General features: G+C 39.6%; 8 protein-coding genes across 9 annotated transcripts; 5 read left to right on the forward strand and 3 right to left on the reverse strand.

The window, feature by feature from the left end:
* The first annotated feature begins 212 nt into the window (after window positions 1-212).
* LOC134061739 (IQ motif and SEC7 domain-containing protein 3-like) lies at window positions 213-16,893 on the forward strand. 2 transcript variants are annotated; one of them, XM_062517496.1, is made up of 12 exons: window positions 213-1,462; window positions 3,205-3,366; window positions 3,809-3,931; window positions 5,247-5,413; window positions 6,425-6,564; window positions 6,664-6,789; window positions 7,709-7,808; window positions 8,536-8,580; window positions 12,719-12,880; window positions 14,217-14,309; window positions 14,558-14,601; window positions 15,095-16,893. In XM_062517496.1, exons 1-12 carry the CDS (start codon window positions 219-221, stop codon window positions 15,131-15,133), a joined length of 2,445 nt encoding a protein of 814 aa, XP_062373480.1. In that variant the 5' UTR covers window positions 213-218; the 3' UTR covers window positions 15,134-16,893. The 2 variants fall into 2 exon arrangements, with proteins under 2 accessions (XP_062373480.1, XP_062373481.1); XM_062517497.1 differs by lacking the exon at window positions 8,536-8,580.
* LOC134062688 (sodium- and chloride-dependent GABA transporter 1-like) lies at window positions 15,419-28,410 on the reverse strand. Its single transcript, XM_062518794.1, has 14 exons — window positions 28,137-28,410; window positions 27,365-27,496; window positions 27,101-27,201; window positions 26,525-26,634; window positions 26,309-26,441; window positions 24,358-24,492; window positions 24,037-24,140; window positions 23,783-23,907; window positions 23,088-23,200; window positions 22,779-22,910; window positions 22,562-22,664; window positions 22,376-22,476; window positions 21,166-21,333; window positions 15,419-15,565 (listed from the first exon to the last, which is right to left on the reverse strand). The coding sequence occupies exons 1-14, from the start codon at window positions 28,372-28,374 to the stop codon at window positions 15,419-15,421; spliced, it is 1,842 nt and encodes a 613-aa protein (XP_062374778.1). The 5' UTR covers window positions 28,375-28,410.
* Window positions 28,411-37,080: 8,670 nt separating this feature from the next.
* On the reverse strand, window positions 37,081-73,404 carry LOC134061738 (sodium- and chloride-dependent GABA transporter 2-like). The gene is made up of 16 exons (XM_062517495.1): window positions 73,331-73,404; window positions 72,507-72,767; window positions 72,215-72,349; window positions 71,974-72,114; window positions 71,749-71,830; window positions 71,139-71,183; window positions 70,322-70,448; window positions 69,266-69,400; window positions 67,997-68,100; window positions 64,433-64,557; window positions 62,191-62,303; window positions 58,376-58,513; window positions 53,807-53,909; window positions 45,502-45,602; window positions 38,768-38,893; window positions 37,081-38,554 (listed from the first exon to the last, which is right to left on the reverse strand). Exons 2-16 carry the CDS (start codon window positions 72,748-72,750, stop codon window positions 38,411-38,413), a joined length of 1,863 nt encoding a protein of 620 aa, XP_062373479.1. The 5' UTR covers window positions 72,751-72,767; window positions 73,331-73,404; the 3' UTR covers window positions 37,081-38,410.
* A 769-nt stretch (window positions 73,405-74,173) lies between these two features.
* On the reverse strand, window positions 74,174-109,184 carry mettl25 (methyltransferase like 25). The gene is made up of 12 exons (XM_062517754.1): window positions 108,867-109,184; window positions 100,019-100,192; window positions 95,188-95,288; window positions 92,744-93,331; window positions 90,888-91,083; window positions 78,534-78,628; window positions 77,880-77,909; window positions 77,542-77,615; window positions 76,362-76,455; window positions 75,219-75,293; window positions 75,051-75,122; window positions 74,174-74,753 (listed from the first exon to the last, which is right to left on the reverse strand). The coding sequence occupies exons 1-12, from the start codon at window positions 109,072-109,074 to the stop codon at window positions 74,652-74,654; spliced, it is 1,809 nt and encodes a 602-aa protein (XP_062373738.1). The 5' UTR covers window positions 109,075-109,184; the 3' UTR covers window positions 74,174-74,651.
* Window positions 109,185-109,424: 240 nt separating this feature from the next.
* ccdc59 (coiled-coil domain containing 59) lies at window positions 109,425-116,752 on the forward strand. Its single transcript, XM_062517755.1, has 4 exons — window positions 109,425-109,650; window positions 114,288-114,642; window positions 114,877-114,964; window positions 116,296-116,752. The coding sequence occupies exons 1-4, from the start codon at window positions 109,512-109,514 to the stop codon at window positions 116,458-116,460; spliced, it is 747 nt and encodes a 248-aa protein (XP_062373739.1). The 5' UTR covers window positions 109,425-109,511; the 3' UTR covers window positions 116,461-116,752.
* Window positions 116,753-116,896: 144 nt separating this feature from the next.
* cracr2ab (calcium release activated channel regulator 2Ab) lies at window positions 116,897-151,426 on the forward strand. The gene is made up of 17 exons (XM_062517753.1): window positions 116,897-117,668; window positions 120,817-121,118; window positions 126,526-126,637; window positions 134,685-134,862; window positions 135,019-135,165; window positions 137,523-137,613; window positions 137,904-137,999; window positions 138,668-138,855; window positions 138,962-139,033; window positions 141,481-141,526; window positions 141,633-141,721; window positions 142,044-142,497; window positions 144,079-144,217; window positions 145,620-145,701; window positions 147,786-148,002; window positions 148,111-148,187; window positions 148,419-151,426. The coding sequence occupies exons 2-17, from the start codon at window positions 120,921-120,923 to the stop codon at window positions 148,504-148,506; spliced, it is 2,274 nt and encodes a 757-aa protein (XP_062373737.1). The 5' UTR covers window positions 116,897-117,668; window positions 120,817-120,920; the 3' UTR covers window positions 148,507-151,426.
* An 11,861-nt stretch (window positions 151,427-163,287) lies between these two features.
* On the forward strand, window positions 163,288-210,966 carry LOC134062689 (protein piccolo-like). The gene is given in 24 exon segments (XM_062518796.1): window positions 163,288-164,313; window positions 171,175-174,774; window positions 174,948-179,208; window positions 179,549-181,113; window positions 184,396-186,496; window positions 188,774-188,902; window positions 188,985-189,086; window positions 191,687-191,812; window positions 194,204-194,312; window positions 194,405-194,475; window positions 194,568-194,785; window positions 195,031-195,081; window positions 195,888-196,018; window positions 197,706-197,732; window positions 198,891-198,984; window positions 201,240-201,311; window positions 201,413-201,644; window positions 203,724-203,915; window positions 205,070-205,231; window positions 207,288-207,429; window positions 207,545-207,606; window positions 209,336-209,470; window positions 209,631-209,776; window positions 210,132-210,966. Coding segments are annotated over 24 exon segments (14,898 nt in total). The 3' UTR covers window positions 210,276-210,966.
* A 12,297-nt stretch (window positions 210,967-223,263) lies between these two features.
* On the forward strand, window positions 223,264-274,217 carry cacna2d1a (calcium channel, voltage-dependent, alpha 2/delta subunit 1a). Its single transcript, XM_062518426.1, has 38 exons — window positions 223,264-223,485; window positions 230,848-230,929; window positions 231,672-231,788; window positions 236,935-236,994; window positions 237,582-237,625; window positions 237,834-237,961; window positions 247,912-248,043; window positions 248,396-248,465; window positions 249,686-249,736; window positions 251,965-252,064; window positions 253,460-253,618; window positions 253,936-254,040; window positions 254,144-254,222; window positions 254,349-254,398; window positions 254,489-254,578; window positions 255,945-256,022; window positions 256,345-256,419; window positions 256,663-256,737; window positions 257,306-257,377; window positions 257,612-257,683; window positions 257,764-257,825; window positions 258,887-258,963; window positions 260,712-260,772; window positions 260,942-261,039; window positions 261,275-261,356; window positions 261,446-261,511; window positions 261,666-261,838; window positions 261,926-261,991; window positions 262,178-262,254; window positions 262,395-262,439; window positions 262,544-262,615; window positions 263,623-263,775; window positions 264,110-264,162; window positions 264,651-264,706; window positions 265,103-265,229; window positions 266,807-266,883; window positions 267,171-267,253; window positions 268,687-274,217. The coding sequence occupies exons 1-38, from the start codon at window positions 223,397-223,399 to the stop codon at window positions 268,801-268,803; spliced, it is 3,273 nt and encodes a 1,090-aa protein (XP_062374410.1). The 5' UTR covers window positions 223,264-223,396; the 3' UTR covers window positions 268,804-274,217.
* Window positions 274,218-288,358: the final 14,141 nt, after the last annotated feature.

Here is a 288,358-nt window from a genome sequence, read left to right on the forward strand (position 1 = left end):
TTAAGGTTTGAGTTTTTTAGTAAATGTTTTAATTTTCATTTAAATGTTTTTGTTTGTTTGTTTGTTTGTTTGTTTGACTGTTGGGATTTACATAGGCTATGCATAGTCCAGTATGTGTTTGTATGTTACATTATGTTGCACTTGATCTATCTATCTATCTATCTATCTATCTATCTATCTAAAAATGTCCTTTTCATCCTTCTCTCCAACAGATCGAAATGCTAGAGCACAAATATGGAGGTCATCTCATCTCTCGCCGTGCCGCCTGCAAGATCCAGACAGCCTTCCGCCAGTACCAGCTCAGCAAGAACTTTGAGAAGATCCGCAACTCGCTACTAGAGAGCCGCCTGCCACGACGCATCTCGCTGCGCAAGGTGCGCGTGCAGAACACAGAGGGCTTCTCCGCTGAGCGGGCGCTGGCAGAGGGATGTGGGTTGGCAGGTCTTCCCTTGGCACGCTCCCCATCCTTACCAGCCACTGTTGGGGGGAATCTGACAGATCTAGAGGATTCTTTTAATGAACAAGTGCAGTCACTGGCCAAGTCCATTGATGATGCGCTTAGTAATTGGAGCCTGAAGACTATATGTTCTCTACAGGATGGTAGCACTTATCAGTTTAGTAGTGATAGCTTCAGCTCAGTGCGGACACATCAGGGTCTTGGAGAAGAAGGAGACCTGTTGAACCCGACAGCCCTCCAAAGTCACATAACAACACAGGTAGAGAATCAAGAGAATGTGTCTCGCAATACCAGCAAGTTGATGATGGCTTTTCGGGATGTGACAGTGCAGATTGATAGCCAGAACTTCCATATGTCATCCTCTGTGATGGAGTCCTCTACTTCTGTGTCACTGGGGAACTTTGTCCAACTGGGAGATGCAGGGGAAGATCCAAGAGATTCACAATTCATGCCAAAAGAGAATACTGTGGCAGCAGAACAGCAGCAGCTTCTCGTTAACCGTGAGGAACCAACTCCTGTCGTGCCAGAGTCTGGGGAGATCCTGGATGAAGATTTCCCTGCGCCTCCTTCCATTGTGGAAGAGATCGAGGAGGAAGAACAGCCACAGCAGGAGGAGAAACCTTTTCCAGTACCTCTAGTGTTAGAGAAAGAAGAGGTTTCAGAGGAGGAATTCACAATAAAAAGCACAGACAAGTCCTCCACTTCTGTAGCACCTCCACAGGCAGTAAGTAGTGGTATAAGCACATCTCCAGTATTAGAGGTGCTGGAGTCCAAGCACAGTGAATTAGAGGCAACAGACAACAGCTCAGAACAGATGAGCAGTAGCAGCACATCAACTTCTGCCCGCTCTGCCTCTGAGGCTTCATCCAAAGAGGCCCTTCAGACTATGATCCTCAGTCTACCACGTTATCACTGTGAGAACCCAGTCAGCTGCAAGTCCCCCACGCTTTCCACTGACATTATGCGGAAGCGTCTCTACCGTATTGGCCTCAACCTTTTCAACATGTGAGTATATCTTAGAAGAGATTACATTCTGCTTGCATCAGGTGTGAAGTGACATGTTTTGGCTGCACTAATGTGGTAAATGTCAACATTTTGGGTATGAGCTCCCTTAAGCAATCAAAGTACAATGTGGATATTTCAATTTCACAAACATATACCATATTCTGATGCTCAAATTCTCTAGCCTGGCTGTCATCAGAGTAAGCTCAGTTTTTTAAGATTGAAAATTAGTCTGGGGAGTCTGCACTCTACTGCACAAGAGGCATGATCAATGGACATAGTTCAAATGACTGTGTACGTATTTGGATAGTCACTCAATCAATCAGGCCAATGATCCGGATGTGCCTGGTGGATAAGCCTGTTTGTGATTGGTTCCGGCAAACATGGACAGGAAGCAGGAGAGATAAATGTGTAGGTTTCCAGCCTGAGCTGCAGGGCGAAATCCAATCACCAGTGAAGAGACGACTGGATCTCTGGATTTGGGCTAGCTCACTCATGTTCCTGTGGAACGGCCTGCTGACGGTCTCTCAAAGCCTTTCGTCTACAGGGCTAACATTCAGAGTAGTTCAAATATGCTCAAGCACTGCGACAAAGCAAAACAAATAGAAACGAAACGTACTTTGCACAGAAACAGACTAGATCAGAAAATCATAGGAAAGACCCATCTCCTACCACCTAAAATCCCAAAATCTCTCTCTACAAATCAGGTCACCTGACCCTGTAACACCCACACCTGTAACCAGTTGCAGGGCAGAGCTGAGATGCTTTCAAATTCACAAACGAACACAGGCGAATGTTTGCAAACAGTTTTCTGTTAGTCGTGAGTTTTAGGCGAACGTTTGGGAACAGTCACAAACGGTCTGAGGAGGTAGTTCTCCGAACATACAGTGGAACTGGATTTGAGTTTGATGAGGGCAACAATGCAATTACCGTTAGGTTGTGTTATCTAGATGAACATATTTTGTTGAACTTTGTTATATTGTTGTCTTGTTATTCTTTTAGCTGTAATAGTTACTGCTTATTTGTAAATGTGTGTTTATGTTTATGTTATTCACCTGAAGTTGGTGTGCCTGGTCATTTAATGAAGTTTTATACAAAATTGTTTTAAAATATGTGTTTTACTTTCAGGAACACATCAGTGTCTTGTTAAAAACTGGTTGCTGTGTTTTGATCGCTCTATTTCTGGAATGGTAATTCTCGGGGGTGTCAGTGCCATAAATGTTGTCTGGTTATGCCGCTGACTGGATCATAAACAGCCATAGCAGTGATAAGGAGTGATCACAGAAGGCAATACCAATTCCAACCAAAGTCAGTCAATGGATTCATCATGAGTTATCATCAGATCCAGGATGCCAGACACCATTGTTGAGGCTTCTGGAGGTGTAGTAGGCCTAATTAAAAAAAAAAAAACATCAAAGATGGAAGGTGCCTACTTGAAAACCAAGTGAATTTCTCCTGAAGGGATTCTCTGGTTTGTTTCTGGTTTAGTTATTTCTCTTGGCAATTAGGCTACTAGCACTGCTTAGAACACACACCAACAGAGGAAGCCAGTTTTTTCTGACGTAATTGAAAAAATATTTTTAAAAATCTGGCTTGCACTAACACCACTCATAAATAAGCGATTAGCATATATTGTCTGATAATATTGGCATGCTGGACTTTGGTGTTAAGCAGTGGCTGCATTTTATCAACACAATAAAGCACAGTTCATTCAACTCTTTTATCTGTCTGTTTCCCTGATGCAGAAATCCAGATAAAGGCCTTCAGTTCCTCATCTCTCGTGGCTTCATTCCAGACACACCCATTGGTGTGGCCCATTTCCTTCTTCAGAGGAAAGGCCTAAGCCGACAGATGATTGGAGAGTTTCTAGGCAATAGTAAGAAGCCCTTCAACCGAGATGTGCTTGAGTAAGTGTATACTTAACTAATAGTCACTCTGTTGAACACTCTGAAATAGCACCCACCCTCACACTGAACAAAGTCAATCAACCTGTTCTGCTCATCTACCACATGTGGGTAGATGAGCAGAATCTACTTTAATCGTATACAATATTGTTATTAATACATTACCGCACTGAACTGCCTTGTACTATATTTATATTTAATCCTATGCCTGTTGAGGTGTTTAAAAATTAAAAAGCAGTTTCAAAATCAAGCCCCCTGAAGTAAGTAACATAAGGAATGCATTGATTGATTAAAAAAAACATTGCAAATAGAATCGAATCGTGACGTTAAAATCTAAAATTAAATCGAATTGAGGATTTGGAGAATCATGACAGCCCTACAGTATATGTCATGATATATGTTTGTTGCACTAGTTTAAGCATGCTATGTTTGTATTTGTATGTAGTTGTGTAGTGGATGAGATGGACTTTTCGGGGATGGAATTGGACGAGGCACTAAGGAAATTCCAGGCGCATATTCGAGTTCAAGGAGAGGCACAAAAGGTGGAGAGACTAATCGAGGCCTTCAGGTAAGCAATTTCTGTAAAACTGTGATGTAATTTACAGTAGCTGAAAACATTTAGGTAAAAAGTCTATTGTCTTTTTTTCCAAAGTAAAGTGTTTTTTGCATAACACTGTTCAGATATTATGTAAGGTGTGTAAAAATGTGATTTATTAATATATGTCAGTTATGCTACATTACTAGCCTGGTTAACACCAGACCACCTCTCAAATCTCAGTAAAGATTGAGAATGGGTCTGGAAAGCCTCATTGACTTATGACTTCCAGCAGTGAAAATAAACTTAAATTCCATTGAACTGCAAAAAGTGCAGCAATAATTTTTTCCTGTAAACAAAGTTTTAAATGCTGTTGTTTACTCATTTTAAAAAAAATGGTACATCCATATTTGTTTAACCTTATCCTCTGCGCTGCCATAGTTTTTGTTGAATCCACAGCTCTTTCTGTCATATAAAGCCCCATGCGTATATAATAGAACAGAATATATACTTTTTTGATCCTGTGAGGGAAATTCAGTCTCTGCATTTATCCCAATTTAACTGAATTAGTGAACACACACAACACACAGTGAGGTGAATCACACACTAACCCAGAGCAGTGAGCTGCCTGCCCAATCAGGGGCGCTCGGGGAGCAGTGAGGGGTTAGGTGCCTTGCTCAAGGGCACTTCAGCCGTGATTGTGATTGGTTCCTGGGTTTTTGAATATTTGGAAATGGATGCCAATGGCCTCCTTGCCACACTGGCTTCAAGTAAGCTGTCAGTGGCAGTGGATCTTGTAAAAAACCTTCTTCGCAGCAGTGACATTGGATGAGAAAGAAGACAGTAGTGTCTAATTCATGCCATTTTCTCTCAGCAGCCCAGTGCACAGTGTTCAGGGGGCTGGACATTCATATAGCATGTTGTGCTAAGATAGAAAACACCCTTGCCAGCAACTTTATCTCATCTCATACTTCTTAATTCTGCTTTTTGTGAAATGACCCTCTTTTGACAAGAGCTCAAAATGTATAAAAGCACCGCCTACTGACAAAGAAATGATCTTGGAAAACGCCATACCTGGAAGATCATAGATGGTCTGTCACAGTCTCAACCTATCCTTGGTCTTGTGGATAAATGTAACACTGTTGCAGATGAAAGCAACTAAGCAAGCAACCTATTCTTTTTTTGGAATACACAAATAAATTGATTAATTGTTGGCTGACATAGGTAACTTTGTGTGTTGCTTGTGTTCTTTATTCTGCAGAACCTGAGAAAATACTACTTCAGCTTTCACTGTGTTACGATAAATGTTGACATCTGTCTCTTCCTGTCACATTTTCTCTCTTTTCAGCCAACGCTACTGCATGTGCAACCCAGATGTGGTACAGCAATTCCATAACCCAGACACCATCTTCATCTTGGCTTTCGCCATCATTCTCCTCAACACGGATATGTACAGCCCCAACATCAAACCTGACCGTAAGATGATGCTGGAGGACTTCATCCGGAACTTGAGAGGTGAGATGGTAAACAAAGCAGAGTATGTGCAATTGATTCCAAAATACCTTGAGTGAATGTTGTGCTTTGGCAACACTGCGCCACTGCATGCTGATATAGCAATGTTGAACTGAATTGAACTGAATGCTGTTTATGGCCAAACAGTTTATAAACATGCATACAAAACCTGTTTATGAAGAAACAAAGACCAGTATCGAAAATAATCACACCAATGTGCAAATGTCAAAATGAGCTAGCCATTCACAAAGTCTAGCCATTGCCAATCTTGGTAAGCCACTATGCCAACTAACCTAACTGCTACTTAACTGTAAGCTGTTGTTCAACACAGCCTACTGTAGCTAAGTCCAAAGTAACAGGTCGATGTTGAACCTGTTTTATACCCTATTTTTTCGTGCAATATGGAAGATGACAGGTTTCAGTATTCCATTTGTGATTGGCTTTTATTTATGTTTCCTGAGAAGTTGAGGAAAACTATAGATGTGTAAACTTTACATAGACTATTACAAATTTGTTTTGCCTATTTGGTGTAAAAGCATCTAACAGTAAATACATAAACCTCCTTCCTGACGCTTTAAAGGGGAATTTTGGCAGTTTTTCACATAGATCTCAGTTTCTTAAGGTCACTGTCTCACATACTATCTGTATGGAAAAAATGAAAACTTTACCTAACTAAGCTAAGTAAAACCGACAGTACTTGGGTGACAGATTGCACCCATGGTAAGCATTATCTGTCCTAACTGACACACCTGCTTCCCAGTCTGAGGTTTGAATCTGGGCAGGTGCAATCCTCCTTGAAGATTCAGCATTGTATCTACTACAATAGACATTTTGGTCAGTTTAGACAAGTTAATTTAGCAAGTAATGCTATAGATGCCATAATCATCTCCACCATCTATTTATCAAACACACATTCAACATTAATGTGGTCTCCAGGCAGTAAAGTGGCATGCTTTTTGTTTTGTCTCTAATTATAATTATTATTTATTTATATTGTTTCACTCATTTTTGTAGGAGTGGATGATGGAGCTGATATACCACGGGATACAGTTGTAGGTATTTATGAGCGTATACAGCTGAGGGAGCTCCGCTCTAACGAGGACCATGTCACCTATGTCACCAAGGTGGAACAAAGCATCGTTGGAATGAAGACAGTGAGTCTGTTCTGTGGCCATAATAATGATGGTAAAATTGCATACAGATTATTTATGTCAAGCAAAATCTGTAAAAAAATAATCTCTTTCTCACCCTAGGTGCTCTCAGTACCCCATAGGCGACTTGTCTGCTGCAGCCGACTCTTTGAAGTAGCTGATGTAAACAAGGCTCAAAAACAGGCTGCCCATCAGAGGGAGGTCTTTCTTTTTAATGACCTCATTGTGGTAAGAGATTTTTATGACCATATAGCAACTCATTTTATGGGGGAGTTTGTCTTGATTTTGTAGTATGTCGTTGTTTCTGTGTTGAACTGATCACAAAGGCCTAAAGTAACTATGATTTATTGGATTAGAGACCAAAAAAATAAGTCCTTCATAAAACCAGGTTTTTGCTTTCATTTTTTAGATTAGATTAGATTAGATTCAACTTTATTGTCATTGTGCAGAGTACAAGTACAAAGACAGTTTGCGTCTAACCAGAAGAGACTGTGTCTTTCTGCTGGTCAACAATATTGCACATGCGTTACACTGACAAGGGCATGAATCCGACACCAGATTGTAGTGTTACTAAACAGTGGCAGCTTGGATGGATTACCAAAAGCACAGAGCAGGCCGTGGACGTACTACTGTGACATCCACATTGTAAGAGGAGGTATTGCCTAAAGCCGCCTTGTGTTCAAACATCATGTGTTCTATTGGGACTCCTTTCCATGCTGCCCAAGAGGCAGCCACACCCCTCATGGAGTGGGCTTGTATTCAGAGGAAGGTATATGCTAAACGCTAGAATGATACTTGCTAAATGTATATGCTAAACGCTATCAATGTCAATATCAATGTCAAGTTTATTTCTATAGCACGATTTACAGACGGCTGAGCCGCACCAAAGTGCTTCACAGTAAAGTGCAAAAATGCAAAAATGCTAGAAACGCCTCCACCAGTCAATGGGAGATGGAAAAGGTCTTTTTGGGACCGGAACAAGGCAGGATGTCTTAAACAAAATAGGCACTCTCCCCTGGCTAAAGCTGAGGTTAAAAAGGTGGTGCAGAATACCGCAGAGCTGTTTCACTCAGACCTTAAGGACATTTCTGAAAATCAATTCCTATCCTTAGTCGTGTTGTTGTGCTGTGCTAATTTCTCCTACCAGATCCTGAAGCTGTGTCCAAAGAAGAAGAGTCCTGCGGCCTACTCCTTTTGCAAAGCCATGGGACTGTTGGGCATGCAGTTCCACCTGTTTGAGAATGAGCGTAAGAACCTATCAAATAATGCAAATTCTTCACATTTGTCACTCTTCATCATTTAAGAAGGAGGGCCTGAGTCTGAGAATGGAATCTCCCAGTGATAACAGGAACACATGCACAGTGTTGCACATATGGTAAAGCAAATGGTAAGATGTGATCAAGGGCCAAGTGGACAGAGCCAGGCTGAAATGAATTAGTAAAAGATTTGGTTAAAGCCGACCAACAGCTTGTCCAACAATGCTTTTAAACCAAAGGGATCCGACAATAGAATAGAATTCTCTTATAGAGAGAATTTCCAAATATTCCATTGTTGCTGTTTCTGTATGTAAAAGTAAACAGTGTGAACCGACTTTGAACCCTCTCCATAGTAGGCTAACATATACTGTGTATATGATTTTACAATACTTATTTTACCTAGTTAATGGTTTTTACTTCGACATAGTGAAGTTGCCCCCAAAGGCTATGTTACGTGCTTTTCAGTTGTAAATGCATATTCCGGTCTTACTCAAAACAGCACCGATTAACGTTTTGGTCCCAAATGTAAACTTGCACTTGTAAAGGTTGTTGTTAGACCAGCGTTTCCCTTTAATAGTTTACTCTTGAGTTTATGATAACGCAGGTGGTGGCAGTAAAACTGGAGAATGTTCAGTTCAGTTGTGGCTCTTAGGGGAAAAAAAGTTGTTTTTCAGGCTGGATTTGCAGGATTTTGTTCATCTGAATTAAAATATTTCAGATGGAATCCCTACGGGCTACTCTGTGGTGATGCCAAAGACTGATGGTAAGCTTTGGCGTTTGTCTCTGATAACTATGACACTATTTGACTTTAGCTAGACTGAAATGTTGTGTATGGTGCAGTTGGAGCACCAAGAGCCTTGGCAGAATTCAACAGGAGAATGAAAGACTGTTTAGCTGAGCACTGTATCAAGGGAGGCAATTAACCCAAGTAAGGAGTAATGTTCCATAAAATAGCTATGAATTTGGGGATTTCATCATACAGTGTATGTTATCATTCAGAATATCATCTCAGAAACCTGTACGCAAGGAACAGGGCTGAAAAAAAATAGTAATGGATAGCTGTGATTTTTGGGCTCTGCATGGTTGATGCATGCCAGTGGGTAATCCAAGGAATAGTGCAGATGAGGACTTACTGTCCTTATCAAGGTCATGGTTCCTCTATCGGGTTGTAAAACCAGTCTGACCCAGGATCAGTACACCTGGAGGTTATTCCATCAACCGCACTAAAGAAAGTCATGCTTAAAAGAAATGGCCTGTATAATGATTAATGATTATCATAATGATTTTGTAGCAACTAGGGATCTTGCAGGGTCACTATAAATACATGACTGCAACTAGATATATGAACAGGAACTCAAATGATAGCCTACTCATGTCAAAGCCATACTTTGCCATCATGCTGACTTAAAACCGCTCATGGGTACATTTCTAGAAAGCGTAGTTGGCTAACTTCTGTCCCAACCTTAGTTGTACGATCCATCGTTGTTGGATTTGGTGTTTCTAGAAAGGGTGTTTCTAGAAAGTTCGCACTTGTGTCATTCCATGGTAGTTCCGGTTGGTGATGTCGTCTGTGTCAGGAGCACCAAACCAAAAATCACAAGCGCCCAACCAAAAATCACAAAGTTGCTGTTTTTCTTGTGACTCAATGATTGTGCTATGCTGTTTTATAGAAAAAATACTGGAAATCTTAGTCACTTTTAAATGTGATACTAGCAGGCATATATTCAATGGTCTATGCTAGGCTGGAGCTAAACGTTTTAATTAATATGTAGCCAACAGCATAGTGCAATCATTGAATCACAAGAAAAACTTTTTTGTTTGGTGCTCCTGACACTGACAACATTTCCAGTATTTTTTCTATTTAAAACTTGTCTCCTCTCGAGTTAGAAAGTGTAAGAAGGCCCCAGCCGTGGCGCGACTGGCTGGGGCACCTGCACTGCACGCCGGCGACCCGGGTTTGATTCCTGCCCCTTTCCGGATCCCACCCCTACTCTCTCTCCCGCTCGTTTCCTGTACTCTCTGTACTCCCATACTCTCTGCTGTCCTGTCCAATTAAAGGCATAAAAAGCCAAAAAAATAATCTTTAAAAAAAAAGAAAGTGTAAGAAGACCAACGGAAAATGAAACGTGGCGATTTTCTAGACTTTTTTGACATGGAACTGTACTCTCATTCAGACATGATAATCAAGTCAGCTCAACCTTGTTGCTGGAAGTTAGCCTACGGGGACTATTTTCAGGTGCACCCATGGTGTTCCTTGATTATTATGCTGGAATGAGAGTATAGTTCCATGTCAAATCAGCCTAGAAAATCGCCCTGTTTCCTTTTTCGTTGGTCTTTGGACTTTATAACTCGGGAGGAGACAAGTTTGAAATAGAAAAATTACCGGAAATCTCAGTCACTTTTAAACGTGATGCTAGCAGGCGAGATGCTAATGGTCTAATCCGATTCAATGGTCTATGGTAGGCTGGAGCTAAAAGTGGTATCGCCAGACTCTGAGTGTAATTTCCGTAAAAAATCCCCAAATATTGCACTTCCTGTTGGGCATGGCTAATGCATTGTACGAAAGTTGTTAATCTTCGGGAGATACACACACCTACCAAATGTGGTGTATGTGTACGTGTAGCTGAAAGTATATAGCAACCAGGGGGCGCTAGCGAGTCCCTGGGCCACGCCCGGGGTCAAAGCTTTGTCCCTGAGCTGACGTGTGTGCCAAATTTAATGAGATTTCTACCATGGGAACCACCTCTAAAAAAGCAAAATAAGGTCCCAAAAAAAGGGAAGAAGAATCCTTACAAGAACAATAGGACTTTACACCTCTCAGGGTGCTAGGTCACCCCGGCCCTTGCACACGGTCAGTGCTCGGGCCTAAATAAACTGCTCTGATTGCTGAAATAGCCGATATGTGTTGTGTTGTTTTCCTTTACATTCCCTGCAACCATGTTGTCAGTATCTCTAGGTGGCTAGCATGGAATGAAGTTAGCATTAATGTAGGAGCTTCATTCTGACCGGATATCAATAGCTAGTTCTACTGTAGCTACAAGTACTTTGGCTGTTCATGCTAGAATTGTCCAAATGGGTCATCTCTTTAAATAGGATTTCCTTGTGTAGATAAAAGTACTTACGTTGTTGCTGTGTTTCTGAAGTGAGAGTTGTTGGTGTGAACCACTTTGCTGGTTATATTGCTGATTGAATCAAAATAACTCAGGCAACACAGAGGAATGACTGTATTTGATTATTATTAGTATAGTTGAAAACATGTCAAGCTTTGGGCAGAGTGCACCCCCACAGGTTTTAAAAGAAAATTGAATGGAGTACATTTAAAAAATGATGGAGGTTCACTGCACAAAGCGGAACCCATTTTTCTACTATAATGCAGAAATGAAGTAATTTGAACATCATTTTAGGCTAAAGCAGCACTAACGAAGGTTTGCTCACACCGTCCCCCTACAGTTGGGAAGTGCAATACATTAACTAAAGTTATTATTTGAAAATAATAATAATAATAACAAACTATAAACATAACTTGCATACAGTACAGAGGGAATGCACGCACAACAGTCTGTTGAAAGAGGGTTCAGATTTCCTGCAAGTAGCCTACCTATTTGTATATACCATAGCAGCTCTACCTACAGTATTTGTATACAGCAGCTCTTTCCATTTAGATTTTTTGCTGGAGATTCAAATGGAAGGCTGCCACTTGTCTATTTTTCCACTAAGTGATAGTAACCAAGATGACTGATGTGTGCCTAGTGAACGTTATATCTTCAGAACTTGTTGCCATAGAAGTAAATTACACATTCACGATCAGACGTGTGGTTTTGCAGTCAGCCTTTTTGCAAGCACTTGAATCAGAATAAGGCTAACTAGAATGATACCTATCGAAGCCAGTAGGAACTGGAAAAGCACTCAGAGAGCGCATACCAATGCCAAGCGAAAACATAACCGCCTCCTGGATCCAGACTCCGAAATGTAATCGTTTCTTCCTTGAGTTATTTCAGACCTTCCCAACAATTTAATCGAAATCCATCCATAACCTTTTGAGTTATCTTGCGAACAAACAGACAAAAAGACAGACAGACAACCCGGATAAAAACATAACCTCCTTGGCGGAAGTAATAACATTACCTAACCCGCTACCACTGCCTACTTGAATTGCTTGACTTAAGAACATCAACTGAGGAATTGACAACTTTCCACAGACATTTATTGTCATTGTTTGTTTGCTCTATTAAGAGTTTACGTATGTGCCATCAAAATGATTTTGGGAATGTTATTTTAAGGTTAACTCTTTAGGGTTGCTTTAGTGTTGTGTTTTGTATTGCATAATCCAACTGCAGTGATTATAGTTGGATTAATTTTAGTGGACTGTGGACTGATCTTGCCTCCTTTCTTCTATGACATGTAGCAGTCCAGTAACTTCATTAGGTGAACATATCAACAATCTATTGGTAATTGTTGTGTTTCTTCTATGTTATGTGTAGCCTCTGTGTATACCTTCATGTTTAATGTGGTAATTTCCAATAATAAGATATAATTGACCATGTACTTACTAAATTCTTAGTAGCTAGGGGACTGTAAAAGGGAAGTATACGGAATATCACATGAAAAAAATAGAATGAAATAAACATGCTGCACAATGATGTGCATCAAAACAAGTTGGGAGAAATGGGACTGAGCTAAACACTTTGCGTATATGCTGCATTGTGCATTCAGTAAAATATTAGGTTGTCAGATCAATAATCCACTTAATAAAAAAACAGTTTTCTGCTACCACGACTGGGATTACACACTTGCAGACATTTTGTCATCACTTAATTGATGTACAGTTGTTAAATCAGAGGCAGCATTTTGTGACACTGTGACCCCCCCCCCCCCCCCCCCTCTCTCTCTCTCTCTCTCAGATTACTCCCATGGCATCACAATCTTATCTCCATTCTCTGGTCTTGACAAGAAGCAGACCTTGAATTTCTGTGCTCAGAGTGCAGAGGAACTTCTGAAATTTGTGGAGGACCTGAAGGAGTCTATTGCTGAGGTGTCTGAGATGGAGCAGATACGAATTGAATGTAAGTGATATGTACTGTATCTAAAGATGTGTCCCTAAAGATGTTTATGCACAGCTCAGCTCCACCTTAAAGAGGAACAATGCAGGATTGGCGATTTCATCTCTGGTTTCGGTTTCGTTTTTCGTTTTCGCTCGTTTTATGCTTGCATATTTCTCTGCAGAGCTTCCCCGACAGCTTTAGCGTGTATATTTCTACATATATAGGCTATATATAAATATATAAATTGCAAGCGTGGTTCTTCTTGTTCCTTACGCGTCTCTGACTTCCAGATGTAAACAGCAAATGATCGTTTATCAGAAAGTTGCAAGGTTGTAATAGCGGATAGGGACACCAGGGGCGGGAGGAAATGTGACTGTTTTCGATAAAACTGGTCAGTCAAGCAAAACAACGATTTCTAAGCGATTTTATGACTATGAAAAAGTTGCATAGGGTCTCTTTAAATGCCCCAGTTTAACTTGAAACTCACTACCACATAAATGTGTCCCAGAACATCTGTATGATGTTATAATGAACTTGAACATAAACATAGTTTCAGGGATCTGCCTTCTGATTCATTTTGACTAAAAAATGAGGTCGAGGAACCATGTTTTATATTGCCTACATAAATTATTTCCCATCTCAGGGTTGATGAACCCAGAGATCAGGGTTAGACGGAGAGTTTGATAAACGTCCTTTCTGGAATACCCCCCTGGACACAGTCAATCATTTAACCATAATTTGGATTAACACCTGCTTTTACTAGGCAGACATATTTCACCTCAAAACAGAGGTGGGCAGTTTTCGTACAAACAAGGGAATACCAAATTAGGCGCGTTTTACGCTTTTCCTCCCATCTTTTAACATGAAACTCCCACTTTCACCTGACCCTACTCTGAATGGATGACATGGTAAAGCGTAATGTGGCATTTTCAGCTCCTGCGGTTTTAAGTCTGCGGTTTTACCCAAGTGCGGCCTATATGTAATATACCTCGCCGTGTTTTTATGTGCACATTGCGAAACAAATATGCCTGAAGTGGCCGCAAAAGTGTTCGTGCCCCTGTTTTTTTCTAAGATCTCATCTATCTAATAATGGCAGGAATGTCTGTCTGTCTGTATGTGTGTGTGTGTGTGTGTGTTTATCTGTAATTCGCATACTGTATGTCTCAAGCTATTTCTTTGACTGCCTTCAAACTATGCAGGTGTGCTGTGGCAAGTTTGACGTTGTTTGGAGAAGAAATGCAAAATAAATGTTTTGCAAAAGCCAAGACATTTGCTATAGCCACTCCCCCCCACTAAACTATGATGCAAAGATTTTTTTTTTATCTGTATATATTTGACATCTTTCTTCCCCCTGTAGGGGAACTTGAGAAGCAGCAGGGGATGAAGCTGCACTCAGCCAAGAGCAGCAGCGGGCAGTTTGAAATGAGAGACCGACAGGGCTTACCATCAGGTACTTTTTCCTGAGTTTGGCACAAACCATAAACCAACTCTTGTATGTTACACTGACTACAAGTTAAGTGAACTTCATAAATGTACAATATTCTTAAGATGCAGTGCTTTCCTGGAAATGTGTAATATGTTATTCAAGTTAGCATACAGTATTAGCAATGGCATTACTTTGTAATGAGTAGATTTGAGTCCTAGACATACTGTACGTAGTTTTTGAATGCAGCTCTTATGTTTGTGTCTGACTCCAAGGAAGGCGGGATCTTGATGAGAAGAGTGGAAATGGTGCAGTAGAGGTAAGTGTTCATTACTCAGAACAAAGCCAGGTAAGTCTAGTCACCAGCACATTGTATATAGGCCTATTATAGGCAATATGTTTCAGACTAAATGTTTAATGTTACAATTCAGAAAGCCCCTATATTTGCATTGGATAATCAGTGCTAAAATGAAAATAGTCACCTGATAGTCTCACCAGCCCATTTTTACTAGATTTTTACTAGATTGCTAACACACTATAATAATGCCCCTCCACAACCCTTGTCTTAGTTCTCATTAAACACACTTTTATAATGACACAGTTTACATAGATCTACACTGAAGTGTACCCAGTTGGCAATAGATCATGCATCATACTGTATAGCGCATAGCGCATATACTGTAGTGGCTGTGCCTGTCTGATACTACTGATTCTCATCTGCGTTCCCCAGAGGGCTTGGTGGCTGTAGAGAGTCTTGTAACATGTGATGCTGTCTCTGACTGTTTTCTAAACTAGGTGTCCATTCACAACAGGCTTCAGACGTACCAGTTCAGCCACCTCTGGAGCCCTGAGAGCGCGTCATGGAGAGCGCCCCATGGAGCCCTATGTCACCAGCAGGGGGAGCCTTTGCAGCTGCAGTGCCAGTTTCAACAACTCTCAGCATCCACCTCACCTGCCCACATCCACCTACCTGTTTCCCTGCATACGCTGCAGCCAAACACCCTCATCCATTGTCAACAGATTGTGAAGGAGATCATCCTGGACAAGAGTGGCCAAGTGTGTGTGGAAGCCTAGAACAGTTGTAGCAGTCCCTCACAGCACCAGCCTATCCAGTGGATAGTGTTGGCACAACTGTGCTAACCCAACAGGAGTGAATCCTCACAGGGGAGGAACAGCTCCCAGCCTCCCTCTTCCCCTCCACCATCCAAATATTCCCTCTTATCCACAGCTTGGCTCACAGGACATTGTGTGATGCCCTTCCAGTACATCACTACCAAATACATCTGTGTACATATATAGAACATAGAGAACATCTACATACTGTGTATTTATTGACATTTCAAGAAAGAAAAAGATGACAGAAGTAATAATGAAAGTATTTGCATAATATTTGCAGACCACATATGAAGTTAAAATAGTTGATAAAATGAAAGCTTGATTTATCTGTATTTTTAAATATTAAGTAGTTTAGATTTTTTTGTCTTATACTTCTTGTCCATTATCAAATATTTGACATAGATATCAGTCCAAAATGAATTATTGCATTACACCATGAAAAGACAAGGAAATATTTCAGCAGGTGAACATCCTCTTCTGCATACAGATACCTGTAATACCTGGACACAATATCATCTGTGTACTGTTGATTATTAACTCCTTTATTCTCTCAATCACCCAGGACTTTTTTCCCTTCTCCATTCACTCAGTGGAATCAATTTTATAAAATCTGGGAGGCATACCTTGTGTTAGCATAGTGGAGTTGTGCTGGCTTATTTCCTATGAGCCATAATCTCCCCAGTGTGTAAATCAAGCACTTGTCAGCCTATGCTTGTTGTCTTAAGTCTGAGATTTGCACAACACTGAAGGCATTGTATGTGCTTCGGGTGGAGCAGCCCCAAAGTCAGAGTGTAAATACTATTTTCGTGTATGTTGCCCTTGACTTAGCTTTTCAGCTATACACCTCTGAGGGCTGGAGTGAGTCAAGTGCCACTACAAGGTGAACAACAACATATCACATTGAGGTCATCAGTAGGCCTAGTTCTAATATTATTATTAGAACTGTTATAGTTAACGTGATAATAATGCGTCAACGCAATCTCACTCACACTGTTAAAAAAAAATGAGCGCCATTCACACAGGTTCTAACAAATAGCCAGTCAGTGATCTGGACGGAAGCAGCTGCAGTGTCAAGTCAAGGGATTCTGATGATGTGCACTCCACTAAAGGACCATCTCTGGGAGATGCAGAGCCAACTGCCAGTTTTGTTGATGGTTAGATGAATAAAGGTGTTAAGTATCTGATAGCAGGTTACAATTACACACTGTTATGATTAGATTTTTACAGGCATACTAACATTATATCTCTTGGTAGATCTATAAAGAGGAGATTTTCATTGCTCTCCTGTATGTTTACAGCCTGATTACATTTCAGCAAATTGATATTTTCCCAAATAATATTATGCATATAATGTAAATGCTTAAAATAGTTCATTATTTAAGGAAAAAAAGAAAATAATGTGAAATCAAAGCCTATATATCTGACATGTATTTTGTCTATATGCACTATTCATGCAGTTCAATCATGTTCTGCAGAACATTGTCTCTATAATAGTCAATAAATGTTATATCATTGAAAATATCTCTTTCTTATCTTTCACCTGACATGAACTTGTAATACTCCATTTTTTCTTAGATCTTCATTTTAGCAGTGCTTTTTAAAAAAATTTCATTGATTTTGATTGTGTGCTCATTTTCCTAAATTGTGCGCTGTTTTGTTGAATTGTGCTCTCATTTCACTAGGTTGTTTGTTACTCCATTTAATAAATAGTGTGCTTGTCTTAGCGAGTGGTGTGCTTGTTTTACAAACATGTAAGTGAAAGCACAATTTGGTAAAATGAGTGCACAATTTACCAAACAAGGCCACAGTTTAGTAAAATAAACACACAATTTAGTACCAATCTCTGTACCAATAATGTAACAACTTATTACATTATCAGGTTAATCTAATCTCCCAACATTAATGATAACTTTGTCCAATGCTGTAGTGACAGGCCATCATTTAATGGTGGCCAAGTGGTGAAGTTGTGTAGGCGACCACCCACCGTTTTCCTACAGTATATGCTAGCAGTTTTTTTGTTGTTGAGTAATTTCAATGATTGTCAATGATTCCCAGGAAAACTGAAAAACCAGGCAGCATGAATCTTGGCATAGCCTCAGGAGGAGGGTAGGGCAGACAGAGTTTTTTGTGAATATTTGAGAACTAGGACCTAAAATATAAAAGTGGAAGGTTAACATCCACCAAACATTGGATGTTGAATTGGCTTGCAGATCCTGTCTATAATATTGGGTCTGTCGGTCCATGACCAATTCTGTATTCGACATTCAAACTAGGTCCACAATTTGGACATCCAGCCATGACCCACCTTGGACATCCTATTTATAAATTTGCCTGATTCCCATTGTGCAATGTGACATCAGAGTAACGTTTATTCAATGTAATTTTGGGACAATAAAATCAAACATCAATTATCTCTCTGGAATGAATCCATTTGCCAAGCGGCATTACGTTAATCTGATAACGTCACTGTTAACTTGTTAGTCCTCATCAAGGTTTTCCATTCATTAACTTAAGAGATGGAGGAAATAGGTTAAACTAACTCTAAGCTTGGCTACCCACCAGGACATCTAGCTAACCCTCCACTCGTCCTTCCCCCTCTCAAACCTGACAGACTCAAAGTTGTTTATATCAAGGTTATTACAATATCAAGGATTTATTACATTATCATGTTCTATACTCTCTTTGATGCAACTTCTTGTAACTTTTAAACATTTTCTTTCTATTTATATATGAAATGATTGGATTGTGAGTCTTTTTAAGTTTTTATTTCTGAAATAAAAACATGAAATACATCTCCATAAACATAATGAAAGTGCGATATACAATTCAAATACAGCAATACAAAAACAGAAACACTCTTAAATTGTTCTTACTGGGTATGTCAACTCTCAGTTATACAATATAAAACAGCACAGTATGAGGACTCAGAAAATATGTACAATCAGGAGGTAATGAAACCCTGATTATAGGACCTTTTACAAATTATAACGTTATACAATATTACATGAGTTATTTCCATGTCCATGTTATATGCTTACACAGGGCTCCACACTGCATTGTGTGACAATGCGACTACATTTTATATGTAGCCGTGCAAGTGCCACCTGTAAATTTGCCAACTTTTTTTTTTACCTTCAGAAACGTGGAGCAAGTTTCTAGGTGGCATTGGCCAATGTGTATGAGAAGGGGAGGGTAGCCTACAGGTGGCGGGGTCAAAGTTGTTTCCCAATTGCCAATAAAAAAAAGAAGAAGAAGAGGGGAGAGGGTCCATAGACAGTAGAAGGTCACTTGCATTATATCATGGATAAGTGAACCATCAAGACAACATGTGTGCCAGACTCCAAAATGAAACTGAAACTCCAAGAGTGATGATATTACTGTGCAGAGTCGAAGTGCTCCCAAGTGCTATTCCGCCATACAGTATAGTTATCCTTCTTACCCGCTTAGAAAGCACCACGTTTTATTTTTTGTCACCATACTTGGTCATATAACTACTCGTGTAACTGTATTTTAATAGAAAAAAACGTGGAGGTGTTTGGTCGCTTCTAAGTTCATCTCTGTTTGGATCCAAATGAATGAACTGGGCTAGCTAAGTGCTATCAAAGTAGCGTCAACGCAGGGGATCACCATCAAAGGAGAAGCTGCTGGACAAGGAAAGGATGGGCTCTCCATGGCAAGCACATCAAAGTTACTCCAAGCAGTGAAAGCAACAGTTGACTACCATGCTGCACTTGAAGCAAATATTCAGTCTAAATGAATTACACCTACAATAAAAGGTGTAGGAGGCCAAACTACAAGGGTTGGTCTTCAGAGCCTCCCAGTAGTCCCACAGGGTGGTGTGCTCTAAGGGAGAGTAAGGGAAGGCATACAATGTTTACTTGTTCTGATGCTGTACTGCCAGTTAAGTTAATTATCAGTGCCAATGCCCCTTTGCCTCATGTTTTTCTGTACTGTGTACCTCATGTTTTTCTGTACTGTGTAATGACAGGAAGGTTACTGAGCACATACTTTGTCTCCATTTTGGAATTTAGACCTAGATTTATGAGATCTGAATGTATTTTCTTTATTTTGCACTAATGACAGTAGACCATATGTCCTACGTTTATGTTGCTTCTTCACAAAAGCACAATAAAATGTGACATTGTGAACTCAAAGCAGCACATTGTAAATTCCTGGATTTGTTTGTTTATCAGCGATACAGTTCAAATGAGAGGAAATGTGTATAATTGCATTGCAGGTCAACATAAGTTGTGTGCTCCTACATTTTCTGCTTGCACGCCTACAATTTTCACTTAGGGGCTAATGCACTCCCAGTAAAAACAGTTAGTCTGGAGCCCTGGCTTACACATGTCATTTCCCACAGGTTATTGCCATAGCTGTGGCAATATTATGGGATGTATGCTTACTAAATAATTACCAAAGCATATATACATTAACATCTTCAGTTCACATCTTTGAACTCTGAACTGGCTAAAATTTCCACAGTTCACAGATTTAGACTATAACAAGACAAGGCTATAGTGTCAATTGCTGCGTTTACATGAGAGCTTTAATTCCGAATAAAACCAAGTTAAATCGGAATAAAAGTTAATTCCGCTTTAAAAGAGACCATGTAAACCCTTATTCCGCTTGAAAATGATTATTCTGAATTAAACTTAATTCCGATTTAAGTGGTTGGTTTATTCCGATGTTAAAGCGGAATTAACTCCCCTCCTTGATCATGTAAACCTTTATTCCGATTAAAAGTTTATTCCGTTTGTTTGGCGCATGCTCGTACAAGGAGGAAGAAGAAGCGCATGCTCGTTTCATGGTTAATTCGGCTCCGTCTTCTTCCCCCCTTCTCCGACAGTCTTCTCCTCCTCAGCTAGCAAACGTGAAGCTTGACAATATTCTCGAGCTGCTGGCTAAATAGTAGGCCTATTATCAGAGTTACTGTGAAACCCGTTTTCATTATGTTATTGTCCATGCTGTAACGTTAACCCGAGATGACAAAAAAGTTGCTAGCCAGCTAAAGTTTGTTTTCTTCCGGTAGACCTTATTAGGCTACGTTCATGCGCCGCCTGTCCAATCGGAACCCTTCCCGACCCCCAGACGTTCAGCAGAATACAATAAAGCGTAATTAACGTATGTTCCATGTAAACGCCAATTCGGAATTATTATTTCCATGTAAACTCGAAGGAGAATATTTTAATTCCGATCTATTTAATTCTGAATAAACTAATTCAGAATTAAAAACATCATGTAAACGTGGCCATTGAGAGTTCCGTAGACAGAGAACACAACTCAACTGTGCTTACATTAAACATCAAAAACAACACTAACAGAAATAAGATTGAGACACCTTGTTCATACCTGGTTATAGAAAATGGATGGATTGTTTACATATATATAATATACAGCATGTATATATATATATATATATATATATATATACATATATATATATATATAGGTTTTTCTTTTACTCTTACAGTTAGTGAAAACTGATTGTTTGAAAGGCCACATGGTACCTCATGCGTTCATGTTTCTGTCTTCCTGCTGTGGTTCTGGAGAGAAGAGGCATTACACAGATGCCTCCCCCATACTGCCCATTTGGGATGATTGCCTTCTGAGACCATTATCAGGCTCTGTTGGCTTTTCATCTTTCCTCGTGGTCATGATATGCCAGCGCTGAAGGGGAGCACATGCAGTAAGTTTATAAACATTGTCTGAAATGTCATTACTGTGCTAAATGTATATGAAAGAAAAACAAAACAAAAATGCTTGCCTGTCGTATCCCACCCTTAGTAGCCAAAAACATGTAGACAACATATCCTGGGACAAGCACCATAGATGACAGTGCCATGAGCCAGCCAATCCCCTGTCCCCAAGCTGGATAGACATACTTTCCGAGCGTTAGTGGGGTCATCTCTATTGCACTAAAGGTGAATACTCCCTACATGAAGAGAAGAAATTGTGTAAAGATACAATAAACAATTGAGATTATGTCCCTTCATTTGTGGCCTAAAGAGTACTGAAGCCATAAAGTAGCGTTGCAAATGTAGTTTGACTGAATCCAAACAAACCAATCTAACCATAGATGTGACCACAGTGGTGACTTTCTTAATCTATTTAAATATTTGTACAATGTTTCTAATATGTCAGCATTTTTTTACACTGTAGGAATCACATACTACAAGACATACTCATACCAGCAAGATCAAATTGGTGACTACAGAGTTTTGTTTAAGCATGGGTTTCCTCCGCAAAAGTCCCTAGCATGTCACTTCACAGCCACGGTAAAAATCTTTACAATTGTGAAAGCACAGGTAAGTCTCTAAATACCGAAAACAATACCAAATAGATTTGTTTATCTTAATTAAAGATTAAACCCTAATATGACCTTTGTCTTGAACGTGAGAAAAAAACATGCTTTTGCACAAAAATTAACCATGATTTTACTATGGTAAATAACCATGGTTCTTCCTCAGGTTTAACCGAAGTGAAACTATGATAAAAACCACAGTCATGAGAAATGTCCGGCAAACACCCACTTCCAAGATGTCTGAACTGGGTGCTAGGGCAAAAAAAAGTAGTAACTATATAACAAAAATTTAACCAATGTTATTTACCATGGTGAAATCATGATTCATTTTTTCGGGCATATATATATTTTTTTTTTCAGGTTTATGGCCAAGGTCATACTAAGGTTTAACCATAGTGAAACCATGATAAAGCTATAGTCATGAACCAAAGTTTCCATGGTACCCAAAAATCATGGTTAACTTTTAAAACAAAACAAAAAACACAGTTTTTAAAGAACCATTATTTAACATAGTTAAACCATGGTAAATGTTCCGACAAAAACACATGTTCACTTAATGGCAAAAAAAAAGCATAGTTAACCACATGTTCACTTAATGACTAAACCCCCCCCCCCCCCCCCCCCATAGTTATTTGAAGCACATAAGCATAGATAAATACAGGCTTTACTATACCAGACAGATTAGTGGTGTAAAGACAAGCCAACACCATTTCCACCACACACAGGGCCGATAGCCAATCATCTCTTCTATATTTTGATAGAATCGTTCAGCCCCTGGATGGCACAGGAAATATGACTGTTATTCATTGGATTATCATGCAATAGAATTAGAATGAATGTCATCTAAAGCAGACTGTACCATAGAACCATGATATGGAGATTGTTTCAAAAAACACCAGATATAGAAGACACATTCCACTGGCAGAGTAGTAGTCAAAAAGCTTGAACACATACAGCCCCCCCTGAAAAAACAAAACAAAAAAAAAACAGTAGCAGTAAAAAAAATCCTCTTTAGTTTTATGCATTTCAAGACTTAGGGAACAAACAAAGGCATACACAGTACAAATCAAGTTTACCTGTGTTATGTTGGAGAAGCCAATGATGTAGGATATTATACAGACAATGAGAATGAAGAGCTTTTTTCTCCTCCTTAGGACTGATGGATATTCATCCATCAGAGCAGTGATAAATCCTTCAACTGTACAGAACTGAGAGATATAAAATATTTATGTATTTGTTTTTATTATTTGTTATATATATATATATATATATATATATATATATATATATATATATATATATTTAGTTATTTATTTTTATTATATAAAAAAGCACTGAAGACTATAAGATTGACAGTTCATGACTTATGTATGGATCTGCATTACCTGGCTGTCCAGACCCAGCATCATAAGCATAGAAAAGAACAGGATGGCCCATAGGGAGGACATGGGGAGCTGAGTCACTGCCTGTGGGTAGGCCAGAAATGCCAAGCCTGGGCCTAGTGATCAACCATACCCACTGTTAAAGCTTTACGTGCTATCTACACAAAACCCAAATGTTTTGGTGATAACTGCAATAACATACAGTGTAAAATGCTACATAAAATACAGTGCTTCCAAAACATCTACACCAATTAGATCAAAGTTAGGCCACTATTAGCTTTATGAAACCTAAGAACTACATACTTTTATATTGTACTGTATGAACTGCTAATCAATTGAGAGTGGGCAACAGTCTAATTAGGTATTAGTATATCAATGGCAGAAGTGCCATAGATTCCTTAATTGCCACCTTGAAATGATTTGCTAATGCTGCACCACTAATTATTTATTCATGAAGGGAAACATTAACAGTAGCAACTACATGTACTGTTATTTGTAAACATGATTACATTTTGGAATTGTGATGAAGTCATGATTTGTTGACAGCTAAAATGATTGTCAATAAAATGTATTGGAATGTTAATGGTGCATTAATAAAAGCTATTACTACAGTAAGTGCTAACTAGTTTGGTTTTGAAAAAAAAAAACGTGAAATTACACTGTAAAAGTTCAAGCAGATCATTGAACAGTCAACTCACCTGAGGCTGCCAGTTCTTGGATTGGCTTCTTTGTGATATGAGACATGAAGCCCACAATGGAGAATATCACAATGCCAGCAAACATGCTTGTAAATGAGTTTATACAGCATACGATGATAGCATCCCTATTAAGAAGTATAGAGAAGTGTTCAGCTTTAAAACCTCTCAAAAACAAAGTCAAATATTGAAAATAAGATAAAAAACCTGAATACACCATTATAACTGAGAAGGTCCCAATTAGGCTAAAGCTGTACCTATACACGTTGTTATGGAAGGTATTGTAGCTTCCAAGAGCAATGAGGGAACCAAGGCCCAACCCATAAGAAAAGAAGATTTGAGTGGCAGCATCCAACCAAACCTAAGAAAATACATTCCGATGAATTGCCAGCAGGCTGTCACAGTAAATCTGATCATGAACATTTTGGGAGACATGATAGGGTGTATGGTGAATGAATGGACTTCATTTTTTTTAACCAAAAATCAAATCAAATCAAATAAATAAAACTGAATTAATGTTATGCTCATTGAAATTGGTTGTGAGGTTTTTGTGTGGGTGTCAGTAAGGTATGTTTTACCTCAGATTTCAAGAGCTTATTGAAGTCAGGTGTGATGTAGAAAAGCACTCCCTCCTTTGCCCCAGGGAGGGTCACCCCCCGGAAGAAGAGTATAAACAGCATAAAGTATGGATAGGTAGCAGAGAAATACACAACCTATGGAAAAAAATATATTAGAAAAAGCATGAGAGACAAATGTGATTCTATATGGAGACTCAGTTGTAGATCATAGGAGGTTTACTAAATGTGCAGTGAAAATGTACTGTATGTTAGCTCCGGTATTCTGCATATCATACAAATATCATATCAATCACTTCTCATAAATGTAATTGACTTGTAGCACCTAATGCTAAGTAATTTACCATGTGTGCCATTCCAGTTTCTTCAGAAAACTATGTTTTAAATTATATTCTGAATTAATCTTTTATCCCTATACTCTACTTACTCACTAGTAAATACACACTGAAATATGTTAAAGGTCCACTGTGAAATGTTTTCAGTTGTCTGACTGAGGTTTGGACTGACACTAGGCCAGGCAGCGGTCCCTGTGTGCTTTAAAATCACCTCAATCATGCCAGTGCCAAAACACTCTCCTGCAATGATCCTACGTCCAGTTGCACTCACCCTCATCAACATAAAATGCTTCAAGAGGCTGGTCCTGGTCCACCTCAAGACCTGCTTACCACCCTCAGTGGAGCTCTTCTAAATCACCTACTGTACCATTTGAACTGGAGCACAGAGGATGCCAGCTCTACAGCACTTCACTCTGCCTTGGTCCACAATGACAATAGCAATACCTACAGTACTTGTATGTAAGAATGCTGTTCATTGACTTCAGTTCAGTAATATCACCATCATCCCCTCCAAACTGATGACCAAACTCACTGAGTTGGTTATCCATCCCTCCATCTGGAACTGGATCCCTCTGGACCTCCTTGGCAACAGACCACACTCTGTTAGGCTTGATAACCTCACCTTCTCAACCGTCACCCTGAACACCAGTGCACCACAGGGCTGCGTGCTGAGCCCTCTCCTTTACACGCCCACGACTACACACCTGCACATGGCTCTAACACCATTGTCAAGTTAGCAAATGACACCACAGTGACTGGTCTCATCAGATGGCCTACAGAAAGGAGGTCCAGCACATAACATTGTGGTACACCGACAACCTGGCTCTCAACACCAAGAAGACCAAAGAGCTCATTGGAAAGCTATCCTCATCAACAGGACCCACCTCAGAAGATTTTTGTTTGGAAGTCAGGTGACTATTTATTGTTTGATTGGCTGGGGAGTGGTGAGTTACTTCTGAACCATGTGAGAAATTCTCTTGGATGCCTGTGCCTTGTCCATTAATTATATGGATACCTTGACCTAGTATTTTTTCTGCATGAGAAATGCAAGGTTTGGCGTGTGAACTTGTGTGTGTGAGACTTGAGAACCCTGTTACATTTCTGGTCTCGCGCTGGATCAGATGCTTAATTCATCTGTCGGTCTGTTTATGACTGTTATGTTTGTGTGTGGCCATTTCGTTTTGAATCTATGATCTTCCTTGTCAATAAAGAAAGGCAGTATTAAAGACAGGCACAATGAAAATGTGTTTCTTGGGCCCCACCTGTCATGTCTCTATTCCCCATTAATGGGGCCCACTCCACACTTTGAGAACCACAGGTACATACAGACACACTGAACAGCATTACAGTCTGTGGTGACTGTCATGCTGCTTCTATTTCACACTCATAATGCCATTACATCCAATACCCAGAATGCCTTGCATGTCTTTAAACAACACAAAAGAACACAATAAGACATACTTTTGTAATTGTAACATTTTGAATGTTACTCTTCTATCATGACCCGTAAAGGTTTTCCTTTTTTTTGTGGAAAAAATGCCTTGGTTGTGTGGCAGGGCACCTTTAAACAAAAATCACGAGTTAAGCATCATGACGGTAGAAATGATTGTCATACAGACCTTTCCTGTCCACTCCACCCCCTTCCAGATAGAGAAGTAGACCAGAATCCAGGCCAGTCCTAGAGTCCCTGCCAGAGGCCAGCGCACTTCTCCTGGCTCCTCTAGTCCACTTGTCAATTGGTGCATGTTTCTCCTGGAAACAACAATCACATTTAATCTAACTGTCCATTAATACATGACAATATTAATACATAAGAAAGAGTAGTTGTAGCTTACTCCCAGAATTCGGTGACAGTACTGGTTAAGTTTGTTGTGTCAGTCAGGCTGTAGTTTGAAAAACATTTGTCTGTGTTCCATGGGTTATCACAGCTCTGCCAGGGTAGCTCCTGTAGTGTGTGTGTGTGTGTGTGTGTGTGTGTGTGTGTGTGTGTGTGTGTGTGTGTGTGTGTGTGTGTGTGTGTGTGTGTGTGTGTGTGTGTTGAGGGCGGGGGTAGAAATACAGACATCTAAGTTAAACATGCCACAAATTAATTGAAATTCAAATACTGCACATTTTTAAACAAATCACATAAAATGACTGTCTGACTCTTCTGATAAAATAAACACTTTCACAGAAGCAACATGATTTGTTTTATCTTATTTTTAGTTATCAGCTCAGGTCATGAAGTGGAGAAAGAAAATAATATTGGTTAATCAACAGTCACTGCTAAAGGATATTGATTGTGATGAGGTTGAAAATAAACATTTGTGACTGTTTGAATATCTAAGCAAGCAACAACTGGAAAACATTGTTCACATGCAATCAACAAGTACACATTTTTACTGAACTTTGCAATGTGATGCATTACTTACTGATCTGAAGGAGTTGAATAGGTAATAAAGGGCCCAGGCAATGATTATGATGTAGTAAATGTTCAACCAGAATGCCAGCACTACAGAAGCCAGACCCACACCTATGAGTTTGTGTGTTGGAGATGAAGGTGCAGAGAGAGATCAATATTGGATACGAGATCTGTTTTCATGTTTCTTTTCTCAAGGTGCAGCAATTACTTAGTCTGTACATTGTTACATACAGAGGGAATCATGCTATTTGAACATGTCTAAACTGGAGCTCACCTTTCATCATTGGAAGCAGTTTCCAAACTCCGAGCCCTCCAACAGAGGTGTACTGGCCCAAAGCAGTCTCCAGCAGGAAAAGAGGAATCCCAGCGAATACGAGGGTGGTAAAATAGGGGATCAGGAATGCCCCTGGAGAGACATGTAGGTACACTTCCATTGTCAGAAATCATTTGAAAGAAACCACTTGCACTTGGAGTTAAACCATACGTATTGTTCTTCAACCTCTTTTTCCAAGGCCAGCACTCAAAGCATGCCTGTAGCGTACAACTGAAAATGTGCAACCAAGAGGTAGATTTGCAGAATTTCTTATTGTTTTAGGAATCTAATTAAGTAAATTCCTCCAAAAAACAAGGAAATACTCTACTCATTAATGTAAAAGCCCACTAAAAGACAATCAAATTTGTTTCATTACTCTGTGTGAAATTAACACAAAGAGAATACATTTAAGCTATACTACATTTTAAACTAACATTACAACTTAAACCTGGCAAGCTGGCAAGCTTTTCCAGACATCCATTTGAAAAAAGATTATATTTTTAAAGTGTTACACATCTTTAGAATTCAGCTAATCAAATGTCTTTTGACAAATATTCTTTATGGTGTGAAAAGAATTCACAGAATGTCCAGAAGAGCAGATTATGAACAATGACTCCAAATGAATGTGACTAAATGATGTGAAAATACTAAACTTAGAAGACTTATGTTACCAATGTCTCTTTCAAATGTGAACGGTGCAATAAAGGATTGTGTTGTGTTCCTAATCTCTCACCCCCTCCATTTTTCCCACAAAGATATGGGAATCTCCAGACATTGCCCAGCCCGATGGCATATCCAATACAGGAAAGTAGGAAGTCAAATTTGCCCTTCCAGGCACCCCTATCTGGAACTTCTTTTCCTTTTTCATCATCAGTATGTGATGTGTAGTTGTCCATATCCTCAAAAGGGATAGCCTGCTTCACATCTGAGGGAGAGTTCAGGTCCACTGTACTCTGGCCTGTCTTTCCCATCACTGTCTTGCACAGCTCACAGGCAGGTTTTGGGACAATATGTTTCTGCTGTACACCCTGAGTGGCTCAGACTCCACAGGGATATTCCAGAGAGGTACTAGCGGTGGAATTCACAGAGAATATGTGGGTTTCCAGGTTTCAATCCTCTCCGATCTGAAGGAGGGAGCCCAAGGTGATCCAACTACAGAATAACAAAGTAAAGTAAGATTTCATTAAAATCGGCCTAGCATATTTTTTTGCTAAGTACAATACTGTATGTATGTTGCTAATTAATATAGAATAGGCAATATATATTGCCTATTAACTGTTATTATTTAACATCACATTATTCTTACGTTAAACATACTTTGTATCACTTTGCCTATCAGTTACTTCATGTACTTTACAAATATATTAGGAATTTGACCGACTAATCATTTTCTGAATTTGATGTAACCTTTCCCTGCCTTTTCCATCACTCCTATGTCACCTGAATAAGCATAGTACTCCTCAAAATGATGAGAATAATTGAGTAAATTCAAGGATACCATACCTGTAAAAAGCAGCTCTGATGCCTTCACCAAAACTTCAGTGCTGACATTCTCATGCACCTGCAGACAAAGACAACCTCAGCACATCGACTGGAGACAGACCAGCCACAACAACCAAACTCTGCCATCTAGTCGGACTTGCCCGAAGGAATTGATAGGTCAAAAAAAAAAGTCTGTGTTCCCCTCCCTCCCCTTTTTAGCTGGAAGGCCCCCTTCCCTGGTGGGTTAGTGGGTGGTATTGAGCTGCAGATAATAAACTTCGACCTGTTGTCTAAATGGATTATTGCTTTACCATGATGAGTACTGGCAGCCAGTTTGGAGTCAATTCATGGTTCCGGGAGTGTGCATGTATTTGTTTTCTTACAGTGTGTGTGTGTGTGTGTGTGTGTGTGTGTGTGTGTGTGTGTGTGTGTGTGTGTGTGTGTGTGTGTGTGTGTGTTGGTCTGACTATCAATTCTCCAGGGCTACTTTGGTTGCTATGGAACTTTCCCATAGAGGAGAGTTTCATTTGAGGACTGAAAAGAGCTTGTTGAGATTTGGAAATGAAGCAGGCACTAGGCCTAAATTACAGACAACATGAGGTCTGTAGAAAAATAAAACTCCAGTGAAGACAATTTCCTCCAATGGCACATACCAAAGGAGGTAAGAATTAAATCAGAGGGAAGTAGTACAACAAAGATGTGTATCAAAAGGAGAAGTGGTGGATGTCAGTCCTACTCCCTCTGATATCAAGTAGGCCATCATTATAAGTGTTTATAAGTGGTTAAGTCTCTCTTTTTGGTCTCTTATGTTAATGGACAACTTTTAATCAAAATAGATTAGAAACTGATTAAGGGCAATGTCTGTAGTAGGCCTATGTTATGGTTATGGGGTTTTGATGATTTTGTCCAAAGCAAATACTGTAAAAACAATACAATAGTTAAATAACAGTGAACAATTTAAAAAGTTGGTCAGACTACATTAGGGAGAATAGCAATAAATAACAATGTCCATTCAATCAACGGCCTAATGAAAAATTGAAAACATTCTGCAGACTGTTGGCTAGCTGGTGTGATTTGCATTGAGCTCAGTGAGCATCAAACAGGCTAATAGGTTAACTGAAAGAAAAAAAACACCATGCCAATCTCTAGGTATGGTGAAGGGTGTGATGATGTGGGGCTATTGTAATTCCAAAGGCTTTATCAGGATGCATAGTATCCTGGATCCCTGAAATAGCCGGCCTAAAAAAATAAAAATCTGCCTGCTTCTATGGGAATTGAACATATGCCCCTGTATTCTAAGGAAGAACATTTATTTATTTACAATACATTCTTCATTCACAAAGAAAATTGGTGTCCTTAAAGGTTGGATTTTTTTTTAATTAAGGCATTAAGATCAATTTCCCAAAGATGATTTTATATTCCTCTTTTTAGTCAACTTTAGCAAGGGGGCAAATACTTTTTCACAGCACTGTATTTAAAGCAACTGGGTCTGTAGGGAATCCAATTCAACAATCCTTCAATAAGACAATTAACATTATAGCTGAGCTCTTCACACATCTAGTGAACCGATCCTGATAGAAAGATAAACCTGGTGGTATGTTCCTCGCTGACCTTTATAGTATTAAGCCATTGTGAAGAAGTGGGTGGTAATGCCTTACATGCCATAAATACCACAGTTTCTCCAAAGTCGATGGTTCAAGGAGACATTACTGAAAAGTGCATTTAAACATGCACTTCAAAAGATTAAAATTACTGCCAACACAACTTTTCTGACAACCTACTCGTGTGGATGTAGGCTATCTATTATTATTTCTAGTATTTCCACAAGAGTATGTGGAAGAAGATTTACAGTAGAGGAACCAAAATGAATAGGTGATAATCATGATTGAATATAAAGAAAAAGATACCTGTAGCAAAGACTCAAACCCACAGCCTCAATGCAAATAAAGCAATGAACTCAGCTAATAGGTGTGGGGCAATGCTGCTGCAGAGTGGAAGAGATAGTAGGGATGAGATAACAAAAACGCACACCGGGTTATAGTCTCAGGGTTGTACTAGACACTACTAAATATACCCACTAATCCCAGGTCTTTGTCCCATTGAAGATTTCTTATTAATATTACGTCAAAACTATGAACCTGAAATGTTTCAGTCACAATTCTCATCATTCTCTACAATGAATATTTATATTCTACCTCAGAAACTCCCCTCAATCAGTTGATTGGCTCAATGATGTTCCATCTGTGTTCCACTGGACATTGTCAGACCCTGAGGCTGTGGGAGGGAAGTGTCTGTTAATTGAATGTCACTTTGAATTACATGGTTGACAACCCTGGACCCTGAATGAGCATGACCTCATGATGAGCAAGAGTGTGTGTGTGTGTGTGTGTGTGTGTGTGTGTGTGTGTGTCTGAGAGAGAGATACAAAGAGAAAAAAAAAAATATACATATCTTAAAATCTTTAAACTTGGAGCATGTACTCACACATATGAACATGTTAAATTATGCAAACAAGAATATAGATAGATGCATTGTTGCACAATGTGGTACATTCTATGCTCATATACTTGTATAAAACTGTACAGATATTTTGATTTGGTATGACTTGAAGAGCACCAAATAGGCCTACCAATTACTGTAATAAAAAGTCAGCCACTTAAAAACAAGTTTTTGATATATGTTTAATTTGCCTTAAAAATCTAACATCTATGCATTCTATGAATTATTTACTGCATACATTATCTCAGACATACTCGAGATAGACATCTATAAAGCAATACATTCTAGATCATACATTCTTAGTACTGGTAAGGAATATATTGGACTATATTGGACTCATATATAAAGAGTTTGGTTAAAAACACAACATCCTCCATTTGAATTGATTTTAATACCGTTTTTTTTTCAACTGTTTACACACTAAAATTAAAAATTTCAGACAGTTAACAAAACTTAACACTCAAGAAGCAAAACACCTGTGCAGAGTAGTACAACAGTAAGCACAAATTCAGCTTCACACTTTTTGTAAAACATTACACACAGCAGACACAGCTTAGACACAGATAAAGATTGACAGTTTACTTCCTTGTCATTACAAAGCCCTGGATTGCCAATGACTACACTAATGAACGAACTGGATAATCACATCCACCATTGCACACATGTGTAAAATTGAAAACGTAGCACTCAGGTGTGCAGTCTTGTTGCTTTTACAGTAGTTGTTCTTCAGAGTGTATGTACTTTATGCAGTAGTTTTTATTTGTCTACAGATTTTATTTGTTTCATTGATTTCATTGTTGGTTGATTACTGTGACTGATTATGGTAAGAAACCCTGTAAGTATTGAAAGCAAAAACTGGTCCAAAATATGTCCAGAAGACGTGGTCGCCGAACTCCAGAAGACGTCTTCAGACTAGCCAGAATGAACGTTTTTAAGACGTATTTCCTGGACGTTGAATAGATGTGTTGTTCTGGGTGTGATATACTGTAGGCATCGCCTGAAGACGTCTGAAAGACTTAATTAGACATCCAGAAGACGTCCTTAGAGTAGCCAGAACGTCTATTTGCAACTAATTTTGGCTGTCTATAGACGTCCCAAAAGGGGTCAGGCTGGACTGTCCCAATGTCATTTATTAACTGATTCTGGCTATCAAATAGACGTCCAGATTATGACCTCGCAGAACGATTATTTGCAACTAATGTTGGTTGTCTATAGACATCCTGAACCGGGTCAGGCTGGACTATTGTCCCAATGTCATTTATCATTTTGACTGTAAAATAGACGTCCAGATCACAGCCTGGACAGACCACTGTTTTTTGGACGTCCATAGACGGAATACTTGAAATATTCAGTCTACAGCATCAGTGTTGTGTAGTGCAAGTGCAAGTTTATAAACCTATTTGTGTATATTTCCTATGCCGAACTAATCATGAAGAATGTTGTGGGTTTGTCACTATTTTTTGGACATCTAAATGATCCCTTTCATAACAATGCCTGGTCAAAAATCTAGCACATGCTATTTACTAAAATTAGCTTTTTTACAGATGTGTTTTGAATGTATTGTGCTGGTGTGTATAAGATGGAGACAGTGAGTGTAGAATCATTGAAAGAATGTGTTAGTGGTATGAGAACTATAAGGTTTTTTTTTTTTTTATCAATTTGTTTATTGTTTTGACTGAAACATTCCATTTTGCTAACAACCTGTTGTGTTCTGCTATTTGGGTGTGGTGTTTAGAAAAAAGGAGCCCTGTTTTCAAAATTGTGTGTAAACGATTGAAAAAAACTGTAAATCATTTTTTGTTTCAGTGGGTGTTGTTATTCGAAGTATCTTTACTCAATCAAAACAACAGAACTATAATCTTATTGATATTATCTGAAATACACAATTAAATAACATGATTTATTATCAATGGATAAATGCATTTAAAAAAAAAATGGATTGATAGTGGTTTGGAACCATTCTTCATATTATAAAAACAGCAAACAGCAATATTGATGAAAATGATGACACACAGGCACAGTTTTCATATGTCAAGACACCTCGAAGACCTTTATCCCGCTTATACCCCAGATGCCACTGATGTATGTAAGCAATAGGCATACACTTATAGCACAGAAACTGACCCGTACTACTTTATCTGGTTAGAGAGCTTAGACTAGCCTTCTTGTTAGTTCAACCTTAGAACCTTTCCTAATTTACTACTGTATCGTTGCTATAGAGATCGCTAAGACATGTGACCAAAGTCATCAAAACACAAAGAATTATGGGTAGGTTTGGCTCGCCTGATGCCAGCCCATGTAAACTAGTGTTCTGGGTCTATGATCTGGCATGATAATAATGAAAACTAAGCGTGAAAAACAGAACATAATCTCGCGCTTCCTTAGTGCTGCTATCCAAGCCATTCCTCGCCTTTTTGTCACCTCTGAAACATGACGTATACTATTATTTTTCCACGCTAGAATACTATAAAAGATAAGCTTCATGTTACTCTATTGAATTTTATAACACAGCAGGTAAACGGCATTTCGACAATTGCACTTCGTTGTTCCCGCACGTCAGTAAAACAACTTAATTTTGGGCCACCTATTCCCAAAATGCGTTGCGTTTTACGTCACGTTCTCAATCTCTATAGTTACCATTAAAAAATAGCACTGATATGGAACTGTAATTAAAGCTTTTCTTTTATATTAATAGGATCATAACTAAACTAGAAATGCAATAGAGTGCGTAAGTGAAAGTGTCACGTTGTCCCGGTAACGCTTTTTCCTGTTCTAAACAAACGAGGTGCAAGTGGCTTTTTCTATTACCTCACAGTGTTGTTTCTTTCAAAATGAAAATAAATGAATTTTAAGTGGTAAAAATCACTACGTCGAGGCGTTGATGTATGCTTCTGGTGTACTACGCTAGCATGAAAAAAAAACTTTTATAATGTAACGGCAAGCTGGGCTAATCTATGATTACATGAAGTTAGCTAATGCCAACCGATGTCAACTCGTAAATTAATTTGCGCAAAAATGTGGCTTTTTCTGTAAAACAATCATCTGGCATAGGATTTCACATTGTGAATTTGGTTTGTTTAGAACAGAAATTTCGGTTGCTAAGGAAAAGTGACATCACACTTACGCACTCTATTCCAAGGAATTACCAGTGCATGAAAATGCAAAAATGTATAGCTAGATAATGTAGATATGGTTACTAAAGTGTTGCTAGGGTAGACATGGCGGTTCCATAGCTTAATGAAAGTTGATAGTACGAACGTAGACAGTTTAAAAGTTGAATATGGATAGTTTAATTTATGTTGATAGGTAGATTGTTTTAAATGGATGTTAAAAGGCATATAGTTTAATGGATGTTTAATGTTTATAGCTAATGTTTGCTAGCAGTTCTGCTAACAATGCTAATATGCTAATCAGGTTGCTTAGTTAACTTAGCTAATGTTTTTAGCAGTTATGCTAACAATGCTTACTATGCTAACAATGTTAACCATCCTAATGTGGCACATATTTCCCAAAATCATAGCACTTTGTTGGTTGCAATATCAATTTCCCATTGACTGGCCTGCACAGAGTCCTGACCTCAACCCAATAGAACACTTTTGGGATGAATTAGAGTGGATCCTGAGAGCCAGTCGCCTTGTCCAACAACAGTATGTGACCTCACAAATGCGAATCTGAAAGACTGGTCGAAAAATCCCATTAACACACTCCTAAACCTTGTGGAAAGTCTTCCCTGAAGAAATGAAGCTGTTGTACTGTAGCTGCAAAGAGTGGACTGATGTCATAATAAACCCTATGGATTAAGGATGGGATGTGACTGAAGTTCATATGTGAGTCAAGATAGGTGAGCGAATAATTCTGGCAATATAGTGTAGTTGGCTGGAGGCATAGTTGATGATAACTGCCAGTTGGAATGGTTGAACAGTTAAATAGGTGAGTAGTCTAAATGGTTAAATGATTTAATAGTGAATTATTGTAATGAGGACTTTTATTTTGAAACAGTTTTGAACCCAGGAAACAGTTGAACAGGATATTTCTTCAGAGCCAGATTGCATGCTTAAAGCCTGAGACAGACAGTTGCTGCAGGTGGCCTGGCCAGAGCCATATAAAGAGAGAGTTGCGACAACCCGGGTACAGAAAATTCGGTTTGTGACGTGGTTTGTGTAACTTCAAGTAGTTCAAATCTGGTTAAAATAGTTCCCGGAAGCGATTTTGACTGTTCGTTAGAATCATAAAATAACCGTCTTTTACTGTCTGTTAACGAGTGTTCGATCCTAACTTCCGGGAACTATTGTTGAGAAAATATGGAACATTAGCGTCAATGGAGTTGTCGCAACTCTCTCTTTATATGGCTCTGGGCCTGGCCATCTGGCATAGGATTCTAATTGCTTAACGGCCGATTGTGATGTCATAAAGGCCAATGTTATACAGTACTTAAGTCTGGCGAAATTGACAAAAATGTGTTATTCTGAATGAAAATACATCAACTAAACTGTGGAATAAGTATTTTTCTTTGATCACGCACTACAGAGCTAGCACGGGCAAAAGCTACAGGCCAAAATTGCTAACAGTGGATTAGCTTGGGGCTTGGAGCCACACGTTTTGAGGTCAGGAAATCCAGCCTGGACTTTTACATGCTCAATTGACCTATGGCTAAGTCCCGCCCCCTCCACTCACTCGGACAAACAGTCAACATTCGGTGACAGGCGCTAGGGCAGCCAACCCAGTAGGAGAAATTTCACAGGAGACAATACAGATACGTTAATGAAGCTATAAGCTCTAAAAGTTAACATTAGTATAACTAGAGCCCTTTGGACAACAGCTAACCGTCATGTACGATTGCCAAAGTACAAAAACTAGCACATAACATGCCAATGAACTCCCAGCAAACAAACCAGCTAGCAAATTAAAACGCTAATTAAATGCTCTACCATTAGGTCATATCGAGAATAATGCATGACGGAAATAACTGTGGACTAACTGTGGATAACTTGTAGACCATAAAGGTAAGAGTTCATTGTCTTTACGTTTAGCTATGTTCGCTGTCTAGCTTTTGAATGTGGCTAGCATCAGTTGTAATGTGATCATGTGAAAGCTAGGACAGACGCTCATGAGTTCATGCTTTGTTTTATCGCTGGAGGACAGCCTATGACAACTGGTTGCATTCCTTGCTAGTCAACGTTAAATGACTGCAAGTTTTGTGGATTTTTGAACATCGTCATGTGTTGTCTCTGCTATTATTAACCCCCCAAACGACGGGTTAATTGCTGGAGTGCTGTAGTGTGAAAGCACCTAATAGCGACATGTACAACGCACCTAGAAGCTAACGTTTTCGTTAACGTTGCCTAATGTTAGCTAACATTGACCTAACCTTGGTTAAAGAGGTGTTGAACATAGCGTTCAAACACGTTGTTGACTTGAAAAAACGTATTCATGTTATCCACGTTTATTAGGTGTTGAGGTCTACTGTCTTATCCAGAGCAGACGCTTATCTCGGTTGAAATGTGGCTTAGGAAAGAGTAAAAAATACACACGGTCGCCCAGCTTCTTGGGATACATTGTGTCGGGGTTGCATGTACCCCATGCACACCGTTTTACAATTTAAAACTTAAAATGTCAAGAAAAAACATATAAAAACGAATGAAAACTGACTAACTGCAATGCATTTCAATGGACGTGGAAGCCGAGAATGTCCGAGTGTATTGTAGCTATATGCCCACTGTGATTGGCTCGTTGCGTTCGGGGGCGTGGTTTAGCCATAGGTCTATGCCCGTATGAAAACTCAGCAACCAATCAAATCGCCCAGTTGGCTTTGTCCAAATATTGATAGATGAGCAATGGGGCCTAGTCATTCACATGACCTGAGCATGCTTTGATTTTGTTTACGACAAAGAGAAACTAGAATTTTAGATGTTTAGCATCTGTTGCGCATGATGTTAATAGTGCAATATATAACCTTAACAGAAAACAGAAACAGTAAATAGTGATTAAGCATTTGTCAAGAAGGATGTTTTGGCTGCTCTCTCTGGAGTATTCACGGTACCATTACGGCGCCATCACTGCAGTTCATTCTATCAAAAAGATTGCACTTAAGTCGATGGAATTGAACATTTGACCTGTTTTCAAGTTTTCCTTTTTTACTCTGAATCCTTTACTGTGGTACAGAGCCCTGGAGGTGACATGAAGGGGGGAAAAAAACCTGAGAAAAGGTATGTACTGTGGACAAACACTGACTAGATTTGCGAGATCTTGAGTTTGGCTTTGCGAGATCTCGAGTTTCTTTTGCGAGATCTTGACTTTGTTTTGCGAGATCCCGAGTTTCTTTGCGAGATATCGAGTTTATTTTGCGACATCTTGACTTTCTTTTGCGAGATATTGAGTTTGTTTTGCGTGATCTCGCAAATCCATCAATGCCTATGATTACCGCTAGAAATGTTCCGGAGAGTGTTAGCTACTGGAGTTAGGTTACAGTTTATAATTTTGTAAGCAAAACAGGCTGTGCACATTAATGCAGGACAGGCTGTCATGTCCGTGTCGGTGAAATCACTGAAAGAGATTTCCGTTGTAGCTTAGGCTACATTACGTTTGTTAGGGATGGATCGACAAATTATTTAGTAGCCTGCCAGGACACAGAAGGTTATAGTAAAAGTAGTTTGTCATTTTCTGCAGTACTTCACCTTTTTTGAAGTGGTTCATAATTCATGCATAATTCACTAGTGGACAAAGGCTTGGCCTCGGGCATCACACAGGGACTCCCCAGCACCCCCTTATGTCACTGAGGGCCCTTGTGGGGCTATATGCCCACCAATATTCATGCACCCCAGTCTTTTGGTGTCCTGGGAATTGTTGACACAAAATTACTGATGAAAAAAAAAAAAAAAGAAATCTGTAATCCTTCCAGAAATCCTTCCACTTTGGTTGCTCGGGCCCTAATCACTTTCCTGGCATGATATGAAATGATAACAGATATGGACGTAAAGTATCAAGGTTTGCTCAGCTTGAAGAAGAGTAGGCTTGTCATCAACATCTTCAGATTCTGTTGGTTGTAAAGGCATAGGACATTGCTTGGGGTTTTTGCCAACCATTGATGACTAAACCAAAGAGTGTAAGCCGAGCTTTGTGTGGTCTTATCTGCCGCAAGTCACTGGATGGTGTGAGTTGGTCTTCAGAAGTCTGGAACATAATAGTGTATGGAAAGAGGTACTAATAGTATCAGGTAAATACAAACATTCTTTTGGAATAAAATAATAGTTGAAAATGAAAAACTAAATTCCTAATGTCAAACAATGGCACATGGTGACGTTCAGGGAATTCATGAGCTTTTGGCATGTATTATAAACCCCTTTAACAACAATGTTAGGAGTACAAATGGTGCACATGACTCACCTTTAAAAGAGCCACTAAGATGAAGGCTGGGATGCAAAGCATGGGAGTAAGCATGAGGATGTAAGCCAAACCACGACCCCATGGCAAAGACACTGACGTTGTTACCATATTATAGCAAAGAGTGGCCTAAATGAACAAAGAGGAATTGAGTATCATTATGTGATCATCATTAAAGTACTAGTAATAATAATAACAAATTAGCAGGCTATTTTTTGTAATTACAAATGAGATAAAGAGGCATTACTTGTATCAAATATGCTTTCCTGACATCCATAAGGCATTAAAAAAAAAAAAAAAAAAAAAAGATTCCGGTTGCCGACCGATCCTGTGAATTTATGTGCGACCCAAATTAATATTATGAGCTTGAGGAATCCTCCCGAAAATTTTTGCCACTTAGCAATTCTGCTCAGTCGGTTGTTCACATAGACAATCGTTGTCGTCACTTAAGGCACTGATAACGAAGGCACTTCACCAGTAGGTGGCAGGAACATGCATAGCAGCACAGTAGGCCTACTGACGTGAAGGAGAGTAGCTTAACCATTGTTATCCCTCATTCAAGCTACCATCTTTAATTCGTAGCGTTCACAATGACAGACATGTGCAATGTATCGTTAATTTGTACGTGCAACAATACAACGCCTACCAAAATTGTGCGGTCAGGAAAGTTCTTGAAGAGGTCAAAAGCTGCCAATGCACATTTACAGTATAGCTGCTGCTGGCAAAAATGACTGAGCCGACATCTGGACAAAGCTTGCCAGCGATGTCGTAGGCCTATCTGCGGCCAATCAGCAGCTTGGTTCCCTTGTCAGTGGCGTCATGTCTTTATTTCAATTCAAATATTTAGCGTTTACATGCGCCCCAGAGCCAGAATCGCGCCGTTAGCAGGCCTCCATCTGCTTTCGATGCACTGTTTCGTGCCCAGCAACTAACACATTTGCCCCTCCCGAAAACTGCACTGAATAAGAAGGAAGAGTTCACTAACAACATCCTGGACATGCTGCGGGCCCAGGGAGTGGGCTTTTCAATTCCAGAGAGCACGAACCAAGGCTCATATCTGCTGACGGTAAGTGAACTATAGGCTATTACAGTAGCCTTATTTATGGTATCTATATCATGAGCATGTGCATGCATACACACTATATTAATCGTTTTATTACTGATACTATTATTTATTTTGTTATAGATAATATAGATTTAGATTTATTGAATATAACTGTTTCTTGTATTCTATTCAGTCCACTTTTTGTGTATACTGTATTTAGAAAATAGTTAAATTAAAATATTTAGTAACTTTAATATTAAACTAGAAAATGTAATTCCATGGAAGGAATTACCATTGTATGTAAATGCAAAAAGGTTGCTAGCTGTGTTAAAAAGACAACTAGGCTAAACTGAAGAATAGATAAATAACAATTACCCAATTACAATTCCAACTTGGAAAGTCACATTTAAAAAGTGATTTATGAAAATGCATCAAAATTGTGGATATAGGCTATTTTGGAAAATAACTCTTCATTTATTAGAATTTAAAAAACTGAAATGAAGTTGCCAACTTCAAACGAGTTGCAAGAGCTGATGTAAGTAGCCTACAGTGAAACGGCTGGTAGGATAACTCAGTGTTTCTCAACCGGGGTGCCGCGGCACCCTGGGGTGCCGTGAGGCCTCCTCAGGGGTGCCGCAGAAACGTGTCTGACTAGGCTAATCAAATTAAGGGAAAAAAGGGCATAATTTCGGAATCTTTCCTCTAGCTTTATCACGCAGATAAGTAAATTGCGGACACATCAGAGAAAATAGATATTTTTTTCTAACCCTGAAGCTGCAATCCGTAGCCTGTATGACGTCTATAAATTGGTTACTTTTGTTTACTGCGTGCGATATCTAATGAGTTGTCAAGTCATAGCGTTATTGTGTAGCGGTTAATTAGCAACATGGCCAGGTTTTTGAAAACAATATCTGAACATGTGCCCTCAACGTCATCCTCTCTTCATCGTGTGGTTATTCAGTGAAGGAGGTAGAGACCGTCAGCAAGGACTTTGTTTTGCTGGGCAGATATTGACAAATGCGGCCGCGCTGTCTGCTGTGCATGCGGAAGAGTGTACTGTAGTTTTTACACCGGGAGTATGGAGGAGGCTATAACCTTGCTGCATTACCAGCAGCGTGTTAGAAAGATGCAAAACTGTTAAGTGGCATTAGGGCGCTTTATACACGTAATAGCCTACTTTCCTCGATCATCACTGACAAGTGCAGAATTTTTACGCGATTGCATTCACATGCTGTGGTGGCAACATTACGGCCAAATTACTAGGTCAGCAGTAGGAAAAGTTCCGGTAGCAGATATACGGACATAAGAATTCAGACAGCACAAAAAAAAAAAAGTAAAAAGTCTGTGGCGTGAACATTGCGAAAAACACGTCTGTCTGAAAACGGCTTGAGAAACGTCAGTATGATGACAATTATGCTACCTCACGTTCGGATTCAAGTACAGAGAGCGTCCTAGAGCTGTGGACCAGGAGCTAGTGTGTCTGTCATTCATTCCTGCGAGAATAGAGCAGCTGTATTCATCCTTGCAGGCCCAAGTCTCTCACTGAGTGTAAGTACTGTAAGTCACACTCCTGTGTGTGTGTGTGTGTGTGTGTGTGTGTGCGCGCGCGCGCGCCTGCCTATGAGTTTTTTTTTAAAAGTTTGGGGTGCCTTGAGATTTTTCAATCATGTAAAGGGTGCCGCGACTGAAAAAAGGTTGAGAAACACTGGGATAACTTACATAGCCTTCATAACTACACTAAGGCAGGTTAAAAGTAGGCTATAGACACCATTGGAATACGGAAAACAATCTCAAACAACGCCAATCAACGATGATGCAGCAACAGGTAGGATATCTAGCAAATGTAACGTTAGCTTACAGTAGGATATTTTATGTGGGCTACACATATTACAGGATGAGCTAGTATGTTCTTCGAAACCGTTTCCAGGTGTGTCAGTGTGATTGTCCCAATAGGAATGTACAATAAGCGACTAGTAGGCCTGTCTATCAGGTTGGACTTCACTTAAAACGCTGCTCTGTCGAGATGGCTAAAAGCCCTTGTGTAAGCCCTGTTCGCCTTGCAGCCTACCCCGACGTTAAACGTTAGCCTGGAGCAAGTTTGGTTGTCGTTAGCTAAATACAGTGTTTACGTTGACGTTAGGTTAGATTGTCTTTAGCTGTTGATAACGTTACCGAGAGCAAACCGGTTAGGCTACTGTAACGATATAAACAAATCAAGTAAGGAGTAGCCTAACAGGAGACAAGACGATAACGTCCTGGTTTACAGCAGCTGCAGCTGTTACAGCTTAGACGTAACATAACATTCACGTAGCCTGGTTCAGCGCCGCAGCGGTGGCATGGCTTTGGATCAGAGATCCTTGATTACTGACAGCTGCGCACTGACGTAACAATTAATCTTTGCAGCCAAAGGGTCTCAATGTAAACTCTATGGGAATTTTAATTTCTTTTATCGTAAATATCTCAAAAAGTATAAAGTTCACACATTTGAAAAATCATAGAACAAATCTACCTTACAAGACCTATGTAGGAGTGTTTGAATGACGTCAAACGGTTCAGTGGTTTTAGAGCCTTTGATCGTTGATTTTGGTTGGAAGATATAATAATAAGAAGAAGAACAGTGATAACAGTACATTGCATTTACATGCAATGTAATTAACTGACACCATTTTCTATTTATATATGTTTTAGACGCTAACAAATTCCTTTGGTACATCACAAATCAGCATACTGTGATACGTGATGCGTCTCACCACGAAAGATGTGTGATTCCTGTTCCATCATACTGGAGCTTTGAAGGATACAATGAAGTGAAGAAAAAGAAAGTTAAGGAGCAACCCATGTGTGCTGCCATTCTGAACAGTCACTCCCAAGTCCTGTTGTCTTTGTGTGACCGACCATACATGTCCTCAACGAATGCTTGGAGAGTACTGAAGGAATACATTTTCAGTCAAGCCACCTGCCTTCAGAACCATGCTGGGTACCTGGAAAGGAAGGGAAATGCTACACATGCAAATCACAGTCTAGTACACCTGTCAGAGTTCTAAGTGAGAACATTTCCGTGGCAGACCACACAAGCTTACAAGAGGTGGCTACAAGGTTCCAGTTGCTGGACAATGTTATGTGTCAGACAGTTACTCTAACGCCTGTACTCCTGGATGAGACAGAACACCTGAAGGAACCGTTTGCAAGTTCATGGCACAGATATGATTTTATCAACAGAATCCAGCTGTCTGTACCTGTCCATGTGCTGAAATACCAACCTGGGGGCACCAAGACTGGCATCATCTTTTTGTGGAAAGTGGAAAGGACCAGAACACAGGATGAGCAGCTTACCCAGACCACTCGAGTTGTCAGTTCTCTGCAGCCAGCTCTTCCCAAGTACTACACCAGGTGCATTAAGAATGAATTCAAGAGGAGGGTAGCAAACATAGCAAGGGTGACACCAAGCATTGTAGAAGCTATCTATCAGGAAATCTCCCTTGATTCTTCAGCTCCATCGAATCCTCTCATGAACCAGCGCATCCAAGTGGCTCTCCAAGGAGAGCCTGGCATTATTGTTGACCTGCACACCCTTAATAGTGGTCGTCCTGGTGACAACTTTGAGGAATTCTTCTCTAAGATGGAAGAAGCAGTCAATGAAGTCACTGCAGCAGATGATCGGAGACATGGCACTGCCCACCTTTCACAGTGGTTGTCGCTGGAGGATCTCATAGAACAGGTTAAGTCAAAATGTCCTGAAGGAACCAGGGTGCCCAGCAAAGCCCTTGCGAGATTGCAGTTTGCACCACAGAATCCCTACACCTGGCGGCCTTGAACTTCACTTCATGCTTTGAACGAAGCATCTCACCCTGATGCACACTTCTGTGCTGCACTTTTCAAGTTCTTGTGTTTACGCAGGTATGAGCTGTGTTCAGAGACATTTGTCTTGTTCATCGACGATAAGGCCAAGCAAGATCCCGGTTGGAGAACCAGGGGAGCCTGTGTCTATTAGTGTCCGTGGTCGCCACTCAATCACGCCTTCAACTAGCCAACTGGCAGCAATGGACCATGATATTACGAGCAAGGGATCCATCACATCCACAGTATTCATGCAACCCAATTTTCCTAGTCAGCCAGAGGGTTCATGGTACAGTGGCAAGGTAAAGATTGTGGTGCAGGAGTCCTCCGTCTTCCAAAAATCTACAGCATACAGAAATGCAGCAGCAACAGTAAGGCTGGCACAGGAAAACCCTGCAGGATGGAAACCGATCCATGTGACATACAGTGATGGTGGAACGGAGAATCGCAGCCTACTGGTAAAAGTTCAGCTCAGTCTGATAGCAATATTTAGGATGCTACAACTGGACATGGTCATTGCCTGCAGGGTAGCTCCAGGCCAGAGCTGGCAGAACCCAGTAGAGAGGGTGATGGCTATACTAAACATCGCCCTGCAGAACTGTGCTTTTAGAAATCTAGAGGCACCCTAGCGGCCAAAAATATCTTTGCCTAGCGGGATGGTCTAGGGTCGCACTGTTGAGGCCAAGCCTGCGCTAGGCTCGAGTTCAGCCTAGCCAATCAGAACGCTCTATCTGTGTACGGAGTCCTTGAGCCCGCCTTAGCTCACCTTCGGCTTCCGATAAGACGCCAGGGGGCTGGACCATGCGTCCTCGTTCAAAGAGTTGGGTTTGAGACCGTATCGCACAACCATAGAGAAAAACAAAAGATGGATGAGGCTAACGAAGCGCGCTCGTTTGAATCGGCTTTGGAAGAGTTAGAAGGGCTTTTCTTTGAAGTTTGAGCAGAAAGAAGCACTCAAGTCATTCGTTTTAAAGAAGGATGTATTTGCCGTTTTGCCGACCGGCTAAGATTGGTCAGAAATGCTGGCGGCGTATTACGTGCAGAGGCAGTTTGAAAGACAACTGGTCATCCCACCCACAGGCTTCAACTCTGTGAATGGTCCGACCCCAGACTATACATTTCTGTGTAGTTTGGCTAACCAGGCTACTTAGGAGAGGTAGAGGACATGGAAAATGTGCTGAAGAGGTGCAATTCCATGGCAGAGATCAGAAAAGCTGCAGAGAAACACCCACAGCTTGCGGAGGCTTGGACCACTTCAGTTGCGCCTGTGCTGGACACGGTGGCAGGGCGCTACAGTCGGCTGAAGTTGAAGGGAGAGCCAATCAGAATCATAGATGCAGTCACTGATGCAGAGGAAGTCATCAGCAAGGTCATCACCATGCTCTTCCCAGCCATCAATCCGGCAACAGTGACAAAGCATCAAGCTGACAAGGATCCAGCCTTCAGTGAGTGGGTGGAGAAACACTGCCGGCAACGCCAGTATCTGTTTCAGGTAGATCTTATTTCTTGTGTTTAAGCGAAACACATAAATGGATCCGGAATCCCGACGGCTACGGATCACTCCCAAAATGTAATCGTTTCTTCCTTGACGTCTGACCTTCCCTGAAAATCCATCCATTACTTTTTAAGTTATCTTGCTAACAGACAGACAGACAGACAGACAGACAGACAGACAGACAGACAAGCAAACAAACAAACAAACAAACAAACAAACAAACAAACAACAGACAGACAAACAAACACCAGTCCCTGATGAAAACATAACCTCCTTGGCGGAGGTAAAAATACTCACAAAGATTAACAATACATTTCAATGTGAAAAGAATAGAATGTAATAAAAAAGGGGATCACTTACCCCACATATCAATGGTGTGATAAACAGCCAACAGTACTTAAGGACAGGAAATGGTGGATACCCAATCATGTCTTCGATATTGTCATAGAAACGATCTGCACCTACAAACAGCATATACTTCAGTTTATTACATGGCTCTTCAGAGTGCTGCAGAAAGTTCCAATCACATGAATGGGCTTTCCCAACATTTGGAGGTCCGTTAAATCTATTTATTCCACAGCATGTTTGAATTGACCCTTCCAAAGCCAAGTCCGAAAACCGCCACAGGCCAGTCGTGGCTTAGCAACCCTTAACTAGGCAAGCGAGGCCTGGCAAGCTTTCAAGTTTTTGCCATGTTAACCTATGGAGACTGCACAGCTTGTGGGCCATTAATGGCATTTATTTGGATGTGTAGTGCCCCCAAACATGTAAGATGAGAAAATGAGAAATCCCATTAAAGTCAATGGAGCGTTCTACTTACATTAACCAAACATCTCAAAGTTTAACGCTATTGAGCTACCAATACCTATTATTAGTGTGTTTGTAGTGACAGACACATAAAATGTTTTATGTTGTTTGATTTGGTGTTGATTGTGTGTCTCAATAGCACATTAATGATCGTGGTTGACACATAGTTTTACCTAAAATATTATGAGACGAGTTTACAAATACTAATACTCATTTTAACCTACAATTTTGACTTTAACCGTGCACATTAACAGAAAGTGAGTTATTTAGGTTTTCATAAGAAGATGCCTCTCAGTTACGATCCTTCCTCATCCGTGCCTTCATGTCGCCCGTTACACACACAGAACCACATTCAAGCACACACACATTAACACACGCGCAAGCTTCCCAGAGAGTTACGCACACACACACCCTCCCCCTTGCCCCTTCTGCCTCTACCCTCCCGCTTTCTCTTTCTGTCTCTCTCTCTCTATCTTAGCCCCATGCCCCCCCCCCCCTCATTTGCATGCCTCTACCCCCCACACACTCTCTCACCCATCCCCAATGCCTCTCTGGTGGTGGTAAGGAGGTCAACAGATGATAACCCAACTTGAGGATGAGAGAAGGCACCACAATCCTGCAACTTATTTGCAATGTGTGTGTGTGACAACACCTTGGTCATAGATCTTAAACTTTCCTTAATATTAGACAATGATTAAAAAAGGCTTAAGCACACTCTGTTGTGTTGTCTGTTGTGGTTGACACATACTGTACATTCACAAAAATGAACCAAATTTGGTGGGCTTGTGTGTTATTGCTATCTCTAGTCAGAGACTGCGTTTACATGCACTTTAGTATCCCGGTTACGATCAGGGTTTTGAAGTATCCCAGTTTTGTATTTGCACATGTAAACATCATACCCCGATTTCGGAACCCCGGATAAGCCCTTATCCCGGTTACGAGTATTCCGGTTATGCTAAGTGATGTGCTCCCAGAGAAACCGGAATACTGTGCCATGTATACACCTTATCCCGGTTTCTGACAGCAGCCGACTATACACTAATCCAGCGAAACACGGAAGTAACACAAAATCGCCATTACTGCGTGACTGGCTGCTAAGAAATTAGCCCGTTGGTTCCATAGGCGGCTGTTGCAGAGGTTAGCTGTCATTAATACACCTCTTAATACCTTATGTTGTTAATAAATTACCTTCATTGGTACGTTTTGGCACAGTCTGACATCATTGATCCAATGTTCCCTTTCACCTGACATTTTCTTTCATGAGCGGGATCTCTTGTGAGACATTCTCTGACAGGATGCTTTCGTTGAAAAGCACAGGCAAGTGTCACTCGTCACACTCGCAGGCACGCAGTAATGGCGATATTCAAGATGGCAGCGCCCATAAAGTTCGCGCTGGATTAGTGTATATGCACAGGCGCGGTCTCAGAAGTAACTCAACGATAAGACCAACGTAAACACAAGCGGTACAATTTAAAATGGCAGCAGCAAAGTCATCGCATTACTGGACAGATGAGGAGACAGACTTCTGCGTCTCAGTGATGTCTGAGCTAAATATAGTAAGGAGTTTAGATGGGAAGAAGCACCGCAACGCTGATTTGTTTCGTTTTGTAGCGAACAGATTAAAGGACCCCAGCAAACAATTAACGTTCTGCTAACTTTCACTAACGTTAGCTTTTGGTTCCCCTATGGTTCGTTTTTCAGCAACCTACTAATAACGTTTAGAGAACGTTATCTCCAGGTTGTCAAAACAAATAACGTTCCCCTAACGTTTTTACAACTAAAGAAAAAAACGTTATATTCTGGTTGAATCCCAGCAAGCAAATAACGTTAGCCGCTGGTTCTCCTGTGGTTAGTTTATCAGTAACCTTCTAATACCCTGGAGAGAACGTTAGCTCCAGGTTATCAAAGTTTCCCGAACGTTATTACAACTAAAGAAAAAAACGTTATATTCTGGTTGCATTTCTCTTTTCACACAACGTTGCTACTTAGTTGTTTTTAGGTATTTTATTTGTATAACCATATCGGTATTCTCTGGTTATGTGCGTGGGGTTGATTGATGAAAATCGCCCCAGAGTTTCTATGGCCAGCAGCCATACTGCAAAGTCGGAATAATTTGTTGCAAAATCGACATATAGCCCTATTCTATTCTTTCCCCCTCTGTTGGATTGATATTCGGCCGACCAGAGCCAGCCCATCAGCTAAAGGGGCCAGCGAAGCTAGGTTGAGAAACTTCCATCTCGGGTCCGTGAGTTCTGGGGTGTTGGTGTTTTAGCAGACTCAACCTCGCTAACTTTAAGACATTTGGATAACACAGAGATAAAGTTACTCACGTAGGCTGGCTGTATGGTATCGATCACATTCTTCACATCTCCATGCACTTGTTCCATTAAGTCCAACAGGCTTTTAAAAAACACTGTACAGGGTAAACCGGGTGGAAGAGCTAGCTAGCCATAGTCCCAGGCAGGCACACAACGATTTCATGCTAACTAATCTGACGAATAGTTTTGGATTAATCCATAATCGATTAGAGTGGCACCTGAAATGCATTCATGTTTTTAAAGCTTTATTTGTTATGAAAATATGATGATGAGGACTCCAATGAATTCTTCCTCAAACGTTGAGACTGCATCTTAAACAGCACAATGTTCCCGGGGGAGAATTGTTTTATTAACACGTAGTCCAAGTTATAGCATGTTACTGTGCTGTTCACTCAGCCTATCCCACAATTCCCAGTCCCAATTTAAAACAAAATAAACCAAAATCCATCATAATTCTGGACCGAGGACTTTTAATGGCATACGATGCAATAAAAACAGCCTGTTTTGAATGTTGAAACAGTGTGCTCTGCTTATGTTTTGATCTGACTAATCGTTTATTATAGGAAAAGACACCGTAGACAAGAAAGTATTAGACCTAACTGCATTTAAATACTTAGCTGACACTAAGATAGTAACAAGCCGTATTCGTCGCAGTTCAGCAAGCAGCTAATGGTAAGTGAATTTGCATGCGTGTGGTAGCCTACAATGTCATCAGAGATGTTCGCTCTCCCAGGTTGCAGATAGGCTGTCGCCGCAGACGGCAAGTGTAGGAGCCATGCCTCGATGTCACGATAATTCTACATATTTTTTCCCCCTTTACACTTTGTTGCTGGGAGGTTAGGGGAACGTTAATGCAACCAAATATAGTAAAGTTCCCTAAAGGGTAGGAGAACGTTCTGCTAACCAAAATAAACAACCAGAAAAAAACGTTGTGTTTTCGTCAAGAAAACTTTCCTGGGGAACCTTGTGGCAACTTTCGCAACTTTCAGGCAACGTTTTCCTAACCAGGAAAAAAACGTTCTAAAAACGTTCTTCTAACCAGAAATTGTTAGCTGGGACACCGGTTTCCCCCTCAGGACAGTAGAACAAGTCCGCTCTAGGTGGAAAACGTTAAAAAAGCAATACTATATGGCCAAAAGCCAAAATCGAACCAGTGACTCCGACCCTGCTACGTTCAAATACTTAAAGGCCATAGATGAAATGCTGGGCCATCGTCCCCTGGCCACTTCTGAGGACGGTGGCATCGACGTTGGCTTCCATCATCAAGATGACACAAACCCAGGTAATTAATGTTAGATAGTTCTAACAGTTAGGACGGTCTCATTTGCGACCGCTAACGAACGCTAACGTTAATCATCATGTTGGTTCATAGTTGTGACACTATCACATATAATCAATTCGTAATACAGAACATAAAAGATTAGTTTAGGTTGTCTATTTACATCTTGATTACTTAATGCTGTGTCACCTAAAAGGCTGTTCTGATACTTATGTTACAATATCAATAGATTTCGATGTTGAGACGGTTGAGGTGGATGTTGCTGAGGACACCACAGTTCAGCCTGCAGGTGATGGACTCCCATCATCAACATCTGTAGGCCTACCACAATCGACAGCAGAGGGATCCTCAACAACACAAGGTAACCAGGAGGCAGGAAAATTCAGTAGTTAGATATCTTAGACTTAGATACTAAATATTGCTAGTAATATGGAATAATTGTCTAAAAACAATTATTAGTAGTGATAATCTATCTAAAGTTGTGCTTGTATAAATGCTTCCAGAAAGGCCAAGGCGGAGGCGACCCCAAATGGCTTTTATTTATTGACAGCAACTTGCCAGGTCATTTATAGACGAAATAATGACTGAACCTTGGGGTACTCCTAGGTTATTCTCACAAGCCTAGATAGCCATAGATTTTATATTTGAACATTGTTGTCTTGAGGGAAGACAAGATTCCATCCAATTCAGGGAGGTCTGAGATTTGTTTTGAACCATGTTAACCATGCAAATCTTTTTGCTCTTTTTCACAAATTTTTGCCAGAGTTTTTGCTGGAGAGCCAAAAGGAAACTTCAGCATGGTCTTCCCCACCTCATTCTGTATCTGTGAGTAGTTTGACTTGAAATAGTTTCATAATAACTAATAGTAAAGGCAAAATACTCCCAACTAGTGGGTATTTGTCATTTACTAGAGAAATACCAAACACTCAAGTTTGTTAATAGTTAATAGCAAGGCACACAAAGTGTTTAACTATTTGAGTAGTGTGCCTTTCTGTCTTCACTAATTAACCAGTGAACATCTTGCCTCGCTATTTCAGAAACAGCTTGAACTGGTTAACTAGTAAGCACTTTGGGCTTCACAGTTAACTAGTAAGACTAGTAAGACTCAAGTAAGTATTTTTTTTTAATTGTTTGGCACAGAAACATTTTTTTGAAATAATGGTAGTTGGTTAACAACGTAGTTTTTTATTATATAACTATAAGATGAAAATATTTTCTGTTTGAAAACTATGCATGGACACAAGGTGCACATTATTTATTTGAAATACACCTTTCTCGTAAATGGGATTTCATTCAAAGCTTGCCCATCAGTCCAGATAATGCAGCAGAGTGCACACCTTCCTCCCCATCCAAAGATGAGGATGAAATAGATTGGCTATTAAAAGTACATTATGCAGGTATAGGTTAGGGCTTTCACCAACTAGTCGACTAGTCAACTATGACAACCACTAGGTCAGCACTGTAGGCGCTAGATGACTAGTCTCTAGAGAATTTATCGCACAATGTTTCTGGCTATTCCAGTCACCAGTAGGCCTACTCCAAGTGGCGAACGTTTTACCCACTGGCAGTGAAGTTGTAACACAGTCACCCGGCAGTGGTCAAGTCTCGATCTCTCCCACATCGATGCCGATTTTTTTTTTTATCGTGACCCAAAAACATGGCAAAGTGGACATTATAAGTGAGTAGGACAATGACAGCGATAAGTAGGCCTGATGCAGGTACACTATAGAGCTCCACAGTCCCGCCCACAGCCTTGTCCGGAAGTAAAAATCCAATACAATTTCTCCATTGACAACTGGAGAATAAGCCATAAAATCGTAACCGTCCATGGTAGACTTAAAACCAGCTACGATGTGACTAAGCAATTATACCGGCTCATATAGATGTCAAAAGTTAACGGGGCATCAACCTTGTTTTTGAGAAAACAATGTTTTATTCACGATTTAACGAGAGAGTACTACACTACCCAACACCCTACCGTGTAAAACTGGTGAAAGCAGAGCCTTTGATTGGTAGAGATCGCCGTTGCCATGGCAATCCCAAACAAACTGTACTCAACTTTTCCCGCGCCTATCGTCCGGCTAGCGTCTCGCTGGAACTTCAAAACTTAAAATGGCTGCAGGGATGTCAGGACCAATGTGTGGTCTTCCGAAAAAGAACAGTTTTCTCATCTTGAAGGTTGAATTTACTCAATGGAAACGGTAGGAAGTAATCATCTTCTTTTCTCAGATTAATATGGAACCATGTTAAACTATTGTTAGGCTGCAAATGTTGGAAATGTGTGTACGTTTGCAAAGCATCATGGGATTTGAGTTCTCTAACTAGGAATTTAAGATTATGTACACAGTCTTGTACCTTTCGCTTTTTTTACATTTTCTGTTCATTTTTTCACTCGAAATTACAAGTTATATGCTTATGAGTCACATCGTAGCTGGTTAGCCTAAGGCATGGTCTAAAACTCTTTATATCCGGATTTTTCCAGAAGTCAATGGGAGAAATGAATGAGAAATTTTCTTCCGGACAAGCACCTCTCTCGGAGGAGGGGCGGGACTGTGGAGCTCTATAGGCTAATGTTTACTACTCTGTTTACCACTCTGTTTTAATTGTTTTAAGTTGGTGTTTTATGGTAGCCTGACCAGCCAGACCCACATCAAGATGTAGGGTCTTGGAACTCACCGTAGGCAGGGCTCAATCGGAGGGGTGGGATAAACAGTTGTCTTTCAAATTCCCTCTCCACGCAATAGGATAACGCTAAACGAATAATCTTCTTGTTTTCAAATAGCAGGATGCGTAACTGTCGCAACTTCTGATCGCATGCCAGTCACCATTATGTTAATCCCGCCCACCGACTCTATACATGCTGTGATTGGTCTGGTGATTCTTCCATTTCTCAGCTCCCTAGCTCTATAGAGCGTTGCTAGACTGTCCCGGCAGCCAAATTAGATTTGCTGCTGCTAGGGGCATCTAGATTTCTAGGCTAGTTTTATGGTGAAACCAGTTCAGTTCGAACACTGTAGATTAGAACTTCAGACATGTGGCAGGGCACCTTTAATAGCTAAAGAGAGGTGCCCACTGAGTCTCTCTTATGGCCTGTACAGACTACATGATTTTTTTGTCTTTCACGACTATCTTTTACGATTGACCATGTCAGACTAGGCGATCAGAGAACCACAAAATCTTGCCGCGTCTTGGCCGCAAGAGTGGGCACATTACAAGATCATCTATCGTAGCTTTCTCGTCGTGTGTCGTCACAGTGTCAGTGTCAACACGGGAGTCGTAGGAGATTCCCCAAAAACTCTGACATGTTAGACTTTTGGTCGTAACGTCGTCGAATGTCATAGACAATAAATCGCGGGTCGTTGAACATGTCACATTACAAGACGCTTCCTCCTTCGAACATCGTTCCCGACTTTGAATATTCGGACACGACGATGGAAATTTGTCGGCCATGACACAATCGTGGCAAAATCGGGCTGAAATGGTGTAGTCAGCACAGGCTATTGGATGGTAATTCTTGAGAATTGCATTTAAAGCTCAGTGAAAACGTCCTCATTTATTGGGCCACTGATTTGAACAACCTCACCATGAGTGTCATTGCACTCCTAGTCACACAAGTCAGTGAAGAGCACGCATTTTCACGTTTGAAATGATTTTTTCTCCATTGAGGTCAACACCATATCACATTTTTGTTGTTTGCTTGACAATAAACGATTAAACAACCAATTCTTCATTTGGGTATACAGAAAAAATGTGTGACATTTGCAAAGAATATATCTAGGCCACTCAACTGGCTAGACATGTTTATGCCATAAGAATACTGTATTGTTACAGAGCACTGTATACATGGAACATTACTAGCATTTTTCATTTGGTTCTAACTGGTTCAAAAACAGTAATTTTAAGGTGTAATGCAAAATCATTAAAATACTGATTCTGCTGGGAATGAATCCAATTAAGTGAGTTTGGCTCTCACTAGTTACAGTAACTAGTACAGAAAAATGTGGTTCACTGGTTAAGTAGTTCACAAAAAGAGCTCACTGGTATATGGCAACAAAGCTTAATCAAGATATCAGAATAAATACTCATTTGGCACATTTTTGAGAATATTTTTGACAGGATGAAATGATGTTGCCATTGCAGAATAGACTTTTTAGCCCCATAATCATTGCTTAATTTGTATTGTCAAATAGCTGCATATGGACATTTTAATCATATTTCTTTTTATTTAAAGTTGTGTAGTGTGAGAGTTAAGCGAATTTACCATAAATCCATGCGATGACAATGGTCTCAAAGAAGGCAATGAAGAGAAGGCTGTTCCCACTGACGGCATAAAGGTCTACTAAAGTAAAAAGATGGATACCCCCCTGAATAAAAGAGACACACAGAAATAAAGCAAAAAAAGTCAAACCAGAAAACAGTTAAAATGATGTATTATGTTTCAAATGATTGAATATCCAGCCCCTAAAACTCCAATGAAGTAAAGCATCACACTGTAGCACTAATAATGTAACATTGATAGTGAGGATAATGCAGTCCTTAACATTGTCAGTGTGCCCTTGAATGTCTTGGCAACTGGTCCATCCTAGAAGTCTGTGCCTGCCCTGCCCTGTCTTGCCCACCCGTGCCTGCCCTTTAGTTCTGCATAGGTTCCATAATGCAGGAACAGAAGATGTGTTCATAATTCGCTACTTGCACTAAAGTCTCTTAGTACTGTCATTTGACTTCCGGTGGAGCGTTAACTATATTGAAACGGTATCTTCTGTTATATTCTGCTCCTTAAATATTTACTAACACACGGAATATCTTGTTTGCTCAATAATACAAATTTCAACGTGCACAAATCCTTCTTTATCGTAACGTGTTGACTTGCTAGGTGCAACACCCAACCGGGTCCGTGTAGACACTAATTACCATAGCAATAGCTGCAGGTTCTAACACACCAGAAATCAAACGAGCGTATTAGAGCCTTTAGTGCAAGCAGCGAATTATAATGTGCTGAATTCGTTCATTATTAGCAGACATTCTGGTTGAGTGCTGTCCCTCACATGCATACTTGTATAGCTGTATTGTAAACTTTAGCCTGGGTACCATCCTCCAAAGCCTGAAGTCTAACATATGATTAGTACAGTCATTGACAAAAGTGTTGTCACCCCATGCTAAAGTTTACTAAAAGAGGAATATAAAATCATCTTTTGGAAATTGATTTTAATGGCTTATGTAATAAAATGAGGAAAAATCATTTGATTTGCATTGAGTTCAATGAGCATCAAACAGGCTAATAGGCTAACTGAACGAAACTGAACAAAACACCATGCCTATCTCTAGGTATGGTGAAGGGTGTGTGATGATGTGGGTCAATTTTAGTTCTAAAGACCAAGGGAACTTTATCAGGATGCATAGTATCCTGGATCCATGAAATAAGTAGCCTTTAAAAATAAAAAACTGCCTGCCCCTATGTTAACCCTATGTGTTAAATTCCCATAGGGTTACATAGGGGTGACAAGACTTTTGACCCCAGTATTTTGGGAAGAACATTTATTTATTTATGATACATTATTCATTCACATAGAAAATTGGTGTGTCCTTAAAGGTTGGATTTTTCCTCATTTTATTACATAAGCCATTAAAATCAATTTCCAAAAGATGATTTTATATTCCTCTTTTTAGTAAACTTTAGCATGGGGTGACAACACTTTTGTCAATGACTGTATATTTATAAGCTATTGTTATCTTATCTACTGTGAATATTGAATTATATAATCTATAATTGTATGATCAATATCCCATCAGATTCCATATCCTATCAGAAACATCAGAGAAAGTCTGCATGGGTTTGTTTGGTGCAACTAGGGCTTAGTTGGGTAATTTATTTCAATTCTGATCGTGCTGACTGTTAGATGATGCTAGATGTTAGAGGACCATTATTACCTTCATTGCCATATGACAATGTTACCTCATTAATATCATTGTCTCAACAACACTATGTCAGACTCTGCTTGTGGTGTACCACTGACTGGTATCTCTTGCAAAGGGGACAGGTTGGCTGCTATTGGCTCATTGCCATATGCGGACATGAGAAACACCCCACTGATCATATCCCTATATCACTGTTCATTCATCAAACTCTGCATGTGCTGTATTGTTTACTACAGTTCCTAAGTGGATATGACAGAGAAGTCCGCTATAATCATCAAACTGTTCACACTCTGCTTCTGCTATATTGTTGACTTATTCATTGGCAATGGGGTCATTCCGTGTCAAATCAGACAAAATCCAGGAAAATGGTTGCAGCACCGACTCGGATTTTCTTCAAAGTTTGTCTACACAATGTTTAGGTTCCATAACTAAAATCTGTAAAATATTTTTGCTCAATTCTATTGTTTTCGTTGTCTTTTTGCCCTTGCCTTTTTACACTCTCTAAATGACCTTATCTTGGAGGCCACGTTAAGGTACTCATATCTTAAAAAGTATAATTCCTAGCCTGACTAAACTTTATAGAATGGAAGACAAGCATGTTCTCAGTAAGATTCAATGATTAAATGTTTGTACTACAGTCTCATTGGTTGTACAGAAGTTCCTAGTTTCTGAAAAAACATGCAAAAAAAGTGATATTGAGGGTCTCAAAACTTTTTTATTGGGACACACCTGCCATCAATGAGTCTTTTCTATAGAAATATAATCCTTTGTTAATGTTGTCCCAAAATGTGAAGTCTCCAAATCAAATGAATTTGACAGTAATAAGGATAAAACAAGGCATGTTTGTATTTTTGTGTCATTTTCATGCAGCTGAAAAGCTATGTGGGGTAGGTAGTAGGATCATGAAAATCTATGTGGAAATAGAAAAGTATATGGACATGTAGTGTGTAAAGTTCTAATATTGCATCGAAGCCCCGTTCACAGAATAAATGCATGTAGTTAGAGGTGTTTTGGTAACACTAGAATAAACATTTACAATAAAAAAAGTGAAGTTTGGCACCCCCCTCTGGCAAAACCGTAGCATTTTGCTACTTTTACAAGGCATTAACTCTGGTAGCTATTTGAATGGAATGGAAAGGCTATATTTTACTTCTCGTATTCAAAAAGAAGCAGAAATTCCTAATACCTTGATATTGAAAAGGATAGCAAAAAAGCCACCAACTAATGATAGGCCTATTTTAGATTAATGGTTAAAACATAATTTCAAGTATATAATTCAGTGTATTTGGCATCCTTTTCAATTTCAAGGTATTAGGAATTTCTGCTTCTTTTTGAATACGGGAAGTAAAATACAGCCTTTCCATTCCATTCAAATAGCTACCAGAGTTAATGCCTTGTAAAAGTAGCAAAATGCTACTGTTTCGCCAGAGGGGGGTGCCAAACTTCACTTTTTTATTGTAAATGTTTATTCTGGTGTTACCAAAACACCTGTAACTACATGCATTTATTCTGTGAACGGGGCTTCGATGCAATATTAGAACTTTACACACTACATGTCCATATACTTTTCTATTTCCACATAGATTTTCATGATCCTACTACCTACCCCACATAGCATTTCAGTTACATGAAAATGACACAAAATACAAACATGCCTTGTTTTATTGTTATTATTGTCATGGTTATTTGTTGTGGAGACTTCAAATTGTGGGAAAACATTAATTAACTGCCGTATTTGAAGAGGAAATAGTGACTGATACCAAGTGAAAAAGATAAACAGTTTTTTAATACCCTTAATATCACACTTAATGCACGTTTTTCCAAAATTGAGGGCCCTTTCGAGAGTCAAGAGAAATTTAGTACAGACTTTAAATTGTTTACACATGCTTATTATGAGTTGATCTTCCACCCTAGAAAATTTGGGGAGGCTAGGGAACATATTCGTCAAGATATTAATGCCCAGACATGGCATGTGTTTTTCAAGCTGTAAAAATGAAAGAATTTCAAGGTCTAAAAAAGATATGAAGACAGATGATTTCCACGGAAATATTTCACAGGCCTTGGTTTTAGGACCCATTGATGATATACACAAAGTTTGAACAAAATCTGAGACGGTGCAGCAACAATCTTATCTGATTTGACACGGAATGACCCAATGCGTACTCAAAGTGTACTCACACTTCTGGCACTATGTAAGGGTTACTATATAGAACACTGGTCATTATCGAGAAAAAAAGTACCGACAGGGGGAATTGGACCCTGACACGAAGCGGAGGTGTCTTATTTCACCCAGAAAAAAAACACCCTTATAATAGCCTCAGGAATTGTCCTGCTGCAAACCTGCACTGCTGTTACAGAAACTCATTTGGAAGTACAGCATGGGAGGTGTTCCAGGTGTTCCAGGAGTATACTTCTAACAGGACCCCTGCTGGACCCCCTGCAGTTTGCCCACCGGGCAAATTATTGCACTCCCCCCCTCTTTTCAATTTTATATTGCATCTTGCTTGTGCCTGTTGAGGTGTCCACAACCATGGCAACCTTGACAGGGACAACAAGGAGGAGGAATTGCATTACCCTATCCCATCCATAGTGTCAATTTATTTGCAAATGTACATACTGTATTCGTTCTTATACATAGCCTTATTCTTCTGCCCTTCATTCTATTTTCACTTTACATTTTATTTGTTTGAGTGATTAACCAGAGTCAAATTCCTTGTTTGTAGTACAATCATACCATCCCCTTTTTGAATGTCTATGGAAGTTACCAAATATAGTCTTTGCCCCATAAAGGGCTAGCAAAATATAATTGTGTGTGAAACACCTTCAAAAGTATTTTTTGTGTTATAACATCAAAGTGTTCCAGATTTCAGATGAAATGTCATAGTTCTTTGCCTCTGTCTGTGTCGCTATTTACCTGTGTGATGAATGGTAGGCCAAAGAGGAAACACACAATGGCAATAACCAACACCAAGATCTCCCGTCTTCCCCGCTTCCTGAGCTCACCAGGAAACAGATCAGATATGGCTGTAGCCAGGCTTTCAACACACACAAACTAAAAAGAAAAATACAAGTTGATTAAAGTTCAGATCAATCAATTTCTGAAATGCATTCCAAATAATATGTATTTGCACTTGTATTAATCAGGAAAGGTATATCATCATCAACAACCGTTTTTTCATTAATTGACTGAGCATCAATCTCTTTTACAGCAATGCCCTGAGTTGCAAAACATATAACAACAATAACCAAAATAACAAAACAAGATCAATAAAAAGATACAGAAATCAAATAATTGTAATAATACATAAATAATCAAGAAAATAAAATCATATTATTATTATTATTATTATTAATAATAATAATAATAATAATAAATGTATGTATAAAAACAACTAAACATAATAACAATAATAATAATATAAAAGGTTTAATATTAGTCTAAGCAAGAACATTTTACAACAGCCATATCATTAATCATACCCTTGAATTGGTCTAGCGACACAAACCTATCTAATTTTAATAATTATTGCAATTTGTTCCATTTATTAGATGCAAAAAAATTAAAAGCTAATTTATCAAATTCTGATTTAATTTGAGGAGTTTGAAGAGATATAAATCCCTGTGAACGAGTATTGTGGCAGATTTATTTCATATTCCAAAGAGACTATGGGGTCAATCCATCTTCCCATAACCCAGAGTCTTATGTTCCAAGGGTAACTATCTCCCCCAGCTCAAGAAACTGTAATCTGGGCCCAGCATTGACAAGGTCCCCAGAGAGTTCCATTGATAATACTTTATGGATTGGGAGGGTTTAGGATAATCATGTTGATTGACATTATCAAAGTGGTTGCTAGGTTGTTGTCAGAGTAATTGAGATGGTTGTTATGGTGTTGCTAAAGTGGATGGTTGCTACTGGTTGCTAGGGTAATCATGTTGGTTACTATGGTGGTTGCTAGGGATAGTGACTATTGATAGGTTGTTGCTAGGGTAATTGAGACGGTTGCTAGGGTGTTGCTAGGGTATCCATAGTGGTTGCTAGGCTAAATAAGCGGTTGCTATGCTGGTCATCATGTTGGTTGCCACGTTAAAGGAATAGTTCGGAATTTTGGACATAGGACCTCATCCCCAACTTAGCTGGGGTGATATAGGTCAGTGGAGACTGTTTCCAGCACATTTCATCCAGTCCTTATAGTTGCAAGTGCTAGGCTAGTGCTGAGCTAATGCAAATCTATGGTAACATGCAAAACAGTCTTACCCACTTCACAGAACACCTGAGACAAATAAATTAAAATGTGCGACTCTCAATGTACATGTCTGTGTTGATAGAATAATGTTAGAAATAAAAGTTACCATTAGAAAGTTACCATTGACTTGCGCTAGCTCCGCACCAGTGTAGCATCTTAGTGGAATAGTCCTATGTCAGAACTATTCCACTAAGATAATGTTATTGGTTGCCAGATTGTTGTTTGGTTGATTGATATGGTTGCTAATAGGGTAGGTGGTTGCTATATGAAGTTGCATTATGCTAGTTGTTTTTTGGTAATTACGCTGGTTAGTGGTACAGTGCATTTTCATGCATTGTAGTAATAATAAGAAGCCTAGTGATAACAGTACAGTGTATTTTCATGCATTGCAATATAGATATTTTCAGTGTATTAACAGTGACTAGTGCAGTGCCCGTACAAACAATGTTTTCCAAGAAACTTGTTGCCAAATGACGTTGATGCAGGTAGATCATGTTAGATTGTGATAATGTAGAATCAAGCCTGTGCAGTTGATAGAGCTTTTTACTGTCTTTGCAAAGTAAAAAAAGTGAAGGGGAAAGGCGTTTGAGTTGCAGCTAATGGCAATATTAGACACATTACATACCCGTGGGTTTTTGCTGTTGTTGGGAAATGATAGCCTAAAGCTAACCGTGGCCTAAAGGCTGACCATGGCAGTGCCAGTGCTATGAACTCGGAAGTGATGTTTGAATGAATGTTATGCCCATAGCCGATGTCCAGATAGAGTCAAGAACAGCTGCTTTAAATGCTAATTTTAACAGAATGCTACCGACGTGTGTGTCGGCATTGCAAGATCAGCAACCTGATCAGGCAACAGAACCGCTAGGCAACCGCGGTTGTTGATGAGTAGCCTATGCAACCTTGACTTTAACAGCCTGCTTACCAACATGGGTGAATGTGTGTTGGACTCAGCATGTTTATCCAACATTAACAATCTTGAAACGGTCCGTTGTTTATGTGAGACATCGTAATTTCCATGAATGGCAACGCGTGAGTTTGCCAGCTTTTTTTGTTTGGAGTGAGTGAGAAGGGGCGTGGCTAAAGTGCGGAGAGCGGTGGAATTGTGGGATTGCGGTAGAGTTGTATTTTGCTTAATTTAATGATATCAGAGAATGTCTAATAAGGGGAGAACTGGCACTGTCCTTATACTTCCGGTTTTGAAATGGTTGCAGTTCCACGCTGGTTCCATTAGAGGCGCTCACATTTGGAGTGCAGAATGCATGGAGGTCTATGGAGCAATACCCCTCAAAATCCACTTTTCTCAAAATATAAATTTTTGTCAATTAATTTGAATGTTGTTTTCGAAAGGGGATGCAAAGAAATTACATATTGCGTGGTGTTTGATTTTTTAGAGTCACTTATTTGCTTTAAAACGTCTTTTAAAATGTAAATGACGTCATACACTCAAGCTTCATTAGCAGAATGCTAGCGTGGTATGGGCAACAACAACTCAACCTGTAAGAAATAGGACATAAGTACTCGTTCATTCAACTTTTGATCTATAACCCATGTTGAACTTGCAAAAACTACAATCAAATCTGAGATCTCTCAACGACAATTGGGTGAAAGAGCCAAATTCAGCCGTCTAGCTCCATAGACTCCCATTCATTCTGCACTCAGGCGACCGCCCCCAGTGGAATTCTGGTGGAACTGCAACCAAAAGTCATTACAATGGGACTAAATAGCGAGTGGCAAGGCTCTCCGTATACGGGCTCTGACGATATCTTTGTCATTTTTTGTCCAAAAACGACCAAACTGCACTGCACTCACGCATGTCATTAGCAAGACATGTGTCGGATTTTAGGTCAGTCGGATGAGTGGTTCGAGAGTTATGCGTGCCACACACAGACAGAGTGAAGCCCAACGCCCACCAGAAGCGGCGTTCAGCGGTGTTCGGCGGTCTGGGCTTGTCGCGCAGGATTTTAGAATAGTTTTCTATCTCTGTGCGGCTGCTGCGCGGCAGACGTTTCCAGTGGGCGATGCTCCATTGAAAACAATGGAATTCTAATTATTTTCGTGGCGCGGCGCGTCGCGTACGCTTCTGGTGGGCGATGGCCTTGACACACAGACAGACGTTCCTTGCATTAATAGATGGACAAAACTGAATAAATATGGATATTCAGTATGAACAGTAGACAGATATGTACAGTACAGACATGTGCAGCATAGTAACAGTAATAGAAGAGTAGTAAAAACAAGTGTATGTGCCGTATGAACAGTATAAAGAGCAGTAGCATATGGCTATACAAATACAATTACAGTATGGTATGTAAATTATAAGTAGGCTATATTTTTAAATAAATATACATACAGTATATGCCCTAGTGGTGTGATACTGCCAAATCTCATGACAGTACTACTGTATTTGACAAGATTGTGCATTTGGTGGTTTTCTCAATCATTCAAACAGGCATAAGACATGCAGCAAGAGAGGCAGGGCACCTACCTGGCTATCCAGACCAAGAAGAAGGAGCATGAGGAAGAAGAGCACAGACCAGAACTGAGCACCTGGGAGAAGAGCTAATGCTCTGGGATAAGTAATAAAGGCAAGTCCAGGACCTAGTGGGAAACAGCAACTCAGAATCAGGAAATCTTTGTAACTGTACTCACCACAACAAAGCAGTGCCATGTAATAAAGCTAATCTAAGGCGTATTACAAGAGGTGATGGTGTGTCACTGTATAGCCTAGAGATCACAACAGATTGGCAATCCTGTAGTTTGTAGCAAACCCACTGGTTAAAAAACAATAGTTCATAGTTAGTTCATAAGTACTTACAAGAACACAGACTGCATGTGCTCTTTTGGTAGATTAGCTGTGTTTTAGAGTTTAACATGTGCTTATCATGAAACATGACACATTTTTGTTGCCATGGTAATGAGAAGAGACATGAATTTCGCCGAGTTGCGTAAGAATGTTTTTAAAATTTTTTTTACTACTGACAGTACTCGATGACCTCAAACAACAGTGCAGCCGTAGGTTGAAAACTGAAAGTTACTTTATCATTGAAGTTCTCCTTTAAGTGTGTTTGAAAATCTATCTATCTATTAATGACAGGAATGTCTGTCTGTCAGTATGTGTGTCTGTTACTCACATACTTCTCACGTTCCCCACAACAGCCAACTTTGGGAAAAATCTGATGGTAAACTGATGGTAACTTCAGCAAGTGCTGCCACTGGTGTTTGAGGGACAACTAAGAAAAGTCTCAATTTTCCACACTGATCAAAAACAAGCACCAATGAATCACATTAATTTAGTATATCTCCCAGGCCTAGACAGGAGAGTAAAGCTAGCACTACATGGGTCTCTACTGATGGATGCTGATGGAGTCAGTATTAAATGACATGGACGTGTATCTTCCTTGGAACTGCATTTAAAACCATTGTTTTCAAGAAAGATGTGTTTGATGCACTTCCACAAGCATTTGGTAAGTGTTCAATGTTTCAATTTAAGTGTAATTTCACTGCTGGTTATGCCACTTGGAAATAAAAAAGTAGGCCTTAATGATTGCATCCCCGGGTCATTTTACAATCTCGATATGGTAATTCCTGTTGGAGCCCTGTGCAGGACTGTTTTCTTCATCCCGCTCCTGCTTATTTCTGACCATTAACGGCCGATCCCGCAACATGCGTGTTACACTCCCGCCCGCTCCCACAATGTGCAAGTCCACTCCTGTCCACTCCCGCAAAACTCTGAGAATATATGCCCATGTATAAGGTTGTTAATAGTAATAAATTAGTTTTATTAAATATTGTGCATCATCACATGCCACATAAAGATGTGATGACTGAAACATCAGCCTGCGAAGTCTGATGTTTCATTTCCATGATGGCAGTGTCACTGGATCTAAACAAACTTTCGAAGGGGCTTGAACATGTGGCATGATTTCTAGCTAGCCTATTGTTTTAAAATAAGCTATAGCCATGTTAAGGTTTTACCTGGTAGGCAGCAGCTTAGCCATATAATACGGATTCATTGGCAGGTGTAATAGAAAGAAACAACATTCCAGTGGATATTTCACGTCTTACCAAACACTGGTGGCTGTTAAGAGTGACGTTTTTTGCCTTAAAAATAAAGCCAAGACACATCCATGATTTTAGTTAAAAGCTAGCCTCTTTTAGGGAAACCCATGCTAAAACAAAACTCTGTAGTCACAAATGTGATTGTGTTGGTATAAATATGTGTATTGGTGTGAGTATGTGATTCCTACAGTGTAAAAATTCACTCCATCCTATCACTAGGCTGCATCCCGATCCTGCAGTGTTTTTTTTTATCTGCCCTGTCCAACCTGCAGCAAACTGCCCACTCCCGCAACATTTGCATTAGGTCCCGCGGGACTCAATCCCAATGCAACCCTCTAATTCATATCTCCTGACGGAATTACAGCATAGCCGCTTTTATACACAGCAATCAAGTTCAACTTAGCATAGCACTCAATGTTAAACTCCAAAACCTCTGCTTAGTACGATTCCTCAATAGTGAATCATTTTGACAGTACATTTTATTGAAAAACTTGTCTAAGAGTTGTCTACTACCTGCAAAAAAGCCTGTTCTAGAAATATACAAGTAATTCTCAAGGACAACTATGTTCTACAGACTATGATCTACTGTGCCAAACTTCCTGACTTATTTACTGATGATATACAGTGACATGCAATATAGAGTTTCAAATGAAAAGATAAAGGCCTACCGCTACTAACAACCTCGGCCATGTCAACATTCAGCTGATGACACATGAAACCCAGCACAGAGAAGACGGCAAATCCAGCAAAAATACTTGTGCAGCTGTTGAGTATGCAAAGCCCAATGCAGTCTCTGTGGAAGAAAGTAAATCAAGCAGGGTGTAGCAATACATGTAGGTGGAATGTTTATTATAATCAGCTATTATAACAATAATAATAATACTACTAATAATAATGACATTTTCTTAAAACGGGTACAAATTTACATAGGTCGGTTTGTGATTACAGATCTGAATTGATTATAGGAAAGTATAGAGTTAATTTTTTATATTACACTGAAGATTATTCCAGGAAGCATACCAAAACAACAATAACAAAAGGGCGACTTTCCAAACTCAGAGTCGATACAAGGAACCTTGAGCATCAAACAGTCATTTGATCTGGTCTGATAGGGACCAGAATTCCAAACAGTCTGAAATATGACCTGGTAATTTCCCAGCAATACCTTTGTATATAAACAGATACCAATGACTTTGTCTCCTCTCTGTCAAAGATGACCAACCCACTTTATCATAAAGTAAGTATAGTGTAGAGTAGACAACACAACTGCCATCTTGGCAGTAAAAACTGTCCCCATACATTTCAATACAGGTTTCTTTAAGCACCTTTGTCTCCTCCCTCTTACAGGGGTTTTTAGAATTCTGGCAAACAGACAGTTGGCGCAAATTTGTGGCAAGGTCATATTTTCACATGCAAATTAGATTTGAGGAAAACTTCTGGTGGGCTTGAGGTAAAATTTGGGTGGACTTGTGGTTAAGTAAAGTTGATCTGTATAGCATATTGCATAGCCTACACAGAGGTAATTCAATGTGCTTTACATACTGTAAACAGTAATAGCAAATAAAAGCATAAAAGGGCAATATTCAGTTGAGGCCTTTTTGATGTCATCTAAAAGTAGGTTCCAGAGCTGAATCACATAGCAATTCTAGACATATACATGTACAGTAGGTTATGGTTATGGTTATGGTTATGGTTATTTAGCAGACGCCTTTGTCCAAAGTGACATACAAATAAATAACAATACAAATTAAATAACAGTGAACAATTACAAAAAAGGGAGAATAGCAATATTATCAATAAAACAATCAATTAAGCACTAACCTAATGAGAAATAAAACAATGAAATGAGAATAGCAATCAAATAAGTCACTCAGTTAATTATATATAGCATGGTATGGCTAAATTTAAGGACAATAGCAGAATAAATGTCAAATTCTAACAATGGACAAATTATAAGTAGGTCTAGAAGGGGAGTACTGCTGAAGCATGTCTGAGAGGCAATAAGCTCCTGCTCCGTCTTTCGTTTGGCTCTTACCGAGGGCGGTCCCATTTTTCTTCCTCTCCTCCCCTTACTCTCCCCTCTCTGCTTCTCCTGTCTTGTCTGTCTTGTCTAATCTATGTTATACTCTGTTACTTTGAGAGACTCTCTCTGCACTGCTCTTCAAACTAAACCCATGGAATTGATCAGCTAGTCTCTCAAAGCAATTGATACCATCTTCTCGACAAGAAGAACAGGTATGGGGTAACCTGAAATTACTGGCGGAAGTGGATATGCCTTCATTCAGCCCCCCATCCCCCATCCCCCATCCCACGCCTTTGCGGCTTTATTCCCCCGGCCTGACAAGCGACCTGTGACCAGCGCTGAATTATGGCTGCAGGACCAGATGGCTGCTACCTGCGCTGGGCTAACCCCCCCCAGTTGCAAATTGTGTGCTCTCATGTTGTAATGTGTGATGATTATGTGCTTATGCTGAGGTGTTTTTTTCCTGCCCCCACACTGTACTCTCCACAGGAGCATAGTGCCAGCGTGAACTTGAAAGGGACCAGTACTCAAACATAAACCTTGTGTTTCTGTGGTTTGAGTGACTGAAGCGTCACTGCAACAGAAAGACTACTGACAGCCCCTATAAAACCATCATCCGTGAACGGCACCTCAGTTGGATTTTGCGACAGCTCAGTGATCTCCACACCGAGGAGGCCTCCACTGAAGGACCTGCACCCAAGAAAGCTGCAGTTGACTCTGAGGAGAGGGAAAATGTACCTATGGCAGATGCCATGGACGAAGTTGAGATGTACTCGACTTGTAATCATGCAATGTGGGACGACAGAGATGTTTTGGGCGGGTGGAGAGATCAGCAACTCAACTACCCAAAGCTTAGTGTCCTTGCCCACGGCTTTCTTGCCATTCCAGCTGAGTGAGTGCAACTTCAGTGCTGCTGGCAGGACCATCGACCAGAGAAGGACAGCCTTGAAGCCATCCACCGTCGATGCAATTCTTTTTGTACATAAAAACATGGATTAGCCTGAACTAAAATGGTATGAGTGATTTCCATGTCAATAAGCTATTGTGCTAGGCTATGCTAATGTTATCGCTGGGGACACTCGTGTTTATTTGAATTTCATTTAGAGATATGCCCACAGAACCTGTTGTTAGCTTTTTTTGGGGGGGGGGTGTTCTGTTAGTTTGGGCCATTTTTGGTAGGGTATGTGTTTATTTGGCTGAATGATTGGACTTGTGTGCGCCTGTGTGATGTATGTGTAATTTATATGAGAAAGAAATAAGATTTTAACTTTGTCAGGCTCGGGTCGGGCTCAGACAAACATCTCAATGCCTGTCGGGTTCGGTTACTGCTCTGTCGGACGCGGGCCGGGCTCGGACAGAAAAATGTGGCCCGATCCGCACTCTAGAGTGTATATGTATGTATATGTGTGCAAACAGCGGATATGTAGGACAGACGAGTGCCGATAGGGCACCAGTCACGTGCGGTCGTAGCTAGACTGTCACACACCCCCGCACCTCTGGTCTCACGCCAGCAGGTGGGAGAGGAAGCAGTGTCATTCATCCCCAGGACATGGTTGATGGTGGGGTCTGTTGGACTCTCTGTTCCTCTTCCATTTGGCATATGTCCAGGGCCGGGCATTGGGACGAGCAGACACAAAAATGCCTGCCAATACAGCAGCATCAGCAGCAGAGGCAGGGTTGTGTTCCCGTAGCCACACCCGGAGCTCTGGAGACAGGAGACGGAGAAACTGCTCAAGGCAGACTAGTTCTTGTTTTCCATTACTGGCCCATTTGACTCAAGAAGTTCGCCATTACTGTCTTGTGGTGTTGGCAAAACTAACCAGAGTGGTGTTGACAAATTTGTCGCCAGAGATTCACTAGAAGTTTTCCATTACTGTCTTGTGGTGTTGGCAAAACTAACCAGAGTGGTGTTGACAAATTTGTCGCCAGAGATTCACTAGAAGTTTGCCATTACTGGATATCTGTGGTGGCAAATCATTGGTGAACACATTTGCCACTAGTGGCAAATTTTTACTGTAATTGTTGCCAGAACTTTGCTGGAAGCTTGCCTCTAGTGGGCAACATTAGCAAACTTGTGACAACATTTTCTAGTGAACTCATTTGTTTGCCATAAAACATCCATTCATCATTTGTTTCAAATATGCTGCAAACATTTTGGTTTTTTTTGTATTGGCCTCTATAAAGTCTCTAAAGTTACTAAGTTACTAACCTGTAGCAGTTGTTGTTGTATTTGTTGTAACTCCCGAGAGCAGTGAGAACACCCTGGCAAACAGCATAAGAGAAAAATACCTGTGTCCCTCCATCAACCCATACCTGAAGAGATAGAAGGTAAAAGGAGGGTACGAAATTATTTTTTAAAAGACAATCTGGTCTTCTTCACTTGGACGACATACTAGAACTGAATTATTTCATGCTGTCCTGGGGGTAATGGGGGGCCCTGTCTCATACCTCTTTCATAACTAATTGCATTTCAATTAAAACTTTGTCATGTAACATTCCCATGCTCTGATCTCTTTGAATTTTGTCTTTGTGGGTAAGTCTATGTGTGACTAAATTAGATTCAGAGAAATGCATTTGTCATATACTGTATGCAATAACAGTGTACAACTGGTAGGGAAACGTACAGCTGGTTAACTTGAATAAATAGAACAGATAAATGATTCATATTATCAACAATGAAATTCCATATGAAAAAGTAATGAATGAATAAGCATAGATTAAATACATATAATAATATTAATAATAATAACTAGATGTAACGCAGAACAACAAAAAACAATGGTTCCGTGTCATCCTTATGGCTTACATGCCTATCAAGTTTTGTGCGTCACGGTCTTTCAGCGTCCCGGGAATCCTTGACGGAAAATTACTAACCAAAAAAAAAACTCCGACAGCCATAATAATAGAGGGACAGTATATGCCAAAGAAGCTATTACTGATCGCATGGGACAACAGTTGGAACCGCCACATTAATTAAGTCCAGGGTTTTCATTGATGGGGGACATGTCTCTGCTTTGAGGAGTGTTATGGCAATGTAACGTCGTTCTTAAGGCCCGTACACACCGAGTCCGATTTTTTTAGTAGTGCTTGCCTGTATACTGTACGTGTACTGTCATGCAGGGAGGGGAGAGGATGTGGTCTCTGGTAAATCAAGAACTCTTAAGCAGAGTTGAATATAGAGAGGTGATATTACAATTACCGGCTTATGTTGAATGTGTCTATGGTACTGCCAACTGTGGGAAACTGATTTAGGCAAATTTAGGTTATTAAACTTTAAGGAACAAGCTACAATGTGAGATAGAAGTGGGTGCCTGACTATGTATATGACTGTATATTGTGCCCTGTAAGTAACAGGGAGTAAGAGAAATAACATAAGTAGGGGGTGATGTGAGATACTACATTATCTCCAAGGACTATGACATTTACCAGATACAACAATCAAACACCAGTCAGTATTTTATTTGTTCTCAGGGCTTACCTGAATTTTTGCAAGCTTTGACAGGTTTGGATAGAGGTAATATTTAATTCCAGTCATAGCACCTGGCAAAGTCACCCCACGAATTACGAGGATGAACAACATCAGATAAGGAAAAGTGGCTGTGAAGTACACAACCTGCAACACACAAAACAATATTAATTTAATCAGAGTCTTGAAGGGGTGTTGACATACTTACATGATAACCACTGAAAATGTATAAATGAGCAAATTTACAGAGAAGCTGTGGATGTAATGAAAAAAATGTGTCCTCCTCAGCAATACACTTCGCAAGTGTTTTTGTTTCCTCATGCCATGTACTTTCTGTTGATACTGTATGTGTCTCCACCCCTCACGTCATGTCACTTCCTCTCATTGCCTGTTTCAGCCAAGTCAAAACGTCGCAAAATGTTTGTTTCGACTTTAACAGTGGTGCATGCATTACTCTGTTGTGTTGAGCAAGCACAATTGGAAAGGCCATGGTGTGCACTCTTTTAATGAGGGTACTTTCCATAAGATCATCTCTCATTGCAAATCAAACCAGTTATTAGGCTAACTGAAATAGAAACCATGCCTATCTCAAGGTATAGTGAAGGGTATGTGATGACATGGGACTATTTTAATTCCAAAGGCTAAGGGAACTTTATCGGGATGCATAGTACCCTGGATCCATGAAATAACTTCCAAGTCTGAGGAAGAGTCATACGGCTCAAACGTAACTTGAATTCTAAACTAAGAGAATCTCGAACCTTTTACTTCACTTTGGAGCCATGAAATAACTGGCCTTCAAAAATAAAATGGCCTGCTTCTATGGGAATTTAACAAAGGGGCATGTATGCCCCTGTATTCTAACAAAGAACATTTATTTATTTACAATACATTATTCATTCACAAAGAAAATTGGTGTCCTTAAAGGTTTTTTTTTTTTTTTAAAGCATTACGATCAATTTCAAAAACGTTCAACTATATGTGTGTATATGCGTGTGTATAGCAGTTGATGTGCAATAACAACTCCATTTATGACTTTCAAATGAAGCTTACTGTAGCCTACATGCTCACCTTGCCTGTGGATTTGATCCCCTTCCAGATGCAGAAATAGCAGATGATCCAGACAAGAAAGAGACAAAGAGCCAGGTCACTGTTTATATGACCCAGACCTGTGTCTTCCTGCCGTAACAATCGAAATCTGAAGAAAAACATGTCATCTTTTTGTCAGCACACAAACACACACACTGAAAAATGTGTATACCGTATAATTCATAATTGTGCTACTAATCGTACTCCTGTGATCAGCAATGTAACTTTTTAGTGCTCTACTGGTTTTACCAACCTAAGATAGGCCACATGGTCTTGTGATCAAGTAGATCACCGATTTGGTGTTGCATGAGATAAGTCCTTTTATTGGAATCTCTTTTCCTGTGTAAGGGTGTTTAAAACTACTACAGTGATAAGCATTGACTACAACAACCATAGCAACACCATCTGGAATTGCCATTAAAGGTGGTTTGATGTTGGTTCTGGAGGTAGATATGAGTGTATACCAATGTCTTGTTAGTATTTTCTGCAGTTGCTGTGAACTTTTACAATATTCAGTTGTATAACTTGCTGGTTTTGATTCGTTCTGGATTTATTCTGTAATCAATCTGTTAGCTAATTAGCTGGTTTTACAAATAATCTGTTGACAATGTTGACTGCAATTTGTGGTTAAGCTTAAGCTTATGCTTATGGTTAGGGGTTAGATTTGTTGATGCATAGTCAACAATAACATGTTAACATGTTAAATTAAAAAGATAAAAGATAGATCAATAAATAATCCTATTTATAAATAATACATTTATAAATAATCCTTTTCAAAATAATCAAAAATTCAACATACCGCCAGAATTCTTCTTCAGGACTAACAGCAGCACTATTGTCATAACTTTAAAGAGAACAAAGATGTTAAACAGCAGTTTAAAATGGTTAAAGAGTTACTTCACCCCATAACTCCACCCACTTCACATTTCTGAAAAAGGCTTTCAAAATGGCCGAGACGTTCTGAAATTTGGAGAGGGAGTGCAGCACTGCTGCAACCAATCAACCATGGTGATTTCGTGTCAATCTGGGAATGAGTGCTGCAGGCATGGCTTATCACAGGTAGGCTAATCAGGGCAGCAGGTGTTGGGGCGTTTCATTCCTAATTTGTAACGACCCGGTGACGTAGTGTTGGACGAGAAGTACAGGACTTCATCAGCATTCCAATAGCATTTTGGACCAACATGCCATGGCATGTTTCAAACTGTAGTATGCGCGGAGAGCATTATCTCCAATACAAAATCAGACGAAATGTTACTTTTGCCGATAAACACGATTTTTTATCAATATTAACCCTGGTAATAGTACAGTTCACCACTTATGAGTATTTTCAATCAATCAACAGCTCAAAAAACATATTTTAGGGTGCAGTGACTCTTTAACAGTTGGAGGTGTGATTTTAAAAACATTACCTATAGTCATCAAGGTCTGTGTCATTATAGTCATAACGCAGAAGAGTAGTTGTGGAAAAGTTCAAAGTGGTCGCACAGTTTTCTGGCAAAAACAAATATGTTTCAATACAACATTAATCAATCAATTAAAGAGGAAGAAATAATGAGTATAAATTCAACAGCATTTGACATGATGTTTTTAGTTCATTGCGTTTTAAATGGTTTATTAATTATGTGGCACCATACCTGTATTCCAGGGGTTGTTACAGTTAGCCCAGGGTAGAGAATGCTTAAAGGAGTTGTATAGGTAGATGACAGCCCAAGCTAGTACCACAATGTAATAAATATTGAGGTACGATACAATCACCTGAGAGGCAATTCCTATCCCTAAACATAAAAATTGAGAATAAACACAGAGGAAAACACAGAAGTTCAGGCAGGGTTCACCCAGCCTAACATCAAGTCTGAAAACCACCACCTTTCCCACCTTCAAACATGGGGCAAATCTTGCGCCAGGCAGTGACTCCACCCTCACTGGTATACTGCCCTAGGGCTGTCTCCAGGAAGAAGATGGGAATTCCACAGAAGAAGAGGAATACAAAGTATGGGATAAAGAAAACTCCTGAGAGAGAAATATGAGAAATAGAATATTTGTGAAATGCAGACATTAGCTCCATAACCTGTACATGTAATGACCATGTCAAGCTTAAGTAGGCCTATGCATGCAATTTGAGAACCTTTCCTAGCCTGTAGGAATCTATATTTGATAATCTTCTTACCTCCGCCATTTTTATAACAGAGGTATGGGAAGCGCCATACATTGCCCAACCCAATGATCTCCCCAGCCATGGCGAACAGAAACTCAGACTTGTTGGCCCATTTGCCCCTGGGCTGCTGTGTGCTGCAGTGGCCACTATTCGGGATGTCAGAGTTCATCGTTGCCCCGAAAGAGTCTCCTGTGTGCGATGTATTCATGGGCTCCTCCCTCTCTTCCTGTTGAATCCCTTCTGCACCGTTGATCATGTTTGTGGTTGAAATGTCTGAAGTTCCAAAGAAGATAGGCTTGAAGTAAGTTAATGATGGTTTTCAATCCCTGGTAAATGAGTCATGCAAACAGGTTTCAAGCTCCAGAAAAAAAACATGCACAGATGTTTGCTGATGGGCATCTCATGCACATTCCATTATTTCACATCATCAAAACAACCAGATTGTAGCCTACACAACATTACGCACCAATGCTTGGTAGGCTAAATCATTACAATAGCCTAAATAGGTTAAAGCCAAGTAGGCCTAACCTCTGATTTAACAAATTGTCTCTCACAGAAGACTACCACAGAATATCGTCTACCATAAAATAATTTCATTATCAGTAGTTTCTGGAACACATGGTGACTTCCACAGCAAAGACGCTGGCTTGGAAGAAGTTCAGAAGTTTGATACTCACAGAAAGGCTAGTCGCTCTCGTAATGTTACGCTATAACGCGCCCACAAAAACATTCATTTCATTTTAGGGTATTTGTTATAGTGCAAGTGCGTTACTTTGTTTATTTTCCTATGCCCCCACGCACAAACGTTATGTAAAACATAATTTGAAGTGACCTACCATCCAAGTCCTTGCCCGAATTGTCTCACACTAAATTTCAAGGGGTGGTGCTCTTCTTTCGCAAGATTTACTAGGGTTGAGAAAAAAAACAAGGGGTGGTAGCTTACTACAGTACTAGGCTGCTATTACTACTACTACTACTAGTGCTGCAACGCGCGCGCACGCACACCCACACACACGCACAGATGAAAAGGACTGTTTTTGTCTAAATACTCTGGTTGCTATTAGCCGCATTGTGGATAAGCCACAAGACAGGGTTTTATGCAAGTTAAAAGTAACAAAACCATATGAATACCATATTAACTGTCCCTGTGTATTAACCTTAGAACTGGACAATTAGAGGGAAAGATCAGTTACAACACTGCATAAACACAAGAAGAATATAATTCTTCACAGATCCATTCTTGTAGGCTACGCTAGTCAATAGAATGATACACATGTAGGCAAATTAGCTCTTGCAAGATGATGCACAGAGTGTGCATTTACACTAATTAAGTAAAAACATCCATGATTGCTTTGGCATGATGCTCTAACGGTGAAGTTGAACAAAGGTAAAAAAGTGTCCTAATTTGGATAATGTAACTGCAATATACCATCTGAAAAAACGTTTGTATGATTTGTTATACATGAATTCGTATTCAAATATGCAAATGATCTCATTAACTATGCATGATATAAAAATGTTCCAAGCAGAAATGGATCCTATGCGAAAAAGTACTATAGAATCAATTAAGAAAAGTTTAGCAGTGACCTTAATCAGATGATCTGAGTTTTGCCCTGTCTAATAGTCCTCACTAAGGAACCAGAATAGGGTGAATGGCAACTGTACAATTTAATCATGTATTATGGTTGAACTTTTATTGTTTTACTTTTCTGCAGAGTAAAAGCTTGTTGCAATACAGTACATCTGAGTTTCATTTTGCACAATTGGTCAAACCACAGCCTATCTAAATATTTTCTGGTCACACTCAAAAGATGTTACCAGCTTTTTTGTGTATCTGCAAATGACAAGCAGCACCAGAGTACTTTGATGTGAAAATACATTCTTGGCATGCAAAATGCACATACCATTGGTACATACCATAGGTTTAAAAAAAAAAAAAGATTTAAGATTTTTCTCTTAATTTATTTCAAAAAGAAATAACAATATTTATAAAGATAAAATATACAAAACAATAGCAGCAACAAAGAAAATAATATTCTATCATGTTTTAACTTCATCAAAGAACTGATAAAAACAAAAATATAATGTTCATTAGTCCAGTTGAGGCAACATGCCTGCCAGTTAACTTATAAGATATGTAATAGCGTAGCCTAAATGTCATGAAGACTTGATGTCGGTCTTTAGTGCAACCAGTCCATAACATCTTGGTGACTTGACTGGATCAAAAAGCTGCACCAGGGCACAGAAGGAAACATTCTCCTACAAAAGAAAGGGAGGTTGTCAGGAAAACCTCACTTTAATCATATCCATTCTTCATACTTAATTATGCACACACACACACACACACACACACACACACACACACACACACAAAGTAAGACAGGTCTCATGTTTCAACATTGTACATAATCATCCTATCTTCAAAAAACTAATATGTAGAGATAAATCCACCCCGTCCCCCTTTCAAATTACAGTGACGCTATTTCACATTCCATTACAGCAAAACAAATTTAAAACAAGCTCATGAACACAACTTGGGTAAACTGTCAGTTCTACCTGCTCTTTCAAGTAGCATAGCCGATCAAGGAGAATAAGACCTTCGATACAGGGGGCCAACGTCACCTTCAGCTGCATAACAGAACAGTGTTATAAAAATGCTAGCACATTCTCACAGTATTATTACATTCTAATCCAACTCATTTAGAGGAAAACTAATCAACTTACCCTGTTGAAAGCCAACATCTCACATATCCTGTGTTTATATTGATCATGATATTCTTGAATGTCTCCATCGGAGAGCTGCATACATAAATAAAAAAACAGTGAAAGTGTGTTTGTGGGAGAGAGTGTGTGGGAGAGAGAGGGAGTCACTATTTATGTCTACAAAGATTAAAAAAAAAAAAAAAAAAAAAACAGTTTGGGACATCAATGTTCTAGTATTGAGACCTCACGTTAAATGAACTGTATTCAAAATTGCGTAATTGGTTCATCCAAGGGGCAGCCGTGGCCTACTGGTTAGGGCTTCGAGCTTGTAACCGGAGGGTTGCCGGTTCGGTCCCTGACCAGTCCACGGCTGAAGTGCCCTTGAGCAAGGCACCTCATCCCTCACTGCTCCCCCAGCGCCGCTGGTTGGGCAGGCAGCTCACTGCTCTGGGTTAGTGTGTGCTTCACCTCACTGTATGATCACTTTGTGCTGTGTGTGTTCACTAATTCGGTTAAATTGGGTTAAATGCAGAGACTGAATATCCCTCTCGGGATCAAAAAAGTATATATACTTAACCCTCTGGTCATTTTGGTGATGTGAGTACATGGTAAACATTCATGGAGACTAGACAACAGAGATGACAGTACTGAGATAAAGCTACAGTACTGAGATAAAGCTAAAGTACAGTACTGAGATAAACTAAAGTACAGTACTGAAATAAAGCTCCATCTTCAATCACTTTCAGGAAGAAAAAGAGAACACAGGGCTTTCTATGCCCAGTATCCTACTTTCTGCAGTGCAGTCTCTTTTGGCTTGGATGGATTTAGTTTGCAGAGCTAGGATAAGTATTTAGATGCATTCTATGTGTCACTGAAATGTTGCTTACTCCTCTTGTACTATGCAGTCCCACTTGTTGGAGTTATCCTCTACTGTTTCCTCAGACAGAACAGAGAGGGCTAGCAAGTCCACAGGTGGATGAGTAGTGGTACACTTTCAACTTGCCCATTACACATTTATCTAATAAAATATAATGTAATGTATTCTTTAATTTAAGAGTAATGTTGAACAAAATCAAATCAAATCTGCAGACTTTGGTAGAGCACACGATACATACAGAAAACATAGCATATGTGATTTATTCATATATTTCCAACATTGCTAACCTTTGACTCATCCAGCTCAAGCTTCCTGAGGGCTCTCCTGATGTAGTCCACAAAAGAGGAAGCTTTAGAATACACGTTGCCCACCCGCTTCTCGCTGTTAAATCCATAAACACAGAAAGTTCAGAGAATCATACTGGACTCATTTACCATTGAAGCCTGTACTAAATGACCTCAGATATTTCAGATAGAAGATATTTTTCAGGAAGTATATCATTTCTTGAAAACCCTACTTGGAATCTGGAATCTCTCTGCTGGGTCAAGCCCACTGGGTCATTCCACCTCAATTCAACGGATTTTAGAGAAACGTTCTGCTTGACCATCTCAGATTTGCTTCAAACTTTTACCTTCTAAAGAGTAACCATTTAAACTAACTTAGCCAAAACATTAGCTGATATACCTAATGCATCAGGAGAAAAAAAAACATTTGAACATGGTACCTTTCTTTGGCACATTTGCACGCTCATTTAAATCTACAGCAAAGTTCACATTTTCTGTGAGTAATGATTGCTACCCATAGATTCCACATGCACATTTGTAAGCCGTACGTCTTGATGCTGACTGTGTAACAATCTTGTGAAATCAGAATCACAATTTATAAGCAAATTGTTTGGCAAATGGCTGTGTCTCTCTACAGATGTGTTTAAGCTGTCTTTGTAATTAAGAGGTGTAATATCGCATTTTTGTTGGAATTACAGAAAACTGAAAAATATTCACGTCGGATTTCATCCCCCCGTAACAGAGGTCTGACGAGCTACACCAATGAAATGAACACACCTCCAGAGAGAGTATGAAATGGGCTTTCAGAATGAATTTTCAAGATGGTATTATGGTTTCAGTTATTGAAATGTTATTTTTGAAATGTTGGTGTATTACAACAATAAATTGCTGATGTCACTAAATAGTAACATCTAGTGACATTAAATAGTGACATCAGCAATTTATTCAGGAAATTAGTTCATCACCCAGCAAGTATATCAAAAATGAAATGAAAATTAAATGAAAAAATAGCACAAAAAACACAGTCAGTATATGCTTTAAAAGGATATTCCGCCATTTTTGGAAATAAGCTCATTTTCCAGGTGGAAAATGAGCTTATTTCCAAAAATGGCGGAATATCCCTTTAAGCTTAAACTATGCTGTCAAATGTTTGACAAAGTGTTGACAAAATTGTCACTCATACCTCTTGTGTGCACCATAGTGATCCTGAAGGATGACGTGTAGAACAGCACGGTAGAACAGCGACTCAACTGGAAGCTGATGAGCAGAAAGCCAGTCAGTGTTAAACCAGCGATCCCCAAAATGGCAGTAATGTTATGTTGATTTCAGGGCCACTGTAGGGCTATGGTTGTGAGCAAATAGCACTCTTCCATTTTACTCTCTACTGATAACGCAATGAAATCCCATATTTTGGCACAGCATTTTCAACATATGCCTCAGATGAATGTTTTAACTTCCATTAGTTAGTGATATGCTTCATCAAAGGAATATAATATCAGTAAGAATTGAAAATTGCCTTACTCCACCACCGACTGTCACTCTCTCCAAGGCCTTAGAGGGATAGAAACGACGAAAAAGTATGATGCAGGGATAAAAATGAGGTTAAGAATTAATTGAAAGTGACTTACACAACACATACAAATGTATGCCATCATCATTGTTGTACTGTATATACTATGTACTGCCTCCACATGATCTCTTTCTATTCAGTAAAATAAATTACCATAGTTACCAAAAACGTTACCATAAAACTCTCAGTAGACCCGTGTAAAAGTTGTGTGCCTACTTTAAGAGTGTGACATTACTCTACATAGTTTTTAAATTAAATTAAATTAAATTAAATTAACATGGATCCCATTCATAAAGACAATAAAAGAGGGAAATATCCACGGGGATGAATACGTGTTATAGGCACTGTAATGGCAAGACACATGGATATTCTTGTAGATGCACCAAAATGAAAGGCCTGCAGCACATGGTTAGGTGGGTGCTTGGGTAAGATGGTGGGTAAATAAAAGAGGCAGATAACACTCATTTTGTACACCACTGTCTTTGCAGGAGAAAATGACTCACGCTATAACTTGAGACAAAATGCATGAGGTCATCCAACCCATAGATTCCAGATTAGTCCTAGTGATCACAATATTCTGAGCATAATAACTGAGCAGGACCCACCAGGCATGCAGACATCCTGGCATTCCGGCCACAGAAGTAATTCTGATCCCTTAGATACTGGCTCATGGGAAAACCACAAACTTCAGTCCCCAACTCTGTACCAGCAGGAAAAAGAATACACTGTAAGCAAACACTGTAGTTGACTGTTAATAATTGAAGCAAGGTTACCTTTAGGAGATACCTAACTGTCCAATCTCTATATTAACCTGTTTATCAATATTTTTTGGATCATTGGTGTAGAAAGTGGCAGAAAATGTGAACCGTGGAAAAGTCAAAAGATTACATGAGATAGTTCACTAGATAGAAGTCATAATATAACCGCTTGATTCCAGCTTGCTCTAAACCAAGTAAAAAAGAAGTGTGATTTTACTACAGCTTAAAGTGTTTAAAGTAAATGTTTTTGCTTAATCCTTTAAAGAACGATTGTTTAGCCTTTAAAGTGTTTTAGTCAAGCTTATAGAGTAATGATGTGTTAGAGTTTTAAGTGTAATAGTTTCTGGGTAGAGCCACGTAGGCAACATCCATGTGCTGTGTCTGAATTTTAAGTGTGAAGAGTTGTGGAAAGCCACAGAAAAAGAAACAAGAGATGGACAAACAGCTGACTGTGATAAAAGGTGATAGATTGAGGTTCAGCTGGGGAAATACAAAAGCATCCCGTTACCGGGGCTCCAGACACGCACAGCTCTCCACCACCTCTTCTGTACTTCATCGACTGAGAGCAAGAAGTTTTTTATTTAGTGTGCTTGCTGCAAGCAAAGCACACTATTGTTATCCGTGCGTTTCATATTATTAGTGTGCTTGCTGCAAGCAAAAGCACACTATTGTTATCCGTGCGTTTCATATTATTTATCTTAAATCCAACTTTTGTCTCCCTATCTTGTCCTAGGGATTTGGAGCTAGAGACGCCGTTCCACCTCTCACGCGTGCGTCCTGATGCGAGGATGGTGGCTTGTATACAGCTTTTTGATACGCCTTGTCGTTCTCCCGTTATTCCAGTTTTTCCGGTCGATTTTTTCCCATAGGAATGAATGGAAAAGCGTTTTTTGAGCGCTGATGCCCACACATTTTTCCACCTGTAGCCCAAACCGTAAGACATAAAGTCATGAAATTTGGTACACTGATAGAAGAGACTACCCTGATTGACACCACCAGGTTTTATGCTTGCCACTCTCACGCCCTAGCGCCACCAACTGGTCAAAGTTGGAAAACATGTTAATGCCCGTAACTTTTGATCCGTATGGCCGATTTTTATAAAACTTATACCATTGGAATCCTCTGACTCAGCTGATTCCAACGCACCATGTGACGTCATTTTCCGCCATGATGGATTTTCCACCATTTTGAATTTTGTCCAAAGTCAAAGTAAAGCAACTCTGGCCGCATAGTTCCTCCGATCGTCATGAAACTTGGCACGCGTGATCTACAGACCAAGGCGGATTAACCGCCTTGATTTCGCCTTCATACGTCCAAGCGTTCGCCTGTGACAACCAATTAAATTCAGCGAGCGAAGCCGCCAAACAGGAAGTGTGCTTATCTTGGAAATACTGTGACGTATGAAAGTCATATTTGGTGGGATGACTTGAGACCCCATCCAAAGCACCCTCAATAAATTTGGTGTTATTCGGTCTGTCGATGGCTCTATAATTAGCAAAAACGTGTGTGTTGGCGAATGTATACTATTAAGCAGAATAGCTCATCTTAAATTGCTTAGGTTATGCAGAAATGACATTTCAGAGTGATTTAAGATACAATGTTGATATTTTTTTTAAAAACTCAAAGTATGCCAATTCTTGCAAAAGGAACTGGCACAAGTCTCATCATGTAGTAGTAGTTATGACACAGTTTAGCCCAGCTTGGTTACATACCGCAACATCGTACCAACGTCATTGCCTGAATTAATTAGCTGAGACATTCCGCAACGGTGCAATGCACATGATTGACTTCGGTTGTCCGCAACGTTGTCTCACCCCGAGACTGAATAGATCTTAACGACGCCATGGCCCCGAGAGGCAAGTATGGACTTAATCGTTGTTAATCCACATGAATGTCCAGGTGCAATTTATAGTTGCAATCCCACGAGTTCTCACTGTGACGGTGTTTCATTTTTGACAATTTGTAATGGTTTCTCTTCGTAATGAATTACTATTTAGGAGATTGTAATGAGTACAGGACATTGTTTTATATATTTGTGATGTTTTGAGAGGAATTCAATTTTATTTCTTGTTATTTACCATAATTGACCGGAGCATTCTGGGTAAATCACTCTGTTAGAAAGACCGCTCCTGCACGTATGCACCAGTCATTATGTTCGTGCACTTTCTGAGCGAGAGAGACATTGTGCTATCTTTGGCGTGCGTGTGATGATAATTGACCATAAAGTGAGTTTGACATCTCATTCCTACATGTTTATTGTTTAGTCAATAATATTGTCACTGTCTGAGCCGACCAAGATTTCGTTTATTATTGCACTCAGCATTTACCAGTCATTTGTTATGTTAGAGCGCCATCTACTGGCCTTATTAGAATCTACTTTGGAGTGAAAGTAGGCTAGTAAATACTTCCTGCTTAGCGTTAAAACGAGAGAAGTCACTGAGATGATTCACACTGGTTGCTGTCTCCGGACAATTTATGTTTTTCACCTGCTATAGTTATTTCTTACCCATACGAAGGCAATTCCTGTAAGTATACATTGTTCTAGTGAAATATGTGTTTAGACATAAGTACAGAAAATAAGATATGTGAGAAAGATTTCTTTGTTTTTTGATATGGCGGTAATTCGCTATATGCGTGGCTAGACAAGACAAATGAAAATATATTTTTGTATTGACAGTTTTACAGCATAAATGAAGGAAAGGAGAAAAAAGTGAAGATTTCCTGCATTCTTTGTTCGTCCTTGCCTAGTGATTGTAAACTTGCTGGATAGCTGAGCTAGCTCAGAATTAGTGAGGCCAGTAGCCTACAATATTTACTGTTCAGCATGTTGTAACGTGCCTGAAACATGTTGTAACGTCTTTAGAAGATGTAATGGAGATTAGGCCTATTGTTTACTTTCGCTTTGCATTTTTATATGTAGGCTAGGCTACTGCTTTTGTATTCGTTGTGTATCCTTTGAATGTGCACAAGTTTACATCTGTATTAGCATGTAGAATTCATTATAGTTTGAGTGATTATGTAGAAAAGGCCGGGACATTTGTGTGTTCGCTGTGATTTAGCATTTGTTGCGATATTTCATGTGGTAAACTCGCGTGCCTTCCTGTTAAGTTTCTTATTTTTGTTAGTACCTGCAGAGACGTGCAAGTTAGTTGTGCACTTAAACAGAGATAATTAATTTACCTTTTGACAATTCCTGCAGTTATCCTGAGTATGATGAAAAGTAAGTTTGTATTTAATTCACACTGGTATGCAAGAGGTTTGCTAATATAGTTAAACTTGCTCTTGACATCATTTCCATGAAGTAATATAGTGTAAGTGTTCTTTGAAATTATAATACTTCATGTGTTTCGCTTCGGAATCTACCGTTTAGCGTTATACTGTTGTAAGGATGTTGCATTTCCAAATAGAGGAAGTTTTTAACGCTATTACACCGTACCATTTTACGCCGCTAGATGGCGTAATTGACCACATAATAACTGTAGTCACGAACAAAAAGTTTATATTAAAGTATATAAATAGCCATACCCATATTTCTCTGTATGGAAATCCTGAATGTCTCTGCTGGAACAATACAAAGTTAAACCCCATCTCTTCTCCGTCCTATATTCTAACCGATATACCATCCAGTATATTGCCACTACCTACCCGAATCAGTGCAAACCTATAACCTCCCCAATAATAATAGTAATTATAATTAGGTAAAAATAATAGTTTCCGCTTTAGGGAGAAATCCCAGAATTCCACTACAGCTAAGGAAAGTGGGAGCTACGTTTTTCGACTCAAGCTTATGTGTGGAGACTTAAACTGGAAAGTTTGGCCCACTTATAGCAGTTAACAATTCTAGGTCCAATTAATTACATCCAACACAAAGTGTTATAGAAAGTATTACTGTGTGTTTCATTTAACTATTGTTCATGGTAAACATTTAATTAATTTAGGCTATGGGTGGTATAGGTGAATTATTACCACACAGTTACTATTTAGAACTACGTAATCCTTAATTGAGATTTCATTGAAAGTGATAGGTTGAACTTTTAAAAAGGGGTTTAAAAACTATTTTTGTACTTTCATTTTATTATGTCATACTGAACTGAATTCTAAGAGTTAAAAACAAAGGATACAATAAATGTTTTGTGATTGTTGCATTATGCATAGTATTTCATTTAGGATAAGCTATATCAAAGCAGGTAGAAGTAACTGTAGTCACTTGACATTTCTGAGGATTTACATATTTCCACCAGGGCAGTGGTAAAGACATTCTTCAGTGGAGGCACCACAGTTAATCACGCTATCAACATCTTCTTACCTTTTCTTCTGTTATTACTATTCTTTAACTTTATGGTAGACAGCGAGTCCAGCAAATTGAGAACCTAGGATCCTGTTTATGTTTATGAATGTGACTCCAGTATATGTTGAGACATACGGGTGGAAAAATAGGTTACATTTATATAATGCAAATGATTAAGTTAACAATATCATTGAATATGTTGTACAAACAAGAAGAGCGAAATGGTAAACTTTTAAGAAATCATCATCCACATCATAGTTTGACGCTGTGTGGGGTTATGGACTTGACAGTTTTGCATGGAATTGCCCATACAGTATACATATATATATATATAAATATATTAAGATTTGACACATTGCAGTTTTTTAATGCAGGGATTATTTATAAATCAAAGAATTGTGGGTAGATGTAGGTGAACTGTGCAACATGCAGTTTGTGGACAAGAGGCAGACGTAACACACAGATATTTGGGTTTGAGGGGGTGTTGTGTGTGTGTGTTTGTGTGAAAGTCTTCGTTGCTGTTGCCGTTGTGGGTCAACTCAGCAACATGCAGTTTGTGGACAAGAGGCAGATGTAACGGACTGATGCTTCTGTTTGAAAGAGGTGTATGTATGTGTGTGTGTCTGTGTGTGTGTGCCTTGTTGCCGGTGTTCAGTATTTCTGAATATGAATGCTGTCTGGACAGGAAATGGCATAGCTTTTATCACATGCAACCAATCCAAAATCGATTTCATATTCAGAAACGTTAACCAGTAACAGCCTGGTTGCTTTGACATATCAACACCAAATTTCATCCTATTACACCATTTGAACAGGTGATTCGTCCTGTTTATTCTACCATCAATTTGAGGCTATAACACATTGCAACTTACTCAACAGTGAGTAAACAGCAGATGTTCCCGCAATACTCCTAACATTACTCGTATTTGTTCCAGAAACATGCCTAGTTCCTTAGGCTCCTTCCTTCTTTCAGTGGTTACGTGTTTCATGCTGGCTACTCGTGAACAACTCATACATAATTCAACACAAGGTCTACAGACCTTAGAGGTGTACATTTCATTTCCATACATCAAAGCGTTCGCCCATGGCAGCCAATGAAATTCGATGGCGAAGCCTCCAAACAGGAAGTGAGGTCAAATCTCGGAAACGCTTTGAGGTGTCAAGACCATATTTGGTGGGATGATTTTGGACACCATCCAAAGTAACCTCAGTAAATTTGGTGCAATTTGGCCACTAGGGGGCGTCGCAATTAGCAAAAATGCATTTTGTCTCATACGGTATCTCTTTATGTCTTTGGGATGACATCCACATTTTTACATTGGAGGTGCTCTGGGACATACCACTGATGAACCTAGGCAACCCTTCACGTCAGTGTAAGAATTCGGCAATCGAGGGCAACGCCGCCAAACTCGAAGCAGCTTCGCGTCTTGGCCAAACTTTGGCACTTTGACCTGAGGACGAGCGGTCGCGTCTCCTGCCGGGCGCTGTCGCGGCGCGTCTGAGCAAGCACACTTCGCACTTCCCACCGGGAAATGCAGTCTAGTTATCAAACTTATTTATCTTAAATCCAACTTTTGTCTCCCTATCTTGTCCTAGGGATTTGGAGCTAGAGACGCCGTTCCACTTCTCACGCGTGCGTCCTGATGCGAGGATGGTGGCTTGTATAAAGCTTTTCGATACGCCTTGTTGTTCTCCCGTTATTCCAGTTTTTCCGGTCGATTTTTCCCCATAGGAATGAATGGAAAAGCGACTTTTGAGCGCTGATGCCCACACATTTTTCCACCTGTAGCCCAAACCGTAAGACATAAAGTCATGAAATTTGGTATGCTAATAGAGGAGACTACCCTGATTGACACCACCAGGTTTCATGCTCGCCACTCTCACGCTCTAGCGCCACCAACTGGTCAAAGATGGAAAACACGTTCATGCCCGTAACTTTTGATCCGTATGGCCGATTTTGATAAAACTTATACCATTGGAATCCTCTGACTCAGCCGATTCCAACGCAACATATGACGTCATTTTCCGCCATGATGGATTTTCCGCCATTTTGAATTTTGTCCAAAGTCAAAGTAAAGCTACCCTGGCCGCATAGTTTATCCGATCGTCATGAAACTTGGCACGCGTGATCTACAGACCAAGGCAGATCAACCGCCTTAATTTCGCCTTCATACATCCAAGGGTTCGCCTGTGATAACCAATTAAATTCAGCGAGCAAAGCCGCCAAACAGGAAGTGGGCCTATCTTGGAAATGCTGTGATGTATGAAAGCCATATTTGGTGGGATGACTTGAGACCCCATCCAAAGCACCCTCAATAAATTTGGTGTTATTTGGTCTGTCGATGGCTCTATAATTAGCAAAAATGTGTGTGTTGGTGAATGTATACTATTATTCGGAATAGCTCATCTTAAATTGCTTAGGTCATGCAGAAATGACATTTCAGAGTGATTGAAGATACAATGTTGATATTTTCAAAAAAAATCAAAACAAGGCCATTCTAGTAAAACATATTGGTGTAATTACCACAGCACTATGGAGTTATGCCATGTATTTTCATACTTTCATTATGGTATGATAGTAGACTCACACTTTTCAATCTTTCATTGGATGACAGAGATGGTCCGCAACGGTGCAATGTGGGTGTGGTTGTAGGATGGTCCGCAACGGGGTGTCTCATCCTGAGACTGGTTAGATCTTAGCAATGCCATGGCCCCGAGGGACAAGTACGGACTTACACGCTGTTAGATGTTGTGTGTGTTCATTTGGTATATATACTAGACAATCACACGATGTTTCATACTGACGGTGTGTTTTGGATGATTTGTATTGACCTGAGCATTCTGGGTAAACTTCACTCTCAAAGTCCGCGAAATACCGGAAGTAGAGCGGTCGCCCTGTCTGCGGTGTGCGTGAGGCAACGAGGATTTTAATTAGAATGTAATCGCAGTTATACACTTTCAACATAAAGTGTGTATATTTAGACTTAAAATTTCGGAATTGGAGAGGTCTAGTTATGAGGGTAGGCTTAACTAACTGCAGTTCAAATAGTTGGTTTTAACTTTACCAAGGCTGTTTTAATACTGAATTGCAACTGCTGTTATGAAGACAGTTGGAGCCTGGCAGACGTGAAGGCAGTGAAAGGTAATTAAATGCATGGTAGCCTGGGAAGCCAAACTATGTTAACTGTAAATTTAATATGGAACGAGTGGTAGGCCCTACGTGTTGCTGATGTCGTTTCGCAACTCATCGAGCTAGCAATTGCTGTCAAGCTAGTGGTTACGCTGCCACTCAGACATGCCACCACTACGACATGCTTCCATTTAAACATGCCTCTATTTCGACATGCTGCTATTTCGACATGCTGCCAATCCGACACATTTTAGTACCCCCATTCCGACAGTTTACAAATCCTATTTTTTTCCAAGTCAATTTAACGGACCCTATGAGCCCGACGGACGCAAAGTGCGTCAAAAAACACATCTTCTCTGTTACATTGCTCCACGATTATTAGTCACAGCGAGATGAGACCTATATTGCATGAGAGAGCAGAACCGGGGCTTTCCAACGAGACTAGACACGTGTCTGTACGATCAAGTATGAAAATAAAAAATAAAATCATGAATTTAAATCAAAGTATGTCATATTTACAGTCTATTGCTCTGCGTTCACCCACGCAGCCACTGCTCTCGCTTGAATTACTCCGGGACCAGGCATCGCACAGACATAACACGCATATCAAATGAAAGAGGAGAACCAGAGCTTTCCATCGATACCAAACATATCGATCCTTTTGTGTTATAGAAACAGACGATCGTGACAAACAAATAAGAAGCTTCGGCTACCGCTTTCGTTTGATTTACTCGTGAAACCGTGGTCAAAAAGATATGGCTTGCATGTCAGATAAAAGAGGAGAGCTAGAGCTATCCACAGATACCAAAACCTTCTAGGCCATAAAACAGACGAAGTGACAGCAAAAGAATAACTTAATTTAGCTCCACTTAGTCAGCGAATAATGAGACAGAGAAGAAAACTTGCCATGTCTGTAGAACTGCTTTCACTTCCCCGAGTCGCACACGCAACAGACACACCATATTAAGTCTTCACAATGACATTTTAAATGTGAATCTTTATTATTTTACACAATTGGATATAGTTATGACATTAATAGCCTATTAATGACCTCATGTCGGAATGGCACGTTGTTTGAAAAAAAAGTTAAAACATACTCTCCTCCTCGGCAGAGTAAGCTAATTATCAAATTGAAAGCACACTATGACAGGTCTACTCGTGTGATCACGCATGCATTTACAGGCAAATTAGTGTTCGTTAAAGATTGCGTGGATTTTGGTGCAACACGAGAGCATTTAGCGATGGGACAGCTGTGAATGAGTGCTGAATGCGGCTGCAGAAACGTTAAAGATCCCATTGTCAGCTTCAACAACAAGATTTGCAGAGGATGTAGAACGCAGCATGCAAAGGTATTTTTTTCCCCTTAAAGATCCACTTTTATTTTATTCAAAAGATTCGGAATGTTTTACATTAGGCCTAGGCAACTAGTAATATAGGCCATAAGTTCAGGCTGCTCAAAGTTGTGTTTGCACTTTATATTTATTCTATTCAGAATAAATTCAGTGTCTGTTGTCTGTTAACTTTCATGAAATGTAGGCCTAGTAAAGACAACTACAGTATTGTTTTGCATTCAAGTTCCATTCAAGTTAAGACTTTTTGGTATGTTACAAGCATATTACTTTGAAAACACTTGAAATGTAACAATAAATTAAATAGGCCTAGAAATGTACATGCGTTATTGTTAATTTTATTAACATCAGGGTAGCCTACACTATTTTGAGTGACTATTTAAGATTCTGACCTTTGCCGGGAGGACATTTTAGTAACTGGACCTCTATGAATTTTAATTGAATACCCCTGCTATAGAAGTACCTACACAACACTCAATGCGTCGCTACCATGGCAGGATTTTTCTGCTTGGCTTTCGTTATGAAGCTTGACTTGACCTGTCATCGATGCTGGCCAACGCTACGCGTATAATTCATTTTAGATGACTGGTCCGTCTCCCACATCTGTTGTAGCTACTTAATAGTGGAAGCTAATTCAACACTTCAGTTCTGCACCTGATGTAGCTCCCTCTTCTCCGGTAGCATTGTCCAGTTCTTTGCCAAATAGAATTATCTGAAATCTCATCATCCACGTATCTCACGTTAGCGATCAGCTGGCAACGCCAACTGGTCAGTGGAGTTTTTCCATTTCTTATGCAGCATCTGGCCCTAGCATCACTTTAACCATTTGCAGGTTAGAATGAGCGACTGTTAAATTTATGTGGCTTTTTAAAATTTAGCAAGCAAATCTGAAAAACGAGCCACACGCACGATAGAAAGCATATAGCATTTAGTTTCTTTGTTCTGGTGCGGCACATTCCGAGGTTCATGTGGAAGCGAATGCACTCTCTTTAAAAACATATCCATTGCGTGCACCTGCATTCTGCCGTCTGCTGTCAATACAGAACAACAAACAAACAAACTTAATGTTTGCTGGTAAGATTGTCCGTTTGAGGGCTTACTTTCTAAGACACTGTTAATGGGCAAAAACGTACTGCACAATACACTGACATACACTGGAGTAGCGAACTCAGCCGTGTATTTAGGAAGGGAAGTCCTATGCACTGATGCAGTCACAAAACCAACCAGACTTTATTTAGCGGGCGTGGTTCTGTAAAGAATAAAGTTTGGGGGCCTTTAAAGGGTCCAAATGCACATCACACAAGTAAAGATACGGAAATCTGTTTTTAGTAACTAATGTATGTAAAAACGGAGTACAAATTATCAATTAGATCTGTTATATGCCATGAGTGCTATACAGATTTGTCCTAGAAAAAGCCCATATTGAATCACTTGGCCCTGTCAATAGAATTAGATTAAGTTTGTTGCATGTTTCCGGTGGGATAAGAGAAACTGTTTCCCCCAGCCGTGTTACACAACTTACAATTAGGAACATAGGACCCCGTTAACCTCAACTATTCACCCTCGTCCCGAGGAGGAGAATATTATCTGAATTCCCAATCTCAAATTAGATTTACTAGCTGTCTTCTATGTCATAGAAATCTGTCACTAGAACAGTTATATATATCTTTCTGTGACCACGAGGAATAGGTCCCCTTTGTCACTCCATTGACGGGTGACAGCCTTTGTAACAGGAGGAAGACTTTTAGAAATCATTGTCACAGATTAGTTTATGCAGTAAATGGCCAAGTCCTCCTATAAGAAGAGAATCACATAATTATAAGCATGATTGCAGGTAATAGGGTAACATGGAATAGATATATGGAGAGCCTCCTATAAAATATCTACTTGTTGACCCTGAACTCCTGATTAAGGATTTTGATTCGTATCAGTCCTTTCGTGCAAAGGGGCCTTTGCAACAGACACAACACTGAAAATGACTTCCCCTTTTTCGCAGAGCAGTCGCCTCACAAAGTCGAAAAGGGGAAACAAGCTATAGATAGTATACACACACACCCGGAGTAGCGATCTCAACAGTGACTATAGGAGCGGATCTGTAGTCACCAGAGTGGACACAAAACGCAACATTGGTTAATAACTCACTCAAGTACTGTAATATCTTTCAGGTCATCCAAATGAAGTCCACAGCAAACAATAAATCACAGCACTATCTTAGATATCCCATCAGTTACACAAAATATAATATCAGCCAAACCAATGTGCTGCCCTGCCATTTTTGTGGCTCTGTCAAAAGCATTTGATGCAGTTGATCATCCCATACCCTTACAAATATTAAATAGCATTGGCTTGGATCAGGAGTCAGGTCAACAAAGTATACGTATAAGTATGTATACTTTTTTGATCCCATGAGGGAAATTCAGTCTCTGCATTTATCTCAATTTGTGAGTTAGTGAACACACACAGCACGCAGTGAATACACAGTGAGGTGAAACACACACTAACCCAGAGCAGTGAGCTGCCTGCCCAACAGCGGCGCTCGGGGAGCAGTGAGGGGTTAGGTGCCTTGCTCGAGGGCACCCCAGCCGTGGACTGGTCGGGAATTGAAACGGCAACCCTCTGGTTACAATCTCGAAGCCCTAAACAGTAGGCCACGGCTGCCCCAGAGGGTCGGGTCCATTTATCACCATATTAATGATCTTGTCTCTGCATGGTTGTCAAGTCCAAACTTATTACCTCCGCCAAGGAGGTTGTGTTTTCATCGGTGTCTGTCTGTCTGTCTGTCTGTCTGTCTGTCTGTCTGTCTGTCTGTCTGTCTGTAAGATAACTCAAAAAACAAAAAGCATGCAGTATGGACAATGTAGCCTATCCAATATCACGCCACTGGGACCGTTCGACTTCTAACTAAGCTTATGGCCCGCATGGATAAAATGTTTCGAACGCTTCAGAATGGCGTCAGGTTTGATAGAAAAAGAGGGCGAATACCAGGTGAATTCTCTCATTTCATAGCCTAGTAAGAGGAACAATACAGGCAGAGAGGTCTGTGCTCTCTAAGTGCTTTTCTAGTTTCTAAATGTATGGATGACTCTGTTCAAGTTGCCACTGAAATAAACACATTAAATTTAGACCACAAGGTGTCAAAATGGTTGATGTAGTCTAGCCTTGGTCAGTTGCAGTGCAAACATTTAAATGCCTCTGTTCATTGCTATGTCTCAGAGTTGGAATGGGGCCAGACAAAATTCATATTTTTTGCTCAAGTATTATTCTCTTTCTATTCTGGTTACAGACAGTTTACACTCCAGGGCACAGTTTACACTCCAGGGCAGTGTTGTATGAGATCTTCAGTCTCAGTCACATGGAATAGCCCTGTAATTCATCAGAATAATGAATGAACACATTTCAGAAGAAAATTCTTTGTGAGAGGGATTGTCACTTGCCTGGACTGGACTGCATTTGGTCTGTAATCAGGTTAGGTAGTGTGTGATGCCCTCTTTTCTGGTCAAATTCTTCTGAAAGAAGATGGTAGCAACACCCCACACTGCAAATGGCATGCAGCTCCCGTTTGCTTACAAACATGCGCAGTGTGCTTGAAGCCAAGTCTCCACATGTGTGTAGCCCAACCATGACCGCATCCTAAATTACAAAAACAACAGTGATTAATGATTAGTACATAGTAGTTGACATAAGAGGTCAAATTTAGATTTGCTATGTGATGGCGCTGGAGTGGGGGCTATATTCCTACTATTGGCCTATTTATTGACTATCTTCATGAGCTGGAGGCCAACTATTGAGCCAGGTCAAGCCATGGCAACATTTGAGCCTATAGGTGATAAGGGCCGAGCTTCAAACACAGAGACTCAAAACCGAGGGGGTAAGTGAACGATCGGAAAGTGTACCACCTAGAGGAGGCTCTGAGGCTAATATAGGCCCACCTTAGAGTTAAGCGTACAGTATACTCTCCATTCCCAACCAGTCGTGCGACAATGTGACATCATAGGAATGCTGTAACTATTTATACTCGCACGTGATGTTGGTAACACTACTTGCAGTATTCGCCTGAACAGAGGTGTCACTGTTGTGAAAAGGTCATAGAGCTCGCCAGTCCCGCCCACAGCCGATTCCGGATATAAGAATCCAATACAATTTCTCCATTGACAACTGGAGAATAATTTCAAATTTCAATTTCAATTTCAATTCAATTTCACTTATAGAGCGCCAAAACATTACACATGTCTCATGGCGCTTTACAGAGTGTTAACAAGAGTACTACACTACCTAACATCCTAACGTGTAAAAGGTGGTGAAAGCAGAGCCTGATTGGTAGAGATCGCCGTTGCCATGCCAATCCCAAACAAAACCTCTCAACTTTTACCGCACCTGTCGCTTCCCTGGAACTTCAAAAATCTAAATGACTGACAGGGCTGTCAGAACCGATGTGTGGCCATCCGAAAAAGAACAGTTTTCTCATCTTGAAGGTTGAATTTACTCAAATGGAAATGGTAGAAAGTCTTTTCTCAGATTAATATGGAACCATGTTAAACTATTGTTAGGCTGCAAATGTTCGAAATGTGTGTACGTTTGCAAAGGATCATGGGATATGAGTTACTTTACAGAAAAAACACCATGCCAACCTCTAGCTATGGTGAAGGGTATGTGATGATGTGGGACTATTTGAATTCCAAAGGCCAAGGGAACTTTATCAGGATATATTTATTCCTCTTTTTACTGTATGGTTCCTACAAAACATAACAGTTTTTAATATCGAGATTGAGAGGTCAAGTTAGTGTTAGCAGAAACGTGATACTTGCTCAAGGTATGAGTGATACAGAGAATCAATAAAATGAGCATGGTGTCTGAAATGTGTCTGTAGTCTGAATAACATTACAAGATAAAGTTATGGATAGTAGCACGATAGTAACGATATACAGGCTATACTTTCCGAGGTAGCTCCCAGATGCCATCATTGACCATCATTCAAAATTGAGGAATAAAAGGAATTGAATAAATTAAGAATATAACATATAACGGAACATTCCAGTGGGCGTCTTCAGCTGCTTCTAAGTTCAAGCAGCCAAAACGGGGCTTCCGCAGCATTTTTTACAGCGGTGCATATGTACAGTTAACTTTTAACTCTTCACAGACTTTTTTGTCCTTTACATTTATAGCATTGTAGTTGAAAAGGAAGGGAATTGAAAGTTGGTAAAATAGTGCAACTTTCTCTCTTTAAGGGCTTAATAATTGTATGTAACATAAAGTCCAATGTAATGTGTATGTAACCAATTAAATCCTTTACCCTCAGTTCAGGGATGACCTCTCGGAGTTCCGTTTCTGCAGTGACATAGGAGGTAAGTGGTAAGAACAGGCTGCTGCTACTGCTATCTCTATTATATGACTTTTTCTCCAGATTCTCCCTCATCCTTCTCTCCCTTTCCTCCTTGCTCAGCTGACTGGGAGGGATCCGCCCAGAGATAGGTTCCACAGCATTCAAAGACAGGGTACTAAGAAAAGGATCAGTCATTCCTTCATCTTCAACTGCACATTCCACCGGTTCTCCAATCTGAATGCTGACATCCACAGGCACCTCTGCAACAGCACTCAACTGAGTGTCTTGCAGCTGTGTAGAATTATTTTCAGTTGCAACAAATTCTCCCATACCACTCTCCCTATGTTCTTCTGTCTTTCCAGCTCCTGCTAAGCGTCCACTCTCCTTGGCATCTTTCTTGAGTTTTTGATTTACTCTTGAGTGTCTCTTCAGTTTACGACTTCTCTCCTGTGCTCCATGTGTATTGGTGCTGGAAGAGTCTATGCCAAACACTTGCAACCCATACAGCATGGAGAGATGTGTGCTTAAATAACCCTTTCCAGATCCCACATCTATGACCTGAGAGAGAGAAAGAGACAGAGAGAGAGAGAGAAAGAGAGAGAGAGAGGTAAAAGCAATGAATGGGACAACACCACTAGATTAAGGCCCAGTAAGAAACAAAAGTAATGTTAAAGACACAGGGGCAATTGCACAAACAATTTAAGTTTCCTTCAATATTCACTTTATTTTTATAACAATCTAGGGTGTATTTTGGGATGATGATGAGTGTAAACTTTTGTTGGGGACTACAATAATGTTAAAGTGATGGTCTGGTGTGCTCACAACCTAAAGTCTATTATGGATGATAACCAGTTCAAACTTTTGTTTCAGAGCAAAATGATGTTAATCGGAGGAGTTTTGAGCTAGACCATAGTTTTCATTAGCAACAAAATGGCTTACAGCATGACAAGTCAAAATAAACACTGTAGACGTTAACTAGCATTTTAAACAGCTAGTTTCTGCCGTTTTTATAGGACAACTGGTCATATCATTCTCCTGCTTATGCATCTCATTAACTTTTGTTTTTGCATGATGCAACACCCATAGAGCTCGACAGTCCCGCCCACAGCCGATTCCGGAAGTAAGAATCCAATACAATTGCTCCATTGACAACTGGAGAATAAGCCATAAAATTGTAACCGTCCAACTGTCCAGTTACGATGTTATGGCTAATATTCTCCAGTTGTCAATGGAGAGATTGTATTGGATTCTTACTTCCGGAATCGGCTGTGGGCGGGACTGTCGAGCTCTATTGTTGATGACGCATCCTTGGTTCAATTCAGAACTGGTGGAAATGCGAGCTGGTTCACTAGAGAGCACCACGGTTCAAAGAATTCTGAACTGCACCAGTTCAACACCAAGTTTGCTGTCGGTGAAAAAAAATGCCTAAAGCGCTTCACACTGAGCTAAGTGAAGTAAGAATCCAATACAATTGCTCCATTGACAACTGGAGAATAAGCCATAAAATTGTAACCGTCCAACTGTCCAGTTACGATGTTATGGCTAATATTCTCCAGTTGTCAATGGAGAAATTGTATTGGATTCTTACTTCCGGAATCGGCTGTGGGCGGGACTGTCGAGCTCTATTGTTGATGACGCATCCTTGGTTCAATTCAGAACTGGTGGAAATGCGAGCTGGTTCACTAGAGAGCACCACGGTTCAAAGAATTCTGAACTGCACCAGTTCAACACCAAGTTTGCTGTCGGTGAAAAAAAATGCCTAAAGCGCTTCACACTGAGCTCTTCACTAACCACCACCAATGTGTAGCACCATGGCAGCCATTGCAGAGGAAAGTGAGGGACTGAATGAGCCAGTTGCACACTGAGGGAAAAAAAGGGGGCCAGATTGATTGAGCCAGGTTGGGAATTTAGCCAGGACACCAGAGAACCTCCTACTATATGCGATAAGTGGCATGGGATTTTTAATGACTACAGTGAGTCAGGACCTCGATTTAAAGTCTTATCTGAAGGACGGCATCTCCTGCAGTGCTGTGTGCTTGTCAAAGCACTGGGGCATTGGGATCGATATTCTTTGGGCCATATGGAAGCATACCACCTGCTGGCCACCCAGCAAAACCACAGCAGCAACCTAGTTTTCCAAGAAGGTCCCCCATCCAAGCACTAACCAGGCCCAGGCCTTAGCTTCAGTAATTCAGCAAAGACAGGGTATCCTTTGGTCGGGCTGCTGGTACATTACAATGACAGAAACACAATATGTTGGTGCAATTGAAATTGATAGAATGACTTGATAGATATTATGTCATTGAGTCTCCATCTTCATGATAATGTTAGTAAGTTTTGATCACTAGTGGCAGCAGTTTCTAAGGGTAGTAGTAAGTCATAATAGTCATAGTTCTTCTGTTCGCTCTTATCACCTGTTTAACTCTGCAGTGTTGGGCCAGGAGAGCAACCACCTCAGACATGGCCTGGACCTCGTGTGCCTTCTTACAATTCATAAAATCATCAGTGTCCAAAGCTAGAGAAAATAAAGACAAAGTCAGTCAAAAATGTATTGAGAACACTGGCAATCATGGGTGCAAATGCCATAAGGCAAAGCCAAATAAGCCACATACAGAGAATTCCCAGGTGGCCATCAAATATTTTCTTGAAATTACACATACATCAAGGTCTAGGCCTGAGGAAAATAATAGTTAAATTGGTTAATCACAACATGAAGCATGCAAGGTTCTGCATTGATTTTACATTATTGCAGAGAAATAAAATCATAGATTTTTTTTGGATTTATTTGTAGGCTTTTCTAGCCTTTATTGATAGAACGATGGACAGGAAATGAGAATGTGGACAGGACGGATTGGAGAGCGGGGATGAGAAATGACCTCAGGCCGGGCTTGTATCTAGGTCCTCATGGGCACTGGACTGGAGCCAATTGCACCACAGCTCTCCATAATATGTATGCCCCCATAATGGATTAATGGATTTGACATGATAAATAATGAATAAAAAAAAGGAAATGTACACATTTACCAGAAATACAGTGCCCTCCAGAACTATTGGCACCCCTAGTATAGTTAAAAGGTATTTTAATCATAAATGAATAAAGCGTTCAGAGACAAAAGCCTCTAAACACCACCTCAATCAAAAAAAGAGATAATAACAATGGTAAGGGAATGCTCTCCACACATAGTAAAACTTAATCAAACAATTTCACTTCATACCCCCTAAATACCACTTTCTACCTGGTTGAATTTATAGGCAAAAACCTACAGGGGCCTGATAAAAATGCTCATTTAAAAGAAAAGTGGTCAGGCGGATTTAGAGGTTTTTGCATCCGAACTATTAACAAAAACACATGTGCCACAATTATTGGTTGGTAGTTAATGACTTTGTTTTTCATTAAGGTATGAAAATAAAGTGCCACAGAGGTGTAATCCCAGGAGAAACAGGAGAATAATGCTTAAAACAGGAGAATATGTTCAATTTAAATAAAAGGAAAGTGTGTTGCCCTTCAGAGCATTGCTATACAAATTTGAAAACACCCATATGTATAGTTAAAGTGTAACTGCACCCCATAACTCCACCCACTTCACATTTCCACACTTCACTCCAATAAGATCTTCATATGATTTTTAAAAACTTTATCTGTGTATACAATTTGCTACATGCATTTGCTCGCAAAACACCAAAGACAGTCTACATAATGCCACAGGCTTGTGATTTTAAATTCACCTATTAACATACATAGTAGTTGTTTAGAATTGCTCCTAATCATCCTGGCTTGGTGTTCATGAAACATGCAAGGATGACAATGTTACATTTGCTTAACATTGTGAAATACCCCTCAGGGGTGTCAATAATTATGGAAGACACTGTACACAAGGTTCATAGGTCACCATCTCAGAAAAAAATTTGAAAAAAGATATCCACACATAAACAGCATGTTAGCTCCTAAAACATCTTATAAAACTTAAAAGAAAATCCTCTAATTTCCTTGAATCCATGTAGGCATACAATCAATAATGAAAAAAACAAATCAATAATGTGATTGTTACTTTGTGTCTTGAACATTAGTATAGCACAACTCCAAGTCAGTATCCTCCTGGGCTTTTCTAGTTTTCTAAGCTACTGTAAAGTGCTGTTCAATAACAGTTCAACCTTGTCATCCGTCCATAGCCTACATGAGAAGCGCATTTCAATGTTTTGTCATCTCTGTGTGCTTCTCAAAGTCAAGAGCGCATCCTTGATAGAATGCTTTCTTTCGAGTCGGGTGCTAGAGAGACAAGGCTACACACCTTCCCAGTACCCTCCCCAGCCGTCAAGATCACATGCAATGGAACAGCCTAGCGAGTGTGGAAGTGCACGCCGGTTCCGGCTGCGTGCTTCATTTGAACCGTGGAAATTGTGCTGCTTTTACAGGAGTTCCGGCAACTGTGCAGCTGCACTTTCCTCTAAATAAACTTTTTTGAGTAGCCTATTTCCACATTCGACTTGGTCTTCACATATCACAATCCGTAGTTCATGTTAGTGTCAATGGAAAGTTATACCGGTAATTGACAACGGCAACGGTAATGTTAAACTTGCATTGGGCGAAGTTCAGAGATAAATTAATAACAAAAGTCTATCACAACTTATTCATGCACATTGGCATTGTAGAAAGTGGCAGAAAATGTGAACCGTGGAAGTCCAAAGATTACATGAGATAGTTCACTAGATAGAAGTCGTAATATAACCGCTTGATTCCAGCTTGCTCTAAACCAAGTAAAAATGTGCAAATGCAGCAATGATAGATAACTTGTGTGAAAAGAAGTGTGATTTTACTACAGCTTAAAGTGTGGTTTTGTTTAGCTTTAGAAAGTGTTTTTGCTTAATCCTTTAAAGAACGATTGTTTAGCCTTTAAAGTGTTTTAGCCAAGCTTATAGAGTAATGCTGTGTTTAGCAGTTCCAGTGTAGAGCCATGTGGGCAACATCTGTGTGCTGTGTCTGAATTTTAAGTGTAAAGAGTTGAGGGAAGCCACAGAAAGAGGGACAAGAGATAGAAAAACAGCTGACTAATACAAGTGATAGATTGAGGTTCAGCTGTGGAAATATAAAAGTGTCCCGTTACCGGGGCTAGAGACACACACAGCTCTCCACCACCTCTCCTGGACTTCGCCAACTGAGAGCAAGAAGTTTTTTATTTTTATTATTTTATCTTCATTAAAGTCAGAACCCTAACCCTTGGTTAGGGATTCTGTTAAAAGGCAGCAGAGTCCTTTTTGAGTTTTCTTTGCCTCCCCTGTGTCAACGAGAATATTGAACTTCTTGCAAGAGGCGCACGCCTACAGAGGAGACCAGGCAGGAAGCTGGTAAGATTGTCCGTTTGAGGGCTTACTTTCTAAGACACTGTTAATGGGCAAAAACTTACTGCACAATACACTGACATACACTGGAGTAGCGAACTTAGCCGTGTATTTAGGAAGGGAAGTCCTATGCACTGATGCAGTCACAAAACCATCCGGACTTTATTTAGCGGGCGTGGTTCTGTAAAGAATAAAGTTCGGGGGCCTTTAAAGGGTCCAAATGCACATCACACAAGCAAAGATACGAAAATCTGTTTTTAGTAACTAATGTATGTACAAACAAAGTACAAATTATCAATTAGATCTGTTATATGCCATGAGTGCTATACAGATTTGTCCTAGAAGAAGCCCATATTGAATCACTTGGCCCTGTCAATAGAATTAGATTAAGTTTGTTGCATGTTTCCGGTGGGATAAGAGAAACTGTTTCCCCCAGCCGTGTTACACAACTTACAATTAGGAACCTTGGACCCCGTTAACCTCAACTACTCACCCTCGTCACGAGGAGGAGAATATTATCTGAATTCTCAATCTCAAATTAGATTTACTAGTTGTCTTCTATGTCATAGAAACCTGTCACTAGAACAGTTATATATGAATCTTTCTGTGACCACGAGGAATAAGTCCCCTTTGTCACTCCATTGACGGGCGACAGCCTTTGTAACAGGAGGAAGACTTTTAGAAATCATTGTCACAGATTAGTTTATGCAGTAAATGGCCAAGTCCTCCTATATAAGCACGATTGCAGGTAGGGTTAACATGGAATAGATATATGGAGAGCCTCCTATAAAATATCTACTTGTTGACCCTGAACTCCTGATTAAGGATTTTGATTCGTAAAGAGAGAGAGCCTCTCCCTTGTATCAGTCCTTTCATGCATCCTAAACCCGTTGAAAAGGGGCCTTTGCAACAGACACGACACTGAAAATTACTTCCCCTTTTTCGCAGAGCAGTCGCCTCACAAAGTCGAAAAGGGGAAACAAGCTATAGATAGTATACACACACAGACCTTTTTAGAAAGTGAGGGATTCACTGAAAATCTAAAAGGTTTATACGCACACACCCGGAGTAGCGATCTCAACTGTGATCTCTAGTCACCAGAGTGGACACAAAACGCAACAGCATGCATTTATCATGAATATGCACAATAACTTGATATAAATGCCTGAGCAAATATACGATGGCATTAACAAAACACTTGAGAAATCGTATTTAGCCTACATTAACACGCACGGCTTCTTTGCATCTACTTTCCATCTCCCTCTCCCTCTTTTTTTTTTTAAATCACACCGTCAGAAAATTTCTCATCGTCCATACGCAAAGGATTGTGGGTTATTTCTTCACGCCGAGGATCCATCGATGCATCCTCCAAAATTCTCCGAAATTCTCAGAACGAAGGACTCAGTACTTGCTAGAATTTGAAAGCATCCTTGACTTTGGAACAGTGCTTGACGAGATTTGATGATGTAACGTCCTTGAAAAGGTGGCTTGGAAGGACCAACCCTTGACTTTGAGAAACACCCTCTTTGTGCCGACTGTCTAAACTACATGCTACTACTAGTTTCGTCTCTGGTATATTATGGAACTTTGATGGAGACATTATCACCACCTACTGACCAGTCATGACACTTTGAGGACACAGACAGCCAATAACTTGCCGTTTTTGTCTTCTAGTGTGTATGGAGACTTTTAAAAAAATGTTGTGTGGACAGAATAACAAATGCAAAAACATATCTTAATGTTTTGATAAGATTTGACAGGAGCCCAGGTTTCACATCACAAAGTACATAAGGGCATGACTGTATTTCTCAAAGGGTTTCTGCTGTTCAAGTTACAACAAAGGTATTAAACCAGACTGAGGGGTTTGGAGTAGGGATAATTATATTTAAATAGGCCTATCAAGCTTACCTGCATTCCACCGGGTGTGTCTTTCTGTGTCATTGAGCATCTCCACTAACTTTCCAAAGGGCACAGAAATCCTGAGGCTAGGGAGAGAGTGAGCTTCTGCTGCTTCCAGGAAAGCTCCTATGTGTACCAGCTTCCCGCTGTCATGACTGAAACCAAAGCTGTTTCTCATGTTTCCTACAAAAATACCATACACTATTAGACTATAGCACAAACACTGCCAACATGAAGTGTATCTCATATCATGTACATTTTAAAGTTGAAAATAAACTCTTTAGAAAAGAAACAAATATTAATAATAACTAGAAATGCAATTCCAAGGAATTACCAGTGCATGAAAATGCAAAAATAGATAGATAATGTAGATATGGTTACTAAGATGTAGCTAGGGTAAATATAGTGGTTGCATAGTTTACAGAGAGTTGATAGTGTGAAGGTAGACAGTTTAAAGATGAAACGTTCCAGTTCTAACTTAAGTAATGATTTCTATTCATGTTAAAATGTTGATTAGCTAACTTAGCTAATGATTTCTAGCAGTTACACTAAAAATGCTTATTATGCTAGCAATGCTAACCAGGTTGATTAGCTAACTTAACCGATGATTTCTGGCAGTAATGCTAAAAATGCTAACTATGCTAACAATGCTAAATTTGCTAACAATGCTAACCAGGTTGATTAGCTAACTTAGTTGATGATTTTTTTGCAGTTATGCTAAAAATGCTAACAATGCTAACTATGCTAGCCATGCTAACTAGCTAACTTGCTAGTGAGGACTTTTATTTTGAAACATTTGTTGCTTGGGTATCCATAGTGGCCACTATCAGGAAACAAGAAGTTACTGCAGTATAATCATGTTGGTTGCTATGGAAACGGTCATAAACACTTAATTTTAATGGTTGCTATGTTGGTTGCTAGGTACATGGAGGTTTCATGTAGTTGACTGGAGGCATAGTGGATGATAACTGACAGTTGGAATGGTTGAACAGTTCAATAGTTGAGTAGTTTCAATGGTTAAATGATTTAATAGTGTATTATTGCAGTGAGGACCTTTATTTTGAAACAGTTGTGGACAGAGGAAGTAGTGAAACAGGATCTGTAGTCTTAATGAGATTGTATGCTTAAAGCCTGAGACAGAAGGTGCCTCTCATAGCGTTTACGCGTCCTCTCTCGCTCCTCACTGATCTACATAAAGAATGATGGAGCGGCAACAATGGGATAGTCTAGCCCTTCTTCTATCTTTCTTTATGTAGATCATTGAGGATCAAGGAGCGAGGGAGGACATATAAACGCTGCTTGAGAGGGACCCACAGTAAATACTTTAAAAGTTGTATGTAGATAGTCTAATTAATGTTGATAGATAGAATGTTTAATGGATGTTGATAGGCAGATTGTTTAATAGATATTGATTGACAGTTTAATGGGTGGATGAGTGAATGGTCTGAAGAAGATGAATGGATAGAAGGTTGGATGGAATGTGCCTTATATTCTTGTTAAGAGAGACACTGATACAGCTCTCTGAGAGTAGTTGACACAGGTGTAATCAATTTAACTGGCTAGTCTTAAGAGAGCCAGAATACTCTTAAAGCCTGAGACAGAGTAAATAATTTAAAAGTTGAATGTAGATAGTCTAATTAATGTTGATAGACAGAGAGTTTAATGGATGTTGATAGACAGATTGTTTAATAGATGTTGATAGACAGTTTAATGGGTGGATGAGTGAATGGTCTGAAGAAGATGAATGGATAGAATGTTGGATGGAATGTGCCTTATATTCTTGTAGAATGGAGAGACACAGCTTTCTACTGAGAGTAGTGGATACAGATACAGGTGTAATCAATTTAACTGGCTAGTCTTAAGAGAGCCAGCCTGAGACAGAGTAGATTGTTTAAAAGTTCAATGTAGAGCGTCTAATTGATGTTGTTGATAGGCAGACTGTTTAGAATGGGTGGATGAGTGAATGGTTTGAAGAAGATGAATGGATATAAAGTTGGATGGAATTAGGAGGACTTATTTTGATACTGTTGTGCGCAGAGGATACAGGGGAACAGAATATGTAGTCTTCAGAGAGATTGTAAAGCCTGAGAGAAACTGACAGTTGGTGGCCAGGTGGCTGACCAGCTGGGGTAACATTCTAATTGCTGCCGTGATGTCATAATGAGCCATGTTAAGTCTATGGGGGAAATTGTAATAGTTTTTAACTAATAGTTTAAAAAGTATAAAAGTTACAAAGTTGAAAAATACAAAGCCCACATCGCGTAAGTAAGACCTACGCGTCAAAATTTGAATGGAGTTTCTACGTTAAGCGGTTGAAGCTGAATTGCGTGCGTTAGAAGAAGAACTAGAAATGCAATTCCAAGGAATTACCAGTGCATGAAAATGCAAAAATAGATAGATAATGTAGATATGGTTACTAATGTGTAGCTAGGGTAAATATGGTGGTTGCATAGTTTACAGAGAGTTGATAGTGTGAAGGTAGACAGTTTAAAGATGAAACATTCCAGTTCTAACTTAACTAATGATTTCTATTCATGTTAAAATGTTGATTAGCTAACTTGGCTAATGATTTCTAGCAGTTGTGCTAAAAATGCTAATTATGCTAGCAATGCTAACTTTACTAACAATGCTAACCAGGTTGATTAGCTAACTTAACCGATGATTTCTAGCAGTAATATTAAAAATGCTAACTATGCTAACAATGTTAAATTTGCTAACAATGCTAACCAGGTTGATTAGCTAACTTAGTTGATGATTTTTTGCAGTTATGCTAAAAATGCTAGCTATGCTAACATTGCTAACCATGCTAACTAGCTAACTTGCTAGTGAGGACTTTTATTTTGAAACATTTGTTGCTAGGGTATCCATGGTGGCCACTATCAGGAAACAAGAAGTTACTGCAGTATAATCATGTTGGTTGCTATGGAAACGGTCATAAACGCTTAATTTTAATGGTTGCTATGTTGGTTGCTAGGTACATGGAGGTCTCATGTAGTTGACTGGAGGCATAGTTGATGATAACTGACAGTGGAAATGGTTGAACAGTTCAATAGATGAGTAGTTTTAATGGTTAAATGATTTAATAGTGCATTATTGCAGTGAGGACTTTTATTTTGAAACAGTTGTGGACAGAGGAAACAGTTAACAGGATATGTAGTCTTCTGAGAGAGATTGTATGCTTAAAGCCTGAGAGGGAGAGAGCTGCTGCAGGTGGCCCTGGCCACCTGGCATAAGATTCTAATTGCCCTATTATGATGTCATAATCACAATGTTAAGTCTATGGGGAAATTTTAATAGTTTTTAATTTATAGTTTAAAAAGTATAAAAGTTACAAAGTTGAAAAATACATAGCACGGGTGTCCTAAGCAAGACCTACGTTACAAAGTTTGAATGAAGTTTCTACGTCAAACGGTTGAAGCTGCATTAAATACGTTAGAAGAAGAACTAGAAATGCAATTCCAAGGAATTACCAGTGCATGAAAATGCAAAAATAGATAGATAATGTAGATATGGTTACTAAGGTGTAGCTAGGGTAAACATGGTGGTTGCATAGTTTACAGAGAGTTGATAGTGTGAAGGTAGACAGTTTAAAGATGAAACATTCCAGTTCTAACTTAGCTAATGATTTCTAGCAGTTACGCTAAAAATGCTAATTATGCTAGCAATGCTAACTTTACTAACAATGCTAACCAGGTTGATTAGCTAACTTAACCGATGATTTCTAGCAGTAATGCTAAAAATGCTAACTATGCCAACAATGCTAAATTTGCTAACAATGCTAACCAGGTTGATTAGCTAACTTAGTTGATGATTTTTTGCAGTTATGCTATAAATGCTAACAATGCTAACTATGCCAACCATGCTAACTAGCTAACTTGCTAGTGAGGACTTTTATTTTGAAACATTTGTTGCTAGGGTATCCATGGTGGCCACTATCAGGAAACAAGAAGTTACTGCAGTATAATCATGTTGGTTGCTATGGAAACAGTCATAAACACTTAATTTTAATGGTTGCTATGTTGGTTGCTAGGTACATGGAGGTTTCATGTAGTTGACTGGAGGCATAGTGGGTGATAACTGACAGTTGGAATGGTTGAACAGTTCAATAGTTGAGTAGTTTCAATGGTTAAATGATTTAATAGTGTATTATTGCAGTGAGGACCTTTATTTTGAAACAGTTGTGGACAGAGGAAGTAGTGAAACAGGATCTGTAGTCTTAATGAGATTGTATGCTTAAAGCCTGAGACAGAAGGTGCCTCTCATAGCGTTTACGCGTCCTCTCTCGCTCCTCACTGATCTACATAAAGAATGATGGAGCGGCAACAATGGGATAGTCTAGCCCTTCTTCTATCTTTCTTTATGTAGATCATTGAGGATCGAGGAGCGAGGGAGGACATATAAACGCTGCTTGAGAGGGACCCACAGTAAATACTTTAACAGTTGTATGTATATAGTCTAATTAATGTTGATAGACAGAATGTTTAATGGATGTTGATAGGCATATTGATTGACAGTTTAATGGGTGGATGAGTGAATGGTCTGAAGAAGATGAATGGATAGAAGGTTGGATGGAATGTGCCTTATATTCTTGTTAAGAGAGACACTGATACAGCTCTCTGAGAGTAGTTGACACAGGTGTAATCAATTTAACTGGCTAGTCTTAAGAGAGCCAGAGTAATCTTAAAGTCTGAGACAGAGTAAATCATTTAAAAGTTGAATGTAGATAGTCTAATTAATGTTGATAGACAGAGAGTTTAATGGATGTTGATAGACAGATTGTTTAATAGATGTTGATAGACAGTTTAATGGGTGGATGAGTGAATGGTCTGAAGAAGATGAATGGATAGAATGTTAGATGGAATGTGCCTTATATTCTTGTAGAATGGAGAGACACAGCTCTCTACTGAGAGTAGTGGATACAGATACAGGTGTAATCAATTTAACTGGCTAGTCTTAAGAGAGCCAGCCTGAGACAGAGTAGATTGTTTAAAAGTTCAATGTAGAGCGTCTAATTGATGTTGTTGATAGGCAGACTGTTTAGAATGGGTGGATGAGTGAATGGTTTGAAGAAGATGAATGGATATAAAGTTGGATGGAATTAGGAGGACTTATTTTGATACTGTTGTGCGCAGAGGATACAGGGGAACAGAATATGTAGTCTTCAGAGAGGAGCCTGAGAGAAACTGACAGTTGGTGCCCAGGTGGCTGACCAGCTGGGGTAACATTCTAATTGCTGCCGTGATGTCATAATGAGCAATGTTAAGTCTATGGGGAAATTGTTAATAGTTTTTAATTTATAGTTTAAAAAGTATAAAAGTTACAAAGTTAAAAAATACATTGCGCTGATGTCCTAAGCAAGACCTTTGTAACACAGTTTGAATGAAGTTTCTACGTTAAACGGTTCAAGCTGAATTGCGTGCGTTAGAAGAAGAATAATAAGAAGTAGTAGAAGAAGAAGAAGAAGAAGAAGAAGAAGAAGCCTAGGGATAACAGTACAGTGCATTTTCATGCACTGTAATAATAAGAAGAAGCAGAAGACCGAGGAAGAACAGTACAGTGCATTTTCATGCACTGTAATTACCAGTGCATGAAAATGCAAAAATGTATAGATAGATTATGTAGATATGGTTGCTAAGGTGTAGCTAGGGTAAGCATGGTGGTTGCACAGTTTAAAGAGAGTTTATAGTGTGAAGGTAGACAGTTTAAAGCTTAAACATTCCAGTTCTAACTTAACTAATGATTTCTAACAGGTATGTTAAAATGTTAACTATGTTAACAATGATAACCAGGTTGATTGGTTTACTTAGCTAATGATTTCTAACAGTTATTGTAAAAATGCTAACTATGGTAACAATGCTAACCAGGTTGATAAGCTAACTTAGTTGATGATTTCTAGCAGTAATGCTAAAAATGCTAACAATGCTAACATGCTAACTAGCTAACTTGCTAGTGAGGACTTTTATTTTGAAATATTTGTTGATAGGGTATCCATGGTGGCCACTATCAGGAATGAAGAAGTTACTGCAGTATAATCATGTTGGTTCCTATGGAAACAGTCATAAACGCTTAATTTTAATGGTTGCTATGTTGGTTGCTAGGTACATGGAGGTTTCATGTAGTTGACTGGAGGCATAGTTGATGATAACTGACAGTTGGAATGGTTGAACAGCTAAATAATTGAGTAGTTTCAATGGTTAAATGATTTAATAGTGTATTATTACAGTGAGGACTTTTATTTTGAAACAGTTGTGGACTGAGGAAACAGTTTACAGGATATGTAGTCTTCAGAGAGATTGTATGCTTAAAGCCTGAGAAAATGACAGTTGGTGCCCAGGTGGCCGGCCACCTGGCGTAAGATTCTAATTGCTGCCGTGATGTCATAATGAGCAATGTTAAGTCTATGGGGGAAATTGTAATAGTTTTTAACTAATAGTTTAAAAAGTATAAAAGTTACAAAGTTGATATATACATTGCCCACATCGCGTAAGTAAGATCTACGTAACACAGTTTGAATGAAGTTTCTACGTTAAGCGGTTCAAGCTGAATTGCGTGCGTTAGAAGAAGAATAATAAGAAGAAGATGAAGAAGTTGAAGACTAGGAAGAACAGTACAGTGCATTTTCATGCACTGTAATAATAAGAAGAAGAAGACCGAGGAAGAACAGTACAGTGCATTTTCATGCACTGTAATAATCACATCACATGTGTATTAACCGACAGTGATCTAAATTTCAACAGCCACATGAAAATGATAACTAAGGCCCCGTTTACATGACAACGCTGGGCGTTTTTGTCTTCACCGCTTTCACACCTTTAATGATACCGGTCAAAAAAACATTTGCGTTTACACACAGAGGTGAAAACGCCAAGTTGCCCAGAAGAAGCACGCCAGTGGGTGTTCCCGACAGTAGCTATGCAAATGCCTTTCCTCGTCAATGAGCACGCTCAAAATCTAAACAGCAATGTAAGATATGAGAGCTAATGCACAGTATTGCTTTTCAGTTTCTTTCTTGTAATGTTATTGTATATGGCCCCCTAGAATAATATCGAATGTCTATCAGAACTGGCCACCGCCAAACACCTGAAGTTGGCAACCCTGTATTTCGCATGCACGGTTAATATACTGTGTAGGCGACGGACATTCGCCTACATTATATTACTGAGATGTAAAGGAGGCCAGCATGCCAGTAGCTATTGTGGTATCAGACACTACAAATGATTTAGGGTAGGCTATTTTATTTACTTGGGCTACGCAAAGCACAGGGCAGTGTATTTTGATGCATTTGTGAGACGTTTAGTTTAGTTTAGTTTAGTTTGAGCCTACTTTTAGACTGTCTGATTATATCGCTAAATGTTGGGACTGATGAATTCTGAAATCTGGGCGATATTTCATGGTTTACGATTAAGTTTCATGTCGTTGAAAGTGTCGGGATGTCCACTAGCTGTTTGTGAGAGAATTCGTTGAACATGCTCTGTCTGTGCTGAATTAAATTGAGCTATTTGCATCGCGGCCACAAGTAGGCTAGGCTATAGCTGTGTGCATATTAGACTATAACTCCTGCTCAAATAAAATGTGTGCGCGTAGGCTAGTTCTGCATTAAGTACAGTAGGCTACGTGTTTACAGTAGGCGTGTTTACATTAACTCTTTTAGCAGGGGGAGGTGGTGGACTTAAAAGTAGCCTAGACTATTTTGGAGCAGGTTATTGTTAAAGTGTTGTCGCTGGTTGTCGAAATCATGCAGAATTGCAACTTTTTGTTCCAGCATTGTCAACAAATGCAACAGTGCAGCAGCACACACACAGCTCCGTGATCCAGCATTGTTGTTGTTCTGCCAAGGGTCTAGTCAGGTGAGGTCAAGCGCGGGGCTGGACTAGAGGTTCGAGGTGGGGCTATGTCGTCATAAAAACCCCAGATGTGCCTTTGCACGGCAAAACGAAAACAGGGTTTTCAAAAACCTCCACATTGGAAGCAGTTTTCAAAAACCATCGTTTTCAGCCTCCAAAACAGCGTCGTTGTGTGAACGCAATGCCTAACTGATGAAAAAAAACACAGTTTTAAAGAAAAACATTGTCGTGTAAACAGGGCCTAAATCAGCTTTTGACCACCTCAAAAATGTTGGCAAACATGGTGAAGCAGCTTTTAGCTGGCTCAGCTCTGGAACCAACTTCCGGATGACATGAAAAAGGCACCAACTGCAGCCAGTTTTAAATCTAGACTTAAGTTCAGATGCTTGAGTTAACTGCACTGAGTTCTGTATCTCTTTTATTATGCCATCTTGTTAATTATTCTTTATGTTGAATCAATGACTTTACATTCTTTCATGCTTTTTCTTATGTCTTCTTGGTTTTACCTTGATTAATCCTTTCCTTTTAAGTTAGATCTCTTTTTAATTATTATTTGCCTATCTATGCATTTACTGTTTTGTTTATGAAAAGCACATTGAATGACCTCTGTGTATGAAATGCGCTATAAATAAACTTGACTAGTCAATTTCCCACAAAACCTCCCATAAAATGTGTAATGACTTCTTCTGCAGACAAACACTTTCTAGACTGGTTATATGGTTAAACCCAGCCCAATCTGCCGGCGATTGGATTTCGGAAGATTAATTGAGCTTAATTGTCTGGTAATAGCCAGGCCATCAACGTTCCTCTGTGTGGCCATTCTCATCATGGACGCCACCTCAAGACGATGCAGGAGGATGTCTACCTGACTTAAAAAATATGCTAACTTAGTGGCCCCATGGTGGCATTGCACCATTGATATGGGGCGACAACTGAGTCATTCTCCCCTATTACTTTAGAAGTGCAGAGGCAGACTACTGGAAGCGTAGGCTACTGTAGGCTGTGAAACGTACCCTCTTGAGTCGTCTGTTGTGGATTGATGTTATCGTTAAAATGGGACAACACGTCCTCCGGTGTCAGACCTATGAACTCATCCCAAATATTACCCGTGTAAAAGTCCACTGTATGCGCGTTGGCAATGCGGAGAGCAATAGCAAGAAAGCGCTGCACATCATCTATTTTTCTTCTTAGAGCAGGCAGTGATAATCCAAGACATTCCATCTCATTTATTTGGTTGAAGTTGGTAGAAAGACCATGTCAAAGTTTCATTGAAAGACAGAAGGCATTATTTGAGATAGCTCGTATATCCACACGTGTCCACGTCCGGATTTCCGAAGCTTCAGAAGCAACTAATCGAACAAACATATCAAAATGTTGTCGAAGAAGGCATATGAGGAAGCCATGTTGATTGTGTCAAATCATATGCAATTAAACAGGTTCGACCGTTACTTGCCTCACCAGACATGGACTCTCGACAGCACCTGGACAGCACGAATGATCATTTTCGATTGAGCTTGCCTAGAGAAGCAGGATGTTCGTCATCAAATCGCGTCGAATAGTATTGTGATGGTCTGGTGCTTGTGCTTGTGCTGGGCTATGGTGCTGGGTGCATATGGGGCTAGACGAGAGCAAATTTTTTTTACATTTGTAAAGAAAAAATGGCATCAGTTCATACCGATCTGAAAAATCGTCCAAAGATCGTCAGAAATAACGATGGTAAAGCACACCGGTTAGCAGGTAGAAACAAGCAGAAGTGGGTGTCAGAACACAAATCACTTCATGGGAGTTTGAACGAGGGTAAGTAAGACATGCTTTCCCTTGTGTGTTATTATTTAGTAGAGCGAGACTGGTCCATTATATATGAAGGGGACACAGATTAAAGGCCGTTACACACAGATACATACGACACGAAATTACCGTGCGAAAATGCGAAAAATTCGTGTGCGAAATGCCCATGCTCTCTCCATGCTCACGTGACGCAGGTTCAAGCAGGGACTTTCAGTATATAGCCTAGTGCCTTCTGAATGAATGATGCAGTTGTCAGATGTAGCCTAGAAAGACAACAAAAATCGTAAAATCAGCAAGATTTGAAGCAAATTATGTAAGTATCCTATTAGGCCAGAGTGAAAGATTTAAATGTCATTCTGGTCACAATAGGGAGACGAGTAGGCTAACTAGGAGAGGAGTTTTTGTCCCCTTTTGCTGATTGAAGACCAGTCGTCATGCAGCATTCTGAATCAGCAGTAATGTCCAATCCTTTTTCCATTTTTTTTAAAGCACAGGTTATTATGCCATTTTCGACCTTTCTTCGCAATGTACCACTGTACATTGTCAAATGTATAACATTTATTGACAATAATGTAACAGTCAACTTATATCTTCAGTCAATTCAAAACTTAAGCAAAATAACATGCCATCTAGTTTCTCTTTTGCAACCTTCCTCACAGAAGATGACATTTAGAACAAAACAAACATAACCAATAAAACAGCCATGTCCACATTCTTCTCTGAACTATTAAGTGAATTCAACTATTTCCAACTAGTTGAACACATACCACACCAGTGTTTCCCCTACAATTTTTCTCCAGCAGCGGTGCTAGGAGCCATCAACTGGCTGTGCTGTGTTACAGAGTGCAAGTAGGCTAGGCCTAATTGTCGTTAGACATGTGAAGATTTGCAGTGGCGCTGAAAATCCAGCTGCGCTGCTGAATACATTGTAGGGGAAACACTGCACGCAGATAACTACTTTTTTATCTCCTGAGAAATGTGGGTGCTGCTGGTGCTTATCTTTCCACCATTTCAGTGTGTTTGAATCCACAGAAATTAGTTTAACCATTTTGTAGAGTTGGATCTCGTCTTTCACAACATCAGACCATTGTTTGATTGCTCACCAATCACTAAACAGTTCACTGAGTTATGTTCTCTTTGCTGGGGGGCCTCCGCAAGTTGCTACAGTTTCTGGATCCTCTGCAGGGTTTTGGCTGAACCCTTCTCCTGAGGCATGACACTGAAATAGTTCTTCCAAATATTTTACTGGCACTGCCTTTTGTGAGAAATATTTTCTGTCCAGGAGGACGTATTGCTTGTCGAAAGTCTGTAGCATCGTCTTAAAGGCTGGATTCTCCACCAAATTAAATGGCAACTTTTCCTCCACTAGAAGGCGGGTCACAGTTTCGGTCAGGGTTCGGCACTGATGGCTGATATTTGGTCCCTTTTCTGAATGAGTCAGCGAGCCCCAGCTGCTGTTTCTGGCCTAAGGTTGAAGGCCGATCTTCAGGCGAAGTGTTGGTGCTGCCGACTGTCTAAAGGGCAGAAAATGTTGTCAGATGGTTGATTCTTAGATGCAACCTCAGGTTAGATGTACTTGAACGTGAGACCGGAATCTTCTCATGGCAAATCTTACATATTCACTCTTCCACATAGCTCATTGTTGACAAAGTATTGCTAGTTTACTCTCAGAATTGGCATCCCAAATTGCAGCTGTTGTCATCAACTGTCCACTGAATGATGACTCGGTATAATGGCAAGCTTTTGTATATAAGGTAGAGGTGGGCATAGATTAATTTTGTTAATCTAGATTAATCTCACTGTAATCTTGAAATTAATCTAGATTAATCTAGATTAATTTTAGGTGCACCAGCGCAAAATTTAGGTGCACCCACATTTTTCATTGCATCGCCTTTAACGCTAAAAGGTCACCTTTTTATTGCTGTCCTTTCATATAATGATTTTTTAACAACAAAAAGTCTAGAAAAAGCTTGAAACACAATAAAAGATTTTTTTCTTTACAAAATTATTTATATAAGCCTATTCTACATACTGAAATGTCTGATATTCATGACAGCACACTTTATGCAGATTGCAGCCTACTATTCATATTACAACTCTGCCTCTTTAATTCAGCTGTCTGCTTGAAATCTCAAAATGTAAACAAAGTAGCATAGTTGGCTAGTTTATCATAGTTTACTAGTTGGACTGCTCAGTTTCCCCACGTGTGTTTACTGTAAGTTTCAATGTGGGCTAATACTTTTTCTCCTTTCGAGTTTTGGAGTTGGAAAACATTGGTATTGAGATTATCATCCAACTCATGCAAGACTGACTTGAATGTAAGAGTTTTAATCAACTTTCTGCAGCAATGATGCTAACCGGAATTTAGATTATTTTAGCTAACGTCTTCTATATGCATCATTGCTTTCACCATAGTGAATGTTTTATTTGGATGTGCATGTCGAGGGGCGGGTCGCGACTCGCGAGTGTCCATTGAGCGCGCACGGGAGAGTGAGGGAGAGGGAGAGGGAGAGAAAGAGAAAGCGGGCCAAGGAGAGGGGGGTTACTTCTATTAGGAATGAGCGATCAGGTGCCGATTCGGGAGGGGTCTGAGCTTATCGTCCATGTTGGGAGGATGTATCATTGGTTACTGTTTGGTAAAGTTGCACGTATTGTCTACAATGACAACTTGTGAAAGAAAGCAGCCGAGCAGCGTCAGGTGCACCAGTGCGACCTAGACTTTTTTCAGGCGCACTCTTAAACATTGGCGTTCGCGCTAAGATATCAAGGTGAAAGTGATCATAGCTTGCGTGGTATAGACCCAGCTCCCAGCCCAACTTTGAGAATAGATTAACGCCGATATTTTTTTTATCGCCCGATAAGAGTTGCACGATAACGCAGCACGTTAACGCCGATAACGGCCCACCACTAATATAAGGACACACAGATTTGTGAGTTACTCATTCTGCAGTTATGCAAATTAGCAACGTAAGAAAGCATGTCAATTTGTTCTACTATGAACTAGCTCAGATTAAATTAAAAGCTTTTTAATGAAGACGAAGAGTGCCTTGGATTTCTTCAAAACATCTCAACAAAGTTATGTTTAACCAAAGAGCACCTTCGCACTACTAAACAGAACGCCGAAGCCCTCTGACCTACATCTTCTTTGTTAAGAAGGCATGTATTGCAGTTATCAGATGCAGAGATAGGGTATTTAGACAGGGTATAAAGACAATGGCAGCAGTCAACACTGTGCGTGACTTTAGACCTGTGTGTGTGGCTGGCAGCATTGTTGAATCCCTACCCAATGAGCTTAACTCTTTTTACACCAGGTTTGAGAAAGATCACCAGTCTCAGTTGGCGGATATCATCAGTAGCTTGACCCCGAGTGACCCTATCATTGTCACGGTTGAATCTGTGAATGTCTGAGAACGACTAAGATCAAGAAAGCCCCTGGTCCAGATCACATCTGCGGTCACACACTGAAACACTGTGCTGAGCAGCTTGTAGGAGTTTTCTAGCAGATATTCCAGAGGTCTCCTGCCACTGTCCCCCAGTCATGGAAACACTCCACAATCATTCGCGTTCCCAAGAAGAGCAGCCTTAAAGTCCTGAATGACCTAAGACCCATTGCCCTCACCTCCCTTGTCATGAAGGCCTTTGAGAGGATTGTGAAAGTTCATTATCAATCCCACAGCCTCAAAGATGGAACCTCTTCAGTTTGCATATTGTGCAAAAAGAGGGGTGGATGATGCCAAAATCTACATATTGAATGCCATCCATGAACACCTAGAAAGGCCAAATTCTTTTGCACGACTTCTATTTGTGGATTTCTCATCTGCCTTTAACACCATTCAACCACACATGCTGGCCAAAAAGCTCATGAACTGTTTCAACTTAGATCATCAGTTAATTCTGTGGATCACAGACTTTCTGAGTTTCTCTGACATCAGATACACGTCCACTGGGTCACCCCAGGATTGTGTCCTCTCACCACTGCTTTTGTACACAGATGATTGTAGAAACCGCCATGTTGATCGTCATCTAGTGAAGTTTGCCGACGACACTGTTATCCCTGTTATCTGGTTCTGTCCAAGATCATGGGTCTGTCCGCAGTGAGTTTGTGGAATGGTGTGATCGCTCCTTTTGGGAGCTAAATGTCACAGACCAAGGAGATGTTCATTGACTTCAACAGGCATGGAGGATGCAGAACTGCAACTACAATACATGGGGAACCAGTGGAAGTTGTACATGAGTACAAATGTCTGGGCACTGTCATTGATGACAAACTGCATTTTGACTTGAACAGTGGCAGTATTTTTTGAGGAAGCTATACTCCTTTGGAGTGAGCAGGAAGATCCTTAACATGTTTTACACCTCCTTCATTGAAAGCTCTGACCTTTTCATAGATATGCTGGTTTCACTCCCTTTCTATCAAAAATAAGAAACACCTCTAGAGCATTATGCACACGTGTTTTTAGACCATTGGCCACCCTCTTCAGTCACTGACATCACTGCATGATAAGGCTACACTAAGGTGCACTGCATGATAAGGCTACACTAAGCTTTATCTTAGAAGACTCTACTCATGTTCTACTGATTATTTAATTGAATTGAATTGAGATGGCAAGGTGAATGCTAATTCAGTTTTCTATTTTGTCACACAGGTTTGGGGTTTGCTTTCAAAAGGAGGGAGAAGGTTAAACATGAATACAATAAACTGCGCCGAAAGCAACGTAAAAACAAGGAAGTGGAAAAAAATGTAACAGATAAGTATCCAGAACATCTTCAACACCTTTATTTGGCTGAGGAGGAAAGACAAAGACATGAAGAACTTAAGAGAAGACATGGTCGGACTGAAAGGACAACCGCTTCAATGGGGAAGGAGGAGGAAGAGGACAGACATGAATTCTGCCCTGACAATGCCATTACCATCACAGCAGCTGACCAGCCAGTTTGCTCTGAGCAGACCAAAACTGTCAGTAAACAGTCTCCTCCAGCATCAACTCCACAGTCAGACCGGTGAGACCATACTTGAACTCTGAAGTCGGCAGTATATTTGAAGACAGTAGTGACATCACACCTCCATTACTTTAGCAAATACCCTAAAATAACACTACAGTCACAAATGATAATTATCATTACTAGCTGTCCTAGCTGACATAACCTGGCAGAATGATGCCCTTTCATATGAAAAAAGTATCTTTATTTCCACATCCCTTGATCGTCTTCATTATTTTGTGTATCTCCCTCTAGGATGAAGAAAAAATGGAAGATGACCTCTTACAGTCGGACTAAGGAGGACTATGAGAAACAGAGAGAGGAGCGTGAGAGAAAAAATGAGGTAGTAAAATGTATTCTTATGTATTGTGTTGCATTTGCCCAAAAACTGTCTTGTGTAGAGAGCCAACAGAGAGGCACAAACCAACCAGCCAACAGAGGGCATAACTGAGAGTGATTATGAACGTGTGACAAACAAAATCAGTCAAGCTGCCTCTGGCTGTGTTTGGTTTTACATGTCATAACGTCAGCTAAACATAAGTCATACCTTAATTCTATCACTTGAAATACGCACACATATATCCTACATCTGAGTGAAATTGACCAAAGAGTGTTTTTCTGAATGAAAAAAACATCATATAAGCTGCTGAGACAGCATTTTTTAGACCCATCTTGATCTTCTGCTTCTGCATCATTGCATGAAATTTCGTTGTCTGTAGCTGACTGAAATAATGTAAACTTCAGAGCTTTGATGTAAGGCTATATGTTTAGCCTATTCAACAACTTAATGATTTGAAGAAAAACTATTCTGTAGAAAGATGCATCATCATAAGAGATTTGCAATGATGCGACTCAAAAACAGTCTTTGGTAGCATAATTGACATGTCACTCTGTCTGCCCCTCGTTGTTTAGCTGTGTGGCATTCTGAAACATCCTGAAATTCCGGACCACTACCCTTTCGCTCATTTCAGTTTGGGCCTTGCAGTCGGAATTATCGTTTGTTTATTCAAAATGTCAAGTTTCAAGAGCTATTTGAAGTGTCAGTTTATTGCACATCATGTTTATGTCATTTTCAATAGCCACTGCACGTGTTTGTTGCGGTGTTGTAAAATCCGCCGGAAACCATTTTATGCAATCAAACTGTATACAGGGAGTCTTTACTGTTGATGTCAGACATTGTAAGCATCCAAACATCTTGCATCTTCACCCGTGATTCAATGGAGCCAAAACTCTGCTTATCCTCTCTGTCTCTGGTCCTGTGCTGTGCTGTGTGAGAGTGGGAGTGGCTACCGTAAAGCGAAGAAAGGCAATGTGTGTTTATTTTACCGATATATTTAACATAACTTATCTTAGTTAACTTGTCGATAACTAGTTAACAATGTCAAACTTGACACTGCACTGTACTGGTGCCCATAGCAAGACACCTGCTAAGTTTGAAATCAATTTTGGACAAATAGTTTGAGAGATATGCGAATAACAGACAGACTGACAGACAAAGTGATGTTTCGTAACTATGAAGTAAGGTATGCTTTTGCATAATATGAGGCTATTAGTATGTATACATAGTATACAAGCAATGAAGGACATCCCATAAACAGGACCTACAGTACATGATGAATGGGAAATGCATGAAATATGGGATGCTTTTGAAACTGATTTGTGTTGTTTTCATAGGAATATCAAAAATATACAGCAGCGAAGGAGGAGGCCCTTCAAAAGTATAAAGAGAAGAAAAAGGCAACATATCAACTGCTGAAGAAAAAAACTAAGAAAGGCCAGCCCAACTTGAATGCACAGATGGAACTGCTGCTTCAGAAGATCCAAGACACAAAAAAATGACGAGGAGAGTGTAATCCTTGTTTTGGACAAAATGACAGACACTTCGAAATTAAAGATGATAAGCAACTGTCCATACTAGACCAATTCAACATAGACACTATCTGACAATCTTAAAACTGTATTTAGACATGTATGTAATTGATTTGTGGCATACCATAAACAATTACTGTACTGTCTTAATTACAGTCATGATCTTCACTGCAGTTTATTATTACTGCTTATTAAGGTTTTGGTAAATTGGTGATTTGTGGAAGGTGTCCACATATAAATAAAGCTTTTCGTAGAACCAAAATCTGATGGCATTTCTGAAGATTTCTGATGGATTTGGGATGTGTCTGTTTTCCTGGACTTACGGGAAGCTCCAGTAAATTGGCCAATCCAATGTACAGTTAGGGGTGCTATATGGCATATTGTTTTGTTGTCAGATGACCTCTAAAAAGCAACAGAATAAATAAACAACTGTACAGGTACCACTGGTGGTATGTGGACTCTGTGTTGTGTTACCCTGGGAGTCTTCAAGATGCTTTATTTCATTTATTTCAAATTACGTACAAATATCATGAAAAAATGTTATATTTTAAACTAGTTTTTTATCTTTCTTGAAAACAAAACAAAGCAAAACAGTATGAACAAAGTAAAATATATTTGAATTGAATTGGCCTACCCTACTGTGCACTGTTTTAATGCTGGTCATAATGGTGGTACATGAGTCAATTGTTCTCTGAGGTGGTAGCCTACTCATTGTGAAACGTTTGAGAACCACTGTTCTAAAGGGTTTTACAAAGAGATCTAGTAGGCCTAATTAAAAGAGCAAAATTAATCTAATGCTAATAATCCAATGCTACAATTTGACAGATAACTATGATGATACTCAGAAAACATAGAGATGGTAATCGCTTAACCTCACAGTTCAACCACACTTCATCACCCTCTTCGTCACGAAGCCTTTGACAGTTTTTTTTGTTTGTTTGTTTGTTTTGTTTTCAGGTTTCTCCTCCGTTGCCTGACTACTTTTCCTGACCATTTGAAACTTTGAAAAAAATCTTAGAAGCGGATTAAGTTTGCTCAGGCGACCACCTCATGGTATCACATGCTAACTACATGACTTCACAAATAGTCTAGCAAACGATACATGGAATTCAAATGCGTTCCTTGAAAGCCTGTAGCCTACTGTGATGTTCTGGTGGACACCGATGCCCGATTTTAAGGTAGGCTATACGCATAACTGTAGCTCATGCTCAACATATTTTTCCGCGTGCATTAGGCCTACAAATAGGTGGGAATTAGGTTGAAACAATCTTACTATTGAATTGCTAATAAGGCCCGTACAGAGCACCAAGTCCGATTTTGGGCGAAATAAGCGCATGAAATTACGCAGGCTAATAAATACAGCCCAGACCTATTCACAGGTCGAAATTCGTTGCGATGAAAATAAAACTTTCGAAATAGCCCCGTCTCAAACTAAATTTCGCATGCGAAGAAGCCTGACCAGCTAAATGTGAGTTTCCCACTGATGTCAAACTTAAAACGACGAGCAGAAAAACCTGCAAAATAGGCGATCTTGCTGTCCATTATGTCTATGAATTAATACGTCTACAGTACCAACGTTACACAATTGTTTACGTCACAGAAAACTCTCCCAGGTGTTTAGTGCTAACTCAGACAGCTTTCCCCACTTACCACCGTCCCATCATTGCAGCTCAGCATACTACAGCCCATCATGCGTTTATGCAGCTACTATGCTGCTGACATGAGTACAAGTTCCCACTATTGTAATTTTGCTTCACGTTGAATAGGGCAAGATGCTCGAATTTCTTGCGTTATGCTATATGCCTCATCACTGAAATATTTCCATGGGAATATCTGTGGTAAACTTTCTGTGGACCTACAGTACATCATTAGCCTAGATTTTAGAGTGTGTTGTTGATCATCATTGCCATGCACACCCGACTCAAACGCTGGCGCTCCATCCACCTGTGGCGCACGAAATGACGGGCGACTACACAATGTTAAAGGGATATTCCGCCATTTGTGGAAATACGCTCATTTTCCACCTTCCCTCGAGCAAAACAATCGATATTTACCTTGTTCCCGTTCATCCAGCCATTCTGTGAGTCTGGCGATACAACTTTTAGCTTCAGCCTAGCATAGATCATTGAATCGGATTAGACCATTAGCTTCTCGCCTGCTAGCTTCATGTTTAAAAGTGACTAATATTTCTGGTAATTTTCCCATTTAAAACGTGTGTCCTCTCAAGTTAGAAAGTGCAATAAGACCAAATGAAAATGAACCCTGCCGTTTTTCTAGGCTGATTTGACATGGAACTACATTCTCATCTGGCGTAATAATCAAGGCAACTTGCAGCTACTGGCACTACTACTGCTTGATGTCTATGGGGACTATTTTCAGATGCTGCGTACGATATCACTGCGCCTATGGTACGTTTGCAAGTTGCCTTGATTATTACGCCAGATGAGAGTGTAGTTCCATGTCAAATCAGCCTAGAAAAACGCCAGGTTTCATTTTCAGTTGGTCTTATTGCACTTTCTAACTTGAGAGGAGACACGTTTTAAATGGGAAAATTATCAGAAATCTTAGTCACTTTTAAACATGAAGCTAGCAGGCGAGAAGCTAATGGTCTAATCCGATTCAGTGATCTATGCTAGGCTGAAGCTAAAAGTTGTATCGCCAGACTCACAGAATGGCTGGATGAACGGGAACAAGGTAAATATCGATTGTTTTGCTCGAGGGGAGGTGGAAAATGAGCGTATTTCCAAAAATGGCGGAATATCCCTTTAAGTTGGGCCTGATCGTATATCATAATTCACATAGGCTACATTTCACAAAGTTCGCCGCCTTTCCTCAGCCAATTTACATGAATGAAACGTTTTGCAATGCTTAAAACGTGCGTCTTCTACTTTAGACAGTGTGGTTCCACTCAATCTCAGAATTACGCTAAACGGTGGTGGACAGTAAGATACATTTAGCTTATGATTGCTATACTTAAGTATGATATTTGAGTGTCTGTAGCCTACTTGAGTATAATATTTTTGGAAACTTGTGACTGTTATTTTTGACCACTAGTTTGAAAGACAAAACTGTAGGCTACTTTTGACTCCACTAGGCCTACATTTGAAATATGACCATGAAGTAGACTACTCGTTACTTGTAACCACATTTGATTATTTAAATGCAATAAGGTGACTGGCCACCTTGAAGTTCATTCTTTTCATCAAAATATCCTCCACTTAGTCTGACTGAGAGAACCTGTTTTTTGTAAAAATCAGACTTAACAACATTCACTTGCGTTGGAATAGGCCTAATATTTGACCAGATGTGTTTATACTTTCATTTAAGTAAAGGAATTATGTACTTTGTCCACCTCTGGAATTAAAGTCACGCCTAGGGCTCCAACGCAGTCAGAGCCGGTGTTAGGCCTACATGACCGTATACCCAACCTGCCTTGAGGGCGATTTCATTCACACTGCTCGGCAGCCTGGCTTCCATGAACCCGATTTTCACCTCAGCAAAGGAACCAATCACAGGCCAGGGGGTAAAGCAAGATGACGATGACGTCCATGCGACACGCCAACGTTTTTATTTTGGTTAAGAAGAACCAAACCAGCTTTTGTTCAAATCTCCACACCTATTTCCACATGTTCATTAAAACATACCGGTATGTCATCGGTATAATTGAAATGCTCAGAAGTGGCATTACAACCCCTAATCTACACCTTTATTGAGACCTGGGTAAAGGGTTGCTTTTAATCTAAAAATCCAAAAACTCTCTCTTTGATTCAGGTGTTTTAATCTATACCCTCCCCTTATAGTCTGTGGGATGTGATCGATGCCAATTGCCCTTGAAATTGAAGGATCACTTCTGGTTTTGTCCTTAAAATGACGAGCCATTGAGTTTTGTTATGTTGTCATTTTGGTTTTTTTATGGCGTATATGCTCTGAAACTCTGTCCTGTAGTCGGTGTTTAGTCCTGCCAACATAAAATACTTTACAAAGTGGACATTCTAACTTGTAAATAGCAAAAGTCGTTTTACAGTTAATAAAATGTTGTATTTCATGTTTCGTCTCTTGAAAATCTTTGCATTCGAGATAGAACATAGAGCCTTTATAATTCTAAGGGGACATTTACATTACTCCCTTTGTTGCAATAGAAAAGACAGTTTAGCAACAGAAATGAGTCTGTATAATGTACAGCATATTTGTAAATACATTTTGATATTTTGTTTTTCTGTAGGCCTATATTTGTTTGTTTTTATGGTTATATGACTACATTGACACAGTTCCTAACATGATGATGCATCATAAACAGTCAGTAATGTTTTTTTTTTTCTCTTGTAGATTGCTGAAACTGAGGTTAGAAGAATGCTGCCAGAGGAGAAATGAGGTGTGAGCCATCATGGAAAAATAATTGTTGGGAGCATAAAGACTAGAGAAGAGAAGACATGGCCGACTTCACACATGTAAGCACAGGGGTCTACCGCAGAGATTCGGTTAAAAAGAAGGGGCAGCCGGAAACTCAAGTTTGTGAAGAAGGAGGGGGGTCCAAGTGGGGCTGCATCTCCATGTTGGACAAGACACAGGAGTTCTTTCAGACATGTGACATTGAGAGCAAAGGATACATCACCCGCACAGACATGAGGGTAAGTCAATCTTGATGTAACATTTATGAAACTCCTATTGCAGAGGACTAAAACCGCATGCGGGCTAGCTATAGGAACATGACAATCCATGTGGGAATAGCTCAGTTTACAATGATTTCATGTACAAAGTATCAATGGTATACCATGGTGGCAAAATATACCTTGATGGTGGAGGCTGTGAGGCCTCGATCAAGTAGAAACAGGAGCAAGTAACCAGTACCACTTGGAAAAAAGCTTCTACATACAGTATTCCAGTAGAGCACATTGGTGGAGTGTGCAGCTGTAAATAGCACACTGGCAGAAATTAATAATTATTAATCTGATACTCAGATCAAAGAAAATCTATTTAGTATTGTTTTTAGTCTGAAGGGATTTACATACCACTCTCTCAAAATATAATTCTGACTTAATTTAAGAAGACTTTGACTTATGTTAAAGGTAGGGTAAGGAATGAGCTTTTTTGGTCATTTTTGCAAAATCACTTGAAATCCTATTCCTAACCCACTTACAGCCACTGAGTTGGAAGCACTGAAATGGAAATTAAACATGTCAATCATCTGCGGAACGGGCAGGGCTCGAAAAACTCCAGCCAATAGAATTCCAAACCCCATACCATCATTTCACAGCTCATTTGTCAATCTAACGGTCTTCCTCTTCCTCCTCCCCATCCCCTCCGCACGCGCGACCCGTTCGTGCACATAGCACGAAAGCTGTTGACCGCGAGTCAGTGCTGAAACGAAACTATCTAGGCCTGCTACACGTCCCATAATGTTCCCCTCAAGTTGTATGTGTCACTTCATTTCTATACATAAGGCAGCGGATACCTACGGAAACTCAATCACCCACGCAATAAATAAGCTGTAGCAAAAATTACATTTTACCGTGACTCGAAGAGTGTTGTAATAGTCCGGGAGCCAAATGCCATAATTTAGGTGAACCTGGCTTTGTCGGTTAAAGTTTTTTTTTTTGCAGAATCTAGTAGACTAGGGGTACCTCTTTAAGATTTAAGAGGGTGCCCGGTGATATCCCTTGGGCAATTTCATATATTAAGCCTTTCTTGTCCAATGTGTTGACTATAAGGCGGATATACTACAGGTGAATAGGGTAAAAAAATTAACAAGCAGATATCACTATGAAACTTCACCAGTTGATTACTTAGATCAATATGAAAAATAAATGTATTACAAGTTTTCTGAAATTTAATGTTTGAATATGCAAATTAGGTATGATGTCATTAAATATGCGCTGATTTGCATAAACGTAAAAAGATCAAATCTGAACATTGGACAAAGCCAGCTTAATTTTTTTTCTTTTCATTTTGTTGACATTAGAGATGAAAAGTATTTTAGAGAGGGAATTATGGATATCTCATTTAGTTATTCAGTAAATCAGAAAATACTATACCAGCCTTTAAAAAATCCATTTTCGCCATGTTTTTTGGAATAAAATGTCATGTAAATCAGGCTAAGAATAATATATCAACAAACCCCTCTGCAAAATCCTTCTAAACATGGTTAGGTATAAGACTGAAAAGCTTGGTGTATGTAGATGCTTGTGAAGTGGAGATTTTGTTCTTCGAGTGAGAGAAGAAACTCATCCATATCCGCCTTATATTCAACACATTGGACAAGAAAGGCTTAATATACAAAATTGCCCAAGGGATATCACCGGGCACCCTCTTAAATCTTAAAGAGGTACACCTACTCTACTAGATTCAGCAAAAAAAAAAAACTTTAACCAACAAAACCAGGTCTGACCTGGGTTGGTTGCAACCTGACCCCATGGCTTAGTGACTGGTCTGGTCTGCCAAAAGCTCACGAGAACCTTAAAGGAACACTTCACTTTTGTCGGTTAAAGTTTTTTTTTTTGCTGAATCTAGTAGAGTAGGTGTACCTCTTTAAGATTTAAGAGGGTGCCCGGTGATATCCCTTGGGCAATTTCGTATATGAAGCCTTTCTTGTCCAATGTGTTGAATATAAGGCGGATATGGATGAGTTTCCTCTCTCACTCGGAGAACAAAATCTCCACTTCACAAGCATCTACATACACCAAACTTTTCAGTCTTATACCTAACCATGTTTAGAAGGTTTTTGCAGAGGGGTTTGTTGATATATTATTCTTAGCCTGATTTACATGACATTTTATTCCAAAAAACATGGCGAAAATGGATTTTTTAAAGGCTGGTATAGTATTTTCTGATTTACTGAATAACTAAATGAGATATCCATAATTCCCTCTCTAAAATACTTTTCATCTCTTATGTCAACAAAATGAAAAGAAAAAAATTGAAACTGGCTTTACCCAATGTTCAGATTTGATCTTTTTACGTTTATGCAAATCAGCGCATATTTAATTACATCATACCTAATTTGCATATCCAAACATTAAATTTCAGAAAACTTGTAATACATTTATTTTTCATATTGATCTAAGTAATCAACTGGTGAAATTTCATAGTGATATCTGCTTGTTAATTTTTTTACCCTATTCACCTGTAGTATATCCGCCTTATAGTCAACACATTGGACAAGAAAGGCTTAATATACGAAATTGCCCAAGGGATATCACCGGGCACCCTCTTAAATCTTAAAGAGGTACCCCTAGTCTACTAGATTCTGCAAAAAAAAAAACTTTAACCGACAAAGCCAGGTCTGACCCCATGGCTCCCTGACTATAAACATGAAATCGAAACTTAACCGCTTGGAGCTAGAGTGGAATAGGCGAACCAGCGGGCCAGCACTAAACTCGGATATTTCAGAAGATAAACGCCCTGGTAAGAACCAAACCAGATTCTGTTCAAATATACACACCTATGGCTACTGAAAGATGTAAGGTATATCAAATGTTATTTTTGGTGTAGCCTATTAAAATGCATCGTTGTTTTAGAATTTCCGAACGAAAGGGCTGGTAGACTAAGGTGCTTTTACCATAATGTAGGCTATAAAATCATCTACCTTGTCTGATTTGTGGAACTATTACCTACAACCCTTTGGAGTTGAATAAAGAATGTAATTGGGGAAGTTGATGTGGGCGATTGTATTGAGACTAGAGCTCATAGTGCTGTAGACGCCAGGCTGGCATTTCATTTAGCCTGGCTCGCTCTCGCGCATAATTTTCGTTGGTGCATGGAGGGCGGGACTATGAGGTTGTATGTATTCAAAATCTGCCGGCCGTTTTGCGAATTCCGTACCCAACCTTTATGTTAAGGAGTCCTATCAAGACAGACATTTTTGAGTAGCACCTCAAATCCTCATGTCGCCTTCACTCATCCAGGCAAAAACACAAGACACAGTTTGAATAACGACCCATCTTTGGTGTTGGATATCTATCTAAATTTGATCCAATGTGGAAAAATGAGTTTTGTGTTTACTGTTTTGAGAAAAAGAAGCTTCTAGCAATATTATTTTGAAAAACTGTAATAGTAGTCTGGTCGCCCTATTCTGTGTGCTAGTTGACTAACTTGCCTTTCCAGATGTCCAAATGTTCATACTGGTTAAGAAAGGCATGTGAACAGTGTGTAAAAAAGGGTAGGTTCCTTAGTATAACATCATTGAAAGTGAAAGTGATTGCATGCTCTTTTAAAACACGGCCCTTTTTTTCTCTCGCTCTCTCAGGGGGTAGCCTCGGCATTTCAGCTGCTCAAAATTGCTTGATTGCGTTACATTCTCCAAATGTTTAGGCACATTGTCATGCACCACATCAGCATTTTCGTTCAGTTAATCTTCAGTAAATTGCTTCACAATTACCGTTGGGCCCTCCTCATCTTCATTATTGCCTGGCTCGCCTCAGCTTGCCACCATTCACTCCTTCGTCTTCAGAATTTTCAATCTTTTTGGCCGCCATGTGTCCAGTTGCATAGTTTCTGTCTGTTCTTGGTCTTGGATTTTGTGAAATAGATTTCTGACTTATAGTCCGGTGTGACTTATATATGCTTTTTCCCTCTTCACATTTTTTGACTGATGTGACTTATACTGGACTTGTCTGGAGAGACTTTCAGTCCGGAAAATCAGTTTTTTTTTGCACTGTCTAGTTTAAAGTGGAAATTAAGCACTGAACGATGTCTGCATTTTTTTGGATTCTTCTTTTTTTTTTATCTTAGGTGAGATATGGTTATAGAGTTAAACTTGAAATTCAAGTAGTTTGCTTTCAGATTATTGCCACCAGAGCAAGAAATCTTTGATCAAGGCGTAGTATGACGTCACAAGAATTGACAAAGTTGCTCTGGCCACACCTATATTGATGTGCAAACGATAAGAATATTTCAAAACAGCTGATGCATTTAATGGAATAAACCTAGTTCACATAAAATGCCACCTTAAAGGCAGAATTTATCATTTGAAATAGATGGTGTTTTACCATTCCTTATCCTTGTGTGGCTGATAAAAGCAAAGTGCATCCAAATTCACAGCCATTCTTTTCTGTCGTGTTGCTTACAGACATTTACATCTATTCATTTAGCAGACCCTTTAACCCAAAGCCACTTACAGGAAGAGAATAGCATTGAAACTGCAGTGTAGAAGAGACCTGAATCACTACTGCATCTATCAATGCAACAGAGACAAATTGCCGTGATTTGCACGCACATTGTGTTATATTCAGAGGATATTCAGAGGTAAAACACTGCCTGTATGAAACGATTAATTACACTTCATGAAGGCACCTTGCATGATAAAAATGAGTGTTGATTGAATGTGTTTTTAAATGTTCCCATGGTATGCACATCAATAGTGTTATATTTTCGCCTGCAACAGACAGTGGCCGGGTTTCACAGATTTGTTAAGAAGCTCTTAAGTGCTAAAAACTTCTTAGGAGCTTTCTTAGAACATTCTTAGAGAGCTCCTATAAGAGCCACAAAGCGGAATGACTCCTGTGACGTCACACTATGCCTTGATTAAAGATGGTTGCACCCTCATCTAAGATAGAAAGCATCCAAAAAATGTGAACGTTGTTATTCATCTCCACTTTAAACTACAATATCTTAGTGAGAACTACTCAATCATTGTGTAAAGATTTTAGTTTGATTAGCATTTCATCATCACATCATAATTTAACATTTTTTATATTATCAAATATTGACATTTGTATAATTCTGTTGTATATTGTTATCTAGTTAAGCATAATGTGGAATACTCAATGTATGCCTTAAAACAAAAAAGTGCAGAAATGGTATAATAATTTGTAAATTAAGACAATGGTGTGTCCGTTTAGGCTACTTGTGTCTAATTATGACCTGTAGAGAGAGAGTTACTGGTGAAAAAAAGAATCCACTTTGATATTAGCCATTCTCTGACAGGATAGCATTGTGCTAATGCTTTAGTCCCTTCTGAAAGTTTATACCTAACTTTGTCCTTTGATTTTGCTCATAACCAGTTTACCCTGCAGCCTTACCTTTTTCTGATTTCATCAGAGGCTGCATAAGGAGCTACCTCTAAGTGAAGAGGAACTAGAGAATGTCTTTGATTCGTTGGCTTCAGACAAGAATGGGTACCTTACCATTGGAGAGTTTTCTTCTGGTTTTAGTAAGTTTATATAAAAAAAAAAAAAACTGTTTACATTGAATAAAATAAATCTACTTCATTCATCCATGGGAGAGTTTTCCATAAAAATAATAAGTCTTGCCTTTTTATATATTTTCAGTCATTTTAATCTAGCAAAAGTAAAACAGCTACAAATAATGCAATATATTGTGGTGGTAACTGAAATGTAATCAGTAGCCAAAACAAGTAGATGTAGGGATATTGAACGATCATTGAAAAAAAAAAAAAACTTTTTTATCAAGAATTTAACTGATATTTAAATTTAATTGATAAGAATCAGTGGTGGCTGTTGACCAGATGATTTGGTGATGTAACCCATAATGTAAGGTGAGTAAGGTGGTGTACAGGAAGAACCTAACCCATGCACACCATATTCTGTTTTAATTGTAACTAGAAATGCAATTCCAAGGAATTACCAGTGCATGAAAATGCAAAAATAGATAGATAATGTAGATATGGTTACTAAGGTGTAGCTAGGGTAAACATGGTGGTTGCATAGTTTACAGAGAGTTGATAGTGTGAAGGTAGACAGTTTAAAGATGAAACGTTCCAGTTCTAACTTAACTAATGATTTCTATTCATGTTAAAATGTTGATTAGCTAACTTAGCTAATGATTTCTAGCAGTTACGCTAAAAATGCTTACTATGCTAGCAATGCTAACAATGCTAACCAGGTTGATTAGCTAACTTAACCGATGATTTCTAGCAGTAATGCTAAAAATGCTAACTATGCTAAATGTGCTAACAATGCTAACCAGGTTGATTAGATAACTTAGTTGATGATTTTTTGCAGTTATGCTAAAAAATGCTAACTATGCTAACAATGCTAACTATGCTAACCATGCTAACTAGCTAACTTGCTAGTGAGGACTTTTATTTTGAAACATTTGTTGCTAGGGTATCCATGGTGGCCACTATCAGGAAACAAGAAGTTACTGCAGTATAATCATGTTGGTTGCTATGGAAACGGTCATAAACGCTTAATTTTAATGGTTGCTATGTTGGTTGCTAGGTACATGGAGGTTTCATGTAGTTGACTGGAGGCATAGTGGATGATAACTGACAGTTGGAATGGTTGAACAGTTCAATAGTTGAGTAGTTTCAATGGTTAAATGATTTAATAGTGTATTATTGCAGTGAGGACCTTTATTTTGAAACAGTTGTGGACAGAGGAAGTAGTGAAACAGGATCTGTAGTCTTAATGAGATTGTATGCTTAAAGCCTGAGACAGAAGGTGCCTCTCATAGCGTTTACGCGTCCTCTCTCGCTCCTCACTGATCTACATAAAGAATGATGGAGCGGCAACAATGGGATAGTCTAGCCCTTCTTCTATCTTTCTTTATGTAGATCATTGAGGATCGAGGACGAGGGAGGACATATAAACGCTGCTTGAGAGGGACCCACAGTAAATACTTTAAAAGTTGTATGTAGATAGTCTAATTAATGTTGATAGACAGAATGTTTAATGGATGTTGATAGGCAGATTGTTTAATAGATATTGATTGACAGTTTAATGGGTGGATGAGTGAATGGTCTGAAGAAGATGAATGGATAGAAGGTTGGATGGAATGTGCCTTATATTCTTGTTAAGAGAGACACTGATACAGCTCTCTGAGAGTAGTTGACACAGGTGTAATCAATTTAACTGGCTAGTCTTAAGAGAGCCAGAGTACTCTTAAAGCCTGAGACAGAGTAAATAATTTAAAAGTTGAATGTAGATAGTCTAATTAATGTTGATAGACAGAGAGTTTAATGGATGTTGATAGACAGATTGTTTAATAGATGTTGATAGACAGTTCAATGGGTGGATGAGTGAATGGTCTGAAGAAGATGAATGGATAGAATGTTGGATGGAATGTGCCTTATATTCTTGTAGAATGGAGAGACATAGCTCTCTACTGAGAGTAGTGGATACAGATACAGGTGTAATCAATTTAACTGGCTAGTCTTAAGAGAGCCAGCCTGAGACAGAGTAGATTGTTTAAAAGTTCAATGTAGAGCGTCTAATTGATGTTGTTGATAGGCAGACTGTTTAGAATGGGTGGATGAGTGAATGGTTTGAAGAAGATGAATGGATATAAAGTTGGATGGAATTAGGAGGACTTATTTTGATACTGTTGTGCGCAGAGGATACAGGGGAACAGAATATGTAGTCTTCAGAGAGGAGCCTGAGAGAAACTGACAGTTGGTGCCCAGGTGGCTGACCAGCTGGGGTAACATTCTAATTGCTGCCGTGATGTCATAATGAGCAATGTTAAGTCTATGGGGAAATTGTTAATAGTTTTTAATTTATAGTTTAAAAAGTATAAAAGTTACAAAGTTAAAAAATACATTGCGCTGATGTCCTAAGCAAGACCTTCGTAACACAGTTTGAATGAAGTTTCTACGTTAAACGGTTCAAGCTGAATTGCGTGCGTTAGAAGAAGAACTAGAAATGCAATTCCAAGGAATTACCAGTGCATGAAAATGCAAAAATAGATAGATAATGTAGATATGGTTACTAAGGTGTAGCTAGCGTAAACATGGTGGTTGCATAGTTTACAGAGAGTTGATAGTGTGAAGGTAGACAGTTTAAAGATGAAACATTCCAGTTCTAACTTAACTTATGATTTCTATTCATGTTAAAATGTTGATTAGCTAACTTAGCTAATGATTTCTAGCAGTTACGCTAAAATGCTAATTATGCTAGCAATGCTACTTTACTAACAATGCTAACCAGGTTGATTAGCTAACTTAACCGATGATTTCTAGCAGTAATGCTAGAAATGCTAACTATGCTAACAATGTTAAATTTGCTAACCATGCTAACCAGGTTGATTAGCTAACTTAGTTGATGATTTTTTGCAGTTATGCTAAAAATGCTAACTATGCTAACTATGCTAACCATGCTAACTAGCTAACTTGCTAGTGAGGACTTTTATTTTGAAACATTTGTTGCTAGGGTATCCATGGTGGCCACTATCAGGAAACAAGAAGTTACTGCAGTATAATCATGTTGGTTGCTATGGAAACGGTCATAAACACTTAATTTTAATGGTTGCTATGTTGGTTGCTAGGTACATGGAGGTTTCATGTAGTTGACTGGAGGCATAGTTGATGATAACTGACAGTTGGAATGGTTGAACAGTTCAATAGTTGAGTAGTTTCACTGGTTAAATGATTTAATGGTGTATTATTGCACTGAGGACTTTTATTTTGAAACAGTTGTGGACAGAGGAAACAGTGAACAGGATATGTAGTCTTCTGAGAGACTGTATGCTTAAAGCCAGAGAAACTGACAGTTGGTGCCCAGGTGGCCGGCCACCTGGCGTAAGATTCTAATTGCTGCCGTGATGTCATAATGAGCAATGTTAAGTCTATGGGGGAAATTGTAATAGTTTTTAACTAATAGTTTAAAAAGTATAAAAGTTACAAAGTTGAAAAGTCATAGCACACATGTCCTAAGTAAGACCTACGTAACACAGTTTGAATGAAGTTTCTACGTTAAACAGTTCTAGCTGATTTGCGTGCGTTAGAAGAATAACTAGAAATGCAATTCCAAGGAATTACCAGTGCATGAAAATGCAGAAATAGATAGATAATGTAGATATGGTTACTAAGGTGTAGCTAGGGTAAACATGGTGGTTGCATAGTTTACAGAGAGTTGATAGTGTGAAGGTAGACAGTTTAAAGATGAAACATTCCAGTTCTAACTTAACTAATGATTTCTATTCATGTTAAAATGTTGATTAGCTAACTTAGCTAATGATTTCTAGCAGTTACGCTAAAAATGCTAATTATGCTTGCAATGCTAACTTTACTAACAATGCTAACCAGGTTGATTAGCTAACTTAACCGATGATTTCTAGCAGTAATGCTAAAAATGCTAACTATGCTAACAATGCTAAATTTGCTAACAATGCTAACCAGGTTGATTAGCTAACTTAGTTGATGATTTTTTGCAGTTATGCTAAAAATGCTAACTATGCTAACAATGCTAACTATGCTAACTTGCTAGTGAGGACTTTTATTTTGAAACATTTTTTGCTAGGGTATCCATGTTGGCCACTATCATGAAACAAGAAGTTACTGCAGTATAATCATGTTGGTTGCTATGGAAACGGTCATAAACACTTAATTTTAATGGTTGCTATGTTGGTTGCTAGGTACATGGAGGTTTCATGTAGTTGACTGGAGGCATAGTGGATGATAACTGACAGTTGGAATGGTTGAACAGTTCAATAGTTGAGTAGTTTCAATGGTTAAATGATTTAATAGTGTATTATTGCAGTGAGGACTTTTATTTTGAAACAGTTGTGGACAGAGGAAACAGTTAACAGGATATGTAGTCTTCTGAGAGACTGTATGCTTAAAGCCAGAGAAACTGACAGTTGGTGCCCAGGTGGCCAGCCACCTGGCGTAAGATTCTAATTGCTGCCGTGATGTCATAATGAGCAATGTTAAGTCTATGGGGAAATAGCTCAATGTTAAATCTATGGGGAAATCGTTTTTTAATTCATAGTTTAAAAAGTATAAAAGTTACAAAGTTGAAAAATACAAAGCACACATGGCATAAGCAAGACCTACGCAACAACGTTTGAATGAAGTTTCTACGTTAAACGGTTGAAGCTGAATTGCGAGCGTTAGAAGAAGAAGAACTAGAAATGCAATTCCAAGGAATTACCAGTGCATGAAAATGCAAAAAAATGTAGATATGGCTACTAAGGTGTAGCTAGGGTAAACATGGTGGTTGCATAGTTTAAAGAGAGTTGATAGTGTTAAGGTACACATTTTAAAGCTTAAACATTCCTGTTCTAACTTAACTAATAATTTCTAACAGGTATTCTAAAATGTTAACTATGCTAACAATGCTAACCAGGTTGATAAGTTAACTTAGCTGATGATTTCTAGCAGTAATGCTAAAAAATGCTAACTATGCTAACATTGCTAACTATGTTAACTATGCTTACCACGTTGATTAGCTAACTTAGCTAATCATTTTAGCAGTTGTGCTAAAAATGCTAACTATGTTAACAATGCTAACTATGCTAACAATGCTAACCAGGTTGATGAGCTAACTTAGCTAATCATTTTTAGCAGTTATGCTAAAATTGCTAACTATGTTAACAATGCTAACTGTGCTAACCATGCTAACAATGCTAACTTGCTAGTGAGGACTTTTATTTTGAAACAGTAGTTGCTAGGGTATCCATGGTGGCCACTATCAGGAAACAAGAAGTTACTGCAGTATAATCATGTTGGTTGCTATGGAAACGGTCATAAACGCTTAATTTTAATGGTTGCTATGTTGGTTGCTAGGTACATGGAGGTTTCATGTAGTTGACTGGAGGCATAGTTGATGATAACTGACAGTTGGAATGGTTGAACAGTTAAATAGTTGAGTAGTTTCAAAGGTCAAATGATTTAATAGTGTATTATTGCAGTGAGGACTTTTATTTTGAAACAGTTGTGGACAGAGGAAACAGTTAACAGGATCTGTAGTCTTAATGAGATTGTATGCTTAAAGCCTGAGACAGAAGGTGCCTCTCATATAGCGTTTACGCGTCCTCTCTCGCTCCTCACTGATCTACATAAAGAATGATGGAGCGGCAACAATGGGATAGTCTAGCCCTTCTTCTATCTTTCTTTATGTAGATCATTGAGGATCGAGGAGCGAGGGAGGACATATAAACGCTGCTTGAGAGGGACCCACAGTAAATACTTTAAAAGTTGTATGTAGATAGTCTAATTAATGTTGATAGACAGAATGTTTAATGGATGTTGATAGGCAGATTGTTTAATAGATATTGATTGACAGTTTAATGGTGGATGAGTGAATGGTCTGAAGAAGATGAATGGATAGAAGGTTGGATGGAATGTGCCTTATATTCTTGTTAAGAGAGACACTGATACAGCTCTCTGAGAGTAGTTGATACAGGTGTAATCAATTTAACTGGCTAGTCTTAAGAGAGCCAGAGTGTACTCTTAAAGCCTGAGACAGAGTAAATAATTAAAAAGTTGAAGGTAGATAGTCTAATTAATGTTGATAGACAGAGAGTTTAATGGATGTTGATAGACAGATTGTTTAATAGATGTTGATAGACAGTTTAATGGGTGGATGAGTGAATGGTCTGAAGAAGATGAATGGATAGAATGGTGGATGGAATGTGCCTTATATTCTTGTAGAATGGAGAGACACAGCTCTCTACTGAGAGTAGTGGATACAGATACAGGTGTGATCAATTTAACTGGCTAGTCTTAAGAGAGCCAGCCTGAGACAGAGTAGATTGTTTAAAAGTTGAATGTAGAACGTCTAATTGATGTTGATAGGCAGACTGTTTAGAATGGGTGGATGAGTGAATGGTTTGAAGAAGATGAATGGATATAAAGTTGGATGGAATTAGGAGGACTTATTTTGATACTGTTGTGCACAGAGGATACAGGGGAACAGAATATGTAGTCTTCAGAGAGATTGCCTGAGAGAAACTGACAGTTGGTGCCCAGGTGGCTGACCAGCTGGAGTAAGATTCTAATTGCTGCCGTGATGTCATAATGAGCAATGTTAAGTCTATGGGGTAAATTGTAATAGTTTTTAACTAATAGTTTAAAAAGTATAAAAGTTACAAAGTTGAAAAGTCATAGCACACATGTCCTAAGTAAGACCTACGTAACGTAGTTTGAATGAAGTTTCTACGTTAAACGGTTCTAGCTGATTTGCGTGCGTTAGAAGAATAATAAGAAGAAGAAGCCTAGGAAGAACAGTACAGTGCATTTTCATGCACTGTAATAAGAAGCCTAGGAAGAACAGTACAGTGCATTTTCATGCACTGTAATAATAAGAAGACTTGGAATAACAGTATAGTGCATTTTCATGCACTCTAATAAGAAGAAGCCTAGGAAGAACAGTATAGTGCATTTTCATGCACTATAATAATAAGAAGTAGTAGAAGAAGAAGAAGAAGAAGAAGCCTAGGGATAACAGTACAGTGCATTTTCATGCACTGTAATAATGATAATATTCAGACTGCGTATGAGTCATGGAAACACCTTAAAGGCATAGTTTGGTATTTTACACTTCAAGCCCGTTTTCTGTATTGCCTAGGATGCAAACGAATGGTTGACACCGAAATCTCAAAGATTGGTCCTTTTGCTACAATGTGGCTGCTTTAGAATGTTCTCTGTATGGCTTCAGCATTGCTCACTATGGGCCAGGATGATTCTGTCCTTAAACGTTTGTTTATAAAAAATGTGCAACTCACCGAGTGGTTACTGGTCTTCAACTATCTTCTATAGCAAGAGCGAAGTTTATACACGGTTGTGAGGTATCTGAAAAAGTAGTTCCAAGATTTAGAAAATCCCTGATAAAAGATGACAGAAACTGTATTTCGCTGCAAAACTGGCTAGATTGTTGAAGACCAGTGACCACTCGGTGAGTTGCAAATTTTTTTAAACAAACGTTTAGGGGTGTTAAAGGACAGAATCATCCTGGCCCGTAGCGAGCAATGCTGAAGCCATACAGAGAACACTCTAAAGCAGCCAAATTGCAGCAACAGGAGCAATCTTCAAGATTTCGGTGTCAACCACCCGTTTGTATCCCAGATTCCTAGGCAATACAGAAAACGGGCTTAAAGTGTAAAATACTGAGCTATGCCTTTAACCCAGTGGTCACAACCTGATTAAGATCATATTCCAGTTACTGAAAACCTGCACATACACCCGCACTACTGTTGAGCAGCAATCATGGTTCTAATTATCCTGTCTCTGAGTCGTTTCTAATGTTTCGACTTTGCAGCAGAAATTATGCTCATACTGTAGCTTCATAACTTCATTTTCAGTCCTCAATGGCCATGTGTTTATCGAAAATGTAATCAGGCTATGGAGTGATATTGAAACGTTGCTTCTCAGCAGTGAATTATAAATTATGAATCTTAACTCCTCAAGTGCGTCTTGACTCCTTATAAACAAACCTCACAGATGTACACAAGATAAGAGGGCCGAGATTGAAAGAACGGCAGTCTGTTGATATTAATATGTGTTGTTTGTATCCCAGGTGATTTTCTTCATGGCCGAAAGATATTGAGGGTCGAAGATCAAGGAGCCATCTCCAAGAAGACCTCAGAAGCAATTTACCAGAGCCAGTGGGATGATGTGTTGATGGAGAACAAGGAGGAGGATAGACACTTTGGAATGTTGCTTGAGAGCCTTGGAGCTACTAATATATTTGAGGAGTGAGTTATCATACACATTATACACACACACACACACACACACACACACACACACACACACACATACACATACACACTGTATTCTATTATCAGTGTATTGTTGTTGTCGTTTATGTGTGGCAGCAGTTCCAATACCCTACTGTATGTACATTTCAGGCCAAGTGAGGTGCGCAGTCTTTGGGCACAGCTCCGTAAGGATGAGCCGCATCTCCTTAGCAACTTTGAGGAGTTTCTGGCTCGGGTCACCTACCAGATCAAAGATGCACAACAAGAGAAAAAGGAGATGGAAAGTGCCCTTCAAAGGTCAGAGTATAGCTCACTCTCAGGATCAATACTGGTGAATTATGATTATTTAAACAGCACAGCCTTCACAAGATAGCTTACCATGTTAAACCATGTTAAAGGCATGAGTTGTTTTCACCTTATTTTTAGTATTTTCACTGCATTGGTTGTTTAGTCTTTGTTGGTAAGGGAAAAGGAGGGGAGAGGAGCTTGTAAAGGCCGTCGCCCATAGGACACGTACGTGGCGCGCCGTGACAATAAAACAACTAGAATTCCATTGTTTTCAATGGAGCAAAGCCCACTGGAAACGTCTGCCGCGCAGCAGCCGCACAGAGATAGAAAACTATTCCAAAATCCTGCGCGTCAAGCCCAGACCGCCGAACACCGCTGAACGGGGTGTCCGGTGGGCGCCGGGCTTAAGGCTTCTTAAATGCAGAAGTAGAGCTTACATTTGTCTGTTACAGTACACAGTTTAAATTGTGCCCTTTTTTGATGCATAAATATAAGAATATGAAGGGAATTTGAAAGGCATTCTAAATTCTCACTTGTGTGTAAAATATAGAATTTCCCTAAGTATGAAAACTTGGTATTTATCAAACACGCATGATGTCATGAGCACACCAGCAAGAAATCAGTGAATGCTGCACAGATACTAACTGGGCATTGCTCGCTGTCTCCTTTCATTTCATAAAGAAAGCTTTTTTGAAATGTTTAAAGTATTTAAAGAATCCGAAAAGCTCTTCTCACTAAATATTTCTGGGTACATTGGTATAAACTTCTAAAGCTAGAAGACAATCTGAATGCCACCATGGTTAGCAAGAATTAAAGGACAGGAACAGACATAAACAAAGACACATGACAGTCAGGAAGTAACAAGGAGCAGTAACATAAGACATGGCAAAATAAGAGTTCAAAACAAGGAAGCTAAGAACACCAACACAAAACCATGACAGCTGCGTGCTTCAGCAAGCACACTAATAATAAAAGCATTTATTTGTGCTTGAGCAAGCACACTCATAATAAGGGCCAAGTCAAACAGTCCTCCACTGGCAACAGCTACAAACTTTGCAGCAGTATGACTCCCATTTCTCTTCCCTAGCTGGATCTTACATAATTAAGTGCAGTGTTTTGGGTCATTGTCTGGTGTGGGAAGAAATTGCTTCCAATCAAGTGCTGTCCACATGATGTGGCATGGCAGCGTAAAATACAGTGATGGGGTCTTTCTTAATCCTATTTTTCAGTTGTGAATTAGGGCCTCCATCTTTCTGGGGTTTTTTTACTCTTTGAGGCAAACTGCATTGCTTCATGGAATGATACATATTTTCAGTCACACAAACATAAATACTAAAAGATTTTCTGATGATGAATAGACCTTTTCGAAATTAAAGGTATTGAAACATAGGAGATGTTGTTGCAGAATATGAGCCTTTGTATGCCTGTGTACATATAGCCAACTGTCATGCTCACTTACACCATTGATACTTTTGTAATGAGATTGTCTTTCAAAAAGATAAAGTTTTATCAGTGATTGAAAAATCTTGAATGATTGTGTAGAGTTAGTGCCAACCCAACTACTGTGATATTACTGATTCACATGAATAGTTTTGCCACATATGAATTCCATTAATGTATTGTATCAATTCATGGCTCTCTATTAACTTGCTGAATTTCCACGTATATAACTGGTGCTCCTTACTGAAAATGTCAGGAAGACCAGCAATACATTTGGGCTAACCACATAAAACACGTTAAGCTATAGCTACATTTCAAATGATGGCCCTGAACTTACAACCAGATCCAAATAAAAACATTATTTGAACATGTCATCTCAAACAAAAGAGCCCTCTGTTCATTGTTAGTAGTTTATGGTAATACTCTGTAGAATGCTATTTTCGATCCTTTTCAAATGACCTGCTAATCCTTAAGAGTCTACGTGATTAATGTTTAATAAATGCACATTGTATTTGTAGACTGACCAAGCATCCACAACTGTATTCCCCATATTTAATATCTAATTTTGTATTTAATTATTACATTCTGAAGATGTATCTCTTTTAGGTACTTTGTGTATTCTTTCACTCTTGCAAGAGCTTATCTTAACCCACAGAGCTCTGATCAGCTTATTATGCATTTAACTCTTAAATTGTTGGAATGCCAGAGCTATGCAACATAAGGTGCTAAGACCCTGAAAAGCTTTACTGTTATTTTGTGTGTGTGTGTGTGTGTGTGTGTGTGTGTGTGTGTGTGTGTGTGTGTGTGTGTGTGTGTGTGTGTGTGTGTGTGTGTGTGTGTGTGTGCTGGGTCATAAGATATAGACTGTCGACTCTTTTAATGTGAACTGTCTACTAAATGATTTCTATACATTCTGTTGAGTTTAGGAAGGCAGCAATACATGACAGTGAAATAAGACGGTTGTATGAAGAGATGGAGCAGCAGTTGAAAAATGAGAAAGATGGAATTATCCTAAAGGTAAAAGATATTTGCTTCTGTTCTGCATGGGCAACATGTACTGTATCTCTTTTTCATTATTAAGTTTTGAGAAAGAACACTTCTGCAATCTAATGAATATCTTATGCAAGCTTCCTTCCTTCCTATTTTGATGCTGCATCAGCTTACTGTCAGCACAAATGTTAATGTAACAACTGTAAGGTGCAACTTCCCAAATTACTGTACAAATTACTGTGAAAGAAATATGTACTGCATTTGTTTGTGGAGTGTGTTGAAGTATTTAACTGTGGGCCAACCATCATCTTTTCCAGGACTCCGAGAGGCTTCTTTCCAACAGTCAGGACCTGCAAGAGCAGTTGAGCACCAAAGAACAGGAGTTGGAGCTGCTCTTCCAGAAACAGAGAAGGGTGAGGGAGCCAGTCAGACATGCACACACCATCACATACTATTGGAAATCAGCTCGACAAGACAAAAAAGAACGCTTCAAAAAGATAAGAAAAAAACTTTCTGTAGGCTACTTGATAGGCAAAAACGTGCTACAGTATACATGTAGTTCCCTCCTGACATGTGAGTATTTGTGTGGGGGACGGTAGTTTCACAATCCGGCAAACTCATTTTGTTTCAGGCTTACTATACACTATGGTTTCAGACTTACAGACACACTATGTTTCAGGCTTACTATACACTATGGTTTCAGACTTAAAGACACACTATGGTTTCAGGCTTACTATACACTATGGTTTCAGACTTACAGACACACTATGTGCCAAGCAATCCATTAATACCTTCATGCACACATTTGCGTGTTGATTACAAAATGTACATCAATTGATACCGTGCGTGTGACCTTACACAAACATGGGTGGCCACTGTACAGACAAGTTCTCTAATTGAATACCTTTACAGTCAGTCCGTTTTGTGAAGAATTGTTGTACTTTTTAATGTTATTGTCCATGTGCTGCTGATTGTACTCATTAGTAATACATACAATAAGCAAACATAGCCAAATATGTTTTAGTGCACAGACATGTGGGTAATAGTGTGATATGTACATGAATGTGCCGGTGTGTTTCAGTTGGAGCGCCAGTGCCAAGACCTGTGCAGTGACCGGCAAGTGAGTCGTATCCAGAGTGTCAAGCTCAAGATTACCAACGAGGAGCTTCTGCGGGAGCTCAGTCACACCACACATGAGCTCACCATGGCCCAGGAGCAGTTGACCATCCTACAGGAGCAGGCCTCCCGACTGCAGCAGGAAAGAGAGATGTGAGCCATTGGTCATTCTTGTCTTTCCCCCCCATGTTTTTTGTTCATTTGTCATGTTCATGATCATTGCACCTAAGCCTACATAAATATACTGTATACGCCACAGGGAAATGTACCGCGTCACAGAGGGACTTCACAGAGAGAAGCAGAGCCTTATGAAACAGCTTGATCTTCTAAGGTGAACTTCATCTTTCCATTTCCATGGAGACAATATTAGAATGAAAAGGTTTGGCCAAGATGTCAAATATGTATACAGTGCCCTCACTGAGCTCAATGCAAATCAATCCAGCTAATAGGCTAACTGAAATAAAACCATGCCAGTCTCTAGGTATGGTGAAGGGTATGTGATGATGTGGGGCTATTTTAATGCCAAAGGCCAAGGGAATTTTATCAGGGGGCATAGTGTCCTGGATCCATGAAATATCTGGCTTTTCAAGAATGTATTTATGATACATTATTCATTCACAAAGAAAATGTGTGTCCTTAAAGGTAGGGTATTTACTCTATTTTATTTAGGGCATTAAGATAAATTTCCAAAAGGTCTTTATAGTCATCTTTAGCATGTGTTCCAATACTTATGGAGGTAACTGTATGTTTGAAGCAACATTATTGTCAACACCAATTGCTTTCATCTCCCTCCAGAATTATTGGCACCTTTGGTAAAGTTGACTAAAAACAGGTTTAAATATTCTGTTGGTGTCTTTTTATTATAATCCAGCAATGAGTGCCAATAATTGTAGAGCCTAATACATTTGTTTCATCAAGGTTGGATTTTTTTTGTACCTGTTTTAGTTCATTTTGCCAAAGGTGGCAGTAATTCTGGAGGGTACTGTCTGAAGTCCAGCAGATCATGTTAGCAACTGTACTTTTGAGTTAGTTAACAGACTAACTATTAAAGGGACACTCCACCGCTTTAAAAAAATATATATACAGTGCCTATAGAAAGTTATCATACCCTTTTGAAATAGTTACTTTTTTTGTCTTACAGCCTGAAATCAAAACCCATTTTCAAAAAAATCTTTTCCAGTTTTATTTACAAATGCAGCTGTACAACATCAAAATAATGAAAAAAAAGTCAACAGTTCTGAAAATTAATAAAAAATTAAAAACTAGAATAACAGGGTTGGAAAAGTCATCATACCCCTGACTTAATACTTTGTCAAGCTTCCTTTTGCTTTCATTACAGCCATCAATCTGTTTGGATATGTCTCTATTATAGCTTTGCACACCTAGATAGGGGAATATTTGCCCAATTTTCCGTGCAGAATTGTTAAAATTTAGTCAAATTCTGTAGGGAATGGCGATGGACTGCTCTCTTCAAGTCAATCCACATATTTTCTATAGGATTTAAGTCAGGGCTCTGACTTTGCCACTCAAGGATATTCACCATCCTATCCTTAAGCCACTGCTTTGTTCTTTTGGCAGTATGTTTAGGATTTTTGTCGGGTTGGAAGGCGAATGACCTCCCCATCCTCTGCTGTTTAGGAGAGGGAAGCAGGTTTTCCTCAAGAATTTTGGTGTACTTGGCAGCATCCATTTTCCCTTCTATCCTGACCAATTGCCCAGTCCCCGCTGAAGAGAAACATCCCCAAAACATAATGTTGCCCCCACCATGCTTCAAAGTAGGTATGGTGTGTTTTGGGTGTGTTTGGGTGTGTATACTGTGTTTGGTTAGCGCCTGGAGCTCAGTCCAAAAACTTCAATCTTAGTCTCCAAAAGGTTCGATCTTAGTCTCATCTGACCATATAAGCTTTTTCCACATGGTAGCAGAATATTCCAGATGTGTTTTTGCACTGAACTTCAAGCGCAATGTTTGGCGAAAACCAACACAGTACACCACCCAAAACACACCATACCTAGTGTGAAGCATGGTGGGGGCAACATTATGTTGTGGGGATGTTTCTTTTCAGCGGGAACTGGGCAATTGGTCAGGATAGAAGGGAAAATGGATGCTGCCAAGTACACCCACATTCTTAAGGAAAACCTGCGTCCCTCTCCTAGACAGCTGAGGATGGGGAGGTCATTCGCCTTCCAACACGACAATAATCCTAAACATACTGCCAAAAGAACAAAGCAGTGGCTTAAGGATAGGATGGTGAATATCCTAGAGTGGCAAAGTCAGAGCCCTGACTTAAATCCTATAGAAAATATGTGGATTGACTTGAAGATAGCAGTCCATCGCCATTCCCTACATAATTTGACTAAATTTTAACATTTCTGTACGGAAAATTGGGCAAATATTCCCCTATCTAGGTGTGCAAAGCTATAATAGAGACATATCCAAACAGATTGATGGCTGTAATGAAAGCAAAAGGGAGCTTTACAAAGTATTAAGTCAGGGGTATGATGACTTTTCCAACCCTGTTATTCTAGTTTTTCATTTTTTATTAATTTTCAGAACTGTTTACTTTTTTTTCATTATTTTGATGTTGTACAGCTAAATTTGTTAATGAAACTGGAAAAGATTTTTTTTAAAATGGGTTTTGATTTCAGGCTGTAAGACAAAAAAAGTAACTATTTCAAAAGGGTATGATGACTTTCTATAGGCACTGTATATATTGAACTATGTTATTCCCTTAACCAGGACGAGTTGATACAAACCTCTAACTCTATTTTTCTCCCTAGAGAGATGAATAAACATTTAAGAGATGAGCGAGATATTACTTTTCTGGTAAGTGTCATGGACATTTCACATTCCTTTATTTTTATTTTTTTTTTACTCAGAGCATATTAAACTCACGGAACTAAAAAAAACATTGTTAAATCATGTTTCACAGAAATCTAAGCCTCCTGTTAAGAAGTCCTCTCGAAAAATAAGCAGAATTCCTTCACTGAAGCGTACAGGCAAGATTAATTATTTTAAGAGGTAATGACAATGATCATAGCCTTACTCTGTAAAAGTGTGCACCCTTCGAATTAGTACTTTCTTATTTACCACAGCTCTCAATCTATTTGATTAAGTCTGTCAGTGTGACTCACTTGTGAATTCACTTGACTTCCTACTCTGTGTTTTAAAATAATTCATAGTGTGAGAGCATCTCCCATGCAGACTCCCTTTAAGTCACTATAGAGCTTTATACGTTGAAGGGTTTAGGGTTTGCCTGGGCCAGTATCAATCTTCTTTAATTGAAGTTATGTTTATGTGGATGGTAAACTGTTTATACCTGTTTTCATCATGTTGGTTGCAGTGTGGGGGCCGCAGAAGAAGTTACTGAGAAAATGGAGAGTAGCGTAAAGGAGCTACAAGGGGGCCCTACTGAAGCACGATTAGGTGAGCGTCCTGATGCAGGGGGAGAGGGTCTAGATTCTCCACCTGGAGGCTGGCCTTTGCGCAGGGTCATCTCCATTGAGGAAGATCACTTACCTCACCTGCTTCAGGGAGAGACCCCACCCCTGCTACATCAGCTCAGTGAGGAAGACGAGGACGAAGTGCAACAGGAGGAGAGGGACGAAGAGGAGGGAAACACAGACTTGGAGTTAAATAGCACTGACACAACTGTAACAACACACCAGCAGTCCCACCATCCAGCCTTGGTACCTATTGATGCACCTGCACTGAAGGGTAGGAAGAAGTCCAGATGGCCAGCCAAGACACCCTCGAGCCCCCGTGGTCAGCCAGTTGGAAAGGAGACATACCAGCAGGTTTAAGGATTTGAACGTTTTTGTGAGATTGTGGTGTAGTTCTTTGGTGTTATGAATGTTTCTCAGTGACCTTGTCTTGTCGTAATAATATGACGTCAAAGTTTGCAATGTACTGTAGTCTTTACTTAATTTTCAATTTTTAAATTGAATTTCACTTGTAGAGCGCCAAAACATTACACATGTATCATGGCGCTTTACAGAGTGTTAAACATTCAGAAAGGGCCCATGAGTAACAGGGGTGATGATATACAAAGAAACCTCGGACAGATCCATGTCTCAAGGGCCCAACCCATTTGCGTAGGGTCAGTTACAATACAGTAAGGTAATTTTAGTGGCAGAAGAAATAGTCCAGATAATAGTCCAGAAAATAGTAAAATGGTCCAGTGTAGGGAATAAATTGTCCATAGGGATAGTGGCCACCATGGGGTGCATGACTGGGGCACCAGTCATACAAGCCCACAGCAGAGGTGGTCGAAGTTCCACACTGCACCATATCTAACTATGGGAGGCACTAGAGAGGTATGTTTTAAGTCTAGACTAAAATAGGCAGGGTGTCTGCTAATGGAATTGAGGGAGGGAGATTATTCCAGAGGAGGGGTGTGTGGTAACAAAAAGCTCTGCCTCCTACTGTAGTGTTTGAAATTCTAGGTGGATTAGGGACTAGAAGATCTTAGAAGACTAGAATATATTTTGTATCTTTAATACTGTATATTCAATTGACCTTTCACAAAACTCCACCACAGAATTGTTATCGTTTAATCCTATGTTAGCGAGGAAGCTCTATCAAACTTTGGACAGTCAGCAACATGCCAAAACGGAGTGCCTATGGGATGTGTAATTCAAACAATCGATATCCAGAGAGATTGGAGGGGATATGTGTTTTTCCCATTATAATCATCAGCCAACCAAGGTGGTCACTTCAGTCAAGCTTGTGCATGAGTAATGACGTCAGCCATTGCAAAGGAGCTCTTACTGTATCTTGAGTTGTCATTTTTCCTTACTCAGAGTAGGTCTGAGAGGCTTTGTGAATAACTTCTAAGAGAAACCTCCTAACAAACTTTTATTGTGATTTAGGAGCACTCCTAGTGGTAAGATAAAATATTATATAATATTTTGTACAACAGATGCAATAGCAAAGTCCAAACATCTAGCTTCTTATGTGACAGTCTTTTTTTTGTTTTCACACAGGCATAGAGTGAGAAATGTGCAGCTATCATGTCTGGTGTAGCCAGTTTGATTTATGATGTTGGAAGTTAATTGTTACAGCATATGCTCTGCAAACAGAAAGCCTCAGTATATTATTAGAGTTGTGGATCTGTCCATGGTTTCTTCCTATATGTATCTCCAATTCTAGGGAGTTTTTCCTTGCCCCTGTTACTCATGGGCTTTCTTTGAATGTTTAACACTCTGCACTCACAAAGCGCCATGAGACATGTGTAATGTTTTGGCGCTCTATAAGTGAAGTTCAATTAAATTAAGTTAAATTATTATATTAGAATTATTACATAGCAGCAGTAACTAAGGGGGGAGGGACATTGCGAAAGGTCAATTAGGTAGGTAAAAGATTTTGTCTATCCTCAGGAGCAAATGGAGAGTGCTCTACTTGTCCCGGATCGTCTTTTTAAAGTCATCTTGGTTGGTAATTCTAGTGTGGGGAAGACTGCCCTTCTGCGTCGATTCTGTGAGGACCGCTTCCACAGAGCCACCTCAGCCACTGTAGGTGAGTATCTGCTTGCATGTCAAGAAGCCAAACTTGATATTGAGAGTTTTGAATTTGAAACAATGTTAGATCATGTGAATGCAGATTTTATTATTTCAGTGGAAAAGTGGAAAGGAATCTTTAAGCTACTGAGATCAGATGTGCAGTTTTAAAAATGGGTGGGTAAAGTAGGGATGCACCGAACCCTGATTTTTAAGGTTCTGCCGAATACCGAATTCAAAACCTAATACCGAATTCCAGTCATTTCTGTGATGCATGCATAAATTCAGTAAACATCACCAAAAACTACAAACAAATGCCCTCGGCGCTGACCGTTCTTTTCCGCTGTGCTCAGAGTGCTGAAAGTTGAAATCAGTTCAACTTTTGGAACAGCGCTAGGCTTGTCACTTCTCTCTTTAATTTAAATTAAGGAAGGGGCAGGACCTACACTGTCAACAATGGCCGCGTTTCCCAGATTCGTTAAGAAGCTCTTAAGTGCTAAGAACTTCTTAGGAGCGCTCTAAGAATGTTCTAAGAACGCTGCTAAGAAGTTCTTAGCACTTAAGAGCTTCTTAACGAATCTGGGAAACGCTTTCCAACATGTTTCAACATGACTGTGCACCAGTGCACAAAGCAAGGTCCATAAAGACATGAATGACAGAGTTTGGTGTGGATGAACTTGACTGACCTGCAGAGTCCCAACCTCAACCCAATAATAGATCACCTTTGGGATGAACTAGTCCGGAGACTGAGAGCCTTCCTGTCCAACATCAGGGTGTGATCTCACAAATACGCTTCTGAAAGAACGGTCAAAAATTCCCATAAACACACTCCTAAACCTTGTGGAAAGCCTTCTCAGAAGAGTTGAAGCTGTTATAGCTGTAAAGGGTGGACTGACATCATATTAAACTCTATGGATTAAGAATGGGATGTGACAGAAGTTCATATATGAGTCAAGGCAGGTGAGAAAATACTTAGAGATATAGAAAATATGTAGGCTATGCCGTATCTGTGGAGAACTAAAAATGTGAGTGCACCTGCCAACACAGTGCTTCCTCAACAAAAATTATCCAACAATGGGCAAGTGTGAGTTTTCTGAGGGCTAACAAGTCAATGAATGATAAAGTCTGATAAACTATAGATGTCACACTGTATATGTCATACTGTACCACCCTGCCCCTCGATCTCCAACAGAAATGGGACGCCTACCACCCACAAGGGAATGCACAAATGGAGGGATAGTGTGAAGTGGAAGGATGATGGGTAGTGTTGAGATTGGGAAAACAAAGTTGAAAACCACACTCTCAAGCATTAGCTCTTGATAAGTCTTTATTAGAAATATGCGTTTTGGCCCTAGGCCATCATCGGCGTGTTGTAGTATTGGGATTGGATTTTAACCTTTGTTTCTCTTCTCTCTGAAAAGGGGTGGACTACAGTGTGCGCAATCTTAATCTGGGAGACATGAATGTTGCTTTACAACTATGGGATACTGCTGGACAAGAAAGGTAAGACGTTTTTTTCACCCTTCGTAGTACCGAACAGTGGTCAGCATCAGCCGGTCCGCGAGCCAACACTGGCCCACCAGCAACACACCAACACATTCTGATCATGTATGAACACCCTCGAAAATAATATATCACTGAGCAAAAGGCTTGACTTGAATTTTGAGAAATTCGCACCAGGTTTGCCATTGTTGAGAGTTATCGTGTGTTCCCTCTGCGTCATCTGCAAGCTCAAATCAACTAGCCTGCATTCACCATGATATTAATGTGGAAGGTGGGCTAAGCATAGAAAATTGGATGGTTTTGCTTTGTCTTTGCAGAGTCCAATGCTTTTTGTTTCATTTGATTTGAAAGTTTTGAATATTTCTTGACTTTGCAAAGATTTAGAAAAGATTTTTGAAAAACTACACTCAGACCCTCTCACATCTAAAGGCAATTCATTAAGTTTCCAGTCACAGTCTAGTCACAGGCCAGTCTCAGATTAGGATTTTGCAAAGAAAAATTATTTCCATCATGCTCTACATATCAACAGGAACTCATATATGATAGCCTACTCATATCAAAGTAATTTTTTTGCGTTTCTGCCGCATTGTTTCATGTGTGACATCCCTACCAAAAGTATTTGCTCACCTGCCTTGACTCGCATATGAACTTCATATGAGTCACATCCCATCCTTAATCCATAGTTTTTATTATGACGTTGGTCCACCCTTTGCAGCTATGACAGCTTCAACTCTTCTGGGAAGACTTTCCACAAGGTTTAGGAGTGTGTTTATAGGATTTGTGAGGTCACACACTGATGTTGGATGAGGCGACTGGCTCTCAGGATCTGCTCTAATTCATTCTAAAAGTGTTTTATTAGGTAGAGGTCAGGACTCCGCACTGGTGTACAGTCATGTTGGAAATGGCCATCCCCAAACTTCCCACAAAGTTGGGAGCATGGAATTGTTCAAAATCTCTTGGTTAATGCTGAAGCATTCAGAGTTTCTTTCACTGGAACTAAGGGACCTAGCCCAGCTCGGGGATCGCACCTTCCCGTTCCCACATGTGCACAAAGCAAGGTCCATAAAGGCAAGGATGACAGAGTGTGGTGTGGATATAACACCTTTGGGATGAATTAGAGAGGATCCTGAGAACACCTTTGGGATGAATTAGAGAGGATCCTGTGAGCCAGTCGCCTCGTCCAACATCAGTGTGTGACCTCACAAATGCAAATGGAACAGGAAGTGGCCATCCAAACTGTTCCCACAAAGTTGGGAGCATGGAATTATCCAAAATCTCTTGGTTAATGCTGTAGCATTCAGAGTTCCTTTCACTGGAACTAAGGGGCCGAGCCCAGCTCGGGGATGACCCCTTCCTGATCCAACATGACTGTGCACCAGTGCACAAAGCAAGGTCCATAAAGACATGGATGACAGAGTTTTGTGTGGATGAACTTGACTGGCCTACACAGAGTCCTGACCTCAACCCAACAGAACACCTTCAGGATGAATCAGAGCAGAATCTGAGAGACAAGTTCATATGTGAGTCAAGGCAGGTGACCTAATACTTTTGGCAATATATTGGTATCATGTCTGACATCAACAATAAAGTGATAAATTCCCTGTATGCAAAAAGTCTTGTAGGATTCCAATCAGATTTTGGAACCAAAATCCTATATGATTCCGATAGCAATAAAATAATGTTGAAAAGTGAACTTAAAACATGCACTTAGAAAAGGGCACTTGGCAAATGAAAAATTGAGGAAAGTGCTGATTTCACATTACTGTTGTGCGGATTTTGGATTTCGGTCATGGGGATACAAAGTGTATTATTCAAAACGAAAACACAAGGGAATTTCCTATTTAAAATATATATATATAGATATAAGGTTGTTTTTTGAATCAAATGAACAGAAGGTACATGGACCATTTGAATGAATGAATGAATGCATGCATGCATGAATGAATAATACACATACCATTCACCCACAGTAGGCATGCAGTATGTTGGACCATTGTGAGATAATGCCGCAGGGTTATCCACATGGACCCTCTGACTAACATAAAAGAATAACTTTACCGCTATGCCCTTATGCAATCTAACAGATACCGCAGTATTACTAAGCAGTTTTTCCGAAGAGTTGATGGAGTAGTGGTCATCTATGATGTCACGGTGGAGGAGTCATTTCATGCAGTGCGACCATGGCTTTGCAACATACAGGAAGCAGTGGGCGATGACATCCCAATTATGGTCCTTGGCAACAAGATGGACATGGAGAGTGAAAGAGAAGTATCACTGAAGGAGGGCCACCGACTGGCAGAGGTGTGTACATGCTACTGTCACAAAAACGTAACATGCATTGAAATGGGTTGTTGTTTCTATATTTGAATGATGCATTTGAACTTATTATTTTGTATTTATCTTTGTCAGGAATCTCATCTGATATTCTATGAAGTCAGTGCATATACAGGATACAATATTATGGAATCATTGATTCATCTGGCCAGGTGAGTTGACCAAGGACCTGGCGAGAAGCAAAAGGAGTGTGCTAAACAAGATTGTATGCAGTTTATTTTTTTGCTTGCTAAATATAATATTGTCTGTTTAATTGTTCAGGAATTCATTTATTCGTTTTCTTGATGTTCAGAATCTGGCTTAGCTCGTGTTTTCATATATGCATGCCTTCATGCCCAATTACACAATTACACCTAAAGCTTGTTCCAATACTTGCTTTTCAGAGTGCTAAGGGATACAGAGGACCATGAGAAAGAGATAACAGTTCAGCTGTCAACCCCCCACGTAAAGAAAAAATCTTGCTGCAAGTAATTGTTAACTGTGTAACCCTTGAAGTAATTCAGTGATGAATAGCAACACAACATCTTCTACAACATTCAAGAATTAAGTTAAACAAAAAGTTCAACAATCCACAAAACAAATCTCTCAGGTTCCTGGACATGTATTTCAAGAGCTTCCCCACTTCTCGTCCTTTCAAACGCACTCTTTGGCAACTTCTTCCTCTCTTCACCTGTATGGTCAATCAGCTAAAGAATGAACACCTGTATGTTGTTGTTGCCCTACGCTTAATTTTCTTCAGGTACATTCTTACATCAATTTTTAGACTGCACAGTAGCTCACTTGGTAAAGGAAGTGAATTGCAAATAGAATGTATTGGGTCTTGGCCCAAAGGCTGCTCGGAGCCCCATTCATAGTTATTATTGGCCAGTCATTATTCTTTCATTCAGAAATGTTTGACATTTCCTTGAAAATCTTGATGTTTAAGTTTAATGCATTATACTGTGGATGATCTGAGACATTGGTATTGAGATGATCAGTCAACTTGAATGCGAGAGATTAATCAAATGTGTGCAGCATGCTAATGAGGCTAAAAGGATTCAATAATAATTCAGCTAGTCGTCTGTTACACGTCATTGCTTTCATGATTGTGAATGGTTTTTTTTGCGTGGCGTGCGTGTACGTGTGAAAACAGGCAGAACCATGGGTTACACGGCAAAAGTGCCTTGCCAGCTATGCTCTGTCTTGGATTCATGGCTAGGCTCATTTGCGTTGGTTGGTAGGTGTTAAAGGAGTCATAGAACGCATTTTTTGACCATTACAAATTGATCTTTGAGCCTAAATAATGTCATATGTAAATTTGTGGGGCTGAAAACGCCCCAGGAGCACTGCTAGATCGCCTAATACAAGGTCATAAATAAGCCTTGCAATGAAACAGTTTGTTTTTCCCGCCCACTCAGCAAGTTCATGAATATTCAAATGAGATGCGCGCTGATTGGTCTATTGGCCGATATGTCCTGAAAGTTGATTGGCTCAATCCACCGGTCTGAAGCTAGAGCAAAGTGAAACTACGTTTACTGCTGGTAAATAAAGCCAAAGTCTTTGATAAAGCTATCAACAATGGATTTAAATAAGGAATACAGCCGTACATGTATAAACCGAGTCAGAAGAAAGTTCTGACGAAGATGAAGTGCAGCAGATTCCCCAACAGAATGAATGTGTTAGATTGGTAAGTTTTATCAGTACATTTCTTAGTATAGTAACTCTCCAAAGTTAGCTGTAATAACGCTAGCATTACAACGTCTCTGCCATAGACCACATATCTAGATACTAGCATCGTAAGAGCAGTTTAACAAGAATTATTAATCGAAGGTATGCAAATGAGAGGGGCCGAGGGGTATATCTAAAGGGGGATGGGCGCCTATTACGTGTTATCTGAGCTCTGTTCAGATTGGAGCATTTCAACACGGCTGTTTCTATTTCCCAATTTGCATACGAAAGCAGGCGGGGGACGCGGTAAAGTCTTTGGTGTTGTCCTTTGGACACTGCTCGCAGCCTAAATTCAACAGTAACAAGGTGAATGTGGTTTTGAATTCTAGGACTCCTTTAAGATTATAGTTATTATGGTTTGTATGTAACATCAGCTGTGAGACATGTATCTAAAAGGTATCAGGGTCATTCCACGCCAAATCAACCAGAGCCCACGCACTTGCGTCTAAAAAAAATCTGAAAAAAATACCATGTGTGCCTATGTTACCCAGGAGACACTCTGTAAAATGTTTTTGTGCTAAGATAAATACTTTTCAAGTAACAGCCAGTTTTACAGAGGGAGGGGGGTGTCAAATTTGTTCTAACTCTTTTTTTTGTCAAAGTTCACAAGCTCATTGCTCAAGAACTAGAATCTGTAGGAGGCTCAAATTTTGCAGGCTGGTGCATAAATAGGAATAGTATGCAGTAAAATCACCACGAGTAGTCTGGATGATCCTGCATGGTCATAGCAGTCCCTCAAAGTTGATCAAAAGTATATTGGAGTTCTTGGCTGGGCTCTGTTTAGGCTTACAGAAGACATATTTTTACTCAACATAGGCTCTTGATTTTTTTTCTCTTATTGAGATCAGTAGAAACACTCTCCGAAAAAGCAATGAAGAGAAAAGAAAATCCATCAGGGACTGAACAGCAGACCTCACAAGTTTGAAAAATAATTTTGGATCTCATATTCAGAGCACCCTAACACCTTGTGGGAATATACAAAGATTTTTTTTATATTTTTTTCGTTAATCTGCATTACCTCTTCTTTTTAAAAACACCAATTTGACTTGTCTTATGCGAATCTTTCTTTTTCATTTTCCACCCTAAACATGGACAAAATGCACCATTGAGATCAATATGTTTTGTCCCCACCCGGCAATTTCAGTGATTCAGTGATTTTAGTGGCACCTAGTGGTTACTCTATACAAAACAAATCTCTCAATAGAAAATAAATTCATCTTACTTTAATCTTTGTTTAAACTGGTTTAGCTAATCCAGTGTTAAAATTGAGATGATTAATGCAGCCAGAAATCATTTTTTGCCCACATTATGGTATTACCTCAGGAAGTATAAACGTCAGCAACACACATTGAAAATTGATGGCCTTAATTCAAACCTGAACTAATGAATATAACCAGTGAATATAATATTAGAGACATTCTTTAAAATTATTTTTAAATGTCATTGAAATAATCGATGTCTGGTGAATGTAGTTGTAGAATAATTGTATTTTACTATGCTAGTTTTTATGTCGTAACTTTTTAGCATTTGTTTTACATGTTTACTATGACACTCCAGAATATAGGCAAATTTATAAAATTGCCAGTTGTCAAAGACCAGTAGAATGTTTATAAGTAGTGGACGATTTGAATATTCTTAATCATAGCTTTTCTTTTCTTACAAAATACATCTAAAATGTGCCTTGATCATATACTGTAACTCAATAAATTATGCATTCTTTGGCTTGTTATGTGTATTCTGTGTGGACTCATTGAGGGCCAGATGTACGTAGATTTGTGAATGTAGCGCTAACTGCACCATGGCCAACCCGCAGAAAGCGCATGCTGTGATACCTCAGCGTACGTCCTATTTACCAATCCTGAAATCTGTTCGGTAATCTGTGCCTTGTTCCGCCCCCTCACGCAATTAACGAAGGTTAATAACTGAACAACACTTCAATCATAAGCGCAGTTGAACAAGTTACAGTAACTGGTGACAACATTAAATGGAATCAAACGTTTAGCAATCATTCTATACATCACTCTATCCCTCCATCATTCTATGCTTCCATTACTCTCTCACTCTTTCCCTCTGTCATTCTTTACCTCCATCACTCTATCTCTTCATCATTATATCTCCATCACTTTATCTTTTCATCATTCAAAACTTCCATCACCCTCTATCACATTCTATCCATTCATTCATTCATTCATTCATTCATTCATTCATTCATTCATTCAACCTTTATTTATTCTCGGAGAGTCATTGAGGGTAGCCCTCATTTTCAATGAAGCCGAGATTACAGAAACAATGAAGGAACAAGAGATGTTAAAATAAGATAATAATAAGATAATATACATTACATTATACATCCCTCCATCATTCTATCCCTCCATCACTATCACTATCCCTCCATCATTCTATACTTCCATCACTATATCCCTCCATCATTCTGTCCTTCAATACTATCCTCTATCCCTTCATCATTCTATACCTCTATCACTATTGCTCCATCACTATATCCTTCCATCATTCTATACCTCCATCACTCTGTCACTCTATCCATCCATCACTATCCCTCCATCATTCTATACCTCCATTACTCTATCACTCTATCTGTTCATCATTCTATACCTCCATCACTCTATCCCTCCATCATTCTATACCTCTGTCACTCTATTGTACTATCTATTCATCATTATATACCTTCATCACTATCAATCTATCCCTCCATCATTATATACTCCCATCCGTCTATCACACTATCCATTCATCATTTCATACCTCCATCACTTTATCCCTCCATCACTCTATACCTCCATCACTATCACACTATCCCTCCATCATTCTACACCTCTATCTCTCTATCTCTCCATCATTCTATACTTCCACCACTCTATCCCTTCATCATTTTATACCTCCATCACTGTATTACTCTATCCCTCCATAATATACCTCTATCCCTCCATCATGCTATTCCTCTATCCCTCCACCATTGTTTGCCTCCATCACACTCTCCCTCCATCACTTTATCACTCTATCCTTCCATCATTCAATGCTTCTGTCACCCTATCACTTCACCGATTAGCATTAAGCTTTGTATCTTTAGAAAACCAGTCATGTTTTTGAATGGTCGTGCATCATTCCGTCAGTTTGCCTTGAGATGGTAGAAATACGGATTTCAATGAAACCCATAAATAGGACTTCCTGCTTTCAATGATGTAAAATGATGATTTTTACATCATTGAAAGCAGGAAGTCCAACATTGAAATCCACATTTCTCCCATCTCAAGGCAAACTGAGGGAAGTGTCCCTTTCATTAAGAACTTCACCCATAGAGCTTTGATTGGTGAACTCGGGCAAAATTGCTGTATGCATAGTTTTTCCCAACTTAGCTGCTGAATCTTTTAACTTCTACAGAGTTGTCATAGATACCTTGGTGGCCTCCTCCACCATCTTCTTGAATGGTCACTCAGGTTGTGGTGATGGTCTGCTCTAGCCAGATTTGCCCTTTTTCCATATTCCAGGAGATCAAGGGAACATTTTGCATCTATCCCCTCAGTTATGCTTGCCAATAGCCTTTTTGAGTTGTTTGGGATGTTCTTTTGTCTTCATGGTGGAATTGAGTACTGATTGGCCAGTGACTTTCCAGGCCCAAGTGTCTTTATATACTCTATACTATACACACATTCACTGCAGTCAGGTGATCTCCATTTCACTATTGTGAGACCATTAGCACCGATTGGCTGGACCACTGTTTGTATCAGGTCAGTTACTTTAAGGGATTGAATATTTACACTAATGCTTATTTTGCATTATATATATATTTTAAAATAATTAAGATTACTTTTGCCTATAGAAATTGCTTTCACTTTGACATTAAAGAGGGGATTTTTGTAAATTGTTGTAAAAAAAAGGCCACATTGAATTGACAGAGAGTCCATTTATTAAAGCAATGAAAGGAGATGTATCCAAGTTGGTGCTTTTTCTTACAGGCACTGTGCATATTTGTTGAGAAAGTGTTAGTGTCATGTTTAATTATTTAAAATAAACATAACACTATCACTTGGTGATAGAACAGTACTTTAAATAGCATCATCCTCATTTTAAGGAATGTAATTGAGATCAAGTTCCTTTTCCATGAGGATTGTTAAGTGCAAACACTCCCACGAGAGAAGTAAGTTGCAATGCAGTTCTGTTTGACAACATCATGCAATATGAGAACATGACCATATTATGCACTCTCATATTAAGGCTGAACTAGATGTGACAAAGGTGGCTAGACATGTGAGACAGGTGACACAGCAAACTTGGCAGAGCTTTTAGTGCCAAACTGGAGGTATGCCTATACACTAACGACAATCAGGTCAAGTTCATGTGGCCCCAACCATCTTAGTGGGGTGTTCCCCTTGTAATTTACTTGACACAAGTCATCCATTATGTCACCTTTTGGCCCGAGAAAGGATATTGAATTTAACCTTAGGTTCAGTAACAGTATAGGAGATTATTCTTTGCCCAGATTCTTTAGGAAGTGTGCAACATTTGTCTTCATTATCACACATTCCAATATTCCAATTTCTTGGGAAGTTACTAAATGGATCATTAGATAAGAAATGTCACACGCTGGCCCTCTGTCAGGAATGCACAAATGTTAATTATTAACCCTTTGGGAATTGCCTTAAATTAGCTTGCATAATTCTTTTTCCTCTGTGTAAAGTTATTGTTGGCTAACTCATTAAACTGAAAAAAAAATAGGTGCTGATGGAAGGAGGATAGGCGATATCAATATGGCTTAAATTGAATTAAGTTGTGTTTCTTTAAATGCGCTTTCATTTCAATTTTTGTCATACTTTTCTGATTTATTATATTGACGCTGTGTATAGTGCAAAGAAATGAAAGACAAAAGAGAGTCCCAGCATTTGATTTGCATTGCATGACTGACAGGTGGGCGTTTGCTCTAATCTCATAGAGCCTATGAAGTGAGGGGGAGGAGTTGAGGAGCTCAGACACAACAGTGACCTGTAGATCCCATTAGCCTCAGGAAGCTGCCAAAGCCCTACGCCCTTCACACCAATCAGCTGTGTCACCTCACCTCAGCCTCACTTCAACAGTACAACCAAGTGCAGCAACACTAAAGGCATCACGCCATGGAAACAAAGAGTTTTGATGTGCCTGTGAAAAATGACAGTAATACTACTAAGGGCTACTATATACAAAAATATATTTATACCTGCGTCTGCTTGATAAATGAAAAGGCTCAAGTTCCTAGCATTAAAAAATTAAGCTACACTAGCCATATGGTATCGTGGACTTATCTCATCTTATTTAACAAGGTAGATTGCAGTTGTATAGTTAGTTGCATATGACTGATCATGTTGCACTTTTCAGGTTTATGATTGTGTTTTAATTCAATGTTTATTTGAGAACACGGCTCACGAGGGAGGATTGCCTTTATAAAGGAGATTAGTGATGTGTGTCAACAGGGGGGTGTGTCTTTGATAATTCCAAAATGGAGCGTGTAAGAGTGTCATAAAGGACACCAGTCCTTTAAGGGTTGTTAAGGCACTGATCTCTGAACAAAGGACCAACAAATATGTGTTCAGGGTCGGATTAGATGCATGGACTTCACCAGTAGGTATGGAGAGGGATCAAGAAGGCTAATTTACCACGGATTAATCATTACTGGATGGGAGAATGAGAGTAACTTATTCTCTGTCACGCAGAGAAGGCACAGCTGTGTACTGTTAGCCACTATCTGAAGGTAAGTCACTGCTGTTCATTTAAGTTAAGGGGTTCTTCAACTCCTATTTCCTGTAAGTGCATGTGCTTCAAATGTATGTAATGGATATGTCAAGGAATAGTTCATTTAAAAGTAACCATCTTGTCTAAACAGAGCCTTCACTTTGCAAATATGAGAATAAGGAAATATTTCAGATTTGTTTTTATTTGTTCACATCCTTTAATGTAATTTCAATATTGCCCTTTGTCCTATGTGGTACATTATTGTACGTGGTCCTGTTCAGGAGCATGTTCAATTTTAATGAAAGCCGCTTGGTTTGTGTCATCAGGTTACAAGGCTCAGTTACATGCAGTGCATGTGCAGCTACGCACATGCCATACAAAACAGACACAGGCACACATTGAGTAGACTCAAACATGAACATATCTGCATGCGTTGTTTTGTTGTTAGCCTTTAAAGAAACGGTATATTGTATGTACATTTTATTCTCATCAGTAGAAGTAGTAGGCTAATAGTAGTAGTGGCGGTGGTAGTCTGTATTTGTATCATTCTAAAGCTGGACAAGTAGCATTACTTTTCCATTCCTCTTCATTTTCATATGGTGCATTTCAATCTAGTCATAAATTAGGCTTTTATTTGTGGTTTTCCAAGGTCCGAGGTTCCTTTGTTATAGTCAAGTCTGTTTGCTAAGCTAATTTTAACAAGTTGGTCTGTTATTGTGTTTCACTTAGTGTTTCAATGTATTATCAATATACATCCACTGTAAAGCACTTAAGTACAGATCCTCTTGTTTTATTGTTTGTTGTTAAATATGCTGATGTTGTAGAAATAAAGTTGATTTTACTTGACAATACTAGAGATATAGTTGTAAGAATGACACTATATGTGTTTGAACCCTATGGGTTCACTTAGATCTCGATGTGCACTGCACTGTGCTTGTGTGAGTGACACCTGGTTTATGATATGATCATGAGAACAGGGCTATACAATGACTGTGGAGGTTCTGTGGGTGGGTCGGTCAGAAGTCTTGGGATTGTTGTGTTCTGATATTGTTTGATTAAAGGGTGTCTTGGGCAGCTATGCTTTGGGCAGTCTTCCTCTAGAAACATTCCAAACTAGCAGAAGTATTTTAAGAAATGTGTAATTTTCCATTTTGTATGATACTCCCAGACAATTGCATTTTTAAAAAGGTTTTGATTAGAAAGCTGAAAAATACCGGTGTAGATCAATGGAACAGTGGTAACTCTCTAAATCTCAGAACACCTGCTAGGAACTACAGGGAAGCATTATGTGGAGTTGTGCAGTTATTTTAGGTAACAGAGACTGTGTAAAGCTTAACTTTGCAACCAACAAGAGCCCTTGGTGAGATTTTGTATTGGCACCCACCCCCAGAAATACGGCATTATCTGACAAATATCGGATTGGTCAATGGTCACCAAAACGTAAACTTTTTACAATTTCTGTTTATTTGTTTAGTTGACCAAAACAACATACAATTGAAGGCATTCAAGCTATGGATATAGCTTAATACCAGCCTCTACACAAGATAAGCAGAAGATGATTTTACAGTTCAAGTTCAAGTGACAGCCATAGAAGTGATGAAAAGACAAATCATAAGAAATGAACAAGAAAGAGATTGGGTTAAAGGAAAGAAAATAACCCCATGCTTAATGATAATTATGGTGGAGGGTCTGTGATGCTGTTGAGCTGTTTTTACTCCAAATGCCCTAGGAGCCTCATTAGGATGATATCAAGAACTTCCTGGATTAGGCTATGCGGATATTTAAATCTAATTCTGTCTGTCTCTGTCAATACACTAAAAGTGGGGCATAGCTGGGCCATCCAAAAGGTCAATGAACCAAAACATATGTCCACATCAAGACAAAGAAATGTTTAATTGAATACAACATCCAGCTTCTGCCATGGTCATCCCAATCTCCTGATCTGAATTCAATAGATAAGGAGTGGGTTGAACTGAAGAGGAAAATACAGGAATATAAAGAGAGGACCAAGAACCTGGACGAACAGGAGAGATTCAGTAAACAGGCATAGTTCCATGTCCCTGGGATGTCTCAGACTTGTTTTATTATCAAAGGTACATTATCAAATACAGGGGTGTTAAAATATTACTTTCTATTATTTTATGAGGCATTACTTTTTTCACAAAATCTACAGAATTGGCTGCACTAAGATGAGTTACAGTACTAAGAGATTGTGTCCTCCATCTTTTTACTCAACTTTACCAGAAGTGCTAATTAAGGTGGAGGATTCTGTTTAGAAATATGACAGCATTTGCACAACATTGGCAATGATCACAGAATACTTGTGGTATTATCATGTATGTGTGGTATTATCATGTATGTTATGAACTCATTTAATTTGTCCAACTGGTTTCATGTACACCTCTCCAGTAAACTTCTGGATACATTATTGGCCTACATAAAGTTATATGTGTTTTTTAACATAATGCATTTTGTTGTTATATCCCTTGTGTTACTGGTTGGGGACTTCCCCCAGTGGCCAAACTTGTAAATGTTACAAAACATATTAGCACAGGCCCATTAAGAGTGCAGAAACTTTAATGCATATTGAGACTGTGTTTGGCTAACTCAAACAGTCTTGAATTTGTTTGAACAAAGTAGATTAGCATTGACAACCTTATAACATTAGCAATACAGCAGCAGCAGTACAGCTTACAATATAGGCTACTGTAGATAGGCTATGTCTGCAGTGGGTACCAGGATGTGTGACATAGAAACTTGATAGAGCTATCAGAAATAATAGCCTACCTCATAATAAGGATGCAAAGAAAATTAAACCACATAAAACTATTTCTAACTAATGTAAAGATATAACACACCATCTATAATAGTCTATTTGAAAGGCCTATATTTGTCAGGCCTATGGCTAAAGTTGCGCCAACTTTTTTGGCAAAATAAAGATGAACACGCTTAAAATAAAAGAAATACACAGAAAATAACCTTGTGTAAAACAAAATATTTTTGTGACAATTCAAACAAAAAGCTAGGCCCTCAATAGACAACAATAGACAATAAACAACAACACTTGAAGGTAAGGACACCCACCACCCATGGTTGCCCTCTATTAGGATCCTATAGTCTTTCAGTAACCTACTTATAATAGTAGGCTACTGTATGTCCCGAAATACTACAACATTCTTGTATAATATTCCTATCAAATTAGGCCTATAAAATTGTATCTCAAAATTGTAGAGATCAGTGGAATTAACCCCACTGCTTGGAAAAAGAAGATCAAAGCTGTTACAAAACAAGGTAGAATAATAAATGGTAGGCCTACACATGACGAAGCCTAAATAAATGGAAATAAATACTGGAAGACAACGTAATGCAAAGCTGCATTTTAAAATAAAAAACCTTTGTCCCCTTTAAATTCAGTTTTCCAACGTTGATATCTTCTGATTACCTGTCAGAAACAGAACATGCGCGTTGGAAATAGGGGAGATGGGAAGAAAGAGGAAGGAGATGTCGGATGTAGTAGCTAAAAACGAAGGCTCCTCCTTGTCGAGGATGTAAACCACTACCACTGAAACTATGGAGATCAACAAACATATCAAACCGGACGTATAATATGAGAAACGCCAAGAATCACCTAAAGAGACGCTGTCGACGTTTCTGGACATAAAAAATCGTGTTGTAGATCTTTGCGGTTGAAGAGGAGTTCCATCATGGGGAACGAGGCAAGCTTAGAGGGTGGTGAAGGGTCGCTTCCAGAATTACCGGAGGGCCTGTCAGCCGATGGGAAAGGTGGCTTCGTTCGGACTTCTACTGGAGAGAAGGTGGACCTGACTCATCTAAGCGAAGGAGAGAGAAATCAACTTGCAGCCGCGATGGCAAGAATGCCAGGCGGGCAACCTGGAACTACCAGGGATGCTGCGACTCCCAGGCAGGCTTTTACCAAATGCTCACTCTTGTGTTGATGCGAGGGCATAGATGTGAGAATGGTAGCCTATCTTGCGTTCAATGTCAGGAAGAGCAAAGTAGGCTATATGTCCACACCCTCTCTTACTAATAGATGATCATGTTGAGGTTAGAAGTCTGATAAGACTTAATAATCGTTCAACTCGATATTATCTGCATCATTTTCCGCAATAACGTAGTCCACTACGGAAAATATATATATTTACCGTAGCCTGATCAAATAAACCAATTCAGGCGGCAGAAATAAGTTGCTTACAACGAAATGGGGTGATGTGTTTGTATACTGTGATATGGTTCTATTGCTCAGACGTCATCATAATTATCAGCAATGCAGACCGCCTAATGTAAACAATTTGGAGAGGCTGGTATATCGGATGATTAAGGTTTCATGTCGAATGTAATTTTATTCTCACATAGAATAGATTGATTTTGTACTAAAATAACTAGGCTACTTAAATGAGCAAACTGTTAAAGATGTTAGTGATGTTTCACGTAGCAAAGGTTTCCCTGGTCCTGATTTTCCATCGCCATGTTTCTCACTGAGCAGTATTTGTGGCGTTACGGGTGTGCTTGGGAAACCACTGAGAACTGACGCCTGTTCCAGCATCAGATAAAATAATTAGCCTAACAATGCTCCATTTAGACGTTTGATCGTGAAGGAATCCAACATTTTTTTAGCAACAGCAGTCCACATTTGGCTGAGACGGTATAGATAGGCTATTGTAGGCGATATATTATATAGCCATTATAACGAATAATGGGGGAGGGGCATATACGACTATTTATAGTACTACGAGCTCAAATGTCATACTAATTGATTCACTCCGCTGATGTAATGATGGTTGTGTTTCATATCTTAAATAAGTTGGTAGGAAGCATTATTTATATAAAGATTGTCCACGACCTGTATTCCTATGGCTTTTCCTGCGCTGGCCAAGGTGCTGAAACCCTCTTCATCACTGATAGAATTGTAAAGGGAAGCTAAGCCTGATTGTTATTTTGTGTGTGTGTGTGTGTGTGTGTGTGTGTATATATATTTGTGTGTGTGTGTGTGTGTGTGTGTGTGTGTGCATGTGTGTGCGTATGCGTGTGCGTGTGTGTGTGTGTGTGTGTGTATATACTGTATATATAAACCTTATAACCTACACACCCTGTAACCTGTTAACTTTCCTAAATACATCCTGCATTGGTTCGTATAGAGTTTGGGCTTATTAACCCCAGTTTATTAAATGGTCCTCGTAGTTTAGCACTGCAGTAATTGGCATTTTACTTTTTCTGAGACTTATGGCTCTGTTGTTTTCTAGACATGCTTGTACATGATCAGTTCATAATTATTGCAGTGTTGCTAGGTGCAGACCTGGGTGTTTTGGTTTTCTCTCTTTATCTGTCATTGCATGTCCTTAATGATGTGTGATGAATTGTACTAGTATGTCCTATGTGCTTGTTGCCTTGTACCCCAGTTAGTTCTCTGGGCTGATGATATCTTTCTCTAAGCCACTGAATTCAGTATCTTATTGCAAACTCACATCTTACATGTTTTGTGTGTGTGTGTTCATTATATTGTGTTTTGCAGGGCTACTGCGAGGTCTGAGACAAGCAAGGGCCCCACTGGATTAAGCAAGAGCCGCACAGTTGATGCTTTTGCTGAAGGCCCAGCTTCAAAGCCAAAACCTGGACGCAGCCCTTCATCCCTCAGCCTCTTTGAGTCCCGTTTCAGGCAGGAGCCAAAGGATCCCTCAGAGTCAAGGACCAGCATGTTCTCCTCTGGTTTTCTCAGTGGGGCCAACCCACTCAGTGCGGTTTCCTCTGCTGTGTCCTCCTCAGCTGTTAACATCTCCAAGCTCAACCCTTTTGGAGATGAGGAGGAAGATGAAGAGGAACCAGCTGCCAAGCAAGTAGGTAAACCCCCTGGAGGTGCACCAGGGCCAAGAAAGGGCCCCCAGCAGCAAGGTCCGAGGCCACCCCAAGGACAAGGGCCACCCAAGGGCCAGGGACCACCTCAGCAAGGGCCACCCAAGGGCCAGGGACCACCTCAGCAAGGGCCACCTAAGGGCCAAGGACCACCTCAGCAAGGGCCACCTAAGGGCCAGGGACCACCTCAGCAAGGGCCACCTAAGGGCCAGGGACCACCTCAGCAAGGGCCACCCAAAGGCCAGGGACCACCTCAGCAAGGGCCACCCCAAGGACAAGGGCCACCTAAGGGCCAGGGACCACCTCAGCAAGGGCCACCCAAGGGCCAGGGACCACCTCAGCAAGGGCCACCCCAAGGACAAGGGCCACTCAAAGGCCAGGGACCACCTCAGCAAGGGCCACCCAAGGGCCAGGGACCACCTCAGCAAGGGCCACCCCAAGGACAAGGGCCACCCAAAGGTCAAGGACCCCCTCAGCAAGGGCCACCCAAAGGCCAGGGACCACCTCAACAGCGAGGAGGACAACCTCCACAAGGTCCTGGGAAACCCGGTGGCCCTGGACCTCAGCAACAGGGGCCACTCAGATCTGGAGGTCCTCCTCAACAGGGTCCACCAAAAGGAGATTCTCAACCAGGGCCAAGACCCCAACAGAAAGGTGCACCAGGTCCAACTGAACAGTCTTCGGCCCCTTCAAAGAATGCACTCTGTCCACTCTGCAAAACCACTGAGTTGAATTTACAGGCCAAAGACCAACCACCCAACTTCAATACCTGCACCCAATGCTCACAGAAGGTTTGCAGCCTCTGTGGCTTCAGCCCCCCTGATTCTGCGGTAAGAGATCATGTATATGAAGTTGTGTTGAAAGCACACTGCAGAACACTTATTTTAAGGATCATGTTAACTTAATAGAAATATATGATAATACTGGATGTAGAAATATTGAATCAATGCTGATGTGGGCAGAGATCTTTTACATCATCAACAAAGGTCTCAGTGGTACAGATATCACTTCACTTCTCTTTGGAAAGCTGACTGTTTTGATACTGTGATGGAGGATGTACTCATGCTTCTCTACCCAGGGGATTGAGGAAGCATATGGGATCTGGGGAGGTAAATCAAGGTGGCTTACATCACTGAAAAAGCCACACTCCCTGTTCTCAACTTCTATTGACCCACAAGCCATAGATATAGCAACACAGCAATTGCTGTATTATAGCTCTGAAAGCTACACACAAAGCTGTTAAATTCATAGGTTTTAAAGGATCCACTTACTGTGTAGCTCAGTGGTGGCTGAGTGCCAGTAGAAGGCTGATAGCTGTGTTTACTGTGAGGTTGTTGGACACACAGTTTAAATATTGGTCAGTGCAGCTGCCTCAAAGTTTACTCAGCTAGGTTCTCTGCCCAGCGTCTTTCTTCCCACTGTGAGATTAATAATCCACAATTGTGGTCTTGCCCTTTGTTTGCTCTGTGCTCAATACATATTGTGTTAGAATGCCATGTTAATCCATGCATGCATAATAACAAATAATCTAAGTAATATAATTAGATTAATGATAATTAATAATAATGCTATTAATTAATAAGATTTTCTGCTGCATATAAACAAAGTCCTGTGCATACAGTAGCTTTCATAGCATTTTGATGTGTCTTCCTGAATTATAAATACAACATTTTATGTTTTGTAAAGTAGTGTATTAATACATATTTTATATTTAAAAATGTCTTATCAAAGGCATTTTTCCGTTTCTTTGTTTTTTGTTTTTTGATTATTTATCCGATGATATTTGTATGTTTTTTGAGAATGTGAAAGGTGTTTGTTTGGACATGGATATGAGTAAAAGGACATGCAGTATGTGTCTGACTGTTTGTATCCTGCTTGCAGGGTAAGGAGTGGCTCTGTCTCAACTGTCAGATGCAGAGAGCTCTTGGGGGAGCCGAGCACGCTGGTCCTCCCATGATGAAACCACAGGGTTCTGCTCCACCCTCACCACAGAGGACAGGACCACCCATGAAGGGTGAGTCCAAGAGACCTCCAATGCTCACCAAACAGAAGAGCATAGCTGATACAGGGAAAATAGGGACACCACCAGTAACTCCGCATTTGAGATCTCCTGGTCCATTGAGTCCAAATGCTCCTCTAAGTCCAAAAGGCCCATTTGGGTCCCAGCCAGGATCACAGCCAGGGTCCCAGCCAGGATCTCCTGGGCCGAAACTTGGATCTCCAAAAATAGACCCGAAAACTGGACGTCCCATGCAGCAACAACAGGGATCTCCCGCCAGATCGGCTCCCCCACCTAAGCAAGATACAGGCTTTTTTGGAGGCTTTGGATTGGGAGGGTTGACAGACATGCCAAAATCCCCTGCTTCTGCCAGCCAAGCTGCAGAGTCAGTCACAGGGAAGCTGTTTGGTGGCTTTGGAGGCACTAAACCCCAGGCTTCTTCCACTCAGCCCACAGGAGGGTTGTTTGGAGGATTAGGTAGCCTTGCAGACGCAGCCAAACCCCCAGCCAAACCCCAAGCTGATGCTGTTTCAGGTAAAGTGTTTGGGTTTGGTTCCTCTCTTCTGAGCTCAGCCACCAATCTCATCTCCTCCAACCCAGAGGATGAAAATGCAGAATCACCACCAGGTTCACCCCCAGATTCACCACCAGGTTCACCCCCAGATTCCCCTATAGACTCTGGTGCAGATTCACCACCTGGGACTCCCCCAGACTCTGGCTCAGAATCCCCTCCTGACACTCCACCTCCATCTTCTAAAAGCCCTAAACCGTCTGATGAGGCCCCAACTGCAGATCTTATTGTGGAGCCTAAGGAAACCCCACCAGCCTCAGTCCCTGCACAGGAGACACCCTCCAGCTGTCCTTTGTGTAAGACACAACTGAACATGGGGTCAGAGGATACACCTAATTACAGCAACTGCACGGAATGCAAGAAGACTGTGTGCAACTTATGTGGGTTCAACCCAATGCCCCATCTTGGAGAGGTGAGTTGGTCATTTTATGTATTTACATTTGAGAGAAATCTTCTTTCCTACACCCCAGGCAAAATATAACATTGTGTAAAATGTGGGATATAAATGTAGGCTAGCCTGGAACAGATACAATGCATGCATGCATGGGAGGTATCTGAAAATGGGGTTGGACTTACAACTTTTTATAAGAAAGGTTTGATTTTGTTTAATGCATACTTTCTTTTTATCGATTTGATGATCTGAACTGATTCCTTCACATTTGTACAGTGATCCTGAACAGCTAATTAAATGTTTAATGCATTTAATGTTTTCTGCTTCACTACTTGTATTGCACTCCTTACGTCCATTGCACATTGTTTTGCTCTCAGTCCAGGAAGTATGCTCTTTAAAGTACCCTGTATAATAGCAGTCCATTTGAGATGTAATTTCACAACCAGTTCAGTCATTTAGTACCTTAATGTGCTGCTATACTTGTTTGTGTAGCCTGAAGTCAGAGACTGTAATGGCCATTGAAATAAGTATCTACACTCTAAAGCCACATCTACATCAGGGGAAAGATTAAAACAGTCCTCCTGATTTTTGTATGTCTTACTGGCATGTACAATCTGGATAGTTAGACGCTTTGTTTTCAGTTTTGTCTTTTTTTTAGGAAGATTGTTCATTGGGAAATAGGGATTTGAATCTGTAATTATTATGACTCGAGATTAGGTCAAAGGAAGGTCTTTCTCAGGCCTGACCTTTTACGCTTATGCTACTACAATCCTGCATCCTTTGAGCATGTCGTTGAGTGAGTGATGTCATAGACAGTGAGTGCCTTGTATGGTTTGGTTGTGACTCACATGGCTCCCGAATTGAAGTTGGATTAGAATGGAAAAAGGCAGAACCATATACAATGTCCTCTAGATTTATTGACATCCCTGGTAAAAAAAGAGGTATAAAAGAATGTGCTGGCAATCTATCCTAGTCTCACAATGAAAACAATGAGGTAAAATCCAACCTTGTGAAGAAGTACATTTATTTTGTGAAATAATTAAGTTTCATACAGTTCCTGTCATCGCAATACCTCTTGCAACTCTGCATTGCATCTGCATTCTAGTGTACTGTACATGTACTGTAGGTGTGTCCACTGCCTTGGGTCCCCCAAAGCAGTTTTTCAGGTGTGCTGTCACATCTCCTCAGTGCTATGTTGTGTAGGATGGGTAGCTTACATATGGTGTCCACACACTTGAGACACACGGAATGATACAAAACATAGCTTAAAACAGTTGCTGGTTCTGCAAAAGTAGGCTTATTGAGGTGAGATTGACTGTAATCATATACTGTACACAACTTGTTGTCTGTTAAAACAGTGAGTGTGCAGGTCCTTTGTGAGTGTAAAGGTATCAGAGCACAGTGTGGTTAAGTGTAGATATATGTTGAGAATTTAGGAAATAAGCTCAATAACAGCAGAAATTTGAGTGAGCTCACATGCTTGGAACTAACTGTGTGGCAGGTTTACAAAAGTCACCCATGCACAGGCTAACTAATCCCAGAAGTCTATTTCAGGTAAAATGAAGGGATTACACTGAACACATCCGGCTCCACCTCACGTGGCATGAGCAGTATCTTCAACCCATATACAGCACAAGTGGCCCCGTCAGTTTCTCTCACTGGGAAAATCCCTGTCTTTACACGGACATGTTTACATGAACACATATAGTGAAGAGGCATCTCTGTTTCACTGTATTTTATTATGATAAAAGCTTAAGATTAAGTGGAATCACAGAATATGTTAGAGGGATCATCCTCTAAGGAGATTTCATTTGATTATCTGCCTTATTTTCAGATTAATGTCGACAAGGACAGATCTGTGGCATGACTTGGTGGGATTAATCACAAATGTTTAAAATCTGCTCCACAATTTCAGTCAGTGATCTGCTGTCTACACCACTGAAGCAAATCCATTTATTCTAAAATGGATCAGATGTGCTTTATTGATCACTTATGTCATATACAGCCTTGAAAAGATGTTTATGAAAGAAGTTTATTCAATAGGTTAACCCTTTGTAGGTCCCACCCAGAAAAAAACGATGCAATTGTTTTTCTTGCTTTTCCAGACTTCAATTTTGCCCAAAAATAAAATCTTGTTTTTCTTTTCTCAAAATCCGATTTTTGATTACGATTATTTTGTGAAATGACAAAAGGCAAGAAATCATTTCAAATATGCTGATTTTTATTGAACATTTATCAAATAATTTTGCCATTGGAATTTAAGTGCAAATCTTGCTCTTATTAGACAATATTAATAATTCATTTTAAGTGATTAATATTAAGAAAAATGATTGAACTTTTGCCACAAAATTCAACACTTGCAAACATAAGTACCATAATTACCCTAGTTTAAGTGAAAAATCTATTTTACGATTTCACATTTTAACATAGATTGAAACACATAATCAATTATTTATTTTTTTATTTTATGAGCCTCGACCAAAGGGTAGCAGAATTTAGCATTAAATTATCTTGACTAAAGTAAACATCATAGCAGTTTCCTTATGTCAAGGAAGCATGCTTAATTTTCAAGGACACCGCGTCATTGAATTCCGCCGAGCATGGTCCCAATGTCAAGAATACTCCAAGATTCATGCCCTTCATTCTGAGAATTTTCAAGGATGCATCTGTGGATCAAAGGTGAATAAAAATACCCTAGTCCTCTGCGTTGACATGCATCAGAGCAGCACCCCTACTGAAACAGAAGCACAATTAAAAGCAGAAGTGCTCAGGCAGAACTGCAATGACATGCAAGTTCACAACTAGTCTGTTCCAGAATAATGTCCAAGAACTGGAGGCCTCTAACCTCGTCTTTGTAACCTGACTCACAAGGAAGCATTCTATGAAAGAAGCATCTCAATGATAGCCTGACCAGCCAAACTCACATCAAGATGTAGGGTCTAAAGGGATTAAAGAGAACGCTGCATGCCTACTTTTTAAACCAAACAATCATTAACAATCAATTATTTATCATTGCTGGCATTTCAAATGATGACGTAGTTCAAACTGAACCTCAGTTCAGTCCGTAACCTCTGGACACTTTGGTAGCTGCTTTTGCATGCCTCTTCAGCAGTTGAGCGAAGTTACAATGAACAATTCATGCTCATCACTGCTACTAGTGGAGGGTGTAAAAAATAGATGACATGATTAAACATATTTCCATTTAGATACCCAAAACTAGTTGTAGACAGAAGAGAGGGTGAATACTCTATTTAGTAAAAAGTGAAAATCGTCGTATTTAAGTGTAAGTACCAAGTATGGGCTAGATATACAGTACTTAAACCTTTATTTATACTTATATAAACCAAGTATAACTCATTGTAGTGTATCTAGTAACCTTTTGTCATCCTCTTGAGGAACCATGCTAGCAGTGTACTATTATTGCCTCAATGTGCAAAATCGCTAGCTGTAGACTTAACTCATTAGTTTTAAATTCAGATGGGGTTCAGATTGTTTATGAACATACTGGTTTCAAGGATTATGTTTATTTAACAGTCCACTGTACGTTATCAACTACATCACCCATAATATCCTGATGTTGAGGACAGATTTGTCTGGTAGCTAACACTGAATATTCTCTTCATTACATGCTTGCATTTCATCATCAGTGTAAAATAGCTAGCTAGTTGACACCATTTGCTAAAAATATTCACTAGACATTATAGTGAATGAACATTCCTGAGAGAATGAATTAGGTGCAACTCTGGATGAGTGTTTGGTGTTATGATAAAGGCTTTGATTGCACCGAGTTAAAAGATCTGGCCATTGAAAACAGCTACTGTAACTATGAATCTAACATAGTGAAAAATAGTGTAACTGGAATTAGCAAAGCTCTAGTTTACTCTAGACTAAACCCCCCTCACACATTGCTATTGTATTCATGTTTGCTAAAGGTATTTGTCTGCTTAAACAGATCGCGTAGGGCAGGGGTTCTCAATGTTTTTGGTTCCAAGGACCCCTTTTAGGGGAAAACATTTTCCGAGGACCCCCTTGTAACCGTAACAGTTAACCATTCGTATTCTCTGAAGTTGTGGCTGGGTCCACTATCCCAAGTTAGGTCCAAGTAGGACCAAATAGACACAATTTGCTTGTTTTATGGGTGAAAAGAGCATCATCTTTTTAAAATGTTAACTTTATAATTTCAAGCAAATTATTTCGCGGACCCCTTGGCTATGGGTCACGGACCCCAAGGGGTCCCCGGACCCCACTTTGAGAACCACTGGCGTAGGGGTTTTCTGCGCTTTGTTGGTGGTAACCACAATTATGACTAGACACTGACCGTATTCTATGTACAGTATGCACTTTGAATTATCATTTAGTTTCAAGACAATGACAGACTAAACTATACTATTTAGTGGATAATACCCTATTTATACCAATGATTTGACCTTTATTATTATTTGACTTGGCTACTCAACCCACCGCTTGACCTGGGTCAGACAAGGGTCATCGTGGGTACACCTATATATGAATGGGCACATCCTGGGATGCTAACAACCAGGCCAGTAGACATAGCAGGCAGGCAGTAGTATTACAAAGAATTTTATGATGAAAATGTATTGGAATATAATCATTCAATATGACATCCTTTTGTTATTGTTACATAATGTACTTGAATGGATTAATCAAATGAGACATTATTTCATGTAGGCCGTATGTTGACATCCTGTAGTCCTGCAGTGATTTGGAGTTATCATTAGATCTCACTCTGGGTGTTTTGTTTTTGTTGGCCATCTGGTCCATGCTTGAATAGAGGATCTGATGCACCACACCTCGTAACAACCATCTCAACACACCCCTTAGCACCTGTGCCCTGTATATGTAGCCTAATCACATACACACACACACACACACACACACACACACACACACACACACACACACATTGCAAGTGACATTTAACTTGTCCTTCCTTGTCTATATTTCTACATCCCTCCTTAGCCACTCTTAACCATATTAACTATCAGCTCGGATCAGCTTACCCCTTCCATTTTTACTTAATAGTGTATGGATGAATGTTTTGTTCCACATAGGCTATTGTTTCACAGTTATAAATCTGTCTTATTTTCTAAACAAATGTTTTATGGAAGCATTTCAAGAACAAGCTCTATATGCTGCCTTTGCAGCTCTGAAATAACCAACCTCTTGACTGAGCAGTCTCTCCATCTGTCAATTGAGTGTCGTAGACTATACAGTAGTTCCATCAGTCCATGCATACCCACTGGGCACAACAAGGCTTAAATGGCCACCGTAACAAAAGAAGCAGTGTAGTGTGGCGCTTGGGTCTTTGATGCATGATGCTTTATGCTATCAGTCCTTCTCAGAGGAAATCTCTGACTTGAAACATGTGACTCTGTGACTCTTTATGACATGAAAGTAAGACTATCTCAGATGTAAAGGTACCTGCTGACATTTTACATTGGTTAGATTATAAGCTTCAGGTGAAATGTATGAGATTTTACTGACTACAATACTTACTTTATATAATAACTTTGGATTACTTTTGACGTGTTTTGCTTTCAATTTACATTTACATTGATTAATTTAGCTATGGAACCCCAGAGGTTTCATTGCAAGATATTTTTGTGTATGTCAAGAGAATTTCAACTCAATTTCTAAAGCTTGTGCTCATTTGACTAAATTGTGTTCTCATTTTACTAGATTGTGTGCTCATTTTAGTAAATGGTGCTATCATTTTTTTTGATGCACAGCTGTTTGGCCTTGTACAAGGGAAGCGTTTAAGTGTAGCTGCACAGTGCCCTCACTGGGCAGAGTTTGTGCACCCACATTGCACTCACAGAGGCCTGGGGCAGGGGCTACATCAACTTATATTATTAACTTATTAGGGCCGTTGCATCCTTCTGGAGGGCCTCATAGCACTCATGGAGAGCCGCTATTGGCCGAAGAGGCCCTCAGGCAACACTAGAGCGTCGAGGAGGGGGAGCCTCTCCTTGTCTGGGAGATTGTACAGGGTCAGCCACAGGTGCTGGGACCACCACTGTGAGCTGGACAAGAAGTCACAAACTGTGTTGTCCCTATCTCAGTCGCTTTGGTACATTTCTCAGATCAGATTTTAAATTCTCAAAACTACCTGTTCAATCTTCAGATCATTGTGTCAATTGTGCACATCAAAAAAGCAGTTTCTCATTCCTTTGATCAAGTTGCAAATGTTTTGGTACATCCATGCAAATTATCATGTACAATTCTCAGCTAAATAGTCTCACCCCCCACATTATTTAGGCTTTAGTTCATAGTATAGGACTTGACATTCTGATGCACTGACATGTTCATTGACACAAATATTTAGTTTTGAGAGATGGACTAAGGATTTTGAGCAAGAAACTGGCTTTTGCAGGTAATCCATGGTGTTTTGCTATTTGAACAAATAGTTTTGAGAAATGCACTTACTGTCTAGCAAATCTCAAGGATGATTTGAGAAATGTGCCAAAGCGACTGAGAAAAACTGTAAAAAGTAAACACAGACACAAGTTGTGTTATTGTCAACACACATATGTTTTAAGAGTGTAATAGTATACAATATTCAAATGAATGTACACACACACACACACACACACACACACACACACACACACACACACACACTCCTGTTTCAATATTTTACAGAAGTCAACTGTTACACTATCCCATCTTGTATTGTGAATAGCTTCTTCAAGGGTCAAGAACATTCCAGAAATATGACATTTGAGTGCTTCTTTTTGTGACAAGACTTTCAGATGCAATGACTCTTAAAGTTGTGTTGCATTCCTTTCAGAAATAATTGTATTTATCTACCCAAGTACCCAATAGAATTATCACTCTATGAACTCTGCTATTGTTTTACAGAATGAATGGCTCTGCTTGAACTGCCAGACACAAAGAGCTCTTTCAGGACAACTGGGTGATATGTCTCCTTCACCTAAGACCTCTCCAGCCAAGCAGAAACCAGAACCTACATCTAGCGCTGTCCCTACTCCTGCTTCCCCTATTTCAGAAGCTCCTCTTTCCCCTCCATCTAAAGCTCCTGTTGCCTCTGCTGAATCTAGTATTGATCATGCTCAGGCCAAGCAGCCTCAATTAAGCTCAGATAAAACAGTGGATCATACGCAAACAGCACAGGCAGCAGAAGCCACAGCAATAGAAGACCCTGTGTCAGAGAACAAAACAGAGGTACTTGAACTAAACATGGCCCAGACACCTGACATTTCAGAGAAGGCTGGAACACATGATCTAACACAACAGTCGAACATAACAGATACACCAGCATATTCCACTGAAAGTTTAATGGATGTTGAGGTAGTTAAGGCAAAAGTGGAGGAAAGTGTTGAACATTCTCCCTCAGATGAACAGAAATGTGAAATCAAGAACACTGGTGAAGAGCAGACAGCAGTTGTAGAGAGTGAATCAGTTCCTTTGGAAGAGCAGAGCACAGAAACTCAAGAACAAGAGGCAAACATTGAAGAAAGTTTAGACAATGTCAGTTCTTCCTGTGATGAACAGAAGCTCGAAGCCATACATACTGATGAAAAACAGATTCTAGAAAGTGAGTCAGGATCCTTGGTAGAGCAGAGCATAGATTCCAAAGAGCTAAAGGCAAACATCGAAGAAGGTGTAGACCACTGTGATTCTCCTTCTGCTGAACAGAAGCCTGAACACATAGATACTGGTGAAAAACAGATTGCAACTATGGAAAGTGAGTCAATTTCTATGGTAGACATAAAATCTAAAGAACCAGAGGCAAAAACTGAAGAAAATGTTGACAATTCCAGTTTTCCCTCTGATGAACAGAAGATCGAAGGCATAAATACTGGTGAAAAGATATCAACTGCAGAATGTGAATCTCTTCCCTTAATAGAGAAAAGCATAGACTCCAAAGAACCAGAGACAATAATTGAAGAAAGTGTAGACAATTCAAACTCTCCCTCTCATGAAAAGAAGCTTGAAGGCATACATGCTAATGAAGAACAGATGGCAACTGCAGAAAGTAAATCTCTTCCCTTGGTAGAGCAGAGTATAGACTCCAAAGAACCAGAGACAAAAGTCGAAAAAAGTGAAGACAATTTAAAATCTCCATCTGATGATCAGAGGCCCAAAAGCATAAATACTGGTGAAACCCAGACATCAATTGTAGAAAGTGAGACCATTTCCGAAGAAGAACAGCACATTAAATCTAAAGAATCGGAAGAAAAAATTAAAGACAGTGTAGACAGTTCCAGTTCTCCATCTGATGAACAGCAGCATAAAGATATAAAGACCAGTGAAAAACAGTCAGCTGTAGAAAATGAATCCATTTCCCTGTTAGAGCAGACCATTAAATCCAAAGAACCAGAGGCAAAAATGGAAGAAAATGTGAACAAGTCCACCTCTCCCTCTGATGATGAGAAGACTGAAAGCAGAAATGCTGGTGAAAAACAGACATTAGCAGTCACAAGTGAGGCAGTTCCCCCTGTAGAACATAAAATAGAAGCTAAAGAACCAGGGGCAGAAATTGAAGAAAATTTAGGCAATTCCAGTTCTACCTCCGGTGAACAGAAACCGGAGAGCATAGATAGTGGTGAAAAACAGACAGCAACTGTAGAAAGCGAGTCAGTTTCCCAAGTAGAACAGAGCAAAAAATCTAATGAACCAGAAGGAAAAGATGAAGAAAGTGTAGACACTTCCACCTTTCCCTCTGATGATCAGAAGCCTGAATGCATAAATACTGGTGGAAAACAGACATCTGTAGAAAGTGAATCAGTTCCCCTGGTCGAGCATATCATAGAGGCTAAACAGCCAGAGGTAAAGATTGAAGAAAAAGTGGGAAATTCCATTTCTCCCTGTGATGAACACAAGCCTGAAAGCATAGATGCTGGTGAAATACAGTCAGCACCTCTTGAAAGTGAATCAGTTTGCCTGGTAGAACAGAGCATAAAATCCAAAGAACCAGAGACAAAAATGGAAGAAAGTGTAGACAATTCAAGTTCTCCCTCTGATGAAAAGAACCTTGAAGGCATAAGCACTGGTGAAAAACAGATGGCAACTGTAGAGAGTGATTCTGTTCCACTGATAGAGCAGAGCATAGAATCCAAAGAACTAGAGTCAAAAATGGAAGAAAGTGTAAACAACTCTACCTCTACCTCTGATGATCAGAAGCCCGAAAGCATAAATACTGATGAAAAACAGACATCAGCAGTAGAAAGTAAACCAGTTCCCTTGGTAGAACCTGACATAGAAGCTAAAGAACCAGAGGCTAAAATTGAAGAAATTGTCAACCATTCTGATTCTCCCTCTGATGATCAGAAGCCCGAAAGCATAACTACTGATGAAAAACAGACATCAGCAGTAGAAAGTAAACCAGTTCCCTTGGTAGAACCTGACATAGAAGCTAAAGAACCAGAGGCTAAAATTGAAGAAATTGTCAACCATTCTGATTCTCCCTCTGATGATCAGAAGCCCGAAAGCATGGATACTGGTGAAAAACAGACATCAGCAGAAGAAAGTAAACCAGTTCCCTTGGTAGAACCTGACATAGAAGCTAAAGAACCAGAGGCTAAAATTGAAGAAATTGTCAACCATTCTGATTCTCCCTCTGATGATCAGAAGCTCGAAAGCATAACTACTGATGAAAAACAGACATCAGCAGTAGAAAGTAAACCAGTTCCCTTGGTAGAACCTGAAATGGAAGCTAAAGAACCAGAGGCTAAAATTGAAGAAATTGTCAACCATTCTGATCCTCCCTCTGATGATCAGAAGCCCGAAAGCATGGATACTGGTGAAAAACAGACATCAGCAGAAGAAAGTAAACCAGTTCCCTTGGTAGAACCTGACATAGAAGCTAAAGAACCAGAGGCTAAAATTGAAGAAATTGTCAACCATTCTGATTCTCCCTCTGATGATCAGAAGCTCGAAAGCATAACTACTGATGAAAAACAGACATCAGCAGTAGAAAGTAAACCAGTTCCCTTGGTAGAACCTGAAATGGAAGCTAAAGAACCAGAGGCTAAAATTGAAGAAATTGTCAACCATTCTGATTCTCCCTCTGATGATCAGAAGCCCGAAAGCATAACTACTGATGAAAAACAGACATCAGCAGTAGAAAGTAAACCAGTTCCCTCGGTAGAACCTGACATAGAAGCTAAAGAACCAGAGGCTAAAATTGAAGAAATTGTCAACCATTCTAATTCTCCCTCTGATGAACAGAAGCCTGAGAGCATAGATACTGGTGAAACACAGATGGCAACTGTGCAAAGTGCATCTATTTCTCTAGTAGAGCAGTGCATAGAATCCAAACAGCCCGTAGCAAACAGTAGCTTTCCACCTAAAAGCCCTGATATAGAGCTAGACTCCCTCAGCCCTGTAGCTAATGAGCAGACAACGAACAAAGATTTAGCAGAGGAAAAGACTCCATCTGAATCACATGAGTCAGAGCTAAAGTCAAGAGATGAGGATAAACTTGGACACATCACTGTAAGTTGGAATCTAACTAGTTACCATACAGTAGATGACAGTCGTAAGTAGAATACTAGGGAGACAGTAGCATAGTGTCATTATATTGTGAAACATTTAAGTGTTCATTGTGTGCAATGTTCAGTGTACAATCACAACCTAATGGAAAACATTTCACTGCTTTTTTCCCCCAGATAAACACTGAAGTAACTAGCCAACCTAAAGAGAAGGAAACCCACAAAGAACATGAAGATGAGGCTGTGGTGACACAAGAGAGAGTGACAAGTCCCTCTGATCTAGCTAAGCTGGAGAGTACAGTTCTACCTATATTAGAGGCTCAGTCAACCACAGCTGCAAATGATCATTTGGATAAATCAAATGAAATGGTCAAAGGTAGGCGTAGACTACAAGTGTTGCCAATGTCACCTGAACCGAGTTCAGAGGAAGACGGCCAAGGAGAACCACATGAGAAGGAGGATACCACTGTGACAGCTGGCTCAAACACAGAGCGGAAAAAACTGTCTCTACCAACTGAACTACAAGATTCATTTGAGGATAGCAGTGAGAGTGAGCATATATCCCTCCCAAAGAAAGTGGCAGATGTTGGTGAAAAAGATCCATCAGACAGCCCTATGTCTATTGATAAAGAAGCGTTAATTCAAGCCCAAACCACTGGTATGAGAGCAGATGTAACTGCAACACCAAGTCATGAGGAAAGAGATCAGGAGCAAAGAAGGGAACAAGATGGAAAGGAGAAAAGTGAGTCAGGGAGAGGTAGGCGTCTTCTTAAAAATAGCAGCATTAGTCCAGAGGATGACAGTGATGCGAAGAACCTCACTTCTCTCGCTAAATCCTCAGAAGAGGTTGCAACAGGTATTAGGCACTTCAAAACCATTGAGCTGAACAGCACCACTGCTGTTCGATCAACATTTGACGATGGAGAGCCTGAAAGTCTAACAGACTCTCCTGAAGACCGCTCCAGAGGTGAGGGCTCCTCTAGTCTACATGCTTCCAGCTTTACTCCAGGGACTTCACCTACCTCTCTGTCATCTCTAGATGAAGATAGTGACAGCAGCAGTCCAAGTCATACTAGGTCAAGTGGAGAAGGTAAACAGCACAGGAAGGCAAAGCACCGACAACCTGGCCAGATGTTGCCAACTATTGAAGACTCTTCAGAGGAGGAGGAACTTCGTGAGGAAGAAGACCTCCTCAGAGAACAAGAAAAGCAGAAGAGCTCTGGGAAAAAATCAAAGAAAGATAAAGAGGACATACGAGCACAGAGGAGAAGGGAGCATCCCAAAACACCCCCAAGCAATCTCTCTCCCATTGAAGATGCCTCCCCAACAGAAGAATTACGTCAAGAGGCAGAGATGGAGGAGATACGAAGATCATCTTGCTCAGATTTCTCACCTAGTATAGAATCTGAGCCAGAAGGATTTGAAGTTAACCCAGAAAAGATTGCTGCAGTTCAAAAAGTATATCAACTTCCAACATCTGTATGCCTTTACTCTCCTACAGATGAACATCATGGTGACGCTCTGTCAAAAGAAGGAACAGGGAAAAAATCCCTGAAAAGTGCAGATGAAGCCTATGAAGAAATTATGTTAAAAGCCAAGTCCCCCATTCAGGAGAGAGTGGAGTTACCACCTGGTAAGGAATCTTTGTATGGCAGTGTGTTGATGGAGGATTATGCTGATGAATCTCTTGTTAAGGACAAATGTGATGAAGAAGAAAAGGGTAAAATGTCAGTGCCAGAAAAGTCTAAACAGTTAAGATCACCAGATGAGGTCTATGAGGATATGATGCAGAAAAAGGAAATGATTATAAAAGAACAGGACTTGAAACAGTCACAGCCAACAAAGGACATAACACAACCAGAGATAATATTACCACCTCCTGAATGTCATTCTGATTTCATTCCCACCAGTACCACTGTGTCTATGGGCAAAGATGGGAAACCACTATTAGATGCTGAAACTGCCTATGAAGAACTTATGAAGCGACAGAAAGCTGTATTAACACCTGGAACCAGTCCAACACAGCCATGTGCTGATTCTGAAAACTCTATGTTACACTTTGGGGCACCAGGGGATACTACAGTGATGGACACGGGTTCACAGAAACGACTCTACCCTATACCAGACCTTAGGGTCATTCAGTGCTCCTCCGGTGAAGAAGAACCGGATGAGGACAGTGGTGCAGATCACACACCTGAAACGGCTCCAAGTGCACCTGAGATCTTATCAGAAACTCCTATAAAGACAGAACCCAAACCAATTGTTTCCAAAGAACAATATGCTGTAGCAACAGCTTCAGAGATAGACATCCATTCTGTCCCATCATCCGAAGATACTACATCCTCTAACCATCGAGTAATATCCTCTGAGGTACCTGACATTCACTCCTCATTCAGAGATTCCACAACAACAGAAATAGACCAGGATGGTGTGGTTGACTTATCAAAAGCTTCTTTCTCTAGTCAGACAAACTTAGATTCCACCTCCATTGTCAGTGACGCCACAAAACCACCTCATCCCATTGTGGTGAGTGTATCACCTTTACCAACTGTTCCCCAATACATTCCTTCTGCACCTAGCGTAGTATCAACAGCTCCCCCTGTACCTCCCAAACCAGCAGTATTGCGCCGTGATATGTCTCAGGAAACAACAGACATTCCTATGCCTCCGCCCTTGCCACCTCCAACACTGCCGAAGCCAACTATATATCCCAAAAAGATACCCCCTCAGGTTCTTCCACGTTGTACTCCAGTGGGTATGACTTCTACAGGCCCCAGTCCTTTGGAAAAACAGTATGGAGGTACAACACATAAGCCACATATTCCACCACCTGTTCCTCCAAAGCCATCCTCCATCCCAGCAGGTCTCACTTTCACTCACAGACCTGGAGAAAGTGTCAAGCCTCCAATAGCTCCCAAGCCAGTGACAATTGTTCACCCACCTTCTCCTATTCATTCACCAGCTAGACCAACAGTTCTTACCACGGAGTCTGCAAACATAGCTCTGAATCTAAGTCCTTCTGTAGATAGCAGGCCGGGAACAACATCACCCAAGTCCCCTTCATCCCCCAGGCACACCAAAACTTTACACGAAACATATGTAGTTATAACACTGCCATCACAGCCCAGCTCACCAGTAGAAGGCATACAGTCTCAAGCCTCAGCAAGTTCTGGTTTTGCATCTGCAACAATGCATCCTCAAGCATCTCCTTATCCACCACAGCAACAGAGCCATACCCAGTCAGACCCACAACATCGAACAACAAAAGTGCCACTTGCATTTACTCGAATCACTGAATCAATTGAAAGTCAAGAAATTTGTGGGCCTGAGAAAGTGGTATCAAGCATGAGTCATGTCTATGAAGCCATATCAGCATCAGCTCAACCACCAGTACCACTAGCTAATGGTGTTGCACAAGTTGTGACCACAGAACTTCAAAGAACAACAGTGTCTGTTGTACATGAAAGAGTACCATCCATGCCTACTCCAAACTCCTTTGGGGATTCATCCAGTCCAGAGAATCTGAAAACCCAGCCTCAGAATAGCCACATATATCATGCTGGTGAGGTTGTGGATCTTCGTACCCCAAAAATGGATGCAGCTACAGCCGTGAAAGGTGTTGACCTGTCATCAATTGAGTCAAGACGACAATCTGTGGCTACTGAAAGCAGTCCAAGACAGACAAGTGCAGTTCAGTCATCTGTTATCAATCTCAGCACAGAACCCCCTGCCTCTGTGTCTGTTGTATCAGACAACATTACCATTCTCACTTGCACGGCCACCATTGCTTATGGCAATGAAGCATCTCAGGCCACCTCAATGCCTCTTCAGCTTACAACAGCCAAATCATTTGAGCCTGTTTCTCAAATAATCTACCGACCAGTAGATGCCCAACCAGAGAAACCAATCAATCTGTCCACTAGTGTAGGGAAAGTTCAGATGCCTCCTGTTACTGTTGCTCCCACCTTTGTAACAAGTGGTTTTGGTGCAAGTGTCCCTCCTCGCTTGGAAACTTGTGTATCTGGAGCAGTAGATCTCACTACAGCAAAGCCTGTTCAGACCATTGTCTCTGTTGACAAATCCACTGCAGAGGTCATGACAGCTGTGATAACTGAGGAGGATGGAAAACCTGTAGATCTGACAGCTGGCAGAAGAGCAGCGTGCTGTGATGTTGTTTACAAGTTGCCATTTGCAGGGAGTTGTACGACCCAGCAGCCCACTCCATTGCCTGAAGACCGCTTTGGCTATCGTGATGACCATTATCAGTATGATCGCTCCCCTTATGGAATGAAAGGTTTCGCTGGTATCAAGCCTTCGATGTCAGACACCAATTTAGCTGAGGCTGGGCTTTTTCTCTACAAGAGCAAAAACAGTTATGATTTCAATGGTGCCATAGAGGGGGCCGTTGATCTTACTTCTGGAAAGATATCTGAAGCAGGTCAGTATGCTGACATTGCAGATCTCTCTGTGAGGTATCAGTTTGAATTACCTCCACTTATTCTGGGCTGATACCTTGAGATGTTTTGTGTTTTGTTGCTTTTTGTTTTTGCATGCATTGACTTTTTCTCCGCTCGCCATTTTCTTTTTACACACAGATGCATGTCCCTGCATGCTGTACCCTGTTGTTTTGACTTCCCAGCATCACTAATCTGGCAAGACTCAATGCTTACTCATATCTTTGTTAATGCTTTATGATTTGATTTGGTGAGTGCATGGAATACATTCTGACCAATGCAGTGTTTCATGGACTGAACAATCTAACTCTGAATTCTTAACAGGTGAGGCAGTGGACTATTCAAGCAGAGTCACAGGGGCATATTCTGGCATGACAATTCCACAGTTCTCCCAAACCAGAATCACATCTGCCACTGGAACGCCCTTTGTAGTCACAAGTGTTTTGAGATCATCCAATGGTATTGTCTATTCCTCAGTGGCAGCCCCAATCCCATCTACTTATGCAATCACCACACAGCCTGGATCAATCTTCAGTGCAACATACAATACCTTGTCTGGAATGCATACAAGTGACACTATGCCATCATTATCATCTCTTCAAAACCAACCTATTACCAGGTCTCAGAGCTTTGTATCCTCATTGGCCACCACTACAGCAGAGGTACAAGAGCGACAGCCTCTAAACCTAGAGATTGTTACGACAAAGGGTATAATTTCATCTGCTCTCTCTGAGGTTACACCTACACTAGCCACAGTAGGTACCTTAGACTATACTGATGCATCTTTGGAAGCGATTGCTGCCTCCCTAGAGGCTTTATCATCTCCTATGGTGCCTGGTGATGGGCAGTACCAGATGGAACGGGAGTTACTGGAACTGGAGAAAATTAAGCAGCATCGGCTGGCTGAAGAGCTGGAATGGGAACGGCAAGAGATTCAACGATTTCGTGAACAGGAGCAGATGATTGTACAAAAGGAGCTAGAGGAACTTCAAGCAATGAAACAACATATCCTTTGCCAGCAAGAAGAAGAAAGACAGGCCCACCTCATGATGCAAAAGGAGACCTATGCCCAACAGCAACAACAACTAGAACAGATCCAACGCTTGCAGGAGCAATTAAGACAACAACTTGAGGAGCAAAAGTTAAGGCAGATGTATCCAGGAGATGCAACAGATACAGCCAGACAGGAGGCATTGCTTAGTATTGCGGAAAGCAGAAAGATTATGGATAGTGGTGTCCAAACAGATGAAGAGGACAATATTGAGCAAACATACACGTCAGGGAGGAAGAAGAGGGGAGTGAAGAAAAGTGTAGATAGCAGTGTCCAGACAGATGATGAGGACCAGGATGAGTGGGAGGCCCCAGCTCGAGCTAGACGAAGTAGGCCTAGAGGAGTAAAGTACAGTACAGCAGAATGTGGGGGACAGGTGTCAGTTCAGGCTCTCACAGAGATTTCTGTGCAAACAGATTCAGGTACTGGGAAGGGACATTCAGTACAGGTTGATGCAAGACTGGAGTACTCAGATTCTGACAGAAGCTCCTCCCCACAGAGAGACAGGAGACGCCCATCTCCCTTAGAGATAGGACAATCCTCCAAACTCAAAGTTGACTCCACTTCCCTTCAGGTGGTTTCTGTCCCTCCCAAATCCCCCAAAGTCCTGTACTCTCCTATATCACCATGTGTGTCCCCTAGCAAGTCCCTAGAGTTTGTGTCTTATGATAAATCTTTAGGAGACACAAGTCCACAGAGAATTCATGCAGCTGCTGATCAGCCTATCAACTCTAGAACACCAAAGATAATGCAGAGGTCGATGTCAGACCCTAAACCCATGAGTCCAACTGGTGAGGATAGAGCCACAGCGATTTTCCAGCATACAGATGATCATACGGTGAGTGCTCTTAATGTATTATACTGAATAGCCAACCGGCCAATAATGTCTTAATGAATATTGTCATTGCACAATTGGGGTACAAGTTTGGTGGTAGAGGGTAAGCGATAATGAGAAAGTATCCTACGTCAAGGCAGGGACTCTGAAATGGGTGAGACCTCTCTGTTGAAGTTTAAATAAACAAAACTTATCTGCCTATCGGTTTATCAGTAAATAATATCAAACATCCCTTTATCATAACAATGGACATTCCGCTGCCCTATATGTAGAAAACTAACCAGGACTGTAAGATATAGCCATATAATATATAATTAACATCTTGAAGTGTATGACTCAGCACCCACACTTAAATCTGGTAGCCTATAGGCCTAGTTGTGTAATTTCTCTTCAAAGTTGATCTAAAACGCCCTCTCTTCCATTCATACAGTAAGTGCTTAATTTGGAAAATAGTAAGTACATAGGCGGTCGAAAGTATCAACACTTATTCTAAAGCATAGGCAACAAAACCCATACTTAGACTAAGTTGCCAATATTATTTCCAACAATAACCTATCCCCAGATAGGCTTAATATAGTATTTCAATGCATGAGCAACATATAGTATGAATCAAGGCAGACAAGCCAATTATCAAAACTTGCAGTGTTGTCAGTTAATTCATCCCGTTAGTTTATGTCTTTTTACATATCTTTCCAATTAATGGTAATGCCAGATGAGGATAGAATATTGCCATAGCATATAATATGGCACACGTTTTGCTGTGGATTAACAGCCTGGTCAGATGTGATACAAACAGGTCTGAAAAGCATTAACCAGATCTGAAATCATGTTTTCATTAAACAAATTGCTTGTACTGTAGCAGAATAAATTCTACATATTATTATTTGAAGTATTTAGAACATTCACACATCAATGTAGGGATTGTAAATGCTACTGTAATATTGTCCAGGTAAAGGTATTGCTCAACACTGCTATTGGTAGGTTTTAATGGTTTAATTGGTCAGTGTGCATGCACTGGTGTCAAAATGCGCTGCCAAACTTAGGGCCTTGAACTTCAATTGAGTTATTCTTATTTAAGGAGAAATCCAGCTATTTTTAATCCCAAAAACGCTTTCCTTAAGGTCACCTTCTGTTGGGGTAAGCAAAGAAAAAAAAAAAAATTAGCCAAGCTTAAAGGGTCACTGTACCCTAAAATAGGTTTTTTGAGCTGTTGATTGATTGAAAATACTCATAAGTGGTGAACTGTACTATTACCAGGGTTAATATTGACAAAAATCGTGTTTCTCGACAAACGTAACATTTCGTCTGATTTTGTATTGGAGATATTGCTCTCTCGCGCATACTACCGTTTGAAAACATGCCATGGCATGTTGGTCCAAAATACTATTGGAATGATGACGTTGTCCTGCACTTCTAGTCCGACACTACGTCACCGGGTCGTTACAAATTAGGACTGAAACGCCCCAACACCTGCTGCCCTGATTAGCCTACCTGTGATAAGCCATGTCTGCAGCACTCATTCCCAGATTGACACGAAATCACCATGGTTGATTGGTTGCAGCAGTGCTGCACTCTCTCTCCAAATTTCAGAACGTCTCGCCCATTTTGAAAGCCGTTTTCAGAAATGTGAAGTGGGTGGAGTTATGGGGTGAAGTAACTCTTTAAAGAGTCACTTCACCCCATAACTCCACCCACTTCACATTTCTGAAAACGGCTTTCAAAATGGGCGAGACGTTCTGAAATTTGGAGGAGTTATGGGGTGAAGTGACTCTTTAAAGAGTTACTTCACCCCATAACTCCACCCACTTCACATTTCTGAAAACGGCTTTCAAAATGGGCGAGACGTTCTGAAATTTGGAGAGAGAGTGCAGCACTGCTGCAACCAATCAACCATGGTGATTTCGTGTCAATCTGGGAATGAGTGCTGCAGACATGGCTTATCACAGGTAGGCTAATCAGGGCAGCAGGTGTTGGGGCGTTTCAGTCCTAATTTGTAACGACCCGGTGACGTAGTGTCGGACTAGAAGTGCAGGACAACGTCATCATTCCAATAGTATTTTGGACCAACATGCCATGGCATGTTTTCAAACGGTAGTATGCGCGAGAGAGCAATATCTCCAATACAAAATCAGACGAAATGTTACGTTTGTCGAGAAACACGATTTTTGTCAATATTAACCCTGGTAATAGTACAGTTCACCACTTATGAGTATTTTCAATCAATCAACAGCTCAAAAAACCTATTTTAGGGTGCAGTGACCCTTTAAGTTCTGCTCTGGCTGCCAGCCTCAAGCTATTTAACTGCATTTGGGGCCTCTAAACGCACACAGAAAACCATTCTAAGACCTATGAACCTATGTCCTTACAAGACACCACTGTGCTCGTTTAACTCAAATAGTGTGGCGAAACAATATAAACTTTGTGTTTTTGTGTGGAGTCACTCACCTCAGATTACCCCATTTACAGGAAGCCTTACTATACTAGGATGCACTCAGCCAATAGCCACAGAAATGAAAACTTTTTCCCTGTTGTTTTGATTAGTTTGCTAAAAGAAATGATCACACAGTGCATTCGTCAATGAGTAAACATTAATTGAATATATTTACATTACATTACATTACATTTGGCTGACGCTTTTTGACCAAAGCGACTTACAACATGGTAAAAACATTCAAGCTTTTTGGAGCAATTCTAACAACAAATTAAAAACCACAATAAGTGCATCAATATTTAAGATGAGTCTGAAACGTGTGTAAAATGTGTAAACTTAAATGTGACCATTCATAGCGAAATCAGTCGTTTTGCGCACAACGTTATTTTGAGAAAATCAACAATAACAAACTTCCGGGTTAAAATGTTGAATTTCACGTTTTCGCCTAATTCGACTGTATACAGTCTACAGTTTCATATCGTGAACGCATTTCACGGAAAAACATACGTTTTGACTGTTAAACCCGGCGAAGATTCAACACATTTGCTGTCATTCCCGTTGTGCACGCGCCGCTTAAAAAGGTGATTTCTCCTCTTCTGGCATATCGTGACAGGAGAACCATGTCAACTTTGGATGCTGTTATCTTAGCGATAGTTTGTGTAATACCCTCGATATACATATCGTTGGAAAGCTTAGTTTATGGCCGTTCACGTGAGCACAATAACTTAATTTAATTAATTTTACCGAAACGACTGGTTCCGCTTTACAGGGTCACAAATGGTCTGAAAACTTGTCTGAGGGCCGGGGACTATATATATATATATGTAATTGTTACTGTGTTTTTTTATTTACAGGGTAAATCATCACCCAGTACCCCATCTGGAACACAGAAGAAAGTAAAGAGAACTCTCCCCAACCCACCATCAGAAGAGGAGACAGGCACCACTGGCCAGACAAACTATAGTACTGCATCTGCGCGGCGACGCCTCTGCAGAAGCACCAACATGGCTCGTGCCAAAATTCTGCAGGACATTGATAGGGAATTGGACTTAGTGGAACGTGAATCCTCCAAACTTCGTAAGAAGCAGGCAGAGTTGGATGAGGAGGAGAAAGAGATTGATGCCAAACTCCGCTACTTGGAGATGGGAATCAACCGCAGGAAGGATGCCCTCTTAATAGAACGGGAGAAACGGGAGAGAGCATATCTGCAGAGTGTGGCTGAGGACAGGGATTACATGTCTGACAGTGAGGTCAGCAACATCCGTGAGACACGCCGTGGAGGTGGTGTAGAGGAAGTAAGTGGGCATGGATTGGAAAGACCTCACACAGCCCCTCAATCTGAATTAGAACAGTTTGTCCCACCACAGACCAAACAAGAGGCTCAGTATGGCAAGTACTCTCAGTACCAGTACCCACAACAGACCCTGTACCAGCATTCTCTGTACCAGTCTCAACAACCATATCAGTCCCAATCTATCTATTCCTCTGTGCCATCCCTCACAGCTTCCCAACAGCAGAGTTATCATCAGATGCTCTTACTGCAGCAGAAGGCTAGACAGCAGGCTGCTCTCCTTTCTGAATTGGATGCCACTAAGATGGCCACCTATGATGTCATTCGGAGTCAACCAGATGCCTCCTCTTATTTGGGTGGAAAATACGGTAGCCAGTTGGACCTCCGCTCTTTAGAAGAGCGTGGAGGTAGTATTGCTGGGAGTCCAATGTCTAATGTGTCAGCTGATTCCTTCTACACAGATGTGGAACACCATCAAACCCCCAGGAGCTACTTACTTCTGGAGGATGCTGCAGAGCTCACCAAAGCATCCTCTGGCCTCTCTGACTCCACCTATACTCTTGCAGAGAAAGAACTTGCTAAAGCAGAGCGTCTCCTAAGGCGAACTGCTGCAGATGTGGGGACAGATTACCTTGAAAGTTCTACAAGGCTTAATGCCTATGCAAAGACCCAGGAAGATGAGGATGCCATGGAGGAACCTTATGAGCTAAAGCTGCTGAAGCAACAACTGAAACAGGAGTTCCGAAGAAGCACTGCTGGAACAGAGAGCCTTGAGCAACTGGCTAGTCTCCCACACCACTACTACACCCCTAGTTCAGGTGTTTCCAGCAGTTCTTACAGACCATTCTCCAAAACTGAAAAGTACAGTATTAGCAGACTGACTCTAGAAAAGCAGGCTGCAAAGCAACTTCCAGCTGCCGTCCTCTATCAGAAACAGAAACCCCCCTTGATAGACCCTAAGCTTGGCAAGTACTCTTCCACTTTCCAGGATACCAGAACACTTGACACAGACTACAGTACCTACCTTGGATCTAGTGCTGCCTCCCCTAGGTCAAGCAGGCTAATGCAGGATGAAATCACCTTTGGACTCCGCAAGAACATTGCAGAGCAGCAGAAGTACCTAGGTTCTAATATGAGTAATAATCTTGCAGGGTCCCTCAATGTGGGTCAGAGCCTTAACCTCAGCTCGGGTGTGCGGACCTCCTTAGGAGAGGATTCGTCTTACCCCAGTGGCAGTAGATCACGCCCATCCTCTAGGCCAACTTCTGTCTATGGCCTGGACTTATCAATCAAAAGAGATATCTCCAGCTCCTCTCTGAGGCTAAAAGCAGAAAGTGAGGCTTCAACTGAGACTTCAGCCTATCAGACTCCTTCTGGCAGAACAAAGCCTACAAGTTTGCCAATTGTTCCAGGTGGAAGAGGACGTATTCCAATTGTGGCCCAGAACTCGGAAGAGGAGAGCCCTCTGAGCCCTGTAGGCCAGCCAATGGGCATGGCGCGAGCATCTGCAGGACCCCTCCCACCAATATCTGCTGACTCCCGGGACCAGTTTGGGTCTTGCCTCTCTTTGCAAGACTCCCAGCAGCAGCACATGAGAGATGAGCAGACAAGAGGTCGTGGTTATGTGCTCATGGATGACCTACAAGGCATGTCAGACAGTGAAGGTAAAATTCCTCAGTTTACTCACATCTCACACAGCAATGTTTCAACACAGCTGATCCACAGCATCACATTCTCAATTTGCATTATGCATTCTATTAAGGAACTTTCACTTTCTGTTATTTTTTATTATTTGAGTGCTAAAAATGTTTCTCCATGCATGCATTATTATTTGTCTTCAGATAAATTGCTTCCTTCATTTGAAACTTTTTTTCTGTACGCTTTGTGCATGGTTGTGGTTGTGTTTCAGACTGGATTTATGATTAATCATTGTGTGCTGCATGTTTTGTTGCATGTTTTATTTCTCTATCAACCTGCATGATAGGAATATCAATTTCCTACATTCATTTCTGTCTAGACTATGTGTTATCTCAGGGACAGAACATCTCGTAATCATTAGAATGTTAATTGCAGTGTACATAACTTTGATAAACTTGTGAAATAGAGTACAAATGGGTTTTAGCCAGTTTAAATATTACATAATGTGGTTTTATAATATGTTGGTATAATAATATATAGTCTATAGTCCCATAGAAGAATATATTTTTGATTTCTTTTGGTAATTTTACACCCTCTATTATGTGTTTGTTCATTTAATAAATACTTCTAATATTATTTTGCATGTGTTTTATTTGCAGTGACAATCAATGAATTATTATGACATTCTTGCATGGCATGGTATTGCTTAAAATGCTTATTTATTTAGTTTGCTTTTCTCTAAAAAATAAATAAGTTATCATATTACCTTAATATTTGCAACACATTTGCTTGCTCATCTCTTTTTTCCTTGCTTGTTAGCACATTTAATATGGTTACATCACTGTATGGAAGGATTTGAACATTTCCTGAAAAAGGTGGTAGAGTGTGATGGCATGAGACCCTGCACCATCATGTGTGTTCTCTCACAAATTATCCTGTTTCCTTAAGTTTGGATAATTGAAATTGTAAATGTGTCGCCATCACCAATGTTGTGTTGCAAATGATGCCTGCACATTGTAAATGTTTTATAAGGCAGTGTTTGTTAATCCAGGTTTCTGTGGACAACTGCACCACCACCATCATGCATTTTGTTTATGGAAGCCTTCAGTGACAACCATTTAGTGGCTGTTTCCCATAATTTATGTTACTGCCACGCACCACCAAACAGATGACTGTCCACAACACACTATGGTTATGGTTATGGTTATGGCTATTTGGCTGACGCCTTTGGTAGACTAGTCCTGTGGGTAAAGGTTAGAGTCTCGGTCATACTGTAGATGTAGCAGATATACAGTTGAAAATAAGTCCTGTTGGACAGTCCAAATACAGTATATGCTGCAGTTCTCACAGCTTCTGAATTGCTACTGTACTCACATCCATGTTGAAGTAACATTGCAACATTGACATGCTGGATGTCAAACCTCTTCCAGAAGAGAGAAGATACAGACAATACAAGCCCAAATCTGTAGGGAAAGCTCAAGTGTGCAGGCCAATGTTAATTCAAAAGTAAACAGTTTCACAATGAGACCTGGGCAGAGTATATTAAACAATACTCCCTTTACCATCTTCATCAAGTCTTTGCAGTTCGTTGTTAGAGGTTTCATTTGATTTTCTTCTAAATAACCCTGTCCTGACAATTTGAAGTATAAATTGTCTACATAAGCAGTGATACAAAACTGTTGGCTTGTTGAAGTCTGTCAGGACCACTTAACAGACAAGTGAAAAAAAAATAGCTGTTTGGATTTACATACTCGACTCACACACACACTCACAGCTTTGAAGTTAAGATACACTGATAAGATATGATATTTTACAAAATCTACTCGCTGACCACTAAGAATACCTTGTGTACTTACTACTTTTCTCCAAAGACTTCATTGTCTTTGCTGAAATAATAACTGAAGAACTACAGAACTTTATCTGTAAGAATACTGAGACAAACATCAAGGAAAGTCATTGAAATGCTGATACTTATGTCATATTTACTGTGGACAACATGCATGTCACAAATAGTGCCTTGTCAAATACGAAGACTTCATGCAGTACACTTCCTCTCAACTACACCATCATTGATTTACCATAGCATTTACATTCAGATTAACATATCTGCAGCGATTCATCGATGGCACTATTTTAACCATTTTGACCACTTTTTCTTTGACCCAACACACACACACACACCCTTTCCAATTCATGACAGAGCCCATTGATATAGTTGAAAAAATTCAGAAACGTTGAAGAAATATTGAAATAACTGTTTGGTCAAATATAAAATGATTTTCCTTCACTCAATATCTTTGAAGCATACCAACTACATCGGGAGGAAACAGATTGGTTCATGAAGCCTCAAGATGGCCGCCACGAAAATTGTCATAGTCCAGACAGGAGACAGGTGATCATTCTGACACACACACACACACAGACACACACACGCACACACGCACGCACACACACACACACACACACACACACACACACACACTTGCACAGACAAACAAAGAGCATTTGGTTATTAATGAAATGTGCACTGTATTCTTTAGATGAAATCTATGCACTTCGCATTTCCTCATGTGCGTGTCAAACTCCAGAGAGACCCTAAGGATCGTAGTGTGTCAGGTAATGAAACTTTCTACATGCCACACTCCATTACCAAACTCATGCACATTGGCACTCTTTGTTACTTCCACAGTCAATATCTGGGTTTCCATTCAACTCATTTGCATATGCATGCACATTCATGAAAAATCAGCTAAAGGAAATTGGAGTCTGCACTTGTTTCAACTAGTTTTATTTTGAATTAAAAACAACATTGTTGTGAACAGCTGTGGGATAAAAACTTAAGGTTGTCAAGGTAACAGTTAAGAAAGCACATGATAAAATTGCAACAAAGGAATATTTATGTGAAGGAACATTTTCTATCAGTCCTATATCTTGAATTAATCATATTACAGGTTTTTGTTTACGATTGCTTAAACACTAAAATCAAAAGTATTCCACAAATAACTAAACCATACACTCAAGGAGCAAAGCATCAGTCCACACCTGCACAACTATAAGTACATCATCAGCCTCAGACTTTTTGCAAAACGCTACTCACATTGGTTTACAGAATACGAAACACACGCCTATAGACACAGATCATCTTCTCTTGAAATTTCAAGATACTATACTGTACCTTCCCAAATACACACCCATGAACCAATTGTTTAAACACAACTATCAGGTGTGAAGACACTTAAGTGCTTACAGTTCTTCTCAGTCCCTTTGGTGTTTTTTTCACATCACTATTACTGTAACATTTGCACAGCAGTTAGTGCATTTATCAGAACAATTAGTGCAAACTGCAAAACCTAGTGGATAACCTCCAAAAGCACTCCACTTGCTAAAAATGGATAGTCCATTCCTCAAAAACAAGTATTCATGTCAATGAAAATGCCAGTGTCATCAAAATGAGAAGTCTTGACACTATGATTATGAACATAGTCGAATGGCTTTGTCATGTTTTCATTATGAAAAAAAGGTCAGAACTTGATGACAATACCTGCTCAAGACAGCACTATACACTACTTGTACAGTCGTTTGAAAACTACCGTTAAGTTGCACATTGCTGTAGTTAGGACAAGACACTGAATATGCACATTTAGGACAAGACACTGAATATGTACATTTCACATTTTTATGCTCTTTGCAATTCTACAGAATTGTGACAGAATTTGATAACTAGTTCAACAATTTGGTATGTAACGACTCAAGCAATGAAAGGAAAACTAGTTTTATAGGGAAAGACTATTCAGCATCCATAAGTATTGTTAATTTTGACTGACATGAAATAAACAAATGATAATGTTATAAAAAAAAAAGCAGAGAATTGTATGAAAGCAACTGATAGATGTCCAAAAGCATTTGCAATTTGTTCAGAGGAAGGAGAAATTGACTACGATGCGCACAAATGAGATGTTGTGGAGGTTGAAGCTATATGAAAATTTTCATTCTGATCTGAGAAAAACACCAAAGTGACTGAGGAAAAACTATAAAATAAACTCAACAATCAGTCCTAAACACCAGGCAGCAGGTGAGCCCTTGCCAATATTGTAGCATAGACAGAGGAAAAGAAGGAAGAGATACTGTTTAGCAAAAAGATTTTTTATTGATTAAATTGAAATTTAATTTAATTATGAAATTGAAAACCGAATTAAAGGCTGATCATTTGCGTGTGTTTTGCATATTTGGTATGGTATTGTATGGGGTAATGGGGATAAGGTTAAAGTGACATGTTTACTGTAAACAAAATATGATAGACAAAGATTCTGTGTGTAAACAGCTGAAGAAAAACGGTAGTGTAGGCTACTTCATATTGTAGAGACAAAAAAGTTTTAATGTACAGGCGTGGTCTTAAATGTTATGTTTGGTCAGGGTATTTGTGTACTCTAAATTATCCTCTAATCCTAGTTACAATATTTAATAAACAATATTTCTTTAAAAAAAAAAAACCTACAAAAACAAGCATACACTATATCTTAGGAAAACCAATTCCATCAGATGTGTTCTGCTTTGAGTACATTAATGAGTAACTGATTTAAACATAGTCTGATATGATGTTTTTGTGATATGACAGCAACATTCTGATAAATCATTGTATACTGTAGATTTGACTGAAGAGTTTCGTTGCACAAAAGAGCTAAGAGATTCTACTAATTGAGTGTAGTGTTTTGAAAAAAAGAAAAAAAAAACTGTAAGCAATAAGCCCTTTTAGACCTTTGGTTACAGTGATATTGGAGCAGCATGGTTACTGCAAAAACCTGGAGCACTGAAACAAAATGAAATATTTTGATAACATCAATGACCATTTCTTTGACAAACAAAGTAGTTCTGCCGCAATATTGATTGCCAAGCTCAAACAGACGCAGCATCTGATTCTTGTTTGGCATTGTAACAATGTAACGTGGTCTAAGCGTAAGTCTGCAGAGTATAACAGCTTCTAACGTGGTTTAGCCAATCATAATCAAAGGCCGGACCTCTCTATTTTAGAACATAATTTTCATTCACGTGAGAACGCTTTAATTTATGCTAAATTAAAGCATTTCAGCCGGGATGTCTTATTTGAATGATAAAAATGTGCATTATAAAGTTGGATGGAAACCCATCTAATTCTTCCAGTTGTATCATGTATTCATGGTGTATTTTCCAAATGTGATTAACATAAAGCTTCTCCATAGGCAATGGCTTAGGCATACGTGTGGTGGGAGGTAAGGAGGTTCCTGGAAGTAATGGAGAGATTGGAGCGTATGTTGCCAAAGTTCTACCTGGAGGTTCTGCAGAACAGACTGGAAAGATTGTGGAGGGTAAGGAGACTCAGGAATCACTAATGCTGTGTTTGAGCCTTTCTATTTGTTCTGCTTATTTCATAGTCTTACAGAGAGTTCAAAGCCATGACTTGTATCCCAAGATAAAAAGAAAGAAAAAAGAGTATCTGTATTACTTTCTAAGTAAATGAAAATTCACCAATACGAGAAAATACATGAAACAATTTAGTTCTGAATGAAACACATCCTTATTGTGTTCAAGTAGTCATTCTGATTGAGTAATCCACTTTTTCTAATTGAATCAAGTAAAGTAAGCATGGGCTAATCTAGGAAAAGGAAAAGAGGATTTGTCACATTTACTAAACCACACATTAAATTAAACAAAGTCATGTTTTTCTTACAAACAAAATGTTATTACATGCATTTATCTAACAGAATCATTTTAGATCAATGTGAAGCATCAAAGTACCGAACGAATAAGGCAAATGAACACATGGGATGCCTTGGTGTCTCCATTTCATTGTGTCCCTATGAGTCTTTGCAAGAACACAGAGATAATATGCAGCTAACAGTGAGGCCAAAAGTTTTCACATGAGTTTCTTAAATAGGACTATGCTTAGAGGCATGCACAGTAGTAGTATCAGTGGTTCCATAACATACAGTATGTTTTCAACTTCAACGAATGCTTCTTATTACTGTGGCACAGCATATTGAAAGTTGTCCTTTAACATCGCAATACTACAGTAAGTCATCTCAATGCCTACTTGCCATTACAAGTCACTATATATTTCATATAAACTTAACTTAATCAATTTCATTAAAATTACTTGATGGGTTATCACAGTGTGAATCAGTTTCGTAAACCTAGGCATTTCATGCACCGATGCACATGATAAAATCAAGTAAATCCAGCGATTCTTTTAGTAGCGATTCCAGTAGCTTCTTTTCTCTTGCATCATTGTTATGACACATGGAATTCAGATGGGGGGCAGGAAGCACGAAAAATCTATAACTATAATAAAACATATCTATAATGCGCAAATATAACGTTTCTGGTATGTGACACTGAATGAACCTGCACAAAGCAGCCCAGATAGCAAACGGTCATTAAAAAAACATGTTGAATTGATTTTCTACTGACATACTGACAGAAAAGTAAATCAGTTTGCCTAGGCTTCCCATGATTCATATTATAGTCATGAGAGAATATCGGCAGGGTTCAATGGCATCATAACCGATGGCAAACCATAGCATAAAGATATCGCTATAGCCACCTGCCCTCCATCTGGCAAAAGCACACCTCCTATTGGCGTCAGATGAAAACATATTGCGAATGGTCTTTTACTACAAAGCAGCCACTCAGTGTGAAGCCCATGCAAATCTTCACATGGGTGCTAGATCACCAGGTTACAGTAGGTAGGTTTGGTCTCAGCTTCAGCTCACTGAAGTTCAAAATCTGTGAGGACACACAGTCCAGCCTGTGTGAAGCCTTTAGTTAGTTATACATACTTAATATTCTGGCCCCCCACATGTCCTTTAAACAGCTCGAACTCTACGACACAGAAAGAAGGCCTACCTGGCCTACCTGAAGACTCGATTCCACCTCTGTGAGTGAGCAAAGTGTTTGTTTGTGTGTGTGCAGTGCACTCACATGTATTAATAATGTCTGATCGCTTATTTTTCCTTCTGTGAAATGCTCTTGAACATTTTGTTTCTCCACCTGGAGTTTTCTTATGGCATGCTATGAATCTATCCTTCAGAGAATGAATTTGCTGTGGGAGAAAAAAATGTGTGCTGAAATACATACAGTGTAGGCGCCAATGTATGTTTGTGCCAGTGGGTGCTAAAACCATTGAATGCAACTAACTGCTACCCATCACATCTCAAACATGACACATACTGTAGTTGCATTCAGAAGTAGTGAGACATCACTACTAGTATACTAGTTTGTGCAGCCAAAAGTGAAATAAGCAATCACTGACACGTACAGTAGTCCCTTCAATTGCATTTCCATATAGTCATTTGACAATCAAGGTGCAATAAAGACACAGTGCCACTGTTAGTGCAGTGCAGCCATACTACATTTACTACTCACATTGAATCATCAAATTCATCAACTCATTGTGGAATGAACCTGGACCTTATGCTGGCACACGTGGGTGCTCAACATTTTCTATGGGAGCCCTGGAATGAAATGGACGCCTATGCTTGAACACGTTTGCTGTGGATTTGCTGTGTGTGATTACAGGCTTCTAATGAGAATGCTTCTAAAGGCCAAATGTGTATTGCATGTCCACCTCTGACAATATGTGTGTGTGTGTGTGTGTGTGTGTGTGTGTGTGTGTGAGTGTGTGTGTGCGTGTGTGCGTGTGTGCGTGTGTGCGTGTGTGCGTGTGTGCGTGTGTGTGTGTATTTTGTATGTATATCCAGGAATGCAAGTGCTGGAGTGGAATGGAATTGTCCTGACAGGTAAAACCTATGAGGAGGTGCAGGGTCTGGTGGGACAGCAGTGTGGAGAGGCTGAGTTATGTGTCAGGTTGTGAGTATCTCACCCCTGTTATGCTTCCTTTAAAAACATTTGGATTCTACATCATTTTGTTCTATACAGTTAATATCTCTGTGTTCATCCAGGGACCTCAATATGTTATCAGATCCAGAGGGTTGCTCTCAGCACTTGGAACTTCAGGATCCATCCAAAGGTTGCTACCATTGATCCATTTCAACACATTATGGGGTTGATTTGACATGTAGCACATATCCGTTGTCACTCCTCACTTTCCCCTGCCACTGACAGGTGACAGACAGAGGTCTCCAGGTGTGGATCCTAAGCAGCTGGCAGCAGAGCTGCAGAAGGTGTCCCAGCAGCAGACCCCTGTGCCATCAGGCTCCTCTCTGTCTGTGGGAGATAAAGGACCCCAGGCTGTCTCAGCCACAGCTTCCACTGGTTCAAGTGCCATTCCGAGCCCAGGCCAGCCCAGTTCACCATCCGTTAGCAAGAAGCGCCATAGCAAGGTATGTCTCGAAAACACAATTTGGCACAAAAGCAACTGGATATTGCTATTATGAAATAAATTCAAACTATTATTAAAATAATGATAATGTAGATATACTTTACCAGAGTAGATTATTTCAGGCATCCATGAAAGAGGTAGTTGATGGAAGCCTATACTGATACTTTTACAGTACTTTTCTACTTCCATGTTGTAGAGTAATTGACTTACCTCTTCATGTTGATGTAACCTCATTTCTTTATACAGACTACAGATGCAGCAAAAGTGCAGACGCATCCTGTGACAGGAGAGATTCAGGTAAAGGTCACTCCCATTGTGGGTCATTCTGTGTGAAATCACCCCATTTCAGCAATATTTGCCAGGTCATTGAAAATCACAAGTGTTTGTAGACCAAACCTATGCACAAATCTTAAATGGTATATTTGTATAACTAATCGTTGCAAAGCTACATACAGCCCTTTGAAACTTCAAGTCATTTGAGTTTCCAATATTATTTGCTCTTTTGGTATGATTTTCAAAAAAGCCTGTTTTCATCTTCTCATTTCACCACACGGACAGTTACAGTCTTTTACTGTAATTTTACCATATATCATTCTGCATGTGAGGATCATCTGTCCATTATTTGGGCTTACTGCTGAGTTTCCATTTTGAGATTGCTTTTTCTTCTTCTTCTAAATCCACTGAATTTGTACTGGATCTGCAGTACTACTTCGAACATATGTGTGCTTCAATACAATAAAATCAATACAATTGAAGTCATCATACATGCAGCAAGAGTTTTCTACACCAGCTTCAACCTATCAGTGCCTATGCGAGTACTTTAATAATGACTAACCAACTGGTTAAGCAAAGTCTATACAGTATGCATGGTACTGTATGCAGTCCTCTGTGAGAGACAGACAAAGAGCATCAAGATGGAGATCAGTGCCATGTCTCTGTGATCTGGGAAAGAAGTTGGAAAATGAAATGGAAATGTCATAAATTAACATATTCAAGAAAAAAAAAAGGGTTTCTAAAATGCAGTGCATTGTCAAATGCAGAAACAGCTTCATCATACATCATAATCTTAACGATAACTGATTTCCCTCCATCTATATTTACAGCTCCAAATAAACTATGACAAACAACTGGGGAACTTAATTGTCCATGTTCTGCAAGCCCGAAACCTGTCCCCACGCGATAACAATGGCTACTCCGATCCTTTTGTCAAAGTTTACCTGCTTCCAGGACGGGGGTAAGTAATGAAATACGCATGGCAGAGATATGGAGACAATTTAAGCGTACCCTGTATACATCACTTGTTGGATTAATCAGAACTACTGTTAATTTATTGACAGATTTAATATTTTGAAAATAATTTAAAGATCTGTGTTTATGGTGCAGTACGTTATTTTGTTTTAAAAGGATTAGAAATAGGATTTATTTCTGTGTATTTATGAATTGCTAGCAGAAATATTGATGGTGGCTTTGAGTACAAACAATGAGGAAAAATCCAACCATGAAGGGAAGCACATTTAGGCCTACTCGTCTTCAGTACCTGGGACTTAAAAAGATTGCAGAAGCAGTTCAACTCCTCCAAAATGCCAAACCAATACATTCCATTGCCAGAAGGGTTGCTCTGTCTTCCATCACAGTCTCAGCAGCCTGGAGGAGATTCCAGGAGATAGGCCATGGCTCTAGGAGGGCTCGGCAGGGTGGTAGAAGGAGCCCAGCCAGAGCACTACAAAATGACCTCCAGCAGGCTGCTGGTGTGAAAGTCTCTGACCACACTGTCAGAAACAGACTTCATGAGGGTGGCCTGAGGGCCCGCTGGCCTCTAGAGGGACCTGTGCTCACTGCTCAGCACCATGTAGCTCAATTGACATTTGCCATAAAGTACAAAATTGGCAGGTCTTTCAGACCAATTGTCTGTCCCTGTACTAGTGCAGTGGAGGGCTAGTGCTATGCCCAGCCACATGTGGTGAGGGAATTGATACCATTGACTGTCCCACACACTCCCCTGACTTAAATCCAGTAAAATGTCAATGTAAATCAGGTTTCTATAGGCCAAGTAGACTGTACTTGCATATACAGTACAAGGAATTGGGTCTCTCCCATCCCATCCATGAATTAGTGAACACACACAGCACACAGTGAGGTGAAGCACACACTACCCAGAGAAGTGAGCTGCCTTGCTTGGGGAGCAGTGAGGGGTTTGATGCCTTGCTCAAGGGCTCGCCTTGCATGTGGGTATGGGAGAGCATGCTCAACCACTTACCCCACTCACATTTTTACTACCAGTCGGAGGTTCAAACCAGCAACCGGTTTACAATCCCCAAACCCTAACCACATCTGGGACATTATGTTTTTGTCTATATAACAACAGGTTTCCCCAGACTGTCAAAGAGCTCAGTGATGGCTATGTCCACATCTCGGAGCAGATCCCCCATCTCATACCCAGCATACCCTGACATCGTCACGCATGTGGGGGCCATAGAATACCATTTTCTAATGTACCATCTTGAGTTGCTGCAATAGAATTTAGGCCAAATGGACTAGCTTGCCGCATCATTTTTTCACTTTGATTTTTTTAGGGTGGGGAATTCAGCCCTCTGTGGCTTGTTCATTTTCATTTCCAAACAAAACGATGTGGCAACATTGCACAGTCCATATCAGTGTAGCTATTCAGCATTTTGTCCTCATTAAGTGGCTAAGGGCTGTGTTTTATGTGTTCCTCTAATTTTTTTGAGCAGTGTAGATGCGCTATGCTGTGACCACAGGCTATAACTATCTCATCTTTGCATGCTATTTTATGTTATTGAATGCATATTCAGTCAACTACACAGATAAATACATGTGTCTGTGTGTGCATATAAATACACTCACTCAGACAATGTCTCACTGATGACTCATTTGTTTTGCTGCATGCTGGACCCTTTCAGTCAAGTCATGGTTGTCCAAAATGCCAGGTATGTGACCGTCATGTGGGTGTACACCTCATGGGAATGTTCTCTTTGTTTGGCATGAGAAGAGAATTGCAGTTGACAAAAGGTGAAATGTTTCTGCTAAATTGCTGGTAGATTTCCATGGTAACACTAAAATGAATGAATCAGCTACATTTGGTGGTCATTTTATAGTTGCACCCAGGGCTCAACCTGTGTACCCGCAGAGCGCCAAATTAAAAGTCCATTTTAGTACTTATTCTCCCCACTGTATATATATATATACATATTCCAGGTACTGTATATTCCAGAAGAGTCCTGAAAATTGTCATGGAGAGTTTCCTTCTCATCTTTTTTAATTTTCAGAGCAATACTATATAGTTATTTAAAGTGTTTCTCAGTCGCTTTGGTGCTTTTCTCAGATCAAAATGAGAATTCTCATAACTGTAAGCTGAATAGTAATTCCCAACAAAGCTAATAATCCTCATTTTATTGCTTGAGTCATTACATACAAAATTGCTGAACTAGTTATCAAATTCTGTTACAATTCTGTAGAATTGCAAAGAGCAGTGAAAATGTGAAACATTCGTATTCAGTGTCTTGTACTCACTTACTCCCCTACTGTAGCTACAGCAACGTGTAAGCTTCACTTTACTGTAGTTTTCAAATGGCTGTACAAGTAGTGTATAGTGCTGTCTTGGGCATTTTCAGCTATTGTCACCAAGTTCTGACCTTTTTTTAACGTTGGAAAACTGTCACAATGAAAACATGACAAAGCCATTTGACTATCTTGTTCAAAATCATGATTTAGTATAGTTTATAATTTTCAGAGCAATACTATACAAGCTTCTCATTTTGATGACACTGGCAGTTTCATTGACATTAATAGCCTACTTGATTTTGAGGAATGGACTATCCATTTTGAGCAAGTGATGTGCTTTTGTAGGTTATCCACTAGGTTTTGCAATTTTGAGTTATGCACTAACAGCATGTGCAAATGTTAATAGTGATGTGAGAAAAGCACCAACGGGACTGAGAAGAGCTGTAACACACTTGTATTGCATTTGCTGTAGTGATAATTGTATAGTTTCCAAATGAAAAAAGCATTAGCTGTTTTGTAATATGAATTTCTACGTAATTGTGTTATTGAGAATGTACCTCTTATGGTGTGTTGTTTTGTTAAAGTGCTGAAAACAGAAGGAGATCAAAGCATGCCCAGAGGAGCTTGAACCCAGAGTGGAACCAAACTGTTATCTATAAGAACATCCACCTAGAACAGGTATGTGGAATGAATTGTTAGTTGGTGATAAATATGCCTGGCAAAGTTTTGGTCACTGTGTTGTGGACTTGAACAAAGCTCACCCTTTCGGTTTACAAAATTGATTCACTGTATAACATATGACATTGAAATGACATCTTTATTCCATCATGTTAGATGAATTGAAACAATTTCAGTGAAATGAGTTGCTCAAATTAGGTAATCATGGCATGAATCAATTAACCTGACTCTCGCCAGATCCTTGTAGTTCGCCTTGTGTGGAGCTCAGCGAAACGCCTCTGGTGGAGCATGGCGGAACTACAAGGGTCTGGCGAGAGTCAGGCTATGAATCAATTGTGTAAACCAAAAGAGAAGTGCTGCTTTAATTCTAGGCATTTCCCCTTGGGGATCAATAAAGTATCTATCTATTTAATTGACATGCAACCAATGGGGGATAAGTTCACCTCTGGACCTCATAATGTCAAGCGCATACAAGCCATGACTGTCATTGTTCATACCTATTTTACCTCAAACAAATAGGCTCTGGGTTTGTTTTATGTTAGCACAACTACATTTAAAGCAGAATAAAACAAAACTCAACATGCGATTATAGTACTCTAAGGTTGGTCAGATTGCTGCCTCAACTTTGACAAATGTTCCAAACTGTTGTGCCCTCTGCTGGTTAAATTGGTAACGACAGGACAATGAATTTCCCTATTTGCAACACACTTTTTGGGTCAGAAATATGTGCAAGCACCAATTGCAGGGATTGTTTGACAAATAAAGCTGTGTGTCTTACCCCTGTCATAATGCAACACATTCAACACAAGGTGATTGGGCTTTTCCGACGATGATCACTCAGACAATGCCAGATAGAATTTTATGATTAGGCTTTGTCAATGTGGCTTAAACACAGCTTTTTATCATTTAAGTTCTTAAGTCTTAAGTCATAGGGTGTCCCTAGCATTAGTTGAATTGTGATGCCCTGTAGAATCACCACAACTAAACACTGACCTACAGTACAAACACAGAAAAAGCATCTTACAGACCACAGGAGAATTAGATTGAAACAATAGTACTGTTAAAGGGATATTCCGCCATTTTTGGAAATACGCTCATTTTCCACCTCCCCTCGAGCAAAACAATCGATATTTACCTTGTTCCCGTTCATCCAGCCATTCTGTGAGTCTGGCGATACAACTTTTAGCTTCAGCCTAGCATAGAACACTGAATCGGATTAGACCATTAGCTTCTCCCCTGCTAGCTTCATGTTTAAAAGTGACTAAGATTTCTGGTAATTTTCCCATTTAAAACGTGTCTCCTCTCAAGTTAGAAAGTGCAATAAGACCAACTGAAAATGAAACCTGGCGTTTTTCTAGGCTGATTTGACATGGAACTACACTCTCATCTGGCGTAATAATCAAGGCAACTTGCAAACGTACCATAGGCGCAGTGATATCGTACGCAGCATCTGAAAATAGTCCCCATAGACAACAAGCAGTAGTAGTGCCAGTAGCTGCAAGTTGCCTTGATTATTACGCCAGATGAGAGTGTAGTTCCATGTCAAATCAGCCTAGAAAAACGCCAGGTTTAATTTTCAGTTGGTCTTATTACACTTTCTAACTTGAGAGGAGACACGTTTTAAATGGGAAAATTACCAGAAATCTTAGTCACTTTTAAACATGAAGCTAGCAGGCGAGAAGCTAATGGTCTAATCCGATTCAATGATCTATGCTAGGCTGAAGCTAAAAGTTGTATCGCCAGACTCACAGAATGGCTGGATGAACGGGAACAAGGTAAATATCGATTGTTTTGCTCGAGGGAAGGTGGAAAATGAGCGTATTTCCAGAAATGGCGGAATATCCCTTTAATATGTTAGATTACATTCAACTTTATTGTCATTGTGCAGAGTACAAATTCAACAACAATGAAAATGTGTGGCACCAGATGTCATCACCTGACAATATTGTGTCTCTAAAAATATCACTGTTGTTGCTTTTAATCATGATGGTACTTTACCAGCTGCTAATGTCTGTTTGAGAGACTCATAATGAAGCTGATGAAATAGTTATATATAGACAGACAGTATAGTTATTGGTACAGTATGTGACTAACAACACTTAAAAGTTTGATGACAAAAATGTCATTGTGATTCATTGAGATTTAGAATTCAGATTGCTCTCACTCGGTGGGCATGATAGACACTTTGGTGAGCACTAGAGCAAAAACATTTCATTCACCAAGCCACATGCGTTGTGTTCTTTCACATCCTGCAGCTCAGGAAGAAGACTTTGGAGGTGAGCGTGTGGGACTATGACAAGTGCTCATCCAATGATTTTCTTGGAGAGGTGAGATCAGTTTTAAAAGCCTGGATAAGGAGACTTCATAGCCTACACATCAGACGCACAAGGATGGGTGTAACGTGTGTGTGTGTGTGTGTGTGTTGTAGGTGCTGATAGACCTGTCGAATGCAGCACAGCTGGATAATGTGCCACGCTGGCTAGCGCTGAAGGAGCAGAGTGATGGCGAGCACCAGCGGCGTTCTCACTCAGGCCAGGGCCGCCAACACTCCCCTAAGACCTCTGCACACGGCAGCCAGCCCTCGCCCAAGCACCAGGACTCACCCAAATCATCTGTTACCAAGAGCCGCAGTCATGGAATCTTCCCTGATCCAGCTAAGGGTAGGATCTCTCTCTCTCTCTCTCTCTCTCTCTCTCTCTCTCTCTCTCTCTCTCTCTCTCTCTCTCTCTCTCTCTATCAGCTGTTTCTTCTGGTTGAGCTGTCCAACACAGCCAAAATGTCTAATTGGAATATAAGCAGTTTCATATCCTGATAATGATATATACACATCACAATAAAGCAATGTCTTTAAATGTAGGGAATACATAGCTTGCATAAAATATCACATGGAATGCGTATGATTTAGTGTATACTTAGCCATCTAACCCTAAAGAAGGAAAACTTCAACAAATACCAGAAATGACACCCATAGTCTAAATGATGTCCAGTGCTCTTTCTCCGAGAGGAACATGGCTCTTTCTAAATCCCAGATCTTGCACTTGTTACCAGCGTAACAGGACTTCAAGCACAACAAGACCTGGCATGGATACTGTATATCTTGATGTATGTGTTCAGGTACACGAAGCTCAGACCAAACGCTCTGTAACAGCAGCACATCTTCAAACTGTCAATGAAATTGTATGAAAGTGATGTATTGCAACATCAAACCAAGTCAAATTTGGAGTTTTCTCACTCCATCGAACTAGATCCGCTACCCAATCTGGTAAACTTCCATATGCAATTATAGCCAATAGAGGGTCACAAAGCAAATGCAGAAGTGACGTTCACCCTGTTACGAGTTGATGAACCACTGAAATGATTTTGGAAACATTATTTTAAAGCAGCACTAAAGCACTTTTCGTCTGTCGCACGGACGCTATTTGTTTATCCAGCAAATAACGATGTCCACAGACAAGGTAGAGTGTGTTGCTTGATTTTTTTGAAAGTATGATGTATTGCGACATTGAAGCAAGTCAAATTTGTAGTTTCTTATATTTCGTTCCATCACACTACAGAACTGCTACTCAATCTGCTAAACTGGTTGTAGCCGAAGCGAATGCAGAAGTGCCTTTCACCCTGTTATGAGTTGATGAACCTCTGATATGATTTTGGAAACATTATTTTAAGGTTAAAAAAAACGTGTTAGTGTTGCTTTAACAAATGCACCATGATGTCACTGTCATAAACGATTGATCTCCAAAAGGCAGGACAGTCTCCTTCACATGTGAACTTCTTTTCAACATTTGGTGTATTTCTGCTTCCATTTGTGCAAAACGATGGCCTACATCACTTCTGCATCATTACAAACAAACGCACGTATTCTATGTGTTTCTCGCCTGTAGGCCTTTGTGCAGTGAATTTGAGCTTGAATTGAAGCTCTGGATGTCTGGCACCTAGTGGTGGAGAGTACAAATAAGATTTGTCACCACACTTGGATCTATCGCCTGTTTTAATCAGTGTCGTTTGTCACAATTAAAAGCACCCTCAAGGGCCAATTACATTATTGTTTTGACACCAAGTCCTGGGCCGGGATTGAGACTCAGGCTGTAATGGGAAAAATAGAAAACCATATTGGTATATCCGGCAACAAATTTGATAGTGTGTAGCCTACTTAGAGCTAGGCCTACTGCACTGGACCTCCAATAGTACATAATTGCCTCCATGGCACATACATGACTTAAGTGAAGGGCAGAATGCACGCAGACTGAAAGGTGCTTAGTTGCTTTTTTTTACTTACAGTACCGTAGTACGTACAGTATGCACCTTTATGCACCTGGGAGAATTTGCCCCTTAATGTAACCATTTTCAGACCCTGTTTCAAATGGATGTATAGGTGTATTGTACTTATACAGTATACTATAACCACATGTATTTTCTGTGTCCTTTTCTTTTACTTTATAATCAATGTTTCTTCATCTCCATACTACGAGTCACACATTTTAGCTTTTGTCTCCATACGTCTCCATTGGCGTCATTGTGCTATTGTTATCAGGCCAGCACATGTAGCTCTCATTCCAACCATTATCCAGAGAGTGTAGCAAGGCTGTGAGGGCTCCACCATGAGCTCCAAATGGACTGATCCTAGAACTGAACACAGAAGACCTTATATTGGAAATGTGTACCTAGTTCATGTGTTACGAAGACCAAGCCAGAAAGACAGGGTATCCCAAAGCTGAATAATTTGGTTTTGGTTGTTTTAGACACACAGATGCCTACTATTGAGAAATCTCACAGTAGCCCGGGCACATCCAAGCCATCCCCATCTGAGGGCCAAGCCCGTGCCCATGGATCCTCCCGCGCCTCAAGCAAAAGTGGTGCAGCCCGGATGCACCCCGAAGACACTGTAGCACCAAGTGAAGCCACCACTCCACAACGGCGCCACCTTCAACCAAGTAAACGGCGCAAATAAAGCCTCTACAGCATGGCCGCCTTGCACCCATCTTTTATTCCTTCTGATTTATTTCCTTTTTTTTATTATTTTTTTTGTTTTGCTCTTATTTGTCCCTTTCCGTTCTCCCACTTTTATTTGACTTTTCCTCTGGTCCTGTTTCCACCACCTTGATCACCTCACCGCTGCTTGTCCTGTGTGTCCTCACCTGTGTAGTGATGTCACTGCAACATCACTCACATTCCTCCATGAGATAGCATTTCAAATTCTATCATGAGATAGCTTTTCAAATTCTTCCATGAGATAGCATTTCAAATTCTTCCATGAGATAGCATTTCCTCTAAAGGAGAACGTCTGATATTGACCACCTATACAAATTGTCAGTAAACTAATCTGAAAAGCCTAAATATATTAAATATATTTAAATATTCTTAATGTCCTTTTTTATATTTTAATGGCATTATTGTTAATTCATTTATGCTAAAATTACACTCCTAAAAGAATAGTACATGTTTCCCTCTCCATGATTAGGTTCATGTAAAGTAGGCTATGAAGCAGTAAAAGCTTTTGGGGTCAAACAGAGCAAACAAAGTTGGTGACAGGTACAACCAGTTGTTAGGTCATGCCTGTCATTCTGACCATCTAAGCTGGCTTGCTGGATAAGCATCCTTCCCTTTGGAAGAGAGCAGCTACTGTAGGGCTGGGCTTAAAGTATGAGCACCATGGCATACTGTACATAAGACGGAGTCCATCAAATGGCTGAGTAGCACTTTAATGGCTCCCGCTTCTCTTGCCAGAACCCCTCTCCAAGGGCCCAGTACATCGATTTGTGTTTAGTTTGGTTTGGTTTTGTCCCATTCGGCCAGCTTTTCTGCAGCTACTCTGGCCTGTGAGATGGCTGTGCATGCCACTCCGTGCCTCCACTCCCCTCACCTCCAACTCTCTCTGTGTCCTGGCCCACAATGCACCAGACGCTGCCAGCCCGGCTCCCTGAGCGAGGGACAGGGGGCGCGCACTTTGGATGCATGTGATGTAAATCAGTAAAAGCTGGTGTGTGTGTGTGAACAATACACACTTTGAGTGTCCGTGTCGCTTCCCCTTCCCTAATGTCCCTACCCCTCCATGGCCCTGAAAATGTGCCACTGACCATGCCCGCAGCCCAAAATGGCCGCCTCTCCTTGAGATACCACAGGCACAGCGTAGTGGGCGTGCTCACCATTCAGAGACCCCAGTCCGACTTCCCAGCCAATGAGAGCAGGGATGGCAGACACCTGACCCTCAGGAAAGCCATGTCTGAAGAGAGGCCCCAGATGGATAGAGGTGAGAGCTATGCATCTTACATGACGACTGCAGAAAAGAGAGAGTGAGAGAGAGAAAGAGTGAGAGAGAGACTGAGTTACTAACGCACACATGCAAAGCTCCCTGACTGTCTTTGAGTTACAGTCACCAGTAACTCATGCACTGGGGATTGCCTCCTTCATACAAGCTAACACCACTTTTCATTAAAAAAGGTAGTTTTACCTTGTTCAATAAGAAACATCTTCCTCTAAAATAACACTGTGACTGGTGTCGCCAAACAATGTATTGATAAAATTCAGGAGCTAAATATTATTTGGCTTATTAAATATATTAAAAACAAGAATACTAGTGTGGTTTAGTTTCCATGTCAAACACACACAATTAGTTTCACTTCATCAGTCATGGTTCAGTTGTGTTGTTACACATTCAACTCACTGTTAGTAAAAGGAAAGGTCACATCAACAGTATGTAATTGGTTGCATTTATTTACATGACCTCGTGAAACGACACTAATGAAGAGAGCACGACATGGATTTACTCCTACAAACAGATTACTAATACACTATTAAATGTGATCATTGCTTCTGTTATGCCTGGGTATGTATGTAAAAGATATGTTTTATGATGTTCAATGTTGGTGTTCATTGTTATTATTGTTTTTTGTTAAAGGAAATAGAGATCCAATGATCAATTCCAAATATGGTTGACAGTTTGATGGTTGGAACAGCCATAGCAGTTAAAAGTGTCAACATTTTATTTCCATTTGATTTACAAGATTGACCCTCTGTATACCTATCTGAACACCTTCACACTGAAAATGTTGCTTATTCACTTCATTGATTAGATAAATAATACAGTATGTGTTGGGAACATACACTGTGTTTATGCATGTGACTGTGTTTACATGCACTTTAGTATCACGGTTATCGAGATTTTGAAGTATCCAAGTTTCATATTTGCGCATGTAAACATTATCCAATTTCAGAACCCTGCATAAGCTCTTACTCCGGTTTTGAGTAGCCCGGATATGCTAGGTGGAGTACTCCGAAAGAAAGCATATACTGTTCCATGTATACACCTGTTTCTCATGGCAAAAACGTGATTGCATTACAAACCGGGATAAGGTGTGCTAATAGAACTTCATCGTTGGTAATTGGAATACTATTCATATAGGGATATTAATAACCAGGTTTCTCTGTGTTCATGTTAACACCTTATCCTGAATATGATCAAAATCAGGATAAACCTCACAACCGGGATACTAAGGGCATGTAAAGGCAGTCATTCAATACATAGTGCACATGATGAATACCAAACATAGTTAGCCCACTCATCAGGCCTATATGGTGCACTAGCCTAAGAAGTGAATTCTTCTACCTTTTTCCCACAGAGCTGTGTGTGAGCAGTTGGTGATGGGCTTTAATTAGAAAAAGATTGGCTCATAACATAAACATTATCTTACACTCATAGGAAGTTAGGTGTTCGTTCTGAACAATTATCATGTATAATGCCACTCCGAAGAACTGTGAAGTAGGACAATGTTTTAAGTCAGCTGTGCCAGACCCTTACATGAAGATTGTGGATTTCAATATTTTCCAGCCTCACAAGATTTAAAAATATATTGTGGAGTGGCAAGGTGGACCGTGGCATTTCATGGGTCAAGAGATGACAAATGTCTCTGACAAAATATGCTATTCTTCTAGGTCAAAAATACAGAAGTTCTTGTGAGAACATGTAATTGAGTTTTTTGGCTTGGCAACTTACTGTAAAGTGTTGAGGAAGACAATGTGAAGTTATTGGTGATTAAAGACTTTCTGATGTATTCTTATTTCTCAGGAAGGGATTTTGGTAAAGCACACTTTTAAGAGATTGATGTTTTATTTTGTATTTTGTATAAGGAAGAAATAAATAAGTTTGAGATCTTAGTTTGATTTCACGGAATAGGCATTATTGTGTGCACAGAACCATGAGCCGTGAATTGTGTGTCGATCCATATTGTGAGTTGACTGTACAGTTACACTCTTAGTAAAAGCTGGTATTCCCCTTACAGCAACTATCTTTTTTTTTGTCAAAACAGCATCTCGTAGCCACAGAGGTTCCGATGCACCAGTGACGGCTGCTTCACTGGACAGTGGTCTGAGTGGTAGTGCCTACAGCCTTCTGGAGGAGGACGGTGGAAGAAATGCTGTGGACAGTGCCATCTTTCAGGTTCCCCGATTGTAAGTCCTGGCTGTATCTATCTATCTATCTATCTATCTATCTATTATATGGATAACCCTTTTAGACTTAAAAAGAGGCAGAGAAATATAATGACCGCATGAATATGTTCAACAGTGGAACGATCACAAATGGAACAGATAGCATGACATCGTTGCAGGGACATGGAGAGACTGAAGGTAAGGGTCTCATCTGCATAGGAACTGCAATCAGAAACTTAAAGGGGCCTAGTCCATAACTATTACCCAAATGTTATGTCATTGACCATTGATGTAGGTGTAGATGTAGTCACACACAAACACTTTTAGATAAAGCCACACGCATGAACATGAATGCACTCACCCACTTCCAAATAATCCCACTGAAAATGCACTTGCACACATTTACTCCACTGCACCTTGTCTACATGTTGCCATGAGATAAGTTCTACAACTCTATTGTGGCCTAAAGTCTTGGAAATCACATCCAGTGTGACCAACCTCATAAATCAAACTTAATATGTAAGAAATCAGGAAATGATCTTCAATTGATTCTACTTACTGTGTGCCCATGTCATGTGTAAGAAAGACAAAGGTTTCATCAAGATTTTGTTGTAATATGAGTTGAATCCATGACACTGCTGTAAATTATGTAATTATCTTTCAGTCTCTTTCAGTCATTCTCTGATGACATAATGTATCAATCTGAACCAATCTCTTACCACCGGCCATTTTTTGTCTGGGCTAATGCCTATCTAGCCGCACAGTGAGTCCAGTCCTTAATCATTCTTCAGCGCTAGATCACACTTCACAGAAGAGAGATGTCTCCAACCCCAAGCTCCCTGTGCTCCAGCTAGATCTGTCTGAGCAGGCATGCCCCGCCTCCACAAGTGTATCCGCCAGTTATTTCCACCTGTATATCAGGCTGTGAGACCAGGGGTGTCTCATACACAACAGCAATTGAAACATGTTTTCACATTGTCTTTTTTTAATATATGTAAATATTTCAACAATGCGCAACTACGGGCATATTTATCAGGGGTTTAAATTACCGTTTTGAGAAAACAGAAGATTTTTCTCATCCATTGTGCTGGCCCTCTTATAAGAAGACCAAGTGACCCAACAGTAATTTGAGTGGAGACATCAGTGCGCTGCTTGTGCTACACTGCCAGACTTGCTTACAGCTGCCAGCACAGCTTTGCGCCAGTGAGCCTGGCCCAGCGTGTTATCATGCTCGGCCCTATCCCCTGTGTCAGCGCGCTGCTACTGTTCAGGGAGTGCTCCCACAGAGCCTAGATGCTGTTCCACTTGCGAGGACTCTGCACGTCTGTATTGTTTTTACCAAAGCGCTCCCATCTTAACCTTACTGCCGTGTCAACTTCAGCCGGACACTGAGACGTGTCAGTATTGCTCTGCTATATTGTGGCTTGTGTTTTAGCACTGTACTTTTGTACAGTGGATTGACCCAATAGTCACAACAAATCCGCCTTGGCTGTTCACACTGCAGCCACTTTTAAAACAAATTAGACCTGGGTCTGATTCAGGACCACATATGGAAGTGGTCTAAATCTGATTTGAAAAAATCAGTGGGTGTTCTGCTCACACTACTTCTTACCTGGTCACTTGACCACCCAAAATCAGATTTGGGCCACTTTACCTGCAGTCTGAACAGGGTCTGTTAACTCTTTCCTGCCTCAATGGCCCTCAGGATGTGGTCTATGGATCCAGTCAGAATGTAAATTAGGGCAGGATGTTTGTGATGCGGCTGTAGATAGGCAGTATCCAGTTCAAACATCTTTCAGATGGTGGCTTGAGATTAGTTTGGATCAATATATCATCACAGAATTACTTCTCATTGGTTACTGTCTCGTGTTCTTCAGAGAACCAGTGGGCTGTATTCATAATCTTACGTTTTTATATCCATGGCCAGGCAAGACCCATGTAATGGGTGAAATCAGGATTGCTCTGAAGAAAGAAATAAAAACTGAAGGAGAGAATCTGGTCCTGGAGATTCTGCAGTGCAGGAATATCACATATAAATTTAAGTCTCCAGACCACCTACCAGGTACCACACTGTTTACAAACCAAAACATATTTTAACTGTGTGTGAATTTTTTTTTTAAAAAAAAGCTTCATGTGACAAACCTGCATGTGAACCTGTTGATATTCACATGTTTTTATCAAACCTGTGTGTGACACTGCTTTTGTGTGTGACCCTCCTGCAGATCTGTATGTGAAGTTGTATGTGGTGAATGTAGCCACTCAAAAAAGGATCATTAAGAAGAAGACGAGGGTCTGCCGCCATGATCGTGAACCATCTTTCAACGAGACCTTCCGTTTCTGTATGAATCCTACAGGGCACTCGCTTCAGGTAGGACTCGTCTGTCCGTCCATCTCTTCATCCATTTACATGACTCTTCAGCTATCTGTTTCAGAGGCTACCCTTATATGAATGGTACTGTAGGTTGGCAGGGGGCAGCTACTGTATGTCCGTTGTTTAAAAGAGAAGTACACCTTCGAAATTCTGTCTGTTGAAGATTCTTTTTTTACAATGGATGGAGCTGCACCCTATCCTGCCATCCTATACGAGGATAACCTCTGAACAAAATAGTATTCTTATCTCAAAGTAAACATGATAATGCAATAGTTGTTTTCCTAACTAACTTTTTTGACCTTTACTTTTTACCTTCTGCACACATTCACACAAACATATATCATCTTTACAGCTGTTCCTTGTGTCTAACGGAGGAAAGTTTGTGAAGAAGACTCTGATAGGTGAAGCCTACGTGTGGCTGGATAAGGTAGATCTACGTAAACGTGTGGTGAGTTGGCACAAGTTATTGGCCAGCTCTGCTCAAATTCACTCTTAACAAGGGCCACCTTGGAGTGGAGAGCCACTGGGGAATCTGCTGGAAGGACAACAATGGAGTCTATGACATGCTCTCTGTATTTGTTGGACAGTGGGCTTTTGTGACGGCTCTCTCAGCCAATCTGCTGTTTACTCCTTTTTGTCTTAAAATTTGCTTTCAGGTGTGTAGTGGGCATTGGTTGTAAAACTAGAGATGGGGTGCATCAGCAAATGGTTCGTTACGTTCTCTGTTTTTGCTGAATTTATATTGAGTTTTGCTCATTGCTTCTTTGGTGTTTAGACTTGATTATGGGATAGCACCAATTTCACAAATGTAACCAAACTCCACAAACAATCACAGTTGAAATAGTGAGCTGTTGAGGTACAGCTGGCGGCTGTGGGTTTGAAATAAGTGGATTTGAGTGAGGAAAGGGTTACGCTTATCAGGATACGATGCGTGAACACAAATCCATCTAAATCCTGTATGCATGACAGAATAGCATATGGCATATTATAGGCCATAAAAGCATGACTGAAGACTACCACATGGACACATTGACTCACATTCTGTCTCATATTCACAAACATACAGTGGAAAGAAAAAGCATGTGGATGGTGGACCCCTTGGAATGCCCTAGTTTTTCTGCATTAATTGGGCATAGAATGTGATCTTATCTTAATCTTAAATTACAATAATAGCCTAATGTAATGTGCTCAACACATTTGTATTGAATATTTACATTCATTTGTCTGGTAACTGTGGATCAGATCTGCACAATGTTCATGAGAAACTTTAGCCCATTCTTAAGTCATTCCACAACAAGGTCTGGGCTATGGGTCACTCCAAAAGGTTTCCTGTTTTCGAAGAATCTACAGTGTGTGTAGATTTACTACAGTATGTGTTGAATGACCAACCCTACTGACTTTCAGCTGGCAGATAGCCACCCTGTCATTATCCTGTCGGACATTTTGATAAACTTGGGAATTTATCTTTCCCTTAATAATGACAAGCTGTGCAGCCAATAAGCCGGCCCTAATCATGATGCGTCCCTGACAGTAGTTCAATGTTGGGATGATGCATTTATGGCGCCCTTTCGACTGTATGCCATACAATGCTGCCGTTTACATACTGTACAGAGAGGGGCCCATTACAGGAGCACAATGATGGCAACCAGGACTGGCTGCTTTCCACTTGAAGGCTGAGTTCCATTAATCTACAGCGCTGGAAAAAATTAAGAGACCACTGCTAAATAATTAGTTTCACTGATGTTATTATTTATAGTCATGTGTTGAACCATTTTGTTTCATTCTATCAACTACTGACAACATTTCTCCAAAATTCCAAATCATCTAGTCATGTATGGAGTGTTTGATGGCTTGTGATCAGCCATCTTCCTCCTTCCACCTCGATTGAGTTAGCTGCGTGGCATGGAGCATTCTCCTGCTGGAAAAGACAATCCTCAGTGTTGGGAAACATGGTCTGCGCAGAAAGAGGTAAATTTTCTTCCAGGATAACCTTATAAACGGCTTGATTCTTCATTTGTCTGCCAGAATCCAGCCTTACTGAATCGCCCTCAGATCACCAATCCTCCACTCAATTTAACAGTGGGTGCGAGACACTGTGGCTTGTAGACCTCTCCATCTCTGTCTAACCATTAGATGACTAGGTGTTGGGCAAAGCTAAAAAATGGATTCATCAGAGAAGAAGACCTTACTCCAGTCCTCTGTGGTCCAATCCTTACGGTCTTCTGCAAACCTAAGTCTAGCTCTTCTTTGCTTCTCATTGATGAGGGGTTTTTTTCTTGCTTTACAGAACTTGAGGTCATGTCCTCTGTATTATTTTCTTCAATTTTGATTTTATTTCTTAACCCATTTAATCCCAACGGTCACAATTGTGACCGATTTTTTTTTTTTGCTTCTGTGCCTTTACAGATGTCATTGTATGAAGTATCAATACATTTTCCCCAAAAATGGAAACCTGAAAGGGTCTCAGTTAAATATGTGAAGTGCCAAATGTGTAGTGTAATTTGTCACATGGTCAGAGATGCTTATGTTTTGGTTGCACCCTGAACAGAAAATTTCCACCCAAAAGCTCCCAAACTAAAGCTTAGAAAAGTATGTTTATGTAAAAATCTTTAAGGTGTCTAGTATGGAGGGATGCAAATGAAATATGTGAACTTTGTTCAGCGTTCTCATAGCATGAGTGAACATGAAGACGGTCACAATTGTGACCGCTAGGCAACTACAGAGTCAGATTTTGGGGATTTTCTCTTTTTTTGACACATTTCTTTGTCCAATCATCTAATTTCCAATAAATTCCAAACAGAGATGATATGGGGACATTGTCCCAGGTCTGTTATTTACATTTGAATGTGTATCACAATACAATACTCAACATTGCCTCTGCAATTCTCTGCTATATTCTAAGTGTGCCGATTTTTACATAGAGAAACCATTGTATCACACTATTATACATAGCTATTGTAATAGCTAATTTTCTATGTTGTTCTTTTTCTTAATTTTACTTTCAGTAATGTCCTACACATATAAGATCTAACTGACTGTCCAGATGTTACAATCATACCTCAAAAACAGTAAATCATTGTCCCCATTGACTATATTCCTATTCCTATATTGCATATGTCACAGGTGGTGGGGGTTGTAATCAACTCGCCAGTCAGCCTGTTGAAGGCAAATTGGCTGAATGTATGCAAAGACTTGCAATAGACATGAACAACCTTACCAGAAAATATATTCCCCACCCCTTTCCCAACAGCCCCCCAACCCACCCCCCAACACACACACTTATGCACAGTAAAGGGCCTATGTCACAGGGGCCAGGCAGACAAACCAGAAGCACAGCTTCATGTGATCAAAAATAATTGTCTCATCAATCTGTCCTGACACTATTGTATGTCCACGTTACAGACTGTGTCCTATTATGTATTTAGAACCTTACTTAATCCAGTAGTAAAATGAATTAAATTGAGCAAAATAATGGATATCACACCGTTCTGACACTAGATTAGGCCAATAACTGAGGTCAGAGCAGGCTCCTATGCTCCTCAGGGTTATTTGGGATCAGGGACAGGGGTCCTGTGTTCTCCAGGTCAAGCATTGTATGTTTCCAGGGTCCTCCAGCATTATAAAGCACATAGTAGATACCCGAATGAGCATATAGGTCCCAGGATATAGGACACTGGGGACATAGAGCCTTATGAATATGAGGCCTTTGGAGCAAAGAGACCAGGTAACTTAGGATGTCACTTCATGTGTGTTCACTAATTCACGGATGGGATAAATGCAGAAACCAAATTTCTTGTGTACGCAAGTATACTTGGCTTAAAAACTTGATTTACAATAATAAACAGACAAACGACATCTCTTTTTGCAACATGTGGTGGTTGTTGCATTGTGGTATATAGTTGATATAGATGATATAATGGCTTTTCTATGTAAACATGGTAAGGTTGTTCATGTCTATTGCAGGTCTCAGCATACATTTAGGCATTATGCCTCTAACAGGCTGACTGGTGAGTTGATTATACCCCCCACCACCTAGTTTGTATATGTGACATATGTAAAATAGTAGTCAATGAGGACAATGATTTACTGTTTTTGAGGTATGATTATCAAATCTGGACAGTCAGTTAGATCTGATATGTGCAGGTAATGACTGAAAGTAAAATTAAGATAAAGAACAGCATAGAAAATCAGCTATTACAATAGCTATGTATAATAGTGTGATATAATGGCTTCTCTATGTAAAAATCGGCACACTTAGAATATAGCAGAGAATTGCAGAGGCAATGTTGAGTATTGTATTGTGATACACATTTAAATGTAAATAACAGACCTGGGACAATGTCCCCATATCATCTCTGTTTGGAATTTATTGGAAATGAGATGATTGGACAAAGAAATGTGTCAAAAAAAGAGAAAATCCCCAAAATCTGACTCTGTAGTTGCCTAGCGGTCACAATTGTGACCGAAAATAAAACAGTCCTTTTCACCCACTTTTTTATTAAAATTTTAAAAAATAGTAATTGATTACTTCAAAGGGTTACTCAAGACACATGATTTTGATATTTTCATGTCTGGGAAAAATTTGGGATTAAACGGGTTAAGTACAAATAGCTGACAAGACAATAACATTGCAATGCACTGCCACAGGACACATTGTTGCAGATACCTCTGGCATGACACTCAACTCGTGGAGTGTTTATTGAACTAATTAACGAATGCAACACAGCTCACATAAACTTCAATACACACAAATCCATTGTCCGAAATAAAAAGCTTGTTCATATCTGCTAGTTGACCTGAGCAAAGGCTATTATTTTTGTGAGGGAAACAAGGAAGGAACGATAAGAGGATGGAGGTATGAAGGAGAGACAGATGTGAGAAGGTCAGAGGGTACATGTTCTGCAGCCTACAATGCAAATTATAAATGCAACATTTGTTACACTACTGATGAGAAGCAGAGCATTCCAGATTGTGCAGGGTCTGGTCTAAATATCCAAAAGAGAGTGATTTATGCTATATGTATGAGATACAGTATATTTATGGCAATTTATCAACTAGTTTGTTTCCACAAAATCAAAAAGAACCACCTACATGTAGCATTCCGGGGTGCCCAACATTTCTAAATTTAAAAAATACTGGCTACGACCTTGGTCATATACAGTACATGTAGAGATGCTGATTTCAGAAAAATTTGCAGTGGTCTCTTAATCTTAAAGCTTTATATTCCATTTGTCCAGACAAAAAATCTCAGTAGCATTGTGATTTGATAGGTGTTTATTGTAATATACACCTTATCGCCCTAATGCAGGTAATGTCAATGGGTTCACTTATGTTTTTTCTTGCCACTGTAACGTCACATTTGCACCAATATGTTAAGACTACATAATATCTGTTTGACAGATAATAACAGTGTCACATGATTGATCTGAAATGTTTGGATATCACATATGGTAGTGCTCACATATCATTCAAAGCAAGTTTACTTTGATTGTCAAAGAATTTAATGGTTGACATGTAGGGTTACAGCGTAATCGATTAGTGGTCAGCTATTAATGCCCAACTATTTTGGTAATCAATTGATTGATTTGTGATTGTTTTTAAGAAATAATAGTGATTATTTTGATTCCAGATTCTTACATTTAATATTTTATGGTAGGCCTACCCCTCAATGACAGTAAATGGAATATCTTTAGTAAAGTGTGACAGTTGAGACATGGTCTTGAACTTTGGGAAACACTGATACACATTTTTCACAAATGATGACATTTTATAGACAGAACAAAAGAATTAAGAAAATAGTGGACAAACTAATCAACTGTGAAAATAACTGTTTCAGCCCTATAATGGAATGTAGAGAGGTGACTAAATGGTGCAATACATACTGTATGCTTAATTTTAGTAGAACTATATCAATTATTTTCAGAGGCATTATTTTAATTGCATTTACCTCATTTACTGAGTTTTTATGTAAAGGAACTATGATGAAGTGTAAGAAAGTATATTTTGTAATGTGAAACACATTAAATAATTTCATTATTATTTATGGAAAGTTAAACTGGAAACATCTCAAAACATATTTTAGTTAAAAAAAATGACTTACGAAATTCTATTTCCTTAAAATCCTCCTTTTATAGACTCACATACATACATAATGAAAGATTCATTATTACAATGATTTCTTCTGAATATAAAGGATATGACTGTACTTGAAAGGAGATGTTTGTTGTGCAGAGTAGATATATTGAAATGATTCTAGATTAGCACATACATATACATATTATTTGTACATAGTGGAGTATATTATCGTATTGTTGACTGTATATGGCTATCACAGACAATCTAATCTCTGATAATGTTATTACGATTTTATTTTATTTTATTTTATTTGTGAAGCACTGAGTATTTTGGAGCCTGATTTTTAGGAACCCCAGTCATTACTATTGTATGTAAATTACTTTACCTTTATATCATTTCCATTACTTCATAGCATATACAGGACAGATGAGACATATTAATAAGTGAAAGAAATATACTTTAAATATGGAAAGTGGTAGCTTTGTGGAGGCATTTGTTCAGCATGTCATTAGTTCCCATGTGTCCTAATCATACCACAATCAAGGTCTTGAGTCTCTTGAACAATCTCTGGCTGTGAAAAGATGTTAAAAGTGATCCAGTGATTGTAGGATCAAATCAGAGTGCACCATGTTACTGGGTTTGCATTTCATTTTAGTGACAAGTATTTATTCTACCAAAATATCTACTTGGTCCAGGACAGGGATTGATCCACACATCACAGTATGTTCAGATCTCCAATGCTGGGAGGATTAAGGGCTGGTCTGATGAACTTTGACATGTGCCAAACTTTGACCAAATTCATGGGCTGTGTTGAAGTGATTCTATGCAACCTGGACCATGTTCTAATTACATCTGAAATACTGTAACATTATCTCAGTGGTCTCACTGTAGTGCATCATGAAACGATTTAGTTGATATCTGATCATTTATATCTACAACTTTTTTTTTCTTTTTCCATTTAATTTTCTCAGTCCAGCCCTGACTTTAATCATCAGAAAAATCCATCAACATAATCAAGCGTCCATTGTGGGTGATTTGGATTGCAGTGTCCTTACACAGCCTGTATTCATTTTTATTTTAAATTGCACTGCACTGTATCACCAGTTTGTAAAGTGAAATGTAACTGCTCAGATGTACATACTAGGAGCACTAAGAGTCAGATGCACTGTATGAGGTATGTGTTCACAATATTTTGGGTTTTATTTCAAACCTTATGGACACTTTTATCCTTCAACTCATACAATGACTTTTTCATGCTGTCTTTCCGCATTGCAACGTTGCAGCATTTACACTTGTAATGTGTACTGAAACACACACAAACATTTATTTTGGTTATTTGTTGCATATTTTTGTTATTGACACATTCCTTCTTTTCCCTATCTAAATCTAAATAAAACATCTACATTACTATGCTGGTCTAAATTCATAACATCAGTGAACACATTCCTCTTATTTCTTTTCTTCAGCATTGTGAAGGTGGGCTAACTGTTAATTTCTTATCTTGTATATATGATATTTTTTTTACAAGAACTTTCGATAAACCCTTGAATAAATAGCATGTGATGGAAAGGTGAACAGGGACTCTTTTGACATGTGCTGTTTCATGCAGTATGGTCCAGAAGGGTTGTGATGCCTCTGAACAACTATTTTCAAACCTGCACTACAGCCACAGACTAACCATGTATTAAAAGAAGTTTTAATAAACTGATAGCTTCAGGAGAATTTAAATGTGCTCACTCTGGATGTTGCATGTCTTGTTGGTGGTTTGTTCACACTATTTTTGTGTCCAGGTACTACTTAAAAAGACAGAGAATAGAGGTATAAAAAGGACATAATTTAGAGATGTGATGTATGCTGACTGTACAAATATGCTTGTACAATTTGTCTGGTTTTCCACTGTATGTAAACAGAATAAAAAATAATGTATTGGTTTTGTGGTTGTACACAAAAGTTATTGATAAATTATGCAATTGTGCTGTAAAAAGGCTGTTGCCACAAGTCTCAATATTAAATATATTTAAAATTGTTTCTCTGGTGAAGATGATTGCTTTACTATTGTCCCTTTAAACAACTCTATGCATGATATGGTTATGATTAACATTAGGATATTAGGCTACAATATTACAATGTAGTGAAACTATGTTGTCCTGAGATGGTAATCTAATTTATTTATTATCTTCGAAAAATAATGGGTAGCAACATTTCAGCTCTGTTCAAAGTGAGGGGTTCACTGATCCACTACAATGTTCTGGCTGATGAATGTATGATTAATTGACCTAGTGAAAGCATTAATTATTAATTATTAATTATATACTATAGTATAATACTCGTTTGATCCCAAGAGGGAAATTCGGTCTCTGCATTTATCCCAATCTGTGAATTAGTGAAACAATCTGTTGTACATCATCAAAAGATATGATTGATTTTGGATAGGATTTACTGTGCGTGCAAACATTTGCATTCCTTCATTCCAAAATGATGGAAGGGGCAGAAAAACAAATGTATTGTTGTATTTGATGCTCAATCAGTGTATGTTCCTTTATCAAAAGTTTCAAAAAGCATCTGTGCAGTGGGTTGCACTGAGCACACAGTACATCAAAGATCTGGCAGAGGAGGCTTTAGAGTAGCTACTGGTTGTACTAGTTCCACAGTTTCCCAGGACCGCTGTAGGGGGTGGTGGGGAGATGTCCCAAACTGGCCACTGGATACCTTGAAGTTGTGCTGCAGTCCTCATGGTAAAAGCCCACACTACTTTTGTCACTGCTGCTAAAAGTGTGTTAAGGGAAAGGAAAATAAAACTACTAGCAATCTGGAAGAATTCCTGATGGTCAGTGTGCACCTGTTGTCTTTACCACGTGCATCTTTTTAGCATACACACATGCGCATGCACACACACACACACACACACACACACACACACACACACACACACACACACACACACACACACATGTAGGTTACAATGATATGCTTCCAAGTTATTTGTTTATGACATACATTTTGGGACATGCAGTGCAATGCTGGGTAGTTATCAGTAACAGCTGGTAGTTATCTGAAAAAGTGTTGTCACACTTCCTATTTGGTCAGCTGGTGGCACTGTGGTGGGCATGTAGATATCATAAGATTTTTTAAACTAATATTTTGTAAATTAATTTTAAAAACTTTGGTCAGCTGGTGATGCTACGCCAGACAGGCTTGTTAGGTGTTTAGATGTCATATACACCTAATCTGACTAATCTGATGAATCTGATTGTGATATCTAAATGCAGCTCTGATTGGTAATCCATATTTGACAACTTAACCTGTGTGAATGTTTTGTGAAAATGATAATTGGGTCTGCATCGTCACTCCCCAGTTCAATCATATACTGTAAACATGACTGTCCATTGCATGGCAGGTTAAAGTGTAACTGCATCCCATAACTCCACCCACTTCACATATCTGAAAAAAGGCTTTCAAAATGGGCTGGTAGTCCTGAAATTTGGAAGGGAGGGGTTGAAGAGGGGCGGAGATGTAAGGGGCGTTGATATAGACTGGGCACTGCTGCAGCTGAATTGATTAATTGTGTCAATCTGGGAATGAGTGCTGCAGACATGGCTTATCACAAGTAATCAGGGCAGCGGGTGTTGGGGCGTTTCATTCCTAATTTGTGACGACCTGGTGACGTAGAGTCGCCAGAGAAGTGCAGGACATCAGCATTTTGGACCAAAATGCCATGGCATGTTTCAAACTGTAGAAGGCGCAGAGAGCTAATATCTCCAATACAAAATAATGCAAAATGTTACTTTTCTCGGGAAACACGTTTTTTTGTCAATTTACTGTACCCTGTTAATAGTGTGGTTCACCGCTTGCGAGTAATTTCAATCAATCAACAGCTCAAAAAACGTATTTTAGGGTGCAGTTACACTTTAATCTACGATATACACTTCTGATTGGTAATCCATATTTGACATCTTACCCAGTGTGTTGATATAGTGTACTGTAAATCTTATATATGTGACATGTAAGACAAGCATGTTTTGTGAGGATGGGAATTGGGTCTGCATTGTCAGTAATTCAATCACAAATGTGACTTTCAATTCAATAGCCATTAATAAACAAAATACAGTTCTTTTTTTGTGATTACATTTTTATTGAAAGTTTCACAACAAAACTACACACACAAACATTGACCGTCACCACAGTAAAAGCAAAAGTCAAAACCAAGGAAAACACTTGTACACCACTGTAATAAAAGTAAAATAAAAAGACAAAAGAAAAGATGGGCCCATAAAAATAAAAATGTACACAAATAAACAATCTTTTACAGACACCATGGGAGAAATACGGATTTTAATGTTCATTTTACATCATTGAAAGCAGGAAGTCCTATTCATGGGTTTCATTGAAATCCGTATTTCTCCCATCTCAAGGCAAACTGAGGGAATGATGCAGGACCATTCAAAAACATGACTGGTTTTCTAAAGATACAAAGCTTAATGATAATCGGCGAAGTGTCCCTTTAAATTGGGAGTGATAACGTCACAAAATTCATAATCCATAACTCATAATCATAAGTGATGTGAGAGGGGAGATTTAAAGGGGTATACTGTGAAATTGCAGTAATTTCTTGATTTTCAACTGTGGTATGAAAAAATCCATCCCTAGTGCGCATACACACACACACACACACACACGCACACACACACACACACACACACACACACACACGCAGACATACAGACACACATTCACAAGCAAACACACACACACTTTTACACAAAAGCAAACTTGCATGCACACACTCAAGAGTATGTGATGGAGACAAATTGATAAGCGTGATTCATTTTGGTTGAGAGAATGCAGAACTGAGATATTTTGTACCGCTATGCGCTAGGCACATCGTGTTGTAAACCACTGCAAATAGTAGATCGTCACAATTCAAATGAAACTGTTCAACAGACGCGAATGGTAGGCTGAACACATCTGCAAGGAGGTTGCAACGTTAACTCCAGCGGCAAAGTCAGCCGTCCTCACCAGCTAACATGATAATCCATTTAAAGCTACTGTGTAGTTTTTTTTGGTTGATTCTTAGCAAAAACACATGCTTTCTTCCAAAAATGTGCTCATTCATGTGTAATTTCTTCCACCAACAAATCAGTATTATTGTTAGCATATAATCTGCCATTTAGAATACGTAGGAGCAATTCGTCTATATGGCGACAGCCATGTTTCGGCCTCCATCTTTAGAATATATTAGCCAAGGAGGGACGGTGCTTGTCTAAAAAAAATAAAGATGGCCACCACCATTTTTCAAGATGGCTGCCATTTCTCTTAAATCCGCCATTGCTATTCAATGGTTATTATAAATCATTCATCAGTGATCCAAGCATAACATTTGATGTAAATACTCTCTAAAGGACATGATAATGGATGGAAAAACATGCTTGTCCCAAATTCAAGATGGCTGCCATTTTTTAAGGATGGCCACCGTTCCTGTACAATATTAATTATTTAAATTTTTCATATGGTGATGCAAGCATAAAATTAGGCAGAAATACTCATCAAGGAACACTTTTTGAGGAAAAAGGTATGTGCCACTCAAAAATTCAGGATGGCAACCATTTTCAAGATGGCCACCATTTCAAATAGTCTAATGTATAATAGTATAATGTCTGCTTTGTCTGCCTCGTCTCCTTTGACCTATCCGGCTTAGTTAAACTGGCCAGGGATATAAAATCCATGCCGGCATAGCTCTCAGGTTCATTAGAGTACACAAGCCTCTCCACCATGACAAGGTGCAGTCCACAGAGAGGAGGGACCACTGTTAGAAAAAGGACATGTCTTAAGACCTTTTTTGAAACAGTCAGTGGATTGTGATGCCCTCAAGGTGTCAGGAAGAGCATTCCACAGATGTCGGGCAGGAGCACAGAAGGCCCTATCTCCCATGGTCCTGAGTCTGGTTCTGGGTATATGGAGGAGGTGTGAGTGAGTGGAGCAGATGGAGCATGTTGTGTTTTGTGGGTTGATAATTTCTTTGAGGTGAGTTTTGGATGTAAGTCTCTGCAGACTCTTGCTACTGATCCTAATGAGAAGTATGTTACAGTTGTCCAGTCTGGAGGAGACAAAGGCATGAGACAGCTTTTCGGCATCTGAGAGAGAATGGGGTGGAGTTTGGAAATGTTACGGAGGTGGTAGAATGAGGTCTTGCAAAGGTGATTTATATGGGCTTCAAAGGTGAGTTGGGAGTCCATTTTTGTGTCATCAGCATAGCAGCAGAATGAAATTTTGTGACGACTGATGATTTGGCCAAGGGTGAATTAGAGGATGAAGAGAATGGGGCCAAGGGCTGAACCCTGGGGGACGCCACAGGTGACTGTGTGTGGATTTGATCTGGAGTGACCCAGGGAGATGTATTCTGTCCGGTTTGTGAGGTATGATTTGAACCAACTGAGAGCAGTGTCACTGAGTCCAGTGGTACGGTGGAGCCGGTTTAAAATGATGCCATGGTCAAAAGTAATTTACTTGTACTATTCTATAATAGCCTGATTACGAGAAGTAATACACAAGTCATGTATGACATTTTGTAGTGTCAGCTAGGACAATTATGGTGCAGCCTCCATATAGTAAATCGTGCTGTGAGTGGGGGGAGCTGAAGTCAGTTGCAATATACCAATTCACCCCTAGATGGGAGAATTTCCCCCAAGAAATCCAAAATGTAGCTTTTACAACAATATAACAATTATGCAAACAGGCTGTCAATTACTGGAGGTATTTTGTGGTTATGGTATTTATCAGACACTTTTGTCCAATATTGATATTGTGTTTTGTTTTTAAACTTTGAACAACTCGGATGAGTAATGTTGTTTCAAGTGCGGCAGGAGTGACTTAAAAATGCATTAAATCAGCATATCTCAAACTGACCAGGCACACAAGATTAATTCACTCAATATTCAAGGTGTGTGTGTGTGTGTGTGTGTGGGGGGGGGATCAGATCTAGATAGACTACATGGCAACACCATGTGGTGGTCATCATGTTGGCTGAAGACTACACCTATGAGACATTCACATTGGATATTTTCATTAAAGCAGTGTGCATCAACGTCAGTCATAAAACATTTAATTAACTTAATTGTAACCAGCAATTGAACCCAACAACTTAAATAACGGGACTTTGCTTCAGGTGAGAAAGCCTATGTGTGTGGTCCTGCCATGCCACTAGATTTCACGACTCGAGTGCGACGCGTGCTGATTGTAGTCTAGTTGAGGGTGGTTGGAAACTGATCCCTTACGCACAGGCACAAGCTAGCCATTACAGTCGAAAACTGGACATAAATAATTCTACTGGCAGACAACGCACTTCTCTTATTTGGAATTACGTACAAATCTCTCACTTAAGTGATGTAAACAAAGGAAGGAAGTTAGTTGGATAAAAGCAGCTTTGATTTCATTTGAGTCGACCAAACCGTGTTTATTCCGTTGAGAGCGGCAGCAGCGCAGACATCCTAGCTGTTTTTTTCTGACTCGCCGGTGGACAGCTGTTCTCTTTCTCTTCGTCTGATAATGGATACGGATAAAATGTTAAGCATCGTTCTTCTACTGCTTTCAGTTGTCAACGATGTTTCCACCGTGCAGTTTCCAACATCTGTAATGTAAGTAGCAAAAGTAAAACAAACATGTTCCTCATCTCAGTCAAACTCATCGAACCATTTGGCGTTTAGTCTACAGAAGACTACACTAGAAGTATAATTATATATGTTATCGACGAGTTTATTTCCTGGTAGGCCTACTGTTGAAGATATTAGGGCTGCATGAACTCAAGATCTTTGAAGTGCCACAAGTTGCGCCCTAATATGGTTCAAAGCTGATTCTCGCATCAATGGCTACTGAAACCTACAGTAACGTTGGTTAGTTTGATCGCCTTTGCGCGTTTGTTAAATGAACATTGCTTTCATCAAGGCTTGTATTTGCAAAGTATTTGAACGAGTTGTTCAATTTGTGCTCGCATGTTTATTTCTGCTCAACGAACGAGGCGGTTCCTTTTGGGCTGTGTCCAATGTAGGCTGTAACCAACAAATGTTGAGCGATCAATTGTTGCATGTACGCTAAGGTTAAATACAGACAATCTGTACTGTACCTTTGGTCTTTCTCCGTTTACGCAAAACAAAAGAAACAAACAAACAAACAAACTAAAATGTCTGACATTGCCCACCAAGGATACGTGATTCATGTCATTCCATTAGGCTACGCATGATCTTGGCCACGTTCGGGCCAAATCGGACGTATAGCAAATGCAGTCTTGCCGTCTACTTGTTTATAATGCATCATCTCGACATTAGGCACAACTGAAGGGCAGGTTAGACCATACGTTTCCTTTTAGTCCACATAACCATTTACATGTGTTATTCTTCCTTGGAAATGGGCGATGCTAGTAGCCTATTCAATTTATTCACATTCATCAGAAGTGATGCTGACAAGGGACATTTAGGGCCTAGCATATGAAACAACATTGTGCAGTTCCTGAGTTATGCTTGTCTAGTATAGGCTACTTTAAGCCGACAACTTGCAAGTTGAGATCGTCATTGTGAGCTTTTGTTTTTTTGCCCAGAATTGTTGTGAACGTCAATCACAGCACACACTCAGTTCTTGAGTTGAGACTAGTCCAGTCAGTTACCCTTAAGTCAGGAGCAGCATTTTTAGGTGATCACAGAGGGAGAAAGATGTTGTCAGAGGTCAAGAACAGCATACATTGGGTCCTGCGTCAAGTCATGCCAGACCACTAGTTTAAATCCCTACTGAAATTGTAGCTCATGTGGACAATCCTATTTCTTCTCTTTCTTCATTTTTTGCCTGCATACTATAAACCTCATATACCTACAGTCCACTGCCGCATCTACACATTAGTCACGTGTGTGTGTGTGTGTGTGTGTGTGTGTGTGTGTGTGTGTGTGTGTGTGTGTGTGTGTGTGTGTGTGTGTGTGTGTGTGTGTGTGTGTGTCAGAAAGTTTGCATTCACATTCCTAATCCTCAACCCCTCTTCTGTCACTTTCACACAGTCTCTGATTTCCTCTCTGGCTGAAACATGTCTTGTGGCATCAGTTCTTGCTGCGAGGCAGAGGATTAACATTATCTAATCTGAAATGCAAAGTCTGATGTTACAGATGCTATCCTGTGAGTTGTGGCAGATTGGAACAGAATGAAAAGGCACATCAGTGTGTTTATTGTTCTAAGATATTTTCACTGGCCCCTTTTGATCCTCGCTGTTATGATGCTATAGGACCTGTCACCTAAGACTCAGCGTCAGGCTCTCTCTCCCTCTCTCTCTCTCTTTGAGTGTGCATTTGAAAGAGAAGGCAATTGGTCAGTTTTGTATGCTTATTTCGAGTGTGCTTAATCAATCATGCACATGATTTTTTCCCTCTCATTTTCCTTCTCCAATACAGTGCAGTTCATCATGTCAGTAGGGGCATTGCTATATGGATTGACTTCAGTTCATCCATTCTGTCGGTTACTCAGCTTAGTGTGAAATCATATTCTTTGCTCATGTTATTTTTCCAGTTTGTAGGCTACTGCTGCTGTTTTGAGAAGCTAGCAGCTCAGTGTTTTATCCACAGCTGAATTTCACTGAAGCTTGTCAGAGTTCACCCAACATAGACTCTCCATTTTGACATGTAATTAAATTACATGCTTAAACGATTTAATTATGAAATATTCCTCTTCTTTTCACAGCCTATTTTATCCAATTAGTTCTAAGATAGGGTGAATACTGTAAATTGTAGAAACCAAAAGAGCGTGGTGCAGAATATTTGTACTGGCTGGAGAATCTGGAGTTCTGTGCTGTCTGAGGCCACTAATGTGTGCTGCCTCCTTGTCTGTCTGAAGTATGGGATTGTGGTATTTGTGTGTATGTCTGATAAAGGCCTCATGTATTAACACCTGACTATTTGGGAGACATAGCCACGGCGATTTATTTACAGAGGAATGTTCAGTCCTGCGTGAGAACTGGAGCTGCTGGCTATTTCTGCTCCACAACGAGCAGAGAGCACAAGGTCAGAGAAGAGGATGAACTTTCCTATCCCATCTCTTTCACACAAACATCCATCTCTTACACTATCAATCTGTCTTAGCTTCTTAGCCGTCCTTGCTTCTTAGCACTGTAGGGTTTGCTTTTAACTTTTCTACATTGATGCTAAAATAAGAGGCCTGTAACTTATTAACGACAATTACATAGGAAAAATGCAAAAAGTACAACTCGTGTAAACTTGAGTCTTTATATATTTTTCACTGCATGTCTTTTCCCGGGGCTGAGATGATATGCCTTTGTCCCCACACGATTCTTTGATGATACTTGGCAATTCAATTTGTGTGCCAATTCCCGTTTTGAGATTTAGATTCTATATTATGAGACACTTCTAAAAAACAATTGTTTTCTAAAAAGAATGCAATTAATCTCCGGATGGCTCGCTATTTTCTGCTTTCTGTCTATTTTTCCCGAAACAGATGTTGTCATTGTCTGCAGTATTGTAAAAACAGAACATATTAAGGTGAATCACAGGTCAAACTGGCCACACTAACTTTCAACAATTAGAATTGAGTCTCTGACTTGCCTGGAAGATCTAAGGGTCGCTTAAGCTTGGTTAGCGAATGGTTACTATAAGGCTAATTGGACCCTTTACCCATAAGGCCAATCCAGCTATTTATGAAACAAAGCACCAAGCTCCGTCATATAGGGATGGGCACTGGAACAAAGTTTTACGGCTGAGATGGTTAGCTGAGATGGGCAACTAAAAACGGTGAACTAAAACACAACATTTGAAGTGAGTTACTTGAAAATGAGTTACACAGCCGGTGTAAAGGCCAATCATGGTTCCCTTCAACAGGAATTCATTTCTAATTGGGAGTGAGTGATTTGGAGCTGAAGCAGTATGCAGTTGCAGTGAAGGGAATATAATTGGAAAAGAGAGAAGTGCAGGTAGAGCAGGAAGGAGATGTGTAAAGGAACAATATATCTGTGGAGACAGACATGCCCGAGGACACTGCTTATGTGCAAAGGAACTCCACTCACCTCTGTCACACACAAACCACACTCACACAGAGGGAGATGTGCACACATTCTGTTTTAATCATAATCTACCTTAACATGTGTATAGAGCTTACTTTGGTATTTGAAGTTTACAGTTAATTAGAGAAAAGAGCTGACTGCCATTCTAAAACTTAAATCAATTTTTTCTCCAATGTGTGGCATGGATAAAATGATTAAACAGCAATATGATGCAGATTTTGCAATATTATTAGAGATGTGTGTTTAATGAGTTTCCCAATGAATAGACAGGGTTTCAGCAGTTGCGTAATTCTGCCAGTTGAGCACTAAGGTCAGTTTTTTCCCCTTCTGAGTCACTCTGTCTCTCTTTTTAGTCTTTTATTACTTCATAAGCCAATTCATGTCATTGGCCTGATTTTGTTTTTCAATTTCCCCTACAGTTATTTTCCATTCTTGAATTGTGAAGTCACTCATTAGTTTGGAGTCAAGAATTAGTTTGAAATCATTTGGAGTCTGTGTTTTACTGCAGTGCTCTGTTCAGTCCACAGAGTAAAGGTGCATAGCATACCGGTAGTTCTTCAGCAAGCGTCTTGTTTAAGTGTTATTATGTTCTTGCCAGTAAAAGGTGCTATAGTAAGTCGTTTTGGCAGTTTTACATTACGTCTACATTATTTGTAATCCATTGAACACCATAAAACATGTTACAAAAAGGGAAAAATGTCTAGAAACATGATTATATATCACACCTTTGATGTTTTGCTTATCTCCTGTAGAAAAGCTACAGATGCTCACATTACAAGCAAACTTTCTATTGAAACTCTGGTGTGTTTTGTTTGGTTCTTGGTTGAAATATACAGTAATGCTTGTCTGCACAAAAGTATCTGCTAATACATTTAAACATACACAATAAACACAGACAAACACTACTTCCAGCAAAATCTCTGAATGCGCCTTTAAATGTGTTAAAGGAGAGGCTTCATTGAATATGACTCCTTAACATCTTTGTGAGAGGAGGTGGAACAGAAATGTTGCTGACAACAGGTCGCGGGCCACTGAAATCTCTAGGCAGCTGTTCCCCATTGCTAAATATATGGCTGCCCTGGGTTCCCTGATCACATTACACTGTGTTTTTAAATAAGAAAACAGCTCCGGGGTCCAGTTTCCGACACCATCAATAAAAGCTCATTGATGATGACACTCTAGCAAACAATATGTCCTTTAAAAGCCGTGTTCATTTGCTTTATGCTCTCTCTCATGCATTGATAATGAAGTCTTCATGGTTCAGTAACTTTTAGGTAAGGGATGGAACCTGAAGTGAGTGTGCTGATAGTCACAGTAATGCATGTTGGGTGTATAAGTTACACATGCAGTGGTGTTTAACTGTCATAAAGTAGGCTCATGTGAACAAATGAATACAGGTTGACTTACAGATGTCATACAACACTAACACATTTGTCAGAGGTCATATAACATGTCCTTGATGCTCTGGTGGTTATTATTAGAAATAGATTGATGTGAAGCAGCACATGAGGTGACATTTACTGTACTCTCTGCCATTGTGTTCTGACTGCAATCTGCATTTTCAGAGTGGAATTTTACATTTGAAATAAAATAAAATAAGTAAGGATAATGCCCTCCATAAGTGGATCAAAAAGACGTATAAAAATATAGTTTCAAAGATGTATAAAAAGAAGATAGTTTCAAATACACTTAAAGTGCACTCAAATGGACTTTTCCACTGTGTTGACAATGCAGCTTGTGAAGAATGCTTCACAGAAGTTGCCTTTGGTACCATCCATTGTGGTGCTGGTACCATGGTCCAACATTTCCGTTGTACGTCATCATCATGAACTTTTATGTATTGCTCTAAAAAGTACTGTATGTATATTCACAGTATCTCTTAAGATTGAACTTTAGTATGGGGAGTCTGCGCTTTAGAGAGGCGTGATCAATTGGCATCTTTCAAATGTCTCTGTAAGCTTGGATAGTCCTTCAACGAATTAGACCAATGATCCGGTGCGTCTTTTGGATTAGGTAGTTTGTAATTGGACCCAAAGGTTGTGGACAGGAAGCAGGGGAGAAAGATGTGCAGGTTTCCAGCCTGAGCTGCCGTGCGAAATCCGAATTCGCCGGCAGGTTGGATTTTTTGCTCAGAGAAGTTTTGTGCCCCAAGGCACACTCACCCGAGACATTTTCCTTCTTGCTCAACCAGTAAGCAGTTCTAATAGCGTATTTATGCGTTTCCTGTATTTTTTTTTCCGAACTGATCTTATGAACACACTTTTTTTGGGTCGTGACTTTTTAAGGATGGGTCCTCCGAGTTTACGAGCGGCATGAAGGCAGTAAAAATGGCTGCCTGTCGGTCATGTGAGATGTGACCACTATTTTTCATTTTCATTAGTTAGTATTGGGTTGTCCAGTTTTAAAGAGGTATTTACAGGGATATCTACTTTTATTTCAACAATGTGAATTAGTCTATGGACCAACAATCACCATCGTCTTGCTTTCCCCCCTGTTCTGTGATTGGCCCCCTATCTCAGGCAAAAATTAGGGTGGTAGTTTCCAGACTGCCTTAGCAGCATGAATGAAATTGCGTGCAAGGCAGCATGCACCTAACCTGACTTTCGCCAGATCCTGTAGTTCGCTGTCTGCTTCACACAAGGATCTGGGACTTCTCGATAGGAGATGTATTTATGAAGGCGGGTCCTTGTAAAACATCCTCGCATGTGATTTGATAAACCACTTGCCTGTTATCTTGAATGACGTGCTAGGCTTCTTCAAGCTCTTGCCAAACCCGGTCGGAAGAAGAGTAAAAACATCCTTGCCACCAATAAATGTCTTCAAAACTATTCTCTGTTAATCTTTTAAAGAATGAATACTCGATAGATTCGACAAAACGGTTGAAATAGCAGAATCAATGTCAGCACAAGACTCCTCGCTGCGTGCCGCCATTGTTTTTTGAATCAAACCAGAGAATGTCTAATAAGGGGAGAAGGACCACTAGCGAAATACTTCCGCATGGTACTGCAACTAGAGGGCGATCGCGAGCAAGTGATGAATGAATGGGTAGCAATGGAGCTGAACCCCCCAGTACCACATTTGTCGTTATATAATTGTTTCTCCTGAAATTGCATTAATGCATGCGATGCAGGATAACTTGACTTGACAATCAGCTGACCAATACAATTTTCAATATGTGTTGTTATTCCTAAAAACCCTTTCAAAGTTTTCATGTCACGTGACACAAGCGAACCACTTTACGGCCATAGACCTAAAAGAAGGTTCAGCTTCACGACGGTCGTAATCGGTCGCGATTGTCGCGAGCATCCATGAGCTAAATGCTAGCATGTTACAGGGAAAAACGGCCCATCCTATGAAAAGTAGAAAGGACATGAGTGACTTTTTATTTCATTTCCAGTGGAAAACCTATACTCAGGTAGCTACTACGACAATGTACATTAAGAAATGAAGTTGTCAACTGTGAAAAAAACGAGTTCTAGCCGCTTAGCCCCATAGACCACAATTCATTTATCACTTGCTCGGCAACGCCCCTAGCGGAATTTCAACAGATTGCAGGAACAATCCGGTACAATGGAGTTAATAGGAAGTGGACCGGCTCTCCCTGAAGGGGCTCTGATCAAACACTCGCTTCGGCGCTCCTGATTGGTTGCTCATTTTTTGATCACTGGAACGAGTTTGGATTGCCCTCGCGTCCAGACCCTTGTGTGGAGCTCAGCCTCTGGTGGAGCATGGCGGAACTACAAGGGTCTGGCGAGAGTCAGGCTAGCATGCACCCAGGGGAATCCTTAGAATACTCTTCACATCAGAGTAGAAACTTTCTGATTGACAGAACCATCAACCAGCAACATACATTCAGTATCTTCGTTTGTTTTGGGATATGGAAACTGTTATCATGCCTCATTTTTATGTGAACAGTATTTATTGATAATGGTTCTCTATATATTTTGTACAGTGTACAGGAATGGGTGGAGCAGATGCAGAAGGACTTGGTGTCTTTGATTGATGCTGAAAGTGGAGTTCAAAGTCTTATTAAGGTAAAGAGTCATCCAAACATCAGGACTTTTTTCCCTTCTGTTATAAGATCTACAGTAATTTTGTACAAATCAGTTATTTGGAATAGATGTCAATTGCATGACGGCTATATTGTTATAGGGTAACTGAAGCAAATGTTTGTCATGTAATGCTTGTTGAAGGAAAATGTATGTCACTTCATTGTGGCCCTTGACTCAATACAGCCCTCAGAAGTGCATAGCTGTGTAAAGTAAAGGGGGGTAATATGTATGTTTTTTGTTTGTTTGTTTGTTTGTCTGTTTCAACTATCTTTATGACGAGTAAATGACAGTATTTAAGTTTTTAAACTTACACAGATGGGAGAAAGACCCAATATGAATATAACAAAAACAAAACAGCCAAAATGACCAATTTCCAAATTTATCTAAAGGTCTATTTACTAAAGAAAAATGCTTTGACTGACTGAAAAAGGTAATTGTGAATCATATGGGATTCAATGAAGCTTCAATACATCATGCTTTTGATGACCAACACTACATGCTTAGAGAATATAAAACAGAATTACTTTGATTGATTAAACTTGATTTCCAGTCTGGCTATACACATCGTACCATGTATGAATATGATATATGAGCAGAATCTTTAATGTTTTGTAGTTACAATGTTTATGGTCCATCAAGACAGTTATACTGTACATTTGTAAATTATGTCCATGGCTACTCTGCATGAATTAAATGACATATCTGTCCCTTTCATATTACACAGATCTTTCAGAACTACAATAAACATTACGTGGTGGAGCATAATAATGCTAAGCAGCTGGTTGTCAGTGCTGCTAGCAACATTGAGAAGCTCCTTCTCAATCGCTCCAGAGCTTTAAAGGTAAATCATCTATACATACTCTACTTAAGATAAGAACAGCCATACACTACTAATAATGATCATTGATGAATTGCCATGGCGACTGATGAAATTACAAGCATGCATGCATGTAATAAATAAATGTTGACTGTGTTTGCTATTTCTGTAAATTAAAAACATAGTGGTCAATGTCAAATCTCAAACAGTTCCTACCAATAGCCTGAATTGCAGACCAGTGTTGACAACAAACTCTCACCAGAAGTACTGTAGCAATTAGCTCTCTGAATGGTTGCATGATGGCATCGTGTATGACATTATTGAGTTTACTTACTACAACGATACAAGGATACATGGAGGTTTATTTGTCACATATGCTACATAGAAATACTAATGTAAAACATTTAGTGAAATTTCATTTGGTGTTCTGCTTTTTCTGTGAGAGATTTCAGATCATGTACAGTAGAAGAAAAATATGGAATCACTTAATCCTGAGGGGAAAAAATATGGAATCACAAACCTGAAACATCATAATTAGTACTTGTTGCATCTCTTCTGTCTTTTATGACCGCTTGAATTCTCTGAGGCATAGACTTTACTAATGACGAACAGTATTCTTTATCTATTCGGTTCAATGTGATTGAGATCACGACTGTATGCTGGCCGCGTCATTGAATTGATATGTCTTTCCTGAAGGAAGGTTTTAATGTTCTTTGCTCTATGGCAAAGCATTGTTTCCACTGATGGTGGAAACTGAAGAAAATGACTCAATCCTGCAAAGCTGATTTGTTAACTGATATTCAACAAAGTTGGAATCTGATTGATCAAGAATATCTACCGTATGTTAGTGAAGTATATGCCTCAGAGAAATCAAGCTGTCACTAATAATGATGTTTTGGGTTTGTGATTCCATCATTTCTTCCATGAGATTGAGTGATTCCATATTGTTTCCTCTACATGATCTGAAACATAAATTACCTTAAATTACTGCATTAAAAAAATAAATAAATACAATTATTTTTTAAAAAGTTGAGCAGTGTGTCACGAGCTAGAATGTTCATATGTTAGAAATATTTTAGATAGGCTATGTTAACTATTTTTAGGCACTACTCAACTCCATGTCCATAGTGAAAATGCAGACCCAACAATGATCTAACAATAGGGACCAATTTGAAAAATTATTGAAGTTTCTTAACTCCTTAAAGCGGAGTAAGGAGGCTGTGTGTTATACTCTACCTAGCTTGTCTTGCAACAGGCCACATTCTTGACTTTGTAAACCAATAGGCTGTGTTCTACAGTGGGATAGTGCCCCTGTATGCAGCTGTAAGGGTGCAGCACACATTCTTGGCCTTGTAAACCAATAAGCTGTAACGGTACAGCACACACCACATTGTTGTGTTTACACTACAGTGTTGTTGTCACCTTCTATTTCTGTCCATTTCAGAACCTTATTTGGTGATTCACATGGGAATAGGGTTTATCAAGGAACTACTTACACTGTGCAAGTATTGTAACATTAATGCTGCTTTTTGCAGTTAAACTGTGTTACAAATGTTGGTGTACATGACTTGGACATGACTTTCTAATTTGCCATCTTCCCTCTTTTCTATTGCCTTACCAACAATACAATCCCTGGTGAGATTTGTCAAGACCATGTTAGAGAAAAGGAGGATGGATGAATCACTCAGTGCACATTCTTAGACAGCTAAAAAGATCATATCCATGTTTCCCAGAGTAGGCCTGGAGTGACCCTCTAATGACATGTGGACAGACTATTTTTAACTGACCCCTCCCCTCTCCTCTTGCTCTCTCATCTCTTATTCTTATTTTTCTCTTGTTCTTTTTCACTCACTTAAGAGTTGGCCTTCTTTGTGCTGTAGAACATGAGGATAGATTTATGGAGGATAAACAACGTTACATATTTCCCATATCTCCTTTCTGTTTATGTCCATACAGCTTCCTATGAAAAAAGGCATGCCAGTGTTCACAGGCTCAGTGTTTTAGGAGAAATGTGAATGTCGACCATTGACTGATGAAATGTAGATGGCAAAGAGTTTGTTCTTAGTCTATTTTTAATCCTGGGCCCTATATTTTCCTATAACATAAACAACATGTAAATAAAATCGAAATGCAAAATTGATATTCACATGCAGATGTTATGTTCAATGCGCAAAGAACCCTATGAATCATCATTCAAAGCATTATGTATTATTAAAAATCCGTCTTTGTTTTCTGCATACGAAAATATGAGTTTTGTAGTGATGTGTAAGGTTTATTTTTGCATGCGCATGAGTTTCCACACTTGCTATTCTGAGCATATACATTTATACAAAATAACAACTGTAGCAAAAATGCAGTGTGCTCTCTGAGTATCCCCAGTGCACCCACCACCAATATTAAAAGTGAAGGAAGGGTGTAAGTTAGCCTGACGACGTCATACTGACTGATGTCTGAAAAGTAGGGTGACCAGACGTCCCCTAGACGTCCCCCAGACATGAACCACTATTGAAGTGTGGTCTTATTATAGCCCGATCATCAGTGCTTGAAGTGGGCCGGAACGCAGCGGAACGCAGTTCCGGAACTTCTGTATTTTCGTCTTTTGGGTTCCGCCACTTTTTTCTGCGTTCCGGTACTTACTGAACTGATCCGACGCAGCGACAGTGGCTCACTAATAGACAATATCACAAGACCGATAAAAGACTACATTACCCACGAGCCACGACAGTGCCCTATCACAGTGTTTCTCAATCTATGGGTCACGGACCGGTACTGGCCGCAAGAAGATTATCCTACCATCGGGCCGCCGGCCGAACCTCTCTGAGACGCACCATGCGGCCGCGGCCGAACCCATTCTTCTCGGTCATATTGCTGCGCGAGATTGTCGCACAGAATTAACAGGCATATCATATGAAACTGCAGAACCTGACCTTTCCAACGGCACTAGCCGCTAGTTTCTATGACGAACGGTTCCCGAGATAATTAGCGTTGAAAATTACAGTTACATACAAAAATTAATGTCACATTCAGTTTTGCGTCATACTCATTCTTCTCTGTGAAATAGCTCACGATTTCGTAACTGCCCTATGGCAAACTACATGTCAAAATAAACAGGAGATCCTACTGATTCCAATGGAGTATAGAATGTCTCTGTATATCCTTTTTTTGAAATCACATCAAATTTCTGCATTTTTTCATACCTCCCCATTTCCCCCACTTCAAAAGAATTTATTTTTCAAATCAGAAGTTGTATTCAAACACCTGTTTGTCATAGCGATGGCAGATGCTTGATATGCCATTTCAGGACCCAAAATAGTAAAAGAAAGAACACTTACAGTCACACTTTTGACTTTTGACCTTGAAACTCTGTTCTTGGCCAGATGTTAATATTGTTAATTAAATCAACGTAACAGCAGTTTTCTTCAACTGGGACTTTAGCCCCAGTCTATTGTTAGGCCTAGGCTACAAGTAGGCTATCACACTGGTGTGGTTCATGTTGTTTTACAGTAGGCCTAATGTTTTTTCAGTATTCCATTTGTGAATTAGAAAAAGTAGTCTAGGCCTATAGGTTATTGCTTGAAAGCGTTTTTGAACCAACACATCCTAAAGAATTTTTTTCACCGCACAAATGTCGGAAAATTAGAGTTCCTGCACTTATTTTTTCCCACTTCAAGCACTGCCGATCATTAACTAAACCCATGTAGAAAGACTATAGCATAAAGCGTCCAGTGTATGATTTTGATAACGTGTGTGTGTGTGTTGTAACAGTCTGCATAATCTTTGCAGCCAACGTTACAGTTGCAATGTAATACTGTATCTGCCTCGTTTTAACGGTTAGGCTACACTACGACAATGCTGAAGGAAAAGTTATCAATATGCTGTGAGTTTTAATTGTTTTCAGATAGATAGATAGATAGATAGATAGATAGATAGATACTTTATTGATCCCCAAGGGGAAATTCAAGGTCTCAGCAGCTCAAGACACCACACACAACATACACTACAATGTAAACAGGAAAATACAAAGCAAATCAACAATCAACAAATCAGCAATCAGCATGACTAAAGGAGCAGTAAAGTACTAGAAATAAAAATGTGCATGAATGTACTGAAGATTGCTACTGTGATCCAGTATGAGGTATGAGGTGTGTGTCAAGTTGGTAGTGCAAATAAGTCCAACAGTGCAACAGTGCAAGATTAAATTCTAGTGACCTGCAATAAATATGTACAGTACAAAAATGTAAACATAGTAATATAACCGTACTATTATAAATATATGGACAATTAAGATAAACATAACATAGTAATATCGAATTATAGCAGCAGTGCAGGGATATATATGGGTGCAGACATTAGTCATTGGTCAAATATATGGACAAAATAAGAGAGGTTAGACATGTAAGCCATGCCATGTAAGTGTATAAAGCCCGGCGCCCACCAGAAGCGGTGCTCAGCGGTGTTCGGCGGTCTGGGCTTGACGCGCAGGATTTTAGAATAGTTCGGGTGCTGCGCGGCAGACGTTTCCAGTGGGCTTTGCTCCATTGAAAACAATGGAGTTCTAATTTTTTTATTGTCGCGGCGCGCCGCGTATGTGTCCGGTGGGCGATGGCCTTAAGAGGGTATAAGAGAGTGTATATTCATGCGAGTCTGGATAATGAGTGAAGAATGTTAAGGAGACTTAAGGAGTTTTAATACATTTTCTTGGGAGTGACATCCCCGAACATACGATGGCGTATTGCTGTTACACTAAAAAAAAAGGCTCAGTAACAAGTAGCCTAATTACGTGAAAGTTTCTTGTTATAACAAGATCTTTTTCAAGTTTTAACAAAAGTTTCATGTTGTTACATGAATTTATCACGTTATTTCGTGATAACGATATTTTCATATTATAACATGAAAATATCATGTTATTTCAAGATATGATATTTTCACGTTTTTACAAGATATTATTAAATGAAATTATCACGTTATTTTAAGATGACGGAACTAAACGAAACCAGGCCAGTTGTTGGTCAGAAAAATAAGTTGAAATGAACATTTGTATGAGGTATACAGACAGCATGCAATGTTATCCTGTGTTTTTTACAGTCTATGGTTGTGATAAAAGCCCTTTCCTTTGTGATAGATTTCTCATCTCACTAGATATTCAAAAATGCACTCTCTTTCATTCCAGAATCTGGCTACAGCAGCAGAGGAGTTGCAGTTGAAGCACCAGTGGCAAGATGACTTTGAGGTATGTAAGGGCCATATGTTGAAAAACTGCCATAATTCTCCAATATAAATGTTATTTTGTTGACCTTCGCTGTACCTTGGAAGACAGTATCTAACAATTCTTGTTTACACAGGAATGCTTCATTATGCAGCATTCCTTCAGCAGAAAGTCATCTCTGTTATATTGTCACTCTGCAGGTGACAGAAGTGGTGTCAACCAGTGAAGAATACCCATGTCCTTAGGGTGACCATATGTCAGAGACAGAGCCTCTCTATCATCCACTCTGACATATCCTACAAACAATTATAGGAGACAATGATAGCATAAAAAATAATGAACATCCAGTGCCACTTGAGTGGCTGCTGTAGCAATGCACAAATAAAAGTTTTCATAAAATGATACTGTTATCCGCTCACCCTGAAGAAATGAAAACATTAACTGACAGGCCCTCTTCACTCCAAGTGAAAACCTTGTGAACATTTTGACACAGAAAACAAGTTTGCCTTGTACATTGTGATACACACACACATTTTCAGATATGTGTCTTAAAATGATTAGTAATTTCCTGAATAACAACTGGATTCTCCTGCTCTTGTTTCTGCTTTTAGGAGGGAGATGTGTCATATTATAATGCCAAAGATGGTGTAAGTCCCTTTCCTTTCTGTTTGTTGTAATTGGGTCATCAGATATGTGTTCTCATCCAACTCTTCAACATTTACAGTAATGTGATTGAGACATGACGACTATTAACAACGACTTAAACAAATGCAGTTGCCCTCAATAAAATATGACCTCCAAATGTGCATTTGTGTGCATGCACTTGTGCAGTGTCTATCTAAATAATTGTGTTTTCCACAGAATGAAACAGATGATGAGGAATATCCCGATAATAGAGTGAGACCAGAATTTACAGATGACCCAGCCTTTAAACGTTTGGTGTCCTTCAATGAAACAGCTGTCCATATACCCACAGACATCTATGAGGGCTGTAAGTAAATATGCTTAAATTGTATAATAATTTGTTTAAAATAATAAAATAGAGTCATATATTATAATACTATTATGAACACATGAGGACATGCTGTGTGTCTGCCTTTTCTCTCCATGACAAATCCTGGAGACACTCACACACACACACACACACACACACACACACACTCACACACACACACACACACAAAAACATCAACATATTATTATACTGTATTTTGTGGGGAAAACCTATGACTTTTTGTGATATATACTCGCACTGGAGGTAATCTGTCTGTTGATGGCTGAAGGCTGGACGATGCCCGGAACTAAATTTAGAGCCAGCTCTAGCCACAGGGTGTGGAGCTTGTAGTCTCACCTCAGACACCAGCTGCTTCACACCCTCTCACCACCCTCTGGTCCTCCCATCCGCAGGACTAGATCATATGCTGTGAATGATAATGGATGCCATCATGACTCCAGACTACCATGGACAGTAATCAGCAGCCCCCCCCCGCCCCCCCACCATGTTTGTTCTCACCTCGCCTTGAACTCTGTGTCTAAATATAAGGCATGTCAATATGTCATCTCATGCCATCAATATACATGTCACACTGACCAGAGGCGTAGATACCAAATCTGTGTGATTATGTTCAATTGTGAGGTCTGATGTGTGATTTTCCTTATCAAGGTCGCAAGAAATGGAAGTAATGCTCGATAACCAACTAGCCTTCTCCAATCATGTCATATGTTATCCCAACCCTGGTACAGGCCATAGTCATCTCACAACTTGCCTATTGTAACAGCCTACAGTGAAGTTTAGTCGTCAACTAAACCAAAAGAGCACATGTTGCCCCGCTACTCACCCAGCTGCACTGGCTACCTTTAGCCACCAGCATCAAATTCAAATCACTTACACTTGCCTACAAAGTAGTCTCCGGTTCTGCTCCCACTCACTTTATATACAGGCATACCGTATGTTACGTTCCGACTGTTGCACTCCTCAGAGGACTGAACTATGTCTGACTATGCCACCTGTACCCTCAGAGCAATCCAAACTGCCATCTGTTTTTCCCCATTGGTGGAACGCACTACCGGTTCCTACCAGCGCATGAGTGTTCCTCTCTACTGTCAAAAGCTCCTGCTGACCCAGCTCTTCAGAGAGTATCTCCTCTCATAGAACTACCTACAACTAGCCTTGCTAGAACTGACACTTGACTGTATGCAGGGTTTCCCCCAGAAAATTTGTTAGTTAAGGTGGTGTCTGTCCAGGGGAAGGGGGCGTCGCCGTAGCGTCCCCGCCGCATCGCCGCCACTGCCCTACGATGGGGGGGGGGGGGGGGGGGGGGTCAAGACCGTTGGTTTAACTGCAGCCGAGACCGAGTGACAATGACCGAGCCTTTTAGGAAGCAAGTCTGAGTCGAGACCGAGTCTTAAAGGAGTCAAGGCCGCATCAAGACCAACCAAAGAAAGGGGTTTTCATAATTTACATCACCAAGGATCATATAACAGTTAAATTCCCGGTACTTTGGGGTTAACTGTAACCATTTTTGAGGCCGTTTAAAACGTGCATCAAATCACACAATTTGGTCGTTTTGGGTGTCGTAGCGTGTAATAAAGGTCGTCAACAATCAAATTGACTACTTTTAAAATTAATTTGAAGAGTTTAAGAGGAGAGTTTTTGGTTTTCTTCTAGCTTGGGTATAAGCAGGAGGATAGAATTTAGCAATTGCTGCCAACATAGGCTAGCTAGCCTACTGTCAAAACATCCTTGTGTGCGGATGACGGTCTGATTCAAGCAGGAGGGTAGAATTTGGCGAATTTGGCGGCAGCTGCTGCCAAAATACTGTGGGGGAAAAACATCCTTGCGGTTTTGACACCACATAATAAACTCAACAAGGTAGCCCAGGTGCTGGCGAGCCGTACCTCTGCGGACCTGGTTTCTCCACACTATACTTTTGCCCCGGCCGCAATCGCTGCCAATCCTTCTTCTCCTCCTCTTCAGATGAAGAAATCAAAAAGAACGAGTCGATTTGACAATTACAACTTTTCTTACAATCCCTCCAACAGGCCACCGCCAACAAGACAGGCTCAGCAGCCTCATACTGTAGCCTACTGTGTTGCTACGGGACCCGACGTCAGCGGATAGGCTACTATGAGCGCGATTGGCAAGACAACTAGAAATTCTTCTTTTAAACTCTTAAAACGAATGAAAAAAAGTAGTCAGTTTGATCGTCGACAACCTTTATTACAACCCACGACACCCAAAACGACCACATTGTGTGATTTGGTGCGTTTTCAACAGCCTCAGAAAATGGTTACAGTTAACCCCAAAGTACCAAATTCCCAAAGGGTAGAGAGGGGATTGTTGGCTACAGGAGCAGTCTAGCACACACTTGTCTAAATAACTTCTTTTCTGATTTACTTGAAGACAAGGAGGTCAGCTGAAGTAAAAATCTAGTAGGCTGTCAGCATTTCATTAATGTTGAATTTTGACACTAATTACAGCAATATACCTGGATTTCACATTCATTGTATCAGATTTAATTGTATCAGCAACCAATTAAACATCATTAACACAATTTAGACAATATTATACCTTAAAAGTGTAAGTTTACAACTCCAATACAGGGCCTTTTGTATCTTTCAAAACCTTTGCATTGCTCAGCATAGCACCATAGGATATATTTTAAAGCCAGTCAATATTATAATATTCTATTAAAACCAAGAATATTTGTAATGGTGGATATTTTAGAATATAGGCTACCATGAAATAAAGATGAAACTGTATGAAAATGTAACATTGCGACTGTATGGTAAAGTTAGTGAATTGTGATTTAGTAGCCTAAAGCTGCAATTCTTTGATTGAAGCTGTATATTGTGCGTGCCTGTTGCTCATATAGCCTAAGAGAGCCAGAACGTTTTTAATGCTTTTTAAAACATAATTAGCGAGATCGTACTGCATTGAACGCTAATATTTTGTCACTAGCAACCAAATCTGTCATCTGTCAAATAGCCTACAGTTGCATGTTCAGCTCTGAACAAAAACATTCAGGAGTTATTTCAGCAAAACCGAAACGTGCGTCCCTGTCCCGCCCGGTCGGGATGAATGAAACTGGCATGGGAGACATGAGGCTACATGCTTGGCTATGCATGTGGAACGTTGGTAAACCTCACTCCCCGACGCCTCAAGAGTGCTGCTGGCATGAAAGCTAGTAGCCTGGGCTTTTAGCTGGATTGTTAGCATGCTCGACTCCTGATCCGAGGTGCTGCTGTTTGTGGGTTTGAGTCTGGGTGCAGGGCGGAGCCATGCTGGTTCAACACAACGCAGGTTAGGGCCTACGCCCGCTTTTAAAGATGGCCATAGTACAGAAAGACAAATAACAGAAAGTTAATGGAATCAGTTTAACTGTCATCTCCAGACTAATGTTGATGGTCTGAAGTGCATGGCACGTGCATGCAGGGTATGTCAAGCCTACTTTTGCTATTTTAACAACAGAAAAAGTGATCTCAATGCTAGATGCATGATTCACAGTGGCTGTATTTATAGCCTCTTAACTAATCATTGGTCTGCTTTTGATGTAAAATGCAATAAACCAATCAGAGTTTCATTCTCAGCTACAGTTGCGCCTTGGCGGATTGTTATTATATTGGCAGATTTGGCAAAAGAAGAATGCTTCTCTGGAGAGAAAACGGATACTATGGCAAATTTGATGCAGTGTACACAACAACATTGCCATCTTTTTATTCTGATGCACTATTGCATGTTTGTGCACAGTGCTGTGCATACAGTATCTCTACAGTATGTGTAAAAAACCATGTATGAGTATGTACTGTAGTGTACCGCTTCAAAACCTCCTTGGAAGTCCTGCTCCACTGGATCCACCATATGCAATGCACGCTGGATCACTTTCAATGTGTCCAAATCGTGTGTAGGAGGAGGAGGTCCTAGGGAGCCAAATCCAGAGACAAGTCATGATGAGGAGCGACAATAGCGTTGAAAATGCACACGTGTTTCAGGTGCTGTTAGTGTGCCCGTCATGATGGAACACCCGAGTAGCAACATGCCACGTGCTCTATCTCCCCCGGGACCAGGGCACCGCTGTGGGAGGAGATGGCAGCCACCTTTAAATCAGGGATGGTCTTGGCTTTTTATAGCCACAATCTTTCAACATTCTCATTACTGTGTTGATCATGCACCCTAGAAATAACCGAGAGCTGTGCCATTGACTCAGGACCAGGGTTTTTATGGTCAGTCACAATGCCTCAGAATAGCAATCTGCCAACAATAAACCTGGACAGTGGACACGCCTCATCTAAGGACCAGTGCTCCCATAGGCACGCTGATGAGCAGCGCGTTTGCTATTTAATCAACATGGACGCTGGATGAGGAAGTGTAACTGCAGTCTGAAACTAGAAAAGACACTGGTGTCAAACTTTGTGCCGGATGCAAGATAGGGGCTTCAGTTTAGCTGTTGCTGGCAAAGTTTGCAAATTGCAATACACGTCGCGCATCAATGAAATTAGAGCCCTGTGTTTGTGTGCGTGTCTTGTTGTGTGTTTTCATTACTGGGTGGTGTCAGTGTAGTCTTGGTGTCTGACACTGTGAGCAAAGTAACAGATGGGAGGGTATGAGGGAGAGAGAACAGCTGGTACAGTATGGAGTAATAGAGTGGCATAGTGACCGTCGTCTTCAGTCCTCTTGCACTCTCACTCAGGCGCCTGCAGCCTTTTCTGCTCCAGTGAGCTCCCAACTCTCCGCCGCCTCACCAGATAGAAGGGAAGGGAGCATAGGAGGAGGTGCCCATGCAGCCATCTAAGCACTCATTCATCCATCCATCCGTACAGCCACGCAGATTACTGGTAATGGTATGATGCCTTTTAGAAACACAAATAAAGAGTTCAATCAAGTGGAAACGGGGTGGGTGTTGGGAAGTGTCTGTTCATTACAGCATGCTGCTGCTCACATGGCAAGGCTTCATGGGTCTCTGTTAATAGGATGGTGGTCATTAGGAATCTTTAGCTCCATCTTGGCACTGTGAAAATGACTCTCAGGCAAACAAGGGGAGGAGGACGCAGGAGGCGCAGGAGGCGCAGGAGGCTCAGTGCTCCCCCTGCTCGTGCCCTGTGTGACTCACGCTCCTCCGGATGGAGAGGAGAGAGGATGGCCATGCTTGGGATCTCTGTCATTTTCTGTTCTCGTCTGACTGTTTACAGAGCACAGCTTCTCCATTACTCATGCATGCAGATGCGCGCGCGTGCACACACACACACACACACACACACACACACACACACACACACTTCCTCTGTCCCAAATGTCAGTTATCACGTCGTCACTGTCACCAAGGAGATGACATCAACTTGGCCTAAATTGCCTGCAGGCCATAATAATACAATTATGGGATATTATATGGAGTAATGTCCTTGTAGTTTAGTCTGTAGGAGTCTCTATATCTGCCTTTCTTCATCCTCTAGGGATATCTCACAACATTTCTGCCCCTGTTAATAAAATGTAATATTAGTCAGCAACGCAGCAGACAGTGGCACCCCTGCCTTCTCTCTCATAATCATCACAGTGCTTACAGCCATTTAGGGGGGGGCAAGTTTGTGTGCATGTGTCTGTAGCTCATTAAAAGAATTGATATGTTGGGTTTGAGCTGGGCTGTGTGTGTGTGTGTGTGTGTGTGTGTGTGTGTGTGTGTGTGTGTGTGTGTGTGTGTGTGTGTGTGTGTGTGTGTGTGTGTGTGTGTGTGTGTGTGTGTGTGTGTGTGTGTGTGTGTGTGTGTGTGTGTGTGTGTGTGTGTGTGTGTGTGTGTGTGAGAGAGAGAGAGAGAGAGTGAGGGAGCTATTCTGTATATTGCTCAGAGGAAGCCTCAGAAGAATCTAAATAGACTAGAGATGGGGCTCCTTGAGTGTGTGACTGACTGTTGTATAGGAATCCAGCCTGATGCTTGTTTGTCTGAATACTGTGTGTCATCTGTCATCTTCATACACAGAGGGACTGAGATGTGTTTCATGGTTGTGTGTGTGTGTGTGTGTGTGTGTGTGTGTTTGTGTGTGTGTGTGTGTGTGTGTGTGTCTGGAGGGAGTGATATGAAATTGTGAAGGAGAGAGCAGACCACATGTGCTGGGGGATGGTGAATGTTCAGTATTTTCTGTGGTTTCCACATTTGTATGACTCCCTCTGCTCAGAATCCCAATGTGTCTGCTTACCTCGATATATTTTGAGAGGTGCATGGTGGTTGAGTATATATTGATCTTTTATATTGGACCCTGTGTATAAATATGGCCAACTGGGGGGTATGTTTACTGCTCTTTCTGTGGTTAGAGTGACTGTGAATTGAGCATTTGTATGCTGGACAAGAGTGAATTAGCAGCTGACTGTCCACTTAAAGGTTAGGCTATCACATGTATCAATCTATGGACATGTTTTGCAAATCTATGTGTACCGGTTTGCAAAATCAAGCGATTTTGTATATTATTTTTCATCCGAGTTATCGAATGTAACATATTGTATGCATTAAAATACACACTATCTGTGATATCAACATTCATCACCAGGGCCACAATTATCCTGTTTTGAGACGCACCCTGAATTGGTGTCAGTAACATTGGGTAGCCTCCTTAGGAAGTATGTGCTGATTTTGAACTTAAGTTGCTGTGTTGGATATTGTAATCAACTGCATGTGAGACATCTGTGTGCAAAGTTAACTTACATGGCAAGAAAAAAACTAAGGTTAATGTATTGACACTGTATTGTAGATTCCATTCCAGATCTCCATTTTGCTCTTAGGCTTCTTTCACAAAATATTAATGAATCCATCAGGATTAATTAATGCACTACGTTTGTCAATATCAGCATACCAATTGCCTATTATGGAGTTGATCCTTCTTTCTTGGCGTCTGTATGTCAATATGAGTATACATGTACAGTCAATTACTCTGCATACATCGTTAAGACCTGTCTGACTGGCTTCAAAATAGTAATTATTTTTTTATAACAGTTTAATATAGGCCTATAGGCCACTTCCCGTAGAGTTGTCGTGGTTGCTACTTAATAGCTCAGGTTAGATTGTTAGAACTGTTAGAGAGTTGGGCCCCTGCTCTGGTGGCACTTAGTCTACACAGGTCTACACAGCCTTCTCCTTATATGGGCAAAGATGGCAGCTTTGGTTCCTTTTTGTAGGCGAACTTAAGAGGTCTATACTGTAGATCCATAGGTCTATTGCCTTAATTTCAGTGTCACATTATGTTGATACTGTGGCAGTGGACCATGATTGCATGTTAACCAAACTGCTTAAGATTGAATAAGAACTGGAAGCAATGAGCCAGCTGGAGGATGATATTAGGATCAGATTTGTGCGTTTGTATGTGACGCCACATTATCAAAATTGGTCTGAAAGTGATCCCCAGTGATATCGTTCTTCATGACATTCGTTTGTGAACATCGTCATTCATAGTAACGAGAGCAATATATGTTTGTAGTTAGCATTCTTGGTGTAAATGGTCCTTTAGGCGAAGTCTTTGGCAGTGCTTGGCATGATCTGAATGTAAAAGGATAATACCGTCGCTGCACAACGTACACACTGATGAGTTTAACATTAGCCCTAGGTGCTAGGATTAACATTGTTGTAATTCTCTCTTATTTACATACATGATTTACAGTAAATCAGGTAGGCCTAGTATTATAAGAGATATTATAGGACATAATTTAAATGTACTAGAGAATGTTGTCTCTGTTTGACAGACTATCTTCCAGATTTTTTAGGCCCACCATGCTGCTTAATGGAGACTCAAACTCATTTAGAACTCTTTTCACAGAATGGCCTGAAGGAGGAGCATATTCTGCCTGACTTGTCCTTTTATTTCTTCCAGCATCTGGTACAGCCTGAGTTCTCTTTTTGAATCAGACAAATGTAAGATACAACATTCACACAATATAACTGCACAGAATTAAGCATATAAAGAGAGAGACTCTGCATCTCTGGGATGCTCTTTTTATACCCAATCATGGTGCCAGTTAACCTAGCTAGTTGTGAAATGTTCCTATTTTGTTTTTCATAGCATAACTTTTCCAGCCTTGTTGCCAACTTTTCCAACACTTATTGATGTCCTTTTTGCAGCTAAATATGGGTCTACAAGATTTGGAAATGATCATATTGTGGTTTTTTTTGTTGTTTTTTTTGCATTTTAGATAACATCCCAAGTTTTTTGTAAATCATAGCATGTTTGATATCAAGGCTAATTGTTAAAAGCAGGCCTTAAAGTGTTCAGACACTGGACCAGGCTGTTAAACATTTCAAAATAGACACGGTCGGCAAAGTTGGTTTTGTTTTCTTGTTTTCTTTTTGGTTACGTTCATTTTATTTTGTTCTTTGACTTTGAACAGTTTTTTAATTCCTTTTATATGAACTAGTTCTAAATAGACTGGCACAAGGCTGGTAACATGGCACAATACTACATGCTACGTTCTGCCCAACAACCTTAAAGCTTTTATCAAAACACATTAGATATCAATGCTAACTATCAAAAACACCTGATTCGGAGTAAGCAATTAGCCTATGATATTAGATCATCATAAATGTGACAGAAAAAGCCCTGTAATAGCCTAACCTGCGTGGTGCTACCACCTGGTGCTAGATATTTTCCCAGTTTCTCTGGTAGCCAATATTATTTCATACAATGTTTCAGTAATTTAGGCTACAGTACATACAAGGCAGTTGAAAAGTGTTGAATATGAAAATCCTTTTTTGCAAACTTTGGCAACCAATCCAGTTTGATAGAATAAATCAGATGTTTTAGACACTAGACCAGGGGTCTTCAACCTGTTTCAGCCCAAAGACCCCTTGGCTGAGAGAGACAGTGCATTTCTAGAGAGCGTAGTTGGCTAGCTTCCATTGCAGCCTTTGTTGTGTGATGCATCGTTCTTGGATGTGGTGTTTCTAGAAAGGGTAGTTCGAACTCTCAATCGCAAAAGGTGATGGTTTAAACTACGACCCCTGAGCAGTCACACTTGTGTCCTTCCTTGATAGTTCCTAACCAAAAATCACAACTGTCTAACCTAAAATCACGGTGGTTATTTTTCTTGTGACTCTATGATTGATTTATGCTGTGGCTTAATGACTGACTCCCCTGCTGGGCTCATTCAATCATGTTCAATCATCAGTGTAAATTCAATCAAGGACAGTGATCTTGGTGGTGACTTGTCAATTGAACATTGTATGTTCTAATTACTTATGGGGTGAGCTTGCTTTTGTTTCTGACTACATGAAGTTACACATACAAATACTAAATAATGCTGTCCATCTTTATTTGAAACTATTATTTTTAACTAATGTCATGTTCTTATGGCCTCTCGATGAAGAGTAACTATATGTAGGGTCAAAATCTTAGCCAAGGTGGGTATTAATAAGCCTTCATGCCAACATCTATAGTTTAAGAAGACAAGAGAGACATTTCACGTGTAGAATTTGTTGGTGTGAATCGTTGGTGCACTGTAGACTATTAGTTTGATGCATCAATACGTATTGATGCATTGTTACACCCCTAATTACACCCTGCTTATGTTGGACTGCAGCTGAGCAAAAGTCATATGAGGTCATATCTCAGCAACACTTTCACAATCAAAAATTGGTACATTAGCATACGTCCTGTTGTCCAAAGTGACTTACATATCTCAACTATATTAAAGGGATTATATTTCCCCAGAGCAACTTGGGGTTAAGTGCCTTGCTCACAGGCACAATGGTGGAAGCGGGAATTCAACCCACTCAACTTTCAGGCTACTGCACGCTAGCCCAGCTCCTAAACCACTACACTACCACTGTAACTGGTACATGGACTGAGGAATCCATTGTGACCTCCACCTAGCCATTATTTCCATCGAACCGGTCACCTCGTCGGCTGTTATCTCTTACTTATATAACAATAAATGTAATGAAATGTTCTTATCTTTATGTCTCACAGCCACCATAATTCTTAATGAGCTCAACTGGACAGATGCATTGGTGGACACATTTAGAAAGAACAGAGAAGATGATCCTACACTGCTTTGGCAGGTGTTTGGCAGTGCAACTGGTTTGGCCCGCTATTACCCAGGTGGATAACATTTAGAATTGTTTGAGATAATTGTTGGAATACATAGCATCTCTCCTTTTCTCTGTTGCTGTCATATAGCCATATTAACATCCTTCAAATGGGCGTGCAAAAAATTAGCATACCTGCAGATATGTTATGGATTAGGGGTCTTCAAAGCCCTGCCCCGAATTTAAGACTGATATTCATATCTTATATTTGGAACTAAATGTCAGTTACACATACACACTCCCCTACACATGTTAATATGTACATTATCAGTAACAGGGGTGCTTTATAGCGCTTGTACTTATTATTTATTCATTTTTTTCTACCTATTGTGTTTATTATTTATTTATTTTTCCTTTACCCATAGCATCCCCATGGATAGACAAAGAAAAAACACCAAACAAAATTGATCTATATGATGTCAGACGGAGACCATGGTGAGTATCTCGATTCAACCCTTTCTCAATGGAAATCACCCTCATTGAAATTTTGCAGCACAATGTCTGTAAAATGCATCTGAGTGCTGAAGCTTAACAAGGGTGCTTTGAACCAGAGTTATATTCTGTGTTGTCAACTTTTATTTTTATTACATCGTCTTCATACAGTACAGTTTACCTGTTGCTTAATTATTTATCCTGTCTTATGGTTCTCCATATTCCATTCGGTAGTGTACAGCTGCAGCTCTCATTTGGGGCTTCCATGTTGTTACAGTTATTCATATTGATATATAAGCATGGGTTGAACAGGCACAGTGGAGTCATGTTCATGTTTCACAGCACTTATCATGACATTCTAATGTCTATTGAAAGGCACACAGCTTAAAACATGCCCTCATAGCACAGCTTATTAACTTTGGCTGGCTAACTTGCATCAGACAGCACTGATATTTTTTCACCTGTTTTTGACTGACAGTATTCCTTGAACATCAACAGAGCTCTGTGTTTCAAATTGGCTGGATTTCTCCTTTAGTTCAATTGATTAGTAATGATGATGTTCTCATAATTAAAATGCATGTCTGGCACAGCGACACCGTCTTATCTCTATGCATAGTGACACCGTCTTATCTTATCACTCCTAGAAGTTTCATCAAATGTGTTTCACATCTGGTGTATGAACTTGCAGGTGTCCTGATTTTATATTATGGTGGGATACCCCAACTGCTGTCAGGTACATGTAGGCTGAAATGAATGGTTCCCATGGGCGAAAACTCAGGAAATATGGCATCTACGTCGTGCTGGATACTAGTCCACAAGACAGATTTTTACTTGATGAGAAATATTGTGACATTGTACTATTGCCAGATCTCATGGCACAAGATCTCATCACACCCCTACCTTTTAGTATGCTGTACTTTGTCCTGCACCTGGCCTTACCATAGGTGGAATGTGCGACCACCCTGACTCACTTTAGCCTATGCATTATTGCTTCCATGTTATGACCTTGTAAAGGCAAACGAGTTTAGTTTTCTGATTTAATGATTAATCACTTTTCTTATTTTAAGTCCATAATGAGAATATGGACCTTAAAAGTAGGGCCCAGGTTGAAACATCTTTACGTCTAATTGCCTAGTTTACCTTCACATTTCTTTTTAAAACTTCGTGTCTCTTTCATGCTGTGTGATTGTAAGTGTATCTGTTGTATCTGTCACATATTGTAGGTACATCCAGGGCGCTGCATCACCTAAGGACATGCTGATTTTGGTGGATGCGTAAGTAATGTGTTCATAATTCACATCATTCAGAAGTCAGACATGGAATAAGATCTAGAGTTGCCTTGCACACTTTTCTCATCACCTCCCGATTTCCTCCTGAAACACCATCAATATATACTGCCAACTTGTTCAGACAGCTTCATATCAAGCTGCTTATAGTGGAACATGGCTGTCAGTGAGGATTGAAAGGGATGTATTGCAACATATCCTTAAACTGTTTTGAGGGGTAATTCCATGTATTTCACATCGTCAGAATTAACAGTTTGTTTTGCCTTGTAAGGTGCATTCTGAAATGACAACCCAAAATGTTCGCTTCCTACAACTTTTTTCCCTGGCATTTTCCAGGGACATTATGCACAGCATATCAAATGAATTGAATACAACATTTTAAGCATATGTTCCCTCTATAACTCTAGATGTTACTAACTGTTGCCGTGCCTGTGCAAACTATGCCCATTCCTGTAGAATATCTACAACCCATGGATGCAACTATGGCTACATTATTGGCATAGCCTGTGAATAGAATCCAATATACTGTAGGATATCATTTTGGCTAATGTTACACAATCACATCAGTATCAGGACAGACCCCAAAAAAGGCACTACCTGCACAAAATGAGAACAAGGTTGTAAATGAAGGATTCATCAGACTAAAGAGGCTGTCATTTCCCTTTCACAGGTCTCACAGAGATATTTCAGGTCGCCACAGTCAGAGAGTTGTTACTTTACAGAGACTCAACAGACACCAGAGTCTCCTGCAGGCATCACAGTTAGAGCTCACACTATCAGGTGCCATGACCAGGTGCTGCAGGCAGGAGCTGACACCATCTGCACTATAATCCATCAGAGCAAACATCAGCTCCCAGCAAGGCATACAGTACATCCGCTTTGGCAGGATAGGGGGGAATGCAGGCAGGGCGCAGGGCCTAAACTGGGCTGCTAGCCTTAGCTTATGACTGGAAGCTTAAGGTTGAACTAGGGAAGCAGAGGTTTTTAGCGCACATTGTGAGGACACACAAGCCAAATTTAGTCCCATCAGCTTCAAATGAGTGGTTTTGTTGTGACTCGCTGTCTTTAACTGGTAGAGGGCTGTGGAAGTCATGACTGGCGGGTGTGCTGGGCAGTAGGCACTACAGGCACACGCACACTGTTTCCTTGAGCAGATTGAGTAGATCACTGATGATGTGTCCAAATGGCACCATCTGGTGTTTCAAGCAACTGGCTACAATTCAACCAGCAGTCCCTTAGAACAACCGAAGAGTTGTCATCTAAAACCTGCTACCTTGAGTAGCACTAAAGCCATCGTGTGTGTCATCGCTAACATGGAGATGAGGCTAGATAGCATCATGCCTGTCATCATGTCAGCAAACATTAGAACCGTTCACAATTAAGTGCATTTAACAATGTAACAAGCCTATGATGAAAAGAGAGTAGGGTACACACAGTACAAGCGGAAAGTTTTACTCCAATGCTCCACAAAAAAAGGTGTTTTGTAAATGTATATATATATTTAAAAAAAAAAAAAAAAAAACTCTGAAATATATAATTTACATAATGTACTCAGACCCTTCATGATGTTATGATACTTGCAATTGAGCTCTGGTGCATCCTACTATCTCCAACTGAGATGCTTCTAGAACTTCAGTTTGTCAAAATCCCCCTTTATGCAGACCAGGGGCAACAACTATTCCATTCAAGTCTATGGCCATAGCTCAGAATTTCACCATATGCAAAGATCTTGGTTCAGAGTTACAGTAGGAATATGTTTTTCTGCTGTTGTTGGCTGGTTGCTACGTGTCTGGCTGGTAGAACATTGTCAATATGTCAACAACACACCTCTTTATGCAGACAGAACTCGATCCCCATTTTGCATCCATAGACATGAACTACGATGAACTATCTTGCTCCGCCTAATATGTATAATCTTTGATCTCAATGGCAAACATCATAACAAAGGGTCTGATTACTAATGTAAAAAGATTTTTTTTATATATAGATATAATGTACAAAACACTCCATACACCTGTTTTTGTGAAGTATTGGAGAACTGTGTGTAAATTGATGAGAAAAAAACATTTATTAAATCCATTTTAAAAATGGCAAGACATCTTGGTGCTTTTTATGTTCACTTCCATGGCTAAAGCAAGCTTTTTTGCAGACTTCCTAGTGCAGTAGTGTTAATATTGTTATATGTACAATCTGTCTTTTTCTTCCTTCTGTAACAGGAGTGGGAGTGTGTCTGGAATGACACTGAGACTGATCCGCACATCAGTCAATGAGATGCTGGAAACTCTTTCTGATGATGACTACGTCAACATAGTTTCTGTGAGTATAAGGTTGAACAGTACTCAAAACGCATATACAGTAAGAGGTGTGTCAGTGTAAGATAAGAAGGTAGCAGGTACTTTCTTAAGTTTTTTTGTATGAGAGAGGCATATTAAAATATGGATATACACCCGCTCAGATTTCCTGCCCACTGCAGTAAATCACTTTAGGAAATGAGGGTGTGTTGATTTAAGCAATCTGTTATTCTCATTCAGCTCTATATTTCCCCAAGTGACTGACTATACACTTATGAAAATTAAAAAAGGAAAGTCCCCTACCCATAAATATCCCCAATAATGAATGTTTACGGAGTTTAAGTTTTAACCGAATTAAAAAAGGTTTGAGGTTGATTAGTCATGAGGAAGATAATGGCAGTTCAGCATCCTGGTGGCTTGTGAAACTGTTTCTGTATCTGCTGGTACAGGTCCGCATACTCTAATGCCTTCTACCAGATGGTAGGAGGGTGAAGAGGACCTTACCATGCATACTTAAATTTCTTTGCAACCAAGAGTTAAATATACCTTTGGATTTTGTAATTTTCCTAGTAAAGTTCAGTTGCTGTCTATTGGTTCTTCATCATAAGAGAGAAACTGCCATGTACCTCACACAATATTGAGTAGGCTAGTTAATACTCAGTTGCCACTACCAGTTTGCTCTTTTCACCGCTTTGTTTTAGTAATTCCAGCCAACATGGCGTCAAAGGACCCCGTGACCACCTCAAAACCAATTTGATAACTCGGAACATTTGATTCACTATAGCTGGCCAAACTCTCTCTATATAGGGCTCTGAGAAATTGTGCAGTGCAACTACTTCAGTAAGAGAAAACGAAACTGAGAGGAAGACAAAGAAAGTGGCGTGTAAAGTGAGATGTAATCATTTGAAGATTGATTTGAATCCCAAAACATTTTTGTCACATTCAGCAATCATCTCCTCATGACCTCTATAGCTGCCCATTCCGTGAGTACACAGAAAAAAACGGGTCTCTGTAGCCAGGGTGCCCCAAACAAAAACAAAACCCTGCATGGAATTTATCTGGGAATGCTGAAGGTAGGGGTGAGCTACTTCTCTGGCGTGCTTGGTCCTTGGTTAAAATGTGATGTATATATACAGTATTTTTTTAATAAAAAATTTAGATATAAACATAAACAAACGTGACATGGAAGCAACAATACCACTCAATTACACCGTTACCCCTAAAACACACTAGTGTAAGCGCTACTACTTGTCACTGAGGTTCAGTCTTTAAGATTCATGGATCTGTGCAGTTCTCTGGTGTTCACTTGTCTCTGTGGATTTGGCTATGGGTTTTAGTCACGTGTCCCCTGTTGATAGGTGGCTCCTACTGTATTCCAAATGTATTCTGACTTTACATATCCATACTCTTGTCATTTCAGTTCAACGAAGATGCTAAAAAGGCTGCCTGCTTTGACAACTTGGTTCAAGCCAATGTCCGTAATAAAAAGATCTTGAAAGATGCAGTGCAGAACATCACTGCAAAAGGAATTACTAACTACAAGGATGGTTTTGATATGGCCTTTCAACAGCTGTTGTCTGTAAATGTTAGTATGCTTTTGTGATTGTCTCATCAGAATTTTAAATATGATTTATATTCTTGTTATTTATATTATATTATTAATTTTATGTTTGGTCGATGTACATTTGAAAGATATACTTTCTTTGTGATTTCCCTCCACAAACATTTATTAATGCCACTGAAAATGTGAAACTTCAGTGATTTTCCTCACACAATTAATCTTACACATATCAAGGATATGATAATGCACAGTATTTTACCAGCGTGTTGTATGGAATGCTCATTAATTTCTCCATTCCTGAGAACTGAACTGATGTAAGCTTCCGTCTTCCTTAGCTAAATGTGACACGTGCCAACTGTAACAAAATCATCATGCTGTTCACGGATGGTGGTGAAGAAAGAGCCTCAGAGATCTTTGAAAAGTACAACCCAGATAAGAGGGTGCGTATAATGTCATACACAACAAATGAGAACCTAACCTGTCTGTGATCACTAAGCAATCAGTATCTTACCAAGTATCTCACGCATCACTGTAACCCAGCAGGTGCGGATATTCACATTTTCTGTGGGACAGCACAACTATGACAAAGCACCTATTCAGTGGATGGCTTGCACTAATAAAGGTATATACAAGCAGTTTGCACAGTATTATAGAACAGTAGGAACATAGATCCAGTATGGGTACCCTTTTCTAACAGTCCCATGTGTACATCTACCAGAAATGTATTTTTTTATACCTTCTTTTCTAGGGTACTATTATGAGATCCCATCTATAGGTGCCATCAGGATCAATACACAGGTAGATCATAATTATATTGGTAAGCATATTGTGTAAGTTATTCTCCACGCTATTTTTCACTAATTCTTAATAGTATGTGCTTAAACACAGGAATACTTAGATGTGCTGGGGAGGCCCATGGTGAAGGCCAAGGAGAAGGCAAAACAAGTTCAGTGGACCAACGTTTACATGGATGCTCTGGTGGGTACAGACAAAGACCTCACCCGCGCTAAACGTATAGATCTTTTTGGGCTTGGCCAGCCCACATTCATGTTAAATCCGTCTGGCGCATTGTTCAAGAAGGTGGTACTAATCCTTTTAATTAACCAGTGTGTGTTTTGGGCGTAACATCCTCTAAACAAATGACGTCTGTCATTCCCTTTAACAACAAGCAGCGCGACTTTTATTTTGATGGTCACCGGCACATTTGAAAGAATCTGCATGCATGTGAGACCGTATGTAACAGGTATTCCATGCTTTACTAAAACCTAGCAGAGTATATAGCCTACACACATCTGTGCGCTATTAGTTGAAGTCATTGGCAAAGTGAAACTAACTTGCTCACCATAGTCAACAACAAAACAGTTACTTTGCTAGATGTTCACAATTCCAACCCTCACACACAAGAACACATCCAGATTAAGGCCAGGTGAGGTGCACCATAGAGGGCCTGAAGAGGCCCAATGTGGGCGCACGACACCTGTTTTATTGCACCACATTCTAGACAACAGTACACACACCACAAAGCCAGGATGAGGAAGATGCACGAGGGGAACCTGTAATAAGATTCCCCATCTGCACCAAACCTCTTTTAATGCATTTAGACAGTGGTAGGCACACATAGGAACAGTGAGGTGTTCCTGGTCGGATCCGGTTGCCCTGGGTGTGCCATCGTCTGGGGGGGGGTGGTGGACATGGGGCCTTGTGTGGGTCAGGGATGACGTGCCCTCTGGCATCTCCTCCCCCCGTCCTCGGATGCCAAAAAAAATACGCAGTTACTTTTACTATTGACTGACAATAGGTTACTATCAAAAACATAGCTTGAAAAAAGTAACACTTACCCCGATAATATTCAAATGAATAAAAAACCTAAGGACATTTATCTTGCAGAGGAGTTGCATGCTTAGAGGTAAATGAGAATAGTGTCAAACACTTCCCCCGACTGGTAAAATGTTTAATTGTTGCCACGCAGTGAAATTAATTTAATTGTTTCAAGACTCACACTACGCAACGCAACCTACAATAGTTTAATCGATTACAAATGTATGTTATCGACGAAATTCTTAATGATCAATCCTCGATCGTCGATTAATTATGCCCATCCCTAATCTACAATAGGAAGCTATCCGTTGTGATCATATGCTTTCCGCCAGAGTTTTGCGTCATGAATATAGGGCCCAAAGTGTATGAATAGTGATGTACACTTTTCTCTGATTAGCTCTGGTTGCTCTCCATTTGGGACATTGATGACATATTTTCATGTGTGAGCTTCAACAGAATTCCTGAATGGACCTGACAATTGTGTGTGCTCTGTTCACTGTACTGTATTTGATCCATTTCATTGCAGGAGTTGGGTCAGGTGATAACAGGAACACTTCCAGTCTTCAATAAAACCAGAATTAGAAGTAACAAAAGTAAAGGAAAGGTAAAGAAACCTGCTTGTCAACAAAGTGACATTCTATCTTAAATGCACATTATATTTATTTTGCTTCTTCTTTTTCATTGATGTTCTGTTAAAGTCACTATTTTATTTGATTAACTGTGTATTACCATTCAGTATACAGTTTTAAAAGTAGAGACCAATATACAGTATGTGTCTATAAAGGACAGTGCCTAAGTGGAGTGAATACTTTTTACAGACAATGTAGCTCATACAGCAGAAAATAAGGAACCATATTTAAAAGGAGTTTGGATCCCTGTATCAGGTTTTGGATAATATTTTTCTCTATGCTCTCTAGAGCCAGCAGAATCAGCTAATACTTGGAGTGATGGCCGTTGATGTGTCACTTGATGACATCAAGAGGCTGACGCCACGCTTTACAGTAAAACCCTCTGACCCTTCCATTCATTTTTGAAAATGTTTTTTATTAGACATTTTGAGATTGCATTGTATTATGAAAGCTGTACAAGCTGTTTGTAGCTTCAAAAGCTGCACTTAGACAAAGTTATTTAATCATTATCTTTTCCAGTGTACCATTTACTATTCAGCCATTCATTTATGCCTGTTATAGTGAATAGGCTAATTAATTAATTAATTAATCCAGAAATTACCTCTTTTTTTTTAGCTTGGACCAAATGGATACTATTTTGCTATTGATCCAAACGGATATGTTTTGCTCCATCCAAACCTGAAGCCTAAGGTATTATTCCCAGTCACACACACCTAATAATAATAATTATAATGATAATAACATGTACTGTAGGGTGTCACTTGCGCTCAAGCCTTTTCGGTGCTCACAGTCCAGGACCACAGGTCATCTCTGGGTTTAGTGTCTTTGAAGTAGCCCAGCCAGTTTCTCTAATAATAATAACATGTTGGCAAATGTTAAGTGACACAATTACTGGCACACCTAAAAATTATTGATGAAAATGTTACTAAGTAAAATGTACTTTGTGTCTAACGTCAACTTCAAAGCAACACTCTGCAATAATGTCAAGACTGTTAGCCACACTGTATGCATCCACTCTAAAGGGTATGTAGGCATGGCACAGCCATATGGCATTCCTTGGGGGAAAGTATTGGCTAGCACTCAAGTAAGAGTTCAGTGTTGTGATGTCAGTCAGATGAGGAGCTGAGTCGCACATTCCTCTAGATGTCATTGGAGAAAGGACATGGGGTAAAACACAAGCTGTGGCAGATGATGGAAACAGCTGTTCATACTGTACATACATATTTGTTTTTGTTTGTCTTGGGTCGTGTCTGCAAAGAAAACAACATTCCAGGAGGCACTGACACTGGATTTCCTTGATGCAGAGTTAGAAGATGAGATCAAAGAGGATGTGAGTTTTCCCTTCTCAATCTCTCTGTTATGTGCACATGGCTTCATACTGTATTTATCATTTACCTTTCCTTGATTACTTGATAATCGGACCATTTCTACAGCAGTTAGCCTTACTGTTTTGGTCTAAATGTTGTTTAAATAGCTTAAATAGCTTGTTCATTTGTATTGGCCTGGTTGCTCGTCTCACTGTGATTACTTAGATGTTTCTATCTTTGCATCTATCTATCTTTAGATCAGAAGAAACATGATTGATGGTGATACTGGTAATCAGACATTTAGCACACTTGTGAAGTCCCAGGATGAGGTTAGTGTTTCACAGAAACATATTTGTTCGCTTTGAAATCTAGAATGTGGTTATCTCATTTCACTCTCTTCTTCTGGTAGCGATATATTGACCGGGGCGTCAGAACCTACACATGGAGCCATGTTAGTGGTACTGACTACAGGTAAAATGTGTTTATTGAGTGTATTCCTAGATGTTGCTTTGAGCTCATTTAAGGTCTTTGATACCTAAAGTATACTGTATGTTTGAGTTAACATACTGTACACATACTCAGTTTTAAATGTGTTTAATTAGAAATTAGACACAACCTCACTTAAGTTGTTTTGAAATGCATACCATCTACAGTAGATACTCTTAGTCTTAGGCCATGAAGCCAAATACGACTTGGTGCTTGGTGGACTGAATTGTGTTCGATGCTGTTGTAAAATCCAGCATAGCCCTACACCTTGACTGCATTTTGTTTTAGAATACTGAGTCACCACAAACTGATACAAATTTAGAGTTGTTGCATATCAGTGTTATTTGGCAACCATTCGGATTGAGGAAATATATTTATTGGTGAAAGAGCGATCATCTATGGAAAACTTGTTGAATTTCTTGTTGCTGTGCCTTTATGTCATGTAATCTTGCCAGATATACAGTATATAGTAAACATTTTGGAAAAGCATTAAGCCACACAAGTCTATAGGTTACACTGATTTAAGAACAGCTAAGAAGGGTTTTAGGCTCTCTGCTTGCCTGTCATGCCAAATGCCCCTTGGCTGTTCTAAAATCAGTGCAACCTATGGACTCTCTGGGCTTATTGCTTAAATGCAGAGATGTTATTAGATGTCTAATAATATGCATCTTTGCATCCTGCTCACATATTATTTAAGGTTTGATGAGACCAAACAGTTTGTCAAGTAGTTTTCTTGTTAGTTTGTAACAAGCATAGCCAAAATGTAGGTTCACAAGATTTCTACCAGTACCACCCATACATGTTGAAATTGTTGTCGTATTAAATGTTATTGCATTACCCATTGCAAACATTTTGCCGAAAATGCATAACAGTGCACACTTTATCCTGTAGAGGGTGCAATGGAAGCAGAAATGATTTTTGAATGAATTTATCACAACTAATATAGATCCAAGTTCATCTGTTTTTTGTTTTGTTTGGGTTTTTTTTGTTTACATTTCGTGTGTGTGTGTGTCTGTGTGTCTGTGTGTTTGTATCTGTATTTTCAGTTTAGGTTTGGTACTACCGGACTACAGTCTTCACTATCTTCGTGCAGCAATCGGAGACACTATTACACAGGCCAAATGTAAGTTTTTTTACATCTAATATTATCTAAGAAAATGTATTACCGGTATCTTACATTAATATTATAAGGGTCACCAGTTCAGTGCAATTCAGACCTGTCTGCATGAAACACTTTGGGTGGGAAGAGTTGTTGAACAGTGCTCTCCCTTCCCTCAACATCCATTGCTGAAGTGCCCTTCAAGGCACCTAACCCCCAACCTGCTCACCAGACACTGCAGTAATGAACTCCTAGTGCTCACTGCTCCAAGTGTGTGTGTGAGCTGAGGTGTGAGTGAGTGGAAGAAAGACACATTCCTGTGTGCTTATCTCATGGGGTACTAAATCCACTCTCCACAAACATCCCCTACTACTGTATATGCCAAGAGCTCTCTTAAGAAATCGGGAGGATTATGACAAAACAGATATTGTTAGGCCATTGCTTGTTTCCCTGATGTGTGCTCCTTACTTACAGTAAAACCACCAAACCCCAACAATTTCTTTCTCCATAGTCATAGCACCATGTGGTCCTCTGTTGTGGTCTCTTTCCTTGCCTATTCTTACCAGAAGATCTTATGATCAACTACAGTAAATGTGTCTTCAACGTGCTGTATTTCTGCCCTCCCTCCCCTCCCCTCCCCTCACACCACCACCACCACCACCCTTAAAACGTCAAAGCACCTCCCTCTCACCACTCTAAAGTGCCATTATAGAAACATCAACCCCCCTGCCTCTGTTTCAGCTCTCACGGTTTTTCTAAATTGAATCCCTCAGCATCATGTTGTGCATACAATATTCTTATTCATGACTCTTTGGACTGAATAAAATATTGTGCAAATCATGCTTTCTTCTCCTATGATGAACCCTCCTCCCTCTTGTTCTCTTTCTCTTCCTTTTATCCCCTTTCCTTTCCCCTTCCTCCCCTGTTTTGTCCATTGTCAGCGTGGACTCCCTCAGTAGACATGGGCAAGTATTTTCCTTCACTTCTCACTTCCTCTTTCATAGTTATTCTGCTCTGTCACCACAGTTCAATTTCAGATGCATGGGACTGTTCAGACACAAAACAGGATCAGAACAGGAAAAAACGCACACTTTAGTGAATGGGTCCAAAGCATGAGGATGAATTCAAATTTTACTCAATTATTAGATATCAACTTTATTTAATCATTAACAGGAATTCTTAAGTGATAAGTAGGTTAAATATAAATCAGAGATTTATTTAACAGCAGTACTCAAAGCATTGATAATGACCAACAGTTAGCGCCACCTTGTCATTAGTTTATTATACGGTGCAGTTTTTGTACGTTTGTATTGGACATTTTTGTGTGTGTGTGTGTGTGTGTGTGTGTGTGTATGAGAGTAGAGTGTAGAGTGTTTGAAAGTGTGTGATTGGTGAAGTATGTGTGATTATCAAAATGGTGAAGTAGCAGAGGGAGATGCGGAAATTGTCTCTGAAGTGTAAGAGCTTACTAGGAGAGATGGCAAATTGTTATATTTTCATTAATTCACCTCACTTCAAACATTTTACATAATGGTGACACTGACAAATCTGTGTTTAGAATGTTGTAACAACATTACTTTGATAGCATTACTTTAATTTAGACTGTTCAATCTAGCCATTTCATGCTTGAACATAGTACTACTAGTATTGTATAGAAAGAGTAGTATTTACGGTAGGTATTTTGGGGTAAGTAAATTTGAAAAAAGTTAATGTTCATGAATTTTCTACTTGAATAAGACATTAAGGGGGAACTCTTTTCATTTTCTGACTAGTTTCTGAGACGTTGCAAGTGGAAAAGTTCAGTGAATATGGATTCACATTCATTGCGCAAAGGTTAGTTCACTAAACTAAAATTGTATTCCTTTTTTTCTAAATCTCTTTCTTTATTTCAATTTTGCATTCATATTCGGAGGGTTTTGATCTTTTGGATAAGTGTAAAATGAACCAGAATTGAGTTCAATTAGATTGAGTTAAATACTATTTGTTGTGATTGGACTCTTAGGGAGTACTGCACTGACTTGAAGCCCTCGAACAATAACACAGAGTTCCTGATCAACTTCAATAAGTATATTGACAGGAACACACCCAACCACCCTCTCTGTAAGTATGTTATGCTCACTGTGTCAAGACAGATATTCATGTGTATTCATCCGCTTCGCGTCCTGCCTAACAACGCCCCCTAGCTGTTCGATTATAAAGTATAAAGCACGGCCTCTCTGGGCTTATTGCTTAAATAGTAACATTACATACGGATGTCTGCAAATAGTCTGTAACAGATGAAGTCTTTGGATTGAGACAGATGTGCTTGTTTTGATGAGTGGTTCCTATGGTCTAGGCAACAGTGCTCTGGTCAATAAGCTGCTGCTGGATGCTGGGATCACATCAGAGCTGGTCAGGAAGTGGTCAGAACAAACACTGTGAGTGCTGTCCGTTGAGCCATCTTGTTTTTAGCAATCTGTTCCAGTCTTCCTTGATGTTTCATCTAGAATACTTTTGCCTTCCACAGGAGTGAGGGGGTGTCTGCTCGCTTTGTGGCTACAGATGGAGGCATCACAAGAGTTTACCCAAGCAGGTGTGAGACTGCTAAATGTGTAAACACGAAGGCAGTGTAAAAGTGTGGTGTGTTTGGGCTACAATGCCTTGAATCGACAGGGATTTAGATAAATCAGTTGAGATTTTAGTGTAGACACCCTTGTTTATTTTTGGGCATGTGTTCTTTCCCACAGTGCTGGTCTGGATTGGTCAGAGAGAATTTACGAGGCATATGAGCCATATGACCCTTATGAAGCATTTAAGACATACAATATGTATGAGGCCTATGAGTCAAGCTTCTACAAAAGGAGCTTGGACAACGACCTATACATATTTACACCACCAGTCTACAACCCCCACTCCAATGGTAAGTATTGTTGAGACTTGATGCATTTGCAGTAGGGACTGTCTTTTTGCTAATAATCACGACTGATCCTCTTTGTTATAGACACAGTTGATTCAATTCTGGTGAGCAGGGGTGTGGACCTCAACATTAATGGTACCAAGCTCAAACCTGCCGGTAATCCAGAGCTACCATGTTTTTCTTCAGAATGACAATTTGTTATGCTACATTTCATTTTTATATTAGCTATACCTTCTTCCAAAATTACCCAACATTTAGGTTTTTAAATAATGCCTACTCATGGACTGGTTAGTTAGACTGTATCTCCACACATGGTAATCACACCTTTTCTGTTTTTCACAGTGGTAGGCGTGAAGCTTGAGGTTGAGACCTGGATGGAGAATTTCATAAATGCAACGGTGAACACCAATGTAAGAACAGTGTGGGCTGAAACAGTAGTTAGTAGACTATCTCCTATTAGTTTCATAGAACATGTATTATTATTCATATATTATTCTTTAATATTAATTATTAATCTCTGGACTGAAGTGTGATGCTGAGTTATGAATCTGTACCTTAGCCTTCATGCAAGGATGAAACCTGCGGCTGTCAAAGAAACGATGAGGTTGGCTTTGTTTTGTTGTTGTTTTTTAGCATGTTACCATTCTTCCATTTTAAATATCCAGACTTGTCACTTGGTTCGCTTTTAATGTTTCTTTCCAATTTCAGTATGTGGACTGTGTTCTCCTGGATGATGGCGGTTTCCTGATTATGGCCAATCGTGATGATTACATCAGACAGGTGGATGTCTCTTCCAGATTCCCATTGGCAACTCCCACATTTGCTGCAATGTCTTCTGTGCCAAAAATTACACATGTAGCATAATACTATGTAAATACTACAGTATGTTACCTTATACAGCCACCAAATCCATGTCATATAAGAATGGGGAGAATGACAGTCCAGAGCAGTGTAGGTTAAAACAAGTGCAAGACATTTGTTGGTAGAGGGGTGACTGGTCTACAGTGGCATTGCTTTGATGGAATATTGAGTTATTGGTCTGAAATAAATAACACACTCAGGCAGAATAGGCTGACTGAGGATGTTACTGTCAAAATAAGACTATCCATTATATGAACAAAGACTCAATCAAGATCATCCTTTGACCAATACAGATCATCAGAATCCTGCTTTACTTAAGTCCCTCACTTAAATATTATTGGCCCTGGGTGGCCAATTTATTGGTGGTATTTTCCTTTTTAATCACCTAACTGTAATGTAGGGATCCCATTGAAAATACCAAAGCGGCAGCAGCAAAGTGCAATGCAGTGCTCAGATCACAACAATTTGATTAATTCAAACAAAACTCTATCTCGTCGCTAACTCATTGCTTATTTCCGTAACACAAAAAGAAATGTCCTGCCCCTGTAGACTGGTTCCTCCCGAATGTTACCACATTGATTGGTTAGAATGTTTAAGTGTTCCCACATCAAATTGACATTGACGAGCCTATAGCTCATTTGTCACTAGCATCGACAAGATTGACGGTACCAATCGTTGCACTGCACGAATCATAGCATATAACAGAAAGTCGCTAGGAAGTACAGGCTCCACTTCTAAATTTCATGAACTGAATACAAGACAGAATATGAATTTCTTTTCAACATTAGTGCCTACTATTGTTTTACATTAAGCTTGTTTTTAGGAAGATGTTGTGGTTCAAGACCAACATTAATGTGTGTGTGTGTGTGTGTGTGTGTGTGTTCGCGTACTGTATGTCTGCTTGCCTGTGCGTATTTTTCCTACAGATTGGGCAGTTCTTTGGAATTATTGACCCCTCACTGATGTTGAACCTGATAAATGCGTCTCTGTTCTCCTTCAATAAGACGTATGACTACCAGTCCACATGTGAACCCCATAAAGAAACCAAATCAGCCGCTGGATTGCGCTCTGTTTATGTGGTGAGATATACAGTACAAATAGTACAGATAGAGAGACACCCACAAGTGTGTAGGAAAACAATAGGTATCTTCAACAGTATGTTAAATTGCCCTGTACAAGTAAAAACAGACTACTGACATTTAAGAGTCAGAGTTCAAAGGTTAGGGCTTGTTTCGGTTATTCCCATATCTCTTAAAATAACAGCTCTATATAAACAACTCTGACTGTCTTTCCTTTTTCTCAGTGTTGGACCCTTCATTTATGTTATTTACCACTGAATTACATGATGTTGTATTTTAGAATATGATTTGTTCTTTGGAGCATCCAATGATATGTGCTTTTGTGTTCTAACAGCCCACCATAGCAGATATATTGCATCTTGGTTGGTGGGCGTCAGCAGCAGCCTGGTGAGTTACATATGTACTGTACTATGGTATAGAATCCACAATATGGTCTAACAAGCCCAAACTATTTTGGTGTTTTTATTAGGATAGCTAGACCATTGGTTCCAAATTTTATTTATGATCATGTACAAATAAGAGCTACAATCACATTTTGCAATGGTGAATTGACTTTAGTCTTTTAAGGGCTGCCTACAGTTGCCAACTTTGTCAAGGCCATTGTCAAGCTATTATCAGGCTATTGAAAATATTAGCGTACAGTATGTACAGTACTTTTACTTGACCAATATGCAAGAGGCTTTAATTCTCTCTCTCTCTCTCTTTCTCCCTCTCTCTCTCTCTCTGTTGCTCTCCCTCTCATTTGTGTTGTGTGTGCTTGTAGTTTAAAAAGCTGACATAAGAAATACTTTGTCCTTGACTGACTTCTTGCAGTTCTTTGTAAAGCTCATGTTAGTCTAATCCTTTGTCTTTTGCTTTGTCCTCTTGCTTTCAAGGTCCATAATGCAGCAACTGTTTGTTTCGTTCACTTTCCCGAGTTTCTTAGAAGCAGGTAAGATAAATGGACAGGAGTTTCCTTGCTCTGTGTTAGAGTGATTATGCTCTTCAAAGACACAAAGGTCCATTGAAACTATTATATTTTGTCACATACCATCACATTTATGTTCTGCTGTCTCGTGTTTCTCCAATCATGTCAAGCAATGATTGTTGTGTATTTAAATATATTTCTTTTGGGAGCAATATATATTGTATGTTTTGAATGGTAGTTAATTTTGAGTCCATTAAAAGATTAAAAGAAGTTTTCTCAATGATTCTTGCCTGTGCCCTTGTAGACTGAACATATTGCTTTCTTTTAGAGGATTTTGGTGCTCGATTTAAACAATTTCATGGTTAACTATATCTCCGTTTCCATGAATAAATGTACTATATGCTTGTGTTTTGTTCATAGTGGACACAGATGATGAGCTCTCTGATGGAATGTCTAAGGAAAGCTGTATTAATGAGCAGTCTCAATACTTCTTTGAGAATGATGAAACATCGCTTAATGGCAGTGTGGACTGTGACTCATGCTCAAGGTAAGCTTACCATTTATTTATTCTAACAGCATTCAAATGACAACAAAGCACAGACAGATAGTAGGATGCATCAAATGCCCCTCAAAACCTTTCTGCAATTTCTATGGTGGTTTTTGATATTCCATTGGATGCACAGAATATGTCTGTGAAATCATAAAAAGATTTAGCTTTGTCTAGAGGTACCACAAACACATTGATTTATCATGATTTTAGGCGGATTTTGGGCCTAAATGTTTTGAAGAATCTGTGTAATAAGACCAAGGAAATGTCAAAGATTCCAAAAGCGAGGAAGGAAGCGGTAACAAATTTGATTCCCGCCCCGTGTTCCTTTCCCGCTCCTGCCCCTGCTCTCTCCTCCATTCCCTTCCTGTCACTCTCTTGTCATTAAAGGCATGAAAATGCCCAAAAATATGCTTAAAAAAAGAACAGAGTTTCTGTCAAAGAATGTGACACGATGAAGTATCAGAGATGAAGAAGACAGGGCTTACTGTGTCTAGAGTAGAGACAGACAGGAAGGCATGTTGGGAGCAGATGTGCTATCTCAAGGCGAACATAAGAGAAGATATACTGTATGAGAGAAGAACGAGAAGGGAGAAGGAGGAGCTGAGAAAATCTCAAGCAGAAATAGTAAGCATTGATACTGCTGTTCCGAAACTTCTCAAGTTGATCCTGACTTTTAAGGCTCCAGTCAGCTACGACTATGAATAGTGGAGATTGGAGGAGGTGACCATTTTTCTTTCTCATACACCTCATACTACAGTATGTGCTAGGAAAAATGAACAATGTTCACCAACAATTGTATGTTTGAAGCTAGATATGCTATTTATTGACATTATTAAGTTTATGTAGTGTAAAGAAGATTATTGGAAAATAACCAGATATCGGCCATAAAATATTAAATATTGTCAAACTGAAGGTGCGTTGTGGTACTCTAGATCATTATCAATCCTTACCAAACTTCAGATTTAGTGTTTATTCATCAAATGGCATAATATCATCCACCATACATAGAGGATGAGGGGAAAAGGGGCGCTTGATGCACCCTAACAAATAGTTTGTTTCACTGAAGAAATTGACAAATAAATATTTTAGTCTGAAGGAGTGCACTTCCACTAGCTACTATTGACAGATGGATCGTCAAAGATTCAGAGCATTTGAAAATCATTCCATTAAAGTAGGCTTCCAGATTTATTTTCAGGGTAACATTAACAAAACAACAGCACATTTCATAAAGACACAGACATCTGAATTGTGCCCATTGTATTGCCCCCTGTGGTCAAACCCTGAAATAACAGGAGATTACATTTTTCCATATTACATTCCTTTACTTTTCGGGCTAAAACCTATGTTTAAGCTTTAAGATTGCAGGGACCCTGATAAATACTGCTTTGCGACCTACCCTGCCATAGTTTAACCTATTTTATGGCTAGTCAATGTGGCTTATGTGTAGGAGGAGAGAATTCTCAACAGCAACTTACAGAAGTACAATTAAATAGCTCTTAGTAGTATAGTGAATATTCATACTAAGTATTAATGTAAGTAAAGGTTCAATTTTAACATAATGTGCCATTTCACAGACAATTCTATGCAGAGAAACTTTTTGGGACCAACCTTGTGTTTGTTATTGCTGAGACCAAGCTGAACTGCATGTCATGTGACCAAAAACCTTTCAGCCAAGGGAAGAAGCCCTGTATCCTTCATCAAAATATGCAGCGTTCATTCAAAGAATTGTCTATATTTACAGTAAGACAAATAACTGTCATGAACAGTTAAATGTCAGATGTGTCAGAAATGTTACCTTTGTCCCTACAAGTTTTAGTAAAGTGTCTCTTGTTAATTTCTCACTTGTAATTTTTGGCTAGTTTTCCTAATTTAGGATCTACAACATTTTAGTTCAGATTATTGTATATTCGTGTGTATTTCTTGAGCAAATGTCCGTAGCCCCTGGTCCAGACCCCTGTGAACTAGCCCTGAATCCACGCTACAGGAAAGGTCCAGATGCATGCTTCGACAACAATTCAAGTGTAAGTCTCTCTCTCTTCCTTTTCCAAGAGAGGTTTTTTCCAGATTTTTTTATGTCGTTTCACACAGCGAGCATTGTCAACATCATACATGCAATATGCTAATACATTTTAACAGAGGCCCTGAACCGCATGTGATGGAACATTTAAAAACTCATTAACGGTTGGGTTGAGACCTAGTCTTGTACTATTTTAAATAAGGCACACCTTTTTAGTACATACTGTGGCCATGATTGGAGTGCCTAAGAGAATGTGCATACTGTAGCTTAAAAGTGTAACTAGAGGAACGGGAAAAAGGACTTACACAAGAACGGGAGATAATGGCCCTTAGGCAGTTAGTCAACACAGGACCACAATTTGGTGGGTTCCTCCGTGGCCCATTGTATTATTGTGCGTATTGCTACAAACCAATTGTAGCAAGCAAACAGGTGAAATAATTTCTTCCTTGACAGAGGCGTGAGGCGTTTGGCAGAGGTTAGCACTCTTCTGCATCCCATACTAGCTTTGGCTTGTAATTAACATTAGCGCACATTCCATCATTACTGACAGCCATTCTCAAGCCAACACTCTCACAAGGGCCCCTTATGTCTCAGGTCTCTGTCTAGGCCTCCATACCTGTGCATTTTAGGCTCTTACTCACTGACAGTGTTTATCTTTTCTGTGACTCTTGCACACATTTGCGTTCCCAATACTGTTAGGGTGCTCATTTGTCTCAGCGCCTCTCTAACATTACTGACTTGCTTTGTATCTGTCTTTCCATTCACTTTTAATGTGTCACATAACTGCTGACAGCCCAGTGTTTTGCTGCATGATTATCTCTCTCTCTCTCTTTGTCTCTGTGTGTGTCTATCTCTGGATTGTTGCCTGCTGTTTATTGATAGGATGAGGCCAGGTGCAGGACGAATGCTGGCTGTCCACTGGCCTTTTCTCTTCTCATATTACTGCTGCCACTGTTCATGTCCTCTTTCGGGTCAGTTGCTGGCTCACCTTTACTCTTCTTCTCTTCCTCTTTTTTATTCTCCTGTTGACTTCTAAGATCTCATCTTGCCTGATATCAGTACATCTTTAACATCTTTGTCATTTTCTATGGTCTATCCCACTCTTTTCATTCTTCTGTTATCTGTCTGCTTCCTATTCCTGTAGACTCCTCTTATGCTTTGCTGCTTTCTGAATTTCCTCCCTAACTGAAAAAACGTCATTATCTATTTAACCATGAAAGATCTAATCTTTGCTTTGGCTGCTTGTGGAACATTAATGGACAAAAACATTGACAATACAATTACAAGATCAGGATGTGTATACAATACTTCTGTTTAGGGTTTTGTTCCTTATGAATATGATATACAGTAGAGGCAGTTGCTGTACAACAAAGTTCTCTTCACTTGAAATTGACATGTACTGCATCATGATGGTTCTTTGTGTGCTGGTTACAACAGGAGCAAGATGTTGACTGTGGTGGAGTGTCTGGCCTGAGTCCTTCTATGTGGCTCCTTGTGCTGCTCCAGCTGGCTCTGCTTGGGTTGTGGAATACCGCTGGATACTGCGTATCATGACGACTGCTCAGCGACGCTCACGTGATGTCCTTAGCAACTATACCAAAATAACATACAGTATCTCATCCTGCCACTTCTCAAAGATTTCTCTTGCTGACTTACACTTATTGTTGGGGTTGATGGTAGTGCTGAAAGGAAGGGATACAAGGAAACAATCCAAATGTAACTTTCTGACCCAAAATGAACCTTTCTGAGTAATGGCTGATTACTTGCCCATGCCTTTTGATGACTGATAGTGGATCAATCTGTCGCTGGTTAGATGTTTTGTGCTGGTGAAAAATACTGAAAGCGTAGTCCTTGCGGAACTGTGATCTGATAGCTGTTGCTTGTACCCTCAAGGGAAAGATGTTCCATATACCTCTGTCATTTCCATATATATTGTATAACCACTGCTAGGACTAAGGCTGCTCTTTGCATTTACACATACATGACATTTAAGAAGAAGAGTTCTTACAAAGGGTCATTTATTTTCTGGTTTTTGTTTAGTCTCATGGAAACAGATATGAGTTTGGTATTCTGTGAGTTCCCAGTCTGAGGAGAACCTGTTCAGTTGTGGACTAGAAGTGTGTTGAAAACAGAAGCTAACGGGCGACACACCCATGACACCCATGGCACCCATGACCCCTGCCTTTCCCTGCTTTTAGCCAAAGATTTGAAATACTCTTCCTATCTTCATCCATCTCCCGTTTGGCTTGATTTCAGTTATTACTCCCACCTCCATTTAGTTCATATTGTGCCATGGCTGTCTTGTTCACTATGCAAGCATGTGTATAGACAATCAGATATTCATGTTCTACCCACCACTCTCTGTTAAGACAAGGGACTTGGGTTAAACTAGTTGAACAAAATTAGAATAATTTTCACTTCCTGATCAATGAAGCGCTACCTGAACCCCATCTGGCCTCCAGTGCTCGATTTCTGCGGTATCTATCTATGCTATTGAGTCTATGGGTACCACTCTATGCAGTTGTGATCAGTTTACATATGGTCATCATGAACATAAAAGCTATGGCAATATTGGGTTGTCAGTAATTTCTTTTTTTTTTTTCCCCACCACCACCCCCCCGGGTTGTCAGTAATTTCTATGTACCATTCCTTTTTTCTGGGGCAGGATCAGGCTGGTTTCCCCAGACCCATTTACTCTGTGAGTCTGTAGTCTGTACACTGTTTCCGTTCGTTGCATTGTGTGTAGACTTTGGGTACATTTTGAAAACATTGGACCAGTGCAAGCTGATAATACCTTTTTGCAAACCCTGTCCTTACCCTGTCCCTGTTTTCTGTATACATTTAAACATTATTAGGTAACACTTTACTTGAAAGAATCTACATAAGAGTGACATGACATTGTCATGACACATGAACCCTAACCCTAACTTGTCATGACAAAAAACAAATGACACTCATTGACAGAAGCATTATGTCATACATTTGTATGACTTGTTTATTTATTTATTTTGCTTATTATTATTTATAGACGTGTTGTTTGTTTATGACACATTCCTGACAGTGTCATGTCACTCATATAGATAGCTTCAAGTAAAGATTAACCCATAATTCTTGCTCTGGCTTCATTTCATAAATGTCTGCTGGTGTTGCTTCTACTAATTCTTAGTATTGCTTCTAGCTCAAATATTACTACAGTGACCCCCTCTGGTTGTGGACCGGCCCATCCTAAAACAAAGCTTAACACCTTTACACCAACAGGGTTTCTAGACTGTAATCTCAGTGAGAAATGAACTAGAGTCAGGAGTGAACCGGATTCAGGCTTGGGCGTGGTTAGTAGAAGTACATAAATACATAGAGTTGCAGGAGTTCAGGAGTCTGATTGCTGAAGGGACCATGCTTTTTTTTTGTTGAGATCGGGACTTTGGGAAGCCAATTTCAGACGATAAACAGCCTGTTTTACCGATTCCAAAACCAGCTTTTGTGTGTGCTTAGAGTTGTTGTCCTGTTGGAATTGGAATACCCAACTGTCCATGGCTTCAGGCTATACAGAGGACTTCTCTCTTGGACAACAGCCTTTCAGTCCATAGTCCACTTACTTGACTGTAGACATAGAAGAAGTTACCAGCTGTAATCAATGACAGCCTTTGCCCAGCAAATGTAAGACATTTTTCAGCACCACTGAATATATTTGTGCATTATAATTAAAATGTATGTTCTATAATCATTCTGCCTCAGAAGACGAATGCTCACATAGAAATCATTGCTATCCCAATATTGCCATGCCATTAAAGTTCATGATGAGTGTAACCACGACTGTATAGGCATTCCTTGATGGGATCAATTGAATGAACTACAGTATTGCTGCATCACATTGCCACTTCACATTGCCAGTGATAGTCAGACGGTTTTTTGTTATGGCTTCATACAGCACTGTTGCCAAATAGTAGTACTAATGTGTAGTCACACCTACAACTACTGTACACAAACTCCCAACTGCCTGCTCAGCTCTGCTCAGTTTGCCTCTGATGCCATGAATCCTCTTCTTTGGTTTTCCTTTTCTAGTAGAACCTTCAGCTACATCAGATGAAATTGTGAAACCATATTGAAGGTCAAACAAAGTGTACCTTAATTTTTACCCTATTAACCTAGTATCAACCAAGAGTTCTAAGCACTTCTTGAAAACTGCACTGGAGTCAAGTATTAAATAAGGATTTGTATCAGTTTCATTTCATTTCATTGATGTTTTGATGCTTTGAATGCTCTACTCCATGTTCCCATGCTCCATGTAGTGTGCCTGTGGCTATGGAACTGAAGAAAGTTTATTTTTAAAACTGTCTGTCGAATAGCTGCATTGATATATACAGCTCCTCCTGTTTTAGTATATTTATTAATTTATTTAATTGCCAAATGTAAGATTTGAACATTATTGTTTTGATGTCTGGTGATACAATGTGTGTTGTTTAACCTGTGTACCATATTGTACTTTGTTGAAAGGTCATATCAGATATTATCTGGAAATAGCATCAATAGTCATTGAAAGTAAGAGCATACTGTAACTACTGACTACTGCGACAATGACTATAATCTTTTTATTTTTCATGTTGCTTTGTGTGTCAGTCATTCTAGAGACATGGGACAAAGCATGTCATATATTTTTGTTGTAACTGTTATGAAGGATGTGTAAGGTACTTAAGACAATTTTCCTCTTTCCTCTGCATTATTATTATTAGTAGCCTAATATTATTATTATCGTCATCATCATCATATCAAGTTTGTGACTTCTCAGAGTGTCCACATACTAAGTTTTCAATCATATTAGCATTCAAGTATTTAGTATAAAAGTTATATTTATATAACTATATAAATATATATATTTTTATGAAGAACTCAATGAAAAGTATCACATTCGTCACTGCACATTTTGTCATCACATTCAGGCATTCGATGTGATCAATTATTAGGCAGTATCAGGGGGCAGTTGTCACTCTGAAGGACCACTTGCCACATGTCACCTACAGTAGCAAATACATTAGAGTCTATCTCTGCATGGCATGCTGTTCTTGTTCAGGTGCCTTCTTGATGCATTACTATGTGCTATTACAGTAAGGCAACAGAAAGTGACCAACAAAAACCTGGACTGAAGTCAGTTGTGGCGAACAAATTGTCAGATGGCAACTCCATGAGATTTTATTTCAGTATTCATCATTCATAAGGATAATGTCCTTGTTTTAAGACAAAGTTAAATTATTGAATTGACTAAATATCGCTCAGTTTGTTTATTTGTTATCATGTTAATTCATGTTTGTTAATGACTTGTAGGTCATAGCCAATGATCCAGGTAAAATGTTCGTTTTCTCCCAATAAGTTTGCGCTTGGAACACATATATGATTTTGTATTTTTGATGTCTGACTGTGTTGACCTAAAAAAGCAAAAAAGGGACATACAATTAAAAAATACGAAAGTTGGGAGGTTCTATCAAAAATTCTATATAGAATAGTATATGTTCAGTATACAAATTGTTATGTTTTGTCCCATGTCTCAAGAATTGTTTTTTTTTTTTTTTTTAATATTGATATTGTTTATTGTATTTGAGCTGTTTCATTTAGTGTGCCTTGTGAATTTTACTGAACTGATGAATACACACATGTTGAAATCTCTTTGTTGAGGTACTAATAATCTCATTCCAACTGAGAACCTTTGCAAAAGATAAATTATGATAATTAGCCTATGATTATGTGCCTCAAAAAAACAAAGGGCCACAACTTAGTGTCTGGTGTTGTCCTCAGAAATATGGTGAAAAAGACTTTCAGTTAAAATTTCTAATTAATATTCCACTGGTCAAAACCTTTTCAGATAAATTGAAGATGACAGGACAGGGTAAATATACAGTATTGTGTTGTTTTTAATCAAACTGACATAATTCCATCTATATTACAGCTATAGTCATATCTTGGGCATCTCTTATTACTTTAGTCTTTAACACTGCCAGCAGGAATACTAAGATAATCATACGCTGTTTTGTTATATTGTAACGATGAGATGCTGAATGATATAAGAGGACAGCAGCCATAATAGTCAAATCCATTGGTGGATCCTTCAGCTAACTTCATCTTCATGACTGAATTTCATTGGTTTGTTGCTCTGCTTGTAAGGGGCATATCTGAAGGATTTGCTAACCAGATTTCCATTTTTAATTGTCATGGTCTCGTCTTTCCCCTTCTTCTGCTTCTAAAAAGAAGCTTATTTTCTGTTTGTAATAGGACATCTTTTATCAAATAGTTTTAATCTATTATCAAACAGTTGAAACTAAATATGCAAACATTGATATTCCCTCTCTGTTGTAGCCTAGAAATCTAGACGCCCCTAGCGGCAGCAAATGTGGGTCTGGCTTGTCAGGCTATCTCTGTTGTGCATGGTCTGTGAGGTCAACAGTTAGCAATAAGTTGGCAAGTATGTGTCTGCGTGTTATGATTGTTGTGGGAAACATTAAAGATGAGCGTAAAGAATCTGTCCAGATCCATGGCCTTTCTGTTGAGCAGTAAACATCAAGTCAGTCACCACGTATTGTTCACTGAATATATTTAGAACAGCTCAGTCAATAGTTCACATTTGAAAGCATTGCTCCAAGAGTCCAGCTGTTCAATATAGATGGTAATTTAAGTGCTGAAATCTAATGCTGTCACCTCAGGAAAAAAAACATGTCTAATGTGATCAGAAGTATTTTAACGTTGTTTATCCTCGTTGTGTGGTTTGTATGGGTTTTGCAACTTTCTGCTCTTGTGACTGGCATGGTTTATGTAAAGTACCTTGTAACTGTCTCTTAGTGGCGAACAGAAAACAGGCTGCCATCCATAATTTTGTGGATTCAGATCAATATAAATCAGATGTGAATACATTTATATGAATATATTGTTGCTGTTACATCCAAGACAGAAAATAATATTTATAATTCTGAAACTGTGTGAATCTTCTGCAAAAACAAAATATATGAAGAATAAAAACAATACAACTGATATCAGTTGGAGTTGCATAACTTGAGCTTCTATTGAACTGTGTAAGATTCTGTTTTTTCCTTTGCTCTTTCCCTGATACAAACATAGACACACACATAAACACAGACAGTGTCATTCAAATCACTTACTTTTCCGTATGTGTCCCTCCCTGTATGTGTGAATGTGTGAAAGAAAGACAGTGGACAAACAAAGTTATACTAAATTCATAGACATTTTTGAATGCTTTACAAACAAGCTGATGAAAAAGCAAAATAGATTAAAATGATTTTGTCCAAAATGAAAAGTAGATATTTAATGTGCATTCATAGTTGCATTGTAGAGAAGAGAGCCGTATTCATTTAACGTCCTCAGGAAATTACATTTGCTGGAGCATTTGGAGACACTCTGGAGAGATTTTGGAGACATTGCGTAAAAGTTGACAAGAACGTTAGACCAATCCACTGTTACAATAACATAATAGTAACTTTCAAGCCTTGTTGATTTCATGGTTTCCTTCCCAGGCGATTTAGTTTGAGTGTCCGATGAGCAGGATAACATTTTTGTTTATTTTTTGGTTACATTTTTAATTAAATCGTTTTTATCATTTAGTCCTTGGGAATTGTATCCTCACAGTAAACCGTAAACAGGACAGCTTCAATTCAGACCCAAATATATGGAAATCACCACCTTTCACTGATTATTCACAAGGTTGCCTCCGCATGTCTCAATTAGGCCCATTTCTGAAGTTCTCCAGGAACACATGCTGACAGATTGGCATGGTTTTATTTTCATTCTCGTTGAGCTCAATGCAATTCAAACCAGCTAATAGGCTAACTGAAATAAAACCATGCCAATATCTTGTGTTGTGAGGATATAGTGTTGATGTGGGGTTATTATAGTGCATGAAAATGCACTATATTGTTCTTCCTAGGTTTCTTATTATAGTGCATGAAAATGCACTATACTGTTCTTCCAAGTCTTCTTCCGCAACTTCTTATTATTACAGTGCATGAAAATGCACTGTACTGTTCTTCCTAGGCTTCAACTTCAACTTCAACTTTTTATTATTACAGTGCATGAAAATGCACTGTACTGTTCTTCCTATTCTTCTTATTATTACAGTGCATGAAAATGCACTGTACTGTTCTTCCTAGGCTTTTTCTTATTACAGTGCATGAAAATGCACTGTACTGTTATTCCAAGTCTTCTTATTACAGTGCATGAAAATGCACTGTACTGTTCTTCCTCGGTCTTCTTCTTCTTCTTATTACAGTGCATGAAAATGCACTGTACTGTTCTTCCTCGGTCTTCTTCTTCTTCTTATTACAGTGCATGAAAATGCACTGTACTGTTCTTCCTATTCTTCTTATTATTACAGTGCATGAAAATGCACTGTACTGTTCTTCCTAGGCTTCAACTTCTTATTATTACAGTGCATGAAAATGCACTGTACTGTTCTTCCTATTCTTCTTATTATTACAGTGCATGAAAATGCACTGTACTGTTCTTCCTAGGCTTCTTATTACAGTGCATGAAAATGCACTGTACTGTTCTTCCTAGGCTTCAACTTCTTATTATTACAGTGCATGAAAATGCACTGTACTGTTCTTCCTAGGCTTTTTATTCTTCTTCTAACGCACGCAATTCAGCTTGAACCGTTTAACGTAGAAACTTCATTCAAACTTTGTTGCGTAGGTCTCGCTTATGCCATGTGTGCTTTGTATTTTTTAACTTTGTAACTGTTATACTTTTTAAACTATGAATTAAAAAACGATTTCGCCATAGATTTAACATTGAGCTATTTCCTCATAGACTTAACATTGCTCATTATGACATCACGGCAGCAATTAGAATGTTACGCCAGGTGGCCAGTCCAGGTGCAGCAGCTCTCTCTCTCTCTCTCAGGCTTTAACTGGCTCTCTTGAGACTACATGTTCTGTTCCCCTCTATCAACAGTATCAATATAAGTCTTCCTAATTCCATCCAACTTTCTATCCATTCATCTTCTTCAAACCATTCACTCATCCACCCATTCTAAACAGTCTGCCTATCAACATCAATTAGACGATCTATATTCAACTTTTAAACAATCTACTCTGTCTCTGGCTCTCTAAAGACTAGCCAGTTAAATTGATTACACCTGTATCTGTATCCGCTACTCTCAGTAGAGAGCTGTGTATCTCCATTCTACAAGAATATAAGGCACATTCCATCCAACTTTCTATCCATTCATCTTCTTCAGACCATTCACTCATCCACCCATTAAACTGTCTATCAACATCTATTAAACAATCTGCCTATCAACGCCCATTAAACTCTCTGTCTATCAACATTAATTAGACTATCTACATACAACTTTCAAAGTATTTACTGTGGGTGCCTCTCAAGCAGCGTTTATATGTCCTCCCTCGCTCCTCGATCCTCAATGATCTACATAAAGAAAGATAGAAAAAGGCCTAGACTATCCCATTGTTGCCGCTCCATCATTCTTTATGTAGATCAGTGAGGATCGAGGAGCGAGAGAGGGCGCGTAAACGCTATATGAGAGGCACCTTCTGTCTCAGGCTTTAAGCATACAATCTCATTAAGACTACAGATCCTGTTTCACTACTTCATCTGTCCACAACTGTTTCAAAATAAAGGTCATCACTGCAATAATACACTATTAAATCATTTAACCATTGTAACTACTCAACTATTTAACTGTTCAACCATTCCAACTGTCAGTTATCAACTATGCCTCCAGTCAACTACACGAAACCTCCATGTACCTAGCAACCAACATACCAACCATTAAAATTAAGCGTTTATGACCTTTTCCATAGCAACCAACATGATTATGCTGCAGTAACTTCTTGTTTCCTGATAGTGGCCACCATGGATACCCTAGCAACAAATGTTTCAAAATAAAAGTCCTCAGTAGCAAGTTAGCTAGTTAGCATAGTTAGCATTGTTAGCATAGTTAGCATTTTTAGCATAACTGCAAAAAACATCAACTAAGTTAGCTAATCAACCTGGTTAGCATTGTTAGCAATTTTAGCATAGTTAGCATTTTTAGCATTATTGCTAGAATTCATCAGTTAAGTTAGCTAATCAACCTGGTTAGCATTGTTAGTTTAAGTTAGCATTGTTACCATAGTTAGCATTGCTAGCATAGTTAGCATTTTAAGCATAACTGCTAGAAATCATTAGCTAAGTTAGCTAATCAACATTTTAACATGAATAGAAATCATTAGTTAAGTTAGAACTGGAATGTTTCAGCTTTAAACTGTCTACCTTCACACTATCAACTCTCTGTAAACTATGCAACCACCATGTTTACCCTAGCTACACCTTAGTAACCATATCTACATTATCTATCTATTTTTGCATTTTCATGCACTGGTAATTCCTTGGAATTGCATTTCTAGTTCTTCTTCTAACGCACGCAATTCAGCTTCAACCGCTTAACGTAGAAACTCCATTCAAACTATGTCGCGTAGGTCTTACTTACGCGATGTGTGCTTTGTATTTTTCAACTTTGTAACTTTTATACTTTTTAAACTATTAGTTAAAAACTATTACCATTTCCCCCATAGACTTAACATTGCTCATTATGACATCACGGCAGCAATTAGAATCTTATGCCAGGTGGCCGGCCACCTGGGCACCAACTGTCAGTTTCTCTCAGGCTCCTCTCTGAAGACTACATATTCTGTTCCCCTGTATCCTCTGCGCACAACAGTATCAAAATAAGTCCTCCTAATTCCATCCAACTTTATATCCATTCATCTTCTTCAAACCATTCACTCATCCACCCATTCTAAACAGTCTGCCTATCAACAACATCAATTAGACGCTCTACATTGAACTTTTAAACAATCTACTCTGTCTCAGGCTGGCTCTCTTGAGACTAGCCAGTTAAATTGATTACACCTGTATCTGTATCCACTACTCTCAGTAGAGAGCTGTGTCTCTCCATTCTACAAGAATATAAGGCACATTCCATCCAACATTCTATCCATTCATCTTCTTCAGACCATTCACTCATCCACCCATTAAACTGTCTATCAACATCTATTAAACAATCTGTCTATCAACATCCATTAAACTCTCTGTCTATCAACATTAATTAGACTATCTACATTCAACTTTTAAATTATTTACTCTGTCTCAGGCTTTAAGAGTAGGCTACACTCTGTCTCTCTTAAGACTAGCCAGTTAAATTGATTACACCTGTATCAACTACTCTCAGAGAGCTGTATCAGTGTCTCTCTTAACAAGAATATAAGGCACATTCCATCCAACCTTCTATCCATTCATCTTCTTCAGACCATTCACTCATCCACCCATTAAACTGTCAATCAATATCTATTAAACAATCTGCCTATCAACATCCATTAAACATTCTGTCTATCAACATTAATTAGACTATCTACATACAACTTTTAAAGTATTTACTGTGGGTCCCTCTCAAGCAGCGTTTATATGTCCTCCCTCGCTCCTCGATCCTCAATGATCTACATAAAGAAAGATAGAAGAAGGGCTAGACTATCCCATTGTTGCCGCTCCATCATTCTTTATGTAGATCAGTGAGGAGCGAGAGAGGACGCATAAACGCTATATGAGGGGCACCTTCTGTCTCAGGCTTTAAGCATACAATCTCATTAAGACTACAGATCCTGTTTCACTACTTCCTCTGTCCACAACTGTTTCAAAATAAAGGTCCTCACTGCAATAATACCACTGAAACTACTCAACTATTGAACTGTTCAACCATTCCAACTGTCAGTTATCATCCACTATGCCTCCAGTCAACTACATGAAACCTCCATGTACCTAGCAACCAACATAGCAACCATTAAAATTAAGTGTTTATGACCGTTTCCATAGCAACCAACATGATTATACTGCAGTAACTTATTGTTTCCTGATAGTGGCCACCATGGATACCCTAGCAACAAATGTTTCAAAATAAAAGTCCTCACTAGCAAGTTAGCTAGTTAGCATGGTTAGCATAGTTAGCATTGTTAGCATAGTTAGCATTTTTAGCATAACTGCAAAAAATCATCAACTAAGTTAGCTAATCAACCTGGTTAGCATTGTTAGCAAATTTAGCATTGTTAGCATAGTTAGCATTTTTAACATTACTGCTAGAAATCATCGGTTAAGTTAGCTAATCAACCTGGTTAGCATTGTTAGTAAAGTTAGCATTGCTAGCATAATAAGCATTTTTAGCATAACTGCTAGAAATCATTAGCTAAGTTAGCTAATCAACATTTTAACATGAATAGAAAGCATTAGTTAAGTTAGAACTGGAATGTTTCATCTTTAAACTGTCTACCTTCACAGTATCAACTCTCTGTAAACTATGCAACCACCATGTTTACCCTAGCTACACCTTGGTACCATATCTACATTATCTATCTATTTTTGCATTTTCATGCACTGGTAATTCCTTGGAATTGCATTTCTAGTTATTAAACTTCTTCTTCTAACGCTCGCAATTCAGCTTCAACCGTTTAACGTAGAAACTTCATTCAAACTTTGTTGCGTAGGTCTTGCTTATGCCATATGTGCTTTGTATTTTTCAACTTTGTAACTTTTATACTTTTTAAACTATTAGTTAAAAACTATCACCATTTCCCCCATAGACTTAACATTGCTCATTATGACATCACGGCAGCAATTAGAATGTTACCCCAGCTGGTCAGCCACCTGGGCACCAACTGTCAGTTTCTCTCAGGCTCCTCTCTGAAGACTACATATTCTGTTCCCCTGTATCCTCTGTGCACAACAGTATCAAAATAAGTCCTCCTAATTCCATCCAACTTTATATCCATTCATCTTCTTCAAACCATTCACTCATCCACCCATTCTAAACAGTCTGCCTATCAACAACATCAATTAGACGCTCTACATTGAACTTTTAAACAATCTACTCTGTCTCAGGCTGGCTCTCTTAAGACTAGCCAGTTAAATTGATTACACCTGTATCTGTATCCACTACTCTCAGTAGAGAGCTGTGTCTCTCCATTCTACAAGAATATAAGGCACATTCCATCCAACATTCTATCCATTCATCTTCTTCAGACCATTCACTCATCCACCCATTAAACTGTCTATCAACATCTATTAAACAATCTGTCTATCAACATCCATTAAACTCTCTGTCTATCAACATTAATTAGACTATCTACATTCAACTTTTAAATTATTTACTCTGTCTCAGGCTTTAAGAGTAGGCCTACTCTGGCTCTCTTAAGACTAGCCAGTTAAATTGATTACACCTGTGTCAACTACTCTCAGAGAGCTGTATCAGTGTCTCTCTTAACAAGAATATAAGGCACATTCCATCCAACCTTCTATCCATTCATCTTCTTCAGACCATTCACTCATCCACCCATTAAACTGTCAATCAATATAAAACAATCTGCCTATCAACATCCATTAAACATTCTATCTATCAACATTAATTAGACTATCTACATACAACTTTTAAAGTATTTACTGTGGGTCCCTCTCAAGCAGCGTTTATATGTCCTCCCTCGCTCCTCGATCCTCAATGATCTACATAAAGAAAGATAGAAGAAGGGCTAGACTATCCCATTGTTGCCGCTCCATCATTCTTTATGTAGATCAGTGAGGAGCGAGAGAGGACGCGTAAACGCTATGAGAGGCACCTTCTGTCTCAGGCTTTAAGCATACAATCTCATTAAGACTACAGATCCTGTTTCACTACTTCCTCTGTCCACAACTGTTTCAAAATAAAGGTCCTCACTGCAATAATACACTATTAAATCATTTAACCATTGAAACTACTCAACTATTGAACTGTTCAACCATTCCAACTGTCAGTTATCATCCACTATGCCTCCAGTCAACTACATGAAACCTCCATGTACCTAGCAACCAACATAGCAACCATTAAAATTAAGCGTTTATGACCGTTTCCATAGCAACCAACATGATTATACTGCAGTAACTTCTTGTTTCCTGATAGTGGCCACCATGGATACCCTAGCAACAAATGTTTCAAAATAAAAGTCCTCACTAGCAAGTTAGCTAGTTAGCATAGTTAGCATTGTTAACATAGTTAGCATTTTTAGCATAACTGCTAGAAATCATCGGTTAAGTTAGCTAATCAACCTGGTTAGCATTGTTAGTAAAGTTAGCATTGCTAGCATAATAAGCATTTTTAGCGTAACTGCTAGAAATCATTAGCTAAGTTAGCTAATCAACATTTTAACATGAATAGAAATCATTAGTTAAGTTAGAACTGGAATGTTTCATCTTTAAACTGTCTACCTTCACACTATCAACTCTCTGTAAACTATGCAACCACCATGTTTACCCTAGCTACACCTTAGTAACCATATCTACATTATCTATCTATTTTTGCATTTTCATGCACTGGTAATTCCTTGGAATTGCATTTCTAGTTATTAAACTTCTTCTTCTAACGCTCGCAATTCAGCTTCAACCGTTTAACGTAGAAACTTCATTCAAACTTTGTTGCGTAGGTCTTGCTTATGCCATATGTGCTTTATATTTTTCAACTTTGTAACTTTTATACTTTTTAAACTATTAGTTAAAAACTATCACCATTTCCCCCATAGACTTAACATTGCTCATTATGACATCACGGCAGCAATTAGAATGTTACCCCAGCTGGTCAGCCACCTGGGCACCAACTGTCAGTTTCTCTCAGGCTCCTCTCTGAAGACTACATATTCTGTTCCCCTGTATCCTCTGCGCACAACAGTATCAAAATAAGTCCTCCTAATTCCATCCAACTTTATATCCATTCATCTTCTTCAAACCATTCACTCATCCACCCATTCTAAACAGTCTGCCTATCAACAACATCAATTAGACGCTCTACATTGAACTTTTAAACAATCTACTCTGTCTCAGGCTGGCTCTCTTAAGACTAGCCAGTTAAATTGATTACACCTGTATCTGTATCCACTACTCTCAGTAGAGAGCTGTGTCTCTCCATTCTACAAGAATATAAGGCACATTCCATCCAACATTCTATCCATTCATCTTCTTCAGACCATTCACTCATCCACCCATTAAACTGTCTATCAACATCTATTAAACAATCTGTCTATCAACATCCATTAAACTTTAAATTAAACATTAATTAGACTATCTACATTCAACTTTTAAATTATTTACTCTGTCTCAGGCTTTAAGAGTACTCTGGCACTCTTAAGACTAGCCAGTTAAATTGATTACACCTGTGTCAACTACTCTCAGAGAGCTGTATCAGTGTCTCTCTTAACAAGAATATAAGGCACATTCCATCCAACCTTCTATCCACTCATCTTCTTCAGACCATTCACTCATCCACCCATTAAACTGTCAATCAATATCTATTAAACAATCTGCCTATCAACATCCATTAAACATTCTGTCTATCAACATTAATTAGACTATCTACATACAACTTTTAAAGTATTTACTGTGGGTCCCTCTCAAGCAGCGTTTATATGTCCTCCCTCGCTCCTCGATCCTCAATGATCTACATAAAGAAAGATAGAAGAAGGGCTAGACTATCCCATTGTTGCCGCTCCATCATTCTTTATGTAGATCAGTGAGGAGCGAGAGAGGACGCGTAAACGCTATGAGAGGCACCTTCTGTCTCAGGCTTTAAGCATACAATCTCATTAAGACTACAGATCCTGTTTCACTACTTCCTCTGTCTACAACTGTTTCAAAATAAAGGTCCTCACTGCAATTATACACTATTAAATCATTTAACCATTGAAACTACTCAACTATTGAAATGTTCAACCATTCCAACTGTCAGTTATCATCAACTATGCCTCCAGTCAACTACATGAAACCTCCATGTACCTAGCAACCAACATAGCAACCATTAAAATTAAGTGTTTATAACCGTTTCCATAGCAACCAACATGATTATACTGCAGTAACTTCTTGTTTCCTGATAGTGGCCACCATGGATACCCTAGCAACAAATGTTTCAAAATAAAAGTCCTCACTAGCAAGTTAGCTAGTTAGCTAGTTAGCATAGTTAACATTGTTAACATAGTTAGCATTTTTAGCATAACTGCAAAAAATCATCAACTAAGTTAGCTAATCAACCTGGTTAGCATTGTCAGCAAATTTAGCATTGTTAGCATAGTTAGCATTTTTAACATTACTGCTAGAAATCATCGATAAGTTAGCTAATCAACCTGGTTAGCATTGTTAGTAAAGTTAGCATTGCTAGCATAATTAGCATTTTTAGCTTAACTGCTAGAAATCATTAGCTAAGTTAGCTAATCAACATTTTAACATGAATAGAAATCATTAGTTAAGTTAGAACTGGAATGTTTCATCTTTAAACTGTCTACCTTCACACTATCAACTCTCTGTAAACTATGCAACCACCATGTTTACCCTAGCTACACCTTAGTAACCATATCTACATTATCTATCTTTTTTAGCATTTTCATGCACTGGTAATTCCTTGGAATTGCATTTCTAGTTCTTCTTCTAACGCACGCAATTCAGCATCAACCGCTTAACGTAGAAACTCCATTCAAACTATGTCGCGTAGGTCTTACTTACGCGATGTGTGCTTTGTATTTTTCAACTTTGTAACTTTTATACTTTTTAAACTATTAGTTAAAAACTATTACAATTTCCCCCATAGACTTAACATTGCTCATTATGACATCACGGCAGCAATTAGAATCTTATGCCAGGTGGCCGGCCACCTGGGCACCAACTGTCAGTTTCTCTGGCTTTAAGCATACAGTCTCTCTGAAGACTACATATCCTGTTACTGTTTCCTCTGTCCACAACTGTTTCAAAATAAAAGTCCTCACTGTAATAATACACTATTAAATCATTTAACCATTGAAACTACTCAACTATTGAACTGTTCAACCATTCCAACTGTCAGTTATCATCCACTATGCCTCCAGTCAACTACATGAAACCTCCATGTACCTAGCAACCAACATAGCAACCATTAAAATTAAGCGTTTATGACCGTTTCCATAGCAACCAACATGATTATACTGCAGTAACTTCTTGTTTCCTGATAGTGGCCACCATGGATATTCTAGCAACAAATGTTTCAAAATAAAAGTCCTCACTAGCAAGTTATCTAGTTAGCATGGTTAGCATAGTTAGCATAATTAGCATAGTTAGCATTTTTAGCATAACTGCAAAAAATCATCAACTAAGTTAGCTAATCAACCTGGTTAGCATTATTAGCAGATTTAGCATTGTTAGCATAGTTAGCATTTTTAGCATTACCGCTAGAAATCATCGGTTAAGTTAGCTAATCAACCTGGTTAGCATTGTTAGTAAAGTTAGCATTGCTAGCATAATTAGCATTTTTAACGTAACTGCTAGAAATCATTAGCTAAGTTAGCTAATCAACATTTTAACATGAATAGAATTCATTAGTTAAGTTAGAACTGGAATGTTTCATCTTTAAACTGTCTACCTTCACACTATCAACTCTCTGTAAACTATGCAACCACCATGTTTACCCTAGCTACACCTTAGTAACCATATCTACACTATCTATCTATTTTTGCATTTTCATGCACTGGTAATTCCTTGGAATTGCATTTCTAGTTAAACTTCTTCTTCTAACGCTCGCAATTCAGCTTCAACCGTTTAACGTAGAAACTTCATTCAAACTTTGTTGCGTAGGTCTTGCTTATGCCATATGTGCTTTATATTTTTCAACTTTGTAACTTTTATACTTTTTAAACTATTAGTTAAAAACTATCACCATTTCCCCCATAGACTTAACATTGCTCATTATGACATCACGGCAGCAATTAGAATGTTACCCCAGCTGGTCAGCCACCTGGGCACCAACTGTCAGTTTCTCTCAGGCTCCTCTCTGAAGACTACATATTCTGTTCCCCTGTATCCTCTGCGCACAACAGTATCAAAATAAGTCCTCCTAATTCCATCCAACTTTATATCCATTCATCTTCTTCAAACCATTCACTCATCCACCCATTCTAAACAGTCTGCCTATCAACAACATCAATTAGACGCTCTACATTGAACTTTTAAACAATCTACTCTGTCTCAGGCTGGCTCTCTTAAGACTAGCCAGTTAAATTGATTACACCTGTATCTGTATCCACTACTCTCAGTAGAGAGCTGTGTCTCTCCATTCTACAAGAATATAAGGCACATTCCATCCAACATTCTATCCATTCATCTTCTTCAGACCATTCACTCATCCACCCATTAAACTGTCTATCAACATCTATTAAACAATCTGTCTAACATCCATTAAACTCTCTGTCTATCAACATTAATTAGACTATCTACATTCAACTTTTAAATTATTTACTCTGTCTCAGGCTTTAAGATACTCTGGCTCTCTTAAGACTAGCCAGTTAAATTGATTACACCTGTGTCAACTACTCTCAGAGAGCTGTATCAGTGTCTCTCTTAACAAGAATATAAGGCACATTCCATCCAACCTTCTATCCATTCATCTTCTTCAGACCATTCACTCATCCACCCATTAAACTGTCAATCAATATCTATTAAACAATCTGCCTATCAACATCCATTAAACATTCTATCTATCAACATTAATTAGACTATCTACATACAACTTTTAAAGTATTTACTGTGGGTCCCTCTCAAGCAGCGTTTATATGTCCTCCCTCGATCCTCGATCCTCAATGATCTACATAAAGAAAGATAGAAGAAGGGCTAGACTATCCCATTGTTGCCGCTCCATCATTCTTTATGTGGATCAGTGAGGAGCGAGAGAGGACGCGTAAACGCTATGAGAAGCACCTTCTGTCTCAGGCTTTAAGCATACAATCTCATTAAGACTACAGATCCTGTTTCACTACTTCCTCTGTCCACAACTGTTTCAAAATAAAGGTCCTCACTGCAATAATACACTATTAAATCATTTAAACATTGAAACTACTCAACTATTGAACTGTTCAACCATTCCAACTGTCAGTTATCATCCACTATGCCTCCAGTCAACTACATGAAACCTCCATGTACCTAGCAACCAACATAGCAACCATTAAAAAGTGTTTATGACCGTTTCCATAGCAACCAACATGATTATACTGCAGTAACTTCTTGTTTCCTGATAGTGGCCACCATGGATACCCTAGCAACAAATGTTTCAAAATAAAAGTCCTCACTAGCAAGTTAGCTAGTTACCATGGTTAGCATAGTTAGCATTGTTAGCATAGTTAGCATTTTTAGCATAACTGCAAAAAATCATCAACTAAGTTAGCTAATCAACCTGGTTAGCATTGTTAGCAAATTTAGCATTGTTAGCATAGTTAGCATTTTTAGCATTACTGCTAGAAATCATCGGTTAAGTTAGCTAATCAACCTGGTTAGCATTGTTAGCATTGCTAGCATAGTAAGCATTTTTAGCGTAACTGCAAGAAATCATTAGCTAAGTTAGCTAATCAACATTTTAACATGAATAGAAATCATTAGTTAAGTTAGAACTGGAACGTTTCATCTTTAAACTGTCTACCTTCACACTATCAACTCTCTGTAAACTATGCAACCACCATGTTTACCCTAGCTACACCTTAGTAACCATATCTACATTATCTATCTATTTTTTGCATTTTCATGCACTGGTAATTCCTTGGAATTGCATTTCTAGTTATTATTCTTCTTCTAACGCACGCAATTCAGCTTCAACCGTTTAACGTAGAAACTTCATTCAAACGTTGTTGCGTAGGTCTTGCTTATGCCATGCCTGCTTTGTATTTTTCAACTTTGTAACTTTTATACTTTTTAAACTATTAGTTAAAAACTATTACAATTTCCCCCATAGACTTAACATTGCTCATTATGACATCACTGCAGCAATTAGAATCTTACTCCAGCTGGTCAGCCACCTGGGCACCAACTGTCAGTTTCTCTCAGGCAATCTCTCTGAAGACTACATATTCTGTTCCCCTGTATCCTCTGTGCACAACAGTATCAAAATAAGTCCTCCTAATTCCATCCAACTTTATATCCATTCATCTTCTTCAAACCATTCACTCATCCACCCATTCTAAACAGTCTGCCTATCAACATCAATTAGACGTTCTACATTCAACTTTTAAACAATCTACTCTGTCTCAGGCTGGCTCTCTTAAGACTAGCCAGTTAAATTGATTACACCTGTATCTGTATCCACTACTCTCAGTAGAGAGCTGTGTCTCTCCATTCTACAAGAATATAAGGCACATTCCATCCAACATTCTATCCATTCATCTTCTTCAGACCATTCACTCATCCACCCATTAAACTGTCTATCAACATCTATTAAACAATCTGTCTATCAACATCCATTAAACTCTCTGTCTATCAACATTAATTAGACTATCTACATTCAACTTTTTAATTATTTACTCTATCTCAGGTTTTAAGAGTACACTCTGGCTCTCTTAAGACTAGCCAGTTAAATTGATTACACCTGTGTCAACTACTCTCAGAGAGCTGTATCAGTGTCTCTCTTAACAAGAATATAAGGCACATTCCATCCAACCTTCTATCCATTCATCTTCTTCAGACCATTCACTCATCCACCATTAAACTGTCAATCAATATCTATTAAACAATCTGCCTATCAACATCCATTAAACATTCTGTCTATCAACATTAATTAGACTATCTACATACAACTTTTAAAGTATTTACTGTGGGTCCCTCTCAAGCAGCGTTTATATGTCCTCCCTCGCTCCTCAATGATCTACATAAAGAAAGATAGAAGAAGGGCTAGACTATCCCATTGTTGCCGCTCCATCATTCTTTATGTAGATCAGTGAGGAGCGAGAGAGGACGCGTAAACGCTATATGAGAGGCACCTTCTGTCTCAGGCTTGAAGCATACAATCTCATTAAGACTACAGATCCTGTTAACTGTTTCCTCTGTCCACAACTGTTTCAAAATAAAAGTCCTCACTGCAATAATACACTATTAAATCATTTGACCATTGAAACTACTCAACTATTGAACTGTTCAACCATTCCAACTGTCAGTTATCATCAACTATGCCTCCAGTCAACTACATGAAACCTCCATGTACCTAGCAACCAACATAGCAACCATTAAAATTAAGCGTTTATGACCGTTTCCATAGCAACCAACATGA

Source organism: Sardina pilchardus, chromosome 17 (assembly GCF_963854185.1).
Source record: "Sardina pilchardus chromosome 17, fSarPil1.1, whole genome shotgun sequence".
NCBI lineage: Eukaryota > Metazoa > Chordata > Actinopteri > Clupeiformes > Clupeidae > Sardina > Sardina pilchardus.

Bases quoted from the DNA above. Each gene is read 5' to 3' on its own strand.
- LOC134061739 (XM_062517496.1), top strand. From the start codon at position 219: ATGCTAGAGCACAAATATGGAGGTCATCTCATCTCTCGCCGTGCCGCC. The intron at 7,809-8,535 runs GTAAGAACCTAT...AAAATATTTCAG, and splicing joins CCACCTGTTTGAGAATGAGC to ATGGAATCCCTACGGGCTAC. The intron at 14,602-15,094 runs GTAAGTGTTCAT...CATTCACAACAG, and splicing joins GTGGAAATGGTGCAGTAGAG to GCTTCAGACGTACCAGTTCA.
- LOC134062688 (XM_062518794.1), bottom strand. From the start codon at position 28,374: ATGGGAAAGACAGGCCAGAGTACAGTGGACCTGAACTCTCCCTCAGAT. The intron at 26,635-27,100 runs GTAAGTAATGCA...CACACACTACAG, and splicing joins TATTCAACTCCTTCAGATCA to GAGCTACCCTGGCAGAGCTG. The intron at 22,911-23,087 runs GTAATGCAGATC...TATATCTCTCAG, and splicing joins TGCTGGGTCTGGACAGCCAG to TTCTGTACAGTTGAAGGATT.
- LOC134061738 (XM_062517495.1), bottom strand. From the start codon at position 72,750: ATGATCAACGGTGCAGAAGGGATTCAACAGGAAGAGAGGGAGGAGCCC. The intron at 62,304-64,432 runs GTAGGCCTTTAT...GTTTCCCACTAG, and splicing joins GGCCGAGGTTGTTAGTAGCG to GTCCTGGACTTGCCTTTATT. The intron at 38,894-45,501 runs GTAAGTGATCCC...TTGTTCATTTAG, and splicing joins TCACACCATTGATATGTGGG to GCCACTCTTTGCTATAATAT.
- mettl25 (XM_062517754.1), bottom strand. From the start codon at position 109,074: ATGGAATGTCTTGGATTATCACTGCCTGCTCTAAGAAGAAAAATAGAT. The intron at 95,289-100,018 runs GTAAGCTTGATA...TATTTTCTCTAG, and splicing joins ACACACCCGGTGGAATGCAG to CTTTGGACACTGATGATTTT. The intron at 91,084-92,743 runs GTAAAGGATTTA...TTTGTAATTTAG, and splicing joins AGGTCATCCCTGAACTGAGG to GATGCGGTCATGGTTGGGCT.
- ccdc59 (XM_062517755.1), top strand. From the start codon at position 109,512: ATGGCATCAGTTCATACCGATCTGAAAAATCGTCCAAAGATCGTCAGA. The intron at 114,643-114,876 runs GTGAGACCATAC...ATCTCCCTCTAG, and splicing joins TCAACTCCACAGTCAGACCG to GATGAAGAAAAAATGGAAGA. The intron at 114,965-116,295 runs GTAGTAAAATGT...TTGTTTTCATAG, and splicing joins AGCGTGAGAGAAAAAATGAG to GAATATCAAAAATATACAGC.
- cracr2ab (XM_062517753.1), top strand. From the start codon at position 120,921: ATGGCCGACTTCACACATGTAAGCACAGGGGTCTACCGCAGAGATTCG. The intron at 126,638-134,684 runs GTAAGTTTATAT...TTTGTATCCCAG, and splicing joins AGAGTTTTCTTCTGGTTTTA to GTGATTTTCTTCATGGCCGA. The intron at 137,614-137,903 runs GTAAAAGATATT...CATCTTTTCCAG, and splicing joins AAGATGGAATTATCCTAAAG to GACTCCGAGAGGCTTCTTTC.
- cacna2d1a (XM_062518426.1), top strand. From the start codon at position 223,397: ATGGATACGGATAAAATGTTAAGCATCGTTCTTCTACTGCTTTCAGTT. The intron at 237,962-247,911 runs GTAAGTAAATAT...TATGTCTCACAG, and splicing joins CACAGACATCTATGAGGGCT to CCACCATAATTCTTAATGAG. The intron at 256,738-257,305 runs GTATTATTCCCA...GTGTCTGCAAAG, and splicing joins ATCCAAACCTGAAGCCTAAG to AAAACAACATTCCAGGAGGC.